This window comes from Chiloscyllium punctatum, chromosome 40, assembly GCF_047496795.1.
Source record: "Chiloscyllium punctatum isolate Juve2018m chromosome 40, sChiPun1.3, whole genome shotgun sequence".
NCBI classification, from domain to species: Eukaryota; Metazoa; Chordata; class Chondrichthyes; order Orectolobiformes; family Hemiscylliidae; genus Chiloscyllium; species Chiloscyllium punctatum.
This window is the reverse complement of record NC_092778.1, coordinates 58571328-58859685: the sequence shown is the minus strand read 5'-3', so window position 1 is coordinate 58859685 and position 288358 is coordinate 58571328. Positions and strand designations below refer to the sequence as shown.

Sequence of the window (288358 nt, the reverse complement as noted above, 5' to 3'; positions counted from 1 at the left end):
TACACACACACACACACACACACACACACACACAGGCGATATATTATACATGCTGACACTTAACTGGATTTTGCCAATGATAGCGAACGCTGAATAAGATAAATTCAGTGCTGTTGTGCACCCATAGGGAGCTGCGATCAAATGACCACATGAGTAAGAGAGTACAGGCCCTGTATCTGATAGAAGGTTCTTTTTAATAAAGCTCGGTGGAACCACTTAGGCCCTGAGTCAGAGTATTGTGGGTTCAAGCCCCACACCAGCAACTTGTACATAGAATCTCGGCTGGTACTTGGTTCTAACCCCGATGGATATATGCTTTAGAGATGCCATATTTCAGAGGAGATGATGAACCAATGCTTCATCTGCCCTAAGAGTGCTGTAAAAGCTCCCACAGAGCAACTTTAAATAAGAAAAGGGGTGTTTCCCCAGTGTCTGAGCCAATATTTACCCCTCTCCCATGAACAGATGAGCTAATATCACATTTGGTGTTTGCATAGTCTTTCAGACAGGTTTCCTACAGCAATGAATAAACTCCAAAAGAACCTTGATTGGCTGCCCTGGGATGTCCTAGGGTTGGGAAAGGTGCTATATGAATGCACATCCTTTATTCCTCAGGAAGAGGATGAGCACTAAATTGATCATTTCTTCCAATACAAGATGGAACTTAGATCTTTACCTCCCTCCCCTGGGAAAAAAGAGTGAGGCTGTCTCCTTAAATGGTCCTGTGCGTGCGCATTTTGAAAAGTGATCCTTTTCTCTGTGCAGGTTGGTCTGTGAAGTGTACACCATTGATGCGACCATACAGACATTGAAACAACGTCTGCAAGAGGCACAGAATGCTTTGCAACTCCTGGTCCAAACCAAGTCCGTGCTGGAATATGACATCAGTGTGAAAGCCAACTCCCTCTTCATTGATCAGGAGAAATGCATGGGGATGCGTAGAACCCTTCCCAACACCCCACGCTTGATCGGTTGCACTCAGCTGAACATGGGCACTTACTGTGCTCCCCCAGCGCCTGAGAAGAAGCCTTGCAACTGTGGCTGCAAAAATAAAAAAAAAGTAACATAAATGAATGAAAAACAATGGAGCCCCAGGCTTCAGATAAATGCATGCTTTGTTCTGTTTTGGAAAACAATGCTCAAATATTGTGGAAACATAAAATAAAGAAAATTGGTGGTTTAACAGTAATGTTCTCGTCCTCTGTGTGTTTGCCACATTTATGAGTCCACCTTTCTCTGACTTGTTGCTGCGTGAACTTCATTCGATATTTTCCTCTTATTGTAAATTTATGATGCTTCAAGACAACTACCTGAATGCACACCTCAACACTTAGCCTCCAAAGAAACTTAATTTTAATAAAAGCAAAATGCTAAGGGTGCTGGAAATTAAATGGCAGCATCTGTGAAGAGAGAAACAGAGTTACGGCCCAATATGACGCTTCTTCAGAACTGAAAGGAGCTGGAAAATGACATTTTTTAAATGTTGCAGACAGAGGGGAAGGAGAGGAAAGTGACACAGATTGTGAGAGAGCCCATAGCAAAGGAGAAAGGTGGTCATAATGCAGATGAAGGAGTGATGGGTGTAATTGGTGCATACGTTAGCTGTTAAAAGGAGGAAATGAGTCTGCTGTGCGAAGATTAAAGCTAACAAGACACTGTCAGGGAAGTGTGGGTCAGGTGGGGTGTAAGAAAATGTAGAGAAACGCAGAGATCATAATCTGACCGTGGTGGAAATCCATATTGAATCCCAGAGGCTGTGAAATGGCTAAGTAGAGAATGGGATGTTTCTCCAGCTTACATTGAGTTAAATTGGGACATTGTAGGAGGCCGAGGATGGAAATGTTAGTATGAGAGCAAGCTGGGACAAAGTGAAGACTGCAGATGCTGGAGATCCGAGTCAAAGAGTGTAGTGCTGGAAAAGCACAGCCGGTCAGGCAGCATCTGAGGAGCAGGAGAATTGACTTTTTGAGCATAAGCTCTTCCTGATGAAACATCACTTCTCCTCAGATGCTGCCTGACCAGCTGTGCTTTTTCTAGCACCACACTCTTCGACGCATGAGAGCAAGGTGGTTAATTGTGATAGCAAGGAACAGGAAGGTTGGGATCATTCCTACAGAGTAGTTATTAAAAGGTTAATCACAGGATTGGGTGTCCTTGGTTGCACTAGCATTTAACGCCCATCCCTAATTGCCCAGAGAGCAAGTAAGAGTCAACTGCATTGTTGGTGTGCTTGGAGGAACATGTCGGTCAGGATGGCAGATTTCCTTTCCTAAAGGACATGCATGAACAAGAAGAGCTTTTCCTGACAATTGACAATGGTTTCATGGTCATCATTAGACTCTTAATTCCTGATTTCTTTCTATTGAATTCCACCATCTGCTGTGGCAGGATTTGAAGCTAGAATCCCTAGAATATTACCTGGGTGCCCAGATGAATAGTCTCACGATAATACATCAAGCCATCAACCCTCACCCACCCAACTTGTGTTCACATAGTCTGTGTAAATATGTGCCAGTGCCATTCTTGAACTGATTTCCTACACTTTGATAAGGACTGTCCAGGCTGACTGAGTTGCCTTCATTCCTGATGAAGGGCTTTTGCCCGAAACGTCGATTTTCCTGCTCCTCGGATGCTGCCTGACCTGCTGTGCTTTTCCAGCACCACTCTAATCTAAATTCTGGTTTCCAGCATCTGCAGTCCTCACTTTTGCCTGAGTTGCCTTACGTTTAAGGTAAGATGTAAATGGGTCTAATGTGCCATTTCTCCATCATCACTGAGTCAAAGTCCTGGTCTTCTGAATCTTACACAATATCACCACAAGATTTACGAGTCAAGAAAGCCCACTGCAAGGCATCTCCTCAAGGCAATGGTAGCCTGGTTCCTGAACAATTTAGCATTCAACTTAGTTTTCACTTTAGTGCCAGAGACCGAGAGATGACCTGATAGAAGTGTGTAAAATTATGAGAATTATTAATAGGGTGGCAATGGAAGTCTTTTTCCCAGGGTAGAAATGTCAAATACTAGGGACATGGGTTTAAGAGGGGGATGTTTAAAGGAGACACTTTTTTTTTGCAAAAAGGTATCTGCAACTTGCTGCCGGGGGAGATGATAGAAGCGAAACATTGTCAAGTGACAAGTAGTTTAGACCAGGGAAACCCAGTGGATGTGGTTTATCTAGACTTCAAAAAGGCCTTTGATAAGCTGCCACACGGGAGGCTGCTGAGCAAGGTGAGGGCCCATGGTGTTCGAGGTGAGCTACTGGGATGGATTGAGGATTGGCTGTCTGACAGAAGGGAGAGAGTTGGGATAAAAGGTTCTTTTTCAGAATGGCAGCCGGTGACGAGCGGTGTCCCACAGGGTTCAGTGTTGGGGCCACAGCTGTTCGCATTATATATTTATGATCTGGATGAAGGGACTGGGGAAATTCTAGCAAAGTTTGCAGATGATATGAAGTTAGGTGGACAGGCAGGTAGTACTGAGGAAGTGGGGAGGCTGCAGAAGGATCTAGACAGGTTGGGAGAGTGGTCCAGGAAATGGCTGATGGAATTCAACGTGAACAAATGCGAGGTCTTGCACTTTGGCAAAAAGAATAAAAGCACAGACTACTTTCTAAACGGTGAGAAAATTCGTAAAGCCAAAGTACAAAGGGATCTGGGAGTGCTAGTCGAGGATTCTCTAAAGGTCAACATGCAGGTTGAGTCTGTGATTAAGAAAGCGAATGCAATGTTGTCACTTATCTCAAGAGGGTTGGAATATAAAAGCACCGTTGTGCTACTGAGACTTTATAAAGCTCTGGTTAGGCCCCATTTGGAGTACTGTGTCCAGTTTTGGTCCCCACACCTCAGGAAGGACATACTGGTACTGGAACGTGTCCAGCGGAGATTCACACGGATGATCCCTGGAATGGTAGGTCTAACATATGAGGAACGGCTGAGGATCCTGGGATTGTATTCATTGGAGTTTAGAAGATTAAGAGGAGACTTAATAGAGACGTACAAGATAATACATGGCTTGGAAAGGGTGGATGCTAGGAAATTGTTTTCATTAGGTGAAGAGACTAGGACCCGTGGACACAGCCTTAGAATTAGAGGGGGTAAATTCAGAACAGAAATGCGGAGACATTTCTTCAGCCAGAGAATGGTGGGCCTGTGGAATTCATTGCCGCAGAGTGCAGTGGAGGCCGGGACGCTAAATGTCTTCAAGGCAGAGATTGATAGATTCTTGTTGTCTCGGGGAATTAAGGGCTACGGGGAGAATGCGGGTAAGTGGAGTTGAAGTGCCCATCAGCCATGATTGAATGGCGGAGTGGACTTGATGGGCCGAATGGCCTTACTTCCACTCCTCTGTCTTATGGTCTTATGGTCTTAAAATTTAAGAGGCAAGCAACGAGGCTGGTAATAGAAAGAAGCAGCCCAGGTGCAGGCAATTGGGATTAGTTTAGAATGGCATCATGTTCAGCACAGACATGGTGGGCTGAATGGCCTGTTTCTGTGCTATACTGTTCTATGTTCTATGTATGACAGCTTTTTGGATAAACCAATGAGGTTAAGTAAACTGGCACTTCTCATTTTTAATTCCTGTAAAGCGTATTAAAAATACATTGTCGTTATCGCAAATTATGCTGTCCTGTTGTGAGTGGAACCTGTATAGTAAAAGTCAATCAATCAACAACAGGAAGCAACATTTTTATGAACACAAATATGAAAGCTGGGTGGCAACAAAATCTCCAGGTTTTGAAATACTTCATCTTGCAGAAGCTTTGAAACTTCCTCCGAGCGAACCATTAATTATACTGTTTATAAAAAATAATACTGAACCTGTAATCTCCTTACAATTTCTTACATTGCCAAATTACTGGAATTGTCATTCTCCAAACATAGAACAGATTTGAGGTAATGACCATTTTGATGTGCTCCGAAAGGATGTGCACTCAATTGTAAAATGTCTTTTTTGGTGCATTCTTCTTCTTAGTTGGATTGTCAAGTTTAGCGTTTGAGATAATTTGTGCTATGATGAATCTTTGAGGAAGATTGATAATGAAGCCTCTGAGGAATCAATTTACTAAGCTGCATTGCCCATGGTTATCTTCAGATTCTTTCATTCAGGGAGTACATTTTGAGCATGGTACATGTAAAGACTTTAATTAACGGAAGCCAGTTCTGAGACTGGTGCTCCACACACTGTAGCAGGAAATCTGGCTAGAAAATTGGGAATTATTTGCACAAATAGAGAAAGCAATAGCCTTCAGATTTGCTTTGTGATTCAATGCACATCTTTGAACATTGCAAGTATTTCAAATAATTCTGGAATATTTTAGATCAGAAAGAAGAGTTCATCAAGCTCATGACCTAAGCTCTATTGTGTTCAGCTTCTTCCTCAATGTCCAGTATAAGGTCAGAAGCTTTGTGGGGGCTGTTGGTTGACGTTTGGGCTGGAGTTGAACATTGCAATTATTCAGATAATGAAACAGTTCACACACACTTGGAGCAAGAGCCTGGGCAATTGCATGGCTTGGCACGTAGTAGGTAACATTGTACAGCACAGTTACCACAAACAACCATCTCTACTGAGCAATACTGACTTTGCCAACAAATATTCTGGAAGAAAATGAACAACCACTTGTGCATGAGGAGAGATCGTGTCAAGAGCAAATGATTCATGTTTGCCTATGCAATCTTAGAAGGTCTTTAAACTAGCATGCTAGAGAACTCGTGGGGTGGGAAGATAACACCTCATAGGATAGGATAGATCCTGAAGCAATGGCTCAGTAATTGTCGATTTTTACAGTAGAGAAGGGAGCCATTTGGCCTATTGCACTGGCTCCCGAAAGAACGAACTAATGAGTCCTATTCTCCATCTCTATCTATGTAGATCTCTAAAATCATTACTTAGAAATATTTATCCAGCTCTCTTTTTAAATGTCCTATGGAATCTGCCTCCACCACTCTGCCAGGCAACTCATTCTAAATTCTAACAACACTCTGAGTAAAGAAGTTTTTCCTCAGCTCAAGCCAAGCTCTCTTGATGACAATCTTGAAACTGTGACCCCTAGTTACTGACATACCAACCAGTAGAAACAGAATATCCCTCTTTACATTGTCAACATTGTCCATAATTCTAAACACCTGAATAAGGTCACCTCTTTTTTCTGTTCCATGAAGAATAAGGTCAGTTTCTCCCATTTTCCCTTGTGTATATAATCATTCCTTGCGTCATTCTCATAAATCTCCTTTGAACTCTCTCCAAGCTTCCTTAAATAATGTGCTCAGAACTGAACCCAATATTCCAAAAGTAGCCTGGCTAATGATTTGTAGAGGCGTGGCATCACCTCCTTGCTTTTATACTTTAAACCTCTGTTTACAAACCCAAGAATCCCACAAGCCTCCTTAACAACTGTCTGGCCATCTTCAAAAAATTATGCACTTGAACCCTCAAAGTTGTACTGGTAATCATTTGGAGGACAGATCGCTGGATTGTCGATGGAGTCTGTAAGCCCCTTTGCCCAAAGTAATCCACACTGATGATAGCAGCAGGACAATCTTGCATGACTACAGTTTGAGCTGCCACAGCAAACCTTGTGACAAACTCCTTGTGAATCCAAAGCAGCTGAGGTGCTTGTTGTCGCACACTGCCTCTTGGCTGGGTTCACAAGTGTGCAAACAGATTTGAATACCACCCCTGCACTGGAAATAATGGGTTCCAAGTTTCCTGCAAAGGGCAGCACAGTGGCTCAGTGGTTAGCACTGCTGCCTCACAGCACCAGGGACCCAGGTTCGATCCAGCCTCGGGCAACTGTCTGTATGTAGTTTGCATATTCTCCCTGCGTCTGTGCAGGTTTCCTCTGGGTGCTCCGATTTCCTCCCACAGTCCAAAGATGTGCAGGTCAGGTGAATGGCCATGCTAAATTGTCCATAGTGTGCAGGGATGTGTCAGCTAGGTGCATTCGTCAGGGTTAAATGTAGAGTAGTGGGGAATGGATCTGGGTGGAATACTCTTCGGAGGGTCAGTGTGGACTTGTTGGGCTGAATGGCCTATTTCCACACTGTAGGGATTCTATGAAATTCTATGCAAAAGTCTGTACGTGTTGGATTCTTCCACACAGGGATGACATTAATCGTAGGTTTTCTAGCAAGTCTGCCCATCCATTAGACATTTCTTTGGACCCATCAGTGCTCTTCAGTAGGATTCCCCATCTAAACTTATGTACAGTGTTCATCCTTACTTAAGGAAGGATATACTTGCAATGGTGACAGCTTAGAGAAGATTCACTAGGTCAATTCCTGGGACGGAAGCGTTGTCTTATGAAGAGAGGTTGGCCCCAAACTCATTAGGAGTTAGAAGAATAAGAGGTGATCTTATTGAAGTATACAAGTTTCTGAGGAGGTTTGATGGACTGGATATTGAGGAGATAATTCCATTTGTGGGGAAATATAGAACCAGGGAGTCAGAGTTCGAAAAGAAGGAATCTCCCATTTAAAATGCAGGTCAGAAGCAATTTCTTCTCTTGGGGTTTGTTAATTTTTGGAAATTAATGGAGGTTGGGATACTGAATAGTTTTGATGCTAATTTATATCGATATTTGATTGACAAGATGTCAAGTGCTGTGATTCCAAACGATGTCAACAAATCAGTGAACTCTGGCTTATTCAATCCTAATTTTGTTCTTTTTTTTGTATGTATGAAGGTCAGTTACAGAACACACTCACAAGAGGCTGTCAGTCTGCTTCTAACACAAAGAATAAAATGTGTATTATAAAGAGAAAAAAGAAACATGTGCAATATTATACTGGACAAGACGAAAGGGTGGAAAGATTTCATTGCAGACATCAGAAAAGATTTACTTTCACACTGTCCTGAGACAGCCGAAACAATTGCAAACTATGTTCATTACTATTTTTAATTTCAAAGCAAACATGAGCTTCATAAACTCAGCTGTCCAGATGCCTCATCTGTACTTCCAAACTATGGCTGAGACTAACTCTCCATTCATGGCTTCCTGTCACTGGGCAACAACAGCTTTTTTTTCTGTCTACATTTATTTGCACACTTCACTGTTCACTTCAATTAAAATGCATGCAAACAAATTGGCAGGCTTCCTGGTACCAATCCAAGTGAAATTAAATTTTACCTGTCCTCCCTGTAAAATATAGACAATCACTTCAGTTTCTACTGTCAAACACTATTTGAATATAAGTCTTATGGAGTTAAGCAGTAATGAGGAATTAAGGTCACAATCATATCAGGCAGGATCTTATCGAATGAGAGAATAGGCTTGATGGGATGAATGGCCTACTCCTATTTCTTGTGATCTTATGAACTAAATCATGATTGGTGTCTTCTGTATCATAAAATCGCAGTTATACAGCATGGAGGAATCAGACCCGCTGGTACAACTTGTCAGCACCACTAGATATCCTGAATTAATCTAGTTCCATTTCCAACATTTGGCTCATATCCCTCCAAATGTTTCCTACTCATGTACCCATCTAAATGCCTTTTAAATGTTGTAACTGTACCCACCTCCACCACCTCCTGTGGCAGCTCATTCCAAACATACACCACCCTCTGTATGAAAAAGTTACCCCTTATGTCTCTGTCTTTCCTCTCTCACTTTAACCCTATGCCTTCTAGTTTTGGCCTGCCCTATCCTGGGAAAAAGACCTTGTCTATTTACCCTATCCATGCCCCTTATGATTTTATAAACCTCTATCAGGTCACCCCTCAGCCTCCAATGCTCCAGAGAAAACAGCTCCAGCCTATTCAGCCTCTCCCTGTAGCTCAAACATTCAAATTTTGGCAACATCCTAGTAAATCTTTTCTGAACCCTTTCAAGTTTAACAATATCTTTCTACAGCAGGGAGACCAGAACTGAATGCAGTATTCTAAAAGTGGGCTAACCAATGTCCTATACTGCTGTAACATGACATTCCAATACCTAGACTTGATGCATTGATCAAGAAAGACAAACATACCAAATGCCTTCTTCACTATCCTGTCATGATTTGGAGATGCCGGTGTTGGACTGGGGTGTACAAAGCTAAAAATCACACAATACCAGGTTATAGTCCAACAGGTTTAATTGTGCTTCCAATTAAACTTGTTGGACTATAACCTGGTGTTGTGTAATTTTTAACTATCTACCTGTGTCTTCACTTGTGAGGAACAATGAACCTTGTACTCTAAGTCCCTTTGTTCGGCAACACTCCCCAAAACCTTACCATTAAGTGCATACATCCTACCCTGGTTTGTTTTACCAAAATGCAACACCTCACATTTATGTAAATTAAACTTGCTCACCCACTGGCCCATCTGGTTAAGGTCCCATTGTACTCTGAGATAACCTTCTTTACTGTCCATTACATTAACAATGTCATCTACAAACTTACTAACCTCCTCTATTCACATCCAAGTCATTGGTATAAATGACAAAAAGCAGTGGACCCATGTGAGACGTGGGTTTCTGGAGCCCTGGCTCATGTGTGATCTTTACTCCTGTTTAAACTGCAGTGCCTACGGTGGCCACGAAGTATGCAGGGAATGCCAGACACCAGAATACCAGTGTAGCAGACAGATATCATGAATGTTGGACTATGCGTGGAGGTGATGCTTACACAAGCTGAGGCACAATGGCTCAACTTTAGCACTGCTGCCTCACAGTGCCATGGACCTGGGCTCAATTCCAGCCTTGGAATTGTGTCGAGTTTGCATGTTCTCCCTGTGTCTGTGTGAATTTCCAGCGGGGGTGCTCTGTTGTCCTTCCACAGCCCAGCAATGTGTAGGTTAGGTGGATTGGCCATGGGAAATAGCCCTGTAGTGTCCAGTAATGTGTAGGCTAGATGGGTTAGCCTATAGGGCCACAGGGGGTAGGAGGTGTGGCTCTGGGTGGGATGCTCTTCTGAGCAATCAGTGCAGATTGGCCAAATAGCTTCTATGGTCTGATATGTCACTTCTTAAGAATTCTTGTTCAAGAGCCATTTTGGACTCTAAATGTTAAGTCAGTCTTTCTCTATCTCTCTTGCTGAAATTTTGCAGCAGTTTCTGTTTTTGTTAGCTCGAGAATGGTAGAGCAGGCTTGAGGGGCTGAATGGCCTATTGCTACTCACACGTTTCTATGTCTCACAACATAATTACCCACTTTGTGCCACTTACTTGGGCCAGTGTTTATATATTCAGAGTCTATTCACCTGTACAGAGTTAATATTGGACCCTTCTATACACACATGGGAGACTTAAGCTATTACAACAGATGTCTGGCAGTGTGTTTGCTTGCACACAAAGAAAGGTGGTATGAATTTCTTACTCTAAGTACTGCAAGCCTTTTAGCCCTCGGAAAAGATGACTCATTTCCTGGCAGTGTAATCTCCTAGACTTGGCAATGCCTGTACCTGTGGAACCTCAGTCCAGATGCTGTTAACAAAACCCTGAAGAGCACAAACTATAGAGCATCTGTATCTGTTTAATTAGCATGATTACTTGATGAGAATCATTGATTTTCATACAAGCGGTTCAAGGTGAATTAGTGCTAATGCTGTGTTGTTCTGAGACACAGTGACGTTCAGTTGGATCTCAATTGGGTTGTTTCAAAACTGAATACATTCTGTTCCAAACACCTCGGCATTTTCAAATTAAAATTCCTTCCAAGCATCCAACTAAAGTAGGACACAGACAAGGATGGAAACTCCTGCCAGTGAAAGGACTTGGTTGTCTGCAGTCTCTCTTGTAGAGAAAGTGAGAGTCATTATGAAGGGAAATTCAATATACGCAGGGGCATAATGAGGAAATCTTGAGTAGCCTGCTCTACTGGCCCAATCATAACCAAAAAGGACAATAGCAACTTACATTTATGAAGTGCCTACAACATAGTAAGACTTCTAGAGGTGTTTCACAGGAATGTTAACAGTCAAAATGGGATAGTGAGCCACATTAAGAGGTATCAGGACTGGTGAGGGACCAAATTATTGCAGATGCTGGAATCTGTACTGAAAACAACATGACTTTGGAGAATAGTAAACATGGAGGACACATTGTGGCACAGAGTATAAGACCAGGGAGGATCATGTTGGAGTTGTACAGAGCATTGGTTCAGTCACAGCTGGAGTACTGTGTGCAGTTCTGGTCACTTCACTACAGGAAAGATGTGATAGCACCAATGGAGGTACACAGGAGGTTCACCAGGATGCTGCCTGGGATAGAGATACTGAGTTTTGGGAGAGAATGGACGGGCTTGGATTGTTTTGTTTAGAGCAGAGAAGGCTGAGGGAGGACACGATTGAGGTGTCTAAGATAATGGGGTGGGGGGGGGGGGATGGACAGGGTGGATAGAGAGCAGCTGTTCCCATTGGTTGAGGGGTCAGTCACGACAGTAGAAGATTCAGAGGGGGTGTAGGAGAATGCTTCTTCACTCAGCAGGTTAAATCTGGAATGCACAACCTGGGAAGGTAGTGGAAACCTTACATCCTTAAAAAGATATTTGGATGAGCACTTCAAATATCATAACATTCAAGGATATGGGACAGGTGCCAGCAATTGGGATTAGCGCACTTTTAGGGATAGACTTGATGGGTCAAAAAGCATTCTTCACGCTGTCTGAATCTATGACAGTGTAGAACTTCAGAAGGATTGTGATTCTGAGTGGGAGGATAGACGATTGATCAAGTTCAATGTGGAGAAGTGAGAGGTGACGCATTTTAATACAAAGAACATGGAGAGGAAGTCGAAAGTAAAAATACATAGAAACATAGAAGAAAGGAGCAGGAGTAGGCCACTCAGCCCCTCAAGTGTGTTCTGTCATTCAATATGATCATGCTTAATTAACAAGTTCAATTCCCTAATTCCACCCTCCCCTTCCCACATCCTTATCTGCCACCTTCATGAAAACACATAATGTTTTGGCAGTGCACAGAAGCACAAAGACCTGGATGTATATGTGCATAAATTATTAAAAGCTGTAGGACAGGTAGAGAAAGCTGTTAATAAAATATTCTATATTTTATAAAGAGGGGCACAGTACAACGGAAAGGAGGTTATGACGAACTTACGTAAGACACTGGTTAGATCTCAGCTGGAGTATGTGCACAATTTTGGGTACCATACAATAGCTGTGTGTGTTTTTTACTCACTGGTGGGATGTGGGTGTTACTGGCTGGGCCAGCATTTATTACTTGTGGATGTAGGTTTGCTCACTGAGCTGGAAGGTTCACTTTCAGACGTTTCGTCACCATACTAGGTAACATCCTCATTCTCCTGCTCCTTGGATGCTGCCTGACCTGCTGCGCTTTTCCAGCAACACATTTTCAACATCTTCATTGAGCCTCCAGGTGAAGCACTAGTGGTGTAGCCCACTTTCTATTCATGTGTTTGGGTTTCCTTGGGTTGGTGATGTCCCTTCTTCTGGTGATGTTACCTGAAGATGTTACCTAGTATGGTGACGAAATGTCTGAAAACGAACCTTCCAGCTCAGAGAGCAAACCTACATCCAGAGCCTCAACCTGAGCTACAAATCTTCTCAAAATTTATTACCTGTCCCTAATTTCCTTTGAGAAGGTGGTGGTGAGCTGCCTTATTGAACCACTGCAATCTATGTGCTGTAGGTTGACCCACAATATGCTTAGGGAGGGAATTCCAGGATTCTGACCCAGTGACAGTGAAGGAACGGCAGGATGGGGAGTGGCTTGGAGGTGGAACCTGCAGGTGGTGGTTAATAAAATATTCTAAGTTTCATAAACATGGGCAGAGTACAAGAGAAGGGAAGTTAAAACGAACTTATGTAAATTTCTGGTTAGAGCGCAGTGCACAGTTACTGGGCACCATACCATAGGAAGGATGTGAAGCTTTGGAGAAAGTGTAGATAAGGTTTACAAAAATGATTCTAAGAATGTGGCATGTCAGTTGTGAAGACAAAGTGTGGGTGGGAAGGCTGAAAGGAAATTTGATAAATGTTTTCAAAATCATGATGGGGTTGGACGCACTGTTGCGATTCATAAATGGATTGAAAACTAGAGGGCACAGTCTTAAAATGTTTTGCAAAAGAAACAAAAACAAAGTGAGAAAGATCTTTTCCCACGGTGAGGAGTTAGGGTATGGAATGTACTGCCTGGGAATGTGATCGAAGCTCATTTTATTTCGAACCTAACTTGCCTTTTCGTGCTGAGGCAAAGCCAGGCAGTTTGTCATGGCTGTCACTAGTAATCAGTCAATGAGGTTGACATGTGGTTGTACAGCACTGTGCTACATAAATGTTTCACTTGCACCATGTGCCAGCAGCGTATGCTCCAAACACTCTGAATGTGCTTCAAGCAAACGTCCTTGCCTCAAAGTCTAAGGGGAGTAATCTCCTGTCAAGTCCAGGGAGATACCCTTCGGTCAGCAGGTCCTGGCACAGTAATTCAATGACAGGCTCCAATGGCAGCGCATGGGTTTGGACTCTGTCAGTCAGCAGCTCGGGTTGGTCAGGGTCACAGGTTACGTGTTTCCGTGGTCCAGTCCAAAGAGTCATAGAGTCATACAGCACGAAAACAGACCCTTCGGTCCAACCAGTCCATGCTGACCCATAATCCCAAACTAAACTAATCCCACTTGACTGCTTTTGGCTCATATCCCTCCAAACCTTTCCTATTCATGTACTTATCCAAATGTCTTTGAAATGTTGTAACTGTACCCACATCCATCACTTCCTCTGGAGGTTCATTCCACATGTGAACTACCCTCTGTGTAAAAGATTTGCCCCTCATATCTTTTTTAAATCTCTCTCCTCTCACCTTAACCATGTGCCCCCTAGTCTTGAAATTCCCCATCCTAGGGAAAAGACAACTACCATTAACTCTATCTGTGCCCCTCATTATTTTATAAATTTCTAACAGGTCACCTCTCAACCTGCTAGGCTCCAATGAAAGAAGTCCCAGCCTTTGCAGCCTTTCATTATAACTCAAGCGTTTCATACCCGGCAGTATCTTTGTAAATCTCTTTTGAACCCTCTCCAAGTTACGTGAAGGCAGTTAGGGGAACTGTGACATGTGACAGGGATCTGGCTATTCATCGTTTGGATATAATATGTGAATGTGAGGCCTTTCAAAAGGTAACTACTTTACACAGACACCCATATACACAGGGGAGATGAAGGCTTAATAGTATTATTACTGGACTCTTAATCTAGAGACCCAGGTAATGTTCTGAGGACCAAGGTAATGTTCAAACCCTGCCATGGCAGATGGTGGAATTTGAATGCAATAAATATCTGGAATTAAGAATCCAATGATGACCAGGAATGCATTGTTGGAAAAACCCATCTGGTTCACTAATGCCCTTTAGGGAAGGAATCTGCCAACCTTGACTCCAGACCCACAGCAACATTGGTTGACTTTTAACTGCCGCCTGGGTCATTATGGATGGATAGTGATGCCCTCATTCCGTGAAAAACTAAACCACTGGTGTGGGCACTACATAGAGAATATGAACCTTAGACGTCAACCAACCAGAGATAGCGTGGGTGTGAGGTAGTGGAGACAAGAAGGTGACACTCACTCTGGTGGAGTGGAGAAGGTCAATGTTTCTCTTCCCATCCTCCAGATGGCTAACACTGCACTGATCCCAGTGGCCACCTCAGACTAGTCTGGCAAGGTCAGGAGTTATATCCTTCTCTGTTGGACCATTCTGCACCACCCTATCCATCAGGACATCCAGGTTCTTGCCTGCATAGTGGACACATCATCCCCTGATCGATCATGTCTGGGGTAACTGTCTCAAGTCATGCTGGGCAGCTCCAGACTGCCAGCATTACACTTGGGCGGACTTTTAAATACAGCTCTGGTGTCCAGAGACCTGGGACATCCCAGCAAAGGCAAATTGTTCTTCCTGTTGCAGGATTAGATCCGGGCTAGTGAGAGAGAACTGGGCTAGCATAGGATGAGCCAAGTGCTACAGGGACTTAGCTAATGAGGCGAATGGGAGCTGGGGAAAAGCAGCTAGGCCCATGGAACGAAACCCTCCGTGAAATGTAATGAAACTGACACTTAACTGATTTCCATTAAGATTCTGCACAATGTGTAGGGTTACAGGGAGAAGGCAGGAGATTGGGAGTTAAAATATTCAGAGTCAATGCATACAAGAGGGACTGAATGGCCTCTTTCTGCACCAGAACCTTCTGTGATTCTGTCAGTGAGGAGGACATTCAAAATCCAAATGTAATTACTTATGTTCTCACTTTCTCTTTGTGCTCTCTGCACAGTATTTCCCTTTGTGTTGACTTATCAGGAAGGGCTTGTCATACCTGACTCTCATATTTCCAGGCAGCTATTTCAGCACAGTGGCACTTACAGGGCCAGCTGTTTGTAGAGGATCTGTTACTGTTGTTTCAACAACAATCTGCCCATTTGAAGCTATAGTCAACCTGTGTGAATAGGGAGGATAGTTGTCACAGCACCGAAGTCTCAGGACCTCTGCATGCAGCTTACCAGGGGTTAGATTGGTATGATAGCAATGAGATTTACTTCTTGGCTTTATAGCGAGATCTTACCAGCTTCACTAAGACTGGGTGAACTTGGAGCTCACCACCCGAAGATGGAATATCCCTCAAAGGACTTTTCACTGTCAGCTGCATCAAAGTACAATGTATCTGCTCAAAGATCTAGTTTTTAACCAGCCTCTCTTTGGCAACTTTACTATTATCCCTAAACTCAGATTGCCACCTAAATTATAAATTCTTCAATCCAGCAGCCACCACGTTATCTACTGTTATAATCATGGTTACACAGGTGAAAACCTATATAATGCAAATCAATAATGTGCAAGACATGAATGCATTTGTATGATTACAATCTCCAGGAGTAACTGAGTGCAGCTAAGAATTGTCCCTAGGTCCTAGAGATGTATAGGAGTAGGGACCTGGGACTGAAAGAAATCCTTACAGAATAAAATGAAAATGGATGAATGGAATGGTGGAAGTGGTAGAGGAGTGGCACAAATATGCAGCATCACTTGGTTATAGACAGGTGCTATGAAGCAGAGTATTATTTGATGTCAGTAATCATGAATGCTAGAGATCCTAATGAGTCGAAGTTATTACAACCACAATGCTCAGGTGCAATGTTCTGATTCGAGTCTCTGGTTACATTGATGAACCATTAGCGTCAGACAACAACAGCAACAGAATACTGAAAAAGCACTTCCCATTCGTCCAAATCTAATCAACTCTACAGAAAACTTCTGTGCTAAGGTGAGCAAAGAAAGTGCCAATGTTTTAGCAGCACCACAATTAAAACATGAGAACTTGGTTTTGTGATGCACAGAATATTGGTTAGGGAGGAGAGGATGCCAGGTGGACAATCACCTAGACAACCACCTGATGAAGGAGCAGCACTCCAAAAGGTGGTGCTTCCAAATAAACCTGTTGGACTATAACCTGGTGCTGTGTGATTTTTGACTTCTTTTTTCATCAACTTCTTCAGGTGTACCATGACATACCTCCAGAGCAGGTAGGGTTTGAATGCAGGTGTTCCAACCCAGACGTAGGACAATACCATACCACCACAGGGCCGTGAGATTAGTGCCTGTGACTGATACAATTGGTGCAATTAATTTCGGATTAAATTCCTTAGTCAGCAGACTTGCATTGGACTGTCAGTTTATTGAATCTGTTGAAATCATACTGCTGTTGGTCGGTGATGTTTTCAGATCTTTGATAACTTTTTCTGGCAAGCACATGATTGAGCTGATCATCCTGCCTTAGGTTGATAGCATTAGCTACTGGAACATTGTGCTGATGAACGTGATTGTTAACAGCTACCTCCTGCACTCTATTCTGGCTGAATATCCCTTCCACATGAGTAACTAACCCAGCTTTTAACTGTCACCTCCTTGGTGCCCACACAATTTGTGCAATTAAGGAACACATTTACATCCACCTGTAGCTGGCTGATACAGACATGAAATCTGACTTGCGTCTCTCACTCCTGGTTTGGGATGTAGCTTGGCAGTGCAAATATTACCCGTCTTTATCTGTGAGTAAAGACTGCCGCAGAAAAGTTTTGGAATCAATGTCCAACAAAGACAGAAAGAGTTTTCGACAAAATAAACGAAAAGAGTCCGAAAATCATTACAATAAAAGGCCCATCAGAAGCTGTCACAACTATCTTCTTAAATACTGTGAATTCAAAGGAATACTTTCTTGCATCCAGTTTGGCTAATGTGAGCCACATAGGCTCGAAGAATTATTTTCCCTTGATCACCTCAGTCAGCCATGCAAATAAGTTGGAAGGTCTTGATTTAATGAACCATACATGCTGAGGCATTGGGCTTTTGTGGTGCAGTGGTAAGGTCTGGGCCAGAAGGGTTGGTTTCAAGTCTTTCCTGCTCCAAAGGTGTGTCCAATCACAAGTTGTTTACAAATATCTATACTTTCCTAGGAATGCCAGACATCTACATATACCCTTTCTTTAATGTGCAGAGCTCCTCATTGAACAGGACCACACAAGCCACAACATACTCACATCTCAGTAATGATTATCCCTGAGCACAGTCCTTAATTCTGAACTTCTTAATGCAAAGAATGTCCTGTTATACAAGCCTTCTTGGAAATTGTAATTAGTATCAATTTCCCAGACACTTGCCAGCATTCAGTTTAGCTGCTGTCTCCATTCCTTCTGACACCTTTTAGCCAAAACTTTGTCTTGAGAACACATCTCTTGGGCATTTTCCCTACATGCAGGCAGTATAGGAGCAATGCAACAGGGGGGAGAATGCCAGAGGAGGGGAGGAGGAGAATGCATTGCAGAACAAGGTGGCAGAATTCTTGGCAATGGGAAAGTAATGGGCAGAATTCCTAATAACAAGAAAACAGGGAACCTCTTGCATGGACAGAGAAGGGGACAAAATGTGTGAGGAGAGAACAGATCCTGGAGTGAATGGTAACAAAGGGGAACAAAAGAATGAAAGAGGGAGAACAAAGTGGGACAGAAGGGATAAATTGATTAAAAGAATGTTAATCACAGGAAAGGGGCACCTGGGAGCTTTAATTTTTGCAGGAATAAAAAGCGCCACCATTAATTGGGAAAGTTGGTTTTGGTGTCACTGGGGAATGAGTCCCAAGGAGAACGAAGAGGAATGTTAGGAGAATGGATGTGGAAGAGGAACAAGTTAACTTTCAGAGGCCTGATTTGTGGTCTGATTTGTCTGTTGAAAATCTAAATATCCATGTTCCTCTATTTTCTAATTGACATAAAGATGGATCAGAATTTAAAAGTACTTAAAGGCATTTTCCACTCTTAATTCCAAAATGCGTTATTTTTAAAAAGAAGGACTGCAACAGAAAAAGCTGGAGACTTTAATTCAGTGATTGTCTGGAAAAGTTCTGTGTCCAGCCTGATGTTGTTCGTCAACATTGTCTGGGAAATGTCAAATAGGCTGGACTACGATCTCTTGTGACTTCAAAGAGAATGACAGGCTGATGAGTACTTGCTCAACAGGAAGCCAAACCCTCCTCCAACCCCCACCGCCAACCCCACACCCACACCCACCCTGGATTATGTCCCAAACTGCAGACATATTTGGTGTCTTTGAGGAATATACCAGGCTAGGAGTGGAAACGTCAGTTTCAAGTCTATTGGGGAGTGCTAGTGGAACTGAACACTCTAGCATGTATCAGCCTGCATTTGAGCATTAGTGTGTGTGGAGGCTAAGAGTTATCACAGTTATCTGTGCAGCGGGTAAACACCTTCCCTCACTCCCAGTGTTGCAGACTGTTTTAAAAAAAGGAATGAGGATAAATGAATTCATTCAGCCTATAAAACCAAGAATCTCAAAAGATGCCTGTTCACCTGCCAACATCAACACTAGCAGTGCAACCCATTAAAGGCTACAACATTATCTTATCTTCTGTCATTCAACAAATCAGAAACAGATCTGTATAACCCTTCTTTTACTTTTCACTTTTAACTGTCTGGATTCACTTCCTATTTCTAGTCTGTGTGAACGTGCGTTGCATTAGTAATTTTTTTCTTTGATGTAGCAATTTTTTGAACTCACTTCCATTGTTAATAAAAAAAAACCTAAACCATAAATCCATTTGGCTCTGGGAGAAACAAATCCGCAAGAAAAGGTATCCTTTTTAAGTTAAAGATGTTGGAGTCAATCAAAGTGGTGGGTACACAAAGACGGGGACCAGTCCATCCATCTGCAATAAGATATTACAGCACTTTGGTCCATAGTGTCCGCACTGGTCATGGTGCTATCTACTCCAATCCCATTTCCCAATGGTTGGCCCCTAGCCTCGGATGCTGTGGTGCTTTATGTGAGCATCTGATTATTTCTTAACTGTGGTGATGCTTCCTATCTCTACTACCCTTTCAGGCTGTGGGTTCCAGATACCCATCGCTCTCTGGGTGAAAACACTTTTCCTTAAATCCCCACTAAACCTTCTGCTCTTTACCTTCAACCTGCGACTCCTGGTTACTGACCCCTCTCCGAAAGGGGAACGTTTCTTCCTATCTCAGCTGCCTATGTCTCTCAGAATTTTGTACACCTCAATGAGGTTCCCCCTCTGCTCTAAGGAAAGCAACTCCAGTGTATCTACTCTCTTCATAGCTGAATCACTCCAGTGCTTTCATTTTTTGGTGAATCTCCTTTGTACCCTCTCTAGTGCCAGCACATCCTCCTGATAGGTTGGTCCAGCACTGCAGACAGTCCTCCAGCTGTGTCCTAACTACATTACATACAGCTCCAGCACAGCTTCCCTGCTCTTGTATTCAATGCCTTGACTAATAAATGTGACTATTCTTTTTGTCTTCTTAACCACCTTATCAACCAGTCCTGATACCTTCAATGATCTATGGACATGCACACCAAGGCCCCTCTGACCCTCTGTACTTCCCAGGTCCTGCTATTCATTGTGTATACATTTGCCTTGTTTATGCTCTCAAATAGAATCAGCTCACACCTATTAGGATTAAACTCCACCCATTAGTGTGCTGTCCATCTAGCCAATCCTGCAGTCTGAGATTTTCCTCCTCCTTATTTTAACACATCACCAATTCTTGTGTTATCTTTGAACGTACTGATCATTCATTCTATATTCATGTGTAACTTGTTAATGTACACTACTAACACTTGAAGACCCAGCACCAAACTCTGTGATACACCTCTGGACACAGACTTCCAGGCACCCTTCCACCTGCACCCTCTGCTTTCGGCCACTAAGTCATTGTTGGATCTAATTTGTATAAATTGCCCTGGCTCTCATGGAGTCTTACCTTCTTGACCAGTCTTCCATGTGACACTTTTGCAAATGCCATACTGAAGTCTGTGCAGACTCCATCAACTGCATTACCCTCATCTTCCTACCCAGTTACCTCCTTAAAAAATGTAATCAAACTTGTTAGGCATGATCTCCTCCTGACAAAGCCACACTGAGTGGGCAGCACTGTGGCTCAGTGTTTAGCACTGCTCCCTCACAGCACCGGGGTCCTGGGCCCAATTCCACCCTCGGATGACTGGCTGTGTAGAGTTTGCATGTTCTCCCCGTATCTGTGTGGGTTTCCTCCGGGTGCTCTGATTTCCTCCTACAGTCCAAAGATGTGCAGGTTAGATGGGTTGGCATGCTAAATTGCCCATATATCCAGAGATGTGTAGTTTATGTGGATTAGCCATGGGAAGTGCAGGGTTACAGGGATAGGGTAGATGGAGTAAGTCTGGGTGGGATGCTGTTTGGAAGGTCGATGTGGACACAATGGGCTGAATGGCCTGCTTCCACACTGTAGGGATTCTATGACTATCCTTGATAAATCCTTGTTTCTTAAAGTGGACAATAATTCTATGCCTCAGGAGTTTTCCAAAAGTTTTTACCAATGCTGGAATCATTGAGAAACAATTTTAAAGCTTAAAAATGGATGGTCCGTGCATTCTAAAATTCTCAGCCCGGGTTTATTGCTAGTTGTGAGTATTAGAATACAATGATTAACTTCACTGTGACTGCATACTTTCAAACATGCACAGGCTTGGCACTACGCCCAAACACTTCTCCTGCCAGAAAATAGGCTAACAATGAGCACATTTGTCACCACCATTTCAGAACTACACTCCTACAGGAGAACATATGAAAACAGATAATAAGAGAGGCCTGCCAACTCACACATCTCTATCGCTCAAAAACCCAGAGTAGAGGAAGACATCATACAATCTCGCTTAAACACATGAAGAGGAAGTCAGTTAGAATTACCACGCATACAGATTACAAGCTTTTAGTTTTCGGCTTAGAGTTGAAACACTTTCAGATACTATTTCTGGTAAAGGTTTAGAAGTGGTCTTGGTGAAATAATATGAATGGAAGCTATGTGAGAAGATGCATACAGTGCCTATAGAGGATGATGGGAAGGAGAAAGTTGGTTGCGTTCCATGAGCTGGGTAGATGTTAGCCATGACGTCGAGGTGCTGGTCTTGGAATCGGGTGGACAAAGTCAGAAATCACACAACACTAGGTTTTGGCCCAACAGGTTTATTTAAAATCACAAGCTTTTTGAGCGCTGCTCCTTCATCAGGCGAATTGTGGAATCACCTGACAAAGGAGCAGCGCTCCGAAAGCCTGTGATTTTAAATAAACCTGTTGGACTTTAACTTGGTGTCGTGTGATTTCTGACTGGGCTGGTGTAGCAATCAAAAAAAGGTCATTGGCATCAGACCAGCATCAAGAATGTTTGCAGCAGGCAATAGGTTGACCATGTCCAAGTAGCTGCTCCTTTTGCTCATTCTGTATACAGTCATACAGCATGGAAACAGACCCTTTGGCCCAACTCGTTGATGCTGACTAATAAATGCAAATATGTTGAGTAAATATTAAAGACAAACTTATCTATTTTGTTTTCTTGTTAACTGCAAACTGCTGGTCAACTATCTTTGCAACAAATTAATCATGATCTAAAATTATTTTTAACATGGTGCAACACTCAGATAATTAATCAAACGGATTGGGCCTTAGTCACTGCTTTAATACAAAGGATTGGCTCACGCCCACTCTCGTCTGGCTTTCACAAGCAAGTTACAGGAAGCCCAGGAAACACACGATTTAGATATTAAAGTCAAGATTGGGTGCAAATATCACTGGAATTGAGTGATTAGTAAACATTAATTGCCAAGCTACTTCTCCTGAGTGTGTCACTTGTGCACTGTCTGATGCGTTCCAGTAAAATAAGGAAGTCCACATGTTGAAGTTGGATTCCTGATGCTGCCAATTTTGTGGGTTTACACCTTCAACTGCACCCAAGCCCATACAATCCTGCAGGTAAAATTCAGCCCTGTGACTCAGATCAGATAGATTGGGATGTTGCCAGGCCTGAAAGATCCCAAGGAGGTAATGGAAAGTTTTTTTTTCTGTCTGAAGTACAAGTCCAGTAATTTGCAAAGGTGCTGCAAAACAATGTGACATCAATGGGAGATTAGTCAGATCCAAATCTGAGTTTCAAATCTTATCTGATGTGCTTGGCATTTCATGACAACTTCAGAAGTGCCAAGTGGTACTTATTTGGCGCTAACAACCTGTTGTTGGATACCTGATATACTTTCCCTGGTAACATTATGCAATACTCAAAAGCCACACAAACCCTATGAAAACAACCCCAATTTTCAGTGCACATTTGGGTGAGGTACTAGTGAAACTGCTCTCACATGAAAAGTTGTGATTATAAGCTTGTTCCCGTATTCCAGTGCATGCACACAACATGATTTTACATGGTATGTTTTAAATGCATAATAACCAATAAAAGTTTCTGATTTCTAAAGTGTTTTTTGTGCTTGAGGACAATTATGTGGTTGAGAAGCAAGATGCTTCAAAATAATAAAAAAAACTTACACTTACATCATCCAAAAATGCTTCCCACGATGAAATTCTTCCCCCACCCAGCAAGCACTGTGATCGCCTCCCACATACACATGATTTGGCAGAGGGATGTGTTATATGTATACCCTCTCTTTAAGACAGTTCACCTTTAAGAAGTCTATGTGCTGAGTGCATACAATGTTGAGACTCTGCCTGCTGTGGGCTTGAAGCTGCTTTGCTGTAATGTCTGTTTCATAATTTGTAATGCGTATTACTGTCCCAAGTTAACTAACCCAGAATCATAAGAATGCAAGAACAGAAGGACTAGGAACAGGGGTAGGCCATCTGGCCCAACTCCTGGGTGGTACGGTGGCTCAGTGGTTAGCATTGCTGCTCTCTGTGTGGAGTTTGTACATTCTCCCCATGTCTGCGTGGGTTTCCTCTAGGTGCTCCGGTTTCCTCCCACAATCCAAAGATGTATAGGTTAGGTGAACTGGCCATGCTAAATTGCCCATAGTGCTAGGTACAATAGTCAGGGGTAAATATAGGGTAGGGGAATGGGTCTGGCTGGGTTACTCTCCAGAGGGTCAGTGTGGACTTGTTGGGCTGAAGGGCCTGTTTCCACACTATAGGGGATCTAATCTGATGCCTGCTCCACCATTCAATAAGATCATGGCTGATCTTTTCATGGCTTCAGCTCTACTTACCCACCCTCTCACCGTGTCCCTTCATTGTTCAAAATAAAATCTGTCTTAGCTTTAAAAACATTGAATTAACTAGTGTCAACCACTTCACTGGGCAGGGAATTCCATAGATTCACAACCTTCTGGGTGAGGACATTCCTTCTCAATTCAGTCCTAAATCTACTCCTCCTAATTTTGAGGCTAAGCCCTTTTGTCCGAGTTTCACCTGCCAGTGGAAACATTCTCTCTCTGTTTATCTTATCTATTCCCTTCATTGTTTTATATGTTGCTGTAAGATGTTCCCTCATTCTTCTAAATGTCAAAGAATATAATCCCAGTCTGCTCAGCCTTTCCTCATAAGCCAACCCCCTCAACTCTGGAATCAACCGAGTGAACCTCCTCTGCAGCCCCTTCAGTGTCAGGACATCCTGATGAGCGATTGATGGACCATTATCCTGACATGACAGGACCTTGGCTCCAGATCTTTGTCCCTTCTTTGCTCACTCCTGTTTCAATTACCCTTCCTCTTTTCCAGGGCTGTCAAATAAATGAGAGGCAGAGGTGAAGGGTGGAGTCACCGCACAATTACAGAAGTGTTTTGGTGTAGAAAAAGACTATTTGGTTTATCATGCCTGCTCCAGGTCTTCAAACAAGCATTATTACCAAGTGCCAATCTCCTGCCATACATTTGCAGACTCTTTCGATCCAAGTAATCATGCAATGCCCTCTTGTATACTTCAGCTGAAGCTGCCTCTACCACTCTTCGAGGCAGTGTATTTCATACCAGGATATAGTGAGGACTGCAGATGCTGGAGAAATCAGAGTCGATTTAATCAGAGACTAGCTAGCGAGAAGGTATTCCTGTTTCTGAAAGGAGAAAGAACAAGAGAGCATAGATTTAAAGCCTCACGCAAAGGAACCAAAGGTGATGTGACAAAAAAAAAACACTTTCATTCAGTGGGTAGTTGGGGAATGAAATATACTGTCCATAAAGTGTAGCACTGGAAAAAAGCACAGCAGGTCAGGCAGCATCTGAGGAACAAGAGAGTCGATGCTTTGGACATAACTCTACGTCAGAACTGGTGAAGTTTGTCCAGCCCCGATGAAGAGTTATGCCTGAAACGTTAATGCTCCTGTTCCTCAGATGCTGCCTGACCTGCTGTGCTTTTTCCAGGGCCACACTTTATGGACAGTATATTTCATTCCCCAACTACCCACTGAATGAAAATGGTTTCTTTCTCACATCAACCTTGGTTTTTTTGCATGTCACTTTAAATTTATGCTGTCTTGTTCTTTTTCCTTTCAGAAACAGGAATACCTTCTCCCTCGCTAGCCTATCCAGCCCTCTCGTAATTTTGACCTTCACCAAATCTCCTTGAAGCCTTCTACTCTCCAAGGACAACATCTGCAATCCATCCTCATCTTTGAAGTTCCCCACACCCTTCTTGTAAATTGCTTCTGCATCTCTCCAATGTATTCACATCCTTCCTATAATGTGGTGTCCACATCTGTACATAATACTTCAGCTAAAGGCTAAGCAATGGGCTTGCATGGAGTGAATGGAAGGAGAGAGATCAGAAAAGGTTCCTATACCCTCACATTGTTCATTGTGAGGGGCTTTGTTTGTGGTTCTGCTGCTGTAGGGTGCTACTGTCTTTAGCAAGTAGAATAAAGGAGAACCCGAAAGCTTTCCATAGGGATGTGAGCAATAAAAGGATGACTAGGGTAGGAATAGGGCCAGTCAAAGACAGAAGTCGGAAGTTGTGTGTGGACCCTGTGGAGATCGGAGAGGTGCTAAATGAATATTCCTCATCTGTATTCACTTAAGAAAAGGAGAATATTATAGAGGAGAAGACTGAGCTGCGGGCTATTAGACTAGAAAGGATTGAGGTTAGTAAAGAGGTATAATCAACTCTATAAGGTGTGAAAGTAGATAAGTCCTTGGGCAAGATGGGATTTATCCAAGGATTCTCTGGGAAGCTAGGGAGGAGATATTGGAGCCTTTAGCCTTGATCTTTGTCTACAGGTTTAGTACCAGAATTTAGATAAATGTGAGGTGCTGCATTTTGGGATAACAAATCTCAGCTTGTACACTTAATGGTAAGATCCTTAGGAGTGTTGCTGAACAAAGAGACCTTGGAGTACAGGTTCATAGCTCCTTGAAGGTGGAGCCGCAGGTAGATAGGTTGGGAAGAAGGCATTTGATATGCTTTCCTTTGTTGATCAGAGCATTGAGTACAAGAGTTGGGAGGTCATGTTGCAGCTGTACAGGACGTTGGTTAGGCCACGTTTGGATATTGCGTTCAATTCTGGTCTCCTTTCTATCAGAACGATGTTGTGAAACCTGAAAGGGTTCAGAAAAGATTTACAAAAATGTTGCCAGGGTTGCAGGATTTGAGCTATCGGGAGAGGTTGAATAGGCTGGGGCTGTTTTCCCTGGAGCATCGGAGGCTTAACGGTGACCTTATAAAGGTTTATAAAATCATGAGGGGCATGGATAGGATAAATAGACAAAGTCTCTTCCCTGGGGTGGGGGAGTCAAGAACTAGAGGACATAGGTTTAGGGTGAGAGAGGAAAGATATAAAAGAGACCTAAGGGGCAACTTTTTCATGCAGACGGTGGTACGTGTATGGAATGAGCTGCCAGGGGAAGCGGTGGAGGTTGGTACAATTGCAACATTTAAAAGGCGTCTGGATGGGTATATGAATAGGAAGGGTTTGGAGGGATATGGGCCGGGTGCTGGCAGGTGGGACTAGATTGGTTTGGGATATCTGGTCAGCATGGACGGGTTGGACCAAAGGGTCTGTTTCTGTGCTGTACATCTCTATGACTCTATGACACTCGAGGGCAGAGGTTTAGGGTGAGAGGGGAAAGATATAAAAAAGACCTAAGGGGCAACATTTTCAAGCGAAGGCTGGTACATGTATGGAATAAGCTGCCAGAGGAAGTGGTGGAGGCTAGTATGATTGCAACATTTAAAAGCCATCTGGATGGGTATATGAATAGGAAGAGTTTGAAGGGATATGGGCTGGGTGCTGGCAGGTGGGACTAGATTGAGTTGGGAGAGCTGGTTGGCATGGACGAGTTGGATCGCAGGGTCTGTTTTTGTGCTGTACATCTCTCTGACTCTACGACTGGAAGATTGCAAATGTTGTGCCATTGTTCAAGGGCAGGTATTCCAGATAATTACAGACCAGTGAGCCTTACATCTGTTGTTGGAAAAGTCTTAGAAAGGATTATAAGAGACAGGATTTATAAACATCTAGCAAGCAACAATTTGATTGGAGATAGTCAACATGGTTTCATCAAGGACAGGTCATGTCTCACAAACCTCACTGAGTTGTTTTGAGAAGGTGGCCAAGATGTGGATCAGGCTAGGGCAGTTGACGTGGTATACAAGGACTTCAGTAAAGCCTTTGATAAGGTTCTACATGGTAGGTTTTTGGAGAAAATGAGGAGGCATGAGATTGAGGGTGATTCTGAAGTTTGGAATAGAAACTGGCTTTCTGTAAGAAGGCAGCAAGTGGTGGTTGATGGAAAAATTCAGACTTGGATCTGTTCTCAGTGGGAGAAGAAGGCTAAGAAGGGATTTAATAGAGACATAGAAGATGATCAGAGGGTTAGATAGGGTGGACAGTGAGAGTCTTTTTTCTAGGATGATGATCTTGGCTTGTACAGGGGTAAGGTTGCATAGCTGCAAATAATGGGCTGATAGATTTAAATTAGATGACAGAGGCAGGTTATTTACTCAAAGAGTGGTAAGGGCGTAGAATGCTCTGCCTGCCAATGTCGTTAACTTAGCCACATTAGAGGCATTGAAACAGTCCCTGGATAAGCACATGGATGATAATGGGATAGTGTTGGGGGATGAGATTAGTTCACAGGTCAGCTCAACATTGAGGGCCAAAGGGCTTGTTCTGCTCTGGATTGTTCTATGTTCTATGTTCTATAATTTTCCCAGTGGGGTCCCACCTCCCTATGGGAACATTCTAACTGCCTGGTAATGCCAACCACACCACCTCTCCTGTGCACCACACCACCCCCCACCCCTCCCCCAACCAAGATGGAAACTGGGTACTGGTGGGTCAAAGAGGGGATCAATTTTCTTCGGGAGAAGATCAGGACGTCCAGCTCCCAGTCATCACAAGTCACACGATCATTGAACATCTTTGTGGAGTGAGCAGGATGAAGAGTCAAGTTCTCTCCAGTCAGCAGAGCGGTTTGTCTAACTCACTGTATCCTGCCCCAGTTGAGAGAGTGGAGGTGTCTGCCTTTCTTGCAGTGACTCTGTTCTGAGTGAAGGGGGTTACCAGCATGAGCCATCTTCCTGTAAATCCATTCCAGGCCAGCTGTCAGAGCTGCTTCTGCTCAGTACAACTCCAAAGGATGAAATTGTCGATTTCTCCAGCCCGCAAACCCCCGAGCAGCCACTTGATGAATCACAGAGTGAAAACCACTCCCTGAAGTGAAGTGGCTCCTACAGTGAATGTAGAAAGGTCTCGCTTCTTGATAGTATGTGTGACTCAGTTTGTGGCTGTTGACACCAAATAAATGATAGAATTACTGCTGTGTGTATGTGTTTTTATTAAAGGAAGCTTTTAAAAATGCAATTAATCATCTGCAATTCTGAGAAACCCTTTTAAAATGCTGGGTTTTTTTTAATGGTATTTTTACTGGATGGTGGAAGGGAGAGTGATTCATCAATGACTCAAAAGTCAAGCCGTTCCAACTGCTTAATCCATTGAACCATCTCACCACTGTTGTAGCTTGATTGAAGATTGTACAGTTTTATATGGCTTTGAAACATTACTGACATTTCCTGGCAGTCAGTAACTCCAAATGATTTACATTGAACATTGTAGTTTGATTTTGCACTGAAGGCACTCTTCGGGGCTGAAACTGGTGGGCGAGTGGGGAGATGGGTTCCACTCATATTTATAAACAGCTTCTTGCTATCTTAGGGATCCTCTGTTCAGGGAGAAAGTACATTTCTGTTATGAGTAAACGGCACAGGAGGACAGGGAGGAGAAAGTGAGGACTGCAGATGCTGGAGACTAGAGTTGAAAAATGTGATGCTGGTAAAACACAGCAGGCCAGGCGAGGAGCAGGCGAATCGGCGTTTCGGGCATAAGCCCTTCTTCAGGCATTGGAGGACATCTAATATGTGCAGATATGATCCCGATTGAACAGCGTGAATTATACCGCAATACGGTCACCTCATTGCTCCTTAAGGTTTTTGATACATCGCAACAGACATGCCTTAACTGAGAAGGCTGCAGGCAGTGTTGTGAAGAAATTGTTTTCAAGTCTCTTAAAAATACAGCACACACCCAACAATTGGGGTGTGGATAACAAGAGATTTTTTTTTAAAAAAGATCATGCCATAACCTTTTCTGATGTTCAGTGCCAATGTTGATTTAAAATTTGGAAGGTATTTGAAATGCTGCAAAACAAAAGAAGCCATGCAGCCTTTGTCCAGGCTAAATCATATATGCTATCTCACTGCTACACTGACTGTAAATCAAATGCGTTATGCTTCATTAAGAAATAACCCCCTTTAAAATTGCACTGTGCCACACCTTCAACACCATAAATAAACACAGACCAATAGCTGATTGGAAGGCTTCTTGGTTTGTAGTAAGGTTCTAGTGCTGGTTTAAGCTACTGGGAGTCTTTTTCAAAGATCCAATTCTTATAGTATTCCAATTGTTTAGCTTTACCGGTATTGTTCTTCATACAGGGAGTCAATGAGAACCATCTCAGATGATTATCCTTAAATATTGCTCTCCTCATGAAAATCGGAGGGTTTATAAATTCAGGAGCTAACATTTGGAGAGTTGTTATCTGTGGCGTTAAGGCTGAGGGCTGGGGAGGGAGATTTCTGCTGACCATTCCACAGGCAGTACCTACCCAATGACTCAATGGGTTCTCAACTGTCCTTGTGAGTTTGCCAAAAGCAGGAGAACAGAAGTAGCAAAAATTTCTCAACATGTACGTTATATAAGTTTTAAAAAGCCAGACAGCACTGGGCCAGTATTTTTTGTCTGTTCTGCCGTTTCCACCAATGGCATGATGTTGTGAAATTGCACAAATGTAAATGTTTGACTTGATCCTACCCTTCCAGATGAAAGGTCCTGCTGTAACTTAACAATCTTGCTTCAAATTATTTCCTTCACCTAACGACACTAGATGCAGTCATGTACAAGGTAAATCATAGAAGCATAGAAAATAGGTGAAGGAATCGGCTATTCGGCCCTTCAAACCTGTACCCCCATTCAATATGATCATGGCTGATCATGCAATTTCAATATCGCATTCTCATTTTCTCTCCATACCTCTTGATCCCTTTAGCCACAATGGCCATGTCCAGTTCCCTCCTGAATTTATCTAATGAACTGGCCCCAATAGCTTACTGTGGGAGAGAATTCCACAGGTTCACAACTCTCTGGGGTGAAGAAATTCTTCCTCATCTCAGTCCTGAATGGTTTACCCCCTATTCTTAGACTGTCCTATGTTGCAGAGCTAATTGTACTGTCATGTGGCAGATGACACTATTCTGCTTTCATTGATTTCTTTAACTGTAGGGTAGGTCTTTATGTAACATCGCTCCATTTAATATAAGCACATTTCTTTGTTGGGTGGATAATGACTGCTGTAATCTCATTGAACTAATGTCCTTTAGGGAAGGAATATTACTGCTCTAACCTAGTTTGGTCTACAGACCCATAGCAGGGTGGCTGACTCTTCCTTAACTGCCCTCTGGGCATTACATGGTGGCCTAGCCAGTGATGTCCACATTTTGTGAATGCTTTTTTTTGCATATTGCATGATTCACTCACTTCAGCATTATTTCCAGTCTAACACACAAAAGGCTTAGCCAAACATGATAAGATTCAGCCTGTGGTCTTTACGTTGTGTTATTAATATGGTAGTTGAGACAAGTTGCCTAAAGTTACGTATTGAAACCAAAGAATAAAAAAATCCAGCCAAACCCGGAAGTGAGCTTTCATTTAATGTTTCCCCATTTAATGTTACTCCACTTTAATGTCTTGTTGTTTGTTGGACCTGAAATTTTGTTTAACATTGCGAGTTTAATTTTAATATTGTTCTAGTCTGACGTGATTTTTGTTTTACACATCAGTTCCAAAGCAGTTCCTTTATCATTGCTACCAAAAAAATCCCCTTGTACTAAATGGTTCCTCCAACATCTCTGAGTAAGCTTGATCACGTGCTCTAGGCTTAAAGCAACTTCCCCAGTACAATGCTGGAGATCCAACATCTGCAATTGCTTGAGAAATGAATGACGCCAGTGAGGTGCAGGAAAACCTGTGAGTGTTTTTAAAAGACTGTTCTGCTGGTGTCTTAATATTTACTAATGAGCAGGAGTATTGTCTAATAGACGGAAGTGGGTACTGCAGATGCCAGAGGTTAGAGTCAAGATTAGAGTGGTGCTGGAAAAGCACAGCAGGTCAGGCAGCATCTGAGGAGCAGGAGAATCCATGTTTCAGGCATAAGTCCTTCATCAGGAATCCTGATGAAGGGCTTTTGCCCGAATTGTCGATTTTCCTGCTCCTTGGATGCTGCCTGACCTGCTGTGCTTTTCCAGCACCGCTCTGATCTTGACGATTATCTAATAGAATCAACCTGGAAAATAAATTATGAGAATGAGTGCAACTCAATATCCCAATTACTTCTCCAATGGCTTTGCGTAAAGCTTTGTCGCTGTGATGTGCCTGGGGACATTTTGCTACATTAAGGATGTTTTTGTGAATGTATGCTGGTGTTGTTGGAAGGGTGGGAGCAGCAAACAGGAGTCTGTTCTTACGACGGCTCACTCGGGATCCCCTGCTTTCTCTGAGAGGAGTAATATCTCAGGCTTCAGCAATATGGGGTTAGAGGGTGTCACCTGCTACAGCCACAACTCAGACCATGCACCAGAGCATGTGTGCAGCAATGCTAAGATCAGCTACTGAAAGTTCCCCCAAAACCTTAAACATACCTTTCAAAGTTACATAAGATAATCAGAAGTACTGGTATTTGGAAACCCTATCAGGTCTTCTGGAAACACAATACCCAGAGAGGGACTTCCATCATCCAGAATACAATCCTTACTGACTCCCTCAGTCCGCAACTTTAATCGTAGGTTCTCCTTTCAGGCAGTGTAGTGGTACCCGCACTCATATTGTGGTTCACCGTTGTACCGGAGGGGTCACTGAGATTGTCTGTAGCAGTAAGCAGAACGCCTACATCTCCTGCTTCAAGATGGAGCAGCACTGTGTCGCTTTAATTTTGCAGACGATCTCATTGCCTTCAACTGCAATCACATTCCCTTGCATATCCCCAGCATAAGGGTCAACCATATTGCTATGGGCCTGGAGTCACAGGAAGCAGCTTTCCTTCCCTTAAGAAAGGGCATTAGTGAACTAGGTTTTTACTGCAATGATCACCGTTAGGCTAGCTTTTAATTCCAGATTTTATTGCACTGGAATTTCACCATTCACCCTGGTAGGTTTCAAACCCTTGCCCCTATAATATTAACCTGGATTTCTGGATTACTATTCCAATGACTTTACCACCACACCATTACCTCTCCTTGTCTTTGTCAGTAGCAATTGCTTTCATTTCTTATACATTTTGTTGTTTGTAGGTCAGTTTCCTGACAAGAATCAAGGATTGTTTGTTCTGTGACAGTCCTCCATGACCCCCTTTATTGCAATCACTCTGCAAGTTCACGAGTTGGCTCCTGGAGGGAGCAAGGATCAGTGACAATTTCAGAGGTGGCTCAAATACTTATCAGGTGCCCAAGACCAGATAGAGAGGAGACCTATCGTGAGAGTTATGTTGTCACCAGGGATGTTATCAAGCAGACAGTTGGTGCTATCAAAAAAACTTGAAAGGGTTCAGAGAAGATTTACAAGCATGTTGACAGGGTTGGAGGGTTTGAGCTATAGGGAGATGCTGAATAGGCTGGAGTGTTGGAGGCTGAGGGGACCTTACAGAGGTTTATAAAATCATGAGGTGCATGGATAGGGTGAATAGTCAAGGTCTTTTTCCCAGGGTGGAGGAGTCCAAAACTAGAGGTCATAGGTTTAAGGTGAGAGGGGAAAGATTGAAAAAGGGATCCGAGGGGCAACTTATTCACAAAGAAGGCAGTGCGTGTAAGGAATGAGCTGCTAGAGGAAGTGGTGGAGGCTGGCACAATTGTAACATTTAAAGGCATCTGGATAACTACATAAATAGAAATGGTTTAGAGGGTTTGGACTAAATGCTGGCAAATGGGACTAGATTAATTTAGGATATCTGATGTGGCATGGATGAGTTGGACCGAGGGGTCTGTTTCCATGTTATACAGCTCTATGACTATAGCTCTACAATACGTCTGCTGTCCAGGTCACTCTGCAGCAGGGATACAGTACACTGCTGGCTTGGCTTTGTCCTCTACTTTATATTTGATAACTTTGCCTTTGTAAGAGATTGACTCATCCCACCATCCATGCAGTGAGGAGGGTGTATATGTGTGTGTGAGTGTGTCTGTCTGTTTGGGGCGGGGGGGGGGGGGGGGGGGGGCGGGGAGGGTTGGGTGGTGGTGAGAGGAGGATATGGAGAAAAACAGTGAAGGGGAATCACATGAAAAGCAGTGATCTACATTACCAGAACTCTCAAGTAGCAGCATATTTAAAAATGATTCACGTGAACCATGGCATCCATCTCCAGAATGCCAATGGACACTTTCAATCATGATTGTTACCTGGACGAGGTCATTGACTGTTACAACTGTTAGCAAGTTTTGCGAAGATTTATAACTCAGGTTGAGGTTCTGGATGCAGGTTTGATCACTGAGCTGGAAGGTTCATTTTTTCAGACGTTTCGTCACCATACTAGGTAACATCTTCCATGAGCCTCTGAATGAAACTGTTACAACTGTGATGGGAGATATGCTGATAATTAATCCACACTATGCTACCAGTCACAACATGGCTTTCAATGTATTAATTCAATCACCAAAATGGTACCATTTTGCGCTACAATCCAGAAAACAAAGTGACATCCACCAGGCTTCTTCAATAACCTCAAAGTGATCTGTTTATTCTGACATAATCTTAACCTCCACATCCACCTGATGAACGAGCAGCGCTCCAAAAGCTAGTGCTTCCAAATCAGTTGGACTATAACCTGGTGTTGTGTGATTTTTAACTTTATTCTGACAAAATAATATTTATATCACTTTAATATTAAAGCAAGTGGCAAATATTGGTGAAGACTGAAGCTCAGATCTAAAATTAAACCATAATCCCACACACAGACACATGCACACAACACAAAAAGATAAGTCACTGCAGAGACGACGGTCCTTTTAAGGGAAACAAAAACAATCCAAGGATCTAGAAACGAATATAAGGTAACGATTTCTCATATCCATGCAATTTCCTGTCAACAAACTCAAATTGTGGACAACAGTAGACTGATGGTAGAACTTTAGTTCCCGATTATAAGCAACCAGGATTTGTGTCCTTAGGCTGGGGCATGGTCTAGCTTTTCAGGTTTTACAAGATAGGCAGGAATACTCGCATTAGAAACCCTCTCAGATTCTCAGAAACTTCTACTGAGGGCACAAATTCCAGAGAAAGACTTTCAACTTCTAGAACATCACCTTTACTGACTCCTGTAAAACAGGTTTCTAAATCCAGAAAGTGTACGAGGCAACTGTTAGCACAGAACCCCCCCAAATTCTTTTCAAAACCGTGTCTTTCAGTAATTAAGGCAATAAAAACGCATCTCAGCTCACTGAAAACTCGTTGATTTTTCTACAAAGTGCTGGTAGCTTATACACATATTGATGAAACCTGGTTTCATGTAGAAAATGTCCAAACTATCCCAAATTTTCCATGTAGTCCATAATATCAACATATTCTCCCATGGCCTTCTCCTGGACACTAGGATTCTGGCACTCCCTCTTTCAATTGTTTCTTCTCATAAGTAGCTTACATGTTGTTTGCAGGTTTTCTGTTGTCTTGAGGAGACAGGCCACTGTACAAGGGCTTCAAAGATAATATCACAGAATCAGGAGGCCTTATCAGTGTTAAATTCACACAGTAATCCATTGTAAAGTATTTTCTTATCTTTACAACAGTATAGGTGCAGGCGTCGAATGTGTCAGTTAAGCCCTATTTCTGGCTCCATCAAACAGGCATGGAGCAGTTGTAGTAACTTCTTGACGGTAGGAGACTCTGTCTAGGTTTAAGATTGTTTATTTAAGTGAATGCAGGGAGACTGTCACTCTATACAAGCTAGAATAAAGTCCGAGGAATACAGAACAACTCCGTTATACCATTTTAGCTATGCAAAGATCTCATAATCCAAATTCTAATCTCAATTCGTACAAACATAAGAAACTATATTCTTGTCATGGGTTTATAGTTTACACACCCAGTTGGGGATCGCTTAATCTTTATCCTAGCCTGGTATCGTTTGTTCCAGTTCTAATCAGTATCTGTCTATCCTCTTCATCTCCTCAAATCTACAGACTCTAAGGTCTTTATGGGATTTTCTGTTGACACTAGTATTCCTGATATATGAGGGTTGCCTGGAGATTAGCTTAATGTGCACATTAACCCTTATAGTACAACTTACTCTTACACAGCCAATGCACAGTGGCTCAGTGGTTAGCACTACTGCCTCACAGTGCCAGGGACCCAGGTTTGATTCCACCCACAGAAAACTGCTGTGAGGAGTTTGAATGTTCTCCCCGTGTCAGCGTGGGCTTCCTCTCGATGGTCCGATTTCCTTCCACAGTCCAAAGATGTGCAGATTAGGTGGATTGGCCATGCAAAATTGCCCATAGTGTTCAGGGATGTGCAAGCCAGATGGATTAGCCATGGGAAATGCAAGGTGACGGAGATATGGTAGGTGGGAGGGTCTGGGTGGGATGCTCCTCGGAGTTGGTGTGGACTCAATGGGCCGAATGGCCTGCTTCCACGCTTTAGGAATTCTATTCTATCCTAACATGGTTACTGTTCGCCTGTCACATTATAATGAGGACCCAGTAACAATTGCAGCTAATGGCTGAGATCAGGCAGAGACAGCCTGTAAATGGCAAATCTGGCCCCTCATACTTAGTCACAATCCAATTTCAGGCTAATCTGTTTAATAGGGAGAGAACTTTAAGAACATGGAAATGCAGTCCAATTGACGTCTTTTGGTTATGTTCGAAAATAAGTTTTGAAGGTTCAATGTGAGAGCTACAGTGTCTTCTGCTGACCCATTCACCAAGCCACTTGCAAGGGATCATTTATTAGGCCTCTTGCTTTTATTGAATAGTGCAGCTTGGTGATGTTGCTTCTACATTGCACACCACAAAATGTAGTTTCTCAGCTCAACAGTTCCGAGTTTGTCCGCAGGCGAAGCAAAAATAAATCATGAAGGTGGAGGAATTTTAAATAGCATTGGACATGCCTGAACTGATTGCTGGTGCCTGGGAAGGTGAGAGATTGACACCAGCATACACATTGTGTGGGTTTAAATACATGAAAAGATAACACTCCTGCTAAAAGGCATGCTTTTCATAACATTCACTGCAAGATAGGTTTGAAAGAATTTTGCTTGTGTCAGAAGATTGAACCAATAATTATTTAATATTCATTATTTTCATTTGATTATCAATGCAGTTACCTTTGCAAACAAACATACTAATTAGGAGCAGAAGTAGGTCATCAGCCCCTTCTGCCATTCAATAGTAGCATGGTTGACCTGATTGTCACCTCAATCACCTTTCCCCCTCCTTTCCTTGATAGGTTTTGAGCCTTTCTGACACTTGCTGCAATTTGAGAGATCAAAATATTGTGGTAGTTACGCACAGATGACTGAGTGTTTTAAGTGTGGTTCAGTTTTGATTTTGGTTAAACCAGGGCAAACAGAAAAAATTGCCATGATTGAACATGAAGGATGAATATAGGGTATAATCGAGGGTTAGGGAGAAAACTATTCTGAAACACTGATCCACTGTGAATCTCATTGCACCACCTCATTTGCCTTTTCCATCTGGTTTTCATTTTACTGACCATAAGATGTTTCATATATTCCCCTTCTCGGTGGTCACCATCCAACTTGAAACTATAACACTATTCCTTTGTTGTGATGGGTCAAAGTCCTGGAAGTCCCTCCCTAATAGCTGGGGATATCTGGGATCAGGGATAACTGAACAGGGAGCTCTGTAATCAGGGTGGGCTGTAATCGGGGAATGCTGGGATCAGGAAGCGCTGTGATCGGGCAACTCTAGGATCAGGGAGCTCTGAGATTAGGGAAAGTGGAGATCAGGGAGGGCTGAGATAGGGAGCTCTGTGATCAGGGAGCTCTGTGATCAGGGAGGGCTGTGATCAGGGAGGGCTGTGATCAGGGAGGGCTGTGATCAGGAAGCTCTGTGATCAGGGAGCTCTGTGATCAGGAAGCTCTGTGATCAGGGAGGGCTGTAATCAGGGAATGCTGGGATCAGGAAGCGCTGTGATCGGGCAACTCTAGGATCAGGGAGCTCTGAGATTAGGGAAAGTGGAGATCAGGGAGCTCTGTGATCAGGGAGCTCTGTGATCAGGGAGCTCTGTGATCAGGGAGGGCTGTGATCAGGGAGGGCTGTGATCAGGGAGCTCTGTGATCAGGGAGCACTGTGATCAGGGAGGGCTGTGATCAGGGAGGGCTGTGATCAGGGAGGGCTGTGATCAGGGAGCTCTGTGATCAGGGAGGGCTGTGATCAGGGAGGGCTGTGATCAGGGAGCTCTGTGATCAGGGGGCTCTGTGATCAGGGAGGGCTGTGATCAGGGAGGGCTGTGATCAGGGGGCTCTGTGATCGGGGGCTCTGTGATCAGGGAGGGCTGTGATCAGGGAGGGCTGTGATCAGGGAGGTCTGCGATCAGGGAGGGCTGTGATCAGGGAGCTCTGTGATCAGGGAGGGCTGTGATCAGGGGGCTCTGTGATCAGGGAGGGCTGTGATCAGGGGGCTCTGTGATCAGGGGGCTCTGTGATCAGGGGGCTCTGTGATCAGGGAGTGCTGGGATCAGGGAGTGTTGGGATCAGGTAACGTTGGAATCAGGGAGTGCTAGGATCAGGGGATTCTGGGATTAGGGAGTGCTGTAGTCAGGGAGTGCTGTGATAAGGGAGCTCTGGGATCAGGGATTGCTGGCATTAGGGAATGCTGGGATCAGGAACTGCTGGGATCGGGAAGCTCTAGGATAAGGAAGTTCTCGGATCAGAGAGCTCTGTGATCAGGGAGCTCTGGGATCAGGGTGTTCTGATCGGAGACCTCTATGATCAGATTGTCGGGATCAGGGAGTGCTGTGACCAAGGAATGCATGCATTAAGGATTTCAGGGATCAGGGATTGCTGGGATCAGTTAGCTATAGGATCAGGGAGATCTGGGATCAGGGAGCTCTGTGATCAGGAAGCCCAGTGATCAGAGAGTGCCAGGATCAGGGAGGTCTGGGATCAGGGGGCTCTGTGATTAGGGAGCTCTGTGATCAGGGAGATCTGGGATCAGTGAGTACTGTGCTTGGGAGAGCTGGGATCAAGGAATTCTGGGATCAGGGCATGTTGGGATTAGGGAGCTCTGTGGTTAGGGAGCTCTGTGATTAGGGAGCACTGTGTTAAGGGAGCTTTGTGATCAGGGAGCTCTGCGATCAGGGGGCTCTGTAATCAGGGGGCCATGGGATCAAGGAGCTCTAGGATCAGGGAGTGTTGGGATCAGGGAGCTCGGTGGTCAGGGAGCTCTTCGATCATGGAGGGCTGAGATCAGGGAGCACTGTGATCAAGGAAGCTGTGATCAGGGAGGTCTGTGATCAGGGAGCTCTGTGATCAGGGAGCTCTGTGATCAGGGAGCGCTGTGATCAGGGAGCTCTGTGATCAGGGAGCTCTGTGATCAGGGAGTGCTGTGATCAGGGAGCTCTGGGATCAGGGAGGGATGTGATCAGGGAGGGCTGTGATCAGGGAGTTCTGGGATCAGGGAGGTTTGTGATCTGGGAGCACTGTGATCAGGAAGCTCTGTGATCAGGAAGGTCTGTGATAAGGGAGCTCTGTGACCAGGGACCGCTGTGATCAGTGAGCTCTGTGATCAGGGAGCGCTATGATCGGGGAGCTCTGTGATCTGGGAGAGCCAGGATCAGGGAGCGCTGGGATCAGGGAGCTCTGGAATCAGGGAGTATTGTGATTAGGGAATGTTGTGATCAGGGAATTCTGGGACCAGGGAGGGCTGTGATCAGGGAGGTCTGTGATCAGGGAGCGCTATGATCAGGGAGGCCTGGGATCAGGGAGGTCTGTGATCAGGCAACACTGTGATCAGGGAACTTTGTGATCGGGGAGCACTGTGATCAGGGAACTTTGTGATCAGGGAGCTCTGTGATCAGGGAGGGCTGCGATCAGGGAGGGCTGTGATAGGGAGCTCTGTGATCAGGGAGGGCTGTGATCAGGGAACTCAGTGATCAGGGAACTCTGTGATCGGGGAGCTCTGTGATCGGGGAGCTTTGTGATCAGGGAGCACTATGATTAGAGGGCTCTGGGATCAGGGAGCACTGTGATCAGGGACTTCTGTGATCAGGGAGGGCTGTGATCAGGGAGGTCTGTGATCAGGGAGGTCTGCGATCAGGGAGGTCTGCGATCAGGGAGCACTATGATTAGAGGGCTCTGGGATCAGGGAGCACTGTGATCAGGGACTTCTGTGATCAGGGAGCACTGTGGTCAGGGAGCTCTGTGATCAGGGAGGGCTGTGATCAGGGAGGTCTGCGATCAGGGAGGGCTGTGATCAGGGAGGTCTGCGATCAGGGAGGGCTGTGATCAGGGAGGTCTGCGATCAGGGAGGGCTGTGATCAGGGAGGTCTGCGATCAGGGAGCACTATGATTAGAGGGCTCTGGGATCAGGGAGCACTGTGATCAGGGACTTCTGTGATCAGGGAGCACTATGATCAGGGAGGTCTGCGATCAGGGAGGGCTGTGATTAGATGGCTCTGTGATCAGGGACTTCTGTGATCAGGGAGCACTGTGATCAGGGAACTATGTCATCAGGGATTGCAGGGTTAAGGGAGCTCTAGGATCAGGGAGCTCTGGGATCATTGAACCCTGTAATCAGGGAGTTCTGTGATCTGAGCTGGGATCAGGGAATTCTGGGATCAGGGAGTGTTGCGATCTAGGAGCTCTGCGATCAGGAAGCTCTGTGATCAGGCAGTGCTGGGACCAGGGAGTGTTAGGATCAGGGAGTGTTAAGATCAGGGAACGCTAGGATAAGGGAATGCTGGGATAAAGGAGCACTGTGATCAGGAAGCTCTTGGATTAGGGAGTGCTGTGATTTGGGATTGCAGCCATTAGGGAGTGCTAGGATCAGGGATTGCTGGGATCAGGGAGCGCTAGGACCTGGGAGATCTGGGATCAGTGAGTACTGTGATTGGGGAGAGCTGGGATCAAGGAATTGTGGGATCATGGGGATGTTGGGATTAGGGAGCTCTGTGATCAGGGAGCTCTGGTATTAGGGGGTTCTGTGATATGAGATTGCTGACAATAAGCATTGCTGGGATCAGGGAACACAAGGATGAGGGAGTCCTGGGAGCTGGGAGCTCTGTGATCAGGGATTGTTGGGATCAGGGAGCTCTGTGGTCAGGGAGCTCTGTGATCAGGGAGCTCTGTGATCAGGGAGATCCGTTATAAGGGAGCGCTGTGATCAGGGAGCAGTGTGATCAGAGAGTGTGGGGATCAGGGAACTCTGTGATCAGGTAGCTTTGTGATCAGGGATCTCTGTGCTCGGGGATCTCTGTGATCAGGGAGCTGTGTGATCAGGGAGCTGTGTATCAGGGAGCACTGTGATCAGGGAGCTCTGTGATCAGGGAGCTCAGTGATCAGGGAGCTCTGTGATCAGGGAACTCAGTGATCAGGGAGCTCTGTGATCAGGGAGCTCTGTGATCAGGGAGCTCAGTGATCAGGGAGCTCTGTGATCAGGGAGCTCTGTGATCAGGGAGCTCAGTGATCAGGGAGCTCTGTGATTAGGGATTTCTGTGATCAGGGATCTCTGTGATCAGGGAGAGCCAGGATCAGGGAGCACTGGGATCAGGGAGCTTGGGAATCAGGGAGTACTGTGATTAGGGAATGTTGTGATCTGGGAATTCTGGGATCAGGGAGGGCTGTGATCAGGGAGCTCTGTAATCAGGGAGCACTGTTATCAGGGAGCTCTTTGATCAGGTATTGTTGGGATCCGGGAGATCTGTGATCAGGGATTGTTGGGATCAGGGAGGGCTGTGATCAGGGAGCTCTGTGATCAGGGAGCTCTGTGATCAGGGAGCTGTGTGATCAGGGAGGGCTGTGATCAGGGATTTCTGTGATTAGGGATTGTTGTGATCAGGGAGTTCTGTGTTCAGAGGGCTTTGTGATCAGGGAGCTCTGTGATCAGGGAATGCTATGATCAGGGAGTGCTGCGATCAGGGAGCTCTGTGATCAAGGAGCGCTATGATCGGGGAGCACTGTGATCAGGGAGCACTGTGATCAGGGAGGTCTGTGATCAGGGAAATTTGTGATCAGGGAACTTTGTGATCAGGGAACGCTGATCGGGGAGCACTGTGATCAGGGAATGCTGTGATGATGGAGCTCTGGGATCAGGGAGTTCTGTGATCAGGGAGTTCTGTGATCAGGGAGCTCTGTGATCAGGGATCACTGTGCTCAGGGGGCTCTGGGATCAGGGAGCACTGTGATCAGGGAGCTATGTGACCAGGGATTGTTGGGTTAAGGGAGCTCTACGATCAGGGACAGTTGGGATCAGCGAGATCTGCGATCAGGGAGCTCTGTGATCAGGCAGTGCTGGGACCAGAGATCTCTGTGATCAGGGAGCTCTGTGATGAGGGAATTCTGTGATCAAGGAGCTCCATGATCGGGGAGCACTGTGATCAGGGAGCTCTGTGATGAGGGAATTCTGTGATCAAGGAGCTCCATGATCGGGGAGCACTGTGATCAGGGAGCTCTGTGATGAGGGAATGCTGAGATCAGGGAGGGCTGTGATCAGGGAGGTCTGTGATCAGGGAGGTCTGTGATCAGGGAGCTCTGTGATCAGGGAGCTCTGTGATCAAGGAGCGCTATGATCGGGGAGCACTGTGATCAGGGAGCACTGTGATCAGGGAGGTCTGTGATCAGGGAACTTTGTGATCAGGGAACTTTGTGATCAGGGAACGCTGATCGGGGAGCACTGTGATCAGGGAATGCTGTGATGATGGAGCTCTGGGATCAGGGAGTTCTGTGATCAGGGAGTTCTGGGATCAGGGAGCACTGTGATCAGGGAGCTATGTGACCAAGGATTGTTGGGTTAAGGGAGCTCTACGATCAGGGACAGTTGGGATCAGCGAGATCTGCGATCAGGGAGCTCTGTGATCAGGCAGTGCTGGGACCAGAGATCTCTGTGATCAGGGAGCTCTGTGATGAGGGAATTCTGTGATCAAGGAGCTCCATGATCGGGGAGCACTGTGATCAGGGAGCTCTGTGATGAGGGAATTCTGTGATCAAGGAGCTCCATGATCGGGGAGCACTGTGATCAGGGAGCTCTGTGATGAGGGAATGCTGAGATCAGGGAGGGCTGTGATCAGGGAGGTCTGTGATCAGGGAGCTCTGTGATCAGGGAGCTCTGTGATCAGGGAGAGCTGTGGTCAGGGAGCTCTGTGATCAGGGAGCTCTGTGATCAGGAAGCTCAGTGATCAGGGAGCTCTGTGATCAGGGAGCTCTGTGATCAGGGAGCTCTGTGATCAGGAAGCTCAGTGATCAGGGACCGTGGGGATCAGGGGGTGCTGAGGTTTTGACAATGGTGCTGACGTGAAGTGGTAAAATGAAAATACAGCCAAGAATCCTTCATCTTACCCCAAAGATATTTCTCACATGGATGCTACTCGCTCAATGACATGGAGTACAAGAACGTCACGTTCCTTCTATGCATTAGCTAAAACAAAGGAACCTCAACCTGATATTCAGTCACAAAGTTTTTCTCTCAGAGTTTCCACTCAGTAAACTCCACTTTCTTGACTGCAATGTGTTTTGTACAATTTCCTTATTGAAGTCAATGTGCTGGGTAAAAATAAACAGTGTGAGAAAAGGCCAGCATTGTTCTGGCTGCAGTGAATACCTGGCGTGAATCCATTGTAAATTACGGGAAAGTCAGATTTGTATTTGTTCTGAAAACAGTTAAGGATCTAAGTTTTGATCCAGCGACACACTTTTGTTGCAAAAAAGCATAAGTGCTGCTCTCCATGTGAAAATCAAACAGCAGCCTCGAGGTCAGCTTCTAAATTGAACTTTTAAATCCTTTTCAGGCTCAGAAGTAAGACAGAAACAGTCAGTGCATTCCCTGTTCCCAGGTGATGGGTTAGTTATTGCAACAGAACCTGAACGCAGAGTCTAATCTGACACTTAAGGTACACTGAACATACTCTGCTGTTGGAGACAATGTCCTTAAATGTGGCTTTCTCCTTGGATGCTCTGTCATGGCTCTGGTGGAGGTTAAAGGTCACTCAACAATTCTCAAAAAACAAGAGTAGAAAGATTCTGCAGTGTCCTGGCAAACATTGCTTCCTCAGGGATTGTGAAGGTTTGTATCTCGGGTGCTGGTTGCCGTGGTTGTGGGTATGTTCGCCGAGCTGGGAAGTCGATTTACAGACATTTTGTCCCCTGTCTGGTGATATCTTCAGTGCTTTGGGGCCTCCTGTGTAGCGCTGCTGTCCTGTGTCTTCAGGAATTTGTTTGGTTCCGTTTCTGCTGCTTCCGGTTGACAGTTCCAGTATTTCGTTGTAGTGGCCGATTTTTCTAAACAGAGGACAGCCAGAGAATTTCTCGAAGCATGGCACTCATCCATCAACAAACACATAGGCCGAGACCCAATATACCGCCCACTACATCGAACGACTGACACCGGCAACCGGAGGCAGCAGGAACAGAGCCAAATAAATTCCAGAAGACACAGTTCAGCAGTGTTTCACAGGAGGCTCCAAAGCACTGAAGATATCACCTGGACAGGGGACGAAACACCTGCAAATCACCTTTTCAGCTCGGCGAACATACCCACAACCACGGCAATTGCTTCCTCAGTCTGAAGCTCTCATGCCTTAAAAACTATTACAAGCTAAACTTAAAACACAATGGACATTTTAACGATGGCACCTATGGGACCAGGAGTGTGCTGGTTGATCTAATATTCCGGATAATCGACAAGTTCACATAATCAATGTAAAAACACACATTAAGTAATAGAAACGTAAATACACATCACTGTTACTCTGTATTTCCAGCATTAATCACTTCAATAATAATGCAATGTTGCCCTAAATAAAACTTACAAGCAGTGAGCCTTCTCACTCGCACCCTCAACTGAGTACTCAGAGATGGCAGTATTTGAGAAGTCGTTGACTCGAAATTGAACCAGTTGTTGATATTTCGTGTGACTAGTCAATTGACCAACAAGTATATTTATGTTGAGGTAAATGAATTTAAAAATAACAAGTCATGTAAGACTGTACAAACTATTTAAGACAGAGAGATCATGACATGTTACCAAGGTGAAGGTGTCAAAACAGTACAGGAAGGAAGATTTTACAAATACAGAACAGTATGATGCAGTTACATGTTGCCTCTCTACTTTAATTTGTCTGTTCAGTTTGGATTACTTGTTATTTTGGTTAGACCCTCGGCATGCGACTCTTATACCTACCATGTTATTCCAGCCATTTGGTTTGTCTCCAGCGTGAAATTATCTACAATGTTTTGTAATTATTTCTGCGCCTCAATTAATCAGATCATAGGTCGTCCCTTCACTTGCTGTTCAGCTGTTGACACTTTCCTCACACCGTCTGACACTTTCGATGAGCTAGGTGAAAGTGGATACTGCAGATGCTGGAGATTAGAGCCAAGATTAGAGCGGTGCTGGAAAAGCACAGCAGGTCAGGCAGCATCTGAGGGGCAGGAAAATCGACATTTTGGGTAAAGCTGCAGAGACTTGTTAATCAGCTGGTCAACACGCCGCTCACATCATTTGCATGATCTTTTGATCTCTCTGCCTATAAATTCTGTGCCTGTGTTTTTCTCTGCATTTCACCTGATGAAGGGACACAGCTCTGAAAGCGTGTGCTTTCAAATAAACCTGTTGGAGTTTAACTTGGTGTCATGTGACTTCTGACCTTGACCACCTCAGTCCAACACTGGCACCTCTACATCACGGATTCTATGATTCTATGATTTCTTTGCAATTGCAATTAAGCTGCCTTGCTGTGATGATAGTGTTTGAACTTGTATTTCTGAATAATTAGACCAAAGAACTAGATTACATACTTGATGGGCCAATGGGGTCCTTTTGTACTGTATGAGTCTATAGAAGCTCAGTGTTACCTCACCTCTATGAATCTCCTCCAAAAAAAAATAACATTCATTCAGCGCATTGCTTCCTGAGGATGACACAATTAAGACGTAAAGGTAGAGGCTCTGTTTTAAAGGTATTAATTTGACATGAAGTGATTTGACATGGTGTTCAAGGATGTGATGGAGTGCTTTATAAATGCAAGGCTTGCTTTCTTTCTTGTTCCGTCTTTAAACCCAGCAAAACGTTATGTCTAACAGTACACAGCACCCTTGGAAGAAAACTCAGAGAGCATTTTAAAATTGGAAAATAATGAAGAAACAGACTGATGTATTGGGCAAGGCAAACTTTCAGATTGAGTTAATCATTAGACAGAATCAACACAATTGGCTTGCACTCCAGTCACCTTTTTTGAATAACCATTTGTAGATTTATTCCACATTTACAAAGGCAGTGAGGTGACAAGAGGAGAAAAAAAAATGATATCAAAATGGAACAAATGCATACTAAGAGCAAACAGAGACCTGGCACTCCTTGAGTTCATTAATCTTTGTGACATCAGTTGGATGTAAGATTTATTTGGGGGAAAGTCGATATTTTATCTGCATTTTGTGCAGTTCTATGCATTCTGTCCTTTAAATAAAGAAATTCAGAAGTCTAGTCAAAAGTAATTTAAAAAATTCTAATATTTTTGTGTTGAGGGCTTTGTTGAAGAAAACAGTTATGGAGCCAGCTTAATGTTGCAGGACACAAATGCTACAGGAAGGACAGAAAGGGAGGCAAGAGAGGATGGGGAGTGGCGTTTTTGATAAGGGATAGCATTACAGCTGTGCTGAGGGAGGATATTCCTGGAAATACATCCATTAACATTACTTGGGTGGAATTGAGAAATAAGGAAGGGATGATCACCTTATTGGGATTGTATTATAGATTGTATTATAATAGTCAGAGGGAAACTGTGAAACAAATTTGTAAGGACATTTCAGTTAACTGTGAGAATAATAGGTTGGTTATGGTAGGGAATTTTAACTTTCCAAACATAGACTGGGACTGCCATAGTGTTAAGGGTTTAGATGGAGAGGAATTTGTTAAGAATGTACAAGAAAATTTTCTGAGTCTGTATGTGGATGTTCCTATTAGAGAAGGTGTAAAACTTGACCTACTCTTGGGAAATAAGGCAGGGCAGGTGACTGAGGGGTCAGTGGGGGAGCACTTTGGGGCCAGTGACCATAATTCTATTAGTTTCAAAATACTGATGGAAAAGGACAGGCCAGATCTAACAGTTGGAGTTCTAAATTGGAGAAAGGCCAATTTTGATGGTATTAGGCAAGAACTTTCAAAAGCTGACTAGGGCAGATGTTCGCGGGTAAAGGGACGGCTGGAAAATGGGAAGTTTTCAGAAATGAGATAACAAGAGTCCAGAGACAGTATATTCCTGTTAGGGTAAAGGAAAGTCTGGTAGTTATAGGGAATGCTGGATGACTAAAGAAATTGAGGGTTTGGTTAAGAAAAAGAAGGAAGCATATGTCAGGTATAGACAGGATAGATCGAGTGACTCCTTAGAAGAGTATGAAGGTAGTAGGATTATACTTAAGAGGGAAATCAGGAGGGCAAAAAAGGGGACATGAGATAGCTTTGGCAAATAGAGTTAAGGAGAATCCAAAGGGCTTTTACAAATACATTAAGGACAAAAGGGTATCTAGGGAATGAATAGGGCCCCTCAATGAGGGACAGGATTTACACATATTTGGAAAGGCAAGGACTGATTAGGGATAGTCAACGTAGTTTTGTGCATGGGAAATCATGTCTCACAAACTTGATTGAGTTTTTTTGACAAAGTAACACAGAAGATTGATGAGGGCAGAGCGGTAGATGTGATCTATATGGACTTCAGTAAGGCGTTCGACAAGGTTCCCCATGGGAGACTGATTAGCAAGGTTAGATCTCATGGAATACAGGGAGAACTAGCCATTTGGATACAGAACTGGCTCAAAGGTAAAGACAGATGGTGCTGGTGGAGGGTTGGTTTTCAGACTGGAGGCCTGTGACCAGTGGAGTACCACAAGGATCGGTGCTGGGTCCACTACTTTTAATCATTTATATAAATGATTTGGATGTGAGCGTAAGAGGTATAGTTAGTAAGTTTGCTGATGACACCAAAATTGGAGGTGTAGTGGACAGCGAAGAAGGTTACCTCAGATTACAACGGGATCTTGATCAGATGATCCAAGGGCTGAGAGGTGGCAGACGGAATTTGATTTAGATAAATGCGAGGTGCTGCATTTTGGGAAAGCAAATCTTAGCAGGACTTATACACTTAATGGTCAGGTCTAGGGAGTGTTGCTGATCAAAGAGATCTTGGAGTGCAAGATCCTTGAAAGTGGAGTCACAGGTAGATAGGATAGTGAAGAAGGCATTTGGTATGCTTTCCTTTATTTGTCAGAGTATTGAGTACAGGAGTTGGGACGTCATGTTGTGGATGTACAGGACATTGGTTAGGCCACTGTAGGAATATTACGTGCAATTCTGGTCTCCTTCCTATCGGAAAGATGTTGTGAAACTTGAAAGGGTTCAGAAAAGATTTACAAGGATGTTGCCAGGGTTGGAGGATTTGAGCTACAGGGAGAGGCTGAACAGACTGGGACTGTTTTCCCTGGAGCGTCGGAGGCTGAGGGGTGATCTCATAGAGGTTTACAAAATTATGAGGGACATGGATAGGATAAATAGACAAAGTCTTTTCTCTGGGGTGGGGTAATCCAGAATTGGACGGCATAGGTTTAGGGTGAGAGGGGAAAAACATAAAAGGGACCTAAGGTGCAACGTTTTCATGCAGAGGGTAGTGCATGTACGGAATGAGCTGCCAGAGGAAGTGGTGAAGGCTGGTACAATTGCAGCATTGAAAAGTCATCTGGATGAGTTTATGAATAGGAAGGGTTTGGAGGGATATGGGCCAAGTGTTAGCAAATGGGTCTATATGAAGTTGGGATATCTGGTCTGCATGGATGAGTTGGACCGAAAGGTCTGTTTCTGTGCTGTACATCTCTATGACTCTTGGACTCTAAATTGGAAAGTGTGCAATTTCTTCTCCGTTTGGAATTAGCTGAACAAGCTGCAATGTTTGCAGTTTCACAATAGCAGTGGCAGGACTGAGCTGCCCAGAGGTTCTGGATTAGTGGTGCTGGAAGAGCACAGCAGTTCAGGCAGCATCCAACGAGCAGATGCTGCCTGAACTGCTGTGCTCTTCCAGCACCACTAATCCAGTATTTGATTTTCAGCATCTGCAGTCATTGTTTTTACCTTGCCCAGAGGTTCTGTCCATCTGACAGCAGGGATATACAGAAACCACTGGTGGCAGTATGACAGGAGAGCAACAGAAGCTGAAGATCTTGGCATGCATAGGTCTTGAGGGTCACATCACCCACCAGAGTTTATCCTCCAGGTCACTCTAAGATCACAAGTTGAATAGAAGAAGGAGGAGACACAGATTCAGTGGGGTGGGTGTGTGCTGTGGTCAATTATCCAAAGGTCTGGATAGTGGTAAACCCCTGCATCCACCTATTGTCAGTCAAGCCTTCAGTATGTTTACATTTTACATCCTAAGAAGCTTCAAGTCATAGAGACATTGCAGGAGGCCTGGTTTTAAGTCGGCACAGAAACAGACCACTTATACTGCATTTTAATCTCTTCCCAACTTTGCTTTCTCTATAATTATCAGCTCTACTCTCTATTCCTTTCCCTCTCATCTTGCCTCACCACAACTACATCTGTACAATTCACTTCAACCATTCTTTGTGAGACCGAGGTGCACATTCTCAGTGCTGTCTGGGTAAAGACATTTCATCTGAATTTATTTTTGGATTTCTTTGCGGTTATCTGTCAATGGGTCTTGGACCTGGTTAACATTCAGAGGCTCAGTTTCAGGATATTGAAATCTCCAGGTCAGTTTTGCATTTTCAAAGGGATAGTCGTCAAAAAGTGAACAGGGAGGCCACTCATCTTCTATTAATGGACCACTAAATGCCTGAAGGAACTTGTTCAAAGACCTGTTCTGGCACGATCGGAATTTTCAATTATTCATCTAGCAACTCCAAGCTCCAGTGCTCTGTTTGCTGCAGGAACACCAGAGATTTCCTCACAGTGGAATGTAAACTGACCTTTCCTAAACCTGCTCCTGTCAGCTTGACTGCTCCACCATCACCTAGCCTGCTTCGCCACTTCTATTCATGTCGGTATTACACTTTTTCTTCTTGAGAATTCAACAGCGTTCTCCAACATGACTGCAACTTGCCCTTGTTAATGGTGCCTGTCAGGCAGTTCCCATCTCCTCGGGGTGTATAGTCCCTCTAACTGAGAACCAAGCTGTCTTCTGATCAGTTAGGGCATTTGAAATAGCACCACGGATCTGACAGTGCTTGGGTACAGGCTTGGGCCTGAGTTCACCTCAGTGATCCTGTCCATGCCCAGCTCCTCAGAATGCATCGGTCAATTGTCTTGTTTGGTTTTTGAACAGCTGAAGACTTATTTCCAGCATGTAAACAACAAACTGCCAGGGATATTAAAAGAACATTAATTCATTCAGTTTGGCAGTTGGGTCATGGAAAAGTATTTGTCAAACACCTTACTTTGTTTACTAAACATATTTGCACCGCATTGTGTGACTGTGCTGCAAGTACATTACTTCAAGCGCAGGCAAGGGCAGTGTTATCACAATGTCACTCTGACAGTAATCGAGAGGCCCAGACTAATGTCCTGGGGACAAGGGCTCAAAGGCCACCGTGGCAGCTAGTGAGATTGTCAACTCAACTCATTGACCAAATTTGGAATTGGAAGCGAGTCTCAGATTTTCAATATCGGCAGTAGTTTGCATTAATTCGATTACTTTGAAAGATATAAGGCTTTTTTATTTCCAGATTTTTGTTCATAATTCTAAGTCAAATTCTTGATCTATCTTGGTGGGATTTGAACTTACATATGATGGATTGTTACTCCTGACCTCTAGATAAGTTAACCACCAGATTCTGTGAGTTGTACTCTGCATGTTTTGGTGGCCAGGGAGAGATTAAAAAACACAAAGTATTTTTTAAAGGTAGAGTCCCAGATTGGTACACCTTGGAAACAGACCCTTCGGTCCAACTCGTCCATTCTGACCAGATATCCTAATTAATCTAGTCCTATTTGCCAGCATTTGGCCCATATCCCTGGAAACCTTACCTATTCATATACGCATCCTTACGCCTTTTAAATGTCGTAATTGTACCAGCCTCCACCATTTCCTCTGGCAGCTCATTCCATACATGCACCACCCTCTGTCTGAAAATGTTGCCCCTTAGGTCCCTTTTAAATCTTTCACCTCTCAGCTTAAACCTATGCCCTCTAGTTTTGGACTCCCCTACCCTGGCAAAAAGACCTCGTCTATTCACCCTATCTATACCCCTCATGAATTTGTAAACCTCTATAAGGCCACCCCTCAAGCTCTGACGCTCCAGGGAAAATGATCCCAGTCAATGCAGCCTCTCTCTATAGCTCAGACTCTCCAATCCCGGCAATGTCTTTCCTGAGCAATTTCGAGTTTAACAACATCTTTCCTGTAGCAGGGAGACCAGAACTGAACGCAATATTCCAAAAGTGGCTAAACCACTGATAAGCAGGCAATTCTGCACATGTTCATGATCACTATTACTTCTTAAATGATACTACCAAAAAGAAAATCTGCTGGTTATTTATCATTAGCTGTACGTTTATTTGACAGGATTGTTGGGAGGGATAGGGAAAAGCATAATGAGGAACCTTAACCAGTTTAGCTTCATCAAAAAGTATGAGAGTGGGCAAGTCTTGTTAAAACTATACAAGGCACTAGTGACACCACAGCTGGAAGTGTTTTGGACCCCTTATCTAAAGAAGGATACCAGATATGGTGGGACTGTCTGATGAGGAGAGGTTGAATAGTTTTAACTCTACTCATTGAAGTTTAGAAGAATGAGAGATAACCTTATTGAAGTACACAAGATTCTGAGAGAATGTGACAGGTTGTTTTCCCTTAAATGAGATTTTAGGACCATAGGGCATAATCTCAGAAGAAGGGGTCACACATTGAAGACACAGATGAGTAATTTCTTCTCTCAGAGGATGGTGAACATGGGGAGTTCTTAATCATAGAGAGCTTTTGAGGTTGGTTCATTATGTATATTCAAGGTTGAGGTAGACAGACTTTTAATCAGTGAGGGAATCAAAGGTTATAGGGAAAAGGCAGGAAAGTGGAGTTGAAGATTATCAGTTCAGCCATGATCACTTTGAATGGCTGAGCAGAGACTCAATGGACTGAATGGCCTATTTCTGTTCTGATGTTCTTAAGGTCCTACAATTCGGTGAGTGGAGAACTCAAACATTGCTGAGAGAAGGGGCAAGGCTTCAGTCTTGCACTTATCAGGACTAATGCAAGAATGCCAAATATCAAATGATCACAACAACAAAAGAGCATTGTGGGAGCTGATTGGTTGGTAGGATCAGTGTGAATTAGACTTTCCAACTTTCTGCATGGCTCTGTTATGAACTTCTGTGATCCTTCGGAGTTAGGCATTCTTGTAATTGTCCTGCTGGATGCAACAAGGAAAGCTTGATAACACGCTTCCTTTTGCATCAGTATTCTATCTTGTGAGTGCCTCCAGTGGTCCCACCAAGACACTTAGAGAGGTCACTCACCATCCAAATGAACAACTCTAGCACACTTTCCCCATTTGTGCCTGGAATTCGTAATCAAGGTTGTACAATTAGCAGAGAATGTCCACTTGCATATTTACTTTACCTGTTCCAAGTGTGGAGGAGCCGCAGTTGGACTGGGGTGGATAAAGTTAAAAATCACACAACACTAGGTTATAGTCTGACAGGTTTATTTGGAAGCACTGGCTTTTGGAATTCTGCTCCTTCATCAGATACATCACCTATAACCTGGTGTTGTGTGATGTTTAACACTGTCCCAGGTGGACAGGCTGCTGTGCTATTCTGAGGACTACAGCAGATGTGCCTTGACCCTGAGATGGATCCCCGAGGTACATTTCCTAGTTTTATCATTGGCCACCCGTTTTCAGATGAGAAATGGGGGCCACAGGTTAGATGTGGCACACCTCCCACCCTTGTATTTCAAAACGTGTCATTGCCAGAGAAGTCTTTTGACAAGTTGTGAAATAAAAATGTATTAAGTTCAGCAAAGCTATTTCCTCAAATCAGTAGCTGTAGGTGAGACATGCCACTCATAGAGTATAAAAATAACCTCTGAAGAGGCATCAGTTAACCTTGTCAGATGTATAATTGCAAAAACAAAAAAAAAATCAATACAGGAGTACAACAGGAGTTGCCCTTAATGGGATGGATTGTAGGCAGTCAGGATTGAGGACTGAAAAGCCGAAGAAAAATGAAAACCATTTAGAAATCTAAAGGAATTTTGATGTTGTTTTCAAGCTATGATAATCCAGGAAATAATTCCATGGGATTTAGGTATTGTTGATTGGGCCAGCATTTATTGCCCATCTCTAGGTGCCCTTGAGAAGGTAGTGGTGAGCTGCCCTTTTGACCTGCTACAGTCCATTTGGTGTAAGTAGACCCACAGTGCCCATCCATTGACTCCATCTATGCCTCTTGCAGTAGTGGAAAGGCTGCCAACATCATCAAACTCCCTTTCCCAACCCAGTAATACCTTCTTTCAATCTCTTCCATTAGGCAGAAAATGCAGAAGCTTAAACATGCACACCAACAGGTTCAAGAACAGCTACTTCCCTGCTATTGATAGACTGTAGAATAGACCTCTCTAATTCCAAATCTAACATTGAGCTTGCTTTTGTGCACCTCTTGTGCAGCTGTAACCTTGTGTGTCTCGCTGTGTCTACGCACTTTATGAGCTGTATGTTTTTGTTCCCTATGCTCTGCTTGTACTGCTCACAAAACAAAACTTTACACCATACTTGTGGCAATAAATCAAAACAAACTTCCACAACTTTGACTGACCAACACTGAAGGTAATGATGATATAATTCCAAGTCAGGATGTTGAGTGGCTTGGAAGGGAACTTACCTTGCACCCAGAAAATTAATATATGTGCTAAAATACCCTTGCCAAATAAACATTTTAAACTAAACTACCAAGTGCCCAATTGCGATTATGGTCAACGTTGTGCAAATGATGCAACAAAAATGTCCGTGATCAAATGTGTTTTCATTGTTAAATAGATAGTAGTTGATTAAAAAAAGGACTGTGCAGTTTCCCTGTTTTGATACTGTAACTGATGTGTGCTTTACTGGTGACTGGTAATGACAAAGAAGCCAGTTTCATTTCTCTGTCTTTTACTGAACTGACATCCAAATACAAAAGAAACGTCAACACTGAAAATTTGAAATAGAGACAAAAATGCGAAAAATACTCAGCAGTTCAGGGAGCTTCTGTGGAGAGATAAAAATGAGTGGAATTTAATGGCTCCCTCCTTGTCAAAGTGAGCTCAGAGTCAAGGGGTAGAGCTTGAGCTCTGTCTGACTTGGTGTGAGGGAATGGGAGGGCATTTATGTACTACTTAAGGGCTTCAACCCACTGCCATTGGTACCCAACCTGAAGTGGAAATCTCTTCAGCCCAGAGGTTGCGGGTGGGGGAGGCATTCCTCATTCACAGGCACTCTGTGCAGATTTTGTTTTATTATTCATTACCAGGATGAGGGTGTCGTTGGCCAGGCCACCATTTATTGTCCATCGCTAATTGTCCAGAGGGGGCAGTTAAGAGTCAACCACATTGCTAAGGCTCTCGAGTTACATGTAGGCCACACTAGGTAAGGATGGCAATTTGGTTTTTTCCAACAATTGACAATGGATTCATGGTCATCGTTAGACTCTTAATTCCAGATTTTTGTTGAATTCAAATTTCACCATCTGCCATGGCGGGATCTGAATCCAGTCTCCAGAACATTACCTGGGTCTTTGGATTAGCAGTCCAGCAATAAAACCACTAGGCCATCCCCTCCCACCTAAGTGAAGGACTAAACATCAGGAATGAGGGACTCTACAGGACGCCCATCCCTTGCCCTTCTTAGTGACCCTGTTCCCACAATCCTTATTCTGCCCACATTGACATCATCCTTTTGCCAAATATTTCCGCAGGCCCCATTGTATTACTAGCCAAGACCATTGCGCTTGGTGGAGCAAATGGCACTGGAGGTTTGCTAGTCTCTGATTATCTGGCAGTTCTCAGAGGGCTGGATTTCAGCCCCACAGTGGGTTTGACTGGATGGGAGGCCGGACACTGCCCGGATATGTGTAAATCCCAGGCGACTCTAGCAATACCTGCCCACATCTCTTGGATTGCTTGGCCGTTACTTTCCACCTTTCTGCCTTCAGGCCCTTAAGCTGTGGTGTGACCACTTCTCCGAATGTGTGACCCACATAGCTCTCAGTCTTACAGCTCTGCCACCAATGGTTCCAGCTGCACTTCGAGCTCCAGTTGTTGTAGTTGGCAGCATTCCCTGCCCCTATATGTGGTCAGGTAGGAAACTGACATTATCCATGACTTCTTAGATATTACAATCCACACATTCCACTTGACTAGTTGCTCTGTAATATCTTAAATTTACTTCTTCACATTGACTTGAGTCTACATTGGATTATTTACTTTCAAAGTTTAGTAATTTCCTATAAAAAATAACATACTCATTGAATTTGCAGTAATTTAATCCTCCTCATCTCTGTCCTAACTGGGTGACTGCTAACTTTGAGATTATGCTCCCGGTCCTAGATTCCCCCGCAAGGGGAAACAACCTTTCCACATCAACCTTTCATGTCAAGTCCTCTTGTATGCTTAAATAAGGTTATCTCTCGTTCTTCTAACCTTCAGGTCAAAATTACTCAAACCCACCTCATAAGACTGTCTCTCCATACCTGGGATCAATCCAGTGAACCTTCTTTGGATTACCCCCAATTTGCCAGTATATTTTTCCTTCGATAACGGGATTAAAACTGATCACAACATTCCAGGTGAAGTCTAACTATTGTCTTGCATAGTTTTCACAAGCCACCCCTAGTTTTACCCTCCATTTCCTTGGAAATAAAGGCCAAAATTCCATATTCCTTCCCTCTTACCTATTGAACTTTTATTGTTTGGTTAAAACCCTGAAGGGGTTATTTGAAGCTTAGAAAGCATCAACTCAATTGTATAACTAATCAAAGAAGAAGTCATCAAACTCACAAGATTGGGAATTTAAAGTAACAGGCAAGTTAAACCTGTAGATGTGATGGCAAAGCAAACAATCTCTGTTGTTTGAGTAAAGTGATGATGTTGGAAAAGATGGGTTTACATTCTTAATATATATTTCAACATCTCTTAATTGTATCGCATGTAAATGGCTTGTATTATTCTATGCTTTTCTTATCTGCTTTTTTTTATTGTTAAAAACTGTAGTATGCATTTCAGTGGAAGGCCACTTCATTAAACAATTAAAAAAACATGATTTATTAATCCAGACTTATATCTGGGATCTGATTTGTCTGGTAATAATATCAGTTGGGTTCATGGTAACATTCACTACAAAAGAAAAAAAGGTATCTCCAAAAGGCAGTGTGTGTTAGACAGAGAGAGAGAGAGAAAGAGAGAGAGATGAGACAAAACATCATAACGCAGAACTAGAACCTTTCAGAACTGATTCATTTATCTGTTGGTATTAATCCAGGATGTCTGTTTAATATGAGCTAACCAGTTCCTATTGACATTGAACACATGTTGTTCTCATCCTTCTCATCCTTCACTACTCCTCTTTCATTAGTTCTGTTCCTTGCATATCAACATTTTCATACAGTCAAACCACAATGTGTTCCAGTGGGTGTGTATGTTCCTTCCTCCCTCAGGATTCTAACACAAGCACGTAATGTTATCGTTCTGTTTTTGATGGCACTTCAGGGATACCCTCAAGGCCTCACTGGTGAAGTGTGGCATTCCCACGGACACCTGGGAATCACTGGCCCGAGACCATCCTAAATGGAGAAGGAGCATCCGGGGAGGTGTCGAGAACCTCAAGACTTGCCATCGGGAAAAAGCGGAAGCCGGGGGAAAACAGCATGAGGAGTGCGCTGCCACACCGACGCCCCACCGACCCCCTTCCCGCTACTACCTTCTGCCTCAAGTGTAACAGAGCCTGTGGTAGCCGCAAGAATCTGTAGCCACCTACGAACTCACCCTGAGAGTGGAAGAGAGTCATCTTCATCTGCAAGGGATCATTGATGATTGCTGATGGCCCAATTTATCATCATTTACTTCTGTCTTGTGAAGTTGAGTTGCTGTTTGTTTATCTTGATCCAGCATCCTCAATAATTTAGTAAATTCGGTGTATCTAAACTACAAGAACTTTCAAAGAAATGGATCAAATAAACAACCTTAGCTCCTAAAACCCTTATTTGAAACAATGTAAAGGAAATACTAAATATATAACTTTTGTACTTGGGGTTTCTGAAACTTCACTTGCTCCTACTATTATTCAAGTTTCTTGGGGTTGGTGGGAATGTGGAGGTTGATGTTCTGACAACTGACCAAATCATTCTGATCTAATTTATGGGGAGGATATATGCACTCATTCAATAGAAGACTTATATCAGACTGGAAATGTTTCTCTACACACAGATGCTGCCAGACTTGCTGAATTTCTCCAGCACTTTCCATTTTCATTTTAATCATACCATCATTTGCACAACATTAGGGTGCCCAGAGTTTACTGCCAAGGAAATCTACTGGAAATTGGAAACAACAATTGGAAATGGAAGAGTAGCCATAAAGGGAGGTGAAATGAGGACTAAAGATAGAACAGTAACGGTTTATCCAGTTAGGAACTAAATCTAATACACGTAAAACAAACGGAGCAGATATCCTAAAGGAGGGTCATTGGTCTTGAAACATTAACTCTGCTTTCTCTCCATGGATGCTATCGGACCTTCTGAGTTCCTCCAGCAATTTCTTGCAAGTCAGCACAAATTGTGTTGACATCTCCAAGTGATGTCTATAAAGTTTCAGAAGAAATTTACCAGGACATGGCTGCATATGGAAGATTTAAGTCATAAAAAAATGTTTGTTAGGCTGGGACTATTTTCGCTGGAGTGTAAGAGGTTGAGAGGCGTCCTTGTAGAGGTTTATAAAATCATGAGGGTTATAGATAGGGTTAATGGCTGGTGTCTTTTCCCTAGGATGGTGAATTACAAGTCAAGAGGGCATACTTTTAAGGTAAGAGGAGAGAGATTTTAAAAAGACATGGGGCAATCTTTTTGCACAGGGGGTAATTTGTGTGTGGAATGAACTTCCAGAGGAAGTGGTGGATGCAGGTACAGTTACAGCATTTAAAAGACATTTAGAAAAGCAAATTAATAAGAAATGTTTGGAGGAATATAGGCAAAGCGCAGACAGGTGGGACCAGTTTAGATTGGGATTATATTTGGTGTGGGTTGGTTGGATGAAAGGGTTGGTTTCTGTGCTGTATGACTCTATGACTCTACAAGGTAAAAACAATGACTGCAGATGCTGGAAACCAGATTCTGGATTAGTGGTGCTGGAAGAGCACAGCAATTCAGGCAGCATCCAAGGAGCTTCGAAATCGACGTTTCGGGCAAAAGCCCTTCATCAGGAATAAAGATGAAGGATTTTTGCCCGAAACATCGATTTCAAAGCTCCTTGGATGCTGCCTGAACTGCTGTGCTCTTCCAGCACCACTAATCCAGAATCTACGACTCTACAGCTAACCTCAACACCCAAGCGTAACAAAGCAGAAAAATCACCACAATGTTCACTTTGCAGTGACTTCTGCTGGAAATGCAGAGTTGAGGGAGGACTTGTTTGTCATCTCTACCCCTTCACTTGCTGGCAACAGTCAGCTGTGAAGACTGTCCTTAAGGCTGAAAGATGCTGTGAAGGGTTTGTTAGGGTGAACAGTGTAAGGTTTCTGGATGCGGGTTTCACCTAATGTCGGTCATTCTGTGGAACTTCTCCACTCAAGAGAATCGTAGGGTCATGGGATGGCTTGCCACGATGATGTTGGGAAGCAAAGATCTTGGCAGCTTGAAAGGAAGGTTGCATAAATATTTTCAACAGCAGAAAGGTACTTGCTGATGGGGATAGGGAAGACGAGGTTTGTTTTGGATTATCCTGAAGAAAAGCAGGTGTAGGTACAATGGGTTGAATGAGGCCTCTCTCCCATTGCAAGGAAGAATGAGCAAGTCCCAGGCAACTATAGCCATCAGGCAATTAGCATCTTTCAGAGAGAAGGGTGGGAGCAAAATTGATGGCAAAATAAAAACCAAGAAAGACTTGCATCTACATAGCACCTTCAATGACCACCCAAATCACTTAACAACCAATTTAGTATGTTTCTTTTGTAACGTAGAAACTGTTGCAATGTCAGAAGCTCAGCAGCCATTTTGTGCACAGCCAGCTCCCATAAACAGCTGTGATAATGACCAGAGAATCAGTTTTCTGTGAGGTTGATTGAGAGATAAATAGAGGTCAGAACACCATTGAGTCATAGAGTCATACAGCATGGAAACAGAGTTTCTGTCCAACCTGTGCATACTGACCACAATCCCAAACTACACTAGCCCCACCTCCCTGCACTTGGCCCATATCCTTCCAAACATCCCTTATCATATTCTTATCCAAATGTTGTAAGCGTACCCACATCCACCACTTCCTCTGGAAGTTCATTCCACACACAAACCTCTCTATGTGCATTACCAATTATGTCTTTTATAAAATTTTTTCTCTCATCCTTAAAAATAGGCACTCTAATCTTGAAATGGTGAATAAATAAATAATTCCCTTAACTTCTCCTCAAAACAGTGCCCTGGGATCTTGGATCTTGTATCTGCCCAGTTTAACATCAAGTTTGAAAGACAGCATCTCTGACAGTACAGTGCCCCCTCAGGACAATGTACAATAGCACTAGCTTTAATTTTGTACTCCAAAGTGGAACTTGAAACTGTGGTTTATGACTTTGAGACAAGACTGTTACCTACTGGCTCACTACCACTGCCAAGGGCAATCAGGTGTGGACACGAAACGTTGATCTTGCCAGTGAAGCATGCATTCCCTGAATGAATTGACAAACATTCTTTTTACAAATTGCCATACATCGTCACTGTTGGATAGCGGACCGGTGCGCATGTATTAAACATGTGTAGAAGGAGTTATGCCAATCTGACACATCACCAAATCTTTTTTGTGTTTATGAGGCAAGTACTTTAAACAGCACTTAAACAGCACGTTATCTATCGGGAGTACTTGTGAGTATGACGTACTTTAAACAACAGCACGTTATCTGTCAGGAGTACTTGTGAGTATGATGTAGTATTTGCAAAGCAGTTTCCAGCTCTCTATTCCAAACACTGATTTACACACCACATTAAGAATGTGATTTTAGTTATAAATTGGTCTTTTTTATGTGTCTGGAAAATGTCTTGTAAGATGGCACTATTCTCTTGAATACCAACAATGTATTCTACATAGATTATCTTACTCAGCATAGCTCTACTGTACGCATATTTCATGGGTTATAATGTGGTTCTGATGTTGTCATTTGTGCAAACAATTTAACCTGTTGCTGATCGCAGTCTCGTCTCTGTGCAGTTTTTAATTGATGCTTTTGTTACGCAATTTAAAGTAAATGTAAAAACATTGAAATAACTTGCTTAATATTAAAATATTCCAATGCATATGTTGGAGATCTGAAACAGAAACAGAAATTGCAGGAGCAACCCAGCAGATCTGGCAGCATCTGTGGATAGAGAAATAGAGTTAATGTTTCCAATCCAGTGACTGAAGAAGAGTCACTGGACTTAAAATGTTAATTGTCTTTTCTCTTCACAGATGCTTCCAGACCTGCTGAGTTTCTCTACCAATTTCTGTTTAGAATTAGTTTTATATACTGACCTTAAGCAAACTTCTCCCTGCCTGTAGTTTCTTTGAGTTTACCTTGTTTTCCAAACTGTAACTAAAACATATATATAATTCTGAGCTTTCTTGCCAAGTGATCTGACTGCGACAGAGAAATGTTGTGCCTAATCTGAGGTCTTGTGTGTGGATTCGACCTTGATTTCTGCTTCTACATCTAACTCATCACACTCAGATATTTTAACCTTTATTGCACAGCCACCCAATATTATTTTACAATTTTTGGGTGGCATGGTGACTCAGTGGTTAGCACTGCTACCTCACGGTGCCCGGGACTGGGGTTCAATTCCAGCCTTGGGGGACTGTCTGTGTGGAGTCATAGAGTCTTAGGGATGTACGGCATGGAAACAGACCCTTCGGTCCAACCCATCCATGCCGACCAGATATCCCAACCCAATCTAATTCCACCTGCCAACACCCGGCCCATATCCCTCCAAACCCTTCCTATTCATATACCCATCCAAATGCCTCTTAAATGTTGCAATTGTACCAGCCTCCACCACATCCTCTGGCAGCTCATTCCATACACGTACCACCCGCTGTGTGAAAATGTTGCCCCTTATGTCTCTTTTATATCTTCCCTTTCTCACCCTAAACCTATCCCCTCTGGACTCCCCGACCCCAGGGAAAAGACTTTGTCTATCCTATCCATGCCCCTCATTATTTTGTAAACTTCTATAAGGTCACCCCTCAGCCTCCGACGCTCCAGGGGAAACAACCCCAGTCTGTTCAGCCTCTCCCTGTAGCTCAGATCCTCCAACCCTGGCAACATCCTTGTAAATCTTTTCTGAACCCTTTCAAATTTCACAACATCTTTCCGATAGGAAGGAGACCAGAATTGCACACAATATTCCAACAGTGGCCTAACCAATGTCCTGTGCAGCCGCAACATGACCTCCCAACTCCTGCACTCAATACTCTGACCAATAAAGGAAAGCATACCAAACGCCTTCTTCACTACCCTATCTACCTGCAACTCCACTTTCAAGGAGCTATGAACCTGCACTCCAAGGTCTCTTTGTTCAGCAACACTCCCTAGGACCTTACCATTATGTGTATAAGTCCCCTGCTAAGATTTGCTTTCCCAAAATGCAGCACCTCACATTTATCTGAATTAAACTCCGTCTGCCACTTCTCAGCCCATTGGCCCATCTGGTCAAGATGCTGTTGTAATCTGAGGTAACCCTCTTTGCTGTCCACTACACCTCCAATTTTGGTGTCATCTGCAAACTTACTAACTTTACTCTTATGCTCGCATCTAAATCATTGATGTAAATGACAAAAAGTAGAGGGCCCAGCACTGATCCTTGTGGCACTCCACTAATTACAGGCCTCCAGTCTGAAAAACAACCCTCCATCACCACCCTCTGTCTTCTACCTTTGAGCCAGTTCTGTATCCAAATGGCTAATTCTCCCTGTATTCAATGAGATCTAAGCTTGCTCACCAGCCTCCCATGGGGAACCTTGTTGAACGCCTTACTGAAGTCCATATAGATCACATCTACTGCTCTTCCCTCATCAATCTTCTTTGTTAATTCTTCAAAAAACTCAATCAAGTTTGTGAGGCATGATTTCCCACGCACTATTCCGAATCAGTCCTTGCCTTTCCAAATACATGTACATCCTGTCCCTGAGGATTCCCTCCAACAACTTGCCCACTACTGAGATCGGGCTCAGCAGTCTATATTTCCCTGGCTTGTCTTTACCGCCCTTCTTAAACAGTGGCACCACGATTGCCAATCTCCAGTCTTCCGGCACCTCGCCTGTGACTATTGATGATACAAATATCTCAGCAAGAGGCCCAGCAATCACTTCTCTAGCTTCCCACAGAGTTCTCGGGGACACCTGATCAGGTCCTGGGGGATTTATCCACTTTTAACTGTTTCACATTCTCCATCTGCACATTCTCCCTGTGCGTGTGTGAGTTTCCTTTGGGTGCTCCAGTTTCTTCACAGTTCAAAGGTGTGCAGATTAGAGTGATTTGGCCATGCTAAGTTGCCCATAATGCTCAGGGATGTGTAGGTTAGGCGCATTAGTCAGTGGAAATATAGAGTATTAGGGTAGGGGAATGGGTCTGGTTGGGTTACTCTTCGGAGGAGTCAGTGTGAACTTGTTGGGCTGAAGGACCTGTTTTCACACTTTAGGGATACTATGAATCCTCCCTCCCTTTTTGATTTCACCTTCAGTTCAATCTCACTTGATGGTGGAAGAAAGTATGTCCAGAACAGTTTGAAGATTAACTTGGGGCATCTTTCCAACATGTGTCAATTGCAGGTGATAAGAATGTGAGTGACTCCCAGCCAGTCAGCTGGAAAAGGACAGTGCGGTATCTTGCAAAGGGGAACCATAGATCTTGTTGAGGTATTTTCTCCATGAGATGTGTGGCCTGAATTATGACGTGGAGTTTCTGTTTACCGAGAGGACATGACTTTGGATCTTCTTCCAGGAATTGCCAGCCATTTATCTGGGCCTGATGAAGGTTTAAGAAAAGGTCACCTCACACCAGAGCTATGCTGCTGGGGCTGTGGCTGCCATAAGGAAGACATTGCTTAGGATTGGGGCCATGAAGCTGGACTTTCGGTGGCTGGCAGAGGGGAGGACTCAGAAGGCTGAGGTTACCAGACTTGGGGCTTTGATGGTTGGCGGAGGGGTAGGTTGAATGACACTGATTCCTGTCGATCTGAAACTCAACATTGGCTCTAGAAACCAAATCTTCCTTTGGGCCCCTCACAGTCACATAAATCATAGAAAAGACCACTCAGCCCATCAAAACTGTCAACAACAATCATGTAACTATTCTAGTCCCATTTTCCAGCACTTCGCCTATAGCATTGTATGCCTTGGCATCACAACCCAACACCTAAATATCTCTTTATCGTTATGAGGGTTTCTGGCCCAACAGATTCCCACCACTCTCTGGACAAGAAAGGAATCCCTCACATTATCCCTCACCTTCCTACCCCTTACTTTCTTGGTCATTGAAACCTCCACCAAGGGGAGAGTGCCCTGTCTATGCCCCTCTTAACGTTTTACACGTCCATCATGTCATCTTTCAATCTCCTCTACTCCAAGGAAAATAACCCCAGTCTAGGCTAATCTCTCTTCATAGCCAAATCCCAACAGCCGAGGCAATATTTTTAAAAAATCATTCTCAGGATGTGGCCATCATTGGCTACGCTTGCATATATAGCCCATCCTTAATTACCCAGACAGCAGTTAAGAGTCAACCACATTACTGTGGGTGGAGTCACATATAAGCTAATAGTTTCCTTCCCTAAAGGGACATTAGTAACCACATGGGCTATTATTAGACTCGTAATTCCAGATTTTTATTGAATCCAATTTCCACTCTCTGCCATGGTGGAATTTGAACCCAAGTACACAGAACATTAGCTGGATCTCTAGATGATTAGGCCCATGCCTCCCCAGCCTGATAGATTTTCTCTATAACCTCTCCAGTGCAATCACTCCTCCCATAATGTGGATTCCAGAACTGTGCAAAATACTCTACTTGTGTCTTAACCAACATTTTATACAGTTCCAGCATCACCTACCTGCTCTTAAACTCAACAGCAACTAATAAAAGCAAGTATGTCCCCATTTTATCTACTTGTTCCGCTACCTTAAGGGATTGGTAGGCATGCACGTTCAAGGTGCTTCCCCCAGGGTCCTAGCACAGCCCCTCGTTTGAGCCGTTTTAGACCATAAGATCTTAAGACCATAAGATATAGGAGTGGAAGTAAGGCCATTTGGCCCATCGAGTCCACTCTGCCATTCAATCATGGCTGATGGGCATTTCAACTCCACTTACCCGCATTGTGAAAATTCCCTTTAAAATGAGTGGGGGAAGGATTTCTATAAAGGTACTCTCCACTTCCACCACCTCCCGACAGGAGAGATCTGCACTTTAGCAATGGACCCTCCATAAAGGTCTGCTCCCTTATTTCATCAGGGATCTGGGGGTGGACAGTGTTGCATGGAGAGAGGTTCAGAGGGTTCCAGCCCACAGGTCAGTTTCATGGCCTGGAGGAAGCAGTGTTTCACACTATTTTGTCTGAACGTCATCATTTGCAGCCCCATTTATTCTTTTTAAAGGGGTTGCTGTTAAATGTTTAGCCCCATGCTCCTGATTTGTGGGTATCTTGTGCTGTGATGGGGATGGGCAGATTAGAGTGCCCTTTTGTGGGCTTGCTGCTATGTCTGGCCAAAATGGTCATCAATAGGTCCAGGCAACGGGATCTAGAGAGAGTCATAATACCTGAATTTCTGCTCCCTCTTCCATAGTTACGCCCATGTGAAGCACGCATGATAGACTAATACAGTCCTTTGGGGACCGGTGGGCACTGTAGGGCTAGGATGTATCATCAGCCCTGGTGCTGACATTTCAATTTCAATTTGATAAGTTTCTGTTGTAAGTCTCCAGTGGTAAACTTTAGATCTTTTTTGACCCAATGTTCCACCAGGGGCTTTTAACTTGTACAATACTCATTTAAAAAGACAAGAGACAAGGCCTGCTCTTAAAAGCGGTTCCTTTTTCCAGAGTGGCAAGTGGTGTTGTTAGAAATTGTCTTGATCCCTGCCCAGGAGGGAAGAATCAGAGGCCAATACTGTACCATTCTGATCACTGCTCAATCACTTCCATGTGTCTGCCAATTGAAGAAACTATTGTATTCAAATATAATGACCAACATGGGATAGAGCCCAGGAAGGTTTACTGCACAAAAAAACACAATCATTGCCTATGTGCTAGCACAAGTCTCAGAGCTGAAGGGGAAAAACAATTACAAGACTGACACAGTTATCAAGAGAAATGAGAGAGGTTGTAACTGTGTAACTACATCCTTTTACAAGTTGTAAGAGTATTGTCAGTAACATTTTATATTAACTAATACAGGTCCCTATTCAGGTGCATTGCTAATAGTTACCATTTAAATCACACAAATAACCGCTCTATTTTGAGATTTGTATCTTGATAATTTAACAATCAATGTTCAATATGCTGAGATTGCTTTTTGTCATTTGTATATGATAACATATCTGTGTGTTCTCCAACAATTTCTCCAGAAAGTTTGCAGCTTAGATCACACCCAAAAATATAAACAGTGGTTTGGCCTTTTAAAGTTAGAGTATAGGGTGGAGTCACAGCCAGGATTGATTCATTCATCCCAAAGAAGTTTGTTACTGTTTGGTAACATGGCAACTATGATGATTGATATTTTTCAAAAACTCTTGATCGAACAAGTTTATTTTAATAGACCATAAATTCATTTATGTTGAAAAATAAAGATTTTGTTGAAAATGCCTCAAAATCATCAGGATTCTCTCTGGAATATCAATGTAAGCAGGATTTTATACTGTATGAGAACAGAACATTAGTTGTTCAGCGGACTCTGGTGCAAGTGTTGCCATGTAAAATGCACCAATTAGTGATGACTGACATTTAACTGCCAATCTCTGCTCAAGTTTAAACCAGACAGTTGGCTCTGTTTGGTCAATCTGTTCTAATCAGAACTCATCTGCCAACTAATCAGCATACTGCTCATACAATATGAAATGTTGTTTCCTTAATTTTAATATTTGTGCAAATGTCATGATGTGTAAGGCTGAAAGATTCAACGAAATGTGTTTTGTGTTTTAAGCAATGCACACACCAATTCATAAATTGTTGGTAACGAGGATTACATGTAGTCTCTTAGTGTTGCTAGGGTTAAGGAAGCTTTGATTTTAACATCTTTCACACATGTTTTTCCTGAATATTCCCTGGTGATGTGTTGGAAGGAGGGGGCACTGGTAAGGGAGTGAAGGAAGTCCAACGAGGGGAGTCCGTTGTCATTCCACTATACACCACTGGCTGTTGCCAATGACAGGATGTTCGACAACCCCTTATTGGCCACTTCTTGCTCCAGTGGTCATTTTGCTCCTGTTGCAAAGCCTGCCATAGTGTTTGGTAAAACATGCTGGCATCTTGTCAAGTCCTGAGTGTTGGGGGGTGGGTGGAATACTTCTTTATGGCTGCTTGATGGTTCACGAAGGGACTTCCCCTGTCACAATGATGAGACCAGCAGCTAACGTGCTGCTTAGTGTAGGGTTGTTCCCTCTGCTCTTCCCAATTGCCAGGACTGCCCAGCCGGCCTTGACCTCTCTGACTGACCTCACCTTCTCTTCAAGATTCTCACCTGCCTCTGAATGAAAAAAAAAGCTTTCCTCAATCCCTCTATACCTTCTGCCTTTCCCCTTAAAATTATACCCCCTGTTTATTGACCCTTAGACTGGGGATGGGAAACAATTCTATCCACCACATCCATATCCCCTCATCACCCCATATTAGATTACTTACAGTGTGGAAACAGGCCCTTCGGCCCAACAAGTCCACACCGCCCCGCCCCGCCGAAGCGCAACCCACCCATACCCCTACATTTACCCCTTACCTAACACTACGGACAATTTAGCATGGCCAATTCACCTGACCTGCACATCTTTGGACTGTGGGAGGAAACCGGAGCACCTGGAGGAAACCCACGCAGACACGGTGCAAACTCCACACAGTCAGTTGCCTGAGGCGGGTATTGAACCCAGGTCTCTGGCGCTGTGAGGCAGCAGTGCTAACCACTGTGCCACCGTGCTGCCTAAATACCCTTCTCTTGTGGTGCAGTGGTAGTGTCCCTACCTCTGAGCCAGAATTCAAATACCATCTGCTCCAGAGGAGTGTCACAACAGATTGATTATAAACATTCATGCACCTTTTCTGTTGTCAGAGGATCAATTAAAAAAAAAGTGTATCCTGTACTGTTTTGCTGGGAAATTAGTCTTGAGGAGAACGCTGAGTGAATGAGTGCAGGGAGGGTGTGACGGACTAGATTTGGGGAATGCCTTACGCGGTGGCCATAGACGAGTGAAGTTGACTCATCGCGCTTTAATAACTGACATCACTGGGGGGAGACGCCTCAGAAGCCAGACTTTGACAAACACGGAGCAATCTGTAAAAGCTTACTGTCACGGGCTGAGCTTGGAGTTGGAATCTTCCCTCTCCATCGTGTGAGTACAGTTGTAGTATTCAAACTTTTATTTTTGATGGTGGTGGAGGAGGAGGGAGATGTAAATTAAAGAGGTTTCTGACAAATTTCAAACGTTGTCAGTCTCGAAGGAAAATTTATATATACTTGGGCTCAGATTGATGGGATGAAATGTTAAATATTTACCGTAAGAAATGGGTCGATGCTTCTACCTTCCCCCCAGCCTCCGAATTTGTATTTGTAAACTTTTATTTCCAAAGTTGAAAAAAGAGACTCAAATCTTTTCCAGTGTTTGTTACACTTCATTGACGATAAAAGGTTCGATGCAGACAAGTTTGGGGGTTTTTTGTTTTTCCTCCCTTTTTCATGTAAATTCAAGTTTCCACTCTACTGCCCGGTAAAATTGCAAGCCCCCCCCCCCCCCCCCCGGATGTTTGTACTTGCCCTGTTCCCCTGGGGGAGACGGTTTTAGGAGGGGACTGAAGTTGTCTATCTCTGACGAGGCTTAGATCCACTTGCGTAAGGAAACCCTTTCATGCCTTATTTTTAAAACCACGACAAAGTTTTAAAATGTTGGCCATGACTTTGTGAAACTCTTCGTGTGTCTTGGATTTTCTGAAGGAGTTTTGAAAAGTGTGTGTGGGGAGGGGGTGAATAATTTTGCATCAGAACTTCATTTCAGCAAATAACCATGTTTTGAATGGGTGTGGCTACTCCGTGTTTATCCAAAAACAACAGCGTCCATTCTCTCGAGAATAATTTAAAATTACTGTCTTTCAAAATGGTAACGGGCAGTGACACTAACGTTTTCCCTCTGCGTCTTTTTTTTTTGCCTGGAGCTTCTGTGGGATTAAACTTTTGCCCACTGAGTTGGCTTCTGGCTTAGATCCTTTTTTATTTTAAAAGATTCCCCAGCTGCAGCAAAGGTAGAGTTACCACAGGGCATCTACCTCATTAGAGAGAGATGACTGGTGGTGGTTTAACCTGAGGGTCAGGTGAGGTTGAGGAGGAGAGTTACTCAGCCAGATATGGGAATTGAACTACAATGTTGGGTTCGTATTGCATTGCAAACCAGCCAATCATCCATCCAACACACTCCCTTAATAATGTTGAAAGAGCGGGTGAAAGTACTAATAGTTATTACCTGGGGAGTGGTATTGTTTACTGTAAGAGATGTGGGCGAGCAATTTCCTTTAGTCAGCTCCCTGGAGTCTCAGGAACGAGCCCTTACCTCAGGGTGTGGTTTGGGAATCCTTGGCTCTGCTCCGAGGCCCCTTAGCTTCACTTTGGAATCCCTGTTACTTGACGCTGAAGTTGCAATGGGTGAACTGCCAAGGAGATTTTGGCCATTGATAAACACCCGTTCAGTCCTTGCGGTTTTCTCTGTTGCTTGTGCCATGCAATGTCAGAAATGACCACCTTGTTGTGAGCTTCTGGAAGGCTGCTTCCCTATCCGACTGAAAATGCCAAGTAACTTCCAACGATTTCAGAACACTTCCATGTCTCGAATGATGGGAGAGTCTCATTTTGGATGAGACTGAAAGATCTCGGGAGTCATTCTGAAATCTCAGAGTTTTTGTTTGAAGAACAAAAAAGTGTATGTTTTTTTATAATATTTATATTGGAATATTTCCCAACAGCAGATTGTGGAACATTTCTAGGCCAAATGAAAAGCAGCAATGTACACACAGCATTCCAAAGCTGCAGGGCGTGTCAGTCAACATAGTTCCTATGGTATAGGGGAATGGTAGTGCACTGACCTTGGGTGGGAGATGCAAACTGATGATGAACTCAACAGAATACTAATTGGCGGTGTGATTTGCGAGTGGAGACTGCGAATGATTTATTTTACAGTGCAGTCTCAGCCAGTATCACCCTTCTGAAAGTCCCCATAACCTAATCCTGAGCAAACCTCAGGAGTGGAAATCCTATGCAAGATCCCAGGTCAGGAACTTCGTGCAGCTGATGTGGCAGTGGGAATCTCGGTCTGGGGTTTAAAGTTTTTATTTTGTGTGACAGGCGCTTGGATTCTAGATTATGACTACAATGGGTATGCTGAGTTCCAACCTTCCCCATGATCGCACGCTGAACTGCAACTTCCTTAAGTTTGAAAAATGAATTTTGACTGGCTTGATGAGTTTCTTCCTTTTGAAGCTGTCCCATTTTATAGGGGAAGTGGAATATTCATGACAATGAACTCTGGTAAATTAGGAATTCGAGAATGGAACTTTTTTCCCTATTTGGACTTCTCGAGTCCCATAATATCTATGGGAGCTGCAACTAAGGATAAAAACCAGTGTGTTCTTGGAGCCATTGTTGATCCTTTTTGAAGTTTATGCAGGCAGGGTGGGGCACAGAGAAGGAGGACACTGGGCTGCGTGGTGTAGTGGTTACATTGCTTGGTGACTGTTTCTTTATTCTTATGTGGGTGGGGCTGGCAAAACTAGCATTTGCTGTTCATCTCTTTGTTACTCTTGAACTGAGTGGCTTACATGTTCAACTCGGAGGGTTGAGGAGAGCCAGTCACATTGTGCTGGCATGGGGTCATGTATGCTGGACGACGTAAGTTCTGCCTTCCCTTAAAAGTAACCTTGCATTCCAGGTTGAAACCCCATGAGCTTTTGGATTACTAGTACAGCTCTGGGAAGGCAGCCAATATAATCAAAGATCCCTCCCACCCCGGTTATAATCTCTTTCAACCTCTTCTGTCTGCCAGTTATTAGACTTCTGAATGGATCTTTTACAGTTAATGTTGATCTCATTCTTTGTGCACCTTCTCTGCAGACGTGACCTTTTATTCCTCGCTCTGTTTAGATTAGATGCCCTACAGTGTGGAAACAGGCCATTCAGCCCAACCAGTCCACGCCAACCCTCTGAAGAGTAACACACCCAGACCCATTTCCCTCTGCCTAATGCAGCTTGCACTATGGGCAATTTAGCATGGCCAATTCACCTGGCCTTGCGCATCTTTGGACTGTGGGAGGAAAACCAGAGCAAACCCACGCTGACACAGGGAGAATGTGCAAACTCAACACAGACAGTTGCCTGAGGCTGGGATTGAACCTGCGACCCTGGTGGTGTGAGGCAACAGTGCTAATCACTGAGTCACCGTGCCACCTGTTTGTTACTCCAATGCACTTTGTATGGTATGATCTGCCTGTACTGCACACAAAACAAACTTTTCACTGTATCTAAGTATGTGTGACAACAATACACCAAATCAAAACAATAAAATTGCTGCCCTGCCATTATACCTCTTACAGACAGGTCATCTCTTGAAAATAATTTACCCCCCCTCAAGCTGTTCTCCTCTTAACCCTTCATTTCTAGTTCAACCAAACTGCTCACCCTTATCTCTTCCCCTACATCCTTCTGAGGGGAGCAGTACTGGATCTCTGGCCTTTTGGAGTTCCTCATCGCTCCACATTGGAGTGTTCTTAAGGGGAGATGTTGCTCTTCTTAAAACATAATGGGAAGATTATAGGACATCTGATATAACCAGCTCCAGGCTATTCTTGTCGCTGTCCTGTCACATGTTTGCTGGAATTGAGTAGACGCCAACCAGTTTTCTGGGCCTCCATGTCAACAACAAATATCTCCAGTTATGGCCACATTTAGCAGGTTGGAGGTTAGATCTTCACCTACTCTGCTGTCCATTATGCCTAAGTATAGGAGTTGGGATGTCATGTGGCAGCTGTCCAGGACATTGAGATCACTTTTAGAATGCTGCAATCAATTCTGGTCTCTCTGCTACAGGAAAGGTGTTGTTATACTTGAAAGCATTGAGAAAAGATTTACAAGGATGTTGTTGGGATTGGAGGATTTGAGCTGAATAGGCTGGGGCTGGGAGAGGCTGAATAGGCTGGGGCTTTTCTTCCCTGGAGTGTTGGAGGCTGAGGGTGACTTTACAGAGCTTTATAAAATCATGAGGGGCATGCATAGGATGAAGAGCCAAGGCCTTTTTCCCTATGGCAGTGAAGTCCAAAACTAGAGGACATAGGTTTAAGATGAGAGGGGAACACTTTTTAAAAGGGACCTAAGGGGCAACTTATTCCCCAGAGGGGGGTGCATGTATGGAATGAACTGCCAAAGGAATTGATGGAGGCTGATATAATTACAACATTTAAAAGGCGTTTGGATGGGTAAGAGGGATATGGGCCAAATGCTGGCAAGTGGGACTGGGTCTGTTTCAGATATCTGGTCAGCATGGACGAGTCGGATTGAAGAGTCTGTATCTGTGCTAACTGACTCTATAAACGTCAGTCTCAGAGTGGTACCTTGTACAGTACCAGTGTTACATTTTCACTTTTTACACCATTCACACTCTGACTTCACTGGAGCCGGTTTTGTTAAATTGACCATTTTGTGCCAATTCCTGTAGCACATGTACCTGGCCCCATATCCATTGACAACTAATGGCTGAAGATGGTCTTGAACTATTTCAAGAATTACTAGCAGAGGACACTTGTGGGCCTGATGGATTGGGAGTTGTTTTTCAGCCCAGTAATAAAGACCTTGGCCTTTAATGGAGTGCTGCTGCAGAAGGAGAGCTTTTCATCTGGTTTCAGATTCCCGGGCTGGAATAACAATACTAAAATTCTGTGATTCACTTACTTCCAGCTGTGTAGTAAAGCACAAATGCATCAAAACCAGCCAAACCCATAAAACAATCCCTCTCTATAGAGCTGAATGAAATAGGATTGTTCTGAGCTCACTCAGTTCATTGGGCTGTGGCTGAAAGCATAAACCAGTCTGACATTGCAACATTAATTGGTTAAAGAGTGTAGAGTAAACTGTGAAGCCTGGCTTCACAGGAGGCTCCCAAGCACTGAGGATGTCACCTAGACCGGGGACGAAACATTTGCAAGACAAATTCCCAGCTCGGCGAACAGAACCACAACAGTGTAGAGTAAAGCTGTGAGTTACTGTGCTGAATATTGAGTTGGGCTGCAGATGGTGGAGAATACTGTATTCAGTAACAAATACTGTGACTCTGCAGAGTAAAGCTGTAAATGTACTGTATTCATTAGCATAAATATTATTTTGTTTAAGGGAGGCATGGTGGCTCAGTGGTTAGAGCTGAAAATGTGTTGCTGGAAAATCGCAGCAGGTCAGGAATGAAGAAGGGCTGATGCCCGAAACATCGATTCTCCTGCTCCTTGGATGCTGCCTGACCTGCTGCGATTTTCCAGCAACACATTTTTAGCTCTGATCTGCAGTCCTCACTTTCTCCTGGCTTAGTGGTTAGCACTGCTGCTTCACAGAGCCAGAGACTTGGGCTCAGTTCCAGCCTCACGTGACTGTCTGTGTGGAGTTTGCACATTCTCAGTCCAAAGATGTGCAGGTTGGGTGAATTGGCCATGGTATATTATCCCATGGTGTTCAGAAATGTCTGCGTTAGGTGCATTATTCGAGGGAATGGGTCTGGATGGGATACTCTCTCTGGAGGGTTGGTGTGGACTTGTTGGGCTGAAGGGCCTGTTTTCACACTGTAGGGATACTTTTTTTAAAAACAAAAGGTACTCTTCATAGTGAGCAATCTCTGTTTGCCACTTTTTTTTTCTGATTTCTTTTTGGCCTTAGCCATCAAGTCAGGAACCAGTGTATGAGATCAGAAATCTGAGTTTTCACTCTTTACAAAAACCAGGTGATGAGGAATTCAGTTTGAACTGTAGCTTTTTAAAATAAAATTGTTCAGTTTAACAAAGACACAAGATATGGCCATGAGAATCGCTTCCTGTCACAAATAACTCCCTAGGCTTGGCATTGATACAATGATTTGTAGGTAAATTTGCAAGTTTAACAAGCTTCCACCCTGCCTTGGTTGTGCTGACTAAAGTTTGCACTGAAAACAAAAAGAAGGATGAAAATTTATATTGCTGGGCGTATTGTAACGTCTGCTTGATTTGATATCTTGTAAAAAATTTTTTTAGGAAAAGCTTTTTCAATCCAGGATTTAAATTTCAACAAAACTGATTTTAATCTGTATTTATAATCAAGAAGCTTTGATCAATGGGAGGGATTCAGTTTCAGTAACAGCTTAATGCAAAACACATGATTTTGGAAATGTTGACACTAGTGCAGTGTGCCTGATGCATACAAATTGAACAATATTTCTCATTCATTCCCCTGCTTTGATTCCACTAACATTTTTTCCAATTTTTTTTTAACTCTTATGTAACTTAGTATTTCATGCCCATTCTCCTTCTTGTGGTATAACTATCTGCCTCCTCTCTTTTTATTTGGACACTCTTTATTCCTGCAGTGCTTCAGTGGCTTTAAAGAGCCACCCACTGTTGACATCATTGACCTTTTTTTAATTGGGGGGGGAAATTGGAAGTTACATCGGTGAACTAAAACATCTTGACAACAAATCTTTTTTACCATTAGCACCTCTGCATAGTAAGTGGCATCACACACTGGGTTTATGTGAATATATGAAAAAACACATTGAACTGTGGTTGATGGAAATCTGAAACAAAGGGTCACTGGACACAGTATTGATTCTATTTTCTCTGCACAGATGCTGTTGTTTCTCCAGCACACTCTGGCTTTAAGTGAATTTAGCTTCAGCTCATCACTCCAGTGCACAAGTTTGTATAGCACCACATCGAAGTGTTGAAATTAGGAACAGGACATATAACATAGACAGTGCAGTACAGGCCTTTCAGCTCTCGATGTTGTGCCGACCTGTCATAGCAATCTGAAGCCCATCTAACCCTCACTATTCCATGTACGTCCATATGCTTGTCCAATGACAACTTAAATGTACTTAAAGTTGGCTATTTGGTCCTTTTGAGCCTGCTCTGCCATTTCAGTATGATCATGGTCAGAAATGGGAATGTTCTGTGCTGTTTGAGTAATTTTCAATATAATTTGCAATCCCTCAGTTACTGAAGCAGTCTATGTGTAAATGCAACAAGATCTGAACAATATCCAGGCTTGGGTTGAAGTGACAAGTAACACTCATGCCACACAAACACCAGGCTCCAATAAGGGGCAATCTAACCACCATCTCTTGACATTCAATGGTGTTCCCACTATTCCCCACTAATTCCCCACTATTAACTTCTGGGGGGGTTACCATTGACCAGAAACTCAACTGGGCCTGCCATGTAAACATTTGTGGCTCCAAGAGGCCAGGAATACTGTGGCGAGTAACTCGCCTCCTGACGCCCTGAAGTCTGTCCACCTAGACAGACTCACCTCCTGACTCCCTGAAGTCTGTCCATAAGACAAGTCAGAGTGTGGCACTGGAAAAGCACAGCAGGTCAGGCAGCATCTGAAGAGCAGGAGAATCGACGCTTCGGGCATAACCCTTCATCAGGAAGGGCTGATGGAATACTCCCCTCTTGCCTGGATGGTTGCTGCTCTAACAACACTCAAGAAACTTTATACCATCCAGGACAAAGAAACCCACTTGACTGGCTCCGCATCTACTCCCTCCAACACTGCCACTCAGTAGCAGCAGTGTACACTATCTACAAGATGCACTGCAGAAATTCACTGACAATGCTTAGTCAGCACTTTCCAAACCCATGATACTTGTATCTGCTGCCCTTGTCTCTCCAGATAGATGGGAACACCACCACCTGCAAGTTCCCCTCCAAACTACTCACTATCCTTACTTGGAGATATATCAACATTCCTTTAGTATTACTGGGCCAAAGTCTTGGAATTCCTTGACTAAGGACATTGTGGGTTGACATACAGCACATGGACTGTGGTGGTTCAAGAAGGCAGTTCACCACCACCTTCTCAAGAGCAACTAGAAATAGGCACCACTGATTGGACCAGCACATATTGCCTAAGACCCAATTTGATTTTAAAAATTAAGGCTGATTTGTCCACCTTTTTTTTAAAAAAAAAGTTTTAAGCCAGTGTCATAAAGTTGTCTCTTTGTGATGAGATATAAGTTCTGTTACATCAGGTACAGGTGAGTGTGAGGCAAATGGATTGAGCATTTTGTGTGCTTGAAGTAGAGTCTGAATCACAAAGTGGCAATGTGTGTTGAACAGACAGAACATCTTTCAAGCGCTCTGGGTTGGGTAGCATTTGTGGAGAGAATGCACATTTTAAAAGAATCACAATTAAATAATTTCTGAACTGCAGTCTGTTCTCAAACAGTACAATAAGTGACCAGATAATCAAGTTTTACAGGTGTGGCACTTTCATCAGAACTGATAGATATAGAAACTGTTCCAAAAGGTGCTTAATAACTTGTGTAACACTATAGAAAGCATACCTTGTCGTTTTTCATTCATTCCATTTCATCAGGTGCAATCAACTTCCAAAGGTTTGATCTGTGACTGTGAGAAAATGAATAGAATGGATTAACAGAACTTTTTAATTAAACTTTCCCCCAGTTGCTGTAGGCACCAGCTTCCTCCTCCATGCCTAAGTATATTTTATATAAAATTGCCCAGTTGGCTCATTTAGATTTTATGGTCCACGCTTACCAACTTGTGTTTTGTTTAATCTCACCACTTCAACGCATTTCTTTTTGCCTTTTTAGTTGTCTGGTTTTCCTTTTGTGTATCTATGAATTTGCCACTCTATCTGTAGAGAGTTCTGCATTCTGTCATTTCACATTGATTTCTCTGTGCTAAATCCTGCTGAGGTCAATTTCACAATTTCTCTAGCTCCGATAACATCTAGCATTGCTGGTTTTCTCACTGTCTCTCATTGTTCTATCTTGTAGCTATTAGCAAGATGTGCTCTGCCTTTTTAATGTTTGAATGTGGAGATGTTTGACTTTTCTGAAATTCATGGGTATTGCTGGCAAGGTCAGTGATTTATTACCTTTTTTGAGAAGGTGATGCTGATCACAATTCATCACTGCGGTTTTGATCATAGTTGAATGGCTTTCTTATCCACCACAGAGGACATGAGTCAAACCATATTGCTGTGAGTCTGAATTTACATTTGGGCCAGATTGGGTAATGTTGACACATTTTCTTCACTGCGTTACGGTAATGACAATCCTTAAGTTTTATGGTCTTCATTTCTGTTTCCAGCATTTTTTTGTTATTCAGAATTTATTCAATGAACTAAATGTAAATTAATTTACTCACCTTCTGTGATGGGATGTGAACTGATAATTCTAGATTCTTATTCCAGGCCTCTGGACTACTTATTCACTAACAGAACCAGTACCTGTCTAGAGTATAAATGACAGAGTGCACATACCTAGAAGCCAGTGAAAGAATGGAAAGGTAGGTAGGTAGCTGTGGGGAGGGGGGGAAGCTGAATGCTTGTTCATTTCATCACAGTCTGAATAACCGAGGTTCAGGGTGGCACGGTGGCTCAGTGGTTAGCATTGTTACCTCACAGCGCCAGGAAATCAGGTTCAATTCCCACCTAGGGCAACTGTCCGTGTGGAGTTTGCACATTCTCCCCGTGTCTGCTTGGGTTTCCTCTGGGTGCTCTGGTTTCCTCCCACAGTCCAAAGATATGCAGGTTAGGTGAATTGGCCAGGCTAAATTGCCGGTAGTGTTAGGTGCATTACTCAGGGGTGAATTTAGGGAAATGGGTCTGGGTGGGTTGCTCTGTGGAGGGCTGGTGTGGGTTGAAGGGCCTGTTTCTACATTGTAGTGAATCTAAAAAAATGTGGGAGTGGGGTGGTGTAAGAGAGGGAAAAAAAATTCAAAGTTTTGGAATTTAGTGTGGCAGCCCTTTTAAATGAGTTGATGTAGAGTCATACAGCACGGAAACAGACCCTTTGGCCTAAAAAGTCCATGCCGACCATAATCTCAAACTAAACTAGTCACACCTGACAGTGTTTGACTCATATCCCTCAAAAAGTTTCTTCCTATTGTTTACTTGTGCAAATGTATTTTAACTTGTGTTTGTACCCACATCCACACTTCCCCTGGAAATTCATTCCACACATTAACCACTCAGTGCAAAAAAAAATGTGCCCCTCAAGTCATAAGGTCATGGAGTCCTACAGCATGGAGACAGGCTGTTTTTGGCCCAAACTGGTCCATATCAACCAAAATGTCCATCTACGCTAACCTCATTTCTCTGCATTTGGCCAATATCCTTCTAATCCTTTCCTATCCATACGCCTTTTTTAAAAAATCTTTCTCCTCTTGCCTTAACAGTAAACCTGTTAGTCTTGAATTCCCCAACCTAGGGAAAAGACACCTGCAGTTCATCTTATTTATTTCAGCTTACGTATATCCCTTCTTGACCTTAAACCTCTATAAAGTCACCTCTCAACCATCGTAGCTACATTGAAAAATGTTCCAGCCTCTCCTTATAACTCAGACCCTCCCATTCCTGGCAAATCCAGGGAAATTGCTTCTGAGCCCTCTCTGGTTTAATAATATCTTTCGTGTAACAACAGGCCGACCAGAACTGTTCTTCTTTCGACAGAAAAATTGGAAGGGAATGCTATTCCTGGATCCATTGCTACTGTGGGACAAGTTTCAAGATGAAACCAAATGGGCAGGATGTGAATGTATTTCCAAATACTAATCCTTCTTTTGTGCTTTTGGCTCATCAGCTAAGAATGAAGCCGATTTATTGGCACATTAAAAACTCATTTTGCATTTTTTTTTTATTCTTTTGAGAAATGAACTGTACTTTACACTGTATTTTAACATGGAAGGAACAATTGCTTAAAAATAATATTGCTGTGTAATTTTATATAGGTTAAAGTCAGGCTTACTACAACTATAATTTGAGACTGTTTTAAGGTTCATAAATACCTTTGCTTTGGTGCAAAGCAGTACAATCAAGGAGAAAGCTTCCTGTGAGAAATACCTTTTCCAGCACCATGTAGAAGGGTTTTTATCCTAGATCTCTGTAAAGATCTAGAATTCTGAGCTGTCCAATTGTTACATGAGGCTGCAATTTGGGCAAAAATACTGCAGCAATCACCCCTCCCTTTTCACTCTGAAGAAACAGGAGCTCTACTTGGTTAAGCCTCCAGTAGGAGAACGGGAGAACTGTGATCACTTTTGTTTTGTGTAGAATTCCAGCTGAAGGTTGATCAAGAAATGGAATTAATGGTCCATGGGTGAGAACATGAAGAATTGTGACTGGGCAGCATGCTATTGATGCCTTTTCAGAGAGAGAAGAAATCAGTGGAAAAAAGATTTTGTAATTCGTTTTGCTTCCAAACCTCTTCAAAGCTGGTGTTCTAATGATCTATTCTATGCAGATTCCTTCCCTCACTGGGTGTGGCCATGTATGTCTATATAGTAAATACACAGGTTTATATCTATAACTTTCACAGTATTATGATCAAAAGAGATGAAAAGTGCTGTTTATTTCACAAGTTCAAAGTGAGTTGTATTCCATCAGAGCAGTAATAATCCGTCCAAATATATATAAAAATGATTTTTCTTTCTTTAGATGTCATTCAGCAATCTACCATTTGCCAATAAGTTAAAAAGGAGTGTGCTCTTGGTCATTAAGAAATTATCATTCCTGAGTTAGCTGATGTGAAGTGTAGAAACAAGACTTCGGTGGGAAAGCACGTTGTGCTGCGTGTTAATCGAGGGGCGGCTGATACGTTGTCCCTATTGTACTATTGTTCCATTTGATTTTCACACCTCTACTGTATGTTAACATTGGACAGGCTCAATGCGGATAAAGGGGGCGCAGTGGTAGTCTGGCGCACTGACCTCTACACCGCTGAAGCCAAACGTCAACTCGAGGACACCTCTTCCTACTGCCCCCTCAACCATGACCCCACCCCCCCCCATCACCAAACCATCATCTCCCAGCCCATACAGAACCTCATCACCTCAGGAGATCTCCCACCCACAGCTTCCAACCTCATAGTCCGGGAACCCCGCACAGCCCGGTTCCACCTCCTTCCCAAGATCCACAAGCCTGATCACCCTGGCCGACCCATTGTCTCAGCATGCTTCTGTCCCACTGAACTTATCTCTACCTACCTCGACACTGTCCTATCCCCCCCTAGTCCAGGAACTCCCCACATACGTTCGAGACACCACCCACGCCCTCCACCTCCTCCAAGACTTCCGTTTCCCTGGCCCCCAATGCCTCATCTTCACCATGGATATCCAATCCCTCTACACCTCCATCCGTCATGACCAGGGCCTCCAAGCCCTCTGTTTTTTCCTCTCCAGACGTCCCCAACAGTACCCTTCCACCGACACACTCATTTGTTTGGCCGAACTGGTCCTCACCCTTAACAATTTCTCCTTTGAATCCTCCCACTTCCGCCAGACCAAAGGGGTAGCCATGGGCACACGTATGGGCCCCAGCTATGCTTGTCTCTTTGTTGGCTACGTAGAGCAGTTGATCTTCCGTAATTACACCGGCACCACTCCCCACATCTTCCCCCGCTACATTAATGGACTGCATTGGCGCCACCTCGTGCTCCCGCGAGGAGGTTGAGCAGTTCATCAACTTCGCCAACACATTCCACCCTGACCTTAAATTTACCTGGACCATCTCTGACACCTCCCTCCCCTTTCTGGACCTCTCCATCTCCATTAATGACGACCGACTTGACACTGACATTTTTTACAAACCCACTGACTCCCACAGCTACCTGGATTACACCTCTTCCCACCCTACCTCTTGCAAAAATGCCATCCCGTATTCCCAATTCCTCTGCCTCCGCCGGATCTGTTCCCAGGAGGACCAGTTCCACCACAGAACACACCAGATGGCCTCCTTCTTTAGAGACTGCAATTTCCCTTCCCACGTGGTTAAAGATGCCCTCCAACGCATCTTGTCTACATCCCGCACCTCTGCCCTCAGACCCCAACCCTCCAACCGTAACAAGGACAGAACGCCCCTGGTGCTCACCTTCCACCCTACCAACCTTCGCATAAACCAAATCATCCGCCGACATTTCCGCCACCTCCAAACAGACCCCACTACCAGGGATATATTTCCCTCCCCACCCCTTTCCGCCTTCCACAAAGACCGTTCCCTCCGCAACTACCTGGTCAGGTCCACGTCCCCAAACAACCCACCCTCCAATCCTGGCACTTTCCCCTGCCACCGCAGGAACTGTAAAACCTGCGCCCACACCACCTCCCTCACCTCTATCCAAGGCCCTAAAGGAGCCTTCCACATCCATCAATGTTTTACTTGCACATCCACTAATATCATTTATTGTATCCGTTGCTCCCGATGCGGTCTCCTCTACATTGGGGAGACTGGGCACCTCCTAGCAGAGCGCTTTAGGGAACATCTCTGGGACACCCGCACCAATCAACCACACCGCCCCGTGGCCCAACATTTCAACTCTCTCTCCCACTCTGCCGAGGACATGGAGGTCCTGGGCCTCCTTCACCACCGCTCCCTCACCACCAGACGCCTGGAGGAAGAATGCCTCATCTTCCTCCTCGGAACACTTCAACCCCAGGGCATCAATGTGGACTTCAACAGTTTCCTCATTTCCCCTTCCCCCACCTCACCCTAGTTCTAAACTTCCAGCTCAGTAACTGTCTCCATGACTTGTCCGGACTTGTCCTACCTGCCTATCTCCTTTTCCACCTATCCATTCCACCCTCTCCTCCTTGACCTATCACCTTCATCCCCTCCCCCACTCACCCATTGTACTCTATGCTACTTTCTCCCCACCCCCACCCTCCTCTAGCTTATCTCTCCACGCTTCAGGCTCACTGCCTTTATTCCTGATGAAGGGCTTTTGCCCGAAACGTCGATTTCGAAGCTACTTGGATGCTGCCTGAACTGCTGTGCTCTTCCAGCACCACTAATCCAGAATCAATATGGTTCTTGTTGAACATAAGTTGTGTAGCTTGATGTAGGGTTTAAGGCTCACAGAAAGGTATAGGGATCTTTACCTTTTTGGCTGTTGCATGTGACCTGTGCTCACTTGATGCTGATCCATGTTTCCTGAAATGGGAAACTAACATAATTTGCTAGTGATGATATTTGGTACAGACCAGAGGGACTGAATGGCCTCCCTTTTGTGCTGAAGTAATTGTGAATCTGTGTGATATGTGATTTGTCTTCCCTAAGTTAAAGCTTAACGGCTATTGGACATGCTCCACTGTGTGGAAATAGTAACATCCTTGTGTGTAAATTTATGAGTGCTGTAACATAGCACGTAGCAAAGACCAATTTACAGGTCATGTGCCTATTAGGATATTTCTGTTCTGTAGGCTTCAGTTATTGTATGTTTAGTTGTGTTGTCATTCATTGTCAGTCATTTAATTGGAAAACCTTGTCATGAAGCTGTGGGGTGAAGAAATATGTGGTGACTCTGTTTTGACTCAGAGTTGGGTGGGGCTGCATTGTTGTTGTTTTACTATAGCAACTGTTTGTAAATGGATGATGTAAGTTCCCACTGAAGCAGCCAGTGTTTTGATGTTTTACCAATCATCTGGAAGGTCAGCTCTTGGCTTGGTATTGCAGGCTGTAACGTGATCCTGTGTTACCTGGGTGGGCAGCATTGGGTGAGGTTGTACACCGAGCCAATGGAACATCACACAGTGATGGAAGAGGGGCTCAAACAATGACAATTTGTCGTTTGGTTTGCGTTGTTGAGGGAGGCATTTCTAATGAAAAGTACAAAATGAAGGGTGACTCAGTCTTTTGTAGTTTGTCCAGTAATTGATCCTGTTTTTATAATGTATTGCAGCAGCAGAGATGTTAAATATGTTGCTCAAAGAGTCATGGAGAAAGTGAGGACTGCAGATGCTGGAGATCAGAGCTGAAAATGTGTTGCTGGAAAAATGCAGCAGGTCAGGCAGCATCCAAGGAACAGGAGAATCAACGTTTCGGGCATTAGCCCTTCTTCAGGAATGAAGAAAGAGTCATAGAGATGTACAACACTGAAACAGACCCTTCAGTCCAACCTGTCCATGCCAACCAGATATCCCAACTCCATCTAGTCCCACCTGCAAGCACCCGGCCCATATCCCTCCAAACCCTTCCTATTCATATACCCATCCAAATGCCTTTTAAATGTTGCAATTGTACCAGTCTCCACCACATCCTCTAGCAGCTCATTCCATACAAGTACCACCCTCTGTGTGAAAAAGTTGCCCTGCAGGTCTCTTTTATATCTTTCCCCTTTCACCATAAGCCTATGCCCTGTAGTTCTGGGCTCCAGGGAAAAGACTTTGCCTATTTACCCTAACCATGCCCCTCATAATTTTGTAAACCTCTATAAGGTCACCCCTCGGTCTCCGACGCTCCAGGGAAAACAGCTCCAGCCTGTTCAGCCACTCCCTGTAGCTCACATCCTCCAACCCTGGCAACATCCTTGTAGATCTTTTCTGAACCCTTTCAAGTTTCACAACATCTTTCTGATAGGAAGGAGATCAGAATTGCACGCTATATTCCAACCGTGAAATGTGAGTGAACTGTAAAATACCAATGCATGCCTGCATGGCAGATATAAATTTCAATGGTTTCTCTAACTGCTGTTACATAACATTGGAATAAAAATTCAACACAATGGAAATCTTTTATGTATCTGTGTTGAATATAAAATTTGGAAGTGGCTGAAGTATGTACTCTAACAAAATGGAGAAGGCAGAAGGTTACAGTTGACTGTCATACACACTGCTGCCTGTGATGCTGAGACATTCCTGAACTGCATTTGAACTTAAAACTTTCCAAAGTTGTGCCTTGTTATTTTAGATTGAACCTGGACTGACTACATTTGACTGCAACAGTTCAGAAAACAGACCACAGCAATCCAGAAATTGACTTGTTTTCTGTAGCTGAGCTTAAATGAAGCCTTTCATGAGTTTGTAGTTTGAGTGGAATCTCTGTCAGGCATTTCATCACTGGAGGCACTAATTTTATCAAAGGAAGTTTCTGTCTGCACTGTCAATGCATGGAGGTAATAACTTTACAATGATAGGAATATCATTAATTTTGTTCATGTTATTGAATGGGTTGCTAGAAACTCTGTAGGTATATGCTATAGCAGCTTTATACCTTGATGCAACATTGTTTGTTTAGGTTATGTTCACCTGTAATGTTCCTCTTGAAATTTACTACTATAGATCTCATTAAGCCAAAATTCTCTTTTCACGCTGTGGCGTCACAACAATTTAACAGCAGAACTGGTTCTGAGATTGGATCTATTTTTAACACTCGCTCACAGGGTGTGGGTGTTGGTGGTAAGGTCAGTATTCATTGCATACTCCTGATTGCTCTTGAGATGCTAGTGGTTAGCTGATTGTTGGAGAGTTGTAGTCTGCGGTGCTCTTGGCGTTCCAGTGACACCTGAGGAAGGACGATTTATGATTCCAAGTGCTCACTAACCTTGGCTCATTTTGGGAGATGCTGGTGAAGAAGCCTTTGTACAACTTGTGGATGGTGCATGCTGTAACCACCTTTCTTTTGACTTTGAAGTGAGTATATGTGGTGGTTGAGGTGCTGATCGAGTCGGTTGCTTTCTCTTTGAAAGTTTTTTTGTGCATTTTGTATCAGTGCCAACCAGGCAAGTGGAAAACATTTCACTACACTCTCACTCGATTTGTGCCTTGTATGCTATAGAAAAGTTTTGTGGAGTTAGGCGTGTCACTTGCTATACTCATTATCTATCTAGTTTAGTTAACCATGTGGTCAGTGGTAACTCTGCAGAATGTCGGTGATGGATTCCATTATGGTGATACCATTGAATGCTGATGGGAGTTGGTTAGATTCTGTTGGAGATGTTCAATGTTTGGCATTTGTAGTAGAGTGAGTGCTCCTTGCCACTATCAGCTCACATCTGGATGTTGTCAGGATAGTTGTCTGCAGAGATATGCTCCTTCACTCTCTGCACCATGAGGTGTTTGCAAATAGAGTTATGCTGAAATTTTTAAAACACTCATTTTCTCATAAATTTCCACATTCATGTAGATTATCTATTTAAATGTAAGGTTTGCCATGTATAAAACTCGAATGGATCATCAGGATGGAAGTTTGGCATTTGCTTCCACACAGTGGCGAGTATCCCAATCTCTGAGCCAGAAGGTCTGGGTTCAAGTCCCAATCCAGGAAAAATAAAGATGTACTCATAAAATGACGACAAACACGATGAGTATCAACCTTTCAATGTGTACCACTCAACATGATACCTGGTCAGTTATGCCATGGAAAGATAGATTTTGCTGTTCCCATCACTACTCTAGCCTGTAACACACATGTTACCATAGCAGCTGAGGCTCTGCGTAAACTCTAACATCATTTAGTGGGAATTCAGAAAGCAAGAGTGATATTTTGTCCTTGCAGTAATCTCCTCCTCCATCGTAGGCCGATCACTCGGAGAAGGAAATAGACTGTGGAAAGGTAATGTACATGGGTGTTTTATTTCTAAGAAGTTCAGTCTTTTATGTGCTTCATGTACCTAAATTTCGAAGCTCCGGAATCAATCCCCCACTCTTGTTGGCTCCTGCTTTCTTAGGAATTTTGGTGTAAAATTGACTGAGAAAACATGTGAAAACATCACGCAGGCATTTTGATTTAGGGTCTGCCCCTGCATAAGTCTGTCTGTATTCAGGGTGACTAGTGCTGTTTGTTCATCTTACTGTACAGGAACAAGCTTGTGAGCATATTAATTATTAGCATTTCAGCCTGATTGTCACGCGCACCCATTTTAAACACTATGTTCTTGTGCTTCTACTGAAGAAAGAGCTGAGGGGACCTTTTTTATTTTATCAGGGAAGAAGTGTAACTAGTCCGTGACCGAGGGAAAATCATTGGATCAAATTATTTCTTCTGTCTTGCTATTTCACTGACGAGTTGGGTTGTTTGTCTTGAATGGAATGGTGAATCTTCCAATAATAGTGAGGAAGAATTTGCAATGACCTGTTGAAGACCCTTGCAGCAGTATCCCTTGCGAGAATCTTCCAGCCTATTCAAGGTGTTGCGAATGGCTGCTATTGTGTGTTTAACAACAAAAAGATATCAGTGCAACATTACTGTTTGGCTCAAAATATCAATTGTGGGTGGAAGAAAACTGAGACTCTAGTTCAAAGCATGTAATTGTGTGCAATTTGTGTTTCAAATCTCTTTGCTTGTAGGGACTGTGACAGACATTGTGGTTCACAATTTGTCATTGCGTAGACAAACTGTGCATAGTTGCAAACAAAAGTAACAGATTCAGGATGAAACTGTTGTAAATACACACACATATCCATACCTTGATTATCACTCTCTTTGCTTTGAATCTCTACTCACTGTTACGGTATTTTGCCAAGCTTATCAAACAGTTTAATTTTAAAACTGTATTGCAAACGCTTGAGAGTCGCTTTCATTATGAGAGCCTTTGTTCAGGGGTAGTGTCAGGCAAAACTCACTCAGACAAAAGGTAGTGGAATTCTGGGATCGTTCCCCAAACTCCACCTCAGTAAAATGGCTGCAGCTGGGGAGTCGATTGAAATCTCAAAGCTGTGCTTCAGAGATTTTTATCAGGTTTCAAAGCAAAAATGGGTAGACAACCATTTAAGATGCAAATATCCTTGAATTGTTCAAGATTTTGGGTTTCCTGAATTGCCTTATCTATTACTATAGTCTGTAGAATCCCCCCACTCAAACATGGGGAGGTGGTGGCATCTTAATAATCCAGAATCTCCAGCTCACACTGGGGGGGGGGAGGGGGGAAATCAGTTCAAATCCTGCCATGGCAGATGGTAAAATTTAAATCCAGTATTAATCTGGAGTGGTCAGTCAAATGGCTGTTGTAAAAACCCATCTGGTTCACTGACATCCTTTTACGAAAGGGAATCTGCCCTCCTTTCCCGGTCTGGCCTACATGTGACTTTAGACTCCTGGCAATGTGGTTGACTCTTAACTGTTCTCTGGGCTGTAGATGTTCACCTAGCCAGTGCCACCCAGATCCTGTGGAACAAATTTAAAAAAAACTAAATTGGCTGCACTATAACTGACCAAGCGGCAACCCTCAAACTTGATAAACCAAAATACAACTTGCAGTAAGTTAAACTGGAACAGTCAAGACTGTGTGCAGTCAAACTAATAAATAAGGCCATTGACCAATAGCAGTAAATGAATAATAGGTATTTATTTTTTGACAATTATGTAACTACAAAAAAATACAAAGCTGTACAGATTTTACAGAAAATACAGTGGGATTTTGACCTTCCTCTAAACTTCAATTGAATTGTATTAATGAATAACAAAATATAGTCAAAAATAATGAAATACATCACGACTGAGGCACATCCAGGTTGGTTGTGTGGAGGAAGGGAAACCAGTCTTGTTTATGTGGAGGAAGGGAAATCACAGACGCACTGAGCTAATAACAGAAAAGGAATAGAACACTTGCTAGGAAGTTCTGCAGCAGAAGTCAAATGAGTGGTGACCTTGCACTTGGAGGTGATGCATTAAATCAAATGGACACATCAACAAAAGCTCCTTATGTTTGCACTATATGACATAAAGGAAATGGTTCACTTTTTTTTTGTCTAATTGTGCAGAAATAGTTCAGCAGTAGAATCTTAAACTAAACAGATTATGCTTAAGTACTGCTTTCAACATTTGTGTATTCCATTCTTAACATTCATCAGTGCTTGTACAAAAACACTGAAAACTTTCAGCAGTCTCTGCATTTGGATTACCTTAACCCCACCCTTTTTATTCTGTACCACCCCATCCCCTCCCTAGCACTGCTCACACCTCAAACCAAAAATAATAGTGCATTTTCCAAGATGTACAAAGTTTAAAAATCACACAAGACCAGGTTATATCCAACAGGTTTATTTGGAAGCAATAGCTTTTGAAGCATTGCTATTGCTTCCAAATAAACCTGTTGGATTATAACCTGGTCTTGTGTGATTTTTTTTTTTAACTTTGTCCACCCCAGCCCAACACCGGCATCTCCACATCATGTTTTCCAAGATGGGAAGCTTTTAGATTTACGATAGTTTAGCGCTAGTTAATCAATTGTTGCTGGGACAACTGAGGCATTTCTTAATTCAGAACATTTGAAAGGTTTGTTTTCTTCATGAGAATATGTTTCCAGTGTTTTTAGTCGCCTTTCTTTCCCCATGACTATATCTGGCTGCCAGATTGCCCATGAGTCAGAATCTGCTGATGTATGGTATTCCAGATGTCATGGAGTGAGTGGGAAGTGCTCTATTAAACTCATACAAACTCCAAAAGCCTTTTTCCATGCTATATTGTTGGACTTTTAAATCAAACTGTTGTATAAAATTAGATTTAATTACTATTCGAAGCATAAAACCAAACATTGTGTGCTCTGTATACAATAGCATAGTTCTGCTGTAACCCTTTGAATGTTCAACTCTCTGAATAGATGGATTTTTAAAGAATCGTGCATCGGGCTAATTTCATATATTTGAAAATTCTGCTTTCTCCCTCCAATCCTGAAGTTAATATTTGTTTTAAGACATCTGAAACCAAGGCAATTAAATGATTATTAGATACAGTTCATGCAATTCCAGATTGTATGGTGGAGGAGTGTGGTGCTGAATAGTCTCCTCTTCCTATCTCTGGTGCATTGCTAAGTTGGGTTTTCCGTGAAACTCAAAGGTTACTAAATTACATACACTTTTTGTATATCCCAACCTTATCCAAAATCTGTGCACTTTCCAGAGGATTTGGAATAAGGATTGGGAGTGACTACTCTTTCTCAATGAAAGATACTGACATCAGCTGTAGTATCCTAATTGCGATGAAATGACTCTGTATTAGCCAACAGTACACCTGGATCTACTTCCCTGTCTACAAGGCCTTTCACCACATTGGATGTAGAGGGAGCCAAGATTTTGCTTGTGGTTCATAGAATTATAGAATCCATACAGTGTGGAAGAAGGTCATTTTGCCAATTGAGTCCACACCAATGGTCTGAAAAGCATCCTACCCAAACCCATCCCCTTACCCTATCCCTGCATTCCCATGGGTAACCCACCTAGCCTGCACATCTCTTGACTCTATGGGGCATTTTAGCATGGCCAAACCACCTTACCCACATATATCTTTGGACTGTGGGACGGAGCAGGAGCAACTGGAGGAAAGTCAAGCAAGCAATTGCCCATGGGTGGAATTGAACCGGTGTCCCTGGGGCTGTGAGGCAGCAAAGCTAACTACTGATTCACCATGCTGTCTGGCTCCAATCATAGCTAGAGAAGAACGGAATTGTGTAAATGCAGAGAGTTGGTCAAACACCGTTCTGCAGAATTTTCTAATGAATGTTTCTTTTCTGGTATTGGTTCAGTGTTGTTTCTGTGATTTGCAATGAATACACAAGACTGTTTTTCCCTTCTTCCTCATGGCTGACCGAGATGTGCATCAATTGTGTTTTTTTTTTAAACATTTTGCTATGGATCCAATATACATATGTATATATTGAGATATACAGAATCAGTGAAGTTTTAAGTAGTTAGGGAAAGAATGGTGGGCTCCTCCGTTTACGGTTGAAGGCCCGTCAGGGTTAATGATATGGAGAAAAAATGCTACAGGGTGGATAATGTGCAGCAGACTCAGCACAACACATTTTGTGGCTTTTTGTGACAGGGTGGCTATATCAAGCCCACAATGAGCAAATACAGTTACTGATTTTAAGAGGGAATTCATTTTCTGCTCTTTGCTCTCCTCCCTGCAGCTGCAGGCAAAGCCTATTACGCCCTGCCCTTAGTAATTGCAACACTGAAAAATATTCTCACTCTGCTCGTAGCTGTGGTACTGTCTCAGAAAGGAAAGAGGGAACTGTGAGGGAAATCCTCTTCCCATACACTATCATCCTTTTTGGTATAGATTGTTTTTAGCCAGTAATACGTGTTTGCTTTCTAGGGGAAAGACAGACAACAAAATTGGAAGACCACTCAGTAACTTTTATTCCTTGAAATGACTAATTGTACTGCTAGCTTCAGCCCCAAATGACCGATCAGAAAGATACTGTTTGTTATTGCTTTTAAACAGTGAAAGATGGAATAGATAAATGTTAAGAATAGGTAGACCTGCTGTCGCTGAAGTTGGAAAATACATCTGTGTTTGTCGTCTTGCAAACCTGAATTTACCCAGGGTGGCCTTTTTTCATTCATTTCACAGGACATAGGTGTTGCTGGCTGAACTGACATTTTATTGTCCTTCCCTATTTGCCCTTGAGAATGCGGTGGTGAGCTGCCTTCATGAACTGTTGCAGTCCACCTACTGTAGGTTGGCACAAAATTATAGAGTCATTAACGTCATAGAGATATACAGCAAGGAAACATGCACTTTGGTCCAACTTTTCCATGCCGACCAGATATCTTAAATTTATCTAGTCCCATTTGCCAGCACTTGGCTCATATCCCTCTAAGCCCTTCCTATTCATATACACATCCAAACGCCTTTTTAAATGTTAGAATTGTACCAGCCTCCATCACTTCCTCTGGCAGCTCATTCCATACACACACCATCCTTTTGCATGAAAAAGTTGCCCCTTAGGTCCCTTTTAAATCTTTCTCTTTTCACCTTAAACCTACAAGGTTTGGTTATGGACTCCCCCCAACCCAGGGAAAAAGACCTTTTCTATTTACCCTATCCATGCCCCTCATGAAATGTTAGGATTTTAACTCAATGACACCGAGGGAATGGCTATATATTTCCAAGTCAAGATGGTGAGTAGTTATGAGGGAAACTTTGGTGTTCCCATGTATCTGCTGCCCTTGTCCTTCTACTTGGAAGTTGTTATTGGCTTGGAAGATACACTCTCAGCGAATCACTGCCTACCTAATTGAATCGTTTCATTCATTGCCATTTGTACATCCAGGATGAGCTTCACACTTGGGGGCTTATTATTTTTATAGCTGTTAAAACAGATGGAAAGGAATATCGACAGCAAGTAAATGCAGAATTGAGAACCCCGATTCTGAGAAAGGCTTTGTCAAACAAGTTTAAGCTACTGTCAATTACGATCTGTGTCACTGAGGTTAATACACACTTCAGGATTCTACATCTTATGATTCCAGGTTTCCGAGAGTGATAGACGTCCAGATCCCAATCTAAGTTGGGATTTAGATTGATGTCGCTGGAGTCCCATCAAAATGCTTGAAGTGACAGATGGAATTTAATTCAGCTAAGTGCAAGGTGCTGCATTTTGGGAAAGTGAATCTTAGCAGGACTTGTACACTTAATGGTAAAGTCTAGGGAGTGTTGCTGAACAAAGAGACCTTGGAGTGCAGGTTCATAGCTCTTTGGAAGTGGAGTCGCAGTTAGGTAGGATAGTGAAGAAGGCGTTTGCTATGTTTTCCTTTATTGGTCAGAGTATTGAGTGCGAGAGTTGGGAGGACATGTTGCAGCTGTACAGGCATTGGTTAGGCCACTGTTGGAATGTTGTGTGCAATTCTGGTCTCCCTCCTATCGGAAAGATGTGAAACTTGAAAGGGTTCAAAAAAGTTTTACATGGATGTTTCCAGGGCTGGAGAGTTTGAGCTGCAGGGAGAGGCTGAATAGGCTAGGGCTGTTTTCCCTGGAGCATCAGAGGCTAAGGGGTGACCTTTATAGAGGTTTACAAAATCATGAGGGGCATGGGTAGGATAAATAGACAAAGTCTTTCCCCTGGGGTGGGTGAGTCCAGAACTACAGGGCATAAGTTTGGGGTGAGAGGGGAATGGTATAAAAGAGACCTAAAGGGCAACTTTTTCATGCAGAGGGTGGTTCATGCATGGAATGAGCTGCCAGATGAAATGGTGGAGGCTGGTACAATTGCAATATTTAAAAAGCATTTGGATGGGTATATGATTAGTAAGGGTTTAGAGGGATATGGACTGGGTGCTGGCAGATGGGACTAGGTTGGGTTGGGATATCTGGTTGGCATGGACGGGTTGGACCGAAGGGTCTGTTTCCATGCTGTACATCTCTAAGACTCTTTAATGTGAGATGTGTGGCCTTCCTGAAAATCAGAAATGTGACAGCAACCTGTTTTTCTCACACAACACCAGGTTATAGTCCAGCAGGAATAAACCTGTTGGACTATAACCTAGTGTTGTGTGATTTTTAACTTTGTACACGCCAGTCCAACTGGCGTGTACAAAGTTAAAAATCACACAATACTTGGTTATAGTCCAACAGGTTTATTCCTGCTGGACTATAACCTGGTGTTGTGTGAGAAAAACAGGTTGCTGTCACATTTCTGGCTTCTCCAAATCATGTTTTTCTCACAAGTACTTGCATTTGTGTGTGTGTGTGTGTGTCTTATAAAAATAGGGCTAATCATTGAAACAATTGTTGTGAAAATCCTCTGAACAAACAAAGCATTTAAGTACAGTTGTGTGTTTGTCAACTATATTCATGCCCACTCTTTCCAACATATAGAAAATGTGAAATTTTCAACAGCACCTTTTCAAACCTGCAACCTCTACCATTTGGAAGGATGAGGGCAGCAGACTTGTGGGGATGCCACCACTTGGAAATGCCCCTCTAACTAGCACAGCATCCTGAGTTGGAAATATATCGCTGTTCCCTTCAGTGTTATTGGGTCAAAATCCGGAACATCCTCCCTAACTGTGTGTGTGTGTGTAGATGCTCAGTACATGGATTGCAGTGGTTCAAGAATTTAGCTCATTAGCACCACCTTGAAGGCATTTAGGGAAGTGAAAGAAATACTGGTCTAGCCAGCAGCAACCGCATCTAATGAAAGAATAAAGTTGCATGAACATTTTCACTGTGTGCCAGTATTTTACTGCAAGCTAAATGTGCAAGCAGTTAACATCATCAAGGCATAATTTGTGCTCAGCATATGCCAACTACAGAGACAAAATTCACAGCTCAAGGATAGTGGCTCCATTCTAATGACTGAACTACTGGCAATGGAATAATCTGTATATCTTCAGAAGGTTCTATTTTATTTGAGCTTCATATTGCTCAGCTTTATAAAGTTTATTGCCCTAATTTATTGCGTGTATAATGGAATTCATGAATTCCAAGAAGTGGATTCAACAAGCTTTGTAATAAAAGCAAAATACTGTGGGTGTTGGAAATCTGAAACAAAATTAGTAAGTGCTGGAGAGAGACAGCAGCTCTGGCAGCATCTGTGGAGCATATGTTCATAAGTGGAAGAAGACCATTCAGCCCATCAAGTCTGCTCCACCATTCCATGTGATTTGTGGGCCCATCTGATAATTCTCAACTCCACCTTTTCCTGCCTTCTTTTCCCTCCACAACCCTTATAGAAACAGTTAATGTTTTGAATCTGGTATGATTCATCTTCATAAGCTTTGTGATGGTTATCAAATACAGCATTCAAATGCTATTTCAATTAGTGGCGGGATAGTGCTTGACTGATCAAGCATCTGTCTGCTTTTTATTCTGAACTTAATTAAGACTGCTCAGTCCACTGATTTTTAAATATAATTCAACCATTTATTCAATTCCATTCAGCTACTTTCATTAGAATTCCTAGGGGTGGTGCAATACCTCTCCATCTATGACATGCTTTATTCACTCTCTAGCTGTGATATTTTAAAATGATTTTAACATTCTTCAATTATTCTGTTGGAAGTGGCTGCCAATGGGTGAGAACATCATGCAGCAGACAACAATGGGCTGGAAAATAATCATTATGATTAGAAGGGATTTGAAGAAAAATATTGTTATCAAGAGTGGGAGAAATCCTGAATGCACTGCCTGGGAGGATGGTTGATGGGGAACTTCAATCTTTTTAAAAGTACCTGGATGAGCACTTGAAATGTTGTTCAAGGCCATGGGCCAAGTGCTGGAAAGTGTGGGGAGTGCAGATTTAGCATTTATTAGTACAGACTTGATGGGCTAAAGGGCCACTTTACTGTATGATTCTGTGTGTGAAAGCCCACCAATGTGAAGTCAGTATTTTCTTTTCATCTGAAGCACTTTATAACACGACAAACAATTTTTATTTTCTCCCCAGTTGTTCCTCCTGTGCCGTTCCTCTCTGTTGAGCAGTTTAAAGTAAAGTGCTGACATGTTGTGGTGAAAAGAGATTTCCTTCAGTCAGAATATTGATTGACTGCCTGTCCAAAACTCATCGCCCATTGGATAGAAAACAGACAAGCTGTTGTGGAGACTCCTCCAGATGTGACATTTCGGGTGCCGTAAAAACAAGAGTTTCTCAGTGCGGAGGAAATCGCATCTAATTTAATGCAGCAAATGAGTGATCAGTAGTGTTTTGCTTTAACAAACACCAAGTTGGTCATTTGCCCTATATATTTACATGGTAAAAGGAGATTTTATTTTTCCCTTTTTTAAATTTATTAGCATTAAACCATCTACATTGTCAAAAGTGGTCTGAGCTGGTTTGGCTGAAGTGTAGAAAGAGCCTAGATATTAAAGTTGACTGTTGAAATGCAGAATATTGCTTAGGGCCATGTTGAAATGACTTTTTAACTTGTGCCTTTTGTTTTTGTTCCATTTTTTAAAAAAATTGGGATGTCCAGAGTTACTATAAAGAACATGCACATATTGAAGAAACATTTGGCACTGCAGTTGAATGAGTCAGTTTAGTTCATGCTTTTGCAGCGGACCACGCCTAGTGTTTAAAACGGATCTATCAACAAAGCATTGAACTATGGATAATTCTCAATTCTTGCTGGAATTTTCTTTTACCTCAATGATAGTCAGATCTTCTTCCACGTTTTACTTTGAGGTGGCAGAGAGGAGCGAATATGTGGGAGGTAAAAAAGGCAGAGAGAAAATAAAAAGAGTACAATAAATTCCTAAAAGCTTAGAAACACAAAGCACCATTGTATTAGGGACGGGGTGGGGAAAGGATTTGTCCCTGCTGATTGGTCCATTGAAGTTCTGATGCAGCCTGTTTCTAAATTCAACTATGCAAATATATTTTGAGGGGAGCTGGAAGGTGTGGTAGTTCTGAAGAATTGGAAGCTAATTAACTTGGAGGCAATATTAAAATCTCTTCATTTAAATTTAAAGATTTCGAAGACAGAGCAATGGTTTGCTAAAATGTGGAACCCATTGCAATGTGGATTCACCCTTTGGCACCCAAACATTGTCACTCTTAAATTCATTTTTGGAGCAGTTCTACTCTAATGAAGAGTTGCAACCTGGAGTCCATAAGAGCACTTTTCCCTGTTAAACTATTGGCCAGACATGCATACGACACTCCAATGCAAAGGGTGACAGAGAAAATCTTTAAACCATAACTCAGATGTGGAGAATCTTCTTGCAGGGCAAGAAAAGTGCTACACAGTTGTCCATTTCAAAGAGGGTTTCAATGGGGCCTTGTTGAATTAATACTTTTGTGTTTAGTATGTAGGTGATGAGAAGAATGATAGAGATGCATGAAGGTGGCCAAGCAGGAAGGAACATCCAAAATACTAACCAGATGGCTCTTAACATAGACACACGTTTCACTCAGCAGAGATTTAAGGACATACCCGTATCCAATGTCAGTGTTGTTCAGAGTCTGGACAACATGCTTTACAACCAGATAAGGGCAAAATATCTATGTCCCATTCACACATGGAGCCAGCAAATGTGGCCAAAGAGGATAGAGTTTTTGTTTTTAATTGTGTCAGTTTCATGGAGAGTTTCTCACAATTTTAGTGTTTTTACCAACACCACCTTGTTAACTAATTACCCCCACCCTCCCGTGTGATTGCTACCCCATTCTGCCACCCCCACTGTTCTCTGAACAGCCAGCCTCGCTGGAACTGATCATCCTTTTTTTAAAAAGCCTGTTGTATACCCAGACCAGCCACGTCAGTCCAGAGCTGTCTTGCATGGTTCCTGATATTTACACCAATTACGGCAGGATGATGGGGAATATTGGTGCCTTGTTTTGTGAATAGGGTCCTGGAGGTCCTGCTGGATGGGGTGGGTTGAAGCAGGTTGTCCTCCACCTCTCTTCCCCCACCCCCCCCAGCCCCACAAAAGGCCCAGCAGTGGAGGCCACAATAGCAGATTGTGCCAGCCTGGTTTGTGGCTGCCAACTGGGTTAATGCCATCTCTGACATCTGGATGTTTCATTTTCCTAGAATCCCTACAGTGGGGAAACAGGCCATTTGGGCCAACAGGTCCACACTGACCCTCTGAAGAGTATCCCATCTATACCTACCCTATTACTTTACATTTCCCATGACTAATGCACCTAGTCTGCACATCCCTGGGGTTGGATCTCAATATTCAGCCATGCGTCAGTCTCCGATGTGGCTTGAAAGTACAAACCAGGCCCTGCACTGTAGGGAGAGGGACAATGACCATTCTGCCCATGTAAATGCCTCCATCTTTTCCCTGAAATTGCTTGCTCACTCTATCTCTATCTCTGTTTCTGTACCTTCATCCCACTCAGGCTTATACTCTGTTACACTCACTGCCTGCAGTGCCTTCCCTCCCTCACTGCCACCCACTCCAATACCCAATTCCACTAAGTCTGCATGCTCTCTGCGTTGCCTACGTAAAAATTACCTCAACCTGTGCCAATAGTTACAGCTGTGCCATCTACTTCCATCTCCTTTAACATATGCCGTCTCACACATTGCAGTAAGAAGGCTGTTTATGGGGAGGAAAGAGGCACCATCTGGCTCCTCGCCCCTTTTTTGAGTAGAGGGTCCTGGTTGTGATTGTCCTGAGTGGGTGGGTAACTGTGCCCAATCCTCTGGACTGTCTCTGAGGCTGTCCTTCGCTTACTATGCCAGGAGCCCCTTAGGGCAGGATATCCTTCCTTGACTACTAGGGCATGCTGATGCCTATGACAAACATATTGGCTTCATATCAGTGCTCAGCAGCACAACAATGCAGCAGTATCTTGAACCTTAGTATCTCTGACTCGGGGAGCTGAGCACAAAAGAGCAAGATGTTGCAAAGCAGGGATGCAGTGAGTCATCCAAGAGAGGCTCCGAGTGAGTGAGCACAGAGAGTCGGTGAGCAGCCCAAATGCAGCCTGGTCCAGTTCATGAGCTGGGTGTATGTCCCAGCAATACAACAAAAATTGCCGTTATGTGCTGAGGATTTAGTGCCATGAAAACCTCTAGAAGCTGCACATGTCTGATGCAAGTGTCAATGGACATGTGTGGATGTGTGACCAGTCTCCGTGAACTGTGCCTGAGATGTCCAACATGGGATGAGCTGAAGTCACCAGGAACTTGCTCTAACTACCTAGTGGAGAATTCTTGGCGTCTAGTTTGGTTGGTGGGATTGGTAAGACCAAGCTGTGTATGGAGTGATGAGATGTGCCATTCAGAGGGATTATTGCTTGTTAACGGTCTTATCAGTCGATAACTTGCCCTTTTCTGGCAGCTGCAATAAATGAGTTACATCAGGCCACATGATGTGCAAGATCCTGCCCCAATCATTGCCCACCTCAATCAGACCCCTATAAGATTCGTTCTAAAGTGACAACTCGCCCAAAGGCGCTGAACATGGAAGAGGGAATCTACAGAGACTAACGAGCTTGGTTCAAACTGAGGTGGGTAGCACAGTGGCTCAGTAGTTAGCGCTGCTGCCTCACAGCGTCAGGGACCCGGGTTCGATTCCAGTCTCGGGCAACTGTCTGTGTGGAGTTTGCACATTCTCCCTGTGTCTGTGTGGGTTTCCTCCCAGGTGCACCGGTTTCCTTCTGTGGTCCAAAGATGTTCAGGTTAGGTGCATTAGTCAGGGGTAGAACATAGAACATAGAAAAGTGCAGCACAGAACAGGCCCTTTGGCCCACGATGTTGTGCCGAAGTTTAGTCCTAATGTAAAATATAGTAACTTAAGCTATGCACCCCTCAACTCACTGCTCTTCATGTGCATGTCCAGCAGTCGCTTAAATGTCCCCAATGACTCTGCTTCCACCACCTCAGCTGGCAATGCATTCACAACTCTCAGCGTAAAGAACCTACCTCTGACCTCTCCTTTATACCTTCCTCCTAATATCTTCAAACTATGATTCCTTGTACCAGTCAATCCTGCCCTGGGGAAAATTCTCTGGCTATTAACTCTATCTATTCTACTCCATTATCTTATATACTCAATCAGGTCTCTTCTCTTCCTCTTTCTCTCCAGAGAGGAAAGTCCGAGCTTATTCAACCTTTCGTCATAAGGCAAGCCCTCCAGTCCAGGCAGCATCCTGGTAAACCTTCTTTACACCCTCTCCAAAGCCTCTCTATCTTTCCTATAGTAGTGCAAACAGAACTGATCACAATATTCCAAGTGTGGTCTCACCAGGGACTTGTAGAGCTGCAGCAAAATCTGATGGATCTTAAAGTTGATTTCCCCCTGTCAATGAAAGCCAAAACACCATATGCTTCCTTAACAACTCTATCCACTTGGGTGCAACTTTGAAGGATCTATCTACTTGCACATCCAGATCCCTCTGTTCCTCCACACTGCCAAGAATTGTAGAGTAAATGTAGAGTAATAGGTTAGGGGAATGGGTTTGGGTGGGATACTCTTCGGAGGGTCAGCGTGGACTTGTTGGGCCAAAGTGCCTGTTTTCCACACTGCAGGGATTCTATGCTTGTCAACTAGATCCAGATCTCCTGAACGTCTGCCTTGCCAACCATTTTATATTTGTAATATGCAGATTTATTTAATAGCTTAAGTTTACCAAGCAACTTGGATTGCCATTTAAAAATAACTCATTCTTGAAATACTTTTGAAAACCTTTGAAGTAAATGTGAAATTGGAACAAATAAATAGAATGTTTAGTAATTGGCTGGAATCATTCTGGCCTGTAATTCCTAAAAGAAATATTGTGTAGAACAGCAATGACGAGAATATGTGGAGATGATGATGAATCTCACGACAGAAAATTGTCTTCCATCTGATGAGAGACAGACCCTCCACTAAGGCTTTAAACACAGATGGTTAACAGAAGATCTTGAACTTCTGGCAGTCAACCAACTTGATTTAATCTCACATCAATAGCTGGAAGGAGAATTGCAACCAATGCTTAGTAACTTGATTCTCACATTGACTGTAGCTAATTTACTGTTTTGCAGCAGCTTTTTCTGGTCCTCTTTTTTTTTGACCGCATTTAATTGGTAGGGCTTCTAAAAATTCATTAATGGATGTGAACTTCACTGACTGGGCCAACGTTTATTAGCTGATCCCTAATAGCCCTTGAGAAGGTGGTGGAGGTGGTGAGGCACATCATTGAACTGCTGCAGTCCATTTGGTATAGATAACACTGTGGGTCTATTGAGGAGGGAGTTGTAAGGTTGTGACCCACCGACACTGAGAAATGGCAATATGTTTCCAGGTCGGAATGATGAGTGATTAAGGGAGCATTGGTTAGATTCCCTACTGTTGGAGATGGTCATTGTCTGGCATTACTTGTCAGCCTGAGCCTGGACATAGACTGCTTTAGTAATTGAGGACTTGTGAATGGTGCTTATCATTGTGCAAGTATCAGCAAACATCACCAATTCTGACCAGCTTCTGATGGAGGGGAAGGTAATTGAAGATGATTGGGCCAAGGACTATATTCAGAGATGTCCTTTTAGTTCTGAGATGATTAGCATCCCAACAAACACAACTGTCTTCTCTTGTGTTAAGCATGTCTCCAACCAGTGATGCGTTTTTCCACTGTTTCACATTCATTCTAGTTTTGCTTGGGCTCCTATATGCCATACTCTGTTAAAGGTGGTCTTTTACACCTCACAGTTTTGGAATTCTGCTGTTCATGTTCGAACCAAGACTGTAATGAACTCAGGCTCTGCAGTAACTGAACGGAGTGTTGCTTGATAGCACCATTGATGGTACCTTCTAATACTGTGGTGGTAATTCGCCAGGTTGGATTGGACTACGTTTCCTATGCAGGACATACCTGGGCAATTTTCCAAATGTTCAGGTGATGCTAGTGTTGTAACTGCACTGGAATAGCTTGGCTTTGGTAACGGCAAACTCTGGACCTTATGTATGCGTTACTGCCGGAATAATGTTAGGGCCCACTGTCTTTGCCAAAATTTGCATGGAGTGAATCAAATTGGCTGAAGGTTGACATTTGTGATGCTGGGGACCACTGGAGGAGTCTGAGATTGGTTGTCCACTTGGCACTTGTGGCTGAAAATTGTTGCAGATCCTTCAATCTTGTCTCTGGCACTCTTTGTGCCAGGCTCCCCTATTATTTGGAGGATGGAGATATTTGTGGAGCCTCTTTCTCCAGTGAGTTGTTTGATATGATGTGGCAGGACTGCAGAACTTTGATCTGATCCATTTGGTGTGGAATCACACAGCTCTGTCTATCATTTGTGTTTCACTGTTTGGCAAACAAGTAGTCCTATGTAAAGCTTCACAATGACTTTTCATTTCTGGTCTGCGTGGCGCTGTTTCTGGCATGCCCTCCTGCCCTTTTCTTTGAACCAGGGTTGATCCCCTGGTTGAATAGGGGATGTGCTGGGCCATGAAGTTACAGTTTATACTGAGGTGCAATTCTGCTGTTGATGGCCCACAGCGTCTCAGACGCCCAGCCTTGCGGAGTTGGACCTGTTCAAAGTTTGACCCATTTAGCGCAGTGATAGACACAGCATGATGGTGTTGAGCTATCCTTGACTGAATCATTCCTTCACAAAAGCTATTCAGTAAAATTGATCAGTTTTATTTTTGAACCAAACTGAGAACAAAGACAATAATCCTAAAACATCAGCATGGTCCAGATAGCCTTCTCCCTTGCTTCTTATTAATTTAAAGAACATTGTTCACTGGCTTTGTAAAATTTCCTGCAGGGCCTGCATATATATAAAAAATAAAAGTGGATGGTTTTGCCAGATGTCTGGCTCCAAAATTATCTGCTGGTTCTTTCTATATGAGTTTTAAAAAAATGTGCAAACTTGTCATTTTGTGTACTAAACAGTCAGTCTTTTATGTGCGACTGTGTGTGTCTATGAAAAACTAATTTGTATTTTTGTATTTGCAGCAAACGCTTGTAGTTTGAAGAAGTTTCGTGTGAGACAAGTACAGACAGACCTTTTATCGTGATGCTTGTGCTTCTGGGATTCATTCTTGTCTTTCACCTAGCCACAGCTGCCTTGCTGTTCATTGCCACGATAAATAATGTGAGTAGTTTTGAGTGTTAAGATTTACATGAGTAAAAATGGTACAAGTTACCAGATGCTCTTTCCATTTTTAATTTACCAGTCACATTGTAATATTCTTTTATAAAGCGCTTCTTGTATGTGAGTTTTTAAGAGTAAGTGTAAACTGAACCATTGGTCTTTGGGCAGAATTCCAAGCCTCTGACCTGCTCTTGTAACCATAATTCTACAACTAATGTTAGACATTAAATATCTTAACAGCTCTAAAGGCCCAGCCTCAGAGAGATGACTGGTGGTGAGCTGCAACTGAGGGTCACTACACTTTAGGCATTGAGAATACAGGAACTTCATGGTGACCTTAGCAGGAGTGGGAATTGAACCTTCGCTACAGGCAGCATTCTATATTGCAAACCAGCCGTCCAGTCAACTGGGCTGCTTTTGCAGCAGGAATGAAGAAGGCCGCACATAGTAGAGGCTTTCAAGAACGGATGTATCATTAGAGTTGGGTTTGACATCCAAAGTGAATGAATAATACCATTTTGTTCTTACAAAGTGTCTTTTTGACATAGAACAGCAAGCCAAAAGACTTCAGAGGCTTAGGAAAAACACAAATATTTATCGAGGAAATATTAGGAGGTGCGGCTGAATGCTTGGTTACACTTTGTCAGTTGATAGCTGCATTCTGTTGTCAGATAGGCTTTTGTTTACCTTCTGAAAACATTGACAAATCAAATATCTTGAGTTTATAATCTGTGTACAGTGGCCTGTCTATCTACAGACTTAATCTTTATAAAAAATAACTGTATTTTATTATAAGTGATGTAAACCACGTCAAATTAAATGGCTTTTAGCCAAGTGTCATTTTTGCTCTTTGTCCCAGTCACTTTTTAAAAAAAAAAATGTTGTCCCCCCCAACTCCTGCATACCAGTTGTTGCCACTTACGTTTGTGTCTTTAGAGGCCAGTTTAACACAGTTTATAACAAGTACTAATAAAGATTAACAACTGGGCCCCTTACCTTCAATGTCACTAGTCGTACGATGATCCACTGCCCCATCCCTCCTAAATCTCACCATTCCGTCAACAGAGGATTGCTGCCTGAGAATTTCATGGGGACTGGAGTTCCTGCTTCTAATAAGGACTGTTGGGGATCTGTTTGACAGCAGGATGCTGATGGGAGAAAAGAGAGGGTGAAAGCCATTCAATGAAAGAGAAAGCAGGGAAGTGGAGAACAGTGTTATTGGAATGGAGAAACTAACAGTAGTGAATGAAAGGAAGTGGAAAATTTAGTGGAACTGTATGGATGGTGCTTTTTAATGGCAAAGTGTCATCATTGATTAGAGGGGCAGGAGAGCAGTGCATTTTAGAATGCTAACTTCCACTAGGGAACTTTGAAAGCAATGACTGGGTTATGGGGCAAGAATGAGCAATGAGTAAGTAGCAATGTGAGCTAAACGGCTGTTCTTCTATGTTCACTCATCTCGGCCAAAGCCATTTTGAGTTTGGAGTTTGGCTGTGTTGTTAGCTGGCAATAGGCAGTCTAATATGTTTTGATTCCCCATTCTTGTTTCACTAAGAAAGTGAGTGAGCGGATTAAGTTTCTGACATTGAAGTCAGTCTGAGACTTGTATAAACATACCTTTTTTCACATCTGGCAAACCTGCCTGGCATTCAAATCATAAGTTTCTGGATTAGTGATGCTGGAAGAGCACAGCAGTTCAGGCAGCATCCAAGGAGCAGTAAAATCGATGTTTTGGGCAAAAGCCCTTCAGGAATAAAGGCAGAGAGCCTGAAGTGTGGAGAGCTGAGCTAGAGGAGGGTGGGGGTGGGAAGAAAGTAGCATTGAGTGCAATAGGTGAGTGGGGGAGGGAATGAAGGTGATAGGTCAGGGGGGAAGGTGGAGTGGATAGGTGGAAAAGAAGATAGGCAGGTAGGACAAGTCATGGGGACAGTGCTGAGCTGGAAGTTTGGAACTAGGGTGAGGTGGGGGAAGGGGAAATGAGGAAACTGTTGAAGTCCACATTGATGCCCTGGGGTTGAAGTGTTCCGAGGCGGAAGATGAGGCGTTCTTCCTCCAGGTGTCTGGTGGTGAGGGAGCGGCAGTGAAGGAGGCCCAGGACCTCTGTCCTCAGCAGAGTGGGAGGGAGAGTTGAAATGTTGGGCCTCAGGGCGGTGTGGTTGATTGGTGCTGGTGTCCCGGAGATGTTCCCTAAAGCGCTCTGCTAGGAGGCATCCAGTCTCCCCAATGTAGAGGAGACCGCATCGGGAGCAACGGATACAATAAATGATATTAGTGGATGTTCAGGTAAAACCTTGATGGATGTGGAAGGCTCCTTTTGAAGGCCATTCAAACTATAAGCCTTGCTCATGCGTAATAAGTGTTTTTCAGTGTTGCTGTGATATGAGCTGTTTGATCATTAGCCATTCCATGGTCACTAATCTCCATGTGTTTTTATTCACTGTTAATTCTACTATGTTGTACTCTCTCATAGTAGGAGCAGTCACTGAAGGTTATGGTCTTCCTTAGAGATGAACATAGGTCTTAGCCAATTCTGAGGTAGCATGAGTAGATCAAGGAAGCAAGTGGCTATGGTTGAATTGGCCCTTAGAATGGTGGTAATGAATGAGTATGCTGTGCCTTTTAGAGGTGTTAAGATATTTAATGGTCTAATGTCAGTTATATAATTGTGGTTACAAGAGCAGGTCACCGACTTGGAATTCTGTGCAAAGAACTCTCCTCCTGACTCCCCAAAGTCTGCCCACCATATCAGGGGCACAATCAGGATTATGGTGGAATATTCCCCCAATTGCCTGGATGGATGTAGCTCCAAAAACTCTTAAGAAGCTTGATACTATCCAGATCACAGCAGCCTGTTTGATTGGCACCACATTCACCAACCATCATTCATTTCCTCCAGCACTGACACATTGTACCAGCAGTGTGTACCACCTACAAAATGCACAGTAGCAACTAATCAAGGCTCCTTCCAGACTGAGCCCCTTTATCCAGAAGGATAAGGGCAGCAGGTGCATGGGAAGACCAGAGCCTGCAAGTTTCCCTCCAAGCCACTCCTCATCCTGACTTGGGTCCCTCCCGACCAGCATTATTGATGGACCTACACCCCAAGGATTACTGTAGTTCAAGAAGGCAGCTCACTGTCGCCTTCATAAGGGAAATTAGGGATTGATGATCAGTGTTTGACCTATGATACCCACATCCTGTGAATGAAGAAAAAAATATTTGCTCAAGTCTACACAATTGGATGTTTGACTGAACTCATTCTATTTATCAAACTTGTTCTTGTTGTTAATTATAGATACAGCAAGTATTGATAAAAACATTTTTAAGGGACATTTTTAAAGAAACATGGGCCCCGGGTGAAGAAAAGAAGCTTTGCTTTCCTATCTTTATAAAAAAAAGGAAATATTAGACAATATTCAAAGTGACCCTTGCTTAAAAGGAGATGAATAAATATTTGAAATGGCAGGATATAGAGATAAGATAGAGTGAATAATCATGAGTGACCTGCAGGGATTGAGGTAACTCAGCGATGTTTGTTTGGCCAAATTTCATGCTGTTCAATTCTTGGAATCTTGATGAGAAATTTAATGCTAATTTCCTATAAATAGGAATAATTTGTATTACAGAACAAAATATACAAAGCTGCCTTTAATCTGCAGGTTATGTGATATAATTCAACATGGGACTCTGTAGTAAATAGTGATGAGTTCTTTACACTGGATTGAGGTGTAAATGGTGCTCCCCAAGGAGCAATATTACAAACTTTTGCTCTTATTGAGATATGTATGCCATGGGCTTGAGTACAAAGGACCAAACATAAAAGATTGTAGATGATCTAGAATATCAAAACTGTAATAATAAATAGTGAGAACATAGACATTATTCTTAAAACTGAGACAGACAAACGGCAAATAAAGTGTACTGATTAAATGTAAAGTGAAATATTTTGTTAGTAAGTACAAATGGAAGGTCATGTGAATTAAATGGTACATTTGTAAATAGTGCAGAAAATGAGTTCCAGGTGCATGTGCACAAGCTTGAAGGTTATAGGACAAGTCTAGAAAACTGCTTGTGTTTGTTTCACAAAAGCATTTTGGCTTTAGAAATGGTGATGCAGAGTGGCAAAACAAATATACTGTGTGGTAAAACATCACAAAACATTTCCGCTTTAGCTGAATTAAAGTTTGAATGGTGCCCAGAACGGAACATGTTAGGAAGGAGAGCAAGGCCTTGGAAAGGATGTAAAGGAGTTTCCCAGAATCCTTCAGGTAGTTCTCCTTGGCATAAGAAATTTAATGGATGATTAAGGATTTTGAACAAGTAAGTGAAGACAATCTCCTTCCAGTTTGTTTTTTTTAAAAAAAAGAGGGGATGGGGTTTTAGTAATTAAAGGATGTGGTTTTAAAGTCCTTGGTAAATGAACCAATGGTGAGAAGAGGAAATATTCCTTAATGTGTTGTGATCGAGAATGTACTGTCTGAAAGGTTGCTGAAAATACACTCAGTTGTACTATCCAGAGAATTGAATAATTACTTGAAGGAAATAATAAAAATTTACAGGGGTGTGATGAAGCAGGGACATACTGGGTCAAATTGTCTTTGGCTTGTGTCAGTATCATTCAATGATTCTAGATTTGTGTTTTTAAAAAAAAGCTTGGAGGTATTTCTGAAAGAAATTTATTTTATTTTGTAATGAGTAACTTGCATTTTTGGTGTTTCAGCTTCAAAAAGCAGGCAGTATAATTTATTTAATTTTCCAAAATATATTTTGTTTTTAGGCCTGGTGGCGAAATGATTTACTCAGCACTGATATATGGATGACCTGCTTTTCGAATGGTTCTCATTGTGTGAACGAATTTGTTGAGTATTATGGAGGTAAGTATTTGCATGAATTGGTTGCCTTAGATTCACATTTTAATTCAAAAGGTTTGTTTCCCTTCACCACCACCCACCTATATGTAAATGTTTGGGTATGTTTTTACTGGGGTTCATTGCATTTTGGTACTTTGTTCAAATTGATAGAAGCCTAGGACAAAAATGAAACTTTGGGTTCCACAGATGTTTAATAAAATTTATATGACCCTGTATGTTTAAGGAGCCAGAAATATATGATCAGGCTCTGCTGCTGTGACAATGATAAAGAATGCATCTCTACTTTGGAACCAGGTCAAACCCAAAATGTCCAATAATCACAAACCACAAAATGAAAAATTCAGTCCCTTTTTTTTTTCTCAGTAATCTAGCCTACAGACACTCCATCCCGGTGAAGCATATTCCAACCTCATTTTTCAATGATTGTCTACACAGTAATTCTGCCTTCTCCAAGAGGCACTCGGACAGGCCAACTTGCTGACTTTTCTTTACTGAAGAATTGCTAAGGATTTATTTTCCTGTGTCTTTTCTGCCAAAAGACCTTAAGACTTCTTTCCAGTTCTGGTGGCCTGGAGTCTGCCAAGAACTAAATTGCCCTTCTGTAACTAAGGATAATGTCTTCTGATCTCTTCCTGCTTGTGCCACCCCCCTCCCCCCCTCACCCACTGTGTCCTTATATTTTTTCCATTTGTAAAAGCACAAGTTGGCAGTGGGCTGCAATCATTTCACTAAGTAGCAAGAAAGCATCAAACTAGTCAAATTTGAAGTAAATGAGGGATTCAGCGGCACTTGAGCTGAGGCAGGGGCAGAGTTGGAGGTGGTCTTCTTCTTGATGATTGGAGTGCGGTCGGGAGTTTGTCTCAGGCTCAAATACAATTCCCAAAGTCTGCTACACCCACGTGTAATTAAAGTTTTATACAGCAAACCTTTTATTAACTGGCACCTGTGGGAGCAGGAATGTGCTAGTTGATCAACTGTTCCAGATTTTCAAGGAGGTACACAAACCCATAGTAAACCCAGACTAAATGACATAAACATCACTCAAAAGAAAATCTATGCAAAAACATCAACACATCTCCTAAAATCAATGTTAATATCACACACTAAGTAATCAAAACATAATGCAGAGGATATGCACAATGTTATACTTTATATAAAATATAAACACTTGAAAATCATAGTAGATCGCAGTGTTTGAGGTATACAATTTTTGCCAGTTTGTCAAGAGAGCTATTCGATCAGGTACCAGTTAAAACAAAGTTTGCTGTATCATTAATAATATTACTATTAATTTGGGAACTTTGATTCCAAAGGAGAGCTCAATGGGTTTTTGATTTCAGTAGGGAGAGGTCTGATCTTTCTCTCTCCCCAAAGGGGTCAGATAACCATTTGAAGTAAAAACAACAATTTTCAAAATGATTTTCCTGTGGCTTGAACTAAATGGCTCAACTCAATGTTTCAACCCCAGGTTGTGCACAGGTTGGATTTTCAACTAAGGCTGGGGATGAATGGAAAATGTAATAAAAATGTTCACTTTTATTCGCAATAACTGTTGCATTTGTTTTGTTAACTGTGCAGAGGTTTTGGTGTTATGTGGATTTTTGTTCTCATTGTTTAATTAACAAATTAGCAACCACTCTGAAACATTTTTAAAATTGCCAAACATTGGATGAATAATGCTTTAGAGCAGAACATGTTAAAAAAACCAACATTTAAGTTTGTTTTTGCAGTCCTCCTAATTAGGCAAAAGTTAATCTTCATCTTTTGTTTTATTCTGCAGACTGCATCAAGGCAATACAGGCGACCATGTGCCTGTCAGTGATCTTTTGCTGCATTTCCTTCATTGTGTTTGTTGTTCAACTGTTCCGACTACAGAAGGGACAGAGGTTTTACATTGCTGGAACCCTGCAACTGCTTTCTAGTAAGTCTGTGGAATATAAAACAAACAAAGTACTTTTATTCGGGGGGGGAAAAAAAAATCTTAAAATCCTTCTAGTTCAGCCTTCACCATGACCCAAGGTGTAAAATTACCATAAATATGTCTAATTTTGTGTCTTGCTCTCCTCAACTTCTTTCTGGCATGGTGGAAAATGCCATCTTGCTCTGTTCTCTAAGGTTTATGTGCAACCTTGTATGATTCCACTCCTGCCTGTCTGACTGCAGTCATGTTACTCCTGGATTTTGTTATCTTACAAATTCACTTCCAGTGCTCCAAGGGTATGTAGCCCACCAGTGACATAATTTGGGTCAGCTTTCAGATGCATGCTGAAAAAGTTGCCCTTACTGATTCTTCCAATGGTTTTCCTGATAACCCCCTCAAATGGCTGGCTGGCTGGCTGAATGATTTCCCATCATTCAATCTCATGGTGCATTATTTCCTCTAGTTGACTACCAGTAAGATTTTAAGATGTTAGTTTTAGCTTGAATGATAACGTTGTTCTTTTGTACCTGAGATGTGCAAACCTTAACTCGCATTTGAGCCCGATGTCATATGCAATCCAAGATGAAGTCTGCTTTTTTTTTTAGGCATTAATATTCTTTGCCTCTTGTTCCAAAACTAACATTACCACACCACCCTTTTCTTTCCTCTGGATTTCTGCAACGTGCTCCTTTTTTTGATTTGTTTGAAACTCAACCACTGCATTCATCATTGACCTATACAGGCTCCTGACTATTAAAAGATTAACTTTTAAAATCCACATCATCCTTTTCACATTCCTTCATTTTATAATCATAACAGGCATTCTGTGTCTCTGGCCACAGCCTTTGTCTCCTGAATTGGGCCTTCTGTTTGTTGTGCTGTCACTCTCTGTGACATTTTCGGTCGTCATAGTGCCATTATCCGTCACCCCCTCTTTTAAACCGCTGTCTCTCTTGCACACTTTCTGTGTACTTTTTAAATGCCTACGTAAAATCTCTTTCTTGGACTGATAGAGTCAGAGTCAGAGTCCTACAACAGGGAAACAGAGCCTTTGGACCAACTCGTCCATGTTGACCATGTTCCCAAACTAAACTAGTCCCACTTGCCTGCACTTGGCCCATTTCCCTCTAAACTGTCCCTACTCATGTACCTGTCTAAATGTCTTTTAAATGTTGTAACTGTACCTGCACCTACTGCTTTGCTCCTTTATCTACTTTGGTTGTAAATTGCTTTTTGGTTAATGTTATGATTGTAGTGCACCCTGGTATTTGTCTGTTTGGGTTAGGGATCTCATCCTGCAGTGCCAAAATAACAGCAATAAAAGTGCACCCTGAGATCAATTCCTGATATAAAGTTCAGAAACAAAGTGTTAAACTTCACACTTGGAGTATGTAAACAACTGAAATCCTTGCGAATTATGTGAAGAGGAAGGAGTGGTCTCATGGTGTTATTGCTAGACTATTAATCCAGAGACCCATGTAATGTTTGGGCAGATGGTGGAGTTTACATTCAATCAAAATCTGGAATTAAGAGTCTAATGACCATGAAGCTTCTATTGGTTGTAAAGAAAAATCTGGTTTGCTCATGCCCTTTCGGGAAGGAAACTGCTGGCTACATAACTCCACACCAACAGCAGTAGCTAATTAGGGACCACACCCACATCCTATGAATGAATAAAAAGTATATATGATACAAGTTACTTAGATTCTTTTGAAAGTGTAGAGTTCTGTATCTCAGAATGACTTGTATTAACTTTTTAAATTTTTGCTTTCTCAGGTCTCTGTGTAATGATTGCAGCCTCCATTTATACAAACCAGCAAGAAACCTTCCATACTACTTTTACCCTAAATTCAGGAAATTACGGATACTCTTACATTCTAGCTTGGATCGCTTTTGCGTTCACTCTGATCAGCGGTGTGATGTATATTGTTTTACGGAAACGTAAATAAGAGGTTTACCTTGTTCTAAATCCTCCTGTATACATCACTACAGAAATGACTTCTGGATGATAGCATCAGTCCCTTGCAAACAAAGCCCATCTGTACAGTGACTGTCAGATTAAGGAAACCCCAAATAATAGTTAATTCCACACTTTCGAATCCTTATTAATTGCAAATTCTCAACCTGTTTGCCACAGTATTTAGAAAAATCAAAATCCACATTTGTCAACAACAAGGTACAGCTGCAAGTTTTCTTTTGTCAGTGATGAGCAGTTTTTGTATTATTATCCTATGTTCATTCATCTTGTTTGTTCATGTTCATAGAGCAGCTGGTTTAAGCACTTCAGTCTCCACAAACTAGCTAGTTTAGTTTTTAAACTGGTGATTTTTTTTAAAACCCTGTCTCGAATTAAACCTTTCCCAAAGTTGGTCTGTTTTTATTCTATGATCCCATTTAGTTCTCAAAAATGTGACATTTTCACAATTCTTTAAAACGATATGTCACAAAATGAATTTAGTTATCCTGAAAAGCGTCGCCAAGACGGAATATGATCCTTTTCAGAGGTACATTATTGCTTTTTTATAAACCCAAGAACTGTACCATATGGTATCTACTGGGACAGTGTATTTTCTTCAATGTTGCCTTAAATGTGTAAAAACGTTTTGTTAAAAAAAAAATTCAAAAGAAACATCTGATACTTTTTTGTACAGTTAGAGAATTATGTGGATTTGGTTCCTTTAAAAAAAAATTCAAACAAAAATAATTTTGAAAACTACAATGTTTAAAGAAGGTGCCACTTTTAAAAAATTGAATGAATGTTTGTTCGTTCATAGAAGCTCATAAATAGTACAGTGCCAAACCTACATATGTCAAGAGCAACATATTTACCATCACATCAAACTGGATCTAATAATATGTGCCTACATTAAATACTGACATTGAGTGTTTTTTAAAAAACAATACACTGCATATAATATGATTCAAATATGATCTAATTTTTGGATTAGACTAAATCATTTAGATTTTAATTATTTTCTTTCACCCAAGAATCAAAACTTAAACCATTATCCCCCAAGAACTATTCAATTTGCCTTTTTGCTCTTGAATCTGGACAATATTTAAAATCTAAAACAAATGCTTCTGAGTCTACAATGTTGAAAACCAAATAAAATTGATGTCTGGGTCTGTTTGTACTTTTTTATTCATTAATATAATACAAGCCATCTGTTGCAGTGTAAATTGCTGGAAACAGGCATTTGCTATTCTGAGTACTATTTCATTCTAAAACAGGACAATTGATTTAAAAAGTTGTCTTCAGATCAAACTTTTGGTTTTGATATAAGTAGGTGCCTTTTTTTTTTGTTGCCAATAAGTATGATTGGAACTCTTTGTAACCCAGCCCTTCTGCAATTCATGGCACCAGACTAATTAAGAAAATCTTCATGTTTCTGATGTGCAGATGTGGTTGATAATCTGAGCGTCTCCTGCTCTTTGAGCTTGACATGAAACTTTTTAAAGTTTTATTTTTATGCATTAATCTGCTGAAAAATGTCTCCAGCCTCACATGATTCTGTTATGGATATTCTGCCACTGAAATAAACTTTTGCATTCTACACTTCACTTCAGTAATCAGACTACTTCAAAGCCATGGACTCTTATGGCACAGTGATAGTGTCCCTAGCTCTATACCAGAAGATCCAGGTTCAAATCTGACCTGCCTAGAGGTGCCAAAATGTATGGAGCAGGTTCATTGAAAGTAACTACTGCAAGGCCATCAATGCAAATAAAGTACTTAAACTGAACTAAACTCTGTCATCATGACTTTTCCCCTACTTTAAAGCTAAAAGATATTTCCAGAAACTAAATGATATGCTCTTGACATGAGAAATTTCTGTCTTCACGTTTATGGGAAACAGAAGCTACTGCTGTTGAGGAATACTCAAATTCAGTATTTGTAAGTTTGTCAAGTTGGTGTTATTTGTTTTTATACCCTGACTATCAGAAGAACATTAGATTACAAAGATTCTTAAATCTAAATGATAGAACAAGGTTCACCATTTGAGTGCTTTTAAGATGTTGACCTCTTATCCCTGTACCTGTTTGCTAACTGGAGAGCAAGCATCAATGTAATCGAAAATAACAATTGCACTGAAACTTAGCAATCAACCTCCTGACAAAGGAGTGTTTCATCTTTCTCAAAAAAAAATTCCTAGCCCAGAAGTGTTTTTTTTTATTTCCAGATAACCAGTTTTAAATTTTAAAAAACAAACCCTAATAGCTCATGTAGGAAATGCCACTACAGGTTCCGCATTAAGAAGTGTGACTACCATTGCAGTGCTGTAGAATGGGGTTGGAACAGATGCTAGTGGCTTCAAGTGGCAGCAGGATGGTACTGTCAAATGGCTTGTTAATGTTTTAAGTTTTTTTTCCTTTTTTCTTAAATCCTAGTGCCTAGTGAAATATGGTTTTGTATTGTTTTGCAAGTGTAGCTCTATTGATACTACAGCAAGCAACTTTCTTTCATTATGAAATGTTGGGGTTACATCTTTTTCAGTGGTCTATGGATACAAGGAAATAGGTAAATTGTTTACTGTTGTACAGTTACATAAGGTTAGGGAGGGTATCGCAGGCTTTCATAAATGAGGATCAAATATTAAGTCCCAATCCATGAGCAATGAAATAAAAGAAGTGTTAACTTGCTAATCATTTGTTATTTAAAGAAATGTATACATCTCCAAACAGAATTTGCAAGTTCTACTTGTACAAGATCTTTATCCAGACGCTGTAGCTTCAGAGCTTAATATCCAAAAATAATGATATGCCCACTGGTTACGAAGTTAGCATTTTCTCTAATGTAGTATCTTGAGGTATTGTTTTTATAACCAATATGTATTTATTGCATGCAAACTCATTGTTAATGCTTTTACTCTAATAGTATTGTACACAGTTAAACAAATTATAAAACTCAAATGCCCAGTAGAAATTTGCATTTCAAAATATTCATTCGATACATTGTGTATAATAAATATAGTTTATCTAATACGTTGACATATAGGCTGTTGTCCTTTTCCTGCCTAAATTATCAGCCACAGATGGGGATCAAAACTTTTGAGATTAGAGAACGTTATTCTAAATAGATTTGTGCATATTCAGTCATGTTGGATTGTAAGGAACACAATGCATGTATTTTTGAGTTTTAGCATTTGGCCATTACTCAAGTCAAATTAATTGCTGCCATTTAGTGACAACATGAGTTATTGTTCATATGTTCGCCACACATTTGAATCTCTCTCCACAAATAGTTTAACAGTGGGTTTATGATTTGAAATCCGAACTAATTTCTGAAAATGATAGGCATATTTGTTTATTTCTACTGTAACAAAGATTCCACTATAAAGACCAGTTGAAATATAGACTTCCAGGGCAACTGTCCTTAAGTAAATCTATGGTTATCCAGGATCCTACTGTATGCTACAGAAATCTAAATTCCTATTCAAAACTGTTTGGGGATTTCTTCTTTTGGATGACATCTGCAGTATTGCTTAGTATTTAGTACTTTCAAAGACATTTAGAAAACATTGTAAACTCTTCCCCAGTTATGTATACGTTTTATTGAAAGCTAAGCCCCTTAACACTACTTGGACTCTTTCTCCTGGTAATTTTTTTTTTTGTTTTGATCTCATGATTCAACATCTTTTTAATAAAGGCTGTGTTTGTAATGAAAACTAAAATAAGAAATGGTTATTAATTCTGTATTTTGTATGTAATAAAGTATCCACCTAGTAAATCACTGACAGGATTGTATTGTATGGAAGCATCTGAATAGACAGTGTACAGTGAGATACACCCAGCTTGTTTGCATACCTACCACAATGCAAATAGTCAAATAAGAGACTAAATCAAGGTTCAATACATTGATAATGCCCCTATGATGATCATCCTGCTATCGAAGGAACTACATCAGAATCTGACCTATGATCAAATACAAACTTTCTTGGCTATATTAAATAAATGTAGTTAGTGTCGTAAAGAAACACCGGGTCTAAGGAGAGAGATCACTTTCAGAACTGAAGGGGGCTGGAATAGGATGGATTTTATGTTGTTGGCAAAGTAAGGAGAGGAGTCAAATTGAACAACTTGTGAGGGTGCCCTGAGCAAAAGACAAAGAGAATGCTAATGATTGTAATGGCGAAATGCAGATACCAAATACATGTTTCTGATAGGTCTCAATAGTCATAGAGTCATAGAGATGTACAGCATGAAAACAGACCCTTCGGTCCAACCCGTCCATAAGTTCGCTTTGCTAAGAGCAAACCCATGCAAATGGTTGGTGGAAGGGAGTGTTCCTGACCTGATGTTATTGAATTCAACTATTTTCCAGCCTTCAGGCCTCAACAATAAGTAGAAAATAAGGTGCTGTTCCTCCAGCTTGTGTTGGGATTTGCTGGAATGTTGCCATAGGCCTGGGACAGAAATGCTAACACTGTAGCAAGATGATGTATTGAAAAGGCAAATAACTGTAGGCTTATTCTTAGAATGGAGTGGAGGTTTTCTGCAATTATCCCTGCCTGCATTTGGTCTTATCAGTGTAGAGTAGATTGCACCATGATCAGCAAATACAACAGATTAGACTGAGAGACCAGTGCATAATTGCTGCTTCACCCTGGAAGTGTGTTGTGGTCTTTGAAAGTGAGGAAGGAAAAGGTAATTGGGCAACTGTTACACCATCTGCAATTACCTAGGCAACTACCATTGTGGAGGAGGGAGAAAGAGACCTCAGTTGAGAATAAAGAGGACAAGTCTGAGGCACTCTTTGGAAGTTGGCGCTATTGAAATAGAGGTGATGGAGACACAGGCACTGGGAGAATGGAATAGAGTCCTCACAATAAGTGAGGAAGCATAGTTAAGGTAACTATGGGAGGAGGTAGGTTTGTAATGGATATTTGTGGACAGCCTACTTCCAGAAATGGTAACATGTTATGGAAGGGGAGGTGAAGGTGAGGGAAGAATGCAAATTGTTTTGCTTTCAACCTGATGAGAGCGAGAATCAGTACCAATAATTATATTGTACATCAATGAAAGAATTGTGGGAGGATTGAAATGAGGAATGGTCCACCATCCCTATAGGGAACTGATATAACTGGGACATGTGCATATCCTTCGACTTGGTGAAAGTGAGTGAAGTTACAGGCAAAGTTGTTCAAAGTGACGAGCTCAGCCAGGCGAAGGAGGATAATGGTGAATGGGAAATGTTCAAGTTTCCTGTGTTATGGACCAGACCAAAACTCTTCAAAATCTATAAAGAAGGTAGCCTGGACCCGAACTTTTTGTTATATTTTAAAGGTGCTATGTTTAAGGTGTTGTTCCAAATGCAATTCAATTGGGCAAACTACTTGACTTTAAGTAAAACATGCTATTTTAACCATAGTGTAAAAATACGGACAATAAATGTGGCTTAACTGTAACTCTAACAGTGCATAACAAAATAAGTAACTACTACTAGTTAACTGATCCAATATAGTAATATCCCATAAACACACCCTTGGCAAAGGCAAATTCAGTAAAATAGATTGTCTCACATGCAATTCCAGCAGCAAGAAGAGAACCCCAGCTTTTAGCTGTGTAACAGAGAGAACTAAGACCAGCAACTGCTGAAAGCTAAAACTAAAAATTCTGGTTTTGTGGGAGCTTGACCCCACCCATTCAGGCTGCTTCTAATGTTCCAACTTTTTAAACCAAAAACCAAATACTTCACAAGTTGTTTATTTGTTTTGCAGCTCTGTCTCAAACTTCCTTCATTTAAAAGAAAATGAAAATAATTCTCTTGAAGCCATAGTATTGTTACATCCCTTTTTCTAAAAAAAAAGCTATCAATATACAAAGATGGTTTCATTTTTAAAATCCCTTAGCCTCTCACTATTCGCACACTACAATACATATAACTTAAGCACACAAACTATTTACTATCACAGTCTATTTTCATCCATTTTTTCCTGCCACTGAACTCCTCCGTCTTCCTTCATCAAAGTTGCAACAACTCGTTGGCAATTACCTTCTCTTGTCCTACTGCATGTATAATTTTAAAATTGAATGGCTGCAATAGTAAGCTGCATCTAAACAGTCTGGAATTTTTGTCCTTAAGTTTTTCCAAGAACTTTTAAGAGATTGATCAATATATACAATTTGTCTCAAACATGGGTAGCTCAGTGGTTAGCATTGCTGCCTCACAGGGACCCAAGTTCCAATCTACCCTTGGGTGACTATAGATTTTACACATTCTTGCCCATGTCTGTGTGCATTTCCTCTGGATGATTTAGTTTCCTCCAACAATCCAAATATGTGCACATTAGGTGGATTGGCCATGCTAAATAATCCTATACATTGTGGACATACAAGCTAGGTGGTTAGCCATGGGCAATGTAGGGTTACAGGGATGGGATGGGTCAGGGTGGGATGCTCTTTGGAGGGTTTGTGTGGACTTGATGGGCCAAATGGCTGGCTTCCACCCTGTAGAAATTCTATGATATTACTCGAAATATAAACGTTGCAATACCAGCATGAAACTCAAGGTCTTCTCAATTGTAAAATATTCTATATGATGATTGTCAGGTCTTCTGGAAAAATACCTGACAGGTTTTTATATCTTGTTTTCTCCTTGCAAGAGTATAGTGTCGACACCCACATCACTTGCATCGATGGTCTCTTTGAATGGCCTTGTCTAATTAGGTGTGGCCAACACTCGAGCAGTGGTTAACACAGCTTTCAGGCTGTCAAATGCTTTCTGACATGCTTCTGTTCACAGACATTTCCTGCACTTCTTCAACAAGTTAGTCAGTGGAGTGACCGCATTGTTAAAATGAACTTCCGATAAAAGCCACTTAATCCCAGGAATCATAGTACTTCCCTCTTTGTTGATGGCATGGGAAAGTCCCCAATAACTGTTTTCACATTCCATGTTTTCACAGTCCATATCCAATAACATGACCCAGGAACATGACTTAGGCTTTTGCGAACTCACCCTCAGCCAGATTTATCACTAAGCCAACCTCCCAATGTCGATTGAACAACTCTGATAGATGCTCCAAATGTAGCTTCCATCTGTGACTAAAAATCACCAGATCGTCAATGTACCTCACACAACTGGGTGATCCTGAAATGACTTTATTGGTTAGTCTTTGAAATGTGGCTGGTGCATTTTTAATACTAAATGGCACGATTTTAAACTGGTACAGTTCATTTGGCATCACAAAAACCAAAATTTCTTAAGCTCTTTTGGATAAAGGTACGTCTGAGGTCACTATTTTCTGAGTAAGTCCAACTTTGAAATATAAGTTGCTTGACCCACCTTCTCAATATAGTCTTCCAAATGTGGAATAGAATATGAATTAGACTTTGTAACTGCATTGATTTTGTGATAGTACGCACATAATTGTTGGGTACCATCTGGTTTTGGCACCATTACTATGGGTGAGCGCCAGTCACTAGAACTCACTTCGATTATGTTGTCTTTAATCATGTGTTCAACTTGTTTTTGAAGTTGTGCCAACTTTAGAAGGTTAAGTCTATAAAAATGTCACTCGATCAGAACTTTTCCTATACCTCATTCATGTATAATTAGATTAATACTGCCCAGCTTAATTTCCATGCATCTCCCATGTGATTGTAATAAGTCTTGAAGGTCATTTAGATTTTCCTCTGGAAGTTAACTCAGTAATTTATCCCAGTTTTTGAAAATGTTCTTATTGTTCAAACTAATTAGGGGAATGTTCAATTCAGAATCATTGAACTTTATTCTTCATTCTGTGTTGCAACCAGTTACACATTCCCCTTTTACTTTTGTTCCCTGTCAAAATACCCTTTTGAGCATATTCAGATCTCACACTCTGAGGTTTCTTTCTCTGGCATTATCAAATTAAATAGTTCACCTAACTCCATCTTCTTTTGATTTGATATGACCTACTAAACCTTGCATTTAAAAGTTCACCTACCACTGGGAGTAACACTAACACTTTATCTCCACTAGCAAAATTAAGAATTTTTGATTTCTTATCTGCTTCCTGTTTCATCACATACTTTGCTACTTTCAAATGCTGTCTGGCCAACTCTTTCTACTTAATCTTGCTTAAATTGTGACACATAATCCAAATATGTAGTCTCTGAAATCTTACTCACTAGTTTCTCCTTAATTAATTTCAGTGGTCCTCTCACCTCATGCCCAAAACTTATTTCAAATGGAATGAATTTAGTTGATTCATTAGGTGCATCCCTAATTGCAAATATTACAAATGGAATTCCTTTATCTCAATCCTTTTGGATAGTCTCCTTTTGGAAATATGCCCTCAACCTGCTCTTTAAAGTTTGATGCCACCATTCTAATACTCCCTGTGGTTCTGGATGGTACGCAGTGGATTTGAACTGTCTTAATCCTAAATTTAGATTAGATTCCCTACAGCATGAAAACAGGCCCTTCAGCCCAACAAGTCCACACCGACCCTCCAAGAGTAACCCACCCAGACTTTTCCATGACTAATGCATCTAACACTATGGGCAATTTAGCATGGCCAATTCACCTGACCTGCACATCTTTGGACTGTGGGAGGAAACTGAAGCACCCAGAGGAAACCCATGCAACTCTGGGAAAATCTGCAAATTCCACACAGACAGTCGCCCGAGGCCGGAATCGAACATGGGTCCCTGGTGCTGTGAGGCAACAGTGATAACTACTGAGCCACTGTGTCACCCTAAAGTTATCCACAATTTCCTTGAATAATTTTGATGTAAAGTTTGATCTTTGGTCTGATTACATTTCTTGGGTAAAACGTAATTAATGAAAATTTTGAATAACTCTTATACAATCCCTTTAGCCGTGATACTGCATAATGAAATTGCCTCTGGAAATCTAGTAGACACATCCATTATAGTCAATGAATACCAATTCTCACTTTTTGTTTTAGGTAAGGGTCCTTCGCAATCAATTAACACTCTTGTAAAGGGCCTAAGATTTTCCAGTTACCTGACATGAATGACATGTCTGGCAAATTCAACCACATCCTTATGCAGTCCAGGCCAATATAAGTGTTATGTTTTGGCGTGCATTTTCCTTACCCCCGACTGACCCCCTATTGGTAATTCATGTGCTACTTACAACATACCCTTCTCTCATCCACTGGCAATGCAAGTTGATGAATGTCTGCCCATTTCTCACCTGCCTGAAATACGTGATGGTTTCCATTTCCTCAGCGAGACTTCATTTCTAAGGTAGTAACATTCTGGGATACACTCAGATTTTTCTTCTGAGTATGGTTTTTGATACACCTGCTTTTTCATCTTTCTATTGTAATTCAGCTAATTTCTTTGATCTAAAAATATCAACTTTGTCCTCCACCTGTTCTTGTTTTCTTTCAACCATTGATCAAGCATGGTCTCTGATAATCAAACTTCGACTTCCTTTATTCCTTGATTTCTCCTCTTGCTTCGACCCATGGCTTTTACAGTCAGGAAAGATCCCAGGATATGCTTCCTGTAACATGTCACTTGATTGATTTTTCACTGGCTTTTCAAGCACAGAATGCATCACTCCCACCGATGATCCAGCTCTATCATTACTGAGGTTAAACTGTATTTCTGGAACTGAGAGTTTCTCTATTACTCTGACCACTATTTCACCACTTTTCACCAGCCTCTCCAACCTCACTTTACACAATGGAACACTGCTCTCCACCATATTTCTACTTTTTCTGGCAATGCTCCTGCTGAATTACATATCTCCTTATCTCTCAACATCAAAGATTGAATTCCTTCTGTATGTCTTCAAATTTTAATTTCTTTACCTGCTCTTCCTCACGTGACTAAACCTTACCCATACAAGTACATTTTTAAAGAGATCTGGCACTTCCTTCTCAACCAACCCCTGACCAGGTTGTACATACTTTTGTGGCTTTTTTAGGTTCCACTGTGCTTTCCTTTATCATCTCAATAAAACTCACTGGCTTATCCTATTTTCCTACATCTGTCTTCCCAAAAGCTTTTTCAAACACTGCGACTTCATGTGGCCCACTTTATTACAGTGAACGCACCTTAACTTTTTAACTTCTGTTTTCCCCTCATGGGTTCCCTTTTAACCTATGATAGACTATCTTTAGTTATGGTTGTAAGTTTGGTCGCTGAGCTGGAAGGTTTGTTTTCAGGCGTTTTGTCACTGTACTAGGTAACATCAGTGAGCCTCTGGTGAAGCACTTTGACCAGGACAAAACAAAACAGGAAAAAAAAAGTGGTGTCCTTCATCATCTGTATGAGATGAGGAAGAACACCACTTTGACTGGGACAACACATCCATCTTAGGACAAGCCAAACAGAGTCATGCACAAGACTTCATGGAAGCATGGCACTCCAACCGGAGCTCTGTCAACAAACACTTTGATTTAGACCCATCTACCACCCCCGAGAAAAGACATCACCAACCCAAGGAAACCTAAACACGTAACTGGAAAGCTGGACATAACAGCAGCGCCTCACCAGAGGTTAACTGATGATGTTAGTGTATGGTGACGAAACTTCTGAAGATGAACCTTCCAGCTCATCGAGCAAGCCTACATCCAGAACCTCAACCTGAGCTACAAATCTTCTCAAAACTTATAAACTATCTTCAGTATCTTCAATGAGATCTACATTTCCCCCTCTATCTGAGGATTTCTCCTTTCCCCACTTTCTATCTCTCACAATTGAAATTGATATCGGAAGCCAAACTTTGAATTATGAACTGGCTCATTATTATCGCAACAGCTTTTTTTTAATAGATATTTTTATTAGAAATTTAACATTTTTACAAGTTTACAAAAATAAACAAAATTCTCAAGTACAAACATTGATGTACAATTAAATCTTAAATATATAATAACCAAAATTTAACAAAATAAAAATACCGAGAAAAATAAACAAAACTCAACTAACTACTAATCTAACCTACAACTAACCAGAGTATATATTTAAGTCTCTTACATTATTCAAATAAGAGAAAGAGAAAAAAAAACAACAGCGGATATCATAGAAATTGGATAGTGAGATACATGCTCGGAATGTGTTAACATCAAATGTAACAAAACCCGTATTCGTGCGGGATTCCTCTCCCAAGGGGCCCCGGACCAGTCAGGTTGTAATCTCAATTAAATAAAAGCCCTTGTTAGGATAGCCGAAATATCTGTATTCATATAATTCAAGAAGGGCTGCCATATTTTATAAAATAATTCGGTCTTTCGGTGCACCATATTTGTAAGGAAGTCAAGGGGAATACATTCTATAATTAATCTGTGCCAGTTTGAAAGTCCAGGGGGGCCCTCAGCCACCCAGTTTACCAAAATATTTTTCCTTGCACAGAAAGAGAGAATAGAAAATAGTCTCTTCCCATGCATGTCCAGGGAGGATAAGTTCGAAAAGCCCAAAAGGCTTCCGTTCCTAAAATGTCTGTCAGGGCACTTCCTACTTTAGTCCAGTATCTATGGATCTTATGACAGGTCCATAGACAATGTACAAGAGTGCCCACCTCTATTTTACATTGCCCCTGCCTTAAATTTTGCCAGTCGATCCGGTGCTATATGAGCCCTATGAAGTATCTTCAGCTGGATAGCCTGAGTTCTGTTACAAATGGTGATTCTTATGGCATTTTCCCAAATGTCATTCCACATTTCTATAGAGATTTCTAGTCCCAATTCCTGATCCCATGTTTTAAGCAGATTGTCCATATCTCCCGTTACTTCATCATGTAGTAAATGATAAATAGTACTGATGGAGGATACCTCATTGGTTGTAGTACTCTACATTCTCTATCTGATTTATAAAGACTATCTAATAACGTCGTCTCCTTCTGTATATAGTCTTGAATTTGGAAGTATCGATAGAGGTCTCCATTAGGTAATCCGAATTTCTGACACAGCTGTTCAAAAGACATCAGGACCCCATCTTTAAATAGGTCCCCTAGACATGAGATACCCCTGGATCTCCAGAGTTTAAAAGTGGCGTCTGTAAATCCGGTTGGAATCCCCATGCTCCCACTATCGGCGCATAGGGGGATGTTTTATGTGAGTTGCCCTCATTTTGCCGCATTATATTCCAAGCTTTAATTGTATTTAGTATTATAGGGTTTTTACAGTAATCCGTAATGATTTTCCTCTTGTCTGAAAATAAGTGGGCATTTTACTTAAGATGTCCAGCCAGATTGATTGTGGATCAAACAAGACCCAATCAGCTATGTAACTTAATAAGGAACTTAACTGATATTTCCTAAAATCTGGGAAGTCCAATCCTCCCCTTGCCTGTGGAAGCTGTAGCTTCTTCAGCTTAATGAGGGGCCGTCTATGATTCCAGATAAAGGAACCCAACCAGCCATATAATTTACGTAGTGCCAGCCTTGGCAGCATCACCGGAAGCATTCTCATAGGGTATAGGAGATGGGGCAGGACATTCATTTTAATTAGTGCTATTCTACCCAGCCAGGAAATTGGAAGGTCTTCCCATCGCTGGAGGTCCTGCCTTATCCTTTCCAGTAAATGCACAAAGTTAGCCTTGTATAACTGACCAAATACTGGGGTAATAAAAATGCCTAAATATAAGTAACCCTCCAGGGACCAATGAAAGGGAAAATGGGATCCGTCCACAAAGTGGGGTATCATAGCAAGGCCACCCATTGGCATAGCCTCCAATTTTGAGAATTATCGCAACAGCTAATCTTGTAGTCTTAACTCACTGCTCTTCCACCAGAAGTGAATTTTTGAATTCCTCCAAAATAATCACGTAAGAGTGTCATATGTTTGATCTATTTTCAGTGTCCTCATCCACCGATCAAAATTACTTTGTTTGATCCTTTCAAACATGCATGTTTGACCAGGGTTCCTCCTTAGATTCTTAAAACGTTGTCTGTGGGCATCTGGTACTAGTCCATATGCGCTTCAGTTGGCTTTTTTTCACCTCATCATACTCACCAGATAACCCCTCTAATAGTAATGTAAATGCTTCACTAGCTCTACCTGCCAAATTTGTTTGAATCAGCAGTAGTTACATTTCTGGTCTACATTGATCTCCACCCCTATTTTGATACTCGGGACTCTTAAATTCAAGTACTATTGAAGATTAGAGGAGCTGGTTGGATTTTGGTGAACTTGTTCATTATTTGATGTTACCCAGATTTGGTGCCAGTGTCTTGTGAAAAGGAAGCTCTTTTAATAGCCCGAAAGTCGGGTGTGAATTCTATGCTTGGAAGCTAATTTCCACCTGAGTTGGACAATACTCCAAAGATCACACTTAAGGTTCTGCTTTTTAAGTTAGAGCTCAAGTCTTAACATCACCTCCCAGTTGGGTTTGTTCCGAAGAGGATCAGAAAAACTGGATTTATCCTGTCACTTTTCAAACCCTTCTCCAGCTGCTGTGAGGTATATTATCAATCCTGGAAGCAAGGAACAGCACATGTTTTCAGAGTATTGTGCTTGGCTGTCGAGAATGCTATGTATGATAGAGTTCACTATTACTACCTCTAATGTCCTCTTCTTCCTTCCCCATCCCAGACAACTTGAAAATAAATGGGGTGTATGACAAAGCTATGGCTTGGAGAGGTTATTTTGTCCTTTCATTTTTGTAGGAGAGATTGAATGAGAGGTGGAGAGCAATCTAAGGAAATAACCAGCTGGTGAGGTCTTGGTTTTTTTTAAAAGTTGGAACAAGTTGAAGCAGCCTGAATGGGTGTAGTTGAGCTCCTTGGATTTTAGTTTTAGCTTTCGGCAGTAGTTGCTGTTGGGATCTTGAAGAAATGAAAACTGTTCTTTCTTTCTCTCAGTAACAGCCAAAAGCAGGAGGATCTCTGCCTGCTATGGGAGTTACATATGAGACATTCTGTTTTGTGAATTTGTCTTTTTCCAAGCATGTGTTTATGGGATGTAATTGTGTTGGAACAGTTAATTAGTAATGGTTACTATATCTATTATTCTATTAAGTTTTCCAAACAAGTTAAGTTATTCCAATTCCTTCATTTGTTATAATTTAACTATCATAGAGTCATAGAGGTGTACAGCACAAAAACAGACCCTTCGGTCCAACCCGTCCATGCCAACCAGATATCCTAACTCAATCCAGTCCCACTTGACAGCACCCAGCCCATATCCCTCTAAACCATTCCTATTCATATACCCATCCAAATGCCTTTTAAATGTTGCAATTGTACCAGCTTCCACCACTTCCTCTGGCAGCTCATTCCATAAACGTACCACCCTCTGCGTGAAACGTTACCCCTTAGGTCTCTTTTATACCTTTCCCCTCTCACCCTAAACCTATGCCCTCTAGTTCTGGACTCCACCACCCTAGGGAAAAGACCTTGCCTATTTATCCTATCCATGCCCCTCATAATTTTATAAACCTCCATAAGGTCACCCCTCGGCCTCCGACACTCCAGGAAAGACAGCTCCAGCCTATTCAGCCTCTCCCTGTAGCTCAAATCCTCCAACCCTGGAAATATCCTTGTAAATCTTTACTGAACCCTTTCAAGTTTCACAACATCCTTCCAATAGGAAGGAGACCAGAATTCCATGCAATATTCCAAAAGTGGCCTAACCAATGTCCTGTACAGCTACAAGATGACCTCCCAACTCCTGTACTCAATGCTCTGACCAACAAAGGAAAGCATACCAAATAGTATGTTTTGCTTTAAATCTGACAGTTTGAATAATCAAATTGCATCTGGAATGCAACACATTCAATCTTTAATGTAAAAAAAACCTTGGGGTCTAGACTATCTTCTGAATATTTTTGGGGTGGTTTGTCTCATCCATAACAGATATCCCACAAGTCAACAAAATGCCTCAGAAAATTCAACCAATTGGAGAAACATCATCCATCCTGTAAGTAGAATGGACAGACTCTCCGAGGAGTAGGTCCTCAATCATTTTTGTCAGAGGTTGTGGGCTGTGCCGTGTATCGGGGGCCACACTTTTGCCAAATCCCCTGTCTTTTCCCAGTGGTCAGAGGCTGTGGCTTTTCTGGAGTTTGGGAGAACGTGTCTGCAAATGGAGTTGCAGGAGGGATGTTGCTACTACAAAGACTCAGGAAAGAAGACGGTGGCTGCAAGAGGAATGTGGGGAAGAGAAACAGGATGTAAGATGTTAAGAGGTGAGTCTGCAAGAGGAGAGTTGAGGGGGTGTAGGAGGAGATTGCAATTAGGAGAGTGGAAAGGGAGTGTACAAAAAAGCAAGAACAGTTTAAACTGGTCAACAAAATAATACTTCGTTAACTGGAAGCTGGGAAAACATGGTAGTACTTGGTAATTAATTCTTTGCAAAATAATATAGATTCTCTAGTTTAAGAATACTTAAGGTTAGGAACTACAATATGGGGAAAATGTAGTTTATGCTATTGTAACGAACACTGACAATTGTTAAATTTATATCTCAGATGTAGCATAAAGAGTGGTAACTATCGTGTTGAAAACTTTGTGGTTAGCACTGCTGCCTCACAACACCAGAGACCCTGGTTCAATTCCTGCTTCAGGCAACTGTCTGTGTGGAGTTTGCTCATTATCCCCGTGTCTGCGTGGGTTTCCTCCAGGTGCTCCAGTTTCCTCCCACAGTCCAAAGATGTGCAAGTTAGGTGATTTGGCTATGCTAAATTGCCCATAGTGTTAGGTGAAGGGGTAAATGTAGGGGAATGGGTATGGGTGGGTTGCTTTTAGCGGGTCAGCGTGGACTTGTTGGGCCGAAGGGCCTGTTTCCACACTGTAAGTAATCTAATCTAATCTAGAAAACACATCAGCTGTGATGTCACCAGTATGTAGTGGAGCTGCCTGTGAAGAGGAGTTTAGTGCGCTGGATTCTTGTGTACCGATGTTGAAGTCATTTTGAAAAAGGTTTGTGCTAAGCTATACTTTTTGTCTTGAGTCAATTTAAATATTGTGGCTATTTATTTTCACTTGTGTTTTGTGACCAAGTTTGTTACTGTTACTAAGTAATTAATGGAAGGTTGGTAATTGAGAAATTCTTCTAATTCTGCTTCCATGAGGATTCAAACACCACGTACATTTCAACACAAATACAGGAGGTATTATTACATTGTGACTGCTGTTATGACATTGGGTAAGTCCTCCTGCTTATTTTAAAAGCAGCAACACAGAAAAGATTGATCCCATGCAGTAATTCATAAAAATTCGAGTGGCCAAAAACTATTTAAAGGAAAAATTAACAACTTTATTTATTAAAGTATAACAGAGAATAATTAACTAACAACTATTCACAACTCCTTCCTCTAACCTATCTTTTACCTTCCCTTCTATAATACTAGTCCGATAAAACTCCCAATTAAGATTTACAAAACCACACTTCTTATCTCAAAGCCAGGCAGCTTTTCGTTCTTCTATTTGAATTTTCCTCTTTTCTGAGAGCTATTTTTCAAGCAGTCTATCAAATGCTGGTGGCTTGTCAGTTCTCCTCCCAACTGTTCAATTTTCCTTGGCCTTATACCCCAGAGCATCAGATTTTGTCACTGGCTTTTAAGATTGTCAATATACTCAATTCAAACTAGATTGGAGTTTGATATTTTTAAGGTTATAATTTAAATTGATTTGGCCGAATTCAAATTTGTTTTTGTCTCCAGGCAATGAGCTAATTGAGTTGTTTGATCAAATGTTACCTTGTTGCCTTAGTGAGAACACTTGGTGCTGTGTCCAGCAGTTCTGCTGCTTTTAATTCTGTTAAAGTATGCCCACATCTTCATAACATTGCACTGTCCAATAAATCACTTGGTGAGCGTGGAGAAGCAGCCCCTGAAAACCAACAAGGTAGCCTCTAAAAGCTAGAAAAGGTATTTTGATGCCAGGAGCTAGTGGAATTTAAACACAATAGAATCAGAAATTGCAAGCAAGTCTTAGTAATGGGGACCATGAGATTATTGGTGTTTGTCATAGATACACATCAGGTTCACTAATAGTTTCCATCCCTGAAGAACGCTGTAGACCAGACCACGTAAGGATAACATGTTACTCCAGGTCCACAGTAATGTGATTGACTCTTCGGCTGTCCTCTGAAATAGCCTCGTGAGCCATCCCTCCAAAGGCAAATAAAACTGGGCAACAAATGCTGGCCTTGCCAGTGATGCCCAGATCCCATGAAATAATATTTTTAGCAAGTAACTTTGAAGAAGGCACATCTTAAACTTCTGTCAGTCATTACCACTACCTGATTCTGGTCAATGGTAACTCCAGGATGTTGATAGTGGGCTACGAAGTTAAAAATCACATAGCAGGTTATAGTCCAACAAGTTTAATCGGAAGAACTAGCTTTCGGAGCGCTGCTTCTTCATCAGGTGATTGACAACCATCTGATGAAGGTTCAGCGCTCTGAAAACTAGTGCTTCCAAATAAACCTGTTGGACTATATAACCTGGTGTAGTGCGGATTTTAACTTTGTACACCCAGTCCAACACCAGCACCTCCAAATCATGTTACTGGGCTATTCAGTGTTTGGTAGGATTGTAAAAGCCTTAATGTCATATAACAGACAAGTGACTCCGAACTCAATCCACAGCAACAATGTGGAGAAATCAGACATGTAAATACAGTCTCCTGTTAACTTTTTAAGTACATATCTTAATTTCAAATAGAGAACCCAACTATCATTTTACCAATTAATGTACGATTGTATATCTACGTTAAAGAATGTAGCACAGTGGTACCATAGTTTTTAAAGATTTGATTGAGAAGTATTAAATCCTTTAAATGTAATGAAGAACTATTGTGCATATCAGACACCACCAGGTACCAACTTACTGTGTGTAAATGATTCTGTTTCACAGCTTCACCTGCTGCAGTGTTTGTGCAGATACAGATATTAATTTCTAGTGCTCCAGGGTTTAGCTTTAAGCAGAGCTCCTTAGATAATGGAATCCTTCAACAATGCTTACTATTGCTGCAGGAGGTCGGGAGAGATTAAAGCATTACACTCTGTGCTACAGCTGCTACTGTAATTAAAAATCTTTTTACACTGTTCAATTTACTTTTTAAAGCACCGTTTTTGTTGGGGGCTTACCATCAGGAAACAGACAACAGCATTATCATTGCAGTTACACAATAACCTCTGATTAATTCAAGTTGTCACCATGAAAGGGACTGCAACTCAGTGTCAAATTAAGGTGTAGAGTCATAGTCATACAGCACAGAAACATAACCTTAGTTTCAACTAATCCATAATGAAGTTAAGAATGACACAACACCAAGTTATAGTCCAACAGGTTACTTTGAAAGTACATGCCTCATCAGGTAGCTAGTGGGGCAGGATCATAGGACACAGAATTTAGAAGTAAAATATCAAAGCGTCATACAACTGATACGATGTATTAGACAAACCTCACATTTTTATAGCACTTTAGTAAAATAAACAAAGGCAAGGCTCACACAGTTAAAAGTAGGGCTTTGGGCAGTGTTGTGGAACAGAGACACCTAGGGGTTCAGGGCACAATATTCTTTGCATGACATACGGTTGTTCAGAAGGCATTTAACCTGCCTGTCTTCATTGCTCAGGCCTTTGAGTATAGGCTGACCTGAGATGTCACCTTTTTTAAAGATACTGATAAAACTTTAAGTTATCTCAGAGCAGTGACTTGAAATAAATTTTGGAATTTACATAATAAATAATTGAAACCTGCATCCCAATTCTGAGTAATTAAATACTTAACAGCCATTTTGGTTATATCTAATACATTGCATCAGTTGTATGACACTTTGATCTTTTACTTATAAATTCTGTTCCACTAGTGAACTCATGAAGGAGAAGCGCTCCGAAAGCTAGCACTTCCAAATAAACCTGCTGGACTATGACCTGGTGTGTGATTTTTAACTTTGTCCACCCCTGTCTAACACCGACACCTCCACGTCATGGCTAATCCATGCTGACCATAATCCCAAACTAAATTAGTCCCACTTACCTGTGCTTGAACTATATCCCTCCAAACATTTCTTATTCATGTACTTGTCCAAATATCTTTTAAACACTGTAATTGTGCCTGCATCCACTACTCCCTCTGGAAGTTCATTCCATAGGAACCACTGTCTGTGTAATAAAAATGCTCCCATGTCTCTTTTTTAAAATCCTCCTCTCACGTTAAAAATATGCCCACTAGTCTTAAAATCCCCCACCCTAGGGAAAAGATACCTGCCATTTACCTTTTCTATACCCCTCATTATTTTATAAACCTGTATAAGATCACCCCTCAATTGCCTATACTGTAGCGAAAAAAAAACTCCCAGCCTATCCAACCTCTCTTTGCAACTCAAACCCTCCATTTCTGGCAACATTCTGGCAAATCTCTTCTGAACCCTCTCCAGCTTAATCAAATCCTTCTGTAACAGGTGGCACGGTGGCTCAGTGGTTAGCATTGCTGCCTCAAAGCACCAGGGTCCCAGGTTCAATTCCGGCCTCGGGTGACTGACTGTGTGAAGTTTGCACATTTCCTCCGGATGCTCCAGTTTCCTCCCACAGTCACAAAGATGTGCAGGCCAGGTGAATTGGCCATGCTAAATTGCCCATAGTGTTAGGTGCATTAGTTAGAGGGTCTGGGTGGGTTACTCTTTGGAGGGTTGGTGTGGACTTGTTGGGTCAAAGGGCCTGTTTTCACACTGTAGGGAATCGAATCTAATAAAAAAAAAATGGCGAACAAGAACTGCACACAGTATTCCAGAAGAGACCTCACCAACATTCTGTAGAACCTCAACATAACATTCCAACTCCTATACTCAGAGGTCTGAGCAATGAAGGCAGGCAGGCTAAATGCCTTCTTAAGAACCCTATATGTGGTGCAAACTTCAAAGAATAATGTACCTGAACCCCTAGGTGTCTCTGTTCCACAAAATTGCCCAAGGCTCTACTTTTAAGTGTATGAGTCTTGCCTTTCATAATATGGAGATGCCTTGCCTTTGTTTGTTTTACCAAAATGCAATACCCCACATTTATCCAAATTAAACTTCATTTCCCACTCCTCAGCCTATTGACCCAACTGATCAAGATCTCTTTGTAATCTTAGATAACCTTTTTCACTGTCCACTATACCACTAATCTTGGAGTCATCTGCAAGCTTACTAACCATGCCTCCTATATTCTCTTATATGACAAACAAAATTGGATCCAGCACTGATCCCTATGGAACACTGCTAGTCACAGGCCTTCAGTCTGAAAAACAACTCTCCACCATCACTCTGTCTCTTGCCGTTAAGCTGATTTTGTGTCAAATTGGCAAGCTCACCCCGAATATCATGTGACTTGACTTTACCAATTAGTCTAACATGTGGAACTTTGTCAAAGGATATAAGAAAATTCAAGTAAACAATGGCTACTGCTCTGCCCTCGTCAAGTTCTGAAAGATTTTAAGAAATAGCAAATTTGCAGAAAGTCACAAGATGATCACAAAATTTCTTAACACTTATTTGGAAGGCAATATACTTCCTATCCCTGTTAACTCATCACTTATTGGAATAAAGTTGTGCTTTTTGTACCTCAACATTTCTGAACCAAATAAACAAGGAATTAACCAAAATTGCTGTAGGCAATTGAGGCCTGCAGGGAATCATGTCAGGTCTGTTCAATAACCACATTAAAAATTCAGATAAAAGCTAGTTAAAACTCAATTAATTAAGTGAAACTCAATTTGCAAATATGCTCAAATAAAAGCAAAATACTTCAGATGCTAGAAATCTGAAAGAAAAACAGAAAATGCTGGAGGAACACAGCAGGTCTGGTAGCATCTGTGGAGAAACAAAATTAACATTTTGAGTCTGCTATGACTTTTCAAATTAGAAAGGAACTGGGAAATAACAGTTTTTCTGCTGTTTACCAAAGGGGACGAGTAAGTGGAACATATGATGAGGGTACCCATAGCAAAAGACAAAGGGAATAACAGGGCATCCTTGAGAAAGAGAGTTATGTGAAACTCATATCAAGACAACTTATATTGAAGAATTGTTTCACCATAACAATAAAGTAGGACATTGGCATTGCTGATTGGACTAGCATTTATTGACCATTCCTAGTTTCCTTTGAGGTGATAGTGGTGAGCTGCCTTCTTGAATGCTGTGGGTTGACTCATAATGCCCTCACGGAGGGAAGTGTAGGATTTTGACCCAGCGACAGTGATATATTTCCAAGTCAGCATGGTGAGTGGCTTGGAGGGGAACCTTTAGGTGGTGGCGTTCCTATGTGTCTGCTGCCTTTGTCCTTCTAGTGATTATGGGTTTGGAAGCTGCTATCTGAGGATCTTTGGTGAATTTCTGCAGTGCACCTCATGAACGGGATACATTGCTGTCATTGAGTGTCAGTTGTGGAGGGAATGGCTACATATAGATGTGGTGCTAATCAAGCTGATGCTTTGTCCTGGATGGTGTCAAACTTCTTGTGTGTTGTTAGAGCTGCACTCATCAAGGCAAGTGGGGAATATTTGAGCACACTCCTGACTTGTGTCTTGTTGATGATGGACAGGCTTTGGGGAGTCAGGAGGTGAGTTACTCGCTGCTGTATTCATAGCCTCTGACCTGTTCTTGTAGGCCCTGCATTTTTATACCTAGTCCAAGTTCAGTTTCTGGTCAATGGTAACTCCCAGGCTATTGCTGGTAGGAGATTCATTTATGGACAGGACAGGAATGCAATTCATATCAGGGCAAGTTCTCCCATGAGAAACAATACAACACAGTAGGGATAAAGACTGCTGATATCTGAGGGACTTCCAAATATATTATTTTGTTAAGGATCTATTCAGTTTTATTAGACAACATGGGCAGTGGTATGACATGTTGGAAAAATAATGGTGAAAATAAAAATAAAATCTCGGTGTTGAGAAAACATTTTGCAATTTTTCCCTTAAGATTTAAATGGTAAATCTTGCTAATGGATGGTGACTACCATATTTCCATGCATTTGTGCCTCATTAATTACCCAACTCTTCTCATTTGTATGCAGCTTCCAATTCTCTCCAAATCAAATGCTAGTATTTGATATGAAAGCCAAAGTACTGTATATGCATAGTGGTATCAGCTCCCCTCTTGCTTCTCCAACCTCTGGAACCTTTAGCAAACTACAATTTGCATGCTTCTAACTGGTTGCTTTGCATGCAGACACAAACATATCTCATATATCATCACAGGATACATCTATTACTCCCATCATTCATTAACTTTGTGCTCAGCTGGAGGCTTCCGGCCTGTCAGGTTTGCTCTGAGGGAAAGCAGAGAGGGAAAGCCGGGCAGCTTGTCACTGGTTGGAGTACTGAATAATGAAGGGGTCAACATATGGCATTGTGCTTTCTCAGTGTCACACCGACATCAGGTGACAGCAGCTTATGTAGCAAACACACACTGCACATTTTTCAACGAAATTACCACGTCAGAAAGTCAAAGGGGACCATCAGGGTGGATTATGTCAGTTGGCACAAACAAGAGAGGTGTGCGGTTGGCCAAAGGGATGGTCAGATTCCAGTCCAAGGGGTGGACCACAGTCAACAGAGCTTGGTTCTACCAGAATTTATGAATCTGTGGTTTTTGCGTTCTGGCGATTAGTCAAGTGTAATCTGTCTGGGGATTATAAACACATCAGTCATGGTGCTGTGGAGACATTAGTACGGGTTGTAGACTGGAGGGTAGGCTACAGTCATTCCTGGGATTTGGGCATTAATAGCTGGGGCAGTCCACGGACTTGTGGGTAAAGTGGGAAACACAAATCTGTGGACAGACTTTACTGGACTGGGTCACTGATGGAATGATTACAATGAAAGGTGAAATTGTACACAGCATAGGAGGGGAGCTCTGTGAGCGGTGAGTGGGAGGGACTTCACAAATCTCTCAGAAACACGTTGACACTGCCAATTAAAATAACCTTGGGCCCTCAGCATAGAACTATCATCTGCTAGAATAGGACTTGTGCTTCTACTACTGGCCTATCTCTGATGTCATTTGAGTTAGAAGGACACAATGGTGGTCCCATTACAGTGGCTGTCAAAGTACAGTGGTGCTGAAATTTTATGTGAAGGGCTTGTTTCATGGATTAACTGGGGTTCTGTACGATGCTTATAGATCCTTGACCCATAAATGCATCCATGAATACTGAACCATATTCCTCCTCCAATGACAAAAAGAGTCAAGCAGCCCAAGTACACACATTCTTGTCTTCCCCCAGGGGCATGTTGCAACATTGTACATATCTTGCTTTGAAAGAGTTGTAGAGGTTTTCAACTGAAAATGTTTCCAACCATTAATATTCAAATTTGATGAGACTATAATGCCAGATTTGGGAGATCTGCACCAATTACCCTTGGAACTACATATTTAAAAAAGTTTCCTGCTGGCTTCCAAGGTCCTTAGGCCACACAGGAAAAGCAGCTGGGAGACAAGGGATATCGTCTCTAAATACGGCTCATGACACCTTTATGAAACCCATAAACTGATACAGAATGAAGATATGTTGCTGCCTGTGTTTGCACGATGACCATAATTGAACAGACCTTAGGTCTCCTTAAGGTGAGGTTTCAAAGTTTGGACTATCTGGCTGAGCCTTGCACTATGGCTCAGTAAGGATATTCCACATCACTGTGCCATGCAGTGCTCTTCGTAGCAGGAGATGGCAAGAGAGCATGCATTAGATGCAATTAAAACAGAACATCAACAGCAATCCTCTGAAGGAGAAGATGAGAAAAGTGACTGAAAAGGACAACCTCAAGGATTCGAGAGAGTAATGTGTTGTCAAGTGCAAAAAGTCAGAGAGACATCATTGAAATACACTCTAAGGACAAGTGAACTGGGGTTAGACTTCCTTTAATTGTGACATTCTGTTGGTCTATGGCAAGTAGCCCCTGGTTACTGTAAAGAACATGTGGATCTAGTTATTTTCTCAGTCCTTTATCTTGTATGTCACTGAATAAATGTTTCACTATCCAAACAAATGTACATGATCTTATATTCTCACTTTTAAATATCTCTCAATTGCGGGTCCTAGTCACCATTTAGGAAAAGAAAACAGCAATTGTGAGACTGTACCTGTGTTTTTGTTTTTGCTGCTGTTTACCTATTATTTATTATCTATGCTACTTAACTATGTGATCTGCCTGTACTGCTCACAAGACAAAACTTTTCACTGTGCCTTGGTACACATGACAATAAATTCAATTTAATTCAATTCAATTCAATTCAAGGCACAAATATTGCATAGCAATAAGGTTAGGTAATTCTTAATGCACACAAAATCCAAGTGTTGTGCATGAAGTCTTTCAGACTTGGCAATAGGATAGGAGCAATTCTGAGGCACCTCCTTTTGGCTTTCTATCATTGATTAGCCGTCAATGTCCTAAGTTCATATAAATTGCTACATTACATCAAAATAGTTGAGCATTCTGCAGAAAAGGGCTTACTCAAGGAACGTAACTCTTTATGCAGCTTCTTTCAGAAGACCACAGCCTTATGAAGGAAGAGTTGAGAACAGTTATACACTTCCCAGCCTTGAACAGCAGTATGCTTCCTTGAAAAGTTGGAATCTTTGCAAAAAGTGATGTGTGGAATCATCAGGACTACACGGCAGTTCAGTGGCTAGCACTGCTGCCTCAGCGCTGGAGAGCCAAGTTCGATTTGACCCTTGGAGTGGTGGAGGGTTGCTTTTCAGACTGGAGGCCTGTGACCAGTAGAGTTCCACAAGGATTGGTGCTGGGTCCTCTACTTTTTGTCATTTATATAAATGATTTGAATGTGAGCATAAGAGGTACAGTTAGTAAGTTTGCAGATGACATCAAAATTGGAGGTGTAGTAGACAGCGAAGAGGGTTATCTCAGATTACAACAGGATCTTGACCAGATGAGCCAATGGGCTGAGAAGTGGCAGACGGAGTTTAATTCAGATAAATGCGAGGTGCTGCATTTTGGGAAAGCAAATCTTAGCAGGACTTATACACTTAATGGTAAGGTCCTAGGGAGCGTTGCTGAACAAAGGGACCTTGGAGTGCAGGTTCATAGCTCCTTGAAAGTGGAGTCGCAGGTAGATAGGATAGTCAAGTATGCTTTCCTTTATTGGTCAGAGTATTGAGTACAGGAGTTGGGAGGTCATGTTGCAGCTGTACAGGATATTGTTTAGGCCACTGTTGGAATATTGCGTACAATTCTGGTCTCCTTCCTATCAGAAAGATGTTGTGAAACTTGAAAGGGTTCAGAAGAGATTTACAAGGATGTTGCCAAGGTTTGAGGATTTCAGCTATAGGGAGAGGCTGAAGGCTGGGGCTGTTTTCCCTGGAGCATTGGAGGCTGAGAGGTGACCTTATAGAGGTTTACAAAATTGAGGGGCATGGATAGGGTAAATAGGCAAAGTCTTTTCCCTGGGGTCGGGGAGTCCAGAACTAGAGGGCATAGGTTTGGGGTGAGAGGGGAAAGATATAAAAGAGACCTACGGGGCAACGTTTTCACACAGAGGGTGGTACGTGTATGGAATGAGCTGCCAGAGGAAGTGGTGGAGGCTGGTACAATTGCAACATTTAAGAGGCATTTGGATGAGTATATGAATAGGAAGGGTTTGGAGGGATATGGGCTGGGTACTGGCAGGTTGAACCTGATTGGGTTGGGATATCTGGTCGGTGTGAATGGGTTGGACCGAAGGGTCTGTTTCCATGCTGTACATCTGTATGACTCTCTGAACTGTCTGTGCGGAGTTTGCACCTTATCAGTGTGTCTGTGTGGTTTCCTATCACAGTCCAAAGATGTGCAGATTAGGCGAATTGTCCATGGGACATGCAGGGTTACAGGGATAGAGTAGGGGAGTGGGTGTGGACGGGATGCTCTTTGGAGGGATCAGTGTGGACTCGAAGGGGCAAATAGCCTTTTTCCACACTGTCGGGATTCTATTATCTATGATAATTGATTCCTCGTTCATTCATGTAGTGTGGAATTATAATGCTAGGTCAGGCCCAAGTAAAATCCCTGTACTCAAATAAAAGCAAAATACTGAGGATGGTGGAAATCTGAAACGAACAGAAAATGCTGGAAAAACTCAGCAGCCTGGAAGAGAAACAGAGGTAACATTTGGAGTACCCTTTTACTGATTTCAAAAGTACCAGAGATTGGATTTTTGTTATTCTTACAACAGAGGTGGAAGAGCAGTGAAGGAAACAGATTGTGTGGAGGTCCAATGCAAAGACAAAGAGATTGTTAATGGTGAGAAAAGGGATATTAAATGAGTGTAAATTAAGTTGGGAGAATGAGAAAATCCTTTCTATTGAGAGTGAGATTAAAAAGATTTTAAAAAAATGTTATGAGTAGGAGAGAATGTAAGAACAATGCAGAACAACGGGCTGCACAGTGACTCAGTGCTGCCTCATTGCGCCAGGGACCCAGGTTTGATTCAAATCTTGGGTAAATATCGGAGTGGAGTTTGCACACTCTCCCAATGTCCGCATGAGTTTCCACTGGGTGCTCCAGTTTCCTCCCACAGTCCAAAGATGTGCAGGCTAGGTGGATTGGCCATGCTAAATTATCTATAGTGTCTAGGGATGTGCTGGCTAGGTGGATGAGCCATAGTAAATGCAGAGCTACGGGGATAGGGTTCGGGTCTGAGTGGGATGCTCTTCGGAGAGTTGTGCAGACCCAGTGGGCTAAATGGCCATCTTCTGAATTATAGGGACTCAAACAAGTTGTGGAATTGAATATTGAGTCCAAGAGGCTGTAAAGTGCTTACCTGGAAAATAAGGTGTTTTTCGAGCTTGCATTGGAATATTACAGAATGCCTACTAGGATTGAAATGTTGCTGTCATGCTAACTAGAGACAGATACAGTATGTAATCAAGAAGGCCAATGGGATGCTACCCTTTATTACAGAAGAATTGAAAGTAGTAGTAAGGAAGTTATGTTTCAGTTATACAGTGCATTAGTGAGACCATATCTTGAATACTGTGTACAGTTTTGGCCTCTATTCAAGGAATGATACAAATGCATTGAAAGTGGTACAAAGGAGGTTTATTAGATTGATAGCTGGAATGAGCAGATTGTCTGAGGAGGATGAGTTGGGTTAGTGATTATTCCTACCATCCATAGTCTTCCACATTTGTAAAAGCATAAATGACTAAAATGCAAGGCAGGCATTACCAATGCTAAAGAAAAATAACGGAATGAGTCATCTATTTTTCATATAATGTATTACTTTATTCATGGACTAAGCTATACAAGTATACAAGCGAAAAACATAAAATCACTTTGTTAATGTATTTTTAATACTGGAATGAATGTTTTCGGAAGACTTAATCTACAAGGAATTATTGAACATGTTGCTCTCATTATGTTAAACAGAATAATTAAATAAAATTGAAAATGTTTAATTAATTCTTAGGCTGAAAATAAAATTTGGGTCCAAGCACCACTGCTTTTGTACAAAACAAAAATGGTCAATTACATTCTCTTACAACCGTCAAGTAATATGCTACAATCTTTAGGTGTATCCCAAGCAGTCTTAAAGTCTCCATTTGGCATCAGACTGATTATAACACCATTGGCAATTAGACACATCATGGCAAAATGAACACGCTATTTTCCTTCATAGGTTATATTAACCTGGGGAATTGTGTAACATATTTTATAAAGAACATTTTGATATATAAGTTGCAATGGAAAACACAATTTTAACTCTGTTTTATCTATACTAGAAGTTTTTGATACTGAACAGTTGTTTGGAACATGTTTCATGATGCCTTGGTGTTTCTGTGCTAGACACAGGTGGCAAGTTTCAACATGGACTAGATGTATGGTAAGAATTGGACTAACACTTGTAAAATGAATTAAAGCAACCACCATACTTGTACTCTGCAAGCAACTCCTACAATTGTATAATTCATGCAATGTTTGATGAACAATTTAGTTTTATTAAAACATAACAGACTTCAGATCAACAAATTTCTACTATTTTAGATTCAGTTATGATATGGGAGGCAACAAATTCAATTATTTAATTTTTCATGACCGAAAAAAGTTATCACCCTGATTCCTTAGTAGAGTAATATACTCCTCATACACAAAAAGTAGGAAATATTTTGTCTATGTTCCAACCAGAACCTAAAGTTGGGAAATTTGTCCCAAAATTACTTTTGTTCATGTCTTAACAGATTGGTTTCCAACTCAGTGGCTATGACAACATTTATGTTTTGCACCAAACCAATATAATAAACTGTCCAACTCCTGATATGGGTTTCATGAGCTGTTCACCATTTCTCTAGACCTCAATATGCAAATGTATAATTAATCTGTCTAGATTAATGATATGATAGGTTTTAGATGTAATGATATTAACAACATTCCAGTCTGTGCTAAAGTGGATAAGCAGCTTTTAGAAAGCATTATTTTCTAGGTCCTCTCTAATGAAATTAAGTATAAAAATATAGCATGTCTACAAAGGTAAAGGCTATATAGGATTATCTGATTACTTACCCTGCATTTTCAGAACAACTTAAGTTTAACCAAAATTAATAAAATTACTTCGCTAGCTTCTTTGATGGATAAGTGCTATTATATCCATCTATTGTAAATAGCGAAAGTGAGATGGAACTTCAATGTTCATTTTACTACTGAACAAGCAAAACCTGTGTTTCCTCGATATTTCCTCTCTATAATGTTTAGCAGCTTCAGATACCAGTACATTAATATCTAAAATCCAACTTTGCAACCTTTAGTACAATAATTTATTTGAATTTTTATAAATACCACTGATGGACATTTAGCTTTAATGTTGCAAGCATTCTTACTCTTGCACAATATTTTTAAAATTTCAAGTGTGCTAGAAGGATAGGAAAGTACCAATATGTTACATGATAAATGAACAAAAAATAAATTTTGAGCCAAGGTTGCCACCAAAGTGCAAATCTTTATGATGGAAACACAACACATCTATGGGCTTGTTTTGGAAGGGCTGCAGGAAACCTTTACGTGGAAGGAGAAAAAGCCTTGGATATTATTGTATGTTTAATCAGATCAGACTATTCTTGACAGAAGGCTGAACAGATCATCTGACCTCATAACTGTAGATGAAGCAAGGCACAAAAAGGTCATAAGGGAAAATATAACTATTTTCACTGAATTTCACCCTTGAATACTGCATAAACACACCCTCAGAGAAGTCATGAATTGCAAGTTAAAAGAGAAAATATTTCCAAATATCTTGGTATTCTTATACATATATCTTTGAAATGAGCTAACCAAAGTTGCAGTAATATTTAATTAAGAACAGGAAATATATTTCGAGCTCACGCTGGGGAATGAACACTTTTAACATGGCATTGTGCTCAAAAACCTCTTCTGATTTTTGGATTTGTTTTGATTCAAAAGTGAATACCACACCAGCCATTTTTTAAACACACCAGCCCATTTACTAACATCGCCGTAATCTCAACATTAAGAACCAGAATTCAACTTTTCAAATGATGAATCCTTGTAGAACTATTGCTATAGTAAGCAAACAACACTAGTTTTTGTCATTTGCTTAATCAATTGTGAATATTCTACAACAATACACACAATTTAAATCCGACCTTACAACGCAACAAATAATGTCTTATTCTGTTTCACTTAGGATTCTTGAAAGCAAATAGCTTGTGGTTCACAAAAAGGACCAAAACGTCCATAAATATCCTTTGCTCTCACTGTAAAATAATACTTGTTTCCAAGTACAAACTGAGTCAAAGTGCAAGCCATTGGAAGAGGTAGGGCTTTTATTTCTCCAATTATTTTCCATTGTGATGGACACTTCAAATTGGGGTTTTCATGATATGCATACAACTGATAACAGTGCACAGGGGCACAAGTCTGGCTTACATCTGTAATATTCCAGGAGAGTGCAATTCCTTTTGGTTTTCTCACTTGTGCCAGATTTAATTCAAGCATCTGGGGAGTACTTGTATTAATAGCTTCAGAAGGTAGGTCTGCTGTTGTCAATATCCTGGATACTGGAGTAGGGTGTGTACATTTCGTGGAAACCTACATAATATAGAATTATAAAGTGATAGAATTTTAAATTGATGAACTTCCGTGCATGCAATATTGTAATCATGCCACATGTTTTGAAAACACGGAACATATTTATCACACATTTAATAAACAAAACATTATTCTTTTGCTTTATAGTTTCCTTCAAGTATCATTCATAAATTTACAGTCATAGTGCGAGAGATGTACAACATGGAAAAAGACTCTTCCATCCAACTTGACCATGCTGACCAGATAAATTTATCCTGCTCCATTGGCCAGCATTTGACCCACATCCCTCTAAACTCTTCCTATTCATGTACCCATCTGATGCCTTGTAAATGTAGCAATTGTACCAGCTTCCACCACCTTGTCTGGCAGTGCATTCCATACATGCACCACCCTCCGCATGAAAACATTAGGTCTCTTTTAAATCTTGCCCCTCTCACCTTAAACCTATACCTTCTAGTTTTGGACTCCTCTACCTTGGGGAAAAGACCTTCACAATTCATCCTATCCATGCCCCCCCCATAATTTTATAACCTTCCATAAGGTCACCCCTCAGCCTCCCACGCTCCAAAGAAAACAACCTCAGCCTATTCTGCCTCTCCCTACAGCTCAAACCCTCCAAACTTGGCAACGCCTTTCTAAACCTTTCTTGCACTTTTTCAAGTTTAACAAATTCTTTTGTATGGCAGGGAGGCCAGAACTGAACACAGTATTCTAAAAGTGTACTGTACAGCCGAAACATGACCTCCCAGCTTGTATACTCAATGTATTGATCAAGAAATGCAAGCATACCAAATGCTTAGTTTACCATCTTTTGTCTGCTTCAAGGAAACTTGTACCCCAAGGTCTCTTTGTTTGGCAATACCCCCCAGGACCTTACCATTAAGTGTATAAGTCTTGCCCTAATTTGTTCTTTCAAAATGCAATACAGACGAGCTAATAATTGTTTTCTTTGGAAAGACCCAGAAACATGCTGCAAAATTAGCTAACATGATCTCAAATGTTATAATTTTTGTATTATTACCCAAAACGTGAGTAAACTAACAAAAGTTAGAACCTAAAGGAGCTTGGAAAAAAGGGGTTATAATCAGTCTAAGCACTGGCACTTGAATTGTGACAATGGGACCAAGTTAATAATGGAAAAGATAAATAATGCAGTCCAAAGGAGATTAAACTGCCTCGTGTGGAAAAGGTTGGGCAGTAGCAATTGGAAAAAAATTCCTGGCTCAGTCTGCCCATCGAGGGAGAAAGTGCCTCCATGTATGTGATCATTGTTGCCAGAGTTTGGGCAGGTGTGTATATGGTCGGAGAAATGGTAATAACAGATTGCATTTGGGTAAGCCAACCAGGGAAACAGGTTAATAGCAGCTCCAGGTGCCTCACACAGCATGCCTCAGCACTGCTGGACACTGTCGAAGAGCGTGATGCTGGAAAAGCACAGTTGGCCAAGAGGAGCAGGAGAATCTACGTTTCGGGTAGAAGCCCATCATCAGAAAACATTGATTCTCCTGCTCCTCAGATGCTACCGTACTGGCTGTGCTTTTCCAGCACCACACTCTTCAACTCTGATCTCCAGCATCTGCAGTCCTCACCTTCTCCCACTGTTGAACACTGTCCCAGTTATAATAAAATGAAGGCCTTCTATCCTACTAACCCTCACCCACGAAACATTTCCCATGTTCCGTCCAGGCCACCTTTCATTTTTCCACCCACTTTCCATGGCTTCTTATTCCTGGCTAAGTCATTCCCACCCCCAGCCCAAAAGTCCCCATGTCAAATATTAGTACTTCCGTGCTAATTCACCCAAAACACATTGTACAAAATTAATAAATCTCTCCACAATAATAAGTATGAAACAAAAGTTTTTAAAAAATGTTTCCATAGTTTCCATTTCTATAAAAGATCATTAACTACAAGCCAATTAAAAACTCTATTATCAGGCTCTTTAAAGCTTCAACAGGTGAAACTTTAAGTACTTGAATTCTCAATAGTATAAATAGACATTGTGAAATTGACAAGAGATCAAAGAGCCAGGGCTGACAATCGAGCAATGTTTTCCTGGGGTTCAGCCTTTCAACAGACTAATGGATTTCTGGGGTCAGTGAAGAATGCCTAATAAGGCTTAACAGATCACTAACATGTAATGTGGATTTGGATTAATAATCAGAAATGCTGATAGAATGCTGATTCCATATCTAAAAAGACTAGATGTAATATGACTCATGCTTCAGGAATACGAAGCCTTGATCAGATCAGTCCTGGAATACTTTGAGCAGTTCTTGACACTACAACCTGGTACAAAGAGATTCTGAGAATGGAGCATCATATTATTAGTATGATATCTGGATTCCAAGGGTTAAACCTGAAAAAGAGATTGTATAAACTAGGATTGTATTCACTGGATTATAGACGGTTAAGATTTGATCAACATTTTCAACACACTAAATGGAACAGATTTGGTGTCACTTCTGCTCGTTCAGTAGTCCAGGATCAGGGTACAAAGTCAAAAAATTAGAGTCAGAACTTCAGGAGTGCAACTGAGAAAATCTTTTTCACTAAACTGACAGGAATTAACATTAAATCTAAGATTGATAGATTTTTGGTATCAGAGTTACTAAGGCATGGGGCAAAAAGGCAAGAATATAGTGTTAAGTCACAGATTAGCCAGATACCACTGAATGGAAACACAAATGTGACAATAAATGGTCAAATCCTATTGCAATGCCTCTACAGCCAATGTTACTTGATGGACATACCAAAGATTATTTTCCTATGTTGCTTTTTGAAAATCTTCCATTTGGTGCTACAGCCTGAGATACAGAAGACTCTTCTGGTTGAATCATTGAGAGAGATCAGGAGAACATCTGTAGAATGTCAGCACCAGCATCTCTAATTTCAGAACCTCCAATGTCACAAAAAGAACCAAGAACTACATATATAACTAACATGTCGAAGTTTGGGTCAGGTGTTACCTTTGTACTTAAGGTAGTGAAACAATCCAAGTTATATTTGTACTACACTGATACAGAAAGTGACCTCTCTCTTCTATTCAGGATCTAAATATGAGAATATTTGGAAAAGGGGACAAATGTGAACTTTTTTTTATTCAGTATGTTGCTGAGATCCTGAATGTACAGTCTGAAAGAATGCTGGAAGCAGAGTTAATACTAACTTTTCAAAAGGCAAAAAATACATTGCTACAGGGAAAAAAAGGGAATCGTTAGTACTTCTTTGAAAGCCACCATTAGCATAATGGACTAAATGCCTGTGAGCTCACTGAGAATGAAGGAAGTGTTTTTAAATTTAGCTTGATGTTGGCTTACGTTTGTCATAGATCAAGAGGGTCGAAAACCAGATCCAGTCACAGGAGTTTACAATAAATTTGGTCATGTTCTAATGCTATTAGTCAATCAAAATGGAAATAAATCCAAGGGAAGTGACAAACCAATTAATATAACAAAACTTGAGAACTAATTTTTGTCTGTCCATTTTAACAGCATGATTATTATGAAGTACCAAACAATAATCTGCTCTTCCAAACTGAAGTATTAATTTGAGCAGAACACCACATGCAATGTAGTGCTTAAAACACTCTTTTGGATATTTACTTCATTAAAAAGTAGTTATACACATATGCTGCAAAGACGAAAGTGAGGACTGCAGATGCTGGAGATCAGAGTCAAGATTAGAGTGGTGCTGGAAAAGCACAGCAGGACAGGCAGCATCTGAGGAGCAGGAAAATTGACGTTCCTCATGAAGGGTTTTTGCCCAAAATGTCAATTTTCCTGCTCCTCGAGTGCTGCCTGAACTGCTGTGTTTTTCCAGCACCACACTAATCTTGACATGTGCTGCATAGCAATTTCATTTCTTGATCTTTGCCAATGTGATCTGGATTACACTGCACTTTGGCATTAATACACTAAAAATATCTCCACAACAGTCCAGGTTGGGGTTCTAACCTCAACGTTCCATCATTTTGTGGGACTTTCTTCCCGTCTTTAGAAATGCCACTAGAAGATGGTCTATTTGTTATCTAACTCATAAGTCTTGAAAAAGACATCTTTGCTGATGTTACAATCACAAGTATTTGTTTACAAGCCTTTATGTCTTACCGCATTTGAGGAACACGTGAAACATCAATGAAGGCAGAGTTATTGAAGATTATGAGATTTAATGGTTTTAAAATTCTCAATTCTCTTCCAGGACATTGCTTTATATAGTACAGGAAACAGAAGGAAACAATAGCCATGCTGTTCTTAAATAATCTTAAAGAACAATCCTGTTATTTACCAGTTAGTTGAAATGAAGATGATACTGTAAGAGTTTATAATATGGACATATCAAGAAATGCTAACAGCTTTGTTGTATATTAACACAATAAAAGTATTTAAAGATTTTCATACATTACTCATCTGAGAATACTGTTGTTGTTGATTCATTGTAAGGTCAACCAGCTTTAGACTTTTGGTCATCACATTATTCCCTCTCATTGGTCCACCTAAACAAATATGTATATTTATTGCTTGCAGTGGCTGACTTTACAAGAATATTTTAGTTTGGGCTGTAAAATAAACATTAAAGTCTTTAGATATTAAAGTTAGTATTGGTTAAACTAGAAAAAAATTCAATCTTTCAATGCCAAATTAAAATTTCATGCATGCTTTCTCTTTAGTAGCATTAAACAAGGCTTGTCTAGTTGATGAAGGACAAATTATAGACAACGAAGCTTCATACACAGTCTTGTCCAGAGTGAACGAAGTTATGACAGCATCATGAGCAGGAACAGGATTTGATTAGGTTTAGTCTATTCCCAAATTTGACAGTCTCCCTAAAGGAACAAACATCCAACTTACAACACAGTCTTTCCCTTGTAGGGAAAGTCATGCCACCACTGTTGGTGTTTATGCACCTATAATGACAAATTCTGAAGAAATAAATGATAAATTTTATGAAAAGCTATAACCCTTGATTCCAGCAATTTCATAGTCAGGCACACTCATCATTCCCAGTGATTTCAATGCCAGAGTTTGCACAGACCGACAAATTTCGATGGAAGTGATAGAAATAGATTTGGTAGCACCAACTACATTTATCCGTTGAAGATATGTTCATAGTATGACCAACTCATTACTAAGATATTGTTCCAAATATCTTTGTTGTAGCCTTGCTCCCACCACAGGCATTTAACTAGGCTATCGTCAGAAAGATGAATGGGAAGAATATCAAGGTAAAAGAAACTCTGCCTGAAGCTGATTGCTGCACTGACCTCAGATACACTATCAAAAACATCAATGTTTACAGTTGGAATTTTATTGGGTCATAGACTTCCATTTATGACAACATCTTAGTAAATGCTTTCTGAACCCTCTCCAGTTTAATACAATCCTTCCTATAGCAAGGCAACCAGAACTGCATACAGTATTCCAGAAGAGACATCATAAACATCCTGTACAACCTCAACATAACATCCCAACTCCTATACTCAAAAGTCTGAGCAATGAAGGCAAGCATGCTAAACGTCTTCTTAACTACCCTGTCTACGATGTGACACAATGTTCAAAGAATTATATACAAGAACCCCAAGGTCTTTCTGTTCTACAACATTACCCAGAACCCAACTTTTAATTGTATAAGTCCTGCCCTTGTTTGTTTTACCAAATGCAATACCTCAAATTTATCTAAATTAAACTCCATCTGTCAGTCTTTAGCCCATTGATGCAATTGATCAAAATCTCTTTGAAATCTTAAATAATCTTTTTTACTGTCCACTATACCACCAATTTTGGTGTCAATCACAAACTTACTAACCATGTCTCCTAAATTCTCATCCAAATTTTTTTTATAGATGACAAACAAAAGTGGTCCCAGTACCAATTCTTGTGGAACACGGCTAGTTACAGGCCTCCAGTCTGAAAGGAAACTCTCCATCACCACCCTCTATACTCCTAACTTCAAGCTAATTTTGTGTCAAATTGTCAAGTTCCCTGAATCCCATGTGATCTAACTTTACTAATTAGTCTACCACGCGAAACCTTGTCAAAGACCTTTCTAAAGTCGATGTAAATAATCACTTTGTCCATTTCAATCTTTTTGGTTACTTCCTCAAAAATCTGAATCAAGCTTGTGAGAAACAATTTCCCTCACACAAAGTTACACTGTCAATCCTGAATCAGTCCTTATCTCTCCAAATGCATGTAAATCCTATCTTTTTGTATCATCTCCAACAACTTACCCACCAGCCAATCAAGGTAAGGTGAGCGGCAGAATCGGACAAAACATCTGGTGAGGCTGATCTGGTCATCAGGAAGATTGGGTGCCATTTTTTATGCTTTTCACAAGAGGTCTGGCAGGTTCCTCACTAGGCAATGGCAAGTTGCCAAATTTATGGTGGTTATTGCTTGTTAAATACCTTGGTGAATGGTCTAGCTTGCCTCAATAATGTTCAGTTTTCTATTTTAACAAATAACCCAGACGTAAAGAAAAGTTGACATGCAAACTAGAATGGATATTCAATGGATTCAGCTCTAAATAACTTCCATGTTGGACACCAGGCAAAAACACCACAGGGCACTGGACACACACACACCACGTCTATTGACATTAACACCCAACTCATACCAACTAGTAACAGCCCTCATGATACATCTCCAATCCACTGTCAGTAGCCTTCTACACTTCAATGATGCAGTGCCAACTATCAATGTATCGCTGCAGCAAGAATACAGAAACCGTTGGGGTATTTTTCTAAGAAACTAACCAGTACGCGATGCTGTTACACCTTTAACAAGTTATGGTGTCCTTGCATTTTCTCCCCCCAGAGGAGTAATAAACGCAGAGTTGCCGAGAAGTCTGGGTTTGAAGGATTTTAAGGCCAATTTGATTATAGCTAACAGATACTGCCTCAGTCAAAAGGCTTCCAAATTTAAAAAAAAATCATCCGTACAATGAAAACAAAGTGCCTGGTTCTCTCAGCTCAGCTTTTCTCTGGCTTGGTTTGGCTTTTGCAGCCTGGCTATTCATTGAAAGCAGTCAGTCAGTTCTGAGGCTGCTAGTGAAAGAAACAACATGGAAGATGATTTTCATTCTGAATCTCGCAGCCATCTCTCTCACTCTTGTAAGACTCTGTTTGGTTTTACCTTTTTTTTTGCAAAGGGGTATATATGGAGGTTGTTGCAAGTATTTGGAACAGCATCATTAAGTTGGGATAATCTATTCAGTTTTCAGTAAGTTAAGTTATTCTACACTTTGTTCTCTTTTGTTTGTGTTTCATTCGGTAATCTTGCAAATAAATTCTGTTTTGCTTAAAACTAAGTGGTTAGGTCAGCTGCATCACTCCTGGAATATCCACTTACAGCTGCTTAAACAACCAGCAAAGGGTTCAGGCTATTTTCTTGAAATGTTCTGAGGGGGTCTGGCCTGGTCCATAACATGCTACTTACACATGCTGGCACTGCAGGTAAAGCAAGGAGAAAATGCTTTCTCTCACTCCCCAGGTCCTTACCATGAAGTGCATAAGTCCTGCTCTGATTTGCTTTTCCAAAATGCAGCACCTCACATTTATCTTCTTTGATGACTTCAAAAATAGCAGCTTCAGTTCTAGAATGTTGTCCCAGCAAGGCATAATGTCCCAGCAAGGGATAGAGATGTCATCAAGACTACTGTGTCAGTTGCCTTATTCATGGGATATACTCACAGTGCAAAAAGATTAGAGAAGGTTCATCAGGTTGATTCCTGGGTTGAAGCAATTTTATAATGGAGGAAATATTGAGCATATTTGACCTATACTCATTGGAATTTAGAAGATGAGAAGTGATTTTATTGAAGTATAAAAGATACTGAAGGGTTTTGTCAGAGTAGTTGCTGAGAGGATGGTCCCTTGTGATAAAATCTAGAAGTAGAAATACAGTTTCAGTATAAGAGATCTCACCCTTATGAAGAAGAGGTTTTTTTTCATTCATTCATAGTATGTGTGCATTACTAAGCCAACATTTATTGCCCATTTCTAAACGCACGAGAAAAAGTTGGTGGTAAATTACCTTCTTGAACTGCTATAACCACGCAGTGTACATACACCTATAGTGCTATTCTGAAAGAAGTCCCAAGATTTTGAACCAGCATCATTAAAGAATTTGCAATATAGTTCCAAATAGGGCCAATGTGTGGTTTGAATAGGAACTAGTAGGTAGTAATATTTCCATGCATTTGTTGAACTTGTTTTTCTAGATATTAGGAGGTCAAAAATTTGGAAGGTGCTGTCAAAAAGGCCATGGAAATTTGCTGATGCAGTGCATTTTGTTGACAGTGGCAGCAGTAAGTGTTATGTAACAGTGATGGCAGAAGCGAATGTTGAATATGGTAGATGGGGTGTCAATCAAGCAGCTAACCAAGTGTCTTGGATGATATTGTGCTTCTTGAGGGCTGTCGAAGCTGTATTTATCCAGGCAAGTCAAAAATAGTCTATCACACTCCTGAGTTGTACCTTGGACACATTTGGGGACTGAGGAGGTAAGCCATTCACTGCAGAATTCCAGGCTTTTGTTATGCTTTTGCAATCACATTAATTATATTTAGCTAGTCCAGCACAGCTTCTGGTTAATGGAAACACGCAAATTTTGATAGTGGGGGATTCAGCAATGGTTAATACTCTTGTAATACTAAGGGGACGTGATTTGATTCTTTGTTGGAGGTGATCATTCCCTGGCACTTTTGTGGGAGCAACACTCTCATCACACATGAGCTCAAGCCTAGATGGTGTTACAGGTTGCTGCTTTTGGACCTGGACTGCTTTAGTCCCTGGAGAGTTCTGAACATTTCCAACATGGTGTAATCATTGAACATCCCCATTTCTGACTTTATCATGGAGGAAAGCTATTGATGAGGCAGCTGTTGTTGATTGGGTCTAGCACTCTACCCTAAGGAACTCCTACAGAAATATTCTGGAGGAAAAGCTGCTCCAATACTCCATCGATCAGTGTCAGCACGCTGATTGTGGCATAGGCATCTAATTTGGGAAGTCGCAGCCACATTCAGAAGCTCAGAAGCCTGCGCAACTGTTAAGAAAATTAGAGGAAATGCTGGTCATACATAGCACGCAGGAAGATGGCTTTGGCTTATCACTTCAGTCCAAGGACAGCACTACAGGAGTTCTTCACTGTACTGTCCTGGGCTCAACTACCTTCAACTGCTTCAGTGACCTTCCTACCATGATAAGATCCAAAGTTACAATTCCTCAGAAACTAAGAAGTCAATTTCCATGTGTAGCATCACCTGGGTAGCATCCAAGTTTAGGCTGATAAGTGGAAAATAACATTTTTGTCAGACAAATTCCAAGCAATGACAATCTCCCCTTTGGCATTCATTGGAATTATCACTGAGTCCCCCTGCAATCAGGATTATCACTGACCATAAACTGAATTGGGCTGTGGTTACAAGCAGGTCAGAGATTAAGAATTCTGTGGTAAGTAACTCAACTCATCTCTGCAATGCCTGCTCACCACCTAAAAGACATAAGTTAGAGTTGGTGGAATACTCTCACTTGCCTGCTAAGTGCACATTCGCCAACACTCAAGAAGTTTAACACAATCCAGAACATCACATCCCACTTGATTAATAACCCAGCCACCATCTAATTATTTCAGTCCTTCATCACCAATGATCAGTGACAGCAGTGTCCACCATTAACAAGATTATTTCACGAAGCCTCCTTCGACAGCACCTTCCAAATGCGCAACCTCTGCTATCTAGGATAAGGGCAGCAAATTCATTGCAACACATCCACTTGCAAGTTTCCTACATATCATCCTGACATGGAATGTCATCACTGTTACTTCACTATCACTGGGTCAAAATCCTGGAAATCACTTCCTAACAACAATGTCCATACACCACAAGATTGTAGCAGCTCAAAAACAGAGCTCATCACCATAGGGTTGGGCAAGAAATGCTGGCTTAGTCAGCAAAAACTCATCCCATGAACAAATCAAAAACAAGAAAATTCTTACTGGTGCTCACTTCGCTTCCGTGAACAACCATCTCAAATCAAAATATTAATTAGTTGATTAACTAACAAATAAGAAAAACACATTCAGGCATTATCCCCACTATGTCCAGCCACATATCGTCACAAATAAATCTGGTACAATGAGTAAGTTACAATCAAACTCAGGAGGGAGATGTTAAATTACAATGCTGGATGTGTTAAGTTTATAACACCTGCTATGTTTTCAGTTGGGAAGCCAAATAAAATCTAAATAAAGTCAATAACTCAAGTCTTTGAGTGTATTTTAGGCAGAGATAGATAGGCTCTTGATTAGTAAGGAGATCAAAGATTATGGGGAAAAGGCAAGAGAATGGAGTTCAATGATGATCAAATGGTGAAGCAAAGTTGATGAGTCAAATGGCCTAATACTGCTCCTATATCTTATGGTGTATATTGTCATAAAAATTGGATGGATTAGTTTTGTGCTGCTACTTTGTCAGTGAGAGATCAGGTGATATGAATGATTTCTATCAGCAAATTTCTATAGTACCATAAATCAGGGATTCACTTATCTATGGAAAATAACTGCACACTTCCAGTCTGTGACAGTTATAAATTAGCTGTGCTAATTTTTGGCTTGGTGAGATAACAGTCTGAGACAACTGACATTTGCACAGAATCGAGACCAATCCTGTTGTATGACTGTGTGGGTGATGGCTGAGCCCCTGTGATCATAGTTTGAACTTGATATTCTAAGAAGGAGAAAGAGATCATGAAATACTAATGAATTAAGAAAATTAACATTCATGTGGGAAATCTACTGTTAGTTGCTTAAAAAGGTGTTCTCAAACATTTTAGTAACGTGCTAACATTTTAAAAAACGTATACTAAATACAACTTAGTGCCTTACTAAACCAATCATTTCAAGATGTCAAAGGCCTGGATTGGCTAAGCAGCAAGATGTCCATTCAGTTGTTAACAGCTGTAATGATCACCATCTAACTTGAGGTCATCCTGACAATTAAAAAAAAACTGTCTCAACTGGGGAATGTGAAAGAACCTTGTTACATGGCTAATGGTAATCAGCTGGAGCATGATTTCTACAAGAGTTAGGAGATGAAGGTACAAATTATTTGAAAAGGAAATTGGATATGTACTCAAGGGAAATAACCTACAGGACTATCATTTGGAAAGGAGTTTGCACAGCAATCCAAACAGAGCAGATATGGATTCAGTGGGCTGAGTACCTCAAATATGAGATATTTCTATTAAATCTCTATTGCTAAAATTCATACAGCCAGATGGTGAAGGAAGGAATACTAGAACCTAGTCATTGTACCCTTAGAAACTTTTATTTTCAGAAACATATTTCGCATCACATCACATCACATCCAACCAATCACCACAACTTCAAATTGCTCCTATGAGGGAAACTATCAATTAATGTCCTTCACTTGAATACAGTTAACAGATTCTTCTCTTCTACATACAATATTAATTTAAAATAGAACATAGCATTGCCTCCAGGACTCCTAATATTAAAAAAAATCATGCCATATGGGCACTGTTGCTCATCTCTAATTTCCCTTGAGTGAAGGAAAGGGCAATAAGACTCAACCACATTACTGTGGATCTGGAGTCACATGTATGCCATATCAGGTAAAGATGGATGAAGATGTCCTGATAAAAATGACATTGAGAAACAGTATGTATTTTTACAGAAGTCTATGATCTTTGTCATGATCAACATTAACAAGTCTGGTTTAATATTCCAGATTTTCTCCATCTCCATCTTCCCTTGTACATTCCTTTGTCTATGCAATTCTTTTAGTAAAACAATCCAACCACTGATGGTTTGAATTCACCCACTTAATTTTAGATATTTCCTTTCTCTCCAGCAGTAGCTTGAAATTGGCATGATCAATTCATTATCTTTTCTTAAACATTTTCTGGAAAGTATGCATTATTATGCAATGAGTGATTACTTATACAACATTCATTGAGTATATTATCATTAGTATTCCCATTGTATATAAGATTCGACTTGGAAAATATTTTAAGGAACATTATCTCCACTGACTCCACAAAAAAAAGTTTCAGCAGGGAGAACATTTCCCTGACTGGATCTCATGGGAAGAATGGGTATTGTCTGTTATAGTTATGCTATGATTTTTAGTAACTTTTTAAAATGTTCTTACCTTCCTAGGTTAGTGGGACAACATTTCATATTTTTAACAATAAAGAAACTATGAAACCAGCTGCATAAGAATACCCATTAGGAAGTTTAACATCTGAAGCATTATTAAAGATAACTAGCTTCATGTTCTTTGGGTCATTTAAAAATATAACTTAAATGGCTATTTTTCCTAGAGTTAATCTTCATAATGCTTTATTTGCCTTTAAAACATTGCTGCTTTAGAATGCTTCACTTTAGTGATTAATTCAAAACTCATTTTGATATCCTAACAAGTCTATTCGGTTTCTCTCAACAGATACTTGTTGAGCATTTCCAGTCTTTTTTTTAAAACGGCAACTTACATCAGGCCGAGCCCAACCAGTTCAAATAACCAAAGCAACAGATCGTTCTGATAGTACATCATTTTTTTGTGTTGACTTAGTATAATCAAACAGGATTAAAATAACACTTCTCAAATCGAGTTGTTGATTTACTTAGCTTATTATCTAAATACTGAAGGGCCCTAAAATTTACCAATTTTATTTTGTACTCTAAGTTTTTATAATGAAACATTAATCAAATTCGACAGTACCATCAATATCATGAAGATTCCTGAAAATTTTATTTTAATAGTATCTATGAAACATTGCAGGATTACTTTGTATCAAATGCAATCAACTTTTAGTGAACTAGACCTCACTGAGAAAGACTAAACATAGAAGCATAATTCAGGTCATAGATGCATTTGTTGAACATTCAGATAGTTTGACTTCTATTTCTGTCGCTTTGGGTAGTTTCATAGAGTCCTACTGCATGGAAACAGACCCTTCAGTCCAACTAACCCATGCCAGCCATGTTCGCAAACCAAATTAGTTCCAATTGCCTACCCATATCCATCCAAACCTTTCCTATTCATGTCCTTATTCAAATGTCCTTTAAAGGTTGTTATTATATTTGCCTCCAGCACTTCCTCTACTTCCCTCGCACAAAAACATGCTGACTATTCTTAATCAGTCTTTGCCTCTCTAAGTGCATCTCAATCCTATCTTTCAGAATCACCTCGAACAACTTTTCCAACACTACGTTAGGTTTATAGGTCTGTAGTTCTCCGACGTCTTCTTACAGCTTTCCTTAAATAAAGGCATAACATTCCAATCCTCCAGCACCTCACCGGTGGTTACAGATGATAGAATTATTTCTGCAGGTGCCACACAATATCTTTCCCAATTTCTTGGAGATTTATCTACTTTTATCCTTAAGATCTCCAGCACCTCCTCTTCTGTAATGTGAACGGTTTTCAAAACATCAATATTTATTTTCCTGAATTCTCTAGCCTCCAATTCTTTCTCCACATTAAAAACTGATGCAAAACATTCTTTTAGTATCTCTCCCATCTCATAGATGACCTCATTCATCTTTAAGGGGCTCTATCCTCTCTCTCGTTGCTCTTTTGCTCTTAATGTGCTTGTAGAAATGCTTCTGCTTGAAAGGTACTACTGCAGAAATGTAACTTTATGTCATTTAACATAGAAGTCAAAAGACCCCGCAAGATTTTAAAGATTACTTTTCTATCAGTGAAGAAAGTCTCCCCCAATGTATGTACCATTCACTTTTTCAACAAGCCTCTTTATTAATAACATTGTTTTAATCACATATATAAATATCAAATGTGAGGACTTTTCAGTACAGATCTGCCTATGTAAAAATCGTAGAGAAGGTGACGGTTAGTGGTTTAAGCTGAGGGTTGTCGTACCTCAAGCCAGAGTCGAGGTTGAGAAGGTAAGACCTTCATGCTCACCTCAGCTGGTACAGGAATTGAACCCACAAGGTTGGTATCTCTGTATTGCAAACCAGCTATCCAGCTAATTGAGCCCCAGACTACCTACAAACAATGCCTTAGTCTCGGAATAAAATTCAAATTCTCTCCAACCCACCAAATCCCTTTGTTTTGCTTCTTGTTATACTTTAACCTCAAGATTATTGTAATCCATCAAATCATGATAGAACTATGAGCTTTATTTTATTAGCAGATCTATTTCAGTCAAGGCCTTGATTGAGATTGCCCTCTTGTGCTAATTGAAAGAAACATTTTGCAACAGGCTCTATTATGAGGAACAAAGTATTTCACAAACTGATGGGACTAATGGCAGACAAGTCACCAAGGGCTTTAAAGGGAGTGACTGCAGAAACAGTCGAGGCATTGGTTAAAATAATCCAGACTTTATTAGATTCTTGGAGGGAGCAGCTAATTGGAAAACAGCCAGCGCCTCTGTTCAAGAAGGGAGGGAGACACTGGTAGCACAGTAGCTCAGTACTTAGCAATGCTGCCTCATCAATTCCAGCCTTGAATGACTGTCTGTGTGGAGATTGCATATTCTCACTGTGTCTGCACGAGTTTCTCCAGGTGCACTGGTTTCCCCACACAGTCTAAAGATGTACAGATTAGGTGGATTCGCCATGCTAAACTACCCTGTGGTGTCTAGGGATATGCAGACTAGCCATGTAAATGTAGGTTTCTATGAGAAAGCAGCTCACTAAGAGAAAAGCAACAGATCATTTAGAAAGGGAAATCATGTTTTACTAATTTGCAAGAATCTTTTGAGGATGTAATAAGCAGTCTGGATAAAGGGGAACTAGTAAATGAAATATATTTGAATTTTCAGAAAACACTTGATAAGGTGCCAAACAAAAGGCTCTTGCACATGATAATAGCTCATACGATTGGATAGGGGAGGGGAGATGTGGTAATGTATTAGCATGGAGTAAGGATTGTCTTGGATTAACCCACAGAAAACAGTGGGGATTAATGGGCCCTTTCAGGTTGGAAAGCTGTACCTGGTGGAGTGCTTAAGGATCAGTCCTAGGGCCTCAGCTAATCACTGTTCATACTAAATGAGTTGGAGGCAGAAGCAGGATAATGTATCCAAACTTGTTGTTCATAAAAACAGATGCAAGGTCATGTTGTGATGAGGACATGAAGGAATGTGCAAGGGGATATAGATAGGTTGAGTGTGAGTGAGCAAAAACTTGGCAGATGGCGTTTAATGTAGGAAAGAGTGAGGTCACACACTTTGATAGGAAGAGTCAAAAGACAGACTCTTACTTATATAGAAGTAGACTTAAAAAGTGCAGCACAAGGGGATTTAGGTATTCTTGTGCACAAAACACAAAAAGTCAGGTGCAGCATGTAATTGGGGAGGAAAATAGAATCTTGGCCTTTATTGCTAGGGGATAGGAGTTTAAAAGTAGATAAGTCTTGTTACAAATATTGTTGGTGAGGCTTCATCTGGACTATTGCGTACAGTTTTGTTCCTTGCATTTGAGAAAGGATATACCAGGACTGGAGACAGCTCAAAAGATATTCACTAGGTTGACTCCTAGAATGAAAGAGTTGACTTATCAAGAATGGCTTAATGGGTTAGGCCTTTATTCATTAGAATTTACAAAAACAAGGGTAATCTTATTGAAATATACAAGATTTTGAGGAGGGTTGACAGTAGGTGTTGAGAAGATGTTTCACCAGTAGAGCAATCTTGAATTAAGGGACAGAATTACAGAATAAGGCTACACATATTTAAAACTGAGATGTGAAGGGTACTGAATATCTGGAATGTTCTACTTCAAAAGAATGTACAGGCTTGAACACTCAAAGCATTAAAGAGGAGTTTATTAGATATTTGAAATATTGGGGAGGTAAGGGCTATGAGAAGTACGAAGAGTTGAGGTCTGGGCAGATCAGCCGTGTTATTGAATGGTAGGGCTGCTTGAAGGGCTGAATGGTCTATTCTAGTTCAGATTTCTGATATTCTAATATACTTTGTGTTCATTTTCAGATTTGAGCTACTTTTTTTCTTTATTCTTTCATGGGATGATAGCATCGCTAGAAAGGCTCAGCATTTGTTGCCCACCCCTAACTGCCCTTGAGTGGTTTGGAAGGCTAGCTCAGACAGCAGTTAAGAGTCAACAACACTGCTGTGCCTTGAGTCACGAATAGGCCAGACCAAATAAGAATAGCAGACTAACTTTCCAAAAAAAGTCATTACTGAACCAGATAAGCTTTCTTATCATTGGTCACAGGCAAATACATTACTAAGATGAGAATAGATTTTCCTGCTCCTCGGATGCTGCCTGACCTGCTGTGCTTTTCCAGCACCACTCTAATCTTGACTCTGATCTCCAGCATCTGCAGGACTCACTTTTGCCTATTACCTTACTAAGACTAGCATCCAATTCCAGGTTTATTAATTGAAATCAAGTTTCACCTGCTGTCTTGGTCAGATTTAAAGTTGTGCCTGCAAGCATTATCTGATGCTTCAGTATTAGTAGCCACTGAATTTACCACCATACCATCGATTCACCCATCTTCCTTCCAGACTTGCCATCATTAATAATACCATATTTACTTACTTTCTACACATTTTCTCCACTCTATTATCCATGGACCTCATGTCTTAGTGATCATCCTGGACAGTTAAGTAAAATTTAAATTCTCCAATTGTTCTTCCAGAATCACTGCTTCTGTCCACTCCGTTAGAAGTTAACCATGTGTACACTCTAGGTACCTGACCTGTGGACGGGATACCTATCCTGTGCATTAAGATCATTCACATTACCTCTATTCAGCTTCTCATCCACTATGGCTTGTTCTTTTAGCCCATGTTCTCACACACACAAAAAAATGTGGTGCAACATACCCCAATTCTACCTCGAAGTTGGTGAGTGTCAAGATTTTATTATTTATTTCAACTAAGAAAAATGAAATTCAACAATTTGACTACCATGTTTCACAAATACTATTTCACCATGGCGTTGTCATTCTTTATTAACTTCTCTTTTATAGTTTAGCAAGTTGTCTGAATTGAGTTTCATCTCAGATGATCTCATAAAATGATATTATACTCAACGAAGTTTGGCTTGGATCTTCTTCACATGAGTTTTGCGGGATCCAATCCAAAAGATGCAGTCTGGCAAACCACACAGGCGACACTGAAGTGAATCAACATCTTCATGAACCTAGCCCACAAAATGTTGAAGTATGTACACTACCTAAGAGAACATAATTAAAAGGAATTTGTGACTAATACATTAACCACAGTATTAAAACTCCTTGAGATCAGTATGATTTGTTCAGATTCATTATGTTCATACACTTCCTCAGAATTTTCCTTTTCATGTGTCATTTTAAAGAACTTGTCTCTTTACTCTGAGCAATTTACTTAATTGATATTCTGGCGATTTCTGGGATTTATTCGTTCATCATTAGAATTTCAATTTCACCTTCTGTTACTATAAGTAGACTTGTTGTTTTCATGATTATCGTCTTTAATCCTTCCATTGCATTGACATCTGTGTCAAGTATCTGGGTATTTCAAAACCTGGTAAAGATCAAATCCTCTATTCCATGTGTTACAGCAGATTGACTGATTTGTTCCAAGAAGGTTGAAAGAAAATAGTTTCCCCAGGCAGTATAAGGTGGCAGACTGCTGACCAACAGACTCTTCTTCTCCAAGAACCAGACATCAGAAAGCATATGCTGGAGTCAGGTTCAATCAAGTTATTCAAAACAGCATTGAATTATTATCTGAAAAAAGGAAGAATGTGCACAGTTTCAGGGAGAAGGTAGAAGAATGACAAAGTAATTACACATTTGGATAGCCATGGGCCAAATTGCCTCCACCTGTTCTGTAATAATTGTGATCTGTGAGGTGGAACTAGTTGCCTGCCCATATGAGACACATTAACATAAGCTAGACATTTAAATGTAGAACAGATCCAGTGTTATTCAAAATTAATGATTTTTACAAGAGCTTGACAGTTTAAAGTCCATAATGTAAACATCCCAAAGAATATCCGTTGCTTTTCTGAAAATCCACTAAATTCTGATGAGGCCGTACAGGCAATTAACATCTTACAGATTCATTCCAGGGATCTGTTAGAAATCCAAACCCTCATCACAATCCAAGGGACTGGAATCCATTTCAGAAAATACCTTCCTTTGATTTTATTTTGTGCAGGAAGCAGCAGGGCTTCTAGAGGATATGCAACTACATGGTTGATTGCATTGTGTCTGAAAAGACAGATGAAAACCTGCTTTCCTGTTCAAGCTGCAGATAAAATAAGTGATCTGCTCCATAATTAAAAAAGGTCAATTGAAACCACGATGAAGTGACCTCATGCAACAGTCCACTAGAATTCACCAAGGAACCATTTTTATTTTTGATAATGTAGTAACTTGTGCTCACATTATCAACCACGTTATGGTTCAGACTTAAGGATCATCATAGAATAATTGTGATGGCAATTTAAATTTGCTTTCTATAATTTTTTTTACAATGACTACTAGAGTTCAGTTTACATTTCAAAAAGAAATTGCATTTTCAAACTTCAGACCACTATCCTTTATTATATTGTTGTAACGTGAAGCCAAGTTGTGAAATGATACAACAAAGAAATCTCGCCATAAAACATTTTGTGCACCTCCAACCAACAATCACATTCTTAGTCTACTCTTATGAACACAGGCGAGTCTCCATTTAATGTTCACATCTAAATACAATAAAATTGATACAATTACAAAATGATATGAAAGCTCTCATGGCACAATGGTAGTGCCCCTACTCTTAGCCCAGAGGCTTGGGTTCAAGTCTCACCTGCTCCAGAGTTGTGTATAACATCTCTGAACAGGTGGAGTAGGAAAATGTTTTACAAATGATATGCAGATGATCAACAAGTGCATCCTCTTCAAGGTCTTGACATTCTTCCTGAAGTGTAGCTATCTTGGAACTTATCAAACCTAATACTTGACATCAGCTAGAACTCATTAAGATTTTTTTAAACTATGAAGAACAAAAACAGTACCACATCCCTGCTTCTGCATTCTATGCCTTTACTAATAAAGTAAGAGATTCTACGAGCTGTAGAAAACACAGAATTCTGGAGAAACTTAACAGGTATGGCAGCATTTGTGGAGAGAGAAACAGAATTCTCTTCTTCTGAACTCTTATTATGGCAAGGGTACTGGATGGTACTGAAGTACAGCCTAATGCTCTGTGAAGACATGAGTTCAAATAGCATGACAGCTAGGGCAATTTAGAATGAAGTAACTCAAATTTATAAAAAGTAGTAGTCTCCACAACAATCAGAGGTATTATTGTTGGAGAAGCCATATTAAATCTGCCATCTTTACCATGTGACTCCAGATCCACAGTACTGTGGTTGAATCTTGAAAAGCCCATTGAAATTGCCAAGCCTCTCTATTGTCCATAACTGTTATAACAAATTTGAAGAATAAAACACGATAGATCATGCGGCATGAAATGAAGCAACAGAATCAAATACACATATGCCAAGCTGACCTGACAAAGTCCTTCACACTACATTTGTGTCAAAATTGGAAGAGCTGTCCCACATACTAAGTCAAGTGACTGCTTGACACAGTAATGCTCACCAAATCATATCTTACAGCTAATGTCTCAGGCAATTCTGTCATTGTTCAGGGCATGTCTTGTCCCACCAAGGTAGACCAACCTCCTGGAAATGGGGAAACACTGATGTACAATCTGGAGGAAGTGGCTTGAGGAGTCCTCAATATACATCTGTACCTCAAAGTCTCAGATTATCAGATCAAGCATGATCAATAGTAACACCTACTGATTACCATCTACCACCATCACATAGCTGTTCAATTAGTGCTCCTCCTTGTCAAATACCACTTGGAGGAAGGTCATGGGGACAAACAGGAAAATGATGTTAAAGCTACAAAAGGATTGGCCCTGACCCTATTAAATACAGAACTGGCTCAATGGGATGAGGTACCTAATCTGCTTCTACTGCTTATGACCTTAAAAGGATAGTAGAGAGATGGAGTGCACTCTGGCTGGGTGGAGATTTGGTGTCCATCACTAAGTGTGGCTCAGCAGCACCAGAATTCACTAAACTGAGTCTTCAAGGACATATCTGTCAGGCTGGGTTTATGCCAAGTAATGGAGAAAAACCACAAAAGGGAAGAGTTAACTTAATCTCATCCTATTTGTTGCAGGTGCATCAGTCCATGATGTTACTCACAGCACTGAACACTGTCTGTGGAGAAGAAATCACATTTTCACACTAGGAACATGTCCCATCATATTGTGTGAAACTACAATTCTGTTAAATAATTAATAAAATTAATTTAATGATCTGAATGCTTAATTACACATGTTGAATGTTAAATACCTCAATAATTGAAAAGTGAAGTTTCCAACAATGTGATTTACATCTATTACTTTGAACAAAAAATAGAAGTTAAGTACCTTTACTCCTACTTTGATTGTTAATATTCTGTTCATCATCTTCCGTAAGGTCAATTACTATATGAGCACTTGTCAAGTTGTTCCTCTGGAAAAAACAAGGAAGCTAATCAAAAGCATTATAACGATCCATTTATAGACATCTTTGATTTGGTATATTTACTCTTTTTTATATAAAGCAGCAACATACTTTTGGATAGCAGTAGGCCCTTGTTACATTGGTACATTTATAGAAAAGAAACACTGTTACATATGTTGTGATACAAGTAAACAGTCATGGAATAGATGATTATCAAATTAATTCTGGAGGGTCATACAGCTGGATAAGACAACAGATTGATATCAATATGACCATGGAGGGATTGAAAATAAAGATCAGAATTTTAAAATTGAGATGTTGCACAAGCAGAATCCAGTGACCACAAGTGTGATGAGTAAATGGCAACTGATGTGAGCTAGCACACAGACAGCAGAGTTTTCACTGTAACAAAATCAAACAAATATCCAATTATAATAAATACTTAACCATATTATCATATCATCATTTTAACTATTTTGACATTTGAAGTTCTGGAATTTATAGTTCCCATGGTGCAGAGTCAGTGAGGATTTAATGGTGTACAAACCTACTTTGGTTTTTAAATATGGGCCTCATAGGTCACAAAATGGTAATTAACTATTTGTGTTTTAATTTATCCATTATACAATAAATTCAGATACTTTGCAGTCCTCACTTTCTCCTAGATAATTATAAAATCAAAGCATTAACTTTGTTAGAAATTTTGTTAAACTCCTGATCTTAATTGGGTTACTGACAAATTGCAGGACTAATTTTACTTAATCATTTGTCTTTTGAAGTACATATCGAAGAAGACAACCTAAAGTTGATTAGATTGTTTCTGTAATAAAAAGGAGAAGGGTCTACATAAGGATAAAAGAAATGTCCACATTCCAAAGGCAAATCTGCTGGGTCCTCTACTTTTTGTCATTTACATAAATGATTTGGATGCAAGCATAAGAGGTACAGTTAGTAAGTTTGCAGATGACACCAAAACTGGAGGTGTAGTGGACAGCGATGAAGGTTACCTCAGATTACAACAGGATCTTGACCTGATAGGTCAATGGGCTGAAAAGTGGCAGATGGAGTTTAATTTAAATATATGTGAGGTTCTGAATTTTGGGAAAGCACATCTTAGCAGGACTTATACACTTAATGGTAAGGTCCTACGGAATGTTGCTGAACAAAGAGACCTTGAAGTGCAGATTCATAGCTCCTTGAAAGTGGAGTCGCAGGTAGATAGGATAGTGAAGAAGGCACTTGGTATGCTTTCCTTTATTGGTCAGAATATTGAGTACAAGGGTTGGATGTCATTTTGCGGCTGTACAGGACATTGGTTAGGCCACTGTTGAAATATTGCGTGCAATTCTGGTCTCCTTCCTATCGGAAAGATGTTGTGAAACTTGAAAGGGTTCAGAAAAGATTTACAAGGATGTTGCCAGGGTGGAGGATTTCAGCTATCGGGAGAGGCTGAATAGGCTGGGGCTGTTTTCCCTGGAGCGTCGGAGGCTGAGGGGTGACCTTATAGAGGTTTACAAAATTATGAGGCGCATGGATAGGGTAAATAGACAAAGTCTTTTCCCTGGGGTTGGTGAGTCCAGAACTAGAGGGCATAGGTTTAGGATAAGAGGGGAAAGATATAGAAGAGACCTAAGGGGCAACTTTTTCACACAGAGGGTGGTATGTGTATGGAATGAGCTGCCAGAGGAAGTGTTGGAGGCTGGTGCAATTGCAATATTTAAAAGGCATTTGGATGGGTATATGAATAGGAAGGGTTTGGAGGGATATGGGCCGGGTGTTGGCAGGTGGGACTAGATAGGGTTGGGATATCTGGTCGGCATGGAAGGGTTGGACCGAAGGGTCTGTTTCCATGCCGTACATCCCTGACTCTAAATGGAGAAATTCAACAGGTTTGGCAGCATCTGGGTAGGAAGAAATAGTTTTGAGTCCAATAAGACGTTCTTCAGAACACAGGTTCCAGACCTGCCAAGTTTCTCCAGCAGTTTGTTCCTCTTTTAAATTTCTAACATCCTCAGTACTTTGTTTTTATTTGAGTTTGTAGAGAACTTACTTATTCATACAGAAAGGAACCATGAATGGCAACAGTTGATGGTCATTCCAGAGGTGCCTTGTATGGTAATTGTATATTAACTTTGGTCATGTGAAGAGTTAAACTGATAACCATGCACCTCTAGAACCAACTATTGGTTAGAAATAAATCATGCATGTGGCAAACCTCAAATCCAAAACATGGTAAAAGAACATAGTCAAGAGTTCATCCCACATCAGAGAAGGAACATCATAGCAGAAGAGAGAGAGGAAGAATCAGAGTCTAGCAAGACACAGATAGGAAGAGGAAACAGAGTCCAAGTTGAGTAGTGTTCTATGTTCACAGTTAACATGGGCAACAAACGCTATTGCAGTCTGTTAACCACTGCTTAGTTTGTTATGATTTATATTTTTATATTTCATAAATATCCCTCAAACTAATTTCTCTTTCTTTTAACTTTCTTTCTCAATTTCAGAAATCTTTGAATTCACAATTGAACTTAAAGTTTTGCATCATAGAAATGGGACATCATCCAGGAAGAGACTGTTTGTTTTCAGTACAGATTCCAGTATCTACAGTAATTCGCTCTTACCAAGTCTTCAAACTGTCTTTATTTTTGCTCCATTTGATGCTATTTGGCTTTGTACCATGGTGTGACCCAAACAAATTATTCTGTTTTAGCAAATTCAGATTTTTTTTTAAAGTTTATGATTTAAGATTTTAATTAATTGGCTCATTTTTCTGGGAGTAGAAGATGTTTTAGCAATAGACAAAGCCAATTTAAAATTCCAATCTACGTAGTATACTTCACAGCAACTCTTATAAAGATGTCCAGTAACTCTACATTCGTTTTTTAAAAAGGATTCATAAAACTCATGGATTTTTATCCCAAACAAGCCCCCACTTTGTTATTCAGTGTTAGCATCAGTCGGTATCATCAGTCTGATCCCAGAATGAAACCTGTCTCGATATACAAAATTAGGATCTACTTACCACCACTTTCTCAAAGCTAATTAGGGACAGACAAAAATTCTGGTCTAGCCACTGATGTTCACATCTGATTAATAGAAAAAAAATCTTTACCCAGGCAGCAGTGAAGGTGTAAAGACTATTTTTTCCCTTTATTTTCATTGTGTACTGAAATGGGAAAAGGACTGTTTTCAAAAAACAAGCAAAGGATTGTATAAAGGATTACTGGGCTTCTTCAAAGTAAGTTACATGAGGTAATAAATCTGTTTACATTGCTGTCTGTTCAAGTCGTAGAAGTCTCATTGCAAATAACCTGGTGTACACAAGTGAACGCACTTAGAGTCTGAAGATAGAGGAACAGCAGATCCCGAGAAACTAAAAGGATCACCTCAACGTACATGTGGATGGAGACCATTGGTTAAGGCAGTTGTCTTTCCACCTGTCAATGACATCCTTTTTTCTGTATTATGTATGTGTAGAGGAGTTTCTTTAAGGGAGTTGGAGTTTTATCTAATAGTTCACAATTGCTTACTTCCAGCTAGAATGGATTTCTTCTTTATAATTTGATTCTTAAGGGCTGAAGCCTGGTCCAGTCTTCTGTCCACCTGGGTCTAAAAGACAGGCAAGTTGTGGAATTGTGCATACTTTTATAAAATCTTTAACGTTTGCATTGATTCTGGGAATAGCAGGACTTGATTTTCAGTGTACTGTCCCAGTGAGGCTTAGCAGAGACTAGGTCATTGAAATATATTCAAGGTCGAGTTAGAAAATTTTAACCTTCAAAAGGAGTCAAGGGATATTAGGTCAGGTAGGAAAGTAGCACTGAGCCCACAGTCTAACCAACCTTAAGGCAGGGAGATGAAAGAATCAGAGCTGAGTGTGGCAAATGTGAATTGCAGTGGTTCATTCCCCTTTCCCAACATCATGTTTCTTAATTGGACGCTGATGGACTGATAAGGAGGGATCACTGTCCCCTCAGTCAAACAGGCCACTAGCAGTTCCAAGGCAATGTGGTGTAGAACTTTTGGGTTGGCATAGGAAAATCAAATGGCCTCTACTTAATTCCTGAGCAACCATTAAATTCCAGTGCACTATGGTTTTTCTCTTGTACGTTTCGTGAGATTACAGCTTTCATGTTGTCCACATGCATGTGCAGGATTGCCTCTCTTACCCAAACTTTTTATGTCCAAGGACCTGACCTCTCATCAACCATGCCTCTTATCCACATAGAGCCATTCCCTTAGTTTTGACACTGAACTTTGTCTCCTGACATCAACTGCCTGTCTTGTGTTTGGCATTGGCATTCCTGATGCCGTTTCCCCTCCCTCTCAGTTCCAGGAAGATCCCATTTAACCTGGTGCAGAGTCTTCTCCTCATTAGCAACTCTGCTGGAGCTATCCCTGTAATTGCCAGAGGAGTGGTCTTACATTCAAAACTGGAACCAGTTCAGTTTGGTATTGAGTGAAACTGTAGGCTGTTCCTTTAAGCCTGAATTCAAAGTTTGGATTGCTTTTTCTGCCAGACCACTGGATGATGTATGGTATCAAGCTGCCCCTATATGCCAAATGCCATAAGGCTTTAAGAAATACTCAAATTCCTTGCTCATTGACTGTGACCAACACCCCTGGAGCCCATTCATTACAAAAGATGCTTGCAACTTTTCAATCATCCCTCTATTTGATGAACTCTATGCATGTCCAACTACTTTGAATGGGTGTCCATAATGACTAAAAACAGAGCCGATGAAAGGTCCAGCATAGTCAACACATAACCAAGTCCAGGGTTTACCCAGCCATTCCCACAAACTTGGAAGGGCTGCTGGTGGCAATTTATGTCCTTGTTGGCACTCTGAGCACTGCCCATAAATTCAGCTGTCTGCATCTAATCCTGGCCACAAGACACAACGTCTCGCCAATATCTTCATTTTAAAAAAGAAATCAATGGACGACTCTGGTGGAATTTAGCCAGTATATGGTGGTGACCTTTGCTCGAGACAATCACTCTTGCTCCCTATACTTATATGCTGTTCCCTATAGTGATCTGGTCTTGCTGAGTCTAGAAAGATTACAATTCTGGTTGTAATGGCAGGGAGATTTAAACAATCCTTAGATAAGCACATGGATGATTTTGGGATAGTGTAGGGGGACGAGCTGAGAATAGTTCACAGGTCGGCGCAACATTGAGGGCTGAAGGACCTGTTCTGCGCTGTATTGTTCTATGGCATTTTGTTTCCCCCATCACCACCAGCTGTTTTAGTTTTGCCAGTATGGGATCTTTTTGTGTCCACAGTCTGGTATTGTTAGTGGTGTCCAGAAAGTTTAAAATCAGAATGGACTCTGTTAGTGGCGGTACCTGCAGAGGCAGCTCAAGACATCCACACATTCCAGTTGGCCTCCTGGATGGTGTTCTGACTTGTAATTGTACACACTCAGAATAAGAGCCAACTGCTGAATTCAATCTGAAGTTATGGGTGGGAAGGCCCTGTCCTCTTTTAGTAGCCCTTTCAGAGATTTGTGGTCTGTTACTACCATTACAAATTTACATCTGCAAAAAGGTATTGGGAGAACTTTCTCACATCAAAGTTGACTGTCAAACCTTACCTCTCTATTTGGGTTATCTTTGCTCAGCATCAGCCAAAGTCTGGGAAGCATATGCAAAGGGCGTTCCTCTCCACTGGGCCTCTGGTGAGCCAACATTACCCTGACACCATACGGGAGGCATTGAGTGTCAGACCACATCTTGCTTGGGATCGTAGTGTGCCAACATCTTGGACAATGATAGCTGCTTCTTCACTTCCCTAAAGGTTACATCTGCCTAAAAGATCATTTCAAAGTCTGACCTTTATCAATAGCAGATGTAAGGGTCCCAGGATAGGGGTCAGGTTAGGTGTGAATTTTCCATCACAGTTCACCAACCTAAGGGAGATGAGACATCTCAGGCAAGCCAAAAGGCAGTGTGGTCTGCCTCCTAATCAACTCCTGGTGTACAGATAAGGGAAATGAGACATGTTTGATCACCCTCACTTCATCTTCCAATAAGTGTAACCTGGTCTTGTTGACTCTGTAGCCCAATTAGGTCACTAGGGGAGGGTGGAACACACATTTATTTCCTCTTGCAATGTACCCACCTTGGAGAAACATTTAAGCACTCTGTCCAAATTTCTAAATGCTCTTTATTGGTCTTCCTGGTTATACAGATAAATTGCGACCTGGAATAGATCTTGTAAAATGTTCTCTTGCGTCTGCTGGAAAATTCTAGCATTCTTCTGGGAATCCTCATCTAATCACAATTGCAGGTACACTTGGTTCATGTCCTGCTTAATGAAGGACAGCTCCCTTGCCAGTTTTGTGTATAAGTTCTCTTTGCTAGGGATTGGGTATTTATTCAACTGTGAGAAATGGTTTACAGTTTGTTTGAAATTCCCAAAAAGCCAAACTGATCAGTCGGACTTCACAAACAGTATGATCGGTGCTGCCTATTCCACAAACTGCACTGGTTTGATGATTCCTTCACCTGTCAGTCTCCTGATTTCTGCCTCTACTTTGCATGTAAGGCAAATGGCACTGGGCAGGACTTGCTGAAATATGGAATTGCTTCTTGGTCAACATGTAAGAGAATTAAGAGACTGCTGTGTGCTCTAATTTACAAGAGACATGGCTCACTCCTGCTACAACTGACTTACAACCAGAGAGTTTATCAGTTCACTGAATGGACTACTCGGCGTCCTCAGGCAAGCCAAGAGGCAGTGTGGTCTGCCTCCTAATCAACGCCTCGTGCTCAGATGTGGCCACTCTGATGAGGTACTGCTCTGTGGACCTAGAATATTTTACAGTAAAGTGTCAACCCTACTACCTGCCATGTAAGATCATTTCCACTATTTTGACCGTGGTCTACATTCCACCCCATGTGGAAGTGAAGAGTAGCGCTGTATACTTGACAAAGTATACAACATTACAGTCTTGACACAGAATACTTCAAGGTATCATTCATTATAGCTGATGACTTCAAGCAGACCAATCCCAAGAATGTCCTATCAAAATACAATCAACGTGTCTCCTGTCCAAAGCAATTTATCATTGCTAGAGAACCAAAAATGCTCATCGCTTCATCCCTCTTTTGCATTTTGGAAAATCAGATCACAATAATGTGCACCTCTGCCTTGCTTACAAGCAGAAATTGAAGCATGAGAACGCAGTACAGAAAATAGTGCAGTGTTGGTCTGAGGCAACAGAAAGGCTTCTATGAGATTGCTACAGCCAGTGGACTGGGCCATGTTCAAAACTTCAGTGGCCAACTAAACGAGAATGCCATTACTGTCACAGACTTCATTACCAAATGTGTAGAAGACTGCAAACTGAAGTTAATCAAAATGTTCCCCAACTGAAAATCATAGATGAATTTCACTCCCTACTGAAGCCCAGGTCGGAGACGTACAAGTCGGGCAACCCTACACAAAAAAAAATCAAGGTATGACCTCTAAGGGCATCGGAGATGGTAAGAGGCAATACCAAACTAAGCTTGAGACCCAGACCAACCACGTATATATGTGTCTTTAGTGGCAAGGCTTACATGATATAAAGGGGTGCAAAGTGAAGTCGAACAGAATCATGGGCAACAGTACATCCCTACCAATGAGCTTAATTGATTCTATGCTCACTTTGAACAGAAGGTCAATGAAACAACGTCACCTATCACAACAGCCTCGGATGCACCTGTAACCATAATCACCACCACAAAACTTTCTAGAGTGAACCCACGGAAAGCAACTGGCCCAGATGGAGTCCAAATGCCAGATGCACTCAGATCCTGTGCAGGCTGCTGGCGGGAATATTTGCAGACTTCTTTAATCTCTCCTTACTACAATCTAAAGTTCCCATCTAAGTCGAGAAGTCCACCATCATCCCAGTGCCAAATAAAAATCATGCAGTGTGTCTCAATGACCACTGCACTGTCGCTCTAACCTCTATAATTATGAAGTGCTTTGAGAAGTTAATCATGGCACATATCAACTTTAGCCTATCAAATTGCCTTAACCCTTTGTAATTCACCTACTGGCGCTACAGATCTACAAAAGATGCAATCTCCCTGGCCCTACACTCATCCCTGGAATATCTTGATAACAAGAATACCTCCATCAGGCTCCTGCTTATTGACTACAGTTCCACTTTCAACACCATAATTTTCAACACTATAATAACACTTCCAACAAACTCATCTCTAAACTCCAAGAACAAGGACTCAGCTCCCTGCCTCTGTAACTGGATCCTCAACTTTCTGATCCATTAACTGCAATCAATAAGAATAGGTGGCAATGGCTCCTTCTACCATTACCCTCAACATCAGTCCCCTGTAAGGCTGAGTACTCAGCTCCTTACTATACTCTTAATACACTCACAACTGTGTGGCTAAATTGTGCCCCAACTCCATTTACAAGTTTGCTGATAACACCATTGTGGTCAGGCTGATCTCAAACAACGATGAAACAGAACATAGCAAACAGATTGAGTGCTTAGCAGCATGGTGTAAAGGCAACAATCTTTCCATTAATGTTAAGAAAATGAAGGAGCTAGTTATTGATTTCTGAAAGTAGAGTGGAGGGCACAGCCCTGTCTACATCAATGGTGCTGAATGGAACTTGTCAAGAGAGCCAAGTTCCTGGGAGTGAATATTATGAACAATCTATCATGGTCCACACATGTCGATGCAGCAGTTACGACAGTACAATAGCGCCTCTACTTCCTCAGGAAGCTAAGGAAACTTGGCATGCCCACAAAGACTCTTACTAATTTTTATAGATACACCATAGAAAGCATTCTATCTGGATGCATCACAGTGTGGTTTGGGAATGGTTATTCCCAAGACCGCAAGAAATCACCATGAGTCAGGGACACAACTCAGTCCATCACGCAAACCAGCCTTTCATCCATTAACCCCATCTATATTTCCCAATGCCTCAGGAAAGAAGCCAACATAATCAATGACCCCTCCTATCATCTTCCACCATCTTCTGTTGTGCAGAGAATATAAAAGGTTCGTACATACATAAAAAAAGATTAAAGAAGAGTCTTTCTTGCTGTTATTACACCTCTGAATGGACCTCACAAAATTTAAATTTCATGTTGATCTTGTTCACTTTCTCTGCAACTGCAACATTCGTTAATAGAACATAACGAAGAATACAATGTACTTTGTATGACATGATCTACCTGTACTACACGCAAAACAAAACCTTTCACAGTACCCAGGTACATGTGACAATAATAAATCAAACCAAATGTCAGGTGGCCGTGGTCCCTTTGATAGTCTTTCGACCTTCCTGAAAAACCTCCAGGATTTAATTAGAATTTTACTCAGCCAGCTATTTTCTAATTGAAAAATGCTGAGCCAATCAAGTTAAATTTTTCTCAATCTATTCCATCCCATCAAGCTTGGGCCAGAGTCTTTTACTACAATCAGTGGTAACTGAACCAGCTGTTTCTCTTAAGGGACCAGAACTGAAGTTGTATCTTTAATCTGTAAGGGTTCCCCATAGAGGTTTTCAGCCTGGCCAAGATCTTTTAAGGGTTGGAGTACAGAACGACTAGTTCAGTGATCACTGAAAAGGCTCCGCTGGTATTGATCTCCATTAGAACTTAGTGACCACTTAACAAGACACTTATTTTGAATGGTTCTGATTTGGATGTTGTTAACTGTTCCAAACCAGTTTTAGGGGGGACTTTCCAGGCTGTGCACTCGCTTGGATACCGGTGTACTCAATTCAGGCTTAGTGGAACTCTTTCACTATAACTAGTTTATATACTAGCAGCAACTACAATGCCCTACCTACTGGCCTGGATCCTCGAGAAAGTTTTAACCATTTGGCCAAGGCTTGGCTTTGTTTTGGGGCTTTGCTGTGACTGACCTAGAGTCTCTCTGTTCAAGATATGCCCTAAGTGAGGATATATAATTGCCTTCACTAGTGGTGTTCCCCAAGCTCAGTTGAACAAGTGAGGATGTCCACTTCTGTTAGAATATCCTGTAACTCATAAGCTCCACTTGTCGCATCTTATAATGACAAAGACAGTTGAAATCTAGTTAGGCTTCAGCCAGTTGATGCTTTTGCATGGTCACATCATTAATTCCACATACCAATCTCTCAGCATCTTACTTAAGGTTATACCAAAATCACATGCCTCTGCCAATCATCTTAACCTTGTCAAAAATCCTGACACGGATTACCTTGGTTCTCGAACTGCTGAGTAAAACCGATAGCGTCTCAGGATTACAGGAAGTTTTGGGTTAGAATATTCCTTAGCCAAATCCATTAACTCTTTAAAGATTATACTATTTGGTGCCTCACAGAAAATTAGGCTCCTAATAACTGAAAAAGCTGCGAGTCCACAACCTGTCTGGAGAATTATTTATTGCTTTTCATCTGCCTCAATGTCATTTCTTGGAAAAAATAATGCATTCTTTCCACATACTGGGACCCGTCTTCGCCAGCAGGATCGAATAAGTCGAGTTCCCAAATAACGGCATGATGCCAGAAATGCTTATCCCAATGACTCTCGCAAGTGAAACTTTGCAGGGATGTATTTTTCTCTCGTTGCCACTGAACTAACTCTATGAAGTCTGGTATCCTATCACCAAGTCACCTTTTATTTACATATGCATAGTACATGACACTGACCAGCTCAGAGCTAGCAGAACCCCTGACACTCCTGTCATCCAGGACTCCCGATTGGAGCAGGTTGGAGCCCCAATGAGGAACTCATATTCTATGATATCCATCAGGTTGACCTTGTTCCAATTACATTTACCAGTCAGATCAACAGAATAAGATGCATTGGCTTAAATGGTCTGTGGCATGAAAGGGTAGAGATAAGGGTGTAAAGCAACAAGCAAATCTTTTGTAAGTTAATGTAATTTAATCAAATATTCAATGCAAAGTAGCATTCCTCACCTACCTGTTCTACATCAACTGTTTGTCCTTTATCATCACATTGTAAAGTCAGAGTATCAGGAGACACCTCATTGCTTTGTGTTGCATTTGAAAAATCTAGTAACAGAAACCAAAATAAATCAAGAGTAAACATAACATCTAATGTTATTGACATTATTGAGTCAATAGAGAAATTAAAGACGGTCTGAATGAATTAGGCCATAAACCTAAACACAATCATACATATTTCAATATTAACAATTTTAATCTTGGAACTATTAGTTAAAAGCTGTGTTGGTGCAACATTCTATTTTAAACAAATATGTTCTTTATGCCTCCATTATAATATCAGATATACAAGTAATATTAGAAACATTAGCAGTAATTACTAAACTCATCAAGTTTTATTTGAAAGATGTCCAGAATAAGCACTGTAGATTATGGGTCAAACTTGTGGTTTAGGTCATCAATTAAGTTGACTTTAAAAAGAAGAACACTGCCTAACATTTATGTAAATTTCTGGAAAAACTCAACAGTTCTGACTGTTTCCTTCTCTACAGATATGGAGTTTAAAATTTCAGCTGAAAATGACACTGCTTTGTATGCCTGAAGATCAAAAGATTTATCATATTCAATTCCAAATGTTAATTGTTCCACCATAGATGCTGCCAAAGCTGTTGAATTTTACCAGAGGTTTGCTTTTAGTTCAGCTTTCCAACAACTGCAGGCTCCTTTTTAAATAATGCTACTGATTTTATACTCTTATACTGCTATGAAAAGTTTGATGAAAATTGATACAATTTAAGCTATTGTTTTACTCAATTTCTTTTACATCTAGCAATATATACTCTAGTTATGGTCTAACCAAGGTTTACAGGGTTAGCATTATTTCTCTGCTTTTGTACTTAAGAGGTTTCCAAAAAAAGACTGCACTGCTATTTCAAAAGATCACGTCACTTTCAAAAATCTATTCACATGAATCAAAAAATCTTCTTGTTTCTGCACACACTTCAGAACTATGTTATTCAGTCAATATTTCCTTTCCACAAAGTGCATCAACTTGCATTTCTCTGCATTAAATTTCTCCTGTCATATATGTCCATTCCGCAAGCCTAGTTTCTGTTGCAGTCAATTAGCATTATCCACACACACTCAGCCATACCATCAAATTTGGAATCATCAGGAAATTTTGCAATTTAACTCTGTATTCCAATGTCCTAGTCATTTACGTACATGTAAGTAAACAACAGCAGGTCCTAGCACTGAGCCGAGGGGACAACATTGTTAACCAGCCTTTTGCCTGAAAAAGGACTACTGTATTTGCCATGATCTTGTTTTCAGTCCTTTAGACAATCTTTTATCCATACTGACAGTCAACATCCTATTTCACAAAATCATTAACTAGCCTTTTATATGGTACCATGCCAAAGAACTTCTTAAGATTACATGAACAACAATAACTGCTTTCCCTTCATCAATTTTCTATATTACTTCATCAAAAATTTAATTAAACCAGTTAAGCATAACCTACTTTTTATAAATCCATCCTGGCTCTCCTTACCTTGTTCAAACTTTTCTAGGTGCTTTTTGCATTCTTCACACCTCCCTCCCCACCACATAATTATTGTTTCTAAAACCTTATGCACCATTGATGCTAGACTAACTGGCCTCCAGTTACTAAGAATCTCCTTGTCCTTATACAATAAAGGTTGCACCATGCTTGCTGCTCTACAATTCTCTGGCATCTCCGCAGTATTGAGAGAAGATTAGAAAATTATATCAAACATGTTGACCAAGTCCAATCCCACTGGCTTCAAGTACCCGGAATGTAAGCCTTTCAGACTTGATAACTGATCCATTTCAGCACAGTCACAGTATTTCCAGTAAGCTGAAATTGAATTTTTGCTCTATCCCTTATCTCTATTATATTAACTTCTACTTATATTTTATCAGCTTTATTTTCCTTGGTAAACACTGATGCTAAGTACTTATTAATAAATCCACACTTTGCACTCTGTTCCAAAGCATACATTACCCTCTTTGTCTTCTCTGGCTCTGCTTTACCTCATACTACTTACTATTTATATTTGCTTGTTGGTTGAAGATGTTTGTGTTACCTTTCATCTTAACCACCATTCTCTTATCTTTTCTCTGGTCAGTTGTATTTTCCTCATTACTTCCATTCTCAATTTATTTGATTTAGTTTTCACATGGAGAATTATTTGACATACATAATTTTAACAAACTCTTATTTGGTTTCATCATAATTTTTAAAAGATCTTCCATTATGCAAGGAACTGTACCTTTGGTTCCCTCACTTTCTGCTCTTGTAGGAATGAACTTGCTTGTATTTGAAACATCGCTTCATTAAAGATCTAGTGCCCTGTTAAGAGTTTATTACGGTCAATCTTTTGTTTCAGTCCATTAGAAGTTATCCTACTTCAGACTGTACTTTTCTTTTCTCTATTGCTAAAATAATATGCTAATCACTCTCACTGAAGGTTCCCTTAAAAAGACTTCAACCAATCACCACAAATCTCAGTTTCCAGAGTTGAATAAGAACACACTGGTCATGAAAATTCTCCTGATCACATTTCAGAAATTCCTATTCTTCCACACCTTTTACTCTAAAAATATGTTAATAAGTATTTCTGAAGTTAAAGTTCTCTTGACATGGCCACTAAGTTCCTATGCATCTGATTTCTTAGCACATTTGCTCCTCTTGCTCAATCTCACAGAATAGTCCTGGTAGCATGACCATACTCTTTATACTTTTTAAACGCTAAACAAATGGATCTTTGACTGTCTCCGGATACGTGCTCTTTCCAACATTCCATTCTCCCCTATTTTTTCTGAACACCTTGTATTCTTGTAAATTAAGATCCCAACCATTTTTTAAAAGCTAGTCTCTATTAATGCCACAATATCATATTTTCTCACTGGTATTTGTACTTGTAACTGACCAAGCTTATTTTCTATTTTATAAGCATTGCAAACCTGTCCTTGTATGCCTGGCACATCTTGTTCTGCTCATATCTACTGTGGTACTTTTCCCTTTTCTACCACAATGTGAAATGTTCATCCCAATATGCATTTTACGCCTCTTCGCTATTTGTATTTGTTGGCCCTTCTGCCAACTTAGTTTAAATTCTCTCAATCACTCTCATGAATCTTGCCAGTAGTGGATTGGTAGGGAGGAGGGACTTGGGGGAGGGGCATTGGAAATGCGATAGGTGGAAGGAGGTTAAGGTGAGAGTGATAGGCCGGAGAGGTCAGGAAGATGATTGCAGGTTGGGAAGGTGGTGCTGAGTTCGAGGGTTGGGATTTAGACAAGGTGAGGGGAGGGGAAAATGAGGAAACTGGAGAAATCTGAGTTCATCCCTTGTGGTTGGAGGGTTCCTAGGCGTAAGATGAGGCGCTCTTCCTCCAGCCGTCGTGTTGCTATGGTCTGGTGACGGAGGAGTCCAAGGACCTACATGTTCTTGGTGGAGTGGGAGGGGGAGTTGAAGTGTTGAGCCACAGGATGGTTGGGTTGGTTGGTCTGGGTGTCCCAGAGGTGTTCTCTGAAACGTTCCGCAAGTAGGCAGCCTATCTCCCCAATATAGAGGAGGCCACATTGGGTGCAGCGGATGCAGTAAATGATGTGTGTGGAGTGCAGGTGAATTTGTGGCGGATATGGAAGGATCCCTTGGGGCCTTGGAGGGAAGTAAGGGGGGGGTGGCAGAAGATGTGGGCGCAAGTTTTGCATTTCTCACGGTTGCAGGGGAAGGTGCCAGGAGTGGAGTTTGGGTTGCTGGGGGGTGTGGACCTGACGAGGGATTCACGGAGGGGGTGGTCTTTTCGGAATGCTGATAGGGGAGGGGAGGTAAATATATTCCTGGTGGTGGGGTCCATTGGAGGGATATATTTCCCTCCCATCCCCTATCAGCATTCCGAAAAGATCACTCCCTCCGTGACACCCTCGTCGAGTCCACACCCCCCACCAACCCAACCTCCACTCCTGGCACCTTCCCCTGCAACCGTGAGAAATGCAAAACTTGCGCCCACGCCTCCCCCCTTACTTCCCTTCAAGGCCCCAAGGGATCCTTCCATATCCGCCACAAATTCACCTGCACCTCCACACACATCATTTACTGCATCCGCTGCACCCGATGTGGCCTCCTCTATATTGGGGAGACAGGCTGCCTACTTGCGGAACGTTTCAGAGAACACCTCTGGGACACCCGGACCAACCAACCCAACCATCCCGTGGTTCAACACTTCAACTCCCCCTCCCACTCCACCAAGGACATGTAGATCCTTGGACTCCTCCATTGGCAGACCATAGCAACACGACGGCTGGAGGAAGAGCGCCTCATCTTCCGCCTAGGAACTCTCCAACCACAAAGGATGAACGCAGATTTCTCCAGTTTCCTCATTTCCCCTCCCCCAACCTTGTCTCAATCCCAACCCTCGAACTCAGCACCACCTTCCCAACCTGCAATCTTCTTCCTGACCTCTCCGCCCCCGCCCCCACCCCCACCCCCACTCCGGCCTATCACCCTCACCTTAACCTCCTTCCACCTATCGCATTTCCAACGCCCCTCTCCCAAGTCCCTCCTCCCTACCTTTTGTCTTAGCCTGCTTGGCACACTCTCCTCATTCCTGAAGAAGGGCTCATGCCCGAAATGTCGGGCTCCTTGGATGCTGCCTGACCTGCTGCGCTTTTCCAACAACACATATTCAGCTCTGATCTCCAGCATCTGCAGTCCTCACTCTCCCCTAGTAGTGCATTGGTCCCAGTTCTGCAACCATTCCTTTCAAATAGGTGATCATGTTGAGAATTGATCTGAACACACCTAGAATCTGAAACCCTGCCTCAAGCACTTAGCGTCAAACCACACATTGAACCTACTCATCTTGCTACTTCCACTTTTATTAAAATTCTCTCGATTGTCTTCTGTAACTTTGTAGAAGATCAGTAGAAACAGAGATACAGAGCAACTGTAGTTTCTCATAGATTTTCAATTATTCCACAGAGTTATATTGGATAATTTGGAAAATCCATGTAGAAATTCAACCCTTATAGCTTAGTGAAGAGAGAAGCAACTTATGAATCAATATTATCCGACTATATTCACTAATCCTTAACCAAGCGAATCCAAAAGTAGTAAACTACTACAAAAAGGACTAGTCACTAAGTGAATGAAGAACCAATTTGAAAGCTGGAAAAATTGGAGAACATTAAAAATTACTTGGAAAGAAAGACACCACAAACAATATGCTTCCTACCAGTTGCTCAGAACGATTTCTTTGAGGTTAGGACATACAATTTGATGGCATCCCTAAACAGAAGTGTAACTGTGTGTACCATCCACAAGCTGCACAGGAGAAATTTACCAAGGCTTGTTAGCTAGCATCTTCCAAACCCACGACCACTAACAGCTAGAAGGTCAAGGGCAGTTAATACATGGAAACACCATCACATGCAAGTTGACCTTTAAGCCAGATACCTTCCTGACTTGGAAATATATCACTATTCCTTCAGTATTGTTGGGTCAAAATCCTGGAACTCCCTCCTTAATAACATTGAGAATCTACCTACAGCTTTGGACTGCAGACCACCACTTTCTTAAAAAGGGAACTAGGGATGGACTATAAACACAGCCCAGGGCGAAAGTGAGGACTGCAGATGCTAGACTTTAGAGTTGAGAGTGTGGTGCTGGAAAAGCACAGCAGGTCAGACAGCATCCAAAGAGTAGGAAATTCAACGTTTCGGGCAAAAGCCTTTCATTAGGAATGATTCCTGATGAAAGGCCTTTACCCGAAACGTTGATTTTCCTGCTCCTCGGATACTGCCTGACCTGCTGTGCTTTTCCAGCACCACAGTCTCGACTATAAACACAGCCCAGCCAGCAGTACCTGAATGTGAAAAGTTGTTTTCATTGACTAAGCCAGTTTATTGAACTAGAAAGTCTCTGGGGATGACTTCAAAAGAATTTTTCACTGCAAAAACTGGATTGCCTATCATATTATTGATGTAGAGTTGAAGGTATTGAAGTGAATTGTTTTAAAAATCAGTGCACATAAGTTCTCTTTGTTGATAACAAATTCAGCTATTTTGATCAAAATGAGACAACTATATTATAACCTAGCATATTAAGTATGACACCAATACATAAAATGAATTAAATTAAACCCTGTTCCATTATCTATGGAGCACAACATTTATTCTGATTTATAAAAAAACAAGAGGACGAGGTCTTATCAATGTCTTCAATTTTGAAAACTTCTTTGTCTTAAATTGCCATCTCAATAGATGTTCTCTAACAATGTTCAAAAAAATGACCAATTCCCATATGATTGGAGCTTTCAGTAATTTTCTGCAGGTGTACAATGACATTGTCCGTTCACTTTGTCTTACTTTAATTTATATTTACTTAGCATCTCCCTAGGCGGCCTTGCAAGGGTAGAATCTCACCATACGCGAAATATTAAATCAATTCTATTTTAGGTGAAGAGAGACCGTCCAAACAATTTCCAAAGGGGCTCTCCCATTCTCCTGCAGTAGCTTTCATAGATTATAACTTCAGCAAATATCTTAAATGGGAAAGATCAATAGACACCTGGCAGAAAAATAATTCTTCTTTTCCCTTCCCCACCACCTACTTTTCCAGTTTTGATTACACATAATTATCTTTCTTCTCATGGTGGGGTGGGTGGGCGAGGTGAAACTCCACTTATTACTTTTGTCACATCGTGACTCAAGATCGAGAACTCAGTAGCATGCATGGAAGTAAATTGATGGGATGTTGTCTACAGTTTCAGATATTGGACTACAAGTCTAGTAAATTCCATCTCCTTGATATTTAAGTTAGTTACCACTGTAATGTGTACTTGATGGAGTTACAATATCCAAGTTCTTTGGTAATGGAATATTCCATGCAATCTCTGCATCCTCAGGTACAAAATTTGAAGTTCTGAGAAAAGATAGTTGAAAAAGAAGGCCATTAGTGAGCTATTAGATTAAATCCTTATTTTTGCCAGTTAGGTGGAAATTTGACAAAGTTCTGGATGTCACCACAGGAAAATGACACCACCAACCCAAAGAAACCCAAATATATAAATAGAAATCAGGAATTATCAGCAGTGCTTCATCTGGAGGCCCATTGAAGATGCTACCTAGTAGGGTGACAAAATGGAAATGAACCTTTCAGCTCAGTGAGCAAACCTACATCCAGAATCTCAACCTGAGCTACAAATCTTCTCAGAACTTGATTTGACAAAGTGTATCATCTGGCCATTTTAAAATGTTTCCAATTTTACTTTGTTTTATTGCACAAAGCTTTACATGCAAGACTTATTTTTGTATAATATGACACAATAGCAAGCACAATTTTTAATTGCTTCCACGTAAAGTACAACACTTGATCATATGTTAATTTGGCAACTATACAAACTTAGAAAATATATTTAAATAAGACAGGCAGCATTACTGGGAGCATTAGCAAAGCGATTAAAGATGAAGTGAGAATGATTAGTAAGAAATTATTGAAGGGCATGGGATGGAATGGATTGCAGTTGAGATGCTGAGTAATGTAGCAAGCAATGACCTGGCCTTATTAAGTGCAGTCAGGAAGGGAACTCCTGGTTTCATTTTCAAAAAGTCATTTTTAAAACCAACCTTTATCACAGCTGTCTGCAACAGTTCTTTTAAAGCAGAAGATAGTTACAACCACTTCTATATCTAACTTTCCTGAAGGTTGCCATGATTAAATTGCTAGGTCAACCACTACAAATATACAGCAAATCTTTGCTTTATATCGCCCCACTCAATGCCACTTTGTCTTAACACATTTTATTTTTAAGGCTTGTTTCTTCAAATTATTTTAGTGCTTTCAGCTTAAGGGTTTGTACCCTCCTTGTCCTCAGTCTTGTTCCTGGAATCCATCATCCCCCACAGTCCTACTTGTTTCTTCCTGCAGTTTTTCTTTCGCCTGGCATTGTCTCCCTCTGCTCTTGCCCCAGCCTAGTCTCCCTTTGCCCTCATCTGGGCCATGTCTTCTTCTATCCTTAACTTAGGCTGCTAAGTTCAAGACTGAAGTCATTCCCTTCAACTGACTGTAGCTCTGAACTTGTTCTAAAGGGATTTATCTAATGGCAGAAGTTGGTCAATGCAGGGACTCTGCAGCACCTTGCAGACTGACCTCACTTTCGATGGAGTCTGGTCAATCTAAATAAAGCAGTCTTCAGTAGCAGGTGGTGATAGTGAGGGAAGAGCATAGAGCAGGGCAGCTAGAACCTATAGCAGCAGTGGGTTATGAGGAGGGAGGGCAATAAACAGGGCAGTTGATAGCTCTAGCAGCAGGTAGTGATGGTGAGGGTGGGCAGTGAGCAGGGTAGTTGGAGGGGTAGAATGGTTTCACTCAGGCGAAAAGCGTGTCACAGAAGAGGCCTCAGAGGGAGAAGGATCTGACAAAAAAAAAAGTCCTCAACATCATGTGAACCGCAGGCTGAATTCCATATAACTATATTGGGTTGAATCTTACTAGAGTGGCTAAGTATCATTTTTGGCTACTTTCATGGAAGGTTTCTCTCTGTCACACAAAGTGAGTTTTCTCACATGAAATTTGCCTCATTTAACCCCGATGACGTTAACTTCCTTTTATTCTCTCAATCACCTTATGCAAAAGTTCTTGCCACAGTCAGAATTATGATTCCAGGATAGGGACTCCAGCTTGCGGTGGCCACTGTCAGCACTGGGCCCTGCCTGGTTGCCTGCAGCTAGAGATCCCCAGCAAAGTCTCCATGTCTCCTTTGAACTCGCAATACCCAATAGCCTATTTCCATTCAATACACTGAACTTGGCTTATAACAATCCTTTGGACCCCCAGCATTACACCTAATGAAGCTCACCCTGCTTCTCTGTATTCCCCTGTGGAGGTTAGAATGGGAGCCACTGCCACCTCCCCTTAGCCTAATGTGCCCTCAGATGCCGTTGCATATTCCTCAGCATATTCGAAGACTACCTGGTCAGGTCCACGCTTCCATGACTACCTGGTCAGGTCCACGCCCCCCAACAACTTACCCACCCATTCTGGCACCTTCCCTGCCAACGCAGGAATTGCAAAACCTGCACCCACACCACCTCCCTCACCTCCATCCAAGGCCCCAAAGGAGCCTTCCACATCCATCAAAGTTTCACCTGCACAACCACCAATGTCATTTATTGTATCCGTTGCTTCCAATGCGGTCTCCTCTACATTGGGGAAACTGGACACCTCCTCGCAGAGCGCATTAGGGAACATCTCCGGGACACCCGCACCAATCAACGCCACCGCCCCGTGGTCCAACATTTCAACTTCCCCTCCCACTCCGCTGCTCCCTCACCACCTGACGCCTGGAGGAAGAACGCCTCTTCTTCTGCCTTGAAACACTTCAACCCCAGGGTATCAATGTAGACTTCACTCCTCATTTCCCCTCCCCCCACCTTACCCCAGTCCCTACTTCCAGCTCAGCACTGTCCTCATGACCTGTCCCACCTGCCAATCTCCCTTCCCACCTATTCGCTCCACCCTCCTCTCTGACCTATCACCTCCATCCCCACCCCCATTCACCTATTGTATCCTTTGCTACCTTCTCCCCAACGCACCCCCCCCCCCACCCCCGCCATTTATCTCTCCACCCTGGAGAGTCCATGCCCCGATTCCTGATGAAGAGCTTTTGCCCGAAACGGTGATTTTCCTGTGCCTCGGATACTGCCTGACCTGCTGTGCTTTTCCAGCACTACTCTAATCTAGTCTCTGGTTTCCAGCATCTGCAGTCTTCACTTTTGCCTATTCCTCAGTATACCTCACTACATCACCATCGTTGTGCCCGACTCTGTAAATGCCTCAGTTTTGTATCCCTTAGCCTTGAGCCGTAGACATTGGTTACTTGGACTTTAGTAAAGCCTTTGACAAGCTTCCACATGGTACACTAACAAGTAAAGTTCGGTCACACTGGATTCAGAGTAAGCTTGTCAATTGGATACAAAATTGGCTTAATGGCAGGAGACAGAGTGGTGGTGGATGGTTGCTTTTCGGACTGAAGGCCTATCAACAGATATGTTTCACAGGGATGTTCTGGGTCCTCTTTTGTTTGTCACTTATATAAATTATTTGGATGAGAATATAGAAGACATGGTTAGTAAATTTGTGTATGACACTAAAATTGGTGGCATAGTACACAGTAAAGAAGGTTTCTAAGATCACAATGGGATCTTGATTAAATTGGTAAATGGACTGAAAAATGGCAGATGGAGTTCAATCTGGATAAATACGAGGTATTACATTTTGGCACTACAAACAAGGGTTGGGCTTATACAATTAATGACAGAGTCTTGGGTAGTGTTATAGAACAGGGAGACCTAGGGGGTCAACTACATAATTCTTTGAAGTTTGCATCACATATAGACAGGATGGTTAAAAAGTCATTTGGCACTTATGCCTTCGTTGCTCAGTCCTTGGAGTGTGGGAGTTGGGAAGCCATGTTGAGGTTTATTGGATATTGGTGAGGCTTCTTCTGGAATACTATGGTAAAAACAATGACTGCGGATGCTGGAAACCAGATTCTGGATTAGTGGTGCTGGAAGAGCACAGCAGTTCAGGCAGCATCTGAGGAACAATAAAATTGATGTTTCGGGCAAAAGCCCTTCATCAGGAATACTATGTCAAGTTCTGGTCACCCAGTTATAGGAAGGATGTTAATTGGCTGCAGAGGGTTCAGAAGAGATTTACTAGGGTGTCGCTGGGATTGGATGGTTTGAATTATAGAGAAGGACTGGATAAACTGGGACTTTTTTCACTGGAGCATAGGAGGTTGAGAGGCGACCTTATAGAAATTCATAAAAGAATGAGCTATATAGATGAAGTTAATGGCAGTTGTCTTTTCCCTTGGATAGGGGACACATTTTTAAAAGGTAAGGAGAAAGACTTAAAAACGATATGAGGGAAAACTTTTTTTACACGGAGGGTGGTTTGTGTGTAGAATGAACTTCCTGAGGAAGTGGTGGATGTGGGTACAATTGCAACATTTGAAAGACATTTGTCTAAATACACGAATAGGAAAGGTTTGTCAGGATATGGGCTATGAGCAGGGAGGTGAGACTAGTTTAGTTTGGGATTATGTTTGGCATGGACTGGCTGGACTGAAGGGTCTGTTTCCATGCTGTATGGCTCTATAGACATCCTTCACTTTTTCTGGCAGTAACCTTCCTGTTGTTTTTACAGGCCACCTCTTGAACCCTTCTCAAAAGTGGAGAAATGGATAGACACCCATCACTGTATTCAACCCAGATCTCTGACCAACTTCAGTGTGCAGCCATATAAGTGACAGACCTGACCCCTGACCACTCTGTTTGTAGCTCCTCAAATGACAATATGGGATTCCCTTCTCTGCCTATACTAGCCCTATAGGACTGGCCACTGAACACCTCTCAGACTACTAGGATAGATGCCCTGACTGTGGGAGTGTCCAAAGTGGCTGACTGATCATGGCAAAACCCCTGAACTGTGAATTGTGCCTGTGACTGACAGTACCAGGACCCTCTGACTAACAATGGCCCCTCCTTGAGCGGACTCAGGACTAATCCTCACTATTCTGTCATGGGCATTTGGTTGAATGAATGCACAATGTATTTGACATACAAGCTCATGCTATAGGTGTTAGAGTGTGCTGTTCAGCAAGATTTGTACCCCTCAGCCCCCAACCCCTCTCAGATCCTTACTAACAACCATAGCAAGCAGCCTGTGTCTGTGCAAAAACGGCAGCTAAATACAGAAGCTGAAATGCCAATGCGTTTACACATATGGCATGGTAAGGCAATGCAAGGAATGGATGAGCATGCAAGTTAGACTAAGTAAGCAAACTCACAAAGAGCAAACGAGCAGTCTTTCTTAATCCTTGAAATGTATGCCTATGTTATACATGCAAAGTGTCTCTGTTGTAGCCTTTTAACACTAGTTACTGTTGCACCTTGCAATGCAAGTCTGTGCTTCCTGGGTGGCCTGCAAGTCTTGGAGAATTGAATAAGCTTTATTGTCATGTACTCACATGAGTACAGTGAAAAGTTTAAGAGTTGCCACTTATGGCGCCATGTGCCATATTGATCATTCTGGGTTGACAGATGCTAAATATCTGGGGATTAGAGGTGTGTGCACCTGGTGCCGGTGCATCATGCCCTGAACTGCAGACTGATCAAATGCAACACAGAGGTCATTTGAAGCAAGTGGTGGGCTGATTCCAACAGAGTCATACCCTGTTTTGCATGTTGAACTTTTGAAATATTAAGCTTGCTTGATAAGCTTGGCAAGAGAAAAAGATGAATAATGAGGCAAGTTGAGCTGTCAAGACGACATTTAGCAAGCAGTAATTCCCCCTTAGCCACTGACTAGTGAGAAACTTGCCAGGCACACTGCCTGTGAAAAGCCTAAAAGATGGGCTGAGATGCTCCTGGCATCAAGATTGGCCTCACTGGACTTCTCACTTGATTCTGCCACAAATCTCACCATAGCTCATATTGCTGAGGCACCTATGATATTTCACCCAATGTATACAAAGTCATTATTTTAAAAAAATCAGCAGAATCAAAATCAATTTAAATTATGATGCTGTCTATAGAGCTTTCAAAACAAAACATTTTGCAGTAGCTCAAGTACAGAATCTGCACTTTAGTGTTCAAAACATAGTATAATTTTCGTTTTTACCTCTAGATGATTATTCCACATGCATATCCTTGGAGACTACTGGATTCTATACATTTCAAAGAAAGGAATAGCATACAGAAAGCAAAATTAAACGATTGGTGACAAAAAATTCACCAAAAGTTACAAACTGAAAATGCTCAAAACCACTACAATATACACTACTGAAGGAAACGCCAGTTGCTGGACCTGGAATAGCAAGATAAAAACTGTAAAATCATCTGTAAAATGTAGTGATACATCAGTAGACAGATACTGCCTGAATATTTCCAATCCCATAAATGAATCAACTGCCATGAAGTCTTGAACCATTGTCTAACTGTTCGAGCTGGGTAATCTGTATCATACTATGAAACAGACATGACAACATTGCATCTCCTTATATAATTTGATTTTGTCCAAGTTGGTTTTCTAGCTAAACAGATCACTGCAGAGCTTAGACATCAGTGAGTCAGTTTGCAGTTCCAAAATTTGTTGTTCAGACATTCATTTGGTTTTCTGATTGGAACACAAATGTTGCAAAGGACAACATCCAAATCAACTGTGGCTGATGCACTTCGTTCAAATTGATTTGGTAGGAGGCTTCTGTCACCCCAGCAGAAAAGTAGTTTTTGAACTGCAAATAAATACATAAAACCACTATTTATTGATTGAATTCCAATTATATTCTGATAATATAGTAAATTATACTTGCATACATAATCCCTTATTTTGAAAGATTTTTGAAAATTACTACTTACTTCGTTTTGAAGAGTAGTGATTTATGTCGATGATTGCAGTCTCTGCCAGCCTCGTCCCATGAAAAGCAATAAGAATAACTAAGCTTTTTTCTGTTCCCATTGATATTAACACTGGGTAGAATTACATTTTAAAAAAGGGCTTACAAGTTTTAAAATTTCATTGCTAAGTAATGTAAAATTGGCCATATTTATTTCTATACAATTGAAAAACTTTTTCAACTTTTACATCATTTCTGAATCAAAAGCTATGATCTCCATCAAAACAGATTTTATTACTGCTGCACTTAGCAAATGAACCAAAATAAAATTCAACACAGTCCAAATTCCTACCAACAACCTGCACTGATAGTGTCTTTAATATTTCAAGTATTATGATCCCAAATCTCAACAACACATCCTGTTGACCATTTGCTGCTGGCAGCAGGCTGCTCATGCTCAACCAGTCCATACTTGCAAGCTTCAAGAGTATATCCATCATTGGATTGGATTCTATTATTGGAAATTATCTAAAGAATCCAGACTGTGCTAGGAATTACACCAAGAATCAGTAGATCATCATCAGCCGGTCTTTCAGCATGATGCACTTATGCGTGCAAGAAGCTATATTTCTAATTACTCAAGATCATGGATCCTTTTAGGCAAAAGGAATTTTTATGTTCATTGCAAAAATGGGGGTCATGGTGACAGTCAAATTCTACTACATCATGGCAATGCTTTCACTGATCAGAATCTACCTGCTTAATCTGAGAATTAAGAGTATAAAACACAGGAACAGAAATTAGGCCATTCGGCTCATCGAGTCTACTTTGCCATTCGATTATGACGGACAGGTTTTTCAACCCCATTTTCCTGCTTTCTCCCTGTAACCTTTGATCCCCTCGGCCATCAAGAACTTATCCCTGTTTTAAACATACTTAATTATCTGGCATCCACAGCCTTCTGTGACAATGAATTCCACAGGTTCAACACTCGCTGGCAAAAGAAGTTTCTCCTTAACTCTGTTCCAAAGCATCTTCCTTTTACTCTAAGGATATGCCCTTGGGTTCTTGGTTCATTGCCGATGGAAACATTTTCCCAACTTCCACTCTGTCCAGGCCGTTCAGCATTCTGTGAGTTTCAATCCTCATCTTTCTGAACTCCACTGAAAATAGTCCTAGGGTCCTCAAATGTTCTTCATATGTTAAGCCTTTCATTCCTGGGATCATTCTCATGGACTTCCTCGAGACCCACTCCAGGGACAATATTCATCCTGAGGTATGGGGCCCAAAATAGCTCACAATACTCTAAATGTGGTCTGATCAGAGCCTTAGAAGGCCTCAAGTACCTCCCTGCTTTCATATTCTACTCTTTGAGATGAATGACAACAATGTATTTGCATTCCTAACTACTGACTCAACCTGCAAGTTTACCTTAAGTTAACCTGGACAAGAAGTCCCAAGTCCCTTTGCACTTCAGACTTCTGAACTTTCTCCCCATTTAGAAAATAATCCATGCCTCGATTCTTCCAACTAAAGTGCTTGACCTCACACTTGCCCATGTTGTATTTCATCTGCCACGTCTTTGCTCACTCTCCTAACCTAAGTCTTTCTGCAGTCTCCCGCCTCCTCAATACTACTTGCATACTTCTTGCCCCTCTACATATCTTCGTATCATCCACAATCTTAGCCAGATTCCCTCAGCTTCTTCTTCCAAATCATTAATGCATAAAATGAAAAGTTGTGGTCCCAACACTCACTCTTGTGGGGGGGGGGGGGGGGGGGGGGGGAGAAACACCACTAGTCACCAGCTTTCATCCTGAGACAGACCTTTTTATCCTCACTCTCTGCCTTCTGCCAGACAGCCAATCTTCTAACCATGCTAGTCCTTGCCTCTAACACCATGGGCCATTATCTTACCTAGCAACCTCCCTTGCAGCACCTTATCAAAGCCCTTCTGGAAGGCAACAAAGATAACATCTATTGGCTCTCTTTGATCTAACCTGCTCATTTCCTCCTCAAAGAATTCTAACAGATTTGTCAGGCATGACCTCCACTCAATGAAACCATGCTGACTTTGCCCTATTTTACCACGCACTTCCAAGTATTCAGAAATCTCATTTTCACAATGTACTTCAAAATCTTGCCAATGACTGAGGTTAGGCTAATCAGCCTATAACTTTTCATCTTTTGCCTTACTCCTTTCTTAAACTGCAGGGGGGGGGGGGGGGGGGGAAGGGTATATTAGCAATTCTCCAATCCTCTGGGACCTTACCTGTCTCCTATGATCCCTGGAAGATCACTACTAAAGCCTCCATTCTCCCTTCAGCTATCTCCTTCAGAACTCTAGGATTGTAGCCCATCTGGTGCAGGTGATTTATCCACTTTCAGTTTTTCTAGCACCTTCTCCTTGGAGATGGCCACTATACTCATCTCTGCCCCCCAGTGCTCTTGAATTTTTGGGATGTTACTTGTGTCTTCCACTGTGAAGACTGACACAAAGTTCCTTAGCCATTTCTTTGTTCCCTATTACTATTTCTTCAGCATCATTTTCCAGCAGCCCAATGTCCACTTTCCCTCTCTTTTTCTCTTTACATATTTTAAAATTGACTGTTAACTGCTCTTGTTGCTTTTCCATGTCAATTATGGCCCAACAAATCTGCACCTCTTTGCATTCTGCATAAGATTATGAATTTATTCAAGTCTGCTTCTTGCACTCCTCAAAGATTAGACCGCAAGACAGAAAGCAACTTCTAATCTCCTCAAGCATTTAAATACCCCAAGTGCACTTCAAGAACTGATCCTCTCATAAATATACTAGTTTAAAAGATGGAACAATTACAGAAAAAAGTTCTAGGTATCGTTCCATCATGTATGCAATAGCTGAACAAAGTCCCATTTCCAGAGGTCAAAGTAATGCCACAAGTGTTTCAGAGTGAATTATTTCAGAGTGAAGAACACTTAACACACATGAGCTTGTTACTTGAGGCTCAGAATGCAGATCTGGAGTTAAGTTAATACAATCAATCAGCTCAGGGGAATTTATTGAGAGAGGGTTTGTTGGGTGTGGATAGAGCATTTTGAAATAGGGAGGGACATGAGGTCAAAGGAAAGTACAGCATGATGAAGATTGAAATCATTGGAGTATGAAAATCAGTTAGTGCACAGGGGACAAGCACAGTGAAGGCATATCTCTTGAAAAAATTGTGCAGTACTCAGATGGGTAAGAGAGAACAAGGATTTTTAAAGAGAATGGCAAGACTGAAAATTGAGGTGAAACTGCGAGATAGGGAATTAAATAGAAAAATTAGAATATTCAGCATAAAAACTACACCAGTACGAGAGCATATTAGGCAATATATTGGTAGTATGTATGATCAGATGGGGAAAATTCATTAACATGTGAAAAGATCTTTATAATTCGGTCACTTCACTGAATGCCCACTGTAAAACCATGATGTCTCACAATATAATGAAAACGAGTTTAAAATGAATATTTTCTCTGCCCTCTACACCTTGACAACACTGCCAAATTCCTGCTGAAGTTACAATGCTAGAAGAATATCTTCAAAGAAATTTGCGTTTTGTTTTGAGATGGCATCATACAACATCACCACAAAGGGGTATTGTAATTTTTTATTCATTTTCAGTGAACATTTATTTTACATATAATGTTTGCAAAAATTAGCAATGTGAGTCAAGTGGATAAGAAAAGTGGCAGAACCACATCAGTGTGAAGCTTGTGCAATTTTAAATCCTGCATAACATTTCATGAATACGAACTGCCTAATCAATGGCACTAGGAAATTAGCATTCCATATAATTTCACCATGCAATTTCATCATGTATTTTTTCAACAGGCCACCTAGGCCATCTAAACCAGAATCTTAAAGCAGGGTACCATTACCTTCTGAAAGATTTCACTGGAATGCTATGGTTACAGCTATTGCTGCATCAGCAACAGCAATCACTTTCAGGAATGCCCTGCAGTTTTAGTACAACTTCTTGAAGGTCTGATGGAGGTTGTGACAGGGAAGGAAGTACTATTGCCCATCACCCACAGCAAAATGCCTGGGGCAACTATTCAGCAGGTACGGGCAGACTCTGGGAGTTTCATTAACCTCAAGATGCAATAAGAATGAGTACACCTTTCTCTCTCTCAACAACACTGCCTTCACCCTACCCTGTTGCTAATACTCTGAATTCCATCCATCATATCCTTTGGCAAATATTCAGAAAAACACTCTGCAACATATGTTATTTCATGGCATGACACACTATTATCATCTTCTCTCACATTCTGGAACCTGCAAATTCAGCAATTCTTCCTCTCTCATTTCATATTCCACAAATTTGTTCTTCCATGAATCATAAGCTATCCTACTTTTTCTTCAAATTTCAGCATGTGCACTGTATGCATGATCTTTACTTGTCTCAACTAATCACTTCAACATCATTCATTCTTCTTGATTTTTTTTTTCTCTGCAGTATTTACTGCCAGGGAGAGGAGAGGAATAATTAAATTAGGGACATCACCTAAATGAAACACAAAGCCCTGGAAATTAAGTGTCCTAGAAAAAAAGCCTTGAGCATTGGGAAAACATGACTGGTGTAGGTATGTACATCTTTCTTACAGTTCTTTGTTCACAACAACAAATAATCAGTAACATCTTTGGATTCTCAACTACGAAAGTCATTCCAACTGAAATTGAATATGTTTGCCGTTCATAAGTAATTAAGGTAAATGGTTGAAAAAGACACTCCACAAAATATTTTCTTGAATGATAAGTTTGGTTGCTGGCAACAAAGTCTTAGCATCAACAACAGGAATTTATGGAACAAAAGCATTGGCATAATGCTAAATCAGAAGACAGAGTTCGTATAAAGCATCCCAAACTTAAATTTTAGAACAAGATATTACAACAATGATTATTCCCATACAGTTATGTGATTAGTAAACCATATGCCTTCGCAAAAAACGTTCTGAATACATTAAAAATTGCAACTCTACTATAAACTAATTTTCACACTTTAGTTCAACAATACCTTCCAGGTAACTGTAAGTTCAGTTCACAGTTGGAAGAATCTGGAAGTTCCTTGTAAGGCAATGGCTGAGAGGATTGGTCTGGTACAGTGGCAGGTGTAGCAGATGAATCCATATATTCTGCAATTGACTCAGGCTCCAGTGCATTGGTTGAATTTTCTCCAGTGGTAGCATGTTGTGGCACAGAATGTATATCAGATTGTTTTAGAGAAAATGATGCTGACTTGCTCTGGATAAGTAATGAAGCACAAAACAGAAATAAATCCTTAACACTCCTAATTTGAAGTAAATTTATTATGCTGTTTTCTCATAAATAATTTTGTACAAAATGTGGATTAAAAATAAAAACTAATGCAAAATTTGGTTGGCTATATCAGTCTATTGAATGAAGAAACTTTTTTTTACCTCCTCTGCTGTTTTTCTAAGTGATTGTGTATTTACAGTTTTCAAAGCAGCTTTTACCTTTCTTTCCAATCGTTTTATTCGAATCTGTGTGAAAAATGGATTGTTAAAGTTGTTTTTATCTCTGTAATTTATATTTCTTAATACTGGTTTTAAAACACAGGACAATGGCACAAAAACTATATACACAACAATAAGTCAAAATCCCGGAAGACAAGATAGAAATGTTTCTTGAAAAAAAGTGATAAAAGGTACAAATCTAAAAATCAAAATGAAGTTTCTTCAGTGATCAAAGACTGAATTTTGCATCTAAAATTTCCAGGTGCAGAAAATGATCTCTTTCACCTATACTTTGGATTGAAGTTTTTCATATTTCTTATGTACCACTGAACAAACTCTATAACTACAACTAGCAAGCAAATAGTATTTGGCCACTACACAACGGAGCTCGGAAAGTTTTCCCTGGTTTGGATTGGAAGGCAAACAACCGCCCATTTTCACAAAATAAAAGACATGATTTTTAAAATAGATTATTGACATGATTTATTGTATGTCCTTCCTCAGGCCGATCCTTTCTGACTTTAATGCAGTACATTAAGAGCCAGCATTGGTTCCTTGAATGGACTAAGTTCCCTAGAATAACCGATTAATAATTGCGTTTCCTGGTAACTGTCTCAAGCTGAAGCAGATTGTTTGCAAACTTTGCAGCGTATGTGATCTTGCGATTTGCTTCCAACCACAGATTCATGCCATCTTTAATTTGACTATTAATACTTTCACAACACAGCCAGCTCTGTTCCCATCTCAGCTAATGTGCTGTTGATCCCAGTCCTTCAACTTGCCAAGATGAATTCTTCCAATTCACGCCTCTTGAACACTACCAATTTTGATTGCTGCATTAATTGCTTAATTGAGAACTGTACACTCAGTTGACAATCTGCAAGCTCTGAAATTCACTCCATAAATATCTTCCCCTCTTCCTTGCTTACCTCCTTTAATATACTCTTTAAAATCCCCTCTTGGCCAAACTTTGTCATTTGATTCAACATCTGCTTACGGGGCTCAGTGTCAAATTTTATTAGAGAATAATCTTGAGAGATATCTTGTTCTATTCTGATGGAAGATTCGAAATAAATACAAAGTAGTTGTTTAAAACTTACTTGAATAGTTTTAGCCAGTTCTTCATGATTTTGTCTACACTCAATATTTTCAATTCTTTTTGTTAAGTCTTCAAGTTTGTTGTTCAAATGATCTCTAAGTTCAGTGGCAATCTGTTGGTGAATCAATTTCTGGATCTAACAAGATAAACTGGAATGAATTTGTGATTTGCACGTAAAAGCAAAGTTCAAAGTTTAAACATATATATTCCTATATTAAGCACTGTTAATAATCCACTGTAGGCATGTCTGCGTCACTGTTTTAACAGTTCTATTCCCACTTTCAAATGAACTGGCAGGGAACTTCACTTAAGGCATTGCATAATGTGGATTATTAATTTTTCTTCCATCCTTGCAAAATTGTCTGTAGCATCTGATTAGGGAAGTAACAAGAGGTATTTATGAAGACAAAAGTATCTAATTTTGGCAGTGATCAATTTGGTCAGTATTTCAGACACAATGGCCATATTTTTGGCAGCTAGCAGGCATGTCTCAGTAGAAACTTTCTTTTACTTTGATATCATCGCAGATGAAACTGCCAAATCCTTGTTGCAATCTATTTAGTGATCAATAAATTTTGTGTTTAAAGCAAACAAGGTACTTACTAAGAAAATAAAGCAGAGCATTCCAAACTTTCTTCAAACAAATTTTATTATACAAATGGTTGGAAAAGTAAAACAAACAAACACACAATACATGACATACTCTAATATCTAGAATTAACAAAAAGGCAAATTTGGATTTATGTACAAACTGTGGTTGGACACTCACAGGAGCACATCAAATAGCAGATAAAATTAACAGTTTCCCAGAAACCCACCCAAAGTTTATGGACAATGAGTCAGCAAATTTCATTAAAAGATTTGCTAGCCTTCATGAAAAATCTTCATTGGCCTCTGAAAGATCTAGACTCTGAACTGATTTAGGAGTTATTTTAACAGAAGAGAATAGAATATCCTTTATTATCATGTGTACTCCAGTACAGGAATACAGTGAAAAGTTTTTACAATGGCTGCCTCTAACGACGCCACCTTGTATACAAGTACCTAGGTACAAATCCTGGATACAAAAGAGAAATAAAAGAAAATGTAGTTGCATTGTTTACAGTATATAATAAAAAAAGTTAGAAATAAGATAGTTATAATAATTTAAAAATTGACATTACAGTCTGGAAAAAAAATTCAAATAGCAGCAGTTCCGCCTGTGGTCTGACTGCCTTCGCCAGGCCCTAGCCCGTTCTGCTCCAGCCTCCGATCCACTGGCACTCAGCTGCAACAAGGTATGTTCCGCTGTGATGGGACTTGCATCCCCTCGTGCTGCACCGTGGCTCGCTTTTCCTCGCGCTGCTCCAGGTTTTGTACCCTCCCACTGTTCCTGGTCTTGTTCCCCTCATGCTGGACTGTAGCTCGCCTCTCCTTGTGCTAGTCTAAGTCTCGTTCCCCTCATGCTGCACCAGGACTCATTTCCCTTCACGCTACCCAAGCTAAAAACAGAGGAAAACAAATATTGAAAAAGAACAGGTGGAGCTGAGGAGCTCCATTTGGAGCATCCTATTTTGCCACCATCTTGCTATCTTGTATGGTCTCAGAGACTGCTCATCTCATCTCTCAGTTAAATCCTAAACTTCTAGAGACTGTTAATAATTATCTAGTTATCAACACACCAATTCAGCTTCACGGTTTCTGCTGTACGTGAATTTTCCTCAGCTCCCAGACCCAGCTTTCTTAGTTTTCTCAGGCTGTACTGCAGCATCAGGTGCGGTCCCAGTTCCTCAGCCATGCTGCTAACAACAGATCATCTCCCAATCACACTATCTTTTCTCGCAAAGTTATATCCCACTGACTTCAAAAGGTTACATTCCAGCATCTAATCACGAGTACCATTCTAGCTTGCTAACTGCTCCAATCCCACAAGCCCATGGGTCATCCTTTGACCCAAATGTAGGGAGCCAGCTAACCAAAGCACTTCAGCCATATGGAACCACGTTCCTGGACTCTCACTGACAAACTGACTGGAGCTGACAATTGCTTACTGACACTTAGACCGATTTGAGGGACTCATTAAAATCCTTGCAACAAATGGTGGCTCAGTGGTTAGCACTGCTGCATCACAGCACCAGGGTCGCAGGTTCGATTCCAGCCTCGGGTGACTGCCTATGTGGAGTTTTCACATTCTCCCCATGTTTGCATGGGTTCCCTCCAGGTGCTCTGGTTTTCTCCCACAGTCCAAAGATGCCCACAGTGTTAGGTACATTACAGAGAGGGAAATGGGTCTGCGTGGGTTGTTCCTCGGAGGGTCGGTGTGGACTTGTTGGGCCGAAGGGCCTGTTTCCACACTGTAGGAAATCTAATCTAATCATAAACAAGTCTTGCCCTTGTTCCTAAACAGGATTAAATGTAACAAATCAGTGAAACATCTTGTGCTTGATGTTTCAAATTGCCAGCTTACAAGGCACAATGCAATGAAATCTATACTTCTCCCTTCACTGTGTTAGTTCACTCCAAGGAGGTGGGGCAGACTGTTATCCCAACAGATAACTGAAGACATTAGAAGAGTCTAGACAGTGTAGTTAAAAATTCTGCCTAGGTTCTCTAAGACATCATATTAATTGTTTGGTTACATAATGGCCCTCCTTGCATTCTTTACCCGCCCCCCCCCCCCCCACCCCCCCCAACCCCACCACCTACCTACCTCAATAGTTCATTTTAGTCCCTCTGCTAAGAAAATGCCCCATATGCAATGGTACCCCCATACACTCCATGTCAGCTGTCCCATGCCCATTCTCACTATATATACTGCATACAACAACCAATAAATCTGACAGTAACAATGACATGTGAAATGGCTTAGAAACTAACTTTTTGACCAACATCTGGATCCTACAATTCTAAAAATAAACAGACCATTAAGATATTAATAACAGTAGCTTTAAAGTTGCGATACCTTTAATTTTGTGCAAATAAACAGACACATTGACAAAATCTCTGAAAAAAATTAAGCCAGTCAAAACTTCTCTGCAAATAAAATCTCTCAGAAATAATCCTTTTAGAAGAGACTGGGCTTTTATCAAAGTTTCATTATGCAGTTTCAAGAACTCTTCTCGTCTGCCTGGATGCCGCAGTAGCTGCAGGTCAGCCTTTAAAGGAGCTCTGCCTTTACAAGTAGGGGTTTTACTTTGAAGTCCAAAGGTAGGTGCAAGTAAGTGCATATTGTGCCCTCTCGCTTACTGACTGTCTATTTTAAGTTGCTGCTCTTTTCAAGCTTGAAGACCTCTGACTGGGTCTCCAGCTTCAAGAGCCAAGGAAAGTGAATTCACCCTATAGCTACTAAATGACCTCCCATTCAAGAATCACAAGTGACTTGGGATCCCTATTCACCCCAGCCTGCTGACCAACTCAGCCTGACGGTAGGATTCAGGAGTTTGCAGTGAATATCTTGTACTGTCTCCCTAATGGTATCTGGTTTATTACCACAGAATGGGGAACATGATCACAGCAGAATGATGTTACAGTAAAAGGAGTTAATAGAATCAGAACAATTTTACAACGTTCCTTGTGAACAGCTTCATTGTGCTTTTTGGGATATCATGATCAATGAACCTTTGCACACTTGCAAAATCATTCCCAAGATAGATTCTATCAATAGTACTATGACCCAAGATTTAATTTTTTAAAATGTTGAATGAATTAGAAGTAACATTTTCCAGAGTCACAACACCATTTTAGATTAAAATGCACCTTTTTTCCAACCACTGTAATTAAACTTTAAAAATTCTTAATGCAAAGCATTTTGATATTCCTTTAGTTGAAGTGAAGATGATGAAGACATTGCTTGCTAAAATATAACAAACCCCTATAAATATAATGAATCAAATCATTAGCTGAAAGTATTCTTTAAAGCTTACTTTGAAAAAAATCCATTATCCACCCAATCATTTTTATTTCTCAGTATTTCCTTAAATGCTAACCAACTCTTATTACCCCATTCCTAAAGCAAATAAAAACAAGAGTCACCTCATGAAAACACTTCTTGGTAGTTTCTGCACTTTGGCTTTTGGAATGTAATTTAAGATGGTCACTTTTGTCACCTTCTGAAGTCTTAACTTGTTTGTTGCTACTTCTTTCTTCACTGCTTGAATAGGTCCTTTTTCTTAAACCTTAAATTAGAACATTATACACATTTATAGTCTAATGAAATGTAATGTTTTCCTCGTTAGAAGAGGAACTAATGTCAATCAATTAACGATTGTTTAAAATTTAGTTGTTCATTGATGTAAAGCATCTAGGTTGCTAAATTATTAGGATATCTTAAACACAGTTTCAAAGATTTATTTGAAAAGTAATAATATACTTAAAGACAATTTAAAAGAATTATCAATTTAATGAGAAAACAAAATCAAAAACACTAAGAGAGCAGACTGGTTGCCAAAAGGACTGACTGGAAGGGACATAACTATGGAGAATGTGTAAACTGGCCTTGTTGACAACCTTGTAAATAGTGATTGAGCCAGTTTGTTCACCTTGCAAACTTGATGCTGAAATTAAGCGCATTAAAACCATCCTGTGGGATAATGGTTAATCAGATAATTTCTTGGTATATTTCACAAACTCCTGAACAGGATTAAGGAGAGCACTGAAAAGTCATCCTGAAAACTGCCCAGTATCTATTACTTTAGACTGAGGAAAATAGCAGTGAATGTTTTCTATATGGACTTCTGCAAGGCATTCGCCACAGTTCTGCATGGTAGATTGGTTAACAAAGTTGAATCACATAGAGTACAGGGACAGCTAGCCATTTGGATATAAAATTGGAGATGGAAGACAGACGGTAGTGGTGGAGGGTTGCTTTTCATATTGCCACTGTTTTTGTCACTTATATGTATGAAATGGATGTGAATATAAGAGGTATGGTTAGTAAGTTTACAGATGACACCAAAATTGGTGATGGAGTGGACAGCAAAGGAGGTTACCACAGAGTTCAACAGGACCTTGATCAGATGAACAAATGTGCTGAGGAGTGGCAGATGAAAATTAATTTAGATAAATGTGATATGCTGTATTTTAGTAGATCAAATCAGAGTGGGACTTATACACTTAATGGTAAGGGCCTCGGGAGCATTGCCGAACAAAGAGACCTTGGGGTGCAGGCTCACATTTCCGTGAAAATGGAGTTGCAGGTAGACAGGGTGGTGAAGAAAGTGTTTGATATGCTTGTTCTTTATTGGTCAGTGCATTGACTATAGGAGTTGAGAGATCATGTTGTGGCTGTACAGGACATTGGTTCAGCCACTTTTGTAACGCTGAATTCAATTCTGGTCTTTCTCCTATATAAAAGATATTGTGAAACTTGAAAGGATTCAGAGAAGATTTACAAGGATGTTACCAGGGTCGGAGGGTCAGAGCTAAAGGAAGAGGCTGAATAGGCTGGGTCTACTTTCCCTGGAGCATCTGATGCTGAAGGGTGACCTTATAGAGGTTTCTAAGGTTATGAGGAGCATGAATAGGGTGAATATTCTAGGTCTTTTCCCCAGGGTAGGGGAGTCCAAAACTAGAGGGCATATGTTTAAGGTGAGAAGGGAAAGATTTAAAAGGGATTAAAGGAGAATCCTTTCATGCAGAGGGTTCTGCGTGTATGGAATGAGTTGCCAGAGGTGGTGGGGAGGCTGATATAATTACAACATTTAAAAGGCATCTGGATGGGTATATGAAAAGGAAGGGTTGAGAGGGATATGGGCCAAATGCTGGCAAATGGACTAGTTTAATTTAGGATATCAGGTCGGCATGGATAAGTTGGACTGAAGGGTCTGTTTCTGCACTGTACATCTCTATGACTTTATGACTCCAGGCTAATATCTCTCAAACATTTCAGCAACATAAGAAACTAGCTGTTTCCTGCTACTAAGCAGTAGCAACAGGAGTAGTGTTTGCCATTGACAAGCTTCTGATATCAGGCCAAAACATTCTGCTGATCAAATAAATAAGTAATGCGATAAATAGATTTCAATGCCTGTGAGATGGTGGACATGTAGATTTCATGTCAAACTGTAGTGGATCATAATCAGACAACATACCCTTTTGGTGGTTCACAACATTACATGAGGCTGACTCTCTCACAAACCCACATTTGCAAATCATAAAGCAGTGTCTAACATGAGATAAGATTCCACAATTGGATAACAGGACGATTTGGACCGAAGGGTTTGTTTCCATGTTGTACGTTTCTATGACTCTGACTCAATTACATTTGGTCAACATTCCTGAGTATGTAAATAATCAAACTGGCAACCAACTTTGGATTGTCAGTAAGGTTTGTAGCATGGCACATTTGCACCTAATCAGAGTTAAATGTGTTAATACACAGGGCCCGGTGTATTCAGACAGAAAAACCACTTGCTGACCATTCAACATTATCCTCTCAAAGCATAAATGTTATTTTCCCTTTACTAGGGTATTTCTTGTGAATTGCCCTAATTAGTGCAAGACTAAAAGATTCAACAAGACAGAGTTTTTTCCCAGCAATACTCAGTTCTGTACTTTCAAACAGCTATTTCTATCTTAAATAATCAATTTCGTAGAACAGAATTATAGAATCCCAATTATGTGGAAGCAGGCCATTCGGCCCATAGAGTCACACTCCCCCTCCAACCAGCATCCCACCCAGATCTGCCCTGCCCTATCCCTATAACCCCACATTTCCCATGGCTAACTCACCTAGTCTGTATATCCCTGGACATCGTAGGCAAATTTTGTGTGGCCAATCCATCTAACGGCAGCACGGTGGCTCAGTGGTTAGCACTGCTGCCTCACAGCACCAGGAACCCGGGTTCGATTCCCGCCTTGGGCAACTGTCTGTGTGGAGTTTGCACATTCTCCCCGTGTCTGTGTGGGTCTCCTCCGGGTGCTGCAGTTTCACAATCCAAAGATGTGCAGGTCAGGTGAGTTGGCCATGCTAAATTGCCCATAGTGTTGGATGTGTTAGTCAGGGGTAAATATAGGGTTGGGGAATGGGTTTGGGTAGGTTTCTCTTCAGGAGGGGCGATGTAGACTTGTTGGGCCGAAGGGCCTGTTTCCACACTGTAGAGAATCTAATCAAATCTACATATCTTTGGACTGTAGGAGGGTACCAGAGCACCCGGAGGAAACCACACAGATATGGGGAGAATATGCAAACTCCATACAAATAGTCATGTAAGGCTGGAATTGAACTTAGGTTTCTGGCACTGTTAGGCAGCAGTACTAGCCGCTGAGCCATCACGCTGCCAAACTCAAACTGCTGGTGTACTAAGCATGCTTTTATATCACTGAGAATGAAGCTGGTCAAGTGGTTGAAGTATAAGTGGGCGAGCATTTTGGGGACAGTGACCACATCTCTAAATTTCAAAGTCATCATGGAAAGAGATAACAATAGTGTAGCAGTTAACTATCTAAATTTGGGGGGGGGGGGCGGTGGGGTCCAGTTTCAATACTATTAGACAGGATCTTGCAAACAGACTGCGAGCAGCTACTTGAAGTTAAGTCTACACTTGGAGAGTGGGATAGTGTAATATAGAGAGTGTAGGGGCAGTGTGTTTCTATAAGAGTGAAAGGCAAGAACAACAAGTCCTGAGAACCCTGGGTGTTAAGGGATAATCAAGAAAAAAAAATTGCTAGGTACAGTGTATTAAAAACAGGGGAGGTCCATTAGAAGTATATAAAAATCTAGGAGGGCAAACAGGGGCCATGAAATATCTTTGGCAGACAGAAGTAAGGAAAATCCCAAAGGCATTTAAGTATATTAAGAGCAAGAGGATTATCAGGGAAAGAGTGGGCCTGTTAGAGACCAAATGGGAAATCTGTGCATGGAGCTCAAGGTCATGGGTAAAGTCTTAAATGAATATTTCTCATTTCTATTCACAAAGAAGAAATACATTGTAGCTGGAGACTTCAGTTGGGATAGTGAGCTCCTGTATTCCTGATGAAGGGCTTTTGCCCGAAATGTCGATTTTACTGCTCTTCGGATGCTGCCTGAACTGTTGTGTTTTTCCAGCACCACTCTAATCTAGACTCTGGTTTCCAGCATCTGCAGTCATTGTTTTTACCATAGTGAGCTTCTAGTGCAGGTTGAAATTAATAAGGGGGGGGTTATTAGATGTATTAGAGGACATATTGTCAGGGCCTGATGAGATGTATTCCAGCTACTATAAGGGGTAAGGGATGAGATTGCTGGGCCCTGACAGAGATATGCAAAATTCTGCTGGCCACTGGCCACAGATGAAGTGCCAGATGACTGCAGGAAAGGCAATGTGGTTCCTTCTTTAAGGGCAGCAGGGATAGACCAGAAGATTACCAACTAATTAATCTGATGTCAGTGGTAGGGAGGTTACTGGAAAAAATTCTGAGGGACAGGAATAATCAATACTTGTAAAAGACAGAAGTTGATGAGGGATAGTCAGCATGAAATCGAGAGAGGTAGATCCTGTCTCACAAATTTAATTTAATTTTTAAATATATTGATGAGGGTGGTGCAGTTGTAGTTTACATGGACTTCAGTTAGGCCTTTGAAAAGGTCCCAAAGGGAAAGCTTATCCAAAAGTTAAGAGCCAAAGGGATCAAAGGCGAGTTAGTAAACTGTATCCAAACCTGGCTTGCAAATATGAGGCAAAGGGTGATGGTGGAGAGTTGTTTTTGTGATTGGAAGCCTATGACCAGCAATAAACTACACTGGTCACTGCTGGGACCGCTCCTGTTTGTAATGTATATAAATGACTTGGATGTGAATGTACTAGGTATAATTAGTAGGTCTGCAGAGTATACAAAAATTGGTGGTGTTGTTGTTAGTAAGGAGGAAGGTCTCAGTCTACAGTCTGATATTGATCCGCTGGTAAATTGCGTAGGGTAATAGCAGATAGAATTTAATCCTGATAAGTTTAAGGTGGGACATTTTGGGAGGTCTAATAAAGGGAAGGTTTTACACAATGAATGGTAGGTCCCTAAGAAGGGCTGAGGAACAAGGGGACTTTGGTGCATAAGTTCACAGATCCCTGAAGGTGTCAGCACAAGCAGACAGGGTAGTGAAGGCAACAAACGGGATGCTTGCCTTTATTAGCTGGGGCATAGAATATAGAAGCAAGGAAATCTTGTTACAACTTTGTAGAGCATTAGTTAGGTCACAGGTGGAATACCATAGGCTGTTCTAGTTGCCACACTATTGGAAGGATGTTGCATTGGAGAGGGTGCAGAGGAGTTTCACTAGGACATTGCTGGAATGGAAACGTCTCAGTGATGAGGAGAGACTGGACAGGCTGGGTTTGTTTTCTCTACAGCAGAGTACTTTCATAACATTAAGAAGCATCTGGCAAAGCACTTAAAAAACCATGGCAAGAGAACTATGGACTGAGTGCAGGGAAATTGGATTATTATAGTTTGGTGTTTGTTAATTGACATAGACCTGGTGGGGTGAAGGGCCTGTTGCTATAGAACATAGAACATAGAACATAGAACAATACAGCACAGAACAGGCCCTTCGGCCCACGATGTTGTGCCGAACTTCTATCCTAGATTAAGCACCCATACAGTGCTATACTGTGTGACTTTATGGAAATAAACTATGGGGGAAAATTAGCAAGTAATAAAACGCAGATAGTGACAGTTCTTTAAACGTAGAAAAAAAGAAGGGCCAAAGTAAACATATGCCCCTTAGAAATAAAGCTGGGGAAATATTGATGGGGAGCCAGAAAATGATAGTGGAGTTAAATAAATATTTTGCATCAGTCTTCATGTAGACCACACTAATAGCATTCCAAAAATACTCAAAAAATCAGGAGGGTAAGTGGGTAGGTGGGAATGTAAAGAATCAACACACATCACTGGAGGAAAAAGTAACTATGGAAACTAATGGGCCAAGGGCTGATATGTATCCCAGATTTGATGGATTTAAATATACGATTTTAAAGTTGCTCGAGACAGAGATACTGGTAGCAATATTCCAAGAATATTTAGATTCTGGAACAGTCTGGAGGAGCAGAAAACTACCAATGTAATCCATTTAAATCAAAAAGACACCGACAAAAGATAAAGTAATCATAGGACAGTTAGCTTAATATCTGCCATTAGGAAAATGCTAGAGTTCATTGTAAAGGGTGTAATAGTAGACTATTTTGAAATACAAAATATACTCAAGCAGAGTTAACATGGTTTCATGAAGGGTAAAGCACGCCTGACAAGTTTATTAAAATTTTTTGAAGTGTTAACAAGCTGGATAGAAAAAGGGAAAACCAGTAAGTATAATACACCTGGATTTCCAAAAGACGTTCAATAAGGTACCTCTCTGGCAAATACCATAGTCACAGACAACAGCATATTTTATGTATAGGAGTTGCAAAATCACGTTATGGCTATACAGGATGTTGGTTAAGCCACTTTTAGATTATTGTGTGCAATTCTGGACTCCCTCCTATCGGAACGATGCTGTGAACCTTGAAAGGGTTCAGAAAAGATTTACAAGGATGTTTCCAGGGTTGGAGGATTTGAGCCCGAGGGAGAGGCTGAATAGGCTGGGGCTGTTTTCGCTGAAGCGTTGGAGGCGGAGTGGTGACCTTATAGACAAGGTCTTTTCCCTGGGGTGGGGGAGTCCAAAATTAAAGGGCATAGGTTTAGGTGGAGAGGAGAAAGATTTAAAAGGGATCTAAGGGGCAATTTTTTCTCGTAAAAGGGTGGTGCGTGTAATGAATGAGCTAATGGAGGAAGTGGAGAAGACTGGTACAATAGTATTATATAAAAACATCTGGATGGGCATATGGATAGGAAGGGTTTACAGGGAAATAGGCCAAGTACTGGCAAATGTGACTAGATTGATTTAGAATATCTGGTCGGAATGGACGAGTTGGACTGAAGGGTCTGCTTCCGTACAGTACATCTCTATGACTCTATGTATCTTGAAGGGACAGTGTTAGGGAGAAACCCTTAGTGTAGGGGGATCTGATCTTATGTGAATAGATCTTGGAGAATAGTTAAAGGAAAACATCTTACTGGCTGGGCAGGAGTAGAGAATGGAGGAACAATGATAGCCAAGGGTGTTCATCTGGGAAAAGTCAGCTCGGTGGCAGAACTTACAGTACTAATTGAGGCTTTAAAAATAGCAGAAGTCAAGAAAGTGAATATTTAAATAGACCTATCAGAAAAGTGGGGAGATAGCCAGACAGATAAGGCCATGAAGGATATGACTGGGAACAAATATTGACTGGGATCACGACAGTACGAGTACTATAGATGTGTCAGTTTTTGTCCAGTGTGTGAGGGAGGGCTTCCTGACACAGTATGTAGACAGGCCAACAAGGGGTGAAGCCACATTAGATTTGGTATTGTGTAATGAGCCCAGCCAGGTATTAGACTTGGAAGTAGGTAAGCACTTTGGTGATAGCGATCACAATTCTGTTATGTTTACTTTAGTAATAGAAAGAGATAGGTGTATACCACTGGGCAAGAGTTACAGCTAGGGGAAAGGCAATTACGATGCAATTAGGCAAGATTTAGGAAGCATAGGATGGGGAAGGAAACTGCAGGGGATGGGCACATTAGAAGTGTGGAGCTTATTCAAGGAAAAGTTCCTGAGTGTCCTAGATAAGTATGTACCTGTCAGGCAGGGAGGAAGCTGTAGAGCGCGGGAGCCGTGGTTTACAAAGGAAGTGTATTCTCTGGTCAAGAGGAAGAAGGCTTATGTTAGGATGAGATGAGAAGGCTCAGTTAGGGCGCTTGAGGATTACAAGGTTGCCAGGAAAGACCTAAAGAGAGAGCTCAGAAGAGCCAGGAAGAGACATGAGAAGTTGTTGGCGTATAGGATCAGGATAAACCCTAAGGCTTTCTATAGGTATTTAAGGAATAAAAGAATTACGAGAGCAAGAGTAGGGCCAATCAAGGATAGTAGTGGGAAGTTGTGTGTGGAACCAGAGGAGATAGGGGAAGCACTTAATGAATATTTTTCGACAGTATTCACTCTAGAAAACGACAATGTTGTCGAGGAGAATACGGAGATACAGGCTACTAGACTACGTGGGATTGAGGTTCACAAGCAAGAGGTATTAGAAATCCTGCACAGTGTGAAAATAGATAAGTCCTCTGGGCCGGATGGGAATTATCCTAGGATCCTCTGGGAAGCCAGGGAGAAGATTGCCAAGCCTTTGACATTGATCTTTAAATCGTTATTGTCTACAGGAATAGTGCCAGAAGACTGGAGGATAGCAAATGTGGGTTCCCCTGTTCAAGAAGGGGAGTAGAGACAACCCTGGTAATTATAGACCAGTAAGCCTTACTTCAGTTGTTGGTGAAGTGTTGGAAAAGGTTATAAAAGATAGGATTTATAATCATCTAGAAAAGAATAATTTGATTAGGGATAGTCAGCACGGTTTTGTGAAGGGTAGGTCGTACCTCACAAACCTTATTGAGTTCTTTGAGAAGGTGACCAAACAGGTAGATGAAAGTAAACAGTTGATGTGGTGTATATGGATTTCAGCGAAGCGTTCGATAAGGTACAAAATGCGGAGGAATGGGATTGTGGGAGATATAGCAGTTTGGATCAGTTGGCTTGCTGAAAGAAGAAAGAGGGTGGTTGATGGGAAATGTTCGTCCTGGAGTCCAGTTACTTGTGGTGTACCGCAAGGGTCAGTGTTGGGTACACTGCTGTTCATCATTTTTATAAATGACCTGGATGAGGACGTAGAAGGGTGGGTTAGTAAATTCGTAGATGACACGAAGGTCAGTGAAGTTTTGGATAGTGACGAAGGATGTTGTAGGTTACAGAGAGACATAGAGAAGCTGCAGAGCTGAGCGGAGAGGTAGCAAATGGAGTTTAATGCGGACAAGTGTGAGATGATTCACTTTGGTCGGAGAAACCGGAATGCAAAGTACTAGGCTAATGGTAAGATTCTTGGTAGTGTAGGTGAGCAGAGAGATCTCGGTGTCCGGGTACACAGATCCCTGAAAGTTGCCACCCAGGTTGACAGGGTTGTTAAGAAGGCATACAGTGTTTTAGCTTTTATTAATAGAGGAATCGAGTTCTGGAACTATGAGGTTATGCCACAGCTGTACAAAGCTCTGGTGCAGTCAGAATTGGAGTATTGTGTACAGTTCTGGTCACCGCATTATAAGAAGGATGTGGAAGCTTTGGAAAGGGTGCAGAGGAGATTTAATAGGATGTTGCCTGGTATGGAGGGAAGGTCTTACGAGGAAAGGCTGAGGGACTTGAGGCTGTTTTTGTTGGAGAGAAGAAGATTGAGAGGTGACTTAATAGAGACATATAAGATAGTCAGAGGGTTAGAAAGGGTGGACAGGGAGAGCCTTTTTCCAAGTATGATGATGACGAGCACGAGGGAGCATAGCTTTAAATTGAGGGGTGATAGATATAGGACAGATGTCAGAGGTAGTTTCTTTACTCAGAGTAGAGTAGTAAGGGTTCGGAATGCTTTGCCTGTAACGGTAGTAGATTCCCCAACTTTAAGTGCATTTAAGTCATCATTGGACAAACATATGGACGTACATGGAATAGTGTAGGCTAGATGGGCTTCAGATTGGTATGACTGGTTGGTGCAGCATTGAAGGCCGAAGGGCCTGTACTGCGCTGTAATGTTTTATGTTCTATGCTCTATGACTAATCATTAAGGAGGTGCATTTGCAGCTGCAGTAAAGATTCGGTTGTGAAGGGAATATCCCCAAGATATGATGCTTCATGGAGCACCAAAGTAGAGTGATTAGATTGGGAAAGGGAGGAGCACAGAAATACCTATGATTGTATGCCCAACTACCTTGAGGAGAGTGGGTCAAGAAACTAAATATTTGGATATTGGAAAAAGTGATTCCCATGAGTCATCAGAGAAGTAACATGAGCAATGAATTTTACACCTACTAAACCTGGCTTACTAGCTAGGTTTATTACTCCAATATGTGGATGGATAGCACAGTCAAGAATCATGTAAATATGTAATAGATCAACATTATTGATGCTATTATCTTAGTACTTGCAATATCAGAACACCATACTGTTCCCAACAACTGTAAACCCACAACAGATAGAATGGTTAGGATAGGGGAGCCCAAGTACTAACTAATACCATGGTCATGCTTCAAGTAACACATGATGTTTCAGCATTGAGAGTCCGTAATGATCAAGTGCCATAAAGTGGGTCAAGCTGAGAAGCTGAGAAGGCTCACTAGGAGCTTTAAGTTTGGAACTGTACCAACAGAAAGGCAAAACCTTGAAAATGACCCATGGAAAAAGAAGTCTAATCGTAGGTATCAACAGATTTTTTACAACTGCCAATTTGGCCCTGAACTTATAGAATATGTTTGCCATGATCTCTTCCTGGGTGGACACAGAAAAAGTTAGTACATTGTGGGGCGAAGTGATCAGAAATATATCTTGTTGGCAATTGATATACAAGGAGAAGGATTTTTAAATAATTTGGGCTTTGCCAACGGCCAAAAGAGGGAATTAAAATGGCAAATTTAGCAAGCTTCAGAAACTGTTCAAAGACAAGCTGCTGGAACTAGTTAAGATAGTCAACGTCTAGCTGGTGCCAAGAGATTTAAGAGATACATTTTTGCAGTATCTAATACCTTATATGGCATAAGTGATTGAATGATATAGATAAAATGAATGTAAAATAGCACATCTGCAACCATGTGTAATCAATCAATTAGTGCACACTTTCCCTTGCATATGCTTGAATAAAATCAGTGAACATAGGAACTAACTTTGTTGAATCATTGTAGGTATGGGGAGGAAAATCTTTTTACTTCACTGGTGGATATGAGCATTGGGAGTAAATTGCATGTATGAAGCTCTCATAAATTATTCTTTTAGAACAATTTAAGAGCTTTAACAATACCTTCACCTTTGATAATTATAACACAGGGTGAAGACCAGAGGACTGCAACTCTAACAGACATCAGAAATGAATGTAGGTTTGCTCGCTGAGTTTGAAGGTTTGTTTTCAGACGTTTCATCACCATACTAGGTAACATCATCAGTGAACCTCCGATTGGAGCACTGATGGTATGGTCCGCTTTCAGTTTAGGTGTTTGGGTTTCCTTGAGTTTGTGATGTCATTTCCTGTTCTTTTTCTCAGAGGTTGGTAAATGGGATCCACCAGTTTCCTCATTTCCCCTCCCCCAACTTACCCCAGTTCCATCCTTCCAGTTCAGTACTGTCCTCATGACCTGTCCTACCTGCCAATCTCCCTTCCCACCTTTCCGTTCCACCCTCCCCCTGACCTATCACCTCCATCCCCACCCCCATTTTACCTATTGTACTTTTTGCTACCTTCTCCCCAGCCCCACCTCCCTCATTTATCTCTCCACCCTGGAGGCTCCCTGCCTCTATTCCTAATGAAGGGCTTTTGCCCAAAATGTTGATTTTCCAGCTCCTCGGATGCTGCCTAACCTACTGTGCTTTTCCAGCACCACTCTAAGCTAAACCATATAAACAACCCTCATTTATGTTTCTTTCCCCTTATTTCTTCTTTAGCCTCTTTATTTCATCTAATCTGATTCTAGGTTTTCAACTTTAAGAGCTAAAATAATTCTCAATATAGTACTTTTATTTTTCTCTTTAGTTAAAAGAGGGAAAGCTCACCACCTTTACTTAATTGCCTGTCTTTCCTGAATGCCACCTACCCACGGTCAGTCGGCTCCTAGCTTTTGCTTCCTTATAGCCATACCTCTGTAATACTTATCAACTCATACATCAGTTGAACATTTCTGTTTTATTGTGAATGTTGCAGGCATTCAAAAACAGTGCCCTTAAATTTAGTTTTATTAGTTTCTTTGTAAAGTCTGCTATTACCTGCTGCCATGCTCTTAAGCTTTTAATTACTGTCCCTTCTTGCCACATTCTGACTATCAACACCTACAATGCTTCCTTGACCAATTGTGTTGATATTCTATTTTTTCTTTATGTTTTACTCGAATAATCCTTTATGTGAAACCTCCCCCTCCTTAATTCAAATATAGTCATCTCTATTTCCCTTGTCATATGAGTCACCAGAACATTGGCATCAAGATGGTTCAGGTGAATTTCATGGCATAGCTCACATTTCCTCCAGCAGAGATACGACAGCCCCACAAATCAGAGTCCATATCTTTGAATCACCACCCTAATCTTATTTACCTTGCTCCAGAAATCATTTACTTTGAATCTTTATTTAGTACCTAGCTTCTCATACTCCTTACCTACAGCCTCCTTCCTAGTTTACCCTTGTCAATAGTACCTAAAATGACCAGGACAACGAGATCCTCTATCTCCTATTGCAAATTTCTCTCCAGCCTGTGGTATGCTGAAATTTGGTACCATGCAAGGATAACAAACTTTCTGCATTCTTTTTCTTGGCTGCACAGAATCGATGTCTATTGCCCTGTCTATAATGTGCCCTGCTAACATGATTCCTTTAAATCAGACCTCTCCATCCAATCACACTTGAATGGGTTCCTGTAGTTTGATACCACAATCAGTCTTCTCATCCATACTACAGTCTTCAGTCTTGTTCATTCGAAGTGTAGGAACTCAAACTTAAAACCATAAGACATGAGTGGAAGTAAGGCCATTTGGCCCATCGAGTCCACTCCACCATTCAAATCATGGCTAATGGGCATTTCGACACCACTTACCAGACTCTCCCCGTATCCATTAATTCCTTGTGAGGTCAGGAATTTATCAATCTCTGCCTTGAAGACACTTAACATCCCAGCCTCCACTGCGCTCTGTGACAATGAATTCCACAGGCCCATCACTCTCTGGCTGAAGACATGTCTCCTCATTTCTGTTCTAAATTGACCCCCTCTAATTCTAAGGCTGTGCCCACAGGTCCTAGTATCCCCACCTGATGGAAACAAATTCCCAGTGGCCACCCTTTTTAAGCCATACATTATCTTGTAAGTTTCTATTAGATCTCCCTTAACCTTCTAGCTGCCATTCCAAAGAAGAATGTTTAATCCCAACTCTCTGCCTTCTGGCAGATAGCCAATCCTCAATCCATGCCAGTAACTCATCTTGAACACCATGGGTCCTCACCTTACTTAGCAGCCTCCCGTGAGGCACCTTATCAAAGGCCTTTTGGAAGTCTAGGTAGATAACATCCACTGGGTTTCCCTGGTCTAACCTATTTGTAAGCTCTTAAAAGAATTCTACTAAGTTTGTCAGGCACAACTTCGCCTTACTAAATCCATGCTGATTTGTTCTAATCTGACACTACATTTCCAAGAATATAGAAAGCTCATCCTTAACGATGGATTCTAGAATTTTACCTACAACGGAGGTTAGGCTAATCAGCCTATAATTTTCCATCTTTTGTCTTGATCCTTTCTTGAACAAGGGATTACAACAGCGGTTTTCCAATCATCTGGGACTTTCCCTGACTCTAGTGATTTTTGAAAGATTACAACCAACGCCTCTTCTATTTCTTCAGCCACCTCCTTCAGAACTCTAGGATGGAGCCCATCCGGGCCAGGAGATTTTTTTAGACCTTTTAGCTTGTCGAGCACTTTCTCTTTTGTAATGGCTACCATACTCAACTCTGCCCCTTGACTCTCCTTAATTGTTGGGATATTACTCATGTCTTCTACTGTGAAGACTAACACAAAGTATTTATTAAGCTCTTCAGCTATTTCCTTATCACCCATCACTAGCCTTTCTGCATCAATTTGGAGTGGCCCAATTTCTACTTTTGCCTTGCGTTTGTTTCTTATGTATTGAAAGAAACTTTCACTATCATTCCTAATATTACTGGCTAGTGTACCTTCATATTTGATTCACTCCATCCTTATTTCCTCTTTGTTAACCACTGTTCGTTTTTGTAGCCTTCCCAATCTTCTGATTTCCCAGTGCTCTTGGCCACTTTATAGGCTCTCTCTTTTGCTATGATACATTTCCTGACTTCCTTTGTCAGCCATGGCTGTCTAATCCACCCTACCCCCAATTATCTTTCCTTTCCTTGGGAAGAACTGTATCCTCAATTATACCCAGAAACCCCTGCCACTGTTGATGTACTATCTTCCCCACTAGGCTCGGTTTCCAGTTGATTTTTGTCAGTTCCTCTCCCACACCCTTGTAATTACCTTCATTTAACTGTAACACCATTACATTTGATTTTGCCTTCTCTTTCAAACTGCAGACTGAACAATACCATGTTATGATCGTTGCCTCCTAAGTGTTCCCTTACTTTAAGATCTTTCATAAAGTCTGGCTCATTACATAGCACTAAATCCAGAATAGCCTGCTCCCTTGTGGGCTCCATCACAAGCTGTTCCAAAAAGCCATCCTGTAAGCGTTCCATGAATTCCCTTTCTTTGGATGTACCAGCAACATTATTCACCCAGTCTATTGCGTACTGAAGGCCCCCATGATCACCGTGACCTTGCCTTTCTGACATGCCCTAGCTATTTCCTGGTAGATCTTGCGCCCCTGGTCCTGACCACTGTTGGGAGGCCTGTACATAACTCCATTATGGTTTTTTCTTTCCTTTGTGGTTTCTCAACTCCACCCACACAGACTCCACATCATCTGAACCTATGAAATTGAATCTATGGCATTGAATGACATTCTTAACAAGGCAACCCTGCCCCCTCTACCCATCTCCTTGGATGTTTAACTGCCAGTCCTGAACCCTGCAACAACATCTCTACCACATCATAATCATTCACGATGATTTGTGCTGTTAATTCATCTACTTTATTATGAATACCAAGAGCATTCAAGTAAAGCACCTTAATGCTAATTTTCTTACCCCCGTGCTGCTAAACTTGTTGCTCAACTGCAAGAGTTAAGACTCCACCACTCCCATCTTCTCAATCCTCTTAACTATTTGATGCACAGTCACACTCTCTTGTCTTTAATCCAATCAGATAATGATACCCTAAAGGGTGAGGATGCCTTTTGGAACAAAATGTTCAGATAACTTTTCCCTTCACTCATAAACTTGCATATGTTGCAATGTATTTCCAACTCTATCCCTGAACCAAAGCTCCACACACTAAACACATTTACTGGAGATGTAGTTGTCATCAATTGTAGTGGTATCCCAGAGCTCCCACATGCTGCAGCCATGACACACCACCTGACGTGCCATCTGTAATTGTGTTAATTACAGTTATTTTTCTTAATTTATCATTTCTCTCTTTTAGCAAACTTCTTCATTCATTACACTCTGGCTTCCCACTTTGTGCATTTAAGTAGCACTCAGAGACCCCTTTATTTGTACTAAGCCACAGCTCATAAGCCAACTTAACCATTTCCAGCTACTCCCAGAACTTGTACATGTTTATTTAAATCTGGAAGAAACTTAACTTACCTCTTAACTTGAAGAATAATTTTCAATTAATTGCAAAACGTAAGTGAAAATTAGACTTGAAAGATTAACACTCAACACCCCATCATTCACCAAGCACCCCTAGCTTCATACTCTATTCGTTCAGGTAGCATTCAGATATGATTCATTGGTCACAAACCTTAAAATTTTAAACTTACTCACCAGACCTCTTCTTGTCCATAATTGTATTGCATTCAATCTGCTCTTGGTAATTAATCAGTAATTTAGATTCATCTATCTTTGATTGATCTTCTACATGAAGACATTTTGAAACAGAAGGTTTTTGTCTTTCATTTTGTACACTTCCTTCAACCTTGTCATTTAAATCCTGAGCAATATGTCGGGCTGACAAATGCACATTGCACATCAGATTCTGATGTGCTTCATTGGACAAATTTTCTGAAATTGGACTAATAGAGTGCTTTGTTTTCCTTAGATTACTCGTCTTTTTACAAGCACCTGAAGAAACAAATTTAAGATCTTCAACACCAATAGTGTGAAGGACTGGCTCAATATTCCATTTCTTATCTAAGCTGATGGAAGTCACACAGTTTTTCTGGTCAAGCAACGCAGGAACCTTAGTTGAATGGGTTTTAGAAGTTCTGTTGAAGTCTTCTGTTAATGCACATGTGGAGCAGGAAATAGCACTACCATTTCTAACAGTTATGTTTTGGTCAGTAGTTTCAGAGGAGGATTTCAGAGACATTTTGAGTAAACCAATATTCTGAAGTTCTTTTTGCTGAGGATCTTGTTTTTTAGTTTCAGGATGACCATTGGATTGAACATCTTCCTGACTTTTTAATCCAGCATTCTCCAGTTGTTTATCTGACATCCGTGTAACAGAACAATGTTTGAACTTGGCCTTGATTACCTCATTTTTGCAGTGAAGTGTTAAAGTCTGGTTCAGTTCAGTTTTTGAAATATCACTTTTTGGACAATTCGAAATTAAATGTTCATCAGGTTTACTGACATCTTCTGTATCCGTGTCCTTCAAATCACTTGTCAAATGATCACGCTCACTAAAGGGTTGTTTGTTCCCATTCGGAGGTCTGATTCTGATTAATGCTTCCCACTGCTTGCGGTCACTTACTTGAAGTGTTTTCTTTGCTCTGAAAACCTTCCTTGGAGCAATATTTGCAAGATCCATATCGGATTATCTATAACATTTAAAATAGAACAAGTTATTTATGAGGCCAAATGTAAAATTTAAGATCTACAGGAGAATTGTCCCTAACATGCATGCACACAAGATATTTGAAACGCAAGATATTCCCTACCTTTGAAACAGAAGGCCCCGATTCAAGTCTCAGCTGTTTCAGAGGTGTATAATAACACATCTGAATAGATTCACTGAAGATATCTTGTAGATGTTTTTAAAATCGATCAGATAACTAGGTTGTCTATGCAACTAAATAGGTTTTAAACAATTCAACAAAATATTCATTAGCATTTTTAATTAAGTAATTTAGATGTGTTTTTAATCTATTCATGGGATGGAATTCCTGGTAAAACCAGCAATTACTGATCCCTCTAAATTGTCTTTGCAAAGATGACAGTGAGCCAGCTTGTTGAATTGCTGCAGCCCTTCTGGTGTAGGTATGCCATTGTGTCGTTAGAAAGTGAATTGTACACCTTCTCAGCTCACCCGACTTGATCTGTAGCAAATGCATATTTACGGGACAGACGGTTGAAAAATTGTTGCGTTAGGGAGAGAGTTCTAGGATATTAACACAGTAATAGTAAAGGAACAGCAATACATTTCCAGGTCAGGATGGCATCAGACTTTGAGGTGATGTAGCAGGTAGCATTTTCATGCACTTGCTGCACTTCTCTTTCCTGGGAAACAACTTCTAAATTGTAACCGCCTAATGCTATTCACTGTACATCTTACAAATTTTAAAAGATATCCAAAATGCAAAAAATGTGAAAAATCAAGGTCTATAGTGGAAGGATTCAGGATGATTGGAAGACTTGAAACAAATTGGAGTTAAATGAAAAACCTAAAGATATAAACAGCCATCAGATGAGCCACATTGGTAGCTGGCTTATCCTTGAATTCTGACAAGATAATGAAACATAGACCCAGCATTCTAAAAAGAAAATAATGTATTTAAAACATGTTTTTGTATTTTTGCCATTAATTACATGCTTAAGAAAATGCTTATTAATTTTTTTCCTGACAATCACTTGGTAGACAACTAAAAACGGTTTTGTTTGGATTATGTAAATTGGCATTATCCTTGAGGGACAGGGAAGAAACAATGTCTGAAGGGGATTTGAAATTAAGCAATTTATTTTGCTTATATAGGGTTTATCCAAGATATATTGCAAGTTCATAATTTCGAATCATCCATGCTGACAACCATGTACTACAAATGAGAGAGTGGGCTTTTATTCAATTTCTAGGTAGCTTGTGGTGATCCATGAATGAAGCAAATTAAAATCAGTTTATTACTGTATTTCAGTTTGTATTATGTCCATATTCTCTTTCTTGGAAGAATGCATTACAAACATTTCATTAGACCTAACTGCCAAAAGAGAAAAGAAGAAAAAGAGTCTTTGCAATGACATACAGATTTACAGCAGCGAGAGACCTGGAGGCAGATTTTTTGGTGAGCTTTTTTTATTTAAAAATCAAGAAAGTACCTCCATTTTGAAAGGAGATTCTATTCAGGCCTCCCTTAGGAATATGCTCCATTGTAGTGTAGAACTGTTAGAGGAAGGGAACCCATGCTCCCTTTTCACAGCAGTCAGTAGCTATAATCTCAGATTCAGAAGGTCCAGACAGCCACTTTGACAGTGGCTGTCAATGGTCAAGTAAATAAAGTTAAATGTGATATTATGGTTTTGGGAGGGATGAATGCCAAATTGAGTAAAAAGCCAGGTAAATAGGGTGCCAGTTGGTGTTAGGGTAGTGTGCAAGGTGGTGGATTATGTTTAGGGTAGGTTGAGTGGGAAAGAGAAATTGGGTCTAGCAGCAGGGATTGGTTGATTTGAGTCCAGTCCAACAGGCAGAAGGGAATTGATGGTTGGATCTGACAGCAGGGAGAGTAGGGTTCAATTCCGATCATGGTGGCGTGTTGGTTGCAAGGATAGGGTCAGATCCAGTGAGGGGTTAGGTATGAGAGCCGTGGAAGTTGTCAGTTCCCAGGGGTTTTGGGTGAGGTGTGACGGGCAAGGTGCCGTTGGCTCTCAGGCTGCAGGAGTGGTTGTCTGGTCCCTAGACCAATGTTAAGTCACATGGGAGGAATACGTTAAACAACTGGGGATCCTGTTCAAACAGCAGGTCCAGCAGCTGACCTCAAAGTATGAATTTACAAGGGCATTAGTAACTTACGTTCATTGTTGGTCAAGGGCAGGTAGTAATGAAAACTACAAATGTTGGAACCTTGACAGACTTTCCTGTCCCTCATATAAAGCAGGACATTGAGGTTTCTGGGCACATGAGGACTTTACTGGAAGCTCGTACCAAATTTTAGTATCCTAACTGTACTCCTTACAGATTTGCTATAAAAGCAGGTAAAGATAATATGGACCCCAGAATACCAGGCAGATTTTCAAAATATAAAGGCCATATTGCTAAATGAGCCCATTTGAAAGCTCCAGATTTTACCAAACTTTTAAGTTGGCTATGGATGACAGTGATGTAGGTATTGGAGTGATTCTAATATGGGCTGACTTCAGAGGGATCAAGAAGCCAGTGGGCTACTTTTCAGAAAGCTAAATCAGCATCAAAAGAAAATACTCCATTATTAAGGAGGAGACACTGGTGATATCTGAATCCATTCAGCACTTCGAGATATTTGAACATCATGGAGACTGACAGACTTGTGTTTATGGACCATACCCATTGGTTATTATTGGGAGACTTAAACATAAAACACCACTGTTGTTTTGGTATCGCTTGTCACTTCAATATTTTAATTTTAAGTTATCCCATATCAAGGAAATGGATGAAGAAATGGCAGACATCTTGTCAAGGGTGTAAAGTGTGTGGTTATTTATGTAAATACATAATAATTAAGAATGTATTCTGTTGTTGTTATTCAAGTAACATAGGGGATTTGTAGCTCGGGTGCTCGTTGTTGTGGTTCTGTTCGCCGAGCTGGGAATTTGTCTTGCAAACGTTTCGTCCCCTGTCTAGGTGACATCCGCAGTGCTTGGGAGCCTCCTGTGAAGCGCTTCTGTGCTGTTTCCTCCGGCATTTATAGTGGCCTGTCTCTGCCGCTTCCGGTTGTCAGTTCCAGCTGTCCACTGTAGTGGCCGGTATATTGGGTCCAGGTCGATGTGTTTGTTGATAGAGTCTGTGGATGAGTGCCATGCCTCTAGGAATTCCCTGGCTGTTCTCTGTTTGGCTTGCCCTATAATGGTAGTGTTGTCCCAGTCGAATTCATGTTGCTTGTCGTCTGTGTGTGTGGCTACTAAGGATAGCTGGTCGTGTCGTTTCGTGGCTAGTTGGTGTTCGTGTACACGGATAGTTAACTGTCTTCCTGTTTGTCCGATGTAGTGTTTTCTGCAGTCCTTGCATGGGATTTTGTACACTACATTAGTTTTGCTCATGTTGGGTATCGGGTCCTTTGTTCTGGTGAGTTGTTGTCGGAGCTTGGCTATTGGTTTGTGTGCTGTTATGAGTCCTAGTGGTCGCAGTAGTCTGGCTGTCAGTTCAGAAATGCTCCTGATGTATGGTAGTGTGGCTAGTCCTTTGCAAGCACTGAGGATGTCACCTAGACAGGGGACGAAACGTTTGCAAGACAAATTCCCAGCTCGGCGAACAGAACCACAACAACGAGCACCCGAGCTACAAATCTTCTACCAAACTTTGAACACCTACGGGCGAGAGACGCTAAGACAAGCTAGGAAATGGGAATCCTATGCCAACCGCCTAAGCGCCACATACGAACAACTCCAGTTCCTGCATGAATGCCGAAAGAATCGAATCCTTCCACCATGTGTCAGATACAGACCACCAGTCAACAATCCACAAGCCAGGGACACAGCCAGACAGAACAGATTCAGGATGATCCAGGTAATGATTACAGACGCTCACAACAGACTATACAAATACAGACAAGAAATTGCGCGCCAAAAATCGTTAATTTCAAAAACCACCAATCAGGAATGGACCCAGACCACAGAACAGGCCGTCACCATAGGACAGAACAGGACGACACACCGCAAAAAAAACGGCACTAAAAGAAAAAATGGCCAAACTAACACACAAAGAAGAGGACACCACAACACACACCTGGGTTACCTCTCCCACAGACAGCTCACAGACATGGAAAGAACAATACTGGGACTCAACTACAACCACAGGGACGCCAAGACAGCAGACTTCCTAGCAGCACTAGAATGCACACTCAGGAACAATGGACTGACAGAAGAGACACAACAAACTGTGAGACAAAGTATCGTACCGCTGATAACAAGAAAAAAACAAACACATAACCTCAACACCAAGGAGAGGGAAGCACTAAAATCACTAAGAAATGATAAGAACACAATTATACTACCAGCAGACAAAGGCAGAATGACGGTCATCCTGGACAAAGCAGAGTACATGCAAAAAGCACAACAACTACTTGTAGATACCAACACCTACCAAAAGAGGGAGTTTGACCCCACCCCACAGCTCACCAATAGGATAAACAACACACTGAGGAATCTACAAAAAAAACAGACAGATAACCAGGTCTGCCCTACAAAGAATGAAACCTGAAAGCAACAACACCCCCAGATTCTATGGACTACCCAAAGTGCACAAACCAGACATCCCACTCAGACCCATAGTATCACTACCAGGGACACCATCACACAAACTGGCCAAAGAACTACAGCAGAAACTGAAACACCTGATCAGCGGATCCAGACAATCTATACAATCGACACAGGAATTCTTGGACATCATCAGAAATATACACATAGACAAGGAAGAAACTATGGTCTCATTCGATGTAACGGCACTGTTCACCTCCATCGACAAAACACTAGCCAAAAAAACAATAGCCAACTTGCTGGACAGACATTACAGACAACAGGACGTTGAACCTATCAACAAAGACGGCATACTTAAAACTACTAGACTTGTGCCTCACAACACACTTCACATTCAATAACCAAATATACGAACAAATCAACGGAACACCCATGGGCTCACCGATCTCTGGACTCATAGCAGAAGCAGTAATGCAAAGGTTAGAACAAACAGTCTTACCACAACTTCAACCCAAACTCTGGGTCAGATACGTGGATGACACCTTTGTAATAATTAAAAACACAGAACTAGAGAACACACACCAGATCATCAACGCCACACTCACAGGAATCCGATTCACTAGAGAGGAAGAAAAGGACAACCAACTCCCATTCCTAGATGTGATGGTACAGAGAACACCGAACGGAGAATTCACCACAAAGATTTACAGGAAAGCCACACACACAGACCAAGTCCTAAACTATGAAAGCAACCACCCCAACACACACAAACAAAGTTGTATCAGGACACTATTCAAAAGGGCCGCAACACACTGCAGCACACCAGAACTACAAAAAGAGGAAGAGGAACACCTATACAAAGTATTCGCCAAAAATGGATACCCTCGCAATTTCATCAACAGATGCCTAAGGGAGAGACAACAGAACAAGGACATGCTGCAACCCAAAGGACTAGCCACACTACCATACATCAGGAGCATTTCTGAACTGACAGCCAGACTACTGCGACCACTAGGACTCATAACAGCACACAAACCAACAGCCACGCTCAGACAACAACTCACCAGAACAAAGGACCCGATACCCAACATGAGCAAAACTAATGTAGTGTACAAAATCCCATGCAAGGACTGCAGAAAACACTACATCGGACAAACAGGAAGACAGTTAACTATCCGTGTACACGAACACCAACTAGCCACGAAACGACACGACCAGCTATCCTTAGTAGCCACACACACAGACGACAAGCAACATGAATTCGACTGGGACAACACTACCATTATAGGGCAAACCAAACAGAGAACAGCCAGGGAATTCCTAGAGGCATGGCACTCATCCACAGACTCTATCAACAAACACATCGACCTGGACCCAATATACCGGCCACTACAGTGGACAGCTGGAACTGACAACCGGAAGCGGCAGAGACAGGCCACTATAAATGCCGGAGGAAACAGTACAGAAGCGCTTCACAGGAGGCTCCCAAGCACTGCGGATGTCACCTAGACAGGGGATGAAACGTTTGCAAGACAAATTCCCAGCTCGGCGAACAGAACCACAACAACATAGGGGGTCACGACTGTAAAGATTTCACAGTACAAAAAGTTGAATTTGTTACATATGTCTCACCTTAACATATACTAATCCGTAGTGAAACGCCCTGGAATGAATTCAATTCCTTTTGGTGGAGATGTAGGGTTGTAACCCTATCTGTTCTTTTTATAACTAACTCCCATGCCAGTTTTTAAAAACTATGAGAAAAGACTGGGATTCTCTATAAGGTTCATGATTCAGTCTATGCTCACCCCTCAGTACAGGATCTGATTTTGGGGATTACAGGAATCAGCAAGGATTGGCTGCTGATCTGTCACCCCCATTCTGCAGAAAGCCAACCAAAGCTAAGAGGGAATTTAACTTTATGATCTCGCAAAAAGCTTGAAAATGACTCATAAAACCAGTTACAACCTGGAGGGAAAAATGAGGGGTTTGAGTTGTCAAGCCAAACCCTGCAGCCCCTGTGTGATTGATTGACAGGTAGAGCTTGAGTAGTGAAGTCCAAGAAAGGATTGCTCCCAGAGAGGACACACTGAGTGCCCACTTGGTAGGTAATCACAAGGTCAATGCTTGAATCAAAGAACAGATGACTGTGACTTGAGCAGTAAAGATCAAACTGGAAGACAGTTTTTGGCAAGGAGCTGTATCACAAGTGTGCAATGATAGGATACCATGAGTAGAGTGTCCAGAAGAAAGAATTAACCCACCTCTGCAATTCTTTCAAAGACATAAGGTCTTTCATGTCCAAACTGTCAGAGCTACTCAGAGGGGTTTAACACATTTGGAGATTGGAACTGCAAGCCTGAGATTCAAATGCTCAGAGTCCAGACATGTAGCTTTGCACCTTTCTATTTTTAAATAATATTTAACCTCTATTACTAAAACCTGATAGACAAGACAAAAGGGTAACTGTTGGCTTGAGGAAAAAGTGGGATTTTGGAGTACTAGTTAGTTAGTTGCTTTAAGAGGGTGTATTATTGCTATTCCTAGAATTTTATAAAAATAGATTTTGTTACTAATAGATAGTATTCCTCTTTTACATAAAACAAAGAGCATCAGAAGTCTTCGTGATAAGTACAGCTCAGAGGCAGTGAATTGAGGGGCCGATCAATTAGGAGGAGCTGTGATAACTTTCGTCACAAATTAGAGGCCCACAGTTCTCTACTTTGAGTATTTTAATGTGGCTAATTCAGTGTCCTATGCAATCCAATGAAGAGTCTGTGTAATCAGGCATCCAACATTTTTAAGTAATCCTGTCCTCTATGTCTATGCCCTTTTAAGTCTACACGCCAAAGGTTGTACACATTTGTCCCTCCAAGTAGAATATTAATTATAATACTTACAAACTTTGTTCTATTCAAAATCTAAAAGGCTTATGTACAACATCTTGTAACATTTCCAATCTCTTACAGTTGGAGTAATCAACCAGAGTTCCAATCACCCATTCCATATCTTAGTCATAGAGATGTACAGCATGGAAACAGACCCTTTGGTCCAACTCGTCCATGCTGAACTAATAGCCTAACCTAATCAAGTCCCATTTGCCAGCATTCAGTCCATATCCCTCTAAACCCTTTCTATTCATATACCCATCCAGATGCCTTTTAAATGTTGTAGTTATAACAGCCTCCACCATATCCTCCGGCAGTTCATTCCAAACATGCACCACCCTCTGTGTGAAAAAGTTGCCCCTTAGGTCCCTTTTCCCCTCTCACACTAAACCTATGCCCTCTAGTTCTGGACTCCCCACTCCAGGGAAAAGATCATGTCTATTTATCCTATCCAAGCTCCTCATGATTTTGTAAACCTCTAAGGTCACCCTTCAGCCTCCGACGCTCCAGAAAAAACAGCCCCAGCTACTCAGCCTCCCCCTGTAGCTCAAATCCTCCACCCCTGGCAACATGCTTGTAAATCTTTTCTGAATCCTTTCAAGTTTCACAACATCCTTCTGGTAGGAAGGAGGCCAGAATTGCACGCAACATTCCACCTCACATTTAATCTAATTTAAATTCCATCTGCCACTCCTCAGCCAATTGGCCCATCTGATCAAGATCCTGTTGTCCTCTGAAGTAGTCTTCTTTGCTGTCCACCACATCTCCAATTTTGGTGTCATCTGCAAATTTACTAACGATACCTCTTATGTTCACATCCAAATCATTTATACAAATGATGAAAAGCAGCGGACTCAGCACCAATCCTTGTGTCATCACACTGGTCATAGGCCTCCAGTCTGAAAAGCAACCTTCCACCACCACCCTCTGACTTCTACCTTCGAGCCAGTTCTGTATCCAAATGGCCAGTTCTCCCTGTATTTCATGTAATCTAACCAATCAACTGCGAAAAGCCTTGTCGAATACCTTACTGAAGGCCATATAGATCATGTCCACTGCTCTGCCCTAATCAAGCTTCTTTGTCATTTTTTCAAAAAAACTCAACCAAGTTTGTGAGACATTATTTCCCACGCACAAAGCCATATCATCATTTGTAATTTATTCCCTACTTTCTTCTGCAGAAGAAAGTAGAAGTAACATAATTCTGAAATGCAGTCACGCAAGTTTTAAAGCAATGGATATAGGTCTCTATCTACAAAGTCATAGCTCTACCATAAAATGACCTTGTTCCTGCCATTATGCTCAAAGCTGACAAGAAATAATAGAGGAACATTCCACCAGAATCAGAAACTCATGTCTAATACTGCTGAGCAAGATGTCATTACACGGAGGACAATTAGAGCAAATCAAGTGAATTGCTTTACGAATACAAGGACTATTTTAGGAATGCATAAATAATGAAGCTACTGCATATTTATCAAGTTTTTAATTGCACTGTTACATTGCCCTCCTGTATTTCTTTTCTTTTCACTTGTACATACCAATATGTTATTTTATTGTGGATCAAAAGAAAAACTTTACCTTTGGTTATTGTTAATAAATATTCAAATGCTTTTAATGTTCAAAGTCTTTCCAGATGTATCTTCTTGTAACCTATTTAGGAGAAGGAAATGAACAAAAATTATAAACAAAACCTTAAAAATCTGAGAACTCAGCTATAAAATAGGCTTTGCACCATTTTTGTTGGGGTGACTTTGGTAGAGTTGGTGGGATTGAGACTTGTGAGAGAACAGTTTTTGATATAGCTTTTTTTAAGATGGAGCCAAAGATTGACATTGATGGGAAGTTAGTAGAATTTGTTGTGTGTAAATTTGACTACTTACTAAGAAGTCTCACAATCACATATTGAAATAATTATTTAAACTTTATTGCATGTAGCAACCAAAATAAGACCTCTCAACTAACCAAGTTAAGTCTCACAACTCAACTTGGCTATTACCTGATTAATGGTGGAATTTATCGACAATTCCAACTAACAATGTCGGTCTCTGGCTGTCCAGGGTTCAATCCTTGTGCAATATTGTTCTTTGAAGTTCTGCTGCTGAGGAATATTGAATTCATATAGAACTTTCTCGCTTTTGTGGTGTTGTCTTAATGTGATCCTTTAGATACTTTCATCCAAATATTGACTACTCCTCTGGAGCTATCAAATCTGTAGTTTGCCTTCTTATTAGAAAGTAGCTTTTCTGTTCGAAGTTACATTTGGCACCGACTGTTTGATGACAGCTTTCCTGTCATTAACTCTTTAAATTCTTCCACAGGGCAAGAATTTGTCTTTATGGTATAAATGCAGCCAGTTATCAAACAGTTTTGTTTACGTAATATTGACTCTTTTCCCCAGTTAATTGCTTTCAGTTCCTGTATAACAGTTCTTCCTGGTCTCATAACAGTTTATCCCAGACAGTTATTGCTGCTTCTTTCAATTCATGAAGTTATCAAAGTTCTGAAGTTTATGGTACCTCAAATTTAATTATTATAACAGGAATTAAATCAAATTATTCTTGGCACTCCAATCTACATTACACTGTTAAAGCTGTACTGTCAAGCTGCAGAATGATTTTAATGATTTTTGATGTATGATTGAGGGAACGGTGAAGGATTCCAGAAAAACTACTATTGCAGAGTAGCTTTGTGTAGGAGACCAACATTATTTAACTAACTCATTTAACACATCTCTTGCTGGGAGGATTTGTTGCAGCCATTAGGCTTTTGATCTTGCTTCTTCACTTGGTCTCTTTCATTGTACTGTAGATCTAAATCATTCAAAAAAGATTATTTTAAATAACAATTTATTTCAGAAATTTACTAACTTTTTGGTTTAGGTTATTTATACCAACTGCACAACCACAATAAAAGGTGCAATGAGCCTTCATTCCCCAAGCACCTTCTGCCCAATATTAGCCGGTTAATATTTCTTATCCAGTAATTACTTATTTTTACTTTGTGATCAAATGCATCAAGATAAATGCTGACTGCAAACCTTTAAATAACATCTTTTCTCATTTCAGCTTTTTAGAAGAGTCTAAACTTGAAATAAAATAAATGAAACAGGAAAGACCATGAATGCTCTCAACAATAGACATTTATTTAATAAGAATGTTTAGCTAATAGACGGTTTTTAATTATTCAAAGCATAAATGATATTCTAGACACCCTTTTTTGTTAGGTGTGTGCCTGTCTGACCACTCTTGTGCCCAATCCTTGGCACATTTGCAGAAAACAGATTAAAGTGCTGCAGCATAATACGTCACAAATTCTGTGGAATACAGAATATATTCTCAAGACAAATCATTGGTTTAATTTTTAAAAAACCTGTTCACATGTCTTATGATACACTTATCCCTACTTACGCACTAGAAGGTCAAGCTTCAAGTCCCACTCGCCATTGAAGTAGGGAAACTATGACTATAATACAAGTAAATTAATTATTAAAACCTGTTGCACTATAACCTGGTGTTGTGTGATTTTTAACTTTGGCCACAACAGTCCAACATTGGCTCCTCAAAATAATGATTAAAACAATATCATATGCCAATAATTTAATTGGTTAAGTTTAGGCCTCCAGTTTGTTTTGACTTTTCAGTTACTAAGGTAACATTTAATTGTTCAAAACCAGATTTTCCCCAGAGCACAGGTGATGACAGTTGTTAAAGTGAACCCTTTTCTATTGTGGCCATGCAAAGAATTATATTCATGAAAATAAAATCTTGTGTGTGAATTACAGATCTAAGCATAAATTAAACGTTACTAAAAGATGGAATGGAAATAAATCAAAACTTGCTAAAAATGCACCAACATTAAAATTATATATACCTGAATAAATACAGTATGTTAAATACACTGGATTATGCAACAAGGATGGTTACTTACCAAGAAAATTGGTTCTGCAGCTAAAAATTCTCAAATTCAAACTTATCAACAAAGTTGAAATAATGTATAAAAAAGGATAGTGATGCATAGATGTTTCCTTCTTTGGGCATAAACATGTGAGAAAGAATGAAATTACTTATAAAACTTTGGCAATCATGCTTTTGTTGTAAAGCAGGTGTTAAAGTACTAATTCGAGACGGCTCAGGGAATCCTCGATGGACTCGACCTGTAGCCTCTTGGTTCATCTCAGAGATCGTACTCTGTGGCAGTCTGGAATGTGAAACTCTTACAGACAGTTTAGTTTAAATTATTACATTTACCAATGGCATCAATGTTACACTATAACAAAGATAGCTACAAGCCAGACTTGAGCTAAGGTTAGCAGTGTAGCGGTGCCAGCTCTTATCCTCAAGAGCTTCCTCAGGCTACTCTCCTTATTGCTGCAAACAAGCTGTCTTTATACAGAATTTGATATTAAAATTACAAAAAAAGCCACATGTTCTTAATCAGATAAGCAGCAATAAAATGTCAAAAGTTTGTAGAGGAAGAGAAACTTATTGACAGGTCTGAGTACTCTTGACTAATTAAGCTACATGCACATCAAAATGGGAACCCTGGATCAAGCCAGGACAGATGGTCAATTGTTTTGGCAAGTACATCACAACGAGAGACTAGTCTAAGCTATGTGGGAAAGGTCAGAAGTTAATCTTGCTCAGCTAACACATCCAGTATCATTGTCCTACAAAATGGCTTTTTCTTGTAAAATCACCTTAGATTTCCAGAATGTAAATTAAATTCATACCATTCCTGGATCTTGGGGTCCAGAGAACAACACACAAACGTTCAATCCATGACAAGCCAGTGTTCACTCAAATCAGACCATAAGTAGTTAAACTTTCCACCAGCTTCCGTCCAGTCTCTCTCTCGCTGTCTGTCCCTTAAACCCTTAAGTCAGTGAATATAATTTACATAAGAATGTTTTCTCTCTCTCTCTCACTCACACATAAAACATCTTACCAAGTCAGTTTTTCCTAGCCTGTAAGGGTAATGAGACAGTCACATTCTAGCACAATCAAGATGAGGGAACTCAGCTTCAGAAATTTAAATCTACTCAGTGTGGTGGACATGAAAGTGTATCAGGATTGCTCTATTACATACATATTTGACTCAGATTATTAAATTACAAGTTCTTTTTCTATTGAGTATGAGTTTTGTTAAGAGTCTTCACTATAAACAGAAACTTAGTTATCAGACATCCTACTGTGAAATATGCACACCTCCAGCCTCCAGCATGAGAAGTGCTGCCATACATTCTACAAGTGAACAAATGTTATCACCTTATTGACACTGATCCATTAACACTAAGAACAGATGTCCCCAATTTTTCTGAACAAGCACTTTCCCACATTCTGTGCAGCAAATGCATCACATCTAAGGCTGCACGCTTTCTCACATGGAAGTCCTTCCAGTTCTTTTAAGAGTCTCAAACAAACATGAGGTACATTAAACATATCTGACTGCCCTTTGGGGTCATTTTAACCTTGTTATAGTATTTTTCCCTCATTTAATATTCTACAAACCATGCATCTATGCAGAAACATTTTTCCACAATACACTGGAATTAGAGTTTCCCCACTATTAACTATACATTGTGAGACATATACTTGTGAACTCCAAATTATCTTGTAGCTCCCTATTTATTTCTTGCACTTTCCTTTTGTCAAGCATAATAAGGCATAGGGAATGTGTGTCGGTATAACCAACAACACCTAGATCCAGTGAATATTTATTTTATCACCACTTGTATGCCTTTAAGGCATACAGTTTAGCTGTAGTAATGATGCTCCAAATTACAAGATGCTGATTTTCCACCAATTGCTGTAGCTATTTTGGTATGAAGCTTTACAGGATACAAAGTGCTAGGAACTTGATTCAATTCCATCCTTGGGCGATGTCTGTGTGGAGTTTGCACACTCTCCTAGTGTCTGCAAGGCTTTCTTTGTGTTGTCCGGTTTCTTGCCACAATCCAACGATGTGCAGATGAGGTGGATTGGCCACGGTAAATTGTCCATAGTATCGAAAGATGCGCACGCTTGGTGGATTAGCCATGGGAAATGTAGAGATACAGGGGTCAGGTGGTCCAGGTGAAATTCTCTTTGGAGAGTCATGTGGACTTGATGGGCTGAGTGGCCTACTTCCACACTGTAGGGATTCTAACGTTAAATTGAGGGATTCTATGATATGTTGATAGTAAAACCAACATTGGGTCAAACACTTCATCGATGTAGTTCAGAAACTAAATGTTTATCTCACATATGGTTACTCAATATTCTTTTTAAATATCCTCAAAATATTTATGTAACATAATATTACTTTGCTAATGTTCAGACATTATTATACATCTACTGAACTTTACACTGTGATCTACTGATACTGTCCTTGTGTTCAATGTAAGACTTTGTTATCATTTTGAAGGTTTTGGAGCTTGAAATTCTATTATTACAAAATCAATTGTGTGTGAATCAAGTACCAAACCCTTAAAAAAAAATCCAATTATATTATTATTTAACTGATTACAACCCTAGCCTCAAGAAATAAGTAACATTGTAAGGGGAAATTGATTATAATAAAAACTTTTGTTGTATGTGATACAGATTTGCAGTACAATTTATGCTTACTAAGGTCTTTTAGACATAATCACACATGGTAGGCTACTGCAGAAAATACAGAGATATGGCATTGAGGGTGAGTTGGAGGTTTGGATTAGGAATTGGCTGGCTGGAAGAAGACAGAGGGTAGTAGTTGATGGCAAAGGTTCATCTTGGAGTGCCGTCACTAACGGTGTTCCGCAAGGATCTGTTTTGGGACCATTGCTGTTTGTCATTTTTATAAATGACCTGGAGGAAGGGTTAGAAGGTTGGGTGAGCAAGTTTGCGGATGATACGAAAGTCGGAGGAGTTGTAGACAGTGAGGAAGGATGTGGTAGGTTACAGCGGGATATGGAGAAGCTGCAGAGCTGGGCAGAAAGGTGGCAAATGGAGTTCAATGTAGCTAAGTGTGAGGTGATTCACTTTGGTAAGAGGAACAAAAAGATGGGGTACTGGGCTAATGGTCGGATACTTGGTAGTGTGGAAGAGCAGAGGGATCTTGGTGTCCATGTACACAGATCTCTGAAAGTTGCCACCCAGGTAAATAGTGCAGTGAAGAAGGCATATGGCGTACTGGCTTTTATTGGTAGAGGAATTGAGTTCCGGAGTCCTGAGGTCATGCTGCAGTTGTATAAGACTCTGGTGCGGCCGCATCTGGAATATTGTGTGCAGTTTTGGTCGCCATACTATAGGAAGGATGTGGAGGCACTGGAACGGGTACAGAGGAAGTTTACCAGGATGTTGCCTGGTATGGTAGGAAGATCCTATGAGGAAAGGCTGAGGCACTTGGGGTTGTTTTCATTGGAGAAAAGAAGGTTTAGGGGTGACTTGATAGAGGTGTACAAGATGATTAGGGGGTTAGATAGGGTTGACAGTGAGAACCTTTTTCCACGTATGGAGTCAGCTATTACAAGGGGGCATAGCTTTAAATTAAGGGGGGGTAGATATAGGACTGATGTTAGGGGTAGGTTCTTCACTCAGCGAGTCGTAAGTTCATGGAATGCCCTGCCAGTAGCAGTGGTGGACTCTCCCTCTTTATGGGTATTTAAGCGGGCATTGGATAGGTATATGGAGGATAGTGGGTTAGTGTAGGTTAGGTGGGCTTTGATCGGCGCAACATAGAGGGCCGAAGGGCCTGTACTGTGCTGTATTCTTCTATGTTCTATATTCTATGTGCAGCATGGAAACAGATCCTTCGGTCCAACTCGTCCACCCTGACCAGATATCCCAACCTAATCTAGTTCCACCTACCAGCACCTGGCCCATATCCCTCAAAACCCTTTCTATTCATATACCCATCCAGATGCCTTTTAAATGTTGCAATTACACTAGCATCTACCACATCATCTGGCAGCTCATTCCATACATGTACCACCCTCTGAGTGAAAACGATGCCTCTTTGGTCTCTTTTATATCTTTCCCCTCTCACCCTAAACCTCTAGTTCTGGACTCCCCACCCCAGGGAAAAGACTTTGTCTATTTATCCTATCCACGCCCCTCAATTTTATAAAACTCTATAAGGTAACCCCTCAGCCTCCAACGCTCCAAGGAAAACAGCCCTAGCCTATTCAACCTCTCCCTATAGCTCAAATCCTCCAATGCTGGCAACATGCTTGTAAATCTTTTCTGAACCCTTTCAAGTTTCAGAACATCTTTCAGACAGGAAGGAGACCAGAACTGCACGCAATACTCCATCAGTGGCTTAACCACTGTCCTGTACAGCCGCAACATGACCTCCCAACTCCTGTACTCAATACTCTGACCAATAAAGGAAAGCATACCAAATGCCTTCTTCACTATCCTATCTACTTTCAAGGAGCTATGACCTGCACTCCAAGGTCTCTTTGTTCAGTAACACTACCATGGACCTTACTATTAAGTGTATAAGTCCTGCTCAGATTTGCTTTCCCAAAATGCAGCATTTATCTACATTAAACTCCATCTGCCACTTCTCAGCCCATTGGCTCATCTGATCAATACCTCATTGTAATCTGAGGTAACCCTCTTGGCTGCCCACTACACCTCCTAGGAAATCTTTAAAAAAAGTTAAATAGTCCCTCATGACTAATGCTTCAGTGTGTTGTCCAAATGCAAGTTTATTACTCAGTCAGTGGTATAATAACTGATATAATATTATGGCTATTCAGCACAAATTCATATTGATGGGAAGTGGTTATCTGTATGTTAATCCAAGTAACATATCCCAAAGACTCAAGTTCTTATAGAGACAGATAACCAGATATATATTAACAGCCAACCATATACACCAATACACTTCATACCTAGACAATGTGGATTCTATGGTTATGTTACATTATATACATAGCTTACTAACTACTTAACTGACCAACTGACTGCATAATCAGAGTAAGATGTTGACATTTACACTATTGTCAAATGTTGTGATGTCATTCAACTATTTTAAAAGGTAGAGTGGCTTTCTGATATTATTTTCCATCATAATAAATCTACCCTTTCCTCTCCAAAGAATAGAAAACCTATTCTGATAGTATCTACAAAGATGCACATTGACACATCACGTTGATGTACAAAGTTAAAACTTTGACAGACATACAATTCCCAGCGTATCTAGTTTTTTTAGAATTATGTTTCAGCTGTGTAGTTTCATGTGATGTGCTATCGTTAATTGTGGAAGCGCATCATGTGTCGAAGAGACTAGCTGCTGTCTGGTATGATACAAGACGACAACTTTGTTACTGAAAACATTGTGAATGTTACATTATGTACAACTGATATCTCATCACAGGATTGGTCCAGTGTGTAAGATAATGTCACATGGCCTGAACAAGCCATAACATTACAGTACTTGTACAAACACATGGGTTTGTGAAAAAAGATTCAAACACTGATGCTTTGTCCTGACTTAAGTTCTGACAACTGTCTGCATATTCATTGATTATACTCTTGAATTATTTCCTCCCCTCTTTCCAATAACGGATAAATGCAGTTGGGTGGTTAAGCCTTAAGAAAGGACTGTGTGGATCCATCTTTGGTTAGGGTAAACCATTATTGCAGAAAAACCAAAGAACAGTGGATGTTGGAAATTAGAAACAAAATCAGAGTCTGACAGACCAGTAGATCTGGCAATATCTGTGGTGAAAAAGCAGAGTTAGTATTTCAGATCCATCTTCTCTTCGAAAAAGATAGTCGTACTAAAAGACTTCAAGTGCTCACATGGATGCATGTACGGTCACGCACATCTCAAAACAACACTAAATTAATAATTAGTTGCTTGATTTTGAAAATTGCATTCAGAGAGAGTTTCAAGATGATAAAAGCATTTGAGAGATTTAAAATATGTTGCTGATCCTCCTGCAACATCTATGGTGTACCTTTAGAGTACAAAGAGGAGACATTTTGCTCAGAAAATATGGAATACATGGAACTAAAAAAAATTGAAGATATTGAGACACCTTGTAAATCATCTTTGTTTTATGTTGTAGGCAACTGCTGTGCATCTTCTATTTTGGTAGGATCAGGTTAATACTGCTTGAAGAATTGATTGATAAGCATTCGTATAACAAGGTTGATGAGTTCATGGCAAAAATCATCATGAACGAATATGATTTGATCGCCATCACGGAGTCATGGTTGCAGAATGGTCATGACTGGGAATTAAATATCCAGGGGTAAATATCCAGACTAATCAAAAAGGACAGACAGGAATGCAAGGGAAGTGGCGTAGCTCTGATATTCAAGGACGACATCAGGGCGGTGCTGAGACATAATATACGTTCTATAGACCATGGAGGTCAAATCTATTTAGGCGTAGTCTATAGGCCAAATAATAACATCACATTGGGGCGGGCAATAAACAAGAAAATAACTAATGTGTCTGCGTGGGTTTCCTCCGGGTGCTCCGGTTTCCTCCCACAGTCCAAAGATGTGCAGGTCAGGTGATTGGCCATGCTAAATTGCCCGTAGTGTTAGGTAAGGGGTAGATGTAGGGGTATGGGAGGGTTGCGCTTCAGCGGGGCGGTGTGGACTTGTTGGGCCGAGGGGCCTGTTTACACACTGTAAGTAATCTAATCTAATCTAATGCCTGCAAAAATGGTATGGCAGTTATCATGGGGGATTTTAAACTGCATGTAGATTGGTTGAACCAGCTCAGACAGGGTAGCCTTGAGGGGGAGTTAGTTGAGTGTATCAGTGATAGTTTTCTTGAACAGCGTGTAATGGAACTGGCAGGGGAGCAAGCTCTCCTAGATCTGGTCCTATATAATGAGACAGAAATAATTAATAACCTCAGTCAGGGATCCTCTTAGAAGGAGTGATCACAGAATGGTTGAATTTAAAATACAGCTGGAGTGTGTGAAGATATAATCCATTACAAGGGATGAACAATGGGGACTATGATAGAATGATTGAGGACCTGGCTAAAGTAGACTTGAAACAGAGACTTTATGGTGCAACAGTTGACGAGCAGTGGAGGAGGACCTTCAAAAGAAATTTTTCATAGTGCTCAGCAAAAATATATTCCGGTGAGAAGGAAGGACTGTAAGAAGTGGGGTAATCTGCCGTGAGTGTCTAAGGAAATAAGGCAGGCTATCAAAGTGCAAGAGAAGGAATACAAAGTTACAAAAAAACACAGCAGGAATCTAGAAGAAGATGAGGAAAACTTTAAAGCGATAAAAAGAACGATAAAGTAAAGTAAGATAAAGTATGAGAAAAAACTAGCACAGAATATAAAGGTAGATAGCAAATGTTTCTATAAATATATATAAAAGAAGTGTAGCGAAAGTAAATGTTGACCCTTTAGAGGATGGGAAGGGGCACTTAGTTATGGGATATGAAGAAGTGACTGAGGCATTGAACAAGTATTTTGCATCGGTCTTCACAATGGAGGATACTAATAACATGCCAGTAAGTGACCAAGGTAGATCAGGACCTGGAAACTATTATTATTACGGAAGAGTTCGTGTTGGGTAAGCTAATGGAGCTAAGGATAGATAAGTCTCCTGCCCCTGATGGAATGCATCCCAGGTTACTAAAAGAGATGGCAGGAGAAATAGCAGGTGGACTGGTGGTAATTTTCCAAAGTTCGCTGGACTTGGGGCGGTCCCAGAGATTGGAAAATAGCAAATGTGACGCCACTGTTTAAAAAGTGATGTAAACAAAAGATGGGGAATTATAGACCAGTGAGCTTAACCTCTGTAGTGGAGAAGATGCTGGAGTCTATTATCAAGGAAGAATTTATATAAGTGATTTGGATGTGAACATAGGAGGCATAGTTAGTAAACTTGCAAATGACACCAAAATCGGAATGGCATGGACAACGAAGAAGGTTACCTCAGAACAACGGGATCGTGATCAGATGGGCCAATGGGCTGAGAAGTGTCAGATGGAGTTTAATTCAGATAAATGCGAGGTGCTGCATTTTGGGAAAGCAAATCTTAGCAGGACTTGTACACTTAGTGCTAAGATCCTAGGGAGTGTTGCTGAACAGAGAGACGTTGGAGTGCAGGTTCATAGCTCCTTGAAAGTATAGTCACAGGTAGATAGAATAGTGATGCGGGGTTTTGGTACGCTTTCCTTTATTGGTCAGAGCAATGAGTATAAGAGTTGGGAAGTCATGTTGCGGCTGTACAGGATGGTTAGGCCACTTTTGGAATAATGCGTGCAATTCTGGTCTCCTTCCTATTGAAAGGATGTTGTGAAACTTGAAAGGGTTCAGAAAAGATTTACAAGCATGTTGCCTGGGTTGGAGGATTTCAGCTATAAGGAGAGGTATTTTCCCTGGATCATTGGAGGCTGAGGGGTGACCTTATAGAGGTTTATAAAATCATGAGGGGCATGGATAGGGTAAATAGACAAGGTCTTTTCCCTGGGGTGGGGGAGTCTAGATCTAGAGGGAATTGGTTTAGGATGAGAGGGGAAAGATATAAAAAGAGATGTGAGGGGCAACTTTTTCACGCAGAGGGTGGTGCGTGTATGGAATGAACTTCCAGAAGAAGCGGTGGAGGCTGGTACAATTGCAACATTTAAAAGTTATATGGATGGGTACATGAATAGGAAGGGTTTGGAGGGGTATGGTCCAGGTGCTGGCAAGTGGGACTAGATTAGGTTGGGATATCTGGTCGGCATGGACGAGTTGGACCGAAGTGTCTGTTTCCATGCTGTACAACTTTATGACTCTAGATAGCAGGGCATCTTGAAAGAAATTGTCCCATTGTACAGACACAGCACGGGTTCATGAAGAGCAGGTCATGCTTCACAAATCTTTTGGAATTCTAAGAAGACATTTCAAGCAAGCTAGACAACAGGTCCCAGTGGATATAGTGTACCTCGATTTCCAAAAGGCCTTTGACAAGGTGCCACACATGAAGCTGCTGTATATGATAAGGATGCATGGTGTTAGGAGTAGAGTATTAGCATGGATAGAGGATTGGTTGACTGACAGGAAGCAAAGAGTGGGGATACATGAGTGCTATTCTGGCTGTCAATCAGTGACGAGTGGTGTGCCTCAGGGATCATGCTGGAACCACAATTATTTATAATGTATATAGATGATTTGGAGTTGGGGACCACGTGTGGTGTCAAAATTTGCTGATGACTAAGGTGAGTGGCAGAGCAAAGTGTACAGAGGACTATGAAACTTTGCAGAGGAACATAGATACATTGAGTGAGTGGGCAAAGGTCTGGCAGATGGAATATAGTATTAGTAAATGTGAATTCATACATTTTGGTCAAAGTAACAGCAAAATAGATTATTACTTTTTTTTAAAAAGATTAGATTCCCTACAGTGTGGAAACAGGCCCTTCGGCCCAACAAGTCCACACCGACCCTCCGAAGAGTAACCCACCCAGACCCAGTTCCCTCTGACTAATGCATCTAACACTATGGACAATTTACTTGGCCTGCACATCTTTAGAATGTGGGAGAAAACCCATGCAGACACGGGGCAAATGTGCAAACTCCACACAGACAGAGTCGCCTGAGGCTAGAATCAAACCTGGGTCCCTGGCGCTGTGAGGCAGCAGTGCTAACCACTGAGCCATCATGCCACAGGATGCTGATTTGCAGAGGGACAAATGTGCATGAATCGTAGAACGTTGGTCTGCAGGTATAACAGATAATTAGGAAGTCAAATGGAATTTTGTCCTTCACTGCTAAAGGGATTGAGTTTAAAACCAGAAAGGTAACGTTACATCTGTACAAGGTGCCGGTGTGCCACACTTGGAGTACTGTGTGCACATTTGGTCTCCTTACTTAAGAAAGGATGTACTGGCACTGGAAGGAGTTCACTAGGTTGATTCCAGAGTTGAGGGGGTTGGCTTATGAGGAGAGGCTGAGCAGACTGGGATTATATTCAATGGATTTCAGAAGAATGAGGTGGGGAACCTGGTAAAAACATATAAAATTATGAAGAGAATCGATAAAATAGAAATAGATAGGATGTTTCCACTGGTAGGCGAGACTAGGACAAGAGGGTATGGCCTCAAGATTAGAGGAAGCAGATTTAGAACTGAAAATAAGACTGGCATTTTCTGCCACTGCTGTGAGTCTTGATTGAGTTGTGTGAAGAAGTAACAAAGAAGATTGATGAGGCCAGAGCAGTAGATGTGATCTATATGGACTTCAGTAAAGCGTTCGACAAGGTTCCCCATGGGAGACGGATTAGCAAGGTTAGATCTCATTGAATACAGGGAGAACTAGCCATTTGGATACTGAACTGGCTCAAAAGGTAGAAGACAGAGGGTGGTGGTGGAGGGTTGTTTTTCAGACTGGAGGCCTGTGACCAGTGGAGTTCCACAAGGATCAGTGCTGGGTCCTCTACTTTTTGTCATTTACATAAATGATTTGGATGCAAGCATAAGAGGTACAGTTAGTAAGTTTGCAGATGACACCAAAATTGGAGGTGTAGTGGACAGCGAAGAGGGTTACCTCAGATTACAACAGGATCTGGACCAGATGGGCCAATGGGCTGAGAAGTGGCAGATGGAGTTTAATTCAGATAAATGTGAGGTGCTGCATTTGGGGAAAGCAAATCTTAGCAGGACTTGTACATTTAATGGTAAGGTCTTACGGAGTGTTGCTGAACAAAGAGAACTTGGAGTGCAAGTTCATAGCTCCTTGAAAGTGGAGTCACAGGTAGATAGGATAGTGATGAAGGCGTTTGGTAAGCTTTCCTTTATCGGCCAGAGTATTGAGTACAGGAGTTGGGAGGTCACGTTGCAGCTGTACAGGACATTGTTTAGGCCACTGTTGGAATATTGCATGCAATTCTGGTCTCCTTCCTATCAGAAAGATGTTGTGAAACTTGAAAGGGTTCAGAAAAGATTTACAAGGATGTTGCCAGGGTTGGAGGATTTGAGCTACAGGGAGAGGCTGAACAGTCTGGGGCTGTTTTCCCTAGAGTGTCGGAGGCTGAGGGGAAACCTTATAGAGGTTTTCAAAATTATGAGGGGCATGGATAGGATAAATAGACAAAGTCTTTTCCCTGGGGTCGGGGAGTCCAGAACTAGAGGGCATAGGTTTAGGGTGAGAGGGGAAAGATATAAAAGAGACCTAAGGGGCAACATTTTCACGCAGATGGTGGTATGTGTATGGAATGAGCTGCCAGAGGATGTGGTGGAGGTTGGTACAATTGCAACATTTAAGAGGCATTTGGATGGGTATATGAATAGGAAGGGTTTGGAAGGATATGGGCCGGGTGCTGGCAGGTGGGACTAGATGGGATTTGGGTTGGACCGAAGGGTCTGTTTCCATGCTGTACATCTCTATGACATGCTGTTAGAATATATATTGCCTAACAGATATTCCAAATGAAAATCTGAGAAAGCAGTACCTACTAAAGATGGTGTTCTAAAGTTTAAAATTCAGTGCTACGTATAGATTAGCAGAGGGAGCAGCAAAGTTGACAGTTAAAAACAGATCAACCATGATCCTATTGAACAGTGGAGTAGACTTTGTTATGAAGGTGTAGGTGTACTGTACCTGTAAAGAGAGAGAGGAAGCTGGTAAGGACTGACTGAAAGCACATAATGTTCTGAACAATTAAAAAATGTAACATTTGGTTGAAACCCAACAGCTGGAGTTGCTTTGCCATGGAACAAAAACAAATTCCAATTTGGCCAGTTTTAATAATGCCCAAGATACCAAAATCCAATCAAATTTGAATTTTACTGCTTGGGATAACATCAAAACAATGAAATGATCTGATGCTTTGGGGTATATATAAAAAAAAATCAGACATTTTGGACAGTTAGGGGGGAGAACAGCAAACAGCATTCCACAAGTAAAGCCTGCCAGCAGAACAGCTCTCTGAAAAAGGTACCTGTCCAAATTAAAATTTGTGCTGCAGAAGACCGAAGCTGACTTAGAGAAACCTACAGCAAAAGTACGACAAGATGACAGTTGGGTCTGAAAATGATTTGCTGTAAATTTAAGAGAATTTATCAGACCAGTAGAGTGGGAGGTAAAAGATAAGTTTAAGAGAAAGGAGTTGTAAATGGTTGTGGTTTTAATGTTCTCTGTAGGACTTAAAGAATAAAATAGTTAATTTTTACTTTAAATAATGAAATCTGGGATAGTTCTTTGCCTCTTAAAATTTAACAGATTACAGCACGTGGTGAGCTTCTCTGTTGGGTTTGAATTAGCAGAGGAGTTTACCCTGTGTCATAATAGTTTGGGGGCTCGTCGCCAGGATTTGAACAGTTTGGGTCTCGGATTAGTGATTTGGATCGGTTTAGACAGACCAGTCTGAGATTTGGACAGATTTGGGGTACAAAAAGTCCAGTAGATTTAAACACTTGCTGGTTATTGTCCTAATCTTTAAATAAATCATACGTGAGATAATTTGTTTACTTGCGGTTAGTTAAATTAAATGTGAAAGAAGTTGCTAAAAAGAGGTTGTGGGATTTGAAGATGATTCCCAAATTTGCCAAGAAAGTTTATAAAGAAAAGACCATACTCTCAGAATTAGCAAAGAGGTTAGAAGTTGTACATCTCTATGACTCTAATTGGGTTTAACCAAGGACAACAGGAAGCTGAAATTGTAAGGGAATCACTCAAACACTTAGAGGTGTCAGAGAAGCAGACAATTGTAGCAGGGTTAGACAAACGACAATTACAATTAAGGGAGTTAGAAGTGGGGTGTGGAGAGAGAGAGAGAGAGAGAGAAAGAGTGAGAAAGAGAGAAGTTGTGACTTAGTCAGCAAAATCAAATTAACAGGATGGAGATTAAAAGAGAAGGTAGAGATATATACAAATATGTTAAAACTCTGCCACATTTTGATGAGAAAGATGTCGAAGCCTTCTTTATTTTATTTGAAAAATTGGCGAGGTAGATGGGGTGATTCGAGGATTTATGGGTAATGAGAGTTCAGACTAAACTGTTAGGCAGAGCTATATCAGGAATAGAGGCAGAGTGCCTGCAGGGTGGAGAGATAAATGAGAGGAGGGTGGGGGTGGGGAGAAAGTAGCAAGGAGTACAATGGGTGAGTGGGGGTGGGGATGAAGGTGATAGATCCACTCCACCCTCCTCTCTGACCTATCATCTCCATCCCCACCTATTGTACTCTATGCTACTTTCTCCCCACACCACCCCCCCCCTCTCATTTATCTCTCCACCCTGCAGGTACTCTGCCTCTATTTTTGATGAAGGGCTTTTGCCTGAAACGTCGATTTCCCTGCTCCTCAGATGCTGCCTGAACTGCTGTGCTTTCCCAGCACCACACTAATCTAGAATCTGGTTTCCAGCATTTGCAGTCCTTGTAGGCAGAGCGAGTGAGGTATTTGCTGCGCTGCCAGAGGAGCGGCCAAGAGATTATGAAGAGGTCAAACAAGCTATTTTAAATACTTATGAATTGGTACCAGAGCATATAAACAGTGGTTCAAAAACAAAGAACCAGGTCAGAATTATGTTGAGGTTGAAAGAATTAAACAGCCATTTTGATAGATGGGTGTGGGCCTCAAAAGATAGATAAGACCTATGAGGCTCTAAGAGAGATTATTCTGATGGAAGAGTTTAAAAACTTGCTTCCAGAGATGGTAAGAATTCACATGGAGGATCAGAAAGTTCAGAAAGTGAGAAGGGCAGCAAAATTAGCAGATGAAGACATGCTGGTGCATAAGACAAGCTTCCAACCAGAATTCTGTCCTGTTGAGGATGGAAGTTGGGAGAAGGGGAGAAGGGGAGATCCTAACCTATGAAACAAAGATTAGAGAACACTGGTAAGTGTTTACCCCTGGTTAAAAAAAGATGCCCAAGAGGGTGGAAAGGAGGTGAAAGTCCTCAGGCGTTTCCACTTTGGTAAAATGGGATACGTAAAGTCACATTGTTAGTCGTCAAAAAAAAAATGCACTGTAGGAAAAGATGTGATTTAAAAAAGCTAAGCCAGTGGCTTAGTAAAGGAAACCCCAAGAAGAGCCATGGAGTTGCAGGAGAGTGCACAGCCTAGGCAAGGTCTAGATGTGGAGTTAATGCCTGATCTCTATAAAGAGTCCCACTGTGGATAAAGTTTACTCAGAGAACAGCGGGAGATGGGGAAGAAGTTATAATTTTGAGAGATACAGGATTTAAACAGTCTCTAATTGCGAGAGATGAGCGAATTTGTACTTTTTCTGATCTGTTACCCGAGAGCGTGGTAATTTGTGGGATAGGTGGACAGAATGTTACCATTCCCCTATTTAAGATCAGGTTGGAATGCCAACTCAAGACTGGGGCAGTAATAGTGGGAGCGATTAACAGTATCAGTTCAAGGTATCCAGTTTGTTCTTGGGAGTGATTTAGCAGAGTCCAAGGTGGGAATGACACCCATTGTTGTGGAGAAGCCCAAGGAAAATCAAGAAACTGAGGAATTAAAAGAAAAATATCCTGGTATTTTCGCAGACTGCGTAGTAACAAGATCTCAGTATCATAAGTCACAGCACAAAGCAAAAACTAAAGAGAAAGATGAAGGAGTTGAGGTTCAGTTAGCGGACACACTGTTTGACGAATGGTGCAGGAAAACCTGAACAGGCAGAGGGTCACACAGAAGTGTTTAGTCCTGAAAGGCTAATGGACTTGTAACAGAAAGACAAGATGATAAAAGATATATATGTGGATGCATACGCTGAAAAGGAGACAGAGTATACTCCTGAGGGTTATTATTTGAAAGAATCCTAAGATGGAAATGTGGACCACAGCAGTTAAGTGCAGAGGAGAAATGGGCTGAAGTGCACCAGATTGTGTTGCCGCTAGCATATAGACGGGAAGTGTTACGGGTAGCACATGAAATACGGTAAGTGGCCACTTAGGTGTACGAAAGGCTCAGGCTAAGGTACAAAAACATTTTATTGGCCTGGAATGCAAGAGGATGTTGTTAACTTTTGCCGTACATGTCATGCTAAATGGTAGATACGCCACAGGCAGTAATAAACCAGCACCTTTGTTGCCAATGCCCGCATTCGAAGATCCTTTCATGCGGATTATAATTGTGTGTGTAGATCCCTTCCAGAGAACTAGAAAAGAGAAAGAACTGGAGAAACAGGTGTTAGTTACTACCCTGCAGAGTGTGGAAACTAATCCAGATGTTGTGGATTTTGATGTGCCTCAAAATATGTTAAAAAATGAAGAGTGAGGAGTGGGATAGGTTAGTAAACTATCTTTCTCAGGAGCATAGAAAACAGTTGAAAGGTTTGTTACTGCAGTAAGAGGACATATGTAGGAATCAGATGGGAGGACTAATGCCATTGTATGTCAAGTAGATGCAGGGAGTTCTGTTCCATAAAACAACACCCCTATCGGCTTAATCCTGTCAAAGCCAGACAGATCCAGAAGGAGGTGGAGGCCATGCTCAACAAGGATATCGTTGGGACTGAGGCAGAGCAAGCAGAGTTCGCCGATGCTGCCAGTTCCCAAACCAGGCAGGACTCAACGATTTTGCGTGGATGATCAGAAGGTCAATGCCGTTACAAAATCAGACTGATATTCAATACAGAGATTGGAGGACTGTATCGAGAAAGTTGGACAAGCCAGTTCCATCACCAAGTTGGACTTACTGTGTGGTTACTGGCAAGTACCTTTATCAAAGACAGTGAAAGAAATTTCTGCGTTTGCAACCCCAAATGGGCTACATTAATTCAAAATGATGCCCTTTGGAATGAAGAATGCACTTGACACATTCCAAAGACTCTTGAACAGAGTTGTGGCTGGGGTTAACAAATGTAGTGATCTTTAGTAAGTCCTGGAAAGGTCGTATGGTACAGTTGGCAGAGCTCTTTGAATGACTGCGAGTAGGAAAATTGGTAATAAACTTAAACAAAGCTGAGTTCGTGAAAGCAGAGATGATGTTCTTGGGGCAGAACATCGGTCATGGAAGGATTATCCCATGGAACACAAAGATGAAGGCCATCGAGGAATTTCCACAACTAACCTTGAAGAAAGACGTGCTTTGATGCTTAGGACTAAGCGGATTCTATTGGAATTTTGTTCCAAACTTCAGCAGTGTAGTGGCACTATTAACAGATTTGCTGAAGAAGAACACAAAGTTTTAGTGAACAGAAGCATGCTAGGAGGCATTCGACATTTAAAAACAATATTACCCACCACACCAATTTTAGCCACCCCAAACTTTTCAAAACGTTTCAGAGCTGCTATTGATGCTAATGACATAGGAGTTGGAGCAGCACTGCTGCAACAAGACAATGATGGCATTGAACTGCCAGTTGGTTACTTTTCGAAGAAACTCAACACCTACCAGAGGAAATACTCCACAATCGAAAAAGAACTATCGAGTTTGGTACTGGCCTTACAGCATTTTAATGTGTATGCTACGAACAATATGTTGGAGACTGTTGTGTACACTGACCACAATCTGCTTACATTCTTGGAAAGCTTTAAAGAGAATAATATGAAAGTATTTCATTGGAGTCTTATGTTACAGAATTTTAATTTACAAGTCGTACATGATGCGGGTCATAAGAATGTAATCGCAGATGCGTTATCGCAGATTTAACTGATAAAGTTTAGATGAAATTGATATCTATCCAAATGTTTTATATGGGAAGAAGTTAAGATGAATTTAGATTAAAGTTATATGTATGTCATGGCAATGCAGTTAAGGAATAGAAAAGAAAATGAAGCCATCTTTTCATTTTGGTGGTTCATTTTTTTCTCAAGGAGGGAGGTGTTATAAAGATGTAGGTGTACTGTACCTTTAAGAGAGAGGAAGCTGGTAAGGACTGACTGAAAGCACAGAGAGTGTGCTGAACAGTTTAAAAATGCAACATTTGGTTGAAACAATTAGCTGGAGTTGTGTTGTCATGGAACAAAAACAAATTCAAATTCAGCCAATTTAAATTATGCTCCAGATACCAAAATCAATTCAAATTTGAATTTCACTATTTGGGATGACATCAAAACAATGAAGTGATCTGGTATTTTGGGGTATAAAATTGGACACTTTGAACAGCTAGGGGAGAACAGCAAAAAGCACCCAAACGTAAAGACTGCCAGCAGGACAGCTCTCTGAAAGGTACCTGTCCATATTAAATTGGTGCAGAAGATCGAAACCGACCTAGAGAAATCTACAGTTCGACATCCAAAGACAACAATTGGGTTTGAAATTGATTTGCTGTAAATTTAAGATGGAATTTATTGGATCAGTGTTGTAGAGTGGGAGGTAAAAGACAAGTTTAAGAGAAAGGAGTTGTAAATGGTTGTGGTTTTAATGTTCTATGTTGGACTTAGTGAAAGCTGGGACAGTTCTTTGCCTCTTGAAATTTAACAGATTTGGTGCGAGGTGAGTTTCTCTGTGTGGAGGGTTTAAATTAGCAGAGAGGTTTACCTTGTGTCGTAATAACTTGAAGGGTCAAGAGGCCTCTTCTTGTTCCTTGTTTGTATGTTCATATATAGAGATTGTCTAGAATGTGAATGTCATGGTTAGACTTACTGTTTTGGTCTGCAAGTTTTGTTATTGGAATTGATATGTTTGTTACCTTGTGGATTGTACTAATACATGGATTTGTGTATGCAGAGAGACCAAGTGATAGAACATCCTGCTGAACCAATGTAAAATTTCAAGTTAATCCAGAGGATCTGTACTGAAAGTTAAAACAGATAATGCTAATGGAGTACACGTCAGACCTCTTGGAAGGTGTTATCTGATGAGTGTACTGTACCATATTGTGCTATTTAAATTTGCAAGATATATAAAAAGGAATGGTACTTCCACTGGCATGTGTCAGTCTTAAGCAATATCGCACATGTTGCCCTTTCCACTTTTGGGTATGTTACTTAGTGGAGGTAAAGGCTTCAGATTTTCTGATGGGGTCCACATAATGCATAAAATTGACCAATTAGAATCCCTATAGTGCAGATAGAGGTCATTTGGCCATTGCGTAGACACCAACCCTCCCACCTAGACCTATTCCCCATCCTATCCCCATAACCTTGCATTAAGCATGGCTAATCCAGCCTACACGCAAGGCATTTCTTAAACATTTTAGGTCAATGTCTCTTACAGTACAGTATAGTTCGCATACCACAAAATATGGGACATTGGTGAGTGAAACAAAATAATCCACATTTGAAAATTGAGATTTTTTCTTTACTAACTCTCTTGATCGCGAAAATAGTTTTTAAAAGAGTCAAGCATCTGAAGATACTTGGCCTGCAACAAGTGATTTAAACTTTAATCATCCTTCTGTCAGTTAGTCAATGGTATATTCTTCAGGTTTTTCCAGAAATGCATTTCAAAAAAAAAAAATCATAGGTGTACAGGCAATAACCTGTTCCACAGGCCTTTCAGTTGGTTGCTTTGGTGACTTCACATTCAGTACCTTTGCATTAACATCTGCCAGTGCATTAGTAGATTGTTTCACCAGACGGTTAGGGACATGACAAGCTCATGCAGGGACATCCTGAAATTGACATGCTCTTTAAGATCATCTTCTAACATTAGAAAATTTGGTCAGACCTTTGCTATCACCACTAAAAATATCAGAAGATTTTATTCTTCTTAATCCTTCATTTTCCAAATCAATGTAGTGTTTGACAGTCTGCGCCTAAATCGCTGTTGATCTCTGAAGCAAAGATCCAGTCTTTGAATAACTGAAATCCTTGAATGTCACTGGAATGCAAATATTTGATTTTTGTTTTTGACCCTTACTTGCAGATATATTCTTCTTAATAGCCAGTGTATAAACGGTCTATATCGCAGTATACAACTTGTTTTGTTATGATATTCTCTTTTCTGTTCCTTATTTCTGTTTTTATGCAGTTTTTGAAGTAAACAAAATGTTAGAATTGACCAGGACTGTGCATAAGTTCAATATATTGCTAACGCCTCACTTATTTTAAAGCACTTTGGGCTTCATTCTGGATCGTTTTCATCAAATCACAACTGTACTGGCCTTCTTGTAAATTGCCAATCGGACATATCACAGCCATTTAAAACAAAAAGAGAACAACCATGAGAGACCGAGAATTCTTCTATCTGATTTCTGAGCTTCATTACAGATTATAGCCTTCAGTCTTGGTTGCTAGATGTGAACTCGAGTAGATCATGGATGACAGTATGGAAAATAAAGAGCATGAAAGCATGGGAAGGGTTAAAGCATGAAGACCACTGGCGATCTGTTGTAAGGGCTCTGTGGAATGCTACACTCGTCAAAAGGTCACTGTGACAGGATGGGATAAGAGTAGTGGAATGCTCCTACACCAACTGGCAGAGTAAGGTCGGTGCTGAAAGGTCACTATGGCAGGCTGAGATAACAACAGTTAGTAAAAGTCAGTCTTGTCTGCTAAATATCATCATGGCAGGTTGGGCCAGGTTATGACAATAAATATTTAGGACATGACATTAAATATTTAATTAATAGTTACTAGAGTCAGCCTGTTTGAGACCCTTGACAGTAAAATATCTAATCATGACATTAAAATAATATTAAGTAGCGTCTGGGACGAAAGACCATTGTTGCAGAGGTGACAGCAAAATATCTAATCGTGACATTAGAATAATATTAAGTAGAGTGTAGGAAAAACCATAGTAGCAGAACTGGAGAGAAAATGGGAACTAACATAATTGGTTTATTGTATAGCTGGAGTGAGGGAATTCTGATTAACACAGTTGGATATGCTGATAAGCTAACAAAAACATGATAACAAAAAGGTATGAAGAACCATGGACCCTGAGGTTTGGGGGCATTCAAGAACTTGCTTTCTGAGTGTAACGGTTTTTTGTTTGCAAATAAAAGACCTACTCCTTGAAGAACTCTCCGCATCTCCTGGTGATTCTCTACATTTCTCCATGATAACAGTTAAGAAAATAATTTCTTACAACTACCACTGCTTCTATTAACTTTGGTACCAACTTGCTGTGACTACCTTTTATTCAAGGACCAATACCAATCCAAACTAGAGACCCAGACAGACATGTATATTCATTACTGTGTCGCCAAATACCAGACTAATTCCATTTACAAGTTCACTGATGACACCACCAAATCTCAGATGGCAATGAAACAGACTACAGACGTGAGGTGGAAGACTTGGAAAAATAGTGCACTGAGAACAACCTGGCTCTCAATGCCCACAAAACCAAGGAACTCATTATTGACTTTCAGCAGGATGTTACTCATTCCCCCTTACACATTAACAGCACAGAGGTGGAACCAGTGGGGAGTGTCAAGTCCCTGGGAGTGGTCATCCACAACAAGCTTTTTAGGACTCTTCACATGGACACACTGATTACAAAGTCCCAACAATGTCTCTTCTTCCTCAGGCAGCTGAGGATATTTGGCATGACAGCGAATATCCTTGCCAACTTTTATAGAAGCGCTATTGAGAGCATTCTGTCTGGATGTATCACTGTCTGGTATGGCAACTGTACCATTCAAGATCGAAGATGGTTACAGAGTGGTGAATTCGGCCCAGACAAACACAAAGGCCAAACATGTCATCTATAAAATCTATCTACCAAGCCCGCTGTCAAATAAAGGCCGCCAGCCTTCTTAAAAATCCATCCCAACCTGGCAATGTTTTTCAACAACCTCTACCATTGGGGAGAAAGTACAGAATTCTGAAACACACACACACACAAACACGTTTCTACCTTACTGTTGTTAGAATGCTGAATGGACTCACAAACCCTTAACATTCGCCTGTACCTCCAATTTTGTTTTTGCTGCTGTTTACCTATTATTTACGATCTAGGCTACTTAACGATGTGATTTGCCTGTATTGCTCACGGCAAAGCATTTCACTGTGCTGCGGTACATGTGACAATCAATTCAATTCAATTCAATTCAATGGTCATTGCTTGGCATTTGTGGCATGAATTTCACTTGCCATTTGTCTGCCCAAGCCTGGATACTGGTTGCAAGAGGCACAGGGGGCTGGTTCACTGATAAAGGTTTTGATTTATTAAAGTTACAGCTTACAGTAACTGCTGAAGAAAAGATAAAGTGCTTTCTTCGGACTTAAAATGGCTTAAGGCAAGAAAATCAAAAAGAGCTCCTGAGCTGGTGCAGATCTGATTACGCCTGTATCTTTGTTCACATTCCCAAGCTGTTCAGCTACCCAAGAATCAATGTTGATTGACAAGAACCTTCTTGTTGTCACTGATAACATGGTTACTCACAGCAGAGCAAAGCAGAACAGCCAGCTACTTGGACCAACCAAAAGATCAATCATCTGTGCATGACCCCATAGATCCAATTCATTTGTAACCACACTTTAAACACTACTTCATGCTGAAGATGGCAAGTAAATTCAGGGCCAGGAGGAATGTAAAAAGGAGTCAAGAGCTTGCTGCTGTGCTCAAAACTGTCCACACTTACTTCATGAATTTGCTTCACCAGTATTAGTCCACAGGTGCTTTTATGGACTGCTGTTTTTCAGTAGAACTCCAAGAGTAGATCTTCATTGCAGTTTCCAACACTATGGTTATCAAGTGTTCCTTTCTGAGGCTGTCACAACCAACACTGGTATTGAAATCACAGAGGGTAACAACTTCCTCCTCAGAAGGGACATTCTAGAGGTGTTCAGGGAGGTGTGGAGCTCATTTTCAGGAGCTGTGTTAGCCTTCAGGGTTGGAGTACCAATGAGTTGGATGCTGCTGACTTTGAAAGGATAGGTACACTGATACTATGCATTCAGAATGCCCAATTAGCAAATTAAATTGGATTGCCAATTTTAAGTTTGGCGATGCCAAACTTCATGGTGAAGCTGACAACAGAAACAAAAAAGTGTTTTGTTCACCTTAACGTCTCCCTGACAAATACAGGATATATAGATATAACCAATGTTGTGCTCTGTCAGTTTTCCTGCTCAGAAGCAAATCTGCCTCAAGGCTACTATATTGTTGTCTAAATTGGCTTGCTAATATTAAAACACAGAAAAATAAATTAAAACATAATATAAAAGGCAGAAAAACAAAAAAAAGTGTTCAACTTTACAGTCTTTCTTCAGTGCTTCACCAAGGGCCAGTTAGCCAGACAAGAATCCCCTTTGCTGTGCTGCCACTGCTGGAACAAAAGTCGCCACTCTTCAGTGCCATCTCACCTCCATCACACTTGACACTGAATCCTCACAAATGCAGATATCATCAGGTCCTGCACTGGCCTAAACTCTGCTGCCATATGTCTGCTTCAGGCCTATTTTTTCAATGCAGCCAGGTCTTGTACTGGGCACAAACTCATCTCCGCCTCCATGAACCTGTGCTGGACGCAGAAGCCACTGAGAACCTAAACTTTGCCTCCACTGCAACAGCTATAAATTATCACTTGGATCTTGTTGGTGCAGAAGCTGCCTGGAACCTAAACTTGCCTTCAATGTGTCTATGCTGGGCTTGCTTGCTGCTGCTGCTACCGAGCTCAACGCTTAGGGCCGTTCTCTCAAATGAGGGGATCACCACACATCAAGCGAGAGGAAAGGTTGAGAAGTAAAATGTTTCATAGTAGCCAGGTCAGGATCTGTTCACTTAATGGTACAGTTCAGGGGCATTGTTGCTGAACAAAGAGACATTGGGGTGCAGATTCATAGCTCCTTGTAAGTTGAGTTGCAGGTAGACAGGGTGGTGAAGATGTTTGGTACACTTGTCTTTATTGGTCTGTGCATGGCGTATAGATGTTGGGATGTCCTGTTGTGGCTGTACAGGACATTGGTTAGGGCACTTTTGGAATACTGTGTTCGGTCTGGTCTCCCTGCTGTTGGAAAGATGTTGTGAAACTTGAAAAGGTTCAGAAAAGATTTACAAGGCTATTGCTAGGGTTGCAGGGTTTGAGCTATACAGAGAGGCTGAATAGGCAGAGGTTGGTTACCCTGGAGCATCGGATGCTGACGAGTGACTTTATAGAGGTTTATAAAACGATGAGGGGCATGGATAGGTTTAATAGTCAAGGTCTCTTTCCTAGGGTAGGAGACTGAAGGAGCAATTTTTTCACACAGAGTATGGTGCACGTATGGAATGAGCTGCCAGAGGAAGTGGTGGAGGCTAGTACAATTACAATATTTAAAAGGCACCTGGATGAGTACATGAAAGGGAAGGGTTTAGAGGGATATGGACCAAATGCTGGTAAATGAGACTGGAATAATTCAGGATATTTGGCTGGCATGGATGATTTGGATCAATGGGTCTGTTTCTGTGCTGTACAACTCTAGAATTCTCAATCATTGCGCTAATTAAGGCCACGATGTTCACATCACTCTGTATCTTGAACCAGCTATCCAGCCAACTGAGTGCAGTTCCTAAGTCTGTTCGAAAGCCAATTTGTATGCAAGTCAGAACACCATACAGGACAACAAAGCAGCTGCTCCTAAGTCAGATCTTTAAAAATTACACATGTGTATTCAACCCCATTCTTGTCAAAGAGATTTCACATTGCTGTTGGTTGTAGCAACATGGACATCCTCAGACACAGAGGAGAAACAGGAGCATGATGCATGGAACATTCAGGACTTTTCAAAAATGCTTCATGGAAAGAGAAGAATGAGAAAGACAGAAACACGGAGGCTTTCGGCTCCAAATTCTGGCACTTATAAACTGCGTACTTGCAGAAAATTTCTCCAGCAAATTAACCTAGGTGTGTACTACAGAAACACACATTACGTTAGTCCAGAGGCTGTTGCTAGATGCATCACTGATCCATCAAGGTTTCACAGGTCTGCTTGTTTGACTGTTGAAACAATAATGCTTCAGCTTTCTCTCTGAAAAAAAATACTTTGCTGGATGCTGTTTTCTGAAGTCAATTTTTTGTATCCGGTGAAAAGACCAAAGTTTCCTCTAACACTGGAAGCTCAATCATATGATGTTTTGTTTTACAGCACACCATTGTCCATTTTCCAGTTATCAATCCATAGAGTGTTCCCAATACCCCATTCTCAATTTTAGACTGGAATTTTTTCATGACTTTTAAAATTATCTGCAATGACCTTTTCAAACAGTTCAAATTTAATTACAGGTGGCTTATTTCTCTGCAGATGATGATGATGTGTGACCTGGAGAGCACTCCTAGCATCGGAAGCATACTGCTTTTCCTCCGCAGTGATCATTTATATATTTTATAATAATTGAATATCACATAGAGAGGAAGATGGAAAGATAAACGCTGGAGCACTTGGTTCAAAAGAACGCCCTAATTGTCTCCAAGAGAAATACATTATTCCCAAAGTGCAAACTACGATGCAACAAATGCAAAGTTTCTAACTCGTGCATGTATTGAAAATTTGCCCCCTTCCAAAATAAGCTTAATTCCATACTATATTATATATTGATGTTACATGTAGCTGGATACACCTCTTAAGAAACACATGTTATAAATACTCACCTTCTGCACAAAATAAACTGATGCGTTGAGAGAGAGTAAGAAGGTTGAGGAAATAAGGGAACGGGGTTCAGCATATTTTTTTTTATTCCTCCACCCCTCCCAATTTGGGAACGGGCGCTTTTAAAAAAAAAACCCCACAGGAAATCGTTAGGAATGGCACGCGTTTCGAAAATTCAAATGGCTTCCCCGTCTCGCGGAACGGTTACTGGCCTCCAGCTTCGAGCGGGAGCGCGCCAGCTCGAGGGCCGCCTAGCTCCTGGAAATGTCATGATCGACGAACTAACAGGAGCAAGAATAAGGAAATAAAATCGTCCTCTAGGTACCGTTATGTGAGGCTTTTAACTATTAATACAACACGATGGGCGTCGGGGGAGTGAAAGAATAATTCCTTACTTTTTCTTTGTTTTTTTTAAACAAAAAAAAATCACACCTTTTCAAGAACGTGCCGGCTTCTTTCACGACCGTTGTGATCGAAGTTTAAATACATGTCGTGCATCTGTTTCTATGCGTGTAAAGATATTTTTGTACCTATATTCCAGCGTCCGGGTTGCTCGTCGTCCTCTTTATTTGCATAGCCACGGAACAACAGATAAAGCAGAGAGGAAAGCGCGTACTCTGCTGCATCAGTGGGTTAACAGGTGAGTTAGTGGCGTCCCAGGTGAATTAGATTTACACACAACGCCGAACCTGATTAGGTCTTGTTTTTCTCCTCTCCCTTTAGGCGGTGGTGAAGAGACTCGATCAAAGCCACATCGGTATTCGTAACAGTATTTCAATACAAATTATACTGAACAGCCTCCTATGCAAACTTCTGTCAATTTGGGGGGGGGGGAAGACTGGGAGTAAGTAAGCAGTGTCAAACTGTATTGTATAGGAGGTTCGAAACTAATGTTATCACACTTGGCCTTATGCAGAACATATATACTCTGCAGCACGTTTCACTAGGAGTCCTGAAGTATTTACTCATGTAGGCAGAAAAAAAACAACAAAATTCCACAAAATTTGGTTGTACTGGAATTCTATTTTCAGGTACGCAAAATTAGTTGAATCAGTTTCGCCATTTCCAAGTTTTTGTGTTTTTTCCTTTTGGGTAATTCCTCAATTTTTGAAATTCTATTGTGTTCAAAATCACATTTTTAAAGTGGAATAATTTAAAAGATTCATAGCTTTTCAAATAGTTGCTTGATTGTTCAAAGTTCGAGGGAACAAAACAGTTGTCAAAAAATGTCCTGTTGTATTCATCAGACAGAATTGCAAGAATACCAAATGTCAAAGGATATAACACCAATGCTGCATAAAGAGGTGGTGTTTGGTTGGACATTGATAGAGGTGTCACATAGAGAATTTTTGATGTAACAGTAGTCTGCTAAATGTTTGAAATTCAAACCATGCAAATCTGTTCTAATTTTTTAAAGAGTATTGTCTTGGACGGTGCACCTCGGAAAGGGCTGAATGTTTAGCCTCGTTGATAGGATGTTAATCAATCAGACTATGGTATAAAGCAGGAAAATGATTGGGCTCACATCATTATAAATGCTGCATATACTTTTTTTATTGATGCTTGTGCTACACTCACTAAATTGAAGTCTCCAATCTCTCAGTTTCTGGATTGGTGGAAATGGTATGTAAGAGGAGAGATGCACATCAGTCCTGTAGAAACATGTATGCTGTAATTGCCTAACAAGTTTAAACTTCTGATAGGCAGCAGAAATCAGCCTGGGACCCCATACAAACTTCTCCATCCCTGAGCTCATGATGGAGGTTTAGAATTTACTTGCATGCTTACCCTGGAAATGTTAATTCAGTATTCAGCAAGTGCAACTCAACTGAAACAGTTCACGTGCTTATGTAGCAAGACCTGGACATTTAAGCTTGGGCAGTTAAAGACCGGTAACCTTGCCATATATGGACCAGGCAATGACCATCTCAAACTGAAGCAAATCTAACTATGTTAAATTAATTAGTCTAATCCAACACTCAATGACATTACCATGTTTAATCTCTAACAATAACTCCATTGATCAGAATCTGAACTGGACTAGCCATATGAATAGTCCAACCACAAGACCACGTAAGAGGCTAGGAATTCTGAGGTGTAAAACTTAACCTCCTAAATCCCCAAAGGTGGTCCACCACCTACAAGATGCAAATTTGGTGTGTGATGCAATACCCTCACTTGACTGGATAAGTGCTCCTACAATCCTCAAGAGACTCAACATCATCCCAAACAACACAGCCTGCTTATCTGCCACCTTTAATATTCAATCCCTATGCCATTGATACGCAACAGTGCATACCATGAAAAGGCAAATTGGGACAGAACTTGTACATATGGTAATGAAGTCCTGAGGAGTGTTGCTGAACAAAAAGACCTTGGAGTGCAGGTTAATAGCTCCTTGAAAGAGGGTCCCAGATAGACAGGATAGTGAAAAAAGCGTTTAGTATTCTTGCCATTATTGCTCAATGCATTGAGTATAGGAGGTCATATACAGGACATAGGTTAGGCCACTTTTGGAATACTGTGTTCAATCTGGTCACCTTGCTGTAGAAAGGACATTTTGAAACTTGTAAGGGTCCAGAAAAGATTTACAAGGATGTTACCAGGTTTGGAGGATGTGAGCTATAGGGAGAGATTGAATAGGCTTGTGGCTATTTTCCCTAGAGTATGGATGGCTGAGGGGTGACCTTATAGAAATTTATAAAATCATGAGGGTCATGGATAGAGTGAATAGCTAAGGTCTTTTCCCTGGGTGGGGGAATCCAAAACTAGAGGGCATAGATTTAAAGTGAGAGGGGAAAGATTTTAAAGAGGCTAAGGGGCAACTTTTTCACACAGTGGTGCATGTATGGAATGAGCCACCAGAGGAAATGGTTGAGGCTGGTACAATTACAACATTTAAAATGCATTTGCAATGGGTTGTTGTGGACCAGGCCAGACCCCCTCAAGATATTTCAAGAAGGTAGCCTTGGCAGTAATTTTTTTTCTTATTTTAAAGGCAGATGTGAAGTGGGTATTCCAGGTATGATACAACTGGTCAAATCACTCAGCTTCAAGCAAAATGATTTATTTAAACATCAGTTGAAACACAAACTAAAGAAAGCAGAACTTAAAATACCTTAATTACTGGAAAACATAATTGACCTAATACAGCAACTTAACTAATTAATTGTGCCAATATAGTAACAGACAATAACCACACCCCTTGGCAAAAAGGTAAATTCAAACACCGATTCTTACAGGCAGGTGGGAACAACATCTCAAGAGGGATCTCAGAAAAGCCAGAGGAATCCTTTACTGAAGTTTGCAACTCTTCTGGACTCAACATCTTGTGACTGCTACAGCAAAAAAAAACTAGAAAAAATCTGAACTGGGAGAACTGGCCACTCCCATTTTTAAACTCCCTAGATGCCTTGACACCTCTGCCTTAATGACCTCTCTTCATAAAAACCAAGGGCACAATAATCTTTTTTAAAGTGAAAGCATGGTCATGGGGGATATGATTAGAAAGGATTTAGATTGATATGGATCAAATGCTGGCAAATGGAACAAGATTAATTTAGGATATTTGCTCGGTCTGGACGAGTTCGACTGAAGGGTCTCTTTCCATGTTTTTGTACAGCTCTACAAGAAGCACTGCAGCTGTCAACAAGGCACCTTGCAAACTTGCAATCACTACCATGTGGAAGATCAAGGGAAGCATTGCATGGGAGCACCACCACTTCCAGAATCCCCTTTAGGCGACACAGTGTAGATTTCACTGTCACTTGGTTAAAATTTTAAAACTTATTCCTTACAGCTCTGTGGATACACCTCCCTCCTACACCTCCTCTTCCCTGGCCCGGACTTCAGCAGTTTAAGAAGGCATGACACCAGCACCCTTTCAAGGTCAGTTTGAAATGAGTTGTAAATGCTGTTCTACGCAGTGATGCAGACATCTTATGAACAAAAAGTGAAAACTATCTGCATCCCCCAATTATATCTATCAGTACAACTTACCCCTCAAACCCTTTAACACTCCACTAATCAGACTATCCTCCAGATGTTGAACCTATTCCTCCACTCCTTTAATACATCTGTAATTGGGCCATCACTCATTCATTTGCGCACCCATTTATCCATGAATCACTCACTCATCCATTCATTGTCTTCCTTCCAAGCCATTCACTAGCATGACTTTAAAATGTAGTCTTCCTCCAATAACACTGAGTAAAATTCTCTCTGACAGCATTGTGGGTGCACCTACACACATGGACTGCAACGGTTCAAGAAGGCAGCTCACCATTGTGTTCTCAAGGGCAATTAGGAATGGGCAATAAATGCTGTCCCAGCCAGTGAAGCCTACGTCCCATGCATGAATGAATTTTTAAAAACTCCTTAAATTATTCTGAGACTTTACATATAAGGACTTGCCTGAATATAACGGCTGCTGTTGAGGACTTGTACTCCCTCCTTGTATCCAATGATCCTCTCTAGTGATGTCGGTTCTGACTCTTTTTGATTCTTCAACCTTGATTGGAATATAGGGCTGAAAGACTGTAAGCATTCTGGGCAGTGAACACCTTTGTGAGCAATGTCAATATGCTTATCATAGATGTTGTCTGGAAGATTTGGACATACGTTTATATAAGAATTGAACTACTTCAAAAAGGCTTGAATATTCACTCAAATTAGAATATGTGTGTACTTTCAAGCAAATGCAGTAGCTTGAATCAAATTGAAAACAATAGATAGCTGAAAATAACCAAATTGACCTTGACAGTGGCTGAAAGCAAGATAAAGAACAACATCAGGTTTCAGAAGTCAGACCTTATCATTCAAACGTGGGAGTAATCCATGGGAATTTATCCTTTAAGAGAAGAAACTAGATAATTGTAAGAAAAATTATTTGCATCCTAGAGAGTTGGAATATAAAACTAAAATCATATTCTAAGTGAATATGAAAATGTCATTATGTTTTAACTTTTGCGAGCAAATGTGGCAAGATGGTTAACTTACTCCCAAACATGAAATTGAATCAAAGCTTTGTGGCTATAACTAAGAGGAGCATGCACTGACACAAATTCAGAGTTTTGCTTTTTAGCTCAGATCACTGAAGTGTCTGTCTATTTATGAGACTGATTATGTGCTACATGAAAGTTTAATATTTGCAGACCTTGGTGTGGGGACAGTTTACCTAATAGAAAGATGCAGTATAATTATTTTGGGAGGGCTGCAATAATCGTGCCTGTTGAGACTAATGCGTAAGTTGTTTCTGAATCCAAAATCAAAGCTATGTTTTCAAACATTACACAAATTTTATTTTATCTCAGTCCCTACACAAAGTATGAGCTCTAGGAAACCAATATTTTGACAACTGTTTAACAACTGAGGAAATAGGATACAATCAACATCTAAAAGCCTGTTGGCATATGTCCCTGAAACCAGGTCACGGTGAATGTCATGGAGAAATTAAGTGAAAATAAACCTTAGTTTGTCAGTTATAGCTCAGTTGATAACATGTTAGTCTCTGAATCACGAGGCTCTGGTTCAAGTCCCACTTACAATTTTGAGCACAAAAATAAAGGCTGATATTCTCATTCAAAACTGTGAGAAGATCATGTCATACCAAGGCAAAAGTGAGGACTGCAGATGCTGGAAATCAGATTAGATTAGAGTTGTGCTGGAAAAGCACAGCAGGTCAGGCAGAATCTGAGGAGCAGGAAAATCAACATTTTGGGCAAAAGCCCTTCAGGAATGAATGCTGAGAGCCAGGGTGGAGAGATAAATGGGAGTGGTGGGGGGGAGGGGGGGGGTGGAACTGGAGAGAAGGTAGCAAAGAGTACAATAGGTGTATGAGGATGGGGATAAAGGTGATAGATCGGAGATGACGGTGGAGCAGATAGGTGGGAAGGAAGATTGGCAGGTAGGCCAGGCCATGAGAATGCTGCTGAGCTGGAAGGTTGGAACTGAGGTAAGGTGGGGGGAGGGAAAATGGGGAAACTGGTGAAGTCCACATTGATGCCTTGGGGTCGAAGTGTTCCAAGGCGGAAGATGAGCCATTTTTCTTCCAGGCATCGGGTGGTGAGGGAGTTGCGATGGAGGAGGCCTAGGACCTGCATGTCCTCGGCAGAGTGGGAGGGGCAGTTGAAATGTTGGGCCACAGGACGGTGGGGTTGATTGGTGCGGGTGTCCCGGAGATGTTCCCTAAAGTACTCTGCGAGAAGGCATCCAGTCTCCCCAATGTAGAGGAGACCACATAGGGAGCAGTGGATACAAGAAATTACATTGGTGGATGTGCAGGTGAAACTTTGGATGTGGAAGGCTCCTTTGGGGCCTTGGATGGAGGTGAGAGGGGGAGATATGGGCATAGGTTTTGCAATTCCTGCGGTGGTAGGGGAAGGTGCCAGGAGGGGAGGATGGGTTGTTGGGTTCGTGGACCTGACCATGTAGTCACGGAGGGAACGGTTTTTGTGGAAAGCGGAAAGAGGTGGGAGGGAAATATATCCCTGGTGGTGGGTCTGTTTGGAGGTGGTGGAAATGCAGTTTATGCGGAGGTTGGCGGGGTGGAAGCTGAAGACCAGGGGTTCTGTCCTTGTTACGGTTGGAGGGGTGGTGTTCAAGGGCGGAGGTGTGGGATGTGGGTGAGATGCGTCGGAGGGCATCTTCAACCACGTGGGAAGGGAAATTGCAGTCTTTAAAGAAGGAGGCCATTTGGTGTGTTGTGGTGGAACTGGTCCTCCTGGGAGCAGATGCGGTGGTAGCGGAGGAATTGGGAATACGGGATAGCATTTTTGCAGGAGGTAGGTGGGAAGAGGTGTAATCCAGGTAGTTGTGGGAGTCGGTGGGTTTGTAAAAATGTCAGTGTCAAGTTGGTTGTCATTGATGGAGAGGTCCAGGAAGGGGAGGGAGGTATCAGAAATGTTCCAGGTGAATTTAACGTCGGAGTGGAATGCATTAATGAAGTTGGTGAAGTGCGGGAGCACGAGGTGGCACCGATGCAGTCATCAGTGTAGCGGAGGAAGAGGTGGGGAGTGGTGCCGGTGTTACTATGGAAGATGGACTGTTCTACGTAGCCAACAAAGTGACAGGCTCAGTTAGGGCCTATGTGGGTGCCCATAGCTACCCCTTTCGTCTGGAGGAAGTGGGTGGGTTCGAAGGCCAAACTTGCTTGGTTAGTGGCTAACCATTTTCAAAAAATAAAACAGTGGTGTTATCCCAACATCCTGACCAATATTTGTTCATCAGTTGGAACATTATTACGTCGTGTCTGTTGGTTTGGTTGTGGAAAATGCTCTACAACTGCCACCTTTCTTTTTGTGGAGGTGCAAAATATGGAACTGCAGCAAGTGATAACATCTGACTCATTGTGTGGCGGCTGGTAAAATCTATGTAGCATAGTTATTGTGAACTCAGCAGACCTGTATGGCAATTAGCCAACAAGCGTTTGATATCTGCAAATAACATTTGACTAATTTGGTTCAGTGTTTTCATAGAATCCTTACATTGCAGATAGAGGCAATTGAATCCAATGAGTCTGCATTGACTTTCTGGAGAGGATCTTACCCGGACCCACCCTATCCCTGTAACTGTTAATTTATCATACCTAGCCTGCACATCCCTAGAAAATGTGGGACAATTTAGCATGGCCAGTCCTCATAATCTGCACATTTTTGGACTGAGATGAAAGTGGAGCACCTAGCAGAAAGTCCTGCAGGCGTGTGGAGAATGTGCAAACTCTATGCAGGCAGTCACCCAAGGCTGGGAACCTCTTGTTGTGATGCAGCACTGTGTATTGTGCCAGTGCCAACAATCAATATATTTGATTAACTTACAGATTTTATGAAGTAATGTGGTGGATCAGATAGGAAAGATATTAATAAAATCACCTGGGGCCCTGGAGGTTATCAGTAGAAAAATAGAGAAGAAAATCTTGGAAGTTCTGATGAATCTTTTTAAAACACTGGTTTGGCATTAGCTGGAATATTATGTTGAGTACTGGATACCATACTTTAGGCAGGATGTGAAGGCATTTGTGAGGTGAAGCCAAAATTTTCAAGAATGATTTGAGGGATGTGAGACTTCAGTTACGATAACAGATGAGAAAAGCTGGGTATTTTCTCCTGAGAGAAGATGAGAAAGAAATTGGGTCGAGACATTTAAGTTTTCAGAAAGTAATAGATTCAGACAACCCATTCCCGTTGAAGTGAATGGCAATAGAACTAGAGTTGACATGAGGAAGGGCATTTTTACATTGTGAGAAATTAGGATCTGGAATAGATTATCTGAGAAAGTGAAGGCAAATTTAATTGAAGCTTTCATAAATGAATTAGATGATAATCTAAGAGAGGAAAGAAGGCGGGGAGTGGGAATGGTTATGGTGCTCTTGCAGAATTCTTGTACAGACATGATAGGCCAATGGGAACGTAGAAAAACTAACTGGTCTTATTATTGAAAGAGGATTAATTTGCCATTTTAATGCAATGGATTCTCTGAGTGACAATATGCTAGAATTTTAAATTATGCTTGAATATTGCGAGAGTTATTCCAAAATGAGGGTCCTAAATTTAAATAGAGTGAATTACTTAAATGGCAGACCTAAATTGGGAAATTAGATTAAAAGATATGACCCTGTATATGCAATGGTTAGAAAAAGGCTCAATGAGAAGCGGAGGAGGGCAAGCTAGGAACAGCTAGGAGAAAGTGAGGACTGCAGATGCTGGAACTCAGAGCTTAAAAATGTGTTGCTGGAAAAGCGCAGCAGGACAGGCAGCATCAAAGGAATAGGAGAATCGACGTTTCGGGCATAAGCCCATCTTCAGGAACAGCACCAAGCATACTTAAAATGAGGTGTAAACCTGATGAAGCTACAAAACAGGACTATTTGTGTGCCAAAAGCATAAATAGCAAATGATAGACAGAGCTAAGTGATCCCACAGACAATGATCAGATCTAAACTCTGCAGTCATGCCACAGTTAATTGTGAATAATAGTGGACAATGAAGCAACTCATTGGAGGAGGAGGAGGAGAGTCCTCAAATCTCCCATCTTCAGTGATGGGAGAGCACAGTGCAAAAACAAAGGCTTAAGCATTTGTAACAATCTTCAAGCAGAATTGCCCAGTGAATGGTCCAACTCAGACCTCCATCATAGATGCCAGTGTTCAGCTATTTCGATTCATTCCACATGACATCAAGAAACGGTTGGAGGCTCTGTATACTGTAAAACTAATGGGTCCTGACAGCATTCTGGATAATAGGTTTTTGTTCCAGAGCTTGCCAGATCCCTAGACAAGCTGTTCCTGGACAGCTACAACAGTGGCATCTACGTGACAATATAGAAAATTGCCCAGATATTCCTGAATGCAAAAAGCAGGGCAAATCCATTAGTAAAGTGATACCAGGTGTCATCAACAGTACTATCAAGCAGCACCTGCTCAGCAGTAACCTGCTTACATATGCCCAGTTTGGGTTCTGCCAGGGCCATCAGCTCCTAATGTATTACAATCTTGGTTCAAATATGGACAAAAGAGCTGAATTCCATAGGTGAAGTGAGAATGACAACATTGATGAGGGTCACATTTGACCGAGTGTAGCATCAAAGAATTCTAGTAAAACTGGAGTCAGTGGGAATTAGGAAAATGTCTCTGCTGGTTAGAGTGATATATGACACAGAGGAAGATGGTTGTGGTTGTTGGACTCTGAGCTCCAGCATCTGCAGCCCTCACTTTCTCCCTGTGATAGTTGGTAGTCAGTCATCTCAGCTCCAGGGCACCCTGCAGGAGTTCGTCCAGGTGGTATACTAGCCCAGGCACCATCAGCTGCTTCATCAACGATCTTCCCTCCATCATAAGGTTAGACATGGGATGTTTGCTGATTGTGAATGGTGCTGAACATTGTGCAATTCCTCATACGGAAACTATCCATGGCCAAACACAGCAAGTTCTGAACAATATCCAGGCTTGGATTGAAAATTGGGAAGTAATATTTGTGCCGCACAAATGCCAAGTAATGACTATCTCCGATAAGAGACAATCTAACCACCAGGCTTAACATTCAAAGTTCCTAAAGTTGATCTAAAAATGTTCCACACCTTAATCTTGACAGTCCAAGCTAACAATCTGGCCCACTTGGCCATTGTCTGAGTTGAAATGATAATTTTCTTGACTTGTTGTCTTCCTAGTTTATACCAGTTCTTTTCTGATCCAAAGAAATGGAATACCTACAGTGGGTGTCTCTTTTTAACAAGACATTGTATCTAAGTTGATATGTTTGTGCAGTATTAAGACAGTGCCTGATAGTTGGAGTTGCTGTCATTTGGTTGAGAGCTAAACTGAAGCCCCTGCCTTCTGTTCAGGTGGATTTAAAACAAAAATGTTATGGTAGTGTTCAAAGGAAGAGCAAGGAAGTCCTCTTGGTGTCCTACGAAAATTTATCCCTCAAACAACATGAGCAAAACTGGTCTGATTTTGTCTCGTTATCATTGTTTTATCATTTGGTGCAAATAGCTGTTTGGTTTACCTACAAAGCAGTGAGTACACTTCCAAATTATGTTGCCTACTAAGTGCTTTGATAGATCCTGAGAACCTGAAAAGTTGAGGGGTTATCAGATTGAAGTCTTTAAGGTATGGTGAATTTCCACTATTTATGGGGACTATGTTTTGAGAGAACATGGTAGTTTGTATTTTTCCCAGTGACAAAAATAGCCAACTCTGCATATGCAGTATGTTATGCATGCGCAGTACACGTTTGCTCGTAGAATATCACGGATGAGTGAACGTTGGAATTTTAGATGGCAAGAAGATCCACACTAAATATACCCGCAGGAGAGACTCCTTGAGGCCCAGAACACCTTGCACAGAGATCTTGCAGAAGCTCTGGAGCCATGCTTGAAACCCAATTTGAATAGAAGATGCACTCTATTTAAGTAATTTCTTTTTATCCCTTTTGTAACTCAAGGTGGCACCAGATTGTGGTGACAAAGCACTTTTCACCATATCCCAAGATATATGGGACAACAAAATTATTCATTCATTCTTTGCAGTATTTGTTATTTATAGTGATGTTAATCTGCCTATTAGTTTATGCTTAATTGTGTGAATTATGGTTTGAATATTAAAGTGAAAGTTATTATAAAATGAAATTTTGTCCTTTCTTTTCATATGTGCATTCAACAAATGTGTCTTTCGTATTGTTGATTGTAAACGTAAGAGTCACAAATATTAGGATTTAGTAATGGGATATGAGGAAATGGTCGAGGCACTCAATTGGTATTTTGTGTCGGTCTTCACAGTGGAAGACATGAATAACATGCCAGTAATTGACAGAGACAAAGGTAAGTGAGGACCTGGAAGCAATCATTATCATGAAAGAGGTAGTGTTGGGCGAGCTAAGGGCTGACAAGTCTTCTGGCCCTGATGAATGCATCCCAGGGTACTAAAAGAGATGGTGGGAAAAATAGCAAATGCACTTGTAGTAATTTTCCAAAATTCAGTGGACTTTGGGGCATTTCCAGGAAATTGGAAAACAGCAACTGTGATGCCACTGTTTAAAAATGGAGGTAGACAAATGATAGAGAATTATAGACAGATTAGCTTAACTTCTGTAGTGAAGAACACGATTGAGACTATTATCAAAGAAGAAATAAAAGGCATCTTGTTAGAAATTGTCATATTGGGCATGGGTTCATGAAGGGCAGGTCATGCTTAACTAATCTTTCGGAATTCTATGAAGACATTAAGAGCATGGTGGACAATGGGGACCCAGTAGATGTGGTGTATGTAGATTTCCAAAGGCACTTGACAAAGTGCTACACAAAAGGCTGCTGCATAAGTAAAGATGCATGACATTATTGCATAGATAGAGGATTGGTTAACTTACAGGAAGCAAAGAGTGGGGATAAATGAATGCTTTTCTGGTTGTCGGTCAGCGACTATGGTGTGCCTCAGGAATCAGTATTAGGACCACAATTATTCATAATTTACGTAGATGATTTTGAGTTGGGGACCATGTGTAGTATGTCAAAATTTGCAGATGACACTAAGATGAGTGGTGGAGCGAAGTGTGCAGAGGACCTTGAACATTTGCAAAGGGACATAGATAGTTGAAATGAGTGGGCAAAGGTCTGTCAGATGGAGTACAATGTTAATAAATGTAGAGTCATCCAATTTAGTAGGTATAATAGTAAAAGGCAGGAAAGTAGATGCGAATTACTTGAATGGAAAAAAATGCAGCATGCTGTTGTGTAGAAGGACCTGGGTGTCCTTGTGCATGAATCACAGAAAGTTGGTCTGCAGGTGCAACAGGTAATTAAGACGATAAGTGGAATTTTGGCCTTCATTGCCAAACAGGTTGAGTTTAAAAGCAAGGAGGTTATGTTGCAGCTGTAAGGGATGCCAGTGAAGCTATACCTGGAGTACGGCGTGCAGTTTTGGTCTCCTTACTTAGAAAGGATATACTTGTACTAGTGGGGGTGCAGATGAGGTTCACTAAGTTGATTCCAGAGTTGAGGAGGTTGGTTTATGAGGAGACACTGAGTAGACTGGAATTCTATTCATTGGAATTTAGAAGAATGATGGAGGATCTTATAGAAACATATAAAATTATGCAGGGAATAAGTAAGATAGAAGGAGCGAGGTTGTTTCCACTGGTGGGTGAAACTAGAACAAGAGGGCAAAGCCTCAAAATTAGGAGGAACACATTAAGGGCTGAATTGAAAAGGAACTTCTTTACCCAGAGGGTTGTGAATCTCTGGAATTCCCTGCCTAGTGAAGTCATTGAGGCTTCCTCAGTAAATGTTCTTAAAGCTAAGATAGATAATTTTTTTTTGAACAGTAAAATAATTAAAGGTTACAGTGAGAGGATGAGTAAGTGGAGCTAAAGCCATGAAAAAATCAGCCATGATCTTATTGAATGGTGGAACAGACTGGAGGGACCAGATGGCCGCCTTCTGCTCCTAATTCTTATATTCTAATAAATAGAGTAGAGATTCAGGAGAAAATTACCACCAAAACATTGACTATCACAATGAGCAGCTGAGGAAAATAGCACAGACGTATTCTTGAGAGTAAGTTTTTAAAAACTAATGAAGAACGATAGGAATTTAAGGTAATGTTGCTTGGGTTAAGACCATAAGAAATAGAAACAGGTGTAGGCTGTTGGCCTCTTGAGTCTGCTTCGCCACTCAGTCGGATCATGGCTTGTGTGGTATTCTTCACATCTACTTTCCTGCCTTTTGCACAAAACGTTTGATTCTTGGACTGATCAATAATCTATCCATCTCAAATATAGACAAGGACTCTGCTCCCATAGCTCTCGGTGGCAAGGAATTGCAAATATCCTCAACCCTCTGAGAGAAGAAATTCGTCCTCATTTCAGTCTTCAATTGGGTTCCCTTTTATTTTTGGCCTCGGCCCTATACTCTCCCATGAGGAAAAACATCCCGTCAGCATTTACCCTGTTAAGTCCCTTAAGAATTCTATGTATTCAATGTAATCACCTCCCATTCTTTTAAACTCCCTTGAGTAGAGTCCCAATCTATTTAGCCTTTGCTCATAAGAATCACACCATACTAGGGATCATCCTGGTGAACCTTCTCTGAACTGTCTCTAAAGAATTGATATCTTTCTTTAAATTGGGGGACCAAAATTACCTATAGTACTGCACATATGGTCTCACCACACCTTGTACAGTTGTAGTAAGACTTCCCTGCCCTTCTATTCAACCCCCACCCATTAAAGTAAGGTTTCATTAGCATTCTGATTACCCATTGTACCTGTTTTTTGGCTTTCTGTGCTCCATTTAGAAGTGCCCCCAAGTCCCTCTGTGTTGTAGCATTCTGTAGGCTTAGTTCATTTAAATAGTCTCTCCTTCCTTCCAAAATGAACAGTTTCACATTTTACCACATTATACTACTTATGCCAACTTTTTGCCCACTTAATTTACCGGCCGATATTGGTAGGTTAAGTGTTTGATACTCCCTTGCAACTTGGAGAAAGTGAGGACTGCAGATGCTGGAGATCAGAGTTGAAAATTGTAGCACTGGCAAAGCACAACAGGTCAGGCAGCATCCGAGGAGCAGGAGAATCGACGTTTCGGGCATAAGCACTTCATCAGAATGGAGGGGGAAGGAATTGGAGAGATAAATGGGGGGTGGTTGGGAAGGCAATAGGTAGATGAAGGTGGGGGGTGACAGGGTGTAGCTTTTTGACCTATTTTTGTGTCAGGAAATTTGGTCACATTACATTTGCTTCCTTCTTTCAATATTAATATATATTGTAGACTATTGCAATCCCATATATATTGTAAACAGTTGTGATTCCAACACTGATCCTTGTGTAGCCCCACTTCTTGCGTATTTCAACCTGAAAAAGAATCCCTTTCCCCCCGTTTGCTGTTTCCTGACCATTAGTCAATTCTCTTTCCATACCAGTGTACTATCTCCAACACTACTGGGTCTTATGACTTAACCTTTTGTGAGATACCTTGTAGAATGTCTTGTGGAAGACCAAATGCAACCCATCTACTGGTTCACACCTATCCACTCTGTCCACCCCAATTCAATATTGGCACCTCCACATCATGTCAATCAAAGTTGGAAATTAAATGACACTACATTATAGTCTAATACATTTATTTGAAATCACAAGCATTTGGAGCGTTGCTTCTTCATCAGGTGAAGCAAAGTCACAGTTCAAATCACTTCACTTGATGAAGGAATGTCTTCAAACGTTACAGCCTATGCATCCACTATTTCTATACTTAATTCTTTTAGAATCCTCAATGCAAGCTATCAGGGCCAGGAGACTTTTGTCTAATACTAATTCCCAAGTAATTATGATGGAACTTAATTCCACTCCTATATTCTTTAGTATTAATGTGATGTTCAAAGTATCTCCAGTGTAAAAACTGATGTAAAATATCTGTTTAACTCCTTCCAATTCCTTGTTTCTCATAACTATCTCCCCAGGTTCATTTTCTAAGGGGCCTATGTTCACTTAGACCTCTCTCTTTTTTTATCTTTTTAAGAAGTTCTTGTTATCAGTTTTTATATTCCTTGATTGTTTGTCCTGGTAGGTTCTTTTCTTTTTTTTATTATTTAAGAATGGGAGTAGGTTCATGTGGACCCTAAATGCCGGAATAGTTAAGTTGAACTGAATTATAGCTGTTGAAGAAAACTCTCAAGACTCTGACCTTGCGAACTGATTAGTTTATTACGCAATATATCATGGGGAATTCACAGTCCTAACTGTGGCTCGGTGTTATTCCGAAGTACATCAGGATACTACAGGATTATATAGAGAAAACAGACAGGGGATGATCGTTTATATAGACAGGCCAACAAGGGGCAAAGCCACATTAGATTTGGTACTGGGCAATGAGCCCGGTCAGGTGTTAGACTTGGAAGTAGGTGAGCACTTTGGTGATAGCGATCATAATTCTGTTATGTTTACTATAGTGATAGAAAGGGATAGGTGTATACCACTGGGCTAGGGGAAAGGCAATTACGATGTGATTAGGCAAGATTTAGGAAACATAGGATGGGGAAGGAAACTGCAGGGATGGGCACATTCGAAATGTGGAGCTTATTCAAGGAAAAGCTCCTGTGTGTCCTAGATAAGTATGTACCTGTCAGGCAGAGAGGAAGCTGTAGAGCACGGGGGCCACGGTGTACGAAGGAAGTGGAATCTCTCTTCAAGAGGAAGAAGAAGGCTTATGTTAAGAGGAGATGTGAAGGCTCAGTTAGGGCGCTTGAGGGTTACAAGGTAGCCAGAAAAGACCTAAAGAGAGTGCTTAGAAGGGCCAGCAGGAGACATGAGAAGTCGTTGGTGGATAGAATCAAGGTAAACTCTAAGGCTTTCTATAGGTATTTAAGGAATAAAAGAATGTCAAGAGTAAGATTAGGGCCAATCAAGGATAGTAGTGGGAAGTTGTGTGTGGAGTCAGAGGAGATAGGGGAAGCACTTAATGAATATTTTTCGACAGTATTCACTCTAGAAAATGACAATGTTGTCGAGGAGAATACTGAGATACAGGCTACTAGACTAGGTGTGATTGAGGTTCACAAGCAAGAGTTATTAGAAATCCTGCACAGTGTGAAAATAGATAAATCCCCAGGCTGGATAGGATTTATCCTAGGATCCTCTGGGAAGCCAGGGAGGAGATTGCCGAGCCTTTGACATTGATCTTTAAATCGTCATTGTCTACAGGAATAATGCCAGAAGACTGGAGGATAGTAAATGTGGGTTCCCCTGTTCAAAGGGAGTAGAGACCACCGAGGTAATTATACTTCAGTTGGTGAAGTGTTGGAAAAGGTTATAAAAGATAGGATTTATAATCATCTAGAAAAGAATAATTTGATTAGGGATAGTCAGCACGGTTTTGTGAAGGGTAGGTCGTGCCTCTCAAACCTTATTGAGTTCTTGAGAAGGTGACCAAACAGGTAGATGAGAGTAAACCAGTTGATGTGGTGTATATGGATTTCAGCAAGGTTTCCAACAGTTGGCTATTGTACAAAATGTGGAAGGATGGGATTGTGGGAGATATAGCAGTTTGGATCAGTAATTGGCTTGCTGAAAGAAGACACGGTGGTGGTTGATGGGAAATGTTTATCCTGGAGTCCAGTTCCCAGTGGTGTACCGCAAGGGTAGGTGTTGGGTGCACTGCTCTTTGTCATTTTTATAAACTACCTGGATAAGGGCGTAGAAGGGTGGGTTTGTAAATTTGCAGATGAGACTAAGGTCTGTGGAGTTGTGGATAGTGACGAAGGATGCTGTAGGTTACAGAGAGACATCGATAAGCTGCAGAGTTGGGCTGAGAGGTGGCAAATGGATTTAATGCAGATAAGTGTGAGGTGATTCACTTTGGTTGGAGTAACCAGAATGCAAAGTATTGGGCTAATGGTAGGATCCTTGGGAGTGCAGATGAGCAGAGAGATCTGTGTCCATGTACACAGATCCCTGAAAGTTGCCACTCAGATTGACAGGGTTGTTAAGAAGGCATACAGTGTTTTGGCCTTTATTAATAGAGGGATTGAGTTCTGGAACCAGGAGGTTATGCTACAGCTGTACAAAGCTCTGGTACGGCCGCACTTGGAGTATTGTGTACAGTTCCGGTCACCGCATTATAAGAAGGATATGGAAGCTTTGGAAAGGGTGCAGAGGAGATTTACTAGGATGTTGCCTGGTATGGAGGGAAGGTCTTAGGAGGAAAGGCTGAGGGACTGGAGGCTGTTTTCGTTGGAGAGAAGAAGGTGGAGAGGTGACTTAATAGAGACATATAAGATAATCAGAGGGTTAGATGGGGGGACAGGGAGAGCCTTTTTCCAAGTATGGTGACGGCGAGCACAGGGGGCATAGCTTTAAATTGAGGGGTGATAGATATAGGACAGAGGTCAGAGGTAGTTTCTTTACTCAGAGTAGAATAGTAAAGGTATGGAATGCTTTGCCTGCAACGGTAGTAGGTTCGCCAACTTTAAGTACATTTAAGTCGTCATTGGACAAGCATATGGACGTACATGGAATAGTGTGGGTTAGATGGGCTTCAGATTGGTATGACAGGTCAGCACAATATTGAGGGCCGCAGGGCCTGTACTGCGCTGTAATGTTCTATGTTAATTACGCAGTTTGGCGTGCTTACAAGTTGGTACTAAATTAGAGGTTTGTCATTAAGTTCAAAACTAAAGCACTATTGTGCATTCCACAAGTGAACAGAACAAATGGTATCACCATCCATTCTAGTTACACAGATTGCTGACACTAAGCAGAGATATACCTAATTAGCTGAATGACTGTGAAGTGGCAATAACACGTGAAGGAAGTGGGACTAACGGGCAAGTCTGTCAGCTTGCTACAGCCTGCGCTGATCATACAGCAAAGGGAGGAAACACTATCTTGACACCTTAGGAAGATAAGGCCTACCTTTTACATTACCTCATAGTAAGAAATGCACAGCCAGCAAAGTTCTGGCTGGGGACACAAAATGGTTTATCAGCCGGATTAGGAAAATGGCTTCCAGGCAAATAATGTTAGTTTTTCCCCAACAATACCTGTGACCAAAATCAATATATTTGTTTGTGATTCTGTATGTTCTAACCTCATGATAAATTAGATAAGTTGTACCTTATTAATAAACCATTGCTGGAAGTCTTTAATAAATAAAATGAAAGATCAACAACAGCTGTGTTTCCTAAGAATCAATGGAATTGAATTTAAAGTCTCACCAACAGCAAACAGACGTGAAATGCATTACATGCAAGTTTATCCTTACTATATAACTTTAGTGATTATAATGAAGTTAGCCAGATAGGCCTCATAGAAATGAGTTCCCTGATTATGGCTGTTAACCCAGTTCACAATCAGGGAGCTCTGGCTGACATATAAACAGGAATGTTGTTCTTCACTGGGTCTAATACCTACACAAACACAACATGGGTGCTTTGGGAAAAAGAACAGGAGAGAAAAACAACAGGAATGTCAGGGAAAAAAATTGAAAAAGAAAAAGAATCGGAGTAAAAAAGGAAAAAAACCCAGGAATTTCAGAAGTTCTGTTCACTCTGAGAGCAGGCTCTGAGGAAGCCGGACTAGTATCAAGTACCATGCACATGCAAATAAAGAGTCAGAGTGTGGTGCTGGAAAAGCACAGCCCATCAGGCAGCAGCTGAGGAACAGGAGAATCAACATTTTGAGCATAAGCCCTTCAACAGGAATATGAAGGGCTTACGCTCGAACCGTCAATTCTCCTGCCCCTCGGATGCTGTCTGACCAGCTGTACTTGCCCAGCACCACACTCTTTGACTTTGATCTTCAGTGTCTGCAGTCCTAACTTTCTCCCACATGCAAATAAAGGGTGACTTGGTGATGGAATACTGGGCTCTGTGGAGTTAATTCAGTGGCAATGAGATAAAAAATATTTGCTCCTGAAGAAAGTTGCTTGCAATAGCATCTTTGAATTGGGGTAAGTTTCTGACATCAAATTGTTATTTGGGAAGCTTGACTTGTTCGATCCTGCTGTCGAAGACTGGGCCCAGTATGTGGAAAGAGTGCATTATTTCTTCACGGTAAAATGATATTGGGGCAGATGAAAAGCAATGAGTAATTCCGCTAACACCTTGTGGACCAGCAGCCTTTTCAATTATTAAGAGCCTAACCTTTCCTGAAGCATCAGAGATTGAAACCTTCAAGAGTTGATGAATTTAATTAAAGAATATTATGACTTCAGGCCTCAAATTCTGAGATGCTATCTGTTTTACCTGGCAGTTTCAGAACCACGGTAATCTGTATTTTTAACGAGGTTATGACAACTGAGAGGTATGTGACTTTGGTTTAATCCTTAATGAGATGCTGAGAGACCGTTTGGTGTGTGGGATTAATGATGTAACCATGCAAAAGTGCCTACTAGCTGAAGTCCAATTGGACTTCAAATAGACACTACAACTGGCTTTATCATTAGAAAAAATGGCAAGTGGAGCATATGAGTTACAGGATATTCCAGTGGAAGTGGACACCCTCTCAAGACCTACTGAGCTTGCAGGATACAACTTGAGTGAAGGCAATTGCATAGTCTCACTCAGGATATGTCATGAACAGAGGGACTCTAGGTCAGCCCACATCAAAACTCCAAGCCATAGCCAAGCCTTGGCCAAATGGTTAATATTTTCTTCAGGAATTTGGCTGGCAAGCCATTGTAGTTGCTGCCAGTATATGGACTTCAGACAGGAAGAGTCCCACTAGACTTGAATTGAGTAAGATAATTCATAAACTGGTATCCAGGAGAGTGCATAACCTGGAGTGCACAACTACACCTGGCTTGGAACAGTTAAATTACTTAGCAATATCCAATTTGGAACCAATCAAAGTAAGTGTTTGGTTAAATGGTCAGCTGGTTCTAATCGAGGTTGATGCCAGCCGGCAGAAATCCGGAGGCTGGAAAGTGACAGCATCATCAAACCAGTACAGTTTGTGGAATGGGCAACACTTGTCATACAGATTATAAAGCACGACAGGTCAACTTGCCTTTTGTGAGATTTTAAACAAACTGTGAACTGCTTCTCGCAGCTCAATAAATACCCAATCCCTCTCACAGAGGGCTTATGGGGGCTGTTCTTCGTGTAGTTGGACATGAGCCATCAGTAGCTGCAGTTGTTATTAGAACATCAGAGAAATGTACAGCACGTAAACAGACCCTTCAGTCCAACTTGTCTATGCTGACCAGATATCCCAACCTAATCTAGTCCCTTTTTCCAGCACTTGGCCTATATCCTGCTAAACCCTTCTTATTCATATACCCATCGAAATGTCTTTTAGATGCTGTAATTGTACCAGTCTCCACCACTTCCTCTGGTAGTTCAGTCCATAAACACATCACCCTCTGTGTGAAGACATTGCCCCTTAGGTCTTTTTTATATCTTTCCCCTCTAACTCTAACTCTAACCCTATGCCCTTTAGTTCTGGACTCCCCACCCCAGAGAAAAGACCTTGTCTATCCTATCCATACCCCTCATGATTTTATAAACCTCTATAAGGTCACATCTCCGCCTCCGACGCTCCAGGGAAAACAGTCCTAGCCCATTCAGCCTCTTCCCTATAGCTCAAACCCTCCAACCCTGGCAACATCCTTGTAAAACTTCTCTGAACCCTTTCCAAGTTTTACAACATCCTTCCGATAGGAAGGAGACCAGAATTACATGCAGTATTCCAAAAGTGGCCTAACCAATGTCCTGTACGGCAACAACATGACCTCCTTTCTATCTCCTATTGAAAAAGTGTCAGCCTTGGAGATTTTCTTGTAGCCAAGATGTAACCTTTTTGGAAGTGAAGGAGCAGCTGTCATCATCTAAAATGTTGGCACATTATGTTCCCAAGCCAGTTATGGTGCTGACATGCGTTGCCTCCCCATACAGTCTCGGGTCGCACTGGTCACAGATGGTCCAATGAAGAGGAATGCCTGATAGTGTATACTTCCTAGACTTTGGCCGATGTAGAGTGCAAACGTGCCCAGGTAGAGAAGGAAGGTTTGGCCGTCACTTTTGGTGTGAAAAAGTTCCACCAATACCTTTATGGATGTACATTTATAATAGTAACAAACCCCAACTAGGTGCACTCAAAGAGGACAAGGCTGTGCTGCCCATAGCTTCAGGTCGAATTCAGTGGTGGACTGTCACTATAGATGCATACAATTACAAGATGGAACACTGTTTGGGAGGGCAAGTAGCTAATGTGGATGCCTTGTGCCACCTCTCGCTGGCAGATGCAGCACTGGTGGTGTCGCCAACAGAAGAGTCTGTTCTGGTTTAAAGCTTTCTGAACACCCTTCCTGTCACTACAGGCAGTATCAGACTGTAGATGCAAAAAGATCTGGTTCTTGTGAGAAAAACAGCTGGTGATGGGAGAAGCAAAAGGGCCATCATAACCAGAATCAAAACCGTTCTGGACTCCGTGAGACCAGATCACCACAGAGAAAGGCATATTATTATGGGGAGCAAGAGTGATTGTCCCGAACAAAGGTGGCCACCACATACTGACTGAACTCCATCAGGATCATCTAGTAGTGTCCAAAATGAAGATGTTGGTTAGACATTATGTCTGGTGACCAGAATTGGATGCAGACATAGCTGCATTGATAGGGCAGTGCCAAGAGTGCCAACAAGGACAAATGTTATCCAGCAGCTCCTCCACATTCATGGAAATGGCTGGGTAAACCCTGACCTTGGTTATACGTCGACTATGCTGATCCTTTCATTGACTCACTGTTCTTTGTTGTAGTGGAAGCCCATTCAATGTGTTTGGACATGCATAGAGTTCATTTGTGAAACATAAGGATGATGGTAGAAGAGCCACAAGCATCTTTAGCAGGCTCCTGGAATTGTTGGTCACAGTCATTTACCAGTAGGGAAAGCCAAATGGTGTTTGACATGTAAGGACAGTTCCATACCATCCATCGTCCAGTGGTAAAGCAGAAAAAAAAGTCCAAGCTTTGAAGACAGGTTTAAAGAAACAGTCTACAGCTTCACTTGATGCAAAACTGTCCCGATTCCTCTTTGATTATTGGACCACCCCCATGAAACTGCAGGATCGGCTCCAGCAGATTTACTAATGGGGAGAAAACTCTGCATCAGGTTAAATCTGATCTTCCTGGATCCAGGTGGGAGGGTAAAACAACATCAGAAACACCAATGCTGGTCATAAGACTCCACTCAGGAAGAGAGACAGTTCAGTTCAGGAGACTAAGTTTGACACTGAAACCACAGAAATTGCCCTGCATAGTTAAGAGGCATGGTCAACATGATGTCTGGTCCCATCACGTATAAAGCTCGGGTAGGTGATGCAGTCCTGAACAAGCACGTGGACAATATGAAAGCTTCAAACTCTTAACTGGTATTTCTTTTTTATTGAGGACTGATTTCTAACCTGGCTGATTTACACAGTCAATGTGTTTCAGGTGTATTTCAGTTCTCATTAAGGATCTGTTGTTTCACTGGCTGCTTACAGCCTATGCATTTTTCCTTTTTTACTTTGAGAAAAGGACGATACTGATTTTGTGGTAGGGCTTAGCCCTTGCACATGGTTTTCTTTCTTTCTTGCATGCACTTTCACTTTTTTGGTGTTTTGGAAAAAAAAGAGAAAGGAAAAAAAAAGCATGAACAGGACTGTGCTATGTTTTTGGTTGCACTTCAGCCCCACAATCCTGATCTTTGGGCACTTGGTGCAGAGGCGTGTAGGAAGCTCAGAGGACCTCCTCGTGGGTCTGCTCCTCGATCTGGCCGAAGGGGCCATAAACAAGTCCAGGCAGCGGGCCGTGGAGGAGGGTTGTTAGGGCCGATTGCCTGCCTCTCTTCTGTGGTTATCTTTGGGCCCAGGTGTCCTTAGAGAAGGAACATGCAGTTTCTGCCAACACCCTTGAGCTGTTCAGGGAGAGGTGGGCACAACAGGGTGTGGAGTGTTTTATTTTCCCCTCCAACTCTATTTTGGTTTAGTTTCTGCCCTCCCCTTTCACTTTTTAATCACGCTGCATTGCCCTTTGATGAGAAGGGCACTCTTGTCACTGGCTACTTGGGTGTTTCCTTTCTTCCTGGTGGTGGAAAATGAATAAAGATTTATGCACTTGTTCTTTTACTGTGTCCTACATCTACATATACAATATGGGTGCTGGGGGAAAAATAAGCACTACCGCTAAAAAAAAGGAAAAATAAAATGTAACTAGGAGATTTAGAATTTCCAGTGTTCAGAAGACTGACTCTGAGCGGGCTGGCCACACAGCCAGTGTGTACTGCTGCTGTTGGTTTCTGTGTTTTTTGGGGGAAACCTAATTCCTGAACTGGCTGCTTTACATAGCCAGTCTAAACTGGACTGTACTATGTTTTTGGTTGCACTTCAGCCCCACGATCCTAAGAGGGATGTGGGAATGTCAGAGGATCTCCATGTGAGTCTGCTCTTGGGTCAGGTAAGTCTGGCCATTACCAGGTCCAGGCAGCAGGCCATGGAGGGTGTCATTATGGCCAACTATCTGCTTCTCTTCCACGGTTACGTTTGGGCCGGGTGTCCCTGGAGAAGGAGCACACGTGTCTACCAATACCCTTGAAGTTTTCAGGGAGAGGTGGGCAATGCGAGTGTGGAGTGTTTTATTTCCTCCTCCAATTCCAATCAACACTACTGCTGTTTGGCAGTAGTGTGGGGGGAAAAAAATAAGAAAAAAAACAGCATTGTGCTATGTTTGGTTGCACTTCAACCCCATGATCCTGCTATTTGGGCATGGTATGGAGGGGAGTGGGAAGGTCAGAGGATGTACTTGTGCATCTGCTCGTGGGCCTGGTCAGGCTGCCTAAGCAGCGGGCCATGGAGGAGGTCATTTTGGCCAACTATCTCTCCGTCTTCTGTGGCTATGTTCGGGCTCAAGTATCCTTGGAGAAGGAGTGCACAGTGTCCATCAATACTCTCAATGTCTTTAGGGAGAAGTGACCACCGTGGGATGGGGAGTGCTTTATTTCCCCTCCAACTCTATATTGACTTAATCCCCATTCTCCCCCTTCACCTTTTTTCTTTCACGTAAGTATTGCTCCTATCAGGCCTTGCTTGTTACTGGATCCCTGACCACATGGGTGTTTTTCCAAGCGTGGAATATTGAAATAAAATTATATTCTAAAGGTGTCTTCACTAAGTCCCTGCACTTACATATGTGCAATGTGGGTCCTGTGGGGAAAATAAGCACAACTGTTTAGCAGTAGTGTGGGCATTAGAAAAAAAATAAACAGTGTGCTCTGTTTTTGGTTGCATGTCAGCCCCACCCAGTGCAGAGGGGTGCGAGCAGGCCAAAGGATCTCCTTGAGGCTCTGCTCCTAGACCTCGCCAGGCTGACTATAAACAACTCCAGGCATTGGGCCATGAAGGGGGTCATTTTGGCCGACTGCCTGCCCCTCCTTCACAGCTATGTTCAGGCCTGAGTGTCCTTGGAGAGGGAACATGCTTTCAATCGCTTCAGGAGAGGTGGGCTCCATGGAGGATGGAGTGCTTTATTTCCCCCTACAACTTAATTTTGATTTAATCCCTACCCTCCCCCTTCAGTCCTTTTACATGTAAGCATTGCCCCTATTGGGCCTTACTGATTCTTTGGGCACATGGATATTTTTTCCGGTGGTGGAAATATTGAATAAACAGGAGTGTCGGGGTTCTGCTCACTCTGAGAGCTGGTGCTGAGGAAGCCAGACCACAGTCAAGTACTATGTACTATGACTTGATGTTAGGACACTGGCCACTGTGGTGTTATTCAGTGACCAAAAAATTGGAACCATAAATCTAACAGTCGGCCCCAAAATCTGTTGCACAAATAATCAAAAAGTGTTTCAAAAGAAATATCTGATCAATATGTTGCAAAGGTACCAAATAATATGTAGTTTAAGTTAAAAATGCATGGATGAAAATTTATTTCTTTTATGAGTTTTCAATGTTCACCCTAAATAATTTTAAATACACAAGGCCAATGTGAAACAATGATCCAGTCCATGTTTTCCTGCAGATCTTGTTCAGCAGAAGAACTTGCAGCACCTGTATTGCCTGCTGCTTAACCCAAGCCTCTTGACTCTGGGGATAATAGCAGAGCACCACAATGAATGAGATGCAGGTGCAAAAGTCAAGAGAAAATACTAAACAACAGCAGTGCTCTCGAAACCAATTGTATACCTTAGGGTATTGACAGTTACATTTTCCCTTTTTAAAAATAAAGCTGAGAAGCTAACTGTTCCCCAGTAGTGTCAATTACATATATGGCATTGTTAGTATAGGACAGTCATTTTATTTCAGTTAGATTTGAATTCTTCTTATTTTTCAGATAGAAAGGCTCCAAGATTATCTCATTTTTAAGCTTTTAAAAAACACAATTGAATTCATATGCAGAATACTTATGGTAATACTTCTTCATAAAATTTAAGTTGCAGACATCTTAGGAGAAATATAGACCCCATTTGTAAGGTGACACCTTATTTTTCTCAATGTATCAACCACTTTTAACTCTGTAGTTGTATCTTTATATTTATGAATGTAGATAGTTCTGGTTTTTATCTGGTGTGGTGTAGCGTTTTTCTCACATTGATAATGTGGACCATTAAAAAGAATACCCTGACTAAAGAAATATGAAAAAAAAACTGCGTTATAGCTTTGGAAACACAAGGTAGGATGATTAGTTTAGCCAAGTACAGCCTTTCTAGAATCGAGATCTGCAAAATAAATGAAACGGTTTAGAAAAGCTGAAATCAAACTAATTAAAATAGACTCTAATGTCCTTGCTAAGGCAATAAACGTGTCTGCTTCACTATAGCTCTGAAATTTGATAAGACCGTTAGAGATAGTTAATGGAGTTGCCTGTGTTTGTTTAGGTAAAAACAAGAACTGCAGATGCTGGAAACCAGATTCTAGATTAGAGTGGTGCTGGAAAAGCACAGCAGTTCAGGCAGCATCCGAGGACCAGGAAAATCAATGTTTCGGGCAAAAGCCCTTCATCAGAAATAGTTAGGCATGGCCTTGTGAGGCTAAAGGAGTCGCTCAATAGGCAACACCTGGCAGAAGGTGCTGAACAGGTCAGTTATGTAATTAGGAAAAACAATTAAATCCGTTCAATCCAGGTATTAACTTATATAACTCAGAACCATAAGAGAGGATATAAGAAAAGTATTTAAAGGGATGGTGAATGGAATTTTTCCAACACCATGAAAAGCCAGGCAATGGCAAGAAATATAAGGTAAAAATGAAAAAAAAAATCAGTTTCTCAATGTCAAAGAAAAAAGAAGTATGATTTTCTGCAGAAGGTCTTAATAGTTAGATCAGAAGCTCACTGGTAAGTGGCATTTACCTTATTTCTATATATTTGTGTCTCATTATTAGCTAACCTTGCCCAATTTATGTTTAGTTCTCATTCTCCCATGAAAAGCTAAATTATACCAGTTCCTAACTTAAAATTCCATGGAATGTAGAAATTGGAAACAGCCAGTGTAGGGATTGGATGCATTAACGCTGGGATATAAAGGGATTAATGAAAAAGCAGATGCAGCTTGTTAGTTGCTTTTCTGGACCTCTATCTTAAAGTCCATTCACCAACATCTCATGGCATAGCTCTACAGACAAAAATTCACACTGGCAAACAATAGCCTTACCATGTCATCTTGGCAAATCTTGAACTAACTTATAACACAATTCAGCACTTTGCTACTACACTTTGGAGCTCACCAACGCCTGCTCTAAAATAGTCAATCTGCATGGACACATACCCAACTCATAGATTTGCAGGATACATCCCATAGCTCTGAGTTTGCTTCTTTAGCAGTCACTCACTTTATGCTTCCTGGGTCATTCACAGTTTCTTCTTTGCATTCAATTGCCTTTTTGTGCATTGCAGTTTCATTGAGAGCTTACATGCTCACAGTACCACTTGTCTTTTAGCACAGACAGAAAGCCTGGCTGTTTCTCATGGTTACTATCACCGAATAGTCAAGGGACAGACATATTACTGTATTACATTATGCTATGTCAATGTTGCACGTAAAGAATATTACAATAGCTTCGGCAACCAACACACTGCATGTATTTCAAGATACTGGCAATGTGTGAAAGCCAAACGGAAGTAGTTTTCAGTAGAGTAAAGGGAGACTGTGGTCAGTTAGGATGCCACCATATTCATATGGGGCATCATTCAATCTCTTGGTCCAGCAGGTTGGCCAAAGTCAGTCAGATGTTTGGTTCCATCAGCATCCTGGATTCAATGTCCTTCCACTCTGAGGATTTGGCCATGGTCAGTCTTAATGGTTGAGTCCAATCAGTCTGGGATTACAGGTAAATCAGTTGGGAAGCTGTAAAGATATCAGTCAGTTGAAATGAGCCATGCTAACTTGGGTCTGTCCTCACAAGTCAGTCTAGAGAGGGATGGGCCATGTTAGTTCAGGGCTTTGACAGTAACTGACTATGCTGCTTTGGAGGATCTGGGAACTGCCAATGTGGGGATTAGATTGGAGAGGGGGTAATGACATTGAAGGGGAGCATGCCAAATATAAGTTTGGGAGGACATGGGTTACTCTGAGAGCATTTTTACTTTGCCATGCACACTACTGTTATCCAGTACCCAACAAACACCCCAAGTGAAACTCGGGTGATGGTAACTTGCAATGTGATAGGCCATCATCTAAAGGGGAAAATAGGGGAAATTGACCATCAAATAAATAGGTTGGATGGGAATGTGGAGCCCCTGTTGATATGACAAGACCATCTTCTTAACATTAGTGGGGGAGGGGCAGTGGAGGAAGGGAATCTTGACTTTCAAGATGGTGCCTGAAATTTACTCTCAGGAGTGTGACCTGGAATACATGTCATCTTTGATGAGAAAACTGGCTTCCAGCCTAGTTACAGTGGGCAAAATAAGTTTGTCTTTTTTCACCTGAAGAAGCAGTGTGGACTCGGTGATTTACGGCCCTTCAAAAAATGATTATATTATAGAGTCATAGAGATGTACAGCATGGAAACAGACCCTTCTGTCCAACTTGTCCACGCCGACCAGCTATCCCAATCCAATCTAATCCCACCTGCCAGCACCCGGCCCATATCCCTCCAAACCCTTCCTATTCAGCTTCCCATCCAAATGCCTCTTAAATGTTGCAATTGTACCAGCCTCCACCACATCCTCTGGCAGCTCATTCCATACATGTACCACCCTCTGCATGAAAAGGTTTCCCCTTAGGTCTCTTTTATATCTTTCCCCTCTCACCCTAAACCTATGCCCCCTTGTTTTGGACTCCCTGATCCCAGGGAAAAGACTTTGTCTATTTATCGTATCCATGCCCCTCATAATTTTGTAAACCTCTCTATAAGGTCTCCCTTCAGCCTCCGACACTCTGGGGAAAACAGCCCCAGCCTGTTCAGCTTCTCCCTATAGCTCAAATCCTCCAACCCTGGCAACATCCTTGTAAATCTTTTCTGAACCCTTTCAAGTTTCACAACATCTTCCTGATAGGAAGGAGACCAGAATTGCAGGCAATATTCCAACAGTGGCCTAATCAATGTCCTGTACAGCCACAACATGATCTCCCAACTCCTGTACTCAATACTATGACCAATAAAGGAAAGCATACCAAACGTCTTCTTCACTATCAATCTACCTGCGACTCCACTTTCAAGGAGCTATGAATCTGCACTCCAAGGTCTCTTTGTTCAGCAACACTCCCTAGGACCTTACCATTAAGTGTATAAGTCCTGCTCAGATTTGCTTTCCCAAAATGCAGCACTTCGCATTTATCTGAATTAAACTCCACCTGCCACTTTTCAGCTCATTGGCCCATCTGGTCCAGATCCTGTTGTAATCTGACGTAACCTTCTTCACTGTCCACTACACCTCCAATTTTGATGTCATCTGCAAACATACTAACTGTACCTCTTATGCTCGCATCCAAATCATTTATGTAAATGACAAAAAGTAGAGGACCCAGTACCGATCCTTGTGGAACTCCACTGGTCACAGGCCTCCAGTTCTGAAAAGTAACCCTCCACCAGCACCCTCTGTCTTCTACCTTTGAGCCAGTTCTGTATTCCATGAGATCTAACCTTGCTAATCAGTCTCCCATGGGGAACCTTGTCGAACGCCTTGCTGAAGTCCATATAGATCACATCTACTGCTCTGCCCTCATCAATCTTCTTTGTTACTTCTTCAAAAAACTCAATCAAGTTTGATAGACATGATTTCCCACTCACAAAGCTATGTTGACAATCCCTAATGAGTCCTTGCCTTTCCAAATACATGTACATCCTGTCCCTCAGGATTCCCTCCAACAACTTACATACCACTGAGGTCAGGTTCACCGGTCTATAGTTCCCTGGCTTGTCTTTACCGCCCTTCTTAAACAGTGGCATTACATTCAATAAGACAGATATCTGCTGTAAAGTTACTCTTCACGTGACAAGGAGGAAGTCCTGCCACAGCCATAATATCCCAAGTTGTCTTGCAACATGGATTGTGCAAAAGGTGTAAAATGTCAGAAATCCATGTAGAGGCATTACATTTGATGTGACTGCTCAGAAACCACATAAATGACAGGCTGTACTGTGTCTGATATTCCTCACATAGAAGCAGTGCATCCTTTCTGAATGGATCCAGCAAAGGCAGGAATTAGTAATGCTGAGGCAGTCCCACAAAGACAGTGCAGAAGAAAGCAGGACCTAGGTGTCAGCAAACCTAGAGACAACATCAACATCCAGTGGTTTATGCACAGTCTCTATAGAGGAGAGGAAATAGCAGAGGTTTACCTCAGCATGTAGAACATGGAGATCTAGAATCACCCTAGCTTGCCATAATCTCCTCGAGTTAGCTAAAGCTCAGTGCAGAAGCAAAAAAAAAGGATGTCCCAGGGCACTACAACAGAATTGTGTCACTTGTTGCAGAAGAATCTGCTTGCTGAAGGATTGGTTGGACATTCCATTCTCGTGGCCATCAAAATGATGGCCATGCTTAATTTTGATGTGCTTGGAAGTTCCAAGGATTCACTGGGGACCTGTGTGAAATCTTCCAATGGTCAATTCACCAATTTATTAAAGAATCTACAAATGTGCAAGATCATTTTCTTTTCTTAGTGACAAGGTGGATGATACAGTTGAATTTTTCAGCATTGTTGATTTTCCCCCGATGCAGAGTACTATATTGCAAAATGACTGAATTCATTGACAGGAAAGGATTCTTCTTAATGAATCAATATCCAATTCATTTGTGATCATCACTGCCACATCTTAGAGGTCTTTGCCAGGTATTCTAAAAGCTGCCATGATGCTTATATTCTTGGTATCTCACATTCCAAAAAATAAATGCCATACATAAATGGCTGCTGGGAGATAAGGGCTCTCCTCACCAAACATTATTGATAACTCTTGTTCAGAACCCACTGGCTGATGTAAAATGTTGCAGTCCACTCTTTCACCAGGGTCACTATGGAACAGTTAAAAGATCTCCTTTAGATCAGATTCTGATGCTTCGATATCTCTGGTGCGGCTTTGCAGTACAGTCCTTTTCGACTGTGGTGCATAGTCTTGTCATTGTTGCGTTGTACACAACTGGAGAAGGCAAGAGGGAATACTACAGATGCTGAGGAGCTAAGAGAGCAGTTTTCTGAGGAATAAGATAACGGCATTGAGTGGAAGAATACCACTTTTAGCATGATTGAGCATGTTGAGTACTAGAAACTAAACTGAACTTAATTGGTACCAGCTTTTGAGAGATAGGTATAGACATAGTTCAGTTAATTTAAATGTTTTGGTGTTAAAAGTGCAAGCAGCCCCTGTTTAGTGGCAAAACCAAATGCAGTTTCTTTGTATTTCTTATGTTTTGTTTGTTTTCAAACTCACTGTTAACAAACTCACTGCGATATCTTTTGCTGTCAAATTCAGGAGTGAGAATATAGTTGTTTTGATCACAGTACAAAATAGCAGTCATTCAAAAAGAGTTATAACACCATATGGCAATAAGAAAAGTTAGCCTCTGAGGCTTCATTCATCATCATTTAACTGAGAGCTGTGGACTAAGTTTTCTTCCCATTACCAGTTTGAGAGTTATCCTGATGCCGATTCTTTCAACTCTCCCATCATTCAACTTCAGCATTAGCAAGTGTACATATACTGTTGAATCAGCATGTTGTTGCAAAATACACTTCATTCAAATGCCTAAAGTGACAGAAGCTATGCTTACAACATCTTTCGATAACAGAACAACATACTATAAATCAGAGTTTGGATGTCAGTGGAGTAGTGGACATAACTCATCCTTAAATGAGTGTGTGCTGAAAAAAAATGGCCAGAATATAGCAGTAGTAATGACTAACAGCATTCACTTTTTATTGTAACACTGAAACCAGCAGCAACTTCTTGAGTCCACAAGTGAGAATCAAAACTCCAGATGTTTCTGTTAAGAATTTTGTTTGTTGAATTTTACCAAAAATCAGCCATGGATCAACTTTGGGGAGTTTCATGGAATATTTGAGAGCTAAAGTGAGCTATCTTAGGTAATTCTGTAAAGGTTATCTCTTTATATGTACACCACACCTCTATGGTATTCTGCTTGCATTCGACAGCAGAATACACACCAGTGCTGGGACCTCCCAGGATTCCTGGCACTATATTTAAATTGCAGTCGTGGAGCAGGTCAAGTGCTGTCAGTCTGGAGCTGTTCTTCGCAATAGCACTATTGGATGAATTATCTCAGAGATGACCAACATAGGAAGTTGGTGCTATAGCCTCGGTAGCACCCATCTTCCAGATAAGACCTCAAACATTCATGTGGACACCATGCACACTTTCCTCAGGAATTTCCATACTTGAATAGGGGCAGGCAGTCAGGTAGATCATCCAGGGGCTGCCTGGATGTGTTGATGGCCACTTTAACCAGTCTTAAAGGCAGGTCCCAGCCATACCAGTTCTGCTGTGTGCTAGGTAGCTAAAGATTTGGAATGCTGAAATGCAAACAAAATTTGCAAAAAATGAAATAAGGGATGCAACCTTGCACAAATTTTATACATATCGAACACTGGTGCAGAAAATTGAGGAGGAATGGAATTTGTTGTGATTGGAACAAGGTCAGCTAGGTAGATCTCATAGAATATGAGTTTCCTAATTGGGGAGTCCTCCCCCTTTCTCTCGGGGATCTGGGGTGGAGGGTGCTGCACGCAGCAGTCCCCTGCAACCGCATATTGCGGTGGTTCACGGACTCCCAGCCCAACTGCTTATTCTGTGGAGTCCGTGGACCACGTGTATATTGGATGTGGGCGTTTGCACTCCCTTTTTGATTTTCTCAAAACCTCCTCCTCTGCTTTTGGTTGCACTTCAGTCCCATGCTCCTGATCTTCGGGCACCGGGTACGGAGGAGGGAGGTCAGGTCCGATGACCTCCTCGTGGGTCTGCTCCTGGGCCTGGCCAAACTGGCCATCAACAGGTCCAGGCAGTGGGCCGTGGAGGGGGTCATTAGGGCCAACTGCCTGCCCCTCTTCCACGGTTACGTTAGAACCCGGGTGTCCTTGGAGAAGGAGCACGCAGTGTCCACTAATACCCTGGAGTTGTTCAGGGAGAGGTGGGTGCCACAGGGAGTGGAGTGCATTATTTCCCCCTCCAACTCTATTTTGATTTAGTCCCTACCCTCCCCTCCCCTCCCCTCCACAGTGCTTGTCACTGGCCACTCGGGTGTTTTCCTATCTTCCTGGTGGTGGAAATTGAATAAAGATTCTTACACCTTGTGTCTCACACCTGCACACGCACACACACACACACCATGGGTGCTGGGGAAAAAAATAAGCTCTACCACAGTTAGACATTAGTGTGGGTGCTAATAATAAAAAAAACCAGGAAATTTAAAAAAAACAAAAATAACAGGAGATTCAGCATCTCCTCAGTTTAGGGCATTGACTGTGCTGGCTGGTGTTACAGTCAGTATGTTACTGTTGGTTTCTGCTTCCCTTTTCTGGAAGGGGAAAACTTTGTTAATTGACATTCCTTTTAGTGAAGACTGATTGTTAAACTCCTGATGCACATAATGTGTTTCAGGTGTAACTCAGTTCTCATTAGGGGATTGTTGTTTCACTGGCTGGTTATAGCCTGTGTGTTATTCTTTTCTCCTTTTTACTCTTTTTAGAGAAAAGGATAATGTTAGTTTTATGATAGGGCTTAGGTCTTGGACTCTAGATTACTTTGTTTTTTGTATGTGTCTTCGCTTCTTATTGGTGGTTGGACTGAGCCCTTGTGGAAGACATACATTTTACCAGAGGAGCTGTTCCTGTGGGGAGGCCTAGCCCTAGGAATGGGCCTCTGAAGATTGAACACCTGTGTGTGTGCGCTGGGAGGTGAGTAGTTGCTGTATCCTGGAGTTTGGGAGAACACCTTTCCTTCAGGAGTGGACCAACCCCTATGAGTTAACTGCACCTGTACTATGTTCCTGTGAGTGGGCCTGATTTTCCAAGGCTGGGCCAGGACTCTATGGAGACTGAACAACTGTGGGGTGTGCATTTGCTGCCTTTAAGAGTGGATTCTGTCCTTGGTTGCAGACTGTTTTTAGCAACGGACTCTGCAGTTTGGAGTGGACTCTAATTCTGACATTGCACATTGTATACTGTATATTGGAGTGGACTCCTCTTGGAACTGGATTCCATATCTTGAAGACTGTATAGATTTGGACTGTGTACCAGAAAGGACTCTTATTTTTTTTTTGGTAACTAACTGTATTGTGGTGTTTCCTGAGTCTATTACCCATGCTGTCTTACGTGTCCCTGGGTCTGGCAGACCTTACTGTGAGCTGGGGGGCTCGTGGATCATGCTGAAAGCTGTCACCCTGAGAGCCGGAGAGGGGGTAGGTCATCCTGTGAACCTGAAGGTTGATACTGTCCTGAAAGCCAGAGGATGGGTAGGCCACCCTGATGACTGTCATCCCGAGAGCCAGATGGTGGGTAGGCCGTTCTGAGTGCTGTCACCCCGATAAGGGGTAATCAGGATGGGCTGTCCTAGAGGTGGTTGAAAGGTGTCAGAGCAGCCGAGAGCCAGAAGGCGCGTAAGGGTGGACTGAGATCCGGAAGGCTTGTGGGCTACCCTACATGCTGTCGTCCCAGGGAAGGGGGCGGGCTGTCCTAGAGGTGGCCGAAAGGTGTGCCAGGATAGCCCACTGGTCGGAGGTGCAACAGAGTAGGTGAGAGCCCAGTGGTATGTAGGGGCAGACTGAGAGCCAGAAGGCGGGTAGCCGTCCTCAGCGCTGTCACCCCAGGCAGGTACTGGGGCGGGCTGCCCCAGAGGTGGTCGACAGGTGTGTTAGGCGGACCGAGAATTGGAAGGGGCATGGGGTGGACAGAGAACCGGAAGGTGGGTAGGGGCGGGCTGCTTTAGTGGTGGGAAGGGTGGAGGCTTGCTGGGTCTGTATTGTCTGCACTTTTGTATGTAACAGTATTATCTAATGTACAAATATCATTGATGTCTCTTTATATTTTTATGTGAAACTGGGATTTGAGGTTTGTCCTCATATCTCTGTAAGCTGTTTGAATGGTAGGGTTTGGGGCCTGGCTTTGCTGCTCCTCTCCCTTGTAAAATTGCTGTCTCTTGTATGCAGCTGTAAATGTAACTTTGTAAACTGTTTTTGTAATTTGTTTAATATCATTTTTAAAAAACAGGTGATTCAGAGTCTCCTCAGTTTAGGGTACTGACTTTGTGCTGGCTGGTGTTATAGTCAATATGTTACTGTGAGTTTTGGCTTCCCCTCTCTTTGGAGGGAGAAACCTGATTTCTGAATTGGCTGAATTATTTAGCCAGTTTGTTAACTGGCATTATAGACAATAGGTGCAGGAGTAGGCCATTCAGCCCTTCGAGCCTGCACCGCCATTCAATATGATCATGGCTGATCATTCCTAATCAGTATCCTCTTCCTGCCTTATCTTCATAACCCTTGATTCCACTCTCCTTGAGAGCTCTATCCAACTCTTTCTTAAATGAATCCAGAGACTGGGCCTCCACTGCTCTCTGGGGCAGAGCATTCCACACAGCCACCACTCTCTGGGTGAAGAAGTTTCTCCTCATCTCTGTCCTAAGTGGTCTACCCCATATTTTTAAGCTGTGTCCTCTGGTTCGGCACTCACCCATCAGTGGAAACATGTTTCCTGCTGCCAGAGTGTCCAATCCTTTCATAATCTTATATGTCTCAATCAGATCCCCTCTCAGTCTTCTAAACTCAAGGGTATACAAGCCCAGTTGCTTCAGTCTTTCAGTGTAAGGTAATCCCACCATTCCAGGAATTGATCTTGTGAACCTACGCTGCACTCCCTCAATAGCCAGAATGTCTTTCCTCAAATTTGGAGACCAGAACTGCACACAATACTCCAGGTGTGGTCTCAGGGCCCTGTACAGCTGCAGAAGCACCTCTTTGCTTCTATACTCAATTCCTCTTGTTATGAAGGCCAGCATGTTATTAGCCTTCTTCACTACCTGCTGTAAAAGCTTTCTGAAAGTCCAGGTACACTACATCTACTGGATCTCCCTCGTCCATCTGATTGCTAAACTCCTGATGCACATAATGTGCTTCAGGTGTAGCTCAGTTCTCATTAGGGGATTGTTGTTTCACTGGTTGGTCATAGCTCTTTTCTCTCCTTTTTTGTCCTTTTCTCAGAAAATGTTAATCTTGTCATAGGCCTTAGCCCTTGGACTGTAGTTTTCTTTGGTTTTTTTTGTATGTGTCTTCACTTTTTTATTGGTGTTTGGACTGAGCCCTTGTGGAAGATATACATTTTTTTTACCAGAGGAGCTGTTCTTGTGGGGAGGCCTAGCCCTGGGACTGGGCCTCTGAAGGTTGAACACCTGTGTGTGCGTTGGGAGGTGAGCAGTTGCTGTATCCTGGAGTTTGGCAGCATACCTTTCCTTCAGGAGTGGACCAAACTCCTGTGAGTTAACTGCACCTGTACTATATTCCTGTGAGTAGTCCTAGTTTTCCAAGACTGGGCCAGGACTCCATGGAGACTGAACACCTGTGGGGTGTGCATTTGCTGCCTTCAGGAGTGGACTCTGCCCTTAGTTGCAAACTCTGTTTTTAGCAACGGACTCTGCAGTTTGGCGTGGACTCTATTTCTGACAATGCACATTGTATACTAGAGTGGACTCTTCCTGGAAATGGATTCTATATTTTGAAGACTGTATAGATTTGGACTGTGTACCAGAAAGGACTCTGTTTGTTTTTGGTAATTAACTGTATTGTGGTGTTTCCTGGGTCTATCACCTGCACTGTCTTGCGTGTCCCTGGGTCTGGCAGGCCTTACCATGAGCTGGGAGGCTCATGGGTTGTCCTGAAAGCTGTCACCCCGAGAGCCGGAGGGTGGGTAGGCCATCCTGTGAACCTGAAGATTGGTAGGCTGTCCTGAAAACCAGAGGGTGGGTAGGCCGTTCTGAGCACTGTCATCCCGAGAAGGGGTAATCGGGACGGGCTGTCCTAGAGATGGTCGAAAGGTGTGTCAGAGCAGCCGAGAGCCAGAAGGTGCGTAGGGGTGGGCTGAGATCCGGAAGGCTTGTGGGCTACCCTGCACGCTGTCGTCCCAGGGAAGGGGCTGGGCTGTCCTAGAGGTGGCCGAAAGGTGTGTCAGGATAGCCCACTGGCTGGATGGCGTATCTGGGTGGGTGAGAGCCCAATGGTACATAGGGGCAGACTGAGAGCCAGAAGGTGGGTAGCTGTCCTCAGTGCTGTTCACCCCGGGCAGGTACCAGGGCAGGCTGTCCTCGAGTTGGTCGAAAGGTGCTGAGGGTGGTTAGTGAAGCCGGAAGGTGGGTAGGCCGTCCTGACCGCTGTCACCCCAAGTGGGCTGTCCTAGAGGTGGCAGAAATGTGTGGCAGGGCGGACTGAGAACTGGAAGGGGCATGGGGTTGACCCAGAGCCGGAAAGTACGTAGGGGCAGGCTGCCTTAGAGTGGTCGGAAGGTGGGAGGGACATGGGCTTGCTGGGTCTGTACTGTGTGCATTTTTTTTAATGTAACTGGATTGTCCTTTTTATGTACAAATGTTGCTACCTTTTATATGTGAAGTTGGGATTTGAGGTTCCTCATCTCCCTGTAAACTGGTTGAATGGTAGGTTTTGGGGCCTTGGTTTGCTGCTCCTCTCCCTTGTAAAATTGCTGTTGCATACAGCTGTAAATGTTAACTGTTTTTGTAAACTGTTTTGTAGTTTTGTTTTTTAAAATATTAAACAGGGATGTGTGTCAAGTACTTTCCATATGTAAATAAAGGATGACTGGGTGATGGCATACCAGCCTCTGATACACTCCCTCACCTGCAGCAATATGGGAAAAGCAGAAACATGCTGAGGTCTTCCCCACAGCAGTTCTGATACCCTGCTCTATTTGCTTTGGTTATCACAGACTACTATCTGCATTCTGGTAATATTCTAGTAGTTAACTCTCATTAAACCAGAAGGATGTTTTGACATTCTAAAGGGAAAAAGAATAGGAGTGTCACACGTCCTGTTCACTCTAGGAGCTGGCTCTGAGCTGGCTTGATCAGTGTCATGTGCTCTGCATGTATAAATAAAGGGTGACTTGGTGATGGGATACTGGCCTTTGTGGAGTTATTTCAGTGGCAATGAGACAAAAACATGCCCCTGAAGCCATTCGCTTGCAACAGTTGTCTGAGTTGAGGTGAGCATTTCTGGCATCATACCACTATTTGGGAAGCTGGACGAGTTTGATGTGGAAGACTAGGCTCAGAATGTGGAAAGAATGCATTTTTTAAAGGGAATTGACACGAGGGCAGATGGAAAGCAATAATAAATTCTCCTGACAGCTTGTGGACCGACAGTTTTTTTTTGATTATTAGGAACTTAACGTTTCCTGAGGCACCAGATACTAAAACCTTTTAAGAATTGACAGATTCAGCTAAAGAATATTCTAACCCCAAGCCTCCTCTAATTCTGAGATGCTGTCAGTTTTACTCAGCAGTTCGGGATCTAGAGGGATAATCCAAATTTGGATTTTTGATAAGGTTTATTCGACTTGGCAGATGCATGTGATTTTGGTTTAACCCTAAGTAAGATGTTTGGTTTAGTATGTGGGTTTAATGAAGTGACCATGCAAAAAGTGCCGAGTAGCTGAAGCTCAATTGAACTTCAAACAGATACTATAACTGACTTTGTCATTAAAAGCTGGAGGTGATGTGTTACAGGGTATTTGACGGAAGTGGACACCCTCACCAAGCCAACTGAACTTGAGGAACACCACTTATGTGAAGGCAATTGCCTCACTTAGGGCATATCCTGAAGAGAGGGACTCTAGATCAACCCACAGCAAAACCACTAAACATAGCCGAGTTTGCCAAATGGTTAAAATTTTCTCAAAGCTCCAAGTTGACAGGCCATTGTAGTTGCTGGTGGTATTCCACCTGAACTGAGTAAGAGAATTCGTAGGCCATTATACAGGAGAGTGCACACTCTAGAAAGTCTGGTTACAGATGGTTTGAAACAGTTAAATTGCTTAGAAATATCTAAATCAGAACCAGTCAAATTAAGCATTGCGATAAATGGTTACCCATTTCTAAAGGAGGTCAATACTGGCACGGTTGTGCCTGTGATTGCAGAATCGGTCTTTACCATACATCAGTCTGGATACCATCCCTTAAGTTTGCATAAGACCTCAGCTAGGCTGAAAACCTATAACTGGGGAGCTCCTACACAATAAGGGTACATCTTCAGGTCCAGTCTCTTATGAGAAGCAGCAGATTCAGTTACCACTGATTGTAGTAAAAGGCTCAGCCCCAAACTAATGGGGCGAAATTAGTTGAGAAAGATTTGCCTTGATTGGCTCAACATTTTTCAATTAGAAAATGGCAGTCTGAGTGAAGTCCTAATTATATTGAGTCATTAGAGTAGCAAGGAGACAGGCCCTTCAGCCTAAATTGGTCCATCCTGACCAAAATGTCAATCCACGCTAACCCCATTTCCCTGCACTTGGCCCACATCCTTCTAAACCTTTTCTGTCTATTTATTTGGCCAAATACCTTTTAAATGTTCGTAATGTTACACTCCTCAACCAATTCCACTGGCAGCTCATTCCATATGTACTGTGTAAAAATATTGCCCCTCAGATTCTCTTTTATTCTTTCCCCTCTAAACTTAAAGTGATGCTCTCTAGTCCTTGATTCCCCAACCCTGGGGAAAAAAGGACTGAGTGGATGCCTCTCATGATCTTATACACTTCTATAAGAGCCCCCCCCCCTCAGCCCCCTAAAGAAAAAGATCTAAGCTTGTCCAACTTCACACTTTAACTCTGACCCTTGAGTCCTGGCGACACACTTGTAAATTTCTTCTGCACTCTTTCCAGTTTAATAACATGCTTCCTATAGCTAAACTGAACACAATACTCTCAAGTGCAACCTCACCAACACCCTGTATAACTGCAACATAACTTCCTGACTTCTATACTCAATGCCCTGACTGATGAAGCTGAAAATGTGTTGCTGGAAAAGCGTAGCAGGTCAGGCAGCATCCAAGGAACAGGAGAATCAACGTTTCTGGTATGAGTCCTTCTTCAGGAATGAGGAAAGAGTGTCCAGCAGGCTAAGATAAAAGGTAGGGAGAAGGGACTTGGGGGAGAGGTATTAGAAATGCGATAGGTGGAAGGAGGTCAAGGTGAGGGTAATAGGCCGGAGTGGGGGGTGGGGGCGGAGAGGTCAGGAAGAAGATTGCAGGTTAGGAAGGTGGTGCTGAGTTCGAGGGATTACCTCCCACCCTGCCCCCTGTAAAAACGCCATCCCATATTCCCACTTTCTTCGTTTCCACCACAAAATCTCTTCCACCCTGACTGATGAAGGCCAGTGTGCCAAAGGCTGTCTTCACTGCCCTGTCTACCTGGGATTCCACTTCAAGAGAAACGTGGACTTGAACTCCAAGGTCCCTCTGGTCCACTACATTCCTTAAGGCCTTACCATTCACCATGAAACTTCTATCTTGATTTGCCTTTCCAAAATGCAACATTACATACTTATCTATATTAAACTCCATTTGCCATTTCTTGGCCCACTTCCCCAGCTGATCAAGTTTTGCTGCAATTTCTGATAAACTTCCTCACTGTCCATGACACATTTTAGTTCATCTGCAAATTTACTAATCATGCCTTGTACATTCTCATCCAAATCCATTGATGTGAATAGCAAACAACAATGGGACCAGCACCGAGCCCTGAGGTACACCACTAGTCACCGGTGTCCAGTCAAACAAGCATCCTTCCACTACTACCCTCTACTTCCTACCATAAAGTCAATTGTGTATCCAGTTTGCCAGCTTCCCCCTGGATTCCTTGTGATCTAACCTTTCAGAGCTACGTACCATGTGGAACCTTATCAAGGGTCTTACTGAAATTCATATAGACGATATCTATCACCCTGCCCTCCTCAACCTTCCTGGCCACTTAATCAAAGAGCTTTAACAAATTTGAGAGACGTGAGCCGGAATATCAAAGGCTCCAAGGCCATCTTGATGAAAAAGAAATTCCATGACTTTGCAAGGCCCACCCAGTGCCATTTGCCTTATGTACAAAACTAGAGACAGAAATCAGGAGGCTGGAAAGTGAAGGAATCAACAGATCAGTACAATGGTTAGTACCAGACATACTGATTGTGAATCCCGACAGGTCAGTTTGCTTTTGTGGGGATTTCATACAAATGGTAAACTGCTTTTTGAAGTTGGATAAGTACCCAATTCCTTGCATAGAAAGCTGGCAGTAGGGCTGTCCTCAACAAAACTGGCCATGAGCCATGTATATCTGCAATTGCAATTGGGATGAGATGAGGTTTCACAGATGTATGCATCAATTAATGCCCATAAGAGTTTGTACTACTATAGATTTTGGGGTATTATCAGTCATACAATGGACAATGGAGAACATTTTACAAGGTCTACCCCAGATCGCTATTTATCTGGATAACTGTGTAGACTAATAAAGAGCATTTAGAAAATTTGGACATAGTGCTTAAATTTTCTTCAAGGTGGGTATACACCTTAAGAGGTAGAAATGTGTGTTCCAGGCATCCCAGTTGACCTACTTGGGCTACAGTGTCAACAAGACAGAGTTTCACCCATTGATAGATAAATTTAGTGTGATTAAGGTTTCCTTGGCTCCCACATCTGTACTGAAGCTTAGGTTTTACCTTGAGTTGGTGAATTATTACAGAAATTTCATATGTAACCTGACCTCCATCCTGGCATCCATACATCTGTTATTGAGAAAAGGTCAGCCTTGGAAATTGCCTCATAACCAAGATGTAGCTTTTAAGGAAGTGAAAAAGTAAATGTTGTCATCTAAGATGTTGGTACACTTATGATCCCAAGCAAGATGTGGTGTTGACATGTGATCCCCACCATAGAGTACCAGGGTAGTATTGGTTTGCCAGTGGCCCAGTGGAGAGAAAGCTTGATACGGTAATTTTTGGTGTGAGAAAATTCCACCAATACCTTTACAGATGAGAATTTGTAATCGTAACAGATCACGAACTCCTTCTGGGGCTACTTAAAGAAGACAGGACTGTGCCATCATAACTTCAGGTCAAATTCAGCGGTGAACTCTACTTCTGAGTGTGTACAATTACAAGTCAGAACACCGGGGGGGCCAAGTGGCAACTGTGGATGTCTTGATTAGCCTCCCGCTGCCTGATATACCACTGGAGGTACTGCTACTGATTTTAAACTTTCTGGACACCCTTCTGGTCACTGCTGACAATATCAGACTGTGGACATAAAAAGATTCTGTCCTGTCAAAACTAAAACAATTGGTGCTAATGGGGGAAAACAAAAGGGCTATCCAAAACTCTTCTGGACCTGGTGAGACCAGATCACCATTGAGATGTTATTTTATTATGAGGAGTAAGAGTTATTATTCCAAGAAAAGAACACCACCAGGCATTGGCTGAATTTCACCAGAGTCATCCAGGGGTTTCCACAGTGAAAGTGTTATGTCTGGTGGCCAGGATTGGATATCGACATAGCTACATTAGTGGTGCAGTGCCCGAAGTGCTGACAAGGACAAAGGTTACTGCCAGCAGCTCTCTCACATTCACGGGAATAGCCTGATAAACTCTGGACTTGGTTACACATTGACTATGCTGGTCCTTTCATGGGCTGTATGTTCTTAGTTATCGTGGATGCCCTTTCAAAGTGGTTGGATGTGCATTGAGTTCATTCGTCAAACACAGGAACAACAATTGCCAAGG

At 41.5% G+C, this 288358-nt stretch overlaps 3 protein-coding genes across 6 annotated transcripts in view; 2 read left to right on the top strand and 1 right to left on the bottom strand.

Annotated features, from left to right (window-relative positions):
* Positions 1-1171, top strand: part of LOC140464651 (tektin-3-like) — an 82977-nt gene extending 81806 nt beyond the window's left edge. For all 4 annotated transcript variants that reach the window (XM_072560009.1, XM_072560007.1, XM_072560008.1 and 1 more), the window contains exon 8: positions 766-1171. In XM_072560009.1, coding sequence (XP_072416110.1) covers positions 766-1069 — 304 coding nt within the window. In that variant the 3' untranslated portion in view covers positions 1070-1171. The remainder of the gene's footprint in view (positions 1-765) is intronic.
* A 65503-nt stretch (positions 1172-66674) lies between these two features.
* emp2 (epithelial membrane protein 2) lies at positions 66675-112208 on the top strand. Its single transcript, XM_072560005.1, has 5 exons — positions 66675-66810; positions 99547-99685; positions 104463-104559; positions 106337-106477; positions 108254-112208. The coding sequence occupies exons 2-5, from the start codon at positions 99608-99610 to the stop codon at positions 108424-108426; spliced, it is 489 nt and encodes a 162-aa protein (XP_072416106.1). The 5' UTR covers positions 66675-66810; positions 99547-99607; the 3' UTR covers positions 108427-112208.
* Positions 112209-137469: 25261 nt separating this feature from the next.
* atf7ip2 (activating transcription factor 7 interacting protein 2) lies at positions 137470-246847 on the bottom strand. The gene is made up of 12 exons (XM_072560003.1): positions 246604-246847; positions 219402-219473; positions 209380-210374; positions 193901-194043; positions 189891-190025; positions 188734-188817; positions 188331-188557; positions 176709-176806; positions 169873-169964; positions 158853-158937; positions 142810-142904; positions 137470-138409 (listed from the first exon to the last, which is right to left on the bottom strand). The coding sequence occupies exons 3-12, from the start codon at positions 210362-210364 to the stop codon at positions 138002-138004; spliced, it is 2352 nt and encodes a 783-aa protein (XP_072416104.1). The 5' UTR covers positions 210365-210374; positions 219402-219473; positions 246604-246847; the 3' UTR covers positions 137470-138001.
* Between the last annotated feature and the right edge of the window lie 41511 nt (positions 246848-288358).

Coding starts and splice junctions, on each gene's coding strand:
- emp2 (XM_072560005.1), top strand. CDS start 99,608: ATGCTTGTGCTTCTGGGATTCATTCTTGTCTTTCACCTAGCCACAGCT. Junction 99,686..104,462: donor TCATTGCCACGATAAATAAT/GTGAGTAGTTTT, acceptor TTTTGTTTTTAG/GCCTGGTGGCGAAATGATTT. Junction 106,478..108,253: donor AACCCTGCAACTGCTTTCTA/GTAAGTCTGTGG, acceptor TTGCTTTCTCAG/GTCTCTGTGTAATGATTGCA.
- atf7ip2 (XM_072560003.1), bottom strand. CDS start 210,364: ATGGATCTTGCAAATATTGCTCCAAGGAAGGTTTTCAGAGCAAAGAAA. Junction 190,026..193,900: donor CCAAGAAGTGTTTTCATGAG/GTGACTCTTGTT, acceptor TTATCTTGTTAG/ATCCAGAAATTGATTCACCA. Junction 158,938..169,872: donor AAACAGTTGATGTAGAACAG/GTAGGTGAGGAA, acceptor TGTTTTTTCCAG/AGGAACAACTTGACAAGTGC.